The following is a 271,898-nucleotide window of genomic DNA, read 5'->3' as shown; positions in this document are numbered from 1 at the left end:
CAAAAGGTCCTTCAATATACTAAAACTCAAGTCTAAAGAAAAATTACTTATTTACAAATAAAATTCAATACTAAGATAAGGTGATAAAAATTAAAATCACTTTAAATTTATACAACATTTTTATATTTTACAATATATTCCAACTTCTTTTAAGAATGAAACAATATTTTTAATTGAAACACTATCAAATAAATCATTCATATAATTGACATTGAAATGCTTCAAACGAATATCAGCAAAGTCAATACAATTTATTAAAACATTTTTAAAGGTATACTTGCAGTTGCAAGGTTTACATTGTGGTTCATCTTCAATTTTTAGAAGATACTCATGTGTTATTCTTGTATGACCAATACGGCATCTAGAAATAGCACATTGATCTTTTCTGCAGATAAAATTATTAAAAGGTTAACCTAATTTAGGTTTAAGTTCATGTAATTTATTATCATCTTTTTTACTCCATTCATTTTTCAATATATTTAAAACATATTCTCTAATATCAGATCTAAAATCGGTATATGTTATATCACAGTTAGATAAAGGATCATCCAGGGCATTTTTGCTTCCTGGTCTACAACCGTGTTTCCATGGATTCCAACATGACTCGGTAACCATAGAAAAATTATTTCTTTATTTAGAATTTTTAAATTCCTCATTACGTATAAAATCTTGAGAATTATCCGATTTTTAATTTTAGTATGTTGTATAGCTTGTAAGCATGAAAGTATCAGAACATATATTAGATTTTGATTTATCTGAAGACTGAAGTAATAAATTTCAAAGCCAAAATTATTGCCTTTGCTTCAGCAGTAAATATGGATGCGATAGCTGGCAAACGGTGAGTCGCAGCTCTGTCTCCAAAGACAGCAGCAGATGCAACTTGGTTACCATCCTTCGATCTATCTGTATAGACAGTTGAAAAATCTAAATAATTTGCCTTAATTTCAGCAAAATGTTGTTGAATTAAAAGAGGGTTTGTTTCAGTTTTATTGTATTTACGGAGATCAAATATCATTTTCGTTTTGGGAAGTTCCCATGGAGGGCATTTGCAAGTTTCAACTTGAGCAACAGATTTTAAATCAAAAGTGGTTAAATGTGGTTTAAACAAATTCCAAATAGTGGAATTTTATTTTCATGTTTTGCAAATATATCTTCATAAATGGGATTAAAAACACAGTTGTATGGAGGATTTTCTGTATATGCTTTTAGCTTGACAGCGTATTGAAGTCCAAGCTTCAAACGTCTGTTGGAGAGTGAGTGCTCATCAGCCTCTACATACAGACTCTCTACTGGTGAGGTTTTAAAGGTGCCAAGACAGAGACGCAAACCCTGGTGATGAACAGCATCGATAATCTGTACGTAGAACTTCCTTGCAGAGCCATACACTATTGAGCCATAATCTAATTTAGATCTAACTAGAGATCTATATAAATTTAGTAAAATGTTGCGATCAGCACCCCAGTCAGTGCTGCCGACAACTTTTAAAATATCTAATGCTTTTAAAGATATTGATTTTAACATTTTGATATGGGGTAGAAAGCTTAACTTTTTATCAAAAACTAACCCACGAAATTTGGTTTCATCAACCATTTTAATTGGGTTTCTATATACGGTGAGTTCTAGATCAAGATGCAATTTTCTTTTGTTACAAAAATTTATATTAAAGAATAATATTTAGTTTGGTCTTAAATTCCTGAAAACAAATAAAAACAATATTCAAAGTTTCTATTTTTTGGGCTCGGTAAACAACATCTCCGTTAAAATTTTGATGTGTTACTCCGTTTGAAATAAGTTCTTTATAGGTACAGTCAAACTTACAAACCAAATCTTGGTAGAATTTAGTAAAGGTTTTAAGTAGGGATGTCAACGAGTACTCGAGTACTCGAGTATCGCTCGGTAGTACCGAGTATCGAATACCAAAATGATACTCGACTAATCGTTTTTTTTTTGTTAGAATGTTGTTGCCTTCTTAAAGAATTTTTTTTTTATTAAAAGCGCCTCCCGGGAAATTTAATATCAATCAAAATAATAATACGCTTCGAATGTTTGCGTTTAATTGTCATTTAAAATTCCCTCATGCGCTATGAACAAGAGCACCTTTCCAAGGCCTGCACTTTTAGCTAATCGTGTCCTAGTCATTCTACCAAGGTGACCTCTGTACCGCCAGAGCAAATATTTTTATCAGCAGGACTGTTAGTTACGTAAACAAGGTGGAAAAATTGAATTGTCCCAGAAAAAGTTGACAAGATAATATTTCTAAATAAGAACAAATTCGTTGCACCCTGGGTCGACCCTCAGAGAATGGTTAAAGTCCTAATCATCACCCCTTTGTTGATCATAAATGTGTTTCTTTACGATTCCCAAATACTGTTGTTTTAGTTATAAATTTTCTATAGATATTTATTAATTAATTAATTAGATTATTTCCTGTTTACATAATTAGTATATGTAGTAAATGAGCTATTAATTATGGTATAAAATTCCTGGGACTATTATCTAGTCCAAGGTATTAATGTTGAGGGTTTTACGTCCATAAGACAACTCCCCACAATCAGTAAATTGGGTTTAATTTTGTGTTTCCATTTTGTATATGTTTTTCAGAGCGAGTACTCGAGTATCGCTCGGTAAATCCAACGAGTACTCGATTAGTAAATCTTCACCGAGTTGACATCCCTAGTTTTAAGTAATCTGTGATAAAGAAATCCCTGCCTAAAACATTTACCAGTAATACATAGATTACGTTTGTTGAAATCCAAAACGTAACTTCAGACACGGGCAAATGCATATTCAGGACGAGAACATGTTGACGTGAGTTGAACGCTGCTTTGTTCTAGATCGACCGACTGAGATTTTTATTGTGCTAGTTCCCTAGGTAACAGCTCGAAAGAAGGCAAGACACCTTACTCGAACGAATTACTCTGACTCCGGTCCGACCAGTCTTTGCTCTTACAGCTAAATGCAGTGAGCTTAGCGGAGAAGCAGTACATACCAATTATCACGTCATTGGTTTGACCCGGTCGGGTATCGAACCAACAACACCCCGCACTGAAGGAAAACACGCTACCCCGAGACCAACGTGGCAGGCTGTTTTTATATACTGAAAACCCCATACTAGTAGATGATTCTTTATTTACTATATTCTCATACTCAAAGTCACGGGTTCTTAAGTTTCTATAAATAACCGTTATGGTTTACGACATAAAATATATTATAAAATTATTTTGTACAATAATTATTGTTAACGTTGAATTTGAGAACCTATAAATTTCAAACTCAAAATTTGTAAATGTCAACACGTCATGTAAATAATTATTTACTATATATTGTTGCAACCGATCGTTCCGTCTTCTCAAGTCCTTATTTGTGTTAGCTGATCAAACAATCTCGCCTCGGTAAAGGCAAGAGAACCCTGTTATTATACCGCTTAGCAGTGTTATCATAGAGGTATAAAGTTGTTTAGGTAAGTGAGCTCGGTCACCTAGAAAAGTCTAGATGGGGTAAACAAAATAGAGAATATTTGAACAATTAAATAAAGAATAGAGAAAAATGTGGCCAACAATATAAAGGATAGAAAATGGTGGGATGCCAAAGTTTAATGAAAACAAAAAAGAAAAACGGATAAGAAAAACATTAGAGAAAAACAGCCTATACATAAAGATCACATAAATGACAACCCATTGACCAGACCCTCAATGAGGTTTTTGTAAAATCTTTTCTAGTTGTGTTACTTTAATCCGATTTTTGCACGAAGCAGATGGTATTTGGTCCCAAAATTGCAACATCATCAATCCTTAACATTATATAAATTTTCATATCTCACAACAATACTGTTGTATATGACATATGCTGAAGAACTCCACAACATGTGACTGAAATAAAATCAGTTTAAAATTTATTTTTTTTAAATTATTTATTAAATTAATAATAACTGTACTTAACTCACTTTGGTTTAGGAATTTAGCAACAACTTTAATTTGAGGAAACTTTTTTTTAAAGTAAAGTATGCATAGTAATTTGTTGTAATAGCTATAAACGACTACGACGGAATATTTCCATTGCCCAGGGAAGAGGATATATTTATGATTAGGGCTTTTTTAGATAACCTGGATAATATATTGATATACATTGTGATTTTTCAAAAAAACTTTAAACACCAATATATCATATTAGATCCATTAAATTAAAGAAAAAAATTTGGAAAAAAATGCTTTAATATAATAATAAAATTTCGTTTCCGTATGTTTCAATATCATATTAAAAATTCGTTTCCGCATGACGTTGTGAGCTTACATAGCATGCATAGGCTTTGGCTGTTGCCCAATACAATCCATTTTATTTTGAATAATACATTGTTAAAATAGACAATGCACGAGTGTTAGATTTCACTTTATTGACTTTTGAATAAGTATTAATATATTTATTGATAATGGAGTACAAAAGGGATAAATAGTTCTAAAACTGATCTTAAGGGAAGTTAATGTATCTGAAAGGATACAATTTTTATACTATCAGATTATAAAAAATGCCAATGTGGTTATCCAAAGACAAAATTAGCTTACAAATAATTTGAATCAAGACCTAACCTGTCTTAGAAGGGAGACAATTGAATGAATATTATGTACGAAAAGTTAATTCAGTCGTGCATAGGAACAATTCTCGATTTCTATTTCATATGAAATGCATAGGATTTATAGAATAAAGGTCGCACGACAAGGCACGAAATAAAAGAATTAAGAAAAAATCAATACATTTACAACATTTGCTCTGACTATTTAACGTATGTTTAAGCAAGTTGCTATGTCCATCTAATGAGTCAAGCCTTTTTCAAGTGATTTTTATAGTTTGTTCTTATGTTGTGCTGTTACACAACTGTCCAAAGTTAGGGAAGGGTTGAGCGCTCACAAACATGTTTAACCCCGCCACATTCTTTATGTGCCTGTCCCAAGTCATATTACAATGAGCAAAAGCCATGCCTGTAGTAATCTATAAAACGGATCACAACTACAGGTCACCTTATACAATGAGCAAAAGTCATGCCTGTAGAAAGCTATAAAACGGAGTGGATCACAATTACAGGTCACCGTACGGTCTTATACAATGAACAAAAGACATGCCTTGTAGTAAACTATAAAACGGTATGAATCATAACGACAGGTCACCGTACGGTCTTATACAATGAGCAAAACCTATCCCTTGCAGTAATCTATAAAACGGAGTGGATCACAACTACAGGTCACCGTACGGTCTTTAACGGGATTTTAATACAATACTACATCCTTTTTGAGACAAAATGGATGGTTCAAAATATAATACACCTGTCAATTATACGAGTAAATTATAAAATGTTATAGAAGAATTTGTGCTACGTGATATTTAGATGGCAAAAAATGTTGATTCTAAATTATTCACGTGGCGTCAAAGAAACACCCTTATACAATGCCGCTGTGATTTTTGGTTGATCTGGAACTTCTTGTCAAGCAGTGTAAACAAAACATTCATTGTCCCATCTGTAAAAACTGATCATAGTCTTATTAAATACGGCGAAAACTTTAGTGAGAGAGGTCCCGGTTCCTGGAAATTCAACTTAGGTTTACTGACAGATAAAGATTATGTGGAAATAGTTAAAAAAAATACTTTATCAGAATGTGTAGATAAATATCACAATTTAGAAAATGACAATTTGACATGGAATATCATAAAAAGTGAAATAAGAGGCGCAATTGTTAGATATTCCAAGTACAAAAACATGAAATTGTGGGAAAGAGAGTCCAATTTAAAAAACGACATGATAAAATTCAGAACAATTCTCTCTCGTAAAGGTTTAGATAAAGATATTAATACACTTTTAATTGAATAAGATATCGTTAAAGAGGATTTAGAGCAAATAGTAAATAATCAAACAAATTCTGTTGATTCTAACTTTTTTAATTTGGATTTTATTTCTAACCTTACAGATGCTTCTAACTTCGACTTCTAACTGCTGAATTATACATTTTTTTCTAGATTGACATAAAGAAATATGTTTTAGAAAGCTATGAATATTCCTTCGAGACCAGCACCCTCTAAAAAGACCAAAGACGAGGTATTCTGACTCTTATCCCAAAGAAAAATAAAGACAGAACGGTCTTGTCGAACTGGCGTCCTCTTTCTCTCTTAAATTTTGATTACAAATTATTAGCCTATTGCGGAAACTATCTCTTCCGAAACTAATAGAGCCGGATCAGGCGGGATATGTGGTTGGTAGATACATTTGTGAAAATCTACTACTCATTGCTGATATTATATTGTTTACTGCATTAAAGAATTATCCAGATCTTATATTACTAGTCGATTTTGAAAAAGCGTGTGATACTTTTCTAAACCCGAAGCAACATGGATGGGAAGAAGTAAGTTTAACAAAGATGGTTCCCTTCCGAATAAATGAACAGATTGCTTTAAAACCCTAGGTTTGAAATTAAATGCTTGTAAAGAAATGGTTTGTTCTAATTCAGATACATGCATAGAAAAAATGGAATCAGTTATTAAAATGTGGAAGATCAGAAACCTTTCCTTGATCGGTAATATTGTAATTCTTCAATCACTTGCAATATCTAAGCTAATTTATGTCATTTCATCTACTCATGTAGCAATATATTATGTAACTAAAATACAACGTGATATTAATATATTTTTTTTTTTGAATGGTGGTACTTCGAAAGTTAAATCGGAAGTTATCCCTTCGTATTATGTGGGTGAAACGATTTCTGTCAGATCACAACTCCAAATGGAAACATGTTTACTGTTTACAAAGCATTCTTCCCACTATTTGATTTACAGGATTTATTTATGAGCAGATGTAAATATGAGTTTTTGAATTTTAAAGCATCTTTTTTTATAATGAAGTGTTATCTGCTTACAACCGATGCATTTCATGTGAGAAAAGAATTTATTTGGTACAACCCTTTTATCAAAGTTGACAATAATTTTTTACAGATCTTGATACATGAAAGGCATAAGTTTCATCAATAATATTGTAGATGACAGTGGCGATTATTTTGTGTCATGACGCTAATAATCTAAAATATAACCTCAATTTTACTTTTGTAGACATTCTATCTAACAAACTTACTATAACACATGACAGCAAAATGTTGGTAATACAGCAACACATGTCATCTAACAGCAACTCATTAGGATTTGTTTTTGAGCATGAGAATGAAAAAATGCCGATCAGTAAATTGTTTGCAAAAGATGTTTATTCATTTTTTATCGATCAGGGACATGGCTCTCCTATTTCACAACAAAGATGGGAAGAAAGTTGTAATATAGGAATTAGTGATGAAAAATGGAAAAATATTTAATCACTGGCTTTTAAATATACTACAGGTAAACTATAAGATTTCCAATACCAAATTTTTCATAGAATAGTCTCACATAATTATCTTCTTGAAAAATATAGATTTTCAGATACTAATGAATGTGCCAGTTGTAAAGAGATAGAAACAAGGAGCAAAAGAAATTAATGCACGGAAATGAAACGAATTTGGAGACAATTTTCAACTTGGTGGTATCTTATGTTTGGAGTAAAAATATTTTTGAATAAAAACAGTGTAATTTTTTGGCGTTTTGAATTCTGATAACTTAGTTTTAAATTATTGTATTTTACAGGCAAATCGTTACATTAACTATGTAAAGATCACACAATTGGGCAGTCTGTTTATATCTGAGCAAGCTTTTAGTAAATGTTTGATAAGACGTTTGGAAATTGTAGAATATTTATATCTTTCTAAAGACAAAACACACGAGCCATTTGTTGACAGATGGGGAAATTATGGAATTTATTTAATTTACTTTGAATATGATTGTATATTTGGTGAGCTCCGAAGTATTCTTAATATAGTTTCATATTCATATCGAAGATGTGTAAATCCTTATATATGCAATTCTTAGTCGCATAATAACAATGTTATATATTTCATTTTGTTATGTCTTGGAATGAATGTATGCACTGTAGTTTGAAATCCAAAAAGAGAAGAAAAAAAGCTTCATAAAGTAAACAAATATCATTCATTTATCCAATATGAACCTTTTTTGTTCGACGATGTGCGTTTTAACGTTAATGTAGTTATGCCATTGATATTATATAATTTATCTGATTCCAAAGTTTAACTGTTGCAGGAAAAATATTAAGAATATACAGGAGTTTTTGTACTAATTTTTAATTGCCAATAATTCGTATTACTAATCACGTTCAAATATGTTAGTCTATATACCTCTTTTCTATCGTGTACTATTATCTTGCTTGTAAATTAATTGATATTAACCGTGTTCCTCCACTCAAAATCCGTGCTGCCTCTATTTTGACCCTTTTTTTGTGTGAAATTAATGCAGATGTATTTAAAACTATATCCGCATATTTAAGGGTTGGTCTTTTTAAAAAAAAATAATAAATGATAAAGTTTTTTGGTTTAAAATAAACTCAAATTCTATGAGTATGTTAAATCGAGAATGAATGAAAATCACACTTTCAATTTCGAGCTTCCGACGTCTTTCTAGATTTATCTTTAGCAGGAACACTCAAACCAAAACATTCGAAAACCAAGGATGCATAAGACATTAGTCACACGAAAACCAAGGATTTATAAGACGTCAGTCACACGAAAACCAAGGATGTATAAGACATTAGTCACACGAAAACCAAGGATGTATAAGACATTAGTCACACGAAAACCAAGGATGCATAAAAAGGATGTATGACATTAGTCACACGAAAAACCAAGGATGTATAAGACATTAGTCACACGAAAACCAAATATGCATAAGACATTAGTCGCACGAAAACCAAGGATGTATAAGACATTAGTCACACGAAAACCAAGGATGTATAAGACATTAGTCACACCAAAACCAAGGATGTATAAGACATTAGTCACACGAAAACCAAGGATGTATAAGACATTAGTCACACGAAAACCAAGGATGTATAAGACATTAGTCACACGAAAACCAAGGATGTATAAGACATTAGTCACACGAAAACCAAGGATGTATAAGACATAAGTCACACCAAAACCAAGGATGTATAAGACATTAGTCACACCATAACCAAGGATCTATAAGACATAAGTCACACCAAAACCAAGGATGTATAAGACATTAGTCACACGAAAACCAAGGATGTATCAGACATCAGTCACACCAAAACCAAGGATGTATAAGACATTAGTCACACGAAAACCAAGAATGTATGAGACATTAGTCACACCAAAACTAAGAATGTATAAGACATTAGTCACACGAAAACCAAGTATGTATAAGATATTAGTCACACGAAAACCTAGGATGTATAAGACATTAGTCACACCAAAACCAAGGATGTATAAGGATGTATAAGACATAAGTCACACCAAAACCAAGGATGAATAAGACATAAGTCACACCAAAACCAAGGATGTATAAGACATTAGTCACACCAAAACCAAGGATGTATAAGACATCAGTCACACCAAAACAAAGGATGTATAAGACATTAGTCACACGAAAACCAAGGATGTATAAGACATTAGTCACACCAAAACTAAGGATGTATAAGACATTAGTCACACCAAAAACCAAGTATGTATAAGACATTAGTCACACGAAAACCAAGGATGTATAAGACATTAGTCACACGAAAACCAAGGATGTATAAGACATTAGTCACACGAAAACCAAGGATGTATAAGACATAAGTCACACGAAAACCAAGGACGTATAAGACATTAGTCGCACGAAAACCAAGGATGTATAAGACATTAGTCACACGAAAACCAAGGATGTATAAGACATTTGTCACACGAAAACCAAGGATGCATAAGAAGGATGTATGACATTAGTCATACGAAAACCAAGGATGTATAAGACATTAGTCACACCAAAACCAAGGATGTATAAGACATTAGTCACACGAAAACCAAGGATGTATAGGACATTAGTCACACCAAAACCAATGATGTATTAGACATTAATAACACGAAAACCAAGGATGTATAAGACATTAGTCACACCAAAACCAAGGATGTATAAGACATTAGTCACACGAAAACCAAGGTGGTATAAGACATTAGTCACACGAAAACCAAGGATGCATAAGAAGGATGTATGACATTAGTCACACGAAAACCAAGAATGTATAAGACATTAGTCAAACCAAAATCAAGGATGTGTAAGACATTAGTCACACCAAAACCAAGGATGTATAAGACATTAGTCACACCAAAACCAAGGATGTGTAAGACATTAGTCACACGAAAACCAAGGATGTATAAGACATTCGTCACACGAAAACCAAGGATGTATGAGAAATTAGTCACACGAAAACCAAGGATGTATAAGACATTAGTCACACCAAGACCAAGGATGTATAAGACATAAGTCACACCAAGACCAAGGATGTATAAGACATTAGTCACACCAAAACCAAGGATGTATAAGACATTAGTCACACGAAAACCAAGGATGTATAAGACATTAGTCACACGAAAACCAAGAATGTATGAGAAATTAGTCACACGAAAACCAAGGATGTATAAGACATTAGTCACACGAAAACCAAGGATGTATAAGACATTAGTCACAGGAAAACCAAGGATGTATAAGACATTAGTCACACGAAAACCAAGGATGTATAAGACATTAGTCACACGAAAACCAAGGATGTATAAGACATTTGTCACACGAAAACCAAGGATGTATAAGACATTAGTCACACCAAAACCAAGGATGTATGAGACATTAGTCACTCCAACACCAAGTATCTATGAGACATTAGTCACACAAAAACCAAGGATTTATAAGACATTAGTCACATGAAAACCAAGGATGTATAAGACATTAGTCACACCAAAACCAAGGATGTATAAGGATGTATAAGACATTAGTCACACCAAGACCAAGGATGTATAAGACATAAGTCACACGATAACCAAGGATGTATAAGACATTAGTCACACCAAAACCAAGGATGTATAAGACATTAGTCACACCAAAACCAAGGATGTATGAGACATTAGTCACAAGAAAACCAAGCATGTATAAGACATAAGTCACACGAAAACCAAGGATGTATAAGACATTAGTCACACAAAAACCAAGGATGTATAAGACATTAGTCACACCAAAACCAAGGATGTATAAAACATTAGTCACACGAAAACCAAGGATTTATAAGACATTAGTCACACGAAAACCAAGGTGGTATAAGACATAAGTCACACGAAAACCAAGGATGCATAAGAAGGATGTATGACATTAGTCACACAAAAACCAAGGATGTATAAGACATTAGTCACACGAAAACCAAGGATGTATGAGACATTGGTTACACCAAAACCAAGGATGTATGAAACATTAGTCACACCAAAACCAAGGATGTATGAGACATTAGTCAAACGAAAACAAAGTATGTATAAGACATTAGTCACACGAAAACAAAGGATGTATAAGACATTAGTCACACGAAAACCAAGGATGCATAAGAAGGATTTATGTCATTAGTCACACGAAAACCAAGGATGTATAAGACATTAGTCACACGAAAACCAAGGATGTATAAGACATAAGTCACACCAAAACCAAGGATGTATGAGACATTAGTCACACCAAAACCAAGGATGTATGAGACATTAGTCACACGAAAACCAGGGATGCATAAGAAGGATGTATGACATTAGTCACACGAAAACCAAGGATGTATAAGACATTAGTCACACGAAAACCAAGGATGTATAAGACATTAATCACACGAAAACCAAGGCTGTATAAGACATTAGTCACACGAAAACCAAAGATGTATAAGACATTAGTCACACGAAAACCAAGGATGTATAGGACATTAGTCACACGAAAACCAAGGATGTATAAGACATTAGTCACACGAAAACCAAGGATGTATAAGACATAAGTCACACCAAAACCAAGGATGTATGAGACATTAGTCACACCAAAACCAAGGATGTATGAGACATTAGTCACACGAAAACCAGGGATGCATAAGAAGGATGTATGACATTAGTCACACGAAAACCAAGGATGTATAAGACATTAGTCACACGAAAACCAAGGATGTATAAGACATTAGTCACAGGAAAACCAAGGATGTATAAGACATTAGTCACACGAAAACCAAGGATGTATAAGACATTAGTCACACGAAAACCAAGGATGTATAAGACATTTGTCACACGAAAACCAAGGATGTATAAGACATTAGTCACACCAAAACCAAGGATGTATGAGACATTAGTCACTCCAACACCAAGTATCTATGAGACATTAGTCACACAAAAACCAAGGATTTATAAGACATTAGTCACATGAAAACCAAGGATGTATAAGACATTAGTCACACCAAAACCAAGGATGTATAAGGATGTATAAGACATTAGTCACACCAAGACCAAGGATGTATAAGACATAAGTCACACGATAACCAAGGATGTATAAGACATTAGTCACACCAAAACCAAGGATGTATAAGACATTAGTCACACCAAAACCAAGGATGTATGAGACATTAGTCACAAGAAAACCAAGCATGTATAAGACATAAGTCACACGAAAACCAAGGATGTATAAGACATTAGTCACACAAAAACCAAGGATGTATAAGACATTAGTCACACCAAAACCAAGGATGTATAAAACATTAGTCACACGAAAACCAAGGATTTATAAGACATTAGTCACACGAAAACCAAGGTGGTATAAGACATAAGTCACACGAAAACCAAGGATGCATAAGAAGGATGTATGACATTAGTCACACAAAAACCAAGGATGTATAAGACATTAGTCACACGAAAACCAAGGATGTATGAGACATTAGTTACACCAAAACCAAGGATGTATGAAACATTAGTCACACCAAAACCAAGGATGTATGAGACATTAGTCAAACGAAAACAAAGTATGTATAAGACATTAGTCACACGAAAACAAAGGATGTATAAGACATTAGTCACACGAAAACCAAGGATGCATAAGAAGGATTTATGTCATTAGTCACACGAAAACCAAGGATGTATAAGACATTAGTCACACGAAAACCAAGGATGTATAAGACATAAGTCACACCAAAACCAAGGATGTATGAGACATTAGTCACACCAAAACCAAGGATGTATGAGACATTAGTCACACGAAAACCAGGGATGCATAAGAAGGATGTATGACATTAGTCACACGAAAACCAAGGATGTATAAGACATTAGTCACACGAAAACCAAGGATGTATAAGACATTAATCACACGAAAACCAAGGCTGTATAAGACATTAGTCACACGAAAACCAAAGATGTATAAGACATTAGTCACACGAAAACCAAGGATGTATAGGACATTAGTCACACGAAAACCAAGGATGTATAAGACATTAGTCACACGAAAACCAAGGATGTATAAGACATAAGTCACACCAAAACCAAGGATGTATGAGACATTAGTCACACCAAAACCAAGGATGTATGAGACATTAGTCACACGAAAACCAGGGATGCATAAGAAGGATGTATGACATTAGTCACACGAAAACCAAGGATGTATAAGACATTAGTCACACGAAAACCAAGGATGTATAAGACATTAATCACACGAAAACCAAGGCTGTATAAGACATTAGTCACACGAAAACCAAGGATGTATAAGACATTAGTCACACGAAAACCAAGGATGTATAAGACATTAGTCACACGATAACCAAGGACGTATAAGACATTAGTCACACAAAAACCAAGGGCTAGGACGTATAAGACATAAGTCACACGAAAACCAAGGATGTATAAGACATTAGTCACACGAAAAGCTATATAACTAAAAGGACCCTAAAGCTATCCTATTCATTTAGGTCAACTTTGCCTACGGGATTTTAAATCTTTCTGTTTAAACAATTTCTTTTATTTATCGGAACGGAAGATTTTAGGAAGGTTTTTAAAATTTCTTTTCCATCATTTTGATTATAGAAAATAATTGACAGTATAAATCCCAAATGTGTGTGTGTGTGTTCATTTATAGTATTTAAACACATGTGTTAAAGGGAAATTATTCATGTAAGCTGTGGATGAAATAGTTCAATTTTCCGGAATTTGATCATACGTTCAGTTTTGTTAGCATTATAATGAGTCAACAATTTCTCACACCAGCAGTGATTTTTCTAAAATCCTCATTGCACTTTGCTGCTGCATTATTTAATAAGATACATAAAATGTATCATCTGCTAAAAGTTTCATTTTTTACAGAACATTAGTTACAATATCATTTATAAAGATTAAAAAGAAGACAGGACCAAGGATTGATCCACGAGGAATACCAGCATTAATGTCGTGTCACTCTGCCGTTTTACTGTTAGTAATCACACGTTGCTTCTATGAAGATGTTTCCATCAGCGCCTGCATACGGAGTATATATTTACCAACTGATACTCTATTCCAGAGCTTTAGCTTAACTTTCTATGTTGTGTTTTGTAAACTGTTGTTTGTTTTTTGATCGTTTTTCTTTTTTTTTTTTTTTGCCATCGCATTGTTACTTTGTTTTCGAGTTATGAGTGTTTGAATATCCTTTTTGGTATCTTTCGCCTCTCCTCTACTAAATATGGTGGCAGGTAAAGTTGATGCAGAATTAGAACCGATTGATATACCGTCTGTTTCTTAGAATATCAATTAGCAAATTCGGCAAATATGTTTTCGATTAAAAAGCCCTCTATTTTAATGTTTCGTCTTCGTATCCGAAATTTTTTTATAACATATAGGACGTGTATATGCAATTGTTATTGCATTGTTACACTATAATCATATCAATGATATGGAACGAAAGACAGAAAGTGTATATCCTGATTATGAAAAAATTCAAGCTAAACAGGGAATGTGACATTGAACAACAACTATTTGCATCGAAATAACCATCTTTAGGTCTATTTAACGTTATTCCTGGACCACAAATGCATGGTCGTCCTTCAAATAAAGTGTCTGTAGATTGATTTTAAATTGTGATACCTGATTATTTACTCGTGGAAAACAACCAATATTTGGAGCTGTGAAGACAACAGACGACGAAAATTGTCTTTATAAATACTAGTAATGCCGCATTTTTTTTAACATTGCAGGTGATTAACCTGTGTTTTAATATAATTTCGATGGGGTCTTTGATCCCTCGATAATCTGTCAAGTTTTATCGGTGTTTGTTGCGGACAGTAAGAAATAGGGGGAGCTGCTGCAATAGTCCTGGTTTCTTTTCAACAAACGGTTCATTTTTCAAGTAACTCTTGCTTATGCCTTCCTTTTTCCCCAGCTATATATTCTGACGTCATCACCATTCTGAAATATCATCACTGCAATTTCTCCTGACATAATAAAGAGTAAAATGTTTGCAGTCTTATTCAATGCGTGAAAACGTCCATCCTGTACTGAAGTTCTGATGTGGTGTGTAAAACTTTAGCTTAATCTTCGTATTCATGTTATTGTGTTTTCAATAAACATATACATATGTTACAGTACAAATTGGGATTCCAATATCTACTAGTGTAAACGGGGATATTCAAATTTGTACTAGAAGGATCCTAGATTGTACTAGATGAATACAAGTGATACAATTTCTTTATGATGAAATAAACTGATATTATAAAACAAATTTTCTATAGATTTATTTCACAGCAGAGCCTTTTTCTAAAAACGTTTAATTTTTACTAAAATTCACAGTTTCATACGTTCGTTAGAGATTTTAACAACACTTAAGTGTACATGTATTTCAGAATATTTGATCAAATCATAGACTTATATATGGTTGCCTTTAACCAAAAACAAAATTGTATTAGAAGTATTTTGAATATTTTCTACCAGAGAAACATTGCATCATTTATGTTAATATTGTCTTTCAATACAAAATTGAATATCGATACTCAGAAGACAATCTTGTCAATTTACGCAAAATCTGTATCCCTGAACGAAATTTCCATGTTGTAATGTCAAAATGGTTTGCATATCAAAATACCATAAACAAAATATTAGCCAATGTTATTATAAATCAAAGAAGTTCACAAAATTTTATGTATTTTACCATATTTTGTTTGTAACAGATTGTTAACAGTGATGTTATTTTACCGTTCATTTTGTTTTTCTACTTATCAAGTGCATCAGTTAAAATGATAAACGATAAAAAAAATCCCGTAGAACCATCTAACTATTGTTTTATTTAATATCCTGGATTCTTCTAGAATTAAGTACAATCCAGGATCATCTTAGTACAAATCTGGATGTCCCAATTTCTACAAGTAGATATTGGAATTCTGATTTGTAAATGATTTTAATTAGTATAGATCAGAATTCAAATTTCTACTAGTACATATTGCAATTTCAATTTGTACTAGGATGATTCTGGATCCTACTGAATTCCAATGTGTACTGTAACATATCTTTATAGACTATATAGACTTATTCTAACGGAGAATTAATGTTTTCCAGTGGCGTATACATACTATTCGTGTTGCTCAGTCTTGATTTTCTATATGTTGTGTTTGGCTGTTTGTCTTTTGTTCGTTTTCTTTTTTTGCCATGGCGTTGTCAGTTTATTTTCGACTTATGAGTTTGAATGTCCCTTTGGTATCTTTCGACTCTATAGTCAGTAGCAACTTTTGAAACCAGTTGAACACAAAACACCTTTATCCTGCTTCCCCAACCAACCTAATGCTTGATCAAAAAGGAGATGATAACGTTATTTAATAATTCTTTTATTTTGTTAAATTTTCATGTAACTATTTATCAAAACATTTTTCTGTGAACTTTTATTAGTAGTGTCTTCGCGGAGAAAGTCCAAATACTGCAGAGTTTCTGGGTCTCAGTGTTTACTGGGGAGGTAAATTTTTGATACTAGACTTTCCACTGTTTATAAAGTCTTGGTTTTCGAAACGAACGATAAAAAAACATTTCTGATATAAAATTGTCATTTTCGGCTATCGTTAGCATCCACTTGTTTAAAATTTTATCGTGATTCGTCAGAGATCTCAATTATTAACCTTTAGATGTACCATTAATAATTATTGCAATAAATATACCGTCATTCGTCAAAATCAGATATATTTTTTAATATCGTATTGAATAAAGGAAACCAGGATTTTTTTTATTCAAGTCCGTACCGATACCTCCAGAATACTACCAAAGCATATCTTCATTTTCAAAGTAGTCATATTGTGTAAGTACACTGTGTCTAAACTACCCCGGCGAAAAATGTTTGGACTCAATAGTATCTAATGTCCGGTACGGTGACGGACAATCAACAGACAGAGAAATGTAGAAATTCTGTTTATTTATTTATTTTTTTAATGATATTGAAGAATATACATACACATATAACTATTTTCGATAGTGTGATGTAATATTTTCTACAACCGTTCTAGATTTATGGAGAAATAAGTAAAAAGGCACATTAAAATGGTGAATTGAGTGAACCCTGCCTCGAATTTGTTTAATTTCACTTTAAATTGAGCACATTGAACGGAAAGAAAAATACGGACAGAAAGATATTAACTCGGTGATTTCAAGACTTGTCACTATGAACACCTCAATATTTGCATGTCTGTGCATGGGATGAAAAAAGTGGGTCATGTCAAAATTGAAGCACCCGGTTTTGTCAATGTGCACGACCCGGTTTTGTCCTTGAATTTCACAAAGCAGACACGGTTTTGTCATAGATAATAATGCATAATCGCATGACGAAAATTAAAATATGGCGTTCAACAGCAGTTTTAGGGATCGTTGAAAAACATTTTCTTTCAGAGGATAACTTATAACCTTTTTGAATCCGTAAACACTTGAATTCCTGCTATATTAGAACAAAACAAATTTCAATTTTGTTTTGTATAAAAAAAAAAGATAAAATTAAAAAGAAATGAAGGTTTTGTAACGCAATTAGATTTTTTTATATCAACTATGTAAATTTAAATGTTCAAAATTAAATAGTGTACGGCCTTGAAAATTTAAGGACGCACATTTGATATGTGATTTTCTGGGACAACAAGATGGTTTTCTTAATGTTCCGCTCTACTTACAGGGAGAGACTATGATCGTTTGAAAATAAATATTCTGAAACTAAACGTTCATTATACAGCAAGAGAAAAGAAAAATGTCTATGCATGCAGAATCGCCCAAGAAAAGGAATTTCCATGCGGCGCAAAGGACCACAATAATAGTGCGTTAAAAATCTGTTTACCCCTCTTTGTTACAATAATACTAAGTATAAGTTAGTATAATAGTCTTAGGCCATACGGAAATTGCAATGATGATTATTTGATTAGTAATTTTATAAATAAACGTTGTTTTATCTCTTTTTTTTTCTTCTTTTTTTTAACATTAACAAATTCTTTAATGCACTAGTATCATGTTGTTAACAACTGTCCTATATAGTACAACTATTATATATAGATTTATCTCTTCATTGTATAATAATTATCGTTCATTGACAAATGTTCTACAATTTAAGCACGTTAGTCAAGTTTAAAGTTGTCAATATGCAAGGGCGGACCGAGGCCATGATTTTTGAAAGGGGCGTATTCATGAACGGATTTTATACCGCCGAGCGTAGCAAGGGGAACTTTTTTAAACGATTTTATGCTGAAAAAGATCTTATAAATCGTGTTGTGCTGTTCAAAACAGTTTTTTTCTTGTTTTTTTTTTTTTGGGGGGGGGGGGGGGGAGGGGGGCGCTTACACGTTCAACCTTGCCATTCTGTATGTGCCAGTACCAAATCCAGAAGCCTGTAAATCGGTGGTTGTCTTTTGTTGCTGTATGTCATACCTGTCTTTGTTTTTCGTTTTTTATTTTGTACATAAATCAGGTCGTTAGTTTTCACGTTAGTTTTTTTTTTACAGTTTTCATTTCGGGGCATTTTTAGCTTGCTATGCCGTTTGGGTGTTTCTCATTGTTGGATGCCATACGGAGTTCTATATTTGTTAACTTTTACGTCATTTGGTCTCTGATGGAAAGCTATCTAATTGTCATTTTGCACGGGCTAAATTGCCACTTAGGTTGTTTTACGAAGACGAAGACGAAGATATTGGACGTTATAATGTTGCAAACCAATTTTTTTTTATAAAAAGAAATAATTCTTTCATGCCATGCTCAATGCTCATTTTAACATAGGTAGGCATTATATTTGTTAAATTTTTTAGACCAAGCGTTAGCAAGGTATAAAATATTGAGAAATATAATACCTACCTACCTATGTTAAAATGAGCTTAGAGCATGGCATGATGTCATTATTTTGTTTCTAATAGGGAAGTTTAGAATTTGTGTATTTTGAAGCGGACATAAAATACACGTTCAAAAGGCAACCATTTTGATTTGAGATATCCAAAACGTTCTAATAGATATACGAAGATGTGGTATGAGTGCCAATGAGACAACTCTCCATCCAAGTCATAATTTGTAAAAGTAAACCATTGAATGCTATACGTATACCTTATTGAACTTATCTTCGAACTAAATTTAAATGGAAATAAATGAAAATGTCAAAGTACGGACTTCGAAACGGAGCTTTTTCTCTCACTGTCCGTCAATTGATGAACGAATGAGTAAATATATTGTAAACATAGCGTATAGTATAGTAAAGCATACTATCCTTAATCTTTTGATAAATTGAAATGGTAACACAATCATTCCACATCTTCTTATTTTTACATCATTACAGTAGTATAGAAAATAAACAAACATTTGTGAGATGTATTTCTATTTGTATCCATCTGATGAGTTAAGCCTTTTTCAACTGATTCTTATAGTTCGTTCTTATGTTGTACTGTTACACCAATTTCCTAGGTAAAGGGGAGGTTTGGGATCCCGCTAACATGTTTAACCCCGCTATATTCCGTATATATGTACCTGTCCTAAGTCAGGAGCCTGTAACTCAGTGGTTGTCGTTTGTTGCTGTGTTACATATTTTTATTTCGTTCTTTTTTTTTTACATAATTTAGGCCGTTAGTTTCCTAGTTTGAATTGTTTCACAAATGTCAATTCGGGGCCTATTATAGTTGAGTATGAGGCGTGGTCTTTGCTCATTGTTGAAGGCCGTACGGTGACCTATAATTGTTAATTTCTGTGTCATTTGGTCTCTTGTGAAGAGCTGTCTCATTGGCAATCACATCACATCTTCTTTTTTATATCATAATGAATTAATGTAAGTACATGCTATAAAGTATTTATTTTCATTTAAATTTAGTTCGAAGATAAGTTCAATAAGGTATACGTATAGCATTCAAAAATGTCTACTCCCTATTTCGAAAAGTTCCCGTTTGAAATACATATTAACACGACATGTTTGTATTGCAATAACATCTTTATAACATCTTTTTGACTCACATATTTAATTTCTTCCGATGGGCAATGTTCAGATCCGTGTTAACGTAGCTTTTCATAGATTTGTGGTTTCAAAACAAAACAAAACCGGGTCCTTTACTGAGGCAAAACCGAGTCCTTATGTAATAAACAACATTGACGAAACAGGGTGCTTCCATTTTGACATGACCCATTTCTTTCGTTCCAAGCACAGAAATGCAAATATTAAGGTGCTCATAGTGACTAGCCATGCAATCTCTGTGTTAATATCTTTATTTCCGTACAATGTGCAAAATTTAAAATGAAATTAAACAAATTCGTAGCAAGGTTCGCTCAATTCACCATTTGTATGTGCCTTTTTACTTATTTCTCCATTAATCTAGAACGGTTGTTGAAAATATTACATCACACAATCGAAAATAGTTATATGTGTATGTTTATTCTACAATGTCATTAAAAAATAAATAAATAAACAGAAATTCTACTTTTCTCTGTCTGTTGATTGTCCGTCACCATGCCGGACATTAGATACTATCGAGTGCAAACATTGTTTGCCGGGGTAGTTAAGACACAGTGAAGTAGGGACGTCGAGATATCAATGAAACAAATATATTGTTGTGATCATAAAGACGATTTAGAACACGTCATTTATATGACGATTACATAAGCAAAACTTCGGTTTTCAAAAGAGGATCAAGATCTTCCCGCTCGTACAGAACAACTCAATTCGAAATTTGGGAAGAGTTTTCGAAACGAAAAACTTTACATTTCTGTGTGTTGTTTTGTTGAACTGTTGTTTGTCTTTTATTTGTTTTTGTTACAGCCACAGTGGTATTTTATTTTGAATTTCGGGTTTTTATTCCCTTAATGGTATCGTCTCCACTTTTTCTTATTTCAATATTTCAAATATAAGTAATGGAAGTTGCATTATGCATATATATTACATTTGAAATTGTTTTTTATTGAAATCTACCATTTCAAAATATAGACCTAGACTGTTTTGTTTGTACATTTCTAATTCGCAGAGTATCATTTGAAAGAAAATATACATGGATGTCCAATGTGAACTGCATTATAAAATTCAAAGCACGACAAACGACAAACCATTTATCAAACAATGAAAAATTAAATTTTCATTAAGTCGTTATCTGATTTCAATAAACATTTACTTACAACATTATTGACTTACATCCTGTTTACTTTGTAAACTTCAAAGTACACGGATATCAATTGATCATAACCATGTATAATAAATAATACAATGTTGATGTTTCATTATCAAAAAATATTTAACTTGAAAATAATCGCCAACGCTATGATTGCTTCATTTATAGCCTTCATCTTTTAACATTCTTTATGTGCCCTTCACAAGTCAGAAGCATGTAGTACAGTTGTTGTCGTTGGTTCTTGTATCTTATATTTGTTTTTCGTAAATTGCTTTGTTATAAATGAGGCCGTTAACTTTCTTGTTTGAATTGTCTCACATTTGTCATGTCGGGGCCTTTTAAGCCGACTATACGGTCTGGGTTTTTCTCATTGTTGAAAGCCGGACGATGGCCTATAATTGCTAACTAATACTTCATTTCAACTCTGGTTGATTATTGCAGTATTGGCAATCATACCACATCTCCTCATTTTTATAACACCTTTATTCAAAATTTAAAATGTTTACAATTTGGAATTACCTTTTTGTCATCTTTAAAGATAATACTTATTTGTCAGTAATAATAGCTAAGCAGTTGATCTAATTGTATTTTGCTACGAGGATATTTGAATAAGGTAATTGGGTAAAAAAAATTGTCGAAGATTTCTAATGATAACTGAAAAAGGTTTTCCATATACTCTGTCGAAAAATGTTTTGTTAAGAACTAGATCTACATGATTAACATGGATTTTATCATGAATAAACAAAATAATGGTAGATACTAAAGTGGCTGAAATAAACAAAGTTTCCGTCAATCCTCATGTTAACGCAAAATGAGTTTGTAAAAAAAAAACCATTGATTAGACGATTATAATACATATTTTTTTGTTAAGAAAACAGCCATTCGTCTTGTGGAATTTGAAAAAAGTTGAATGTCTTGTATACAACAATAATACAACAAAGACAAAAGAGAAAAAAAGCCAAAAGCTAATTAGCGGTCAATAAACAATCTTATGAATAAAAATCTTTTAGCTAGATAATCCAAATAGTGAGTTTTTCATATACAAACAATATGTTTTGACGCTTGTTCTGTTGGGACAACATATTTGTAGTAAAATTAAAGAGAGGATAAAGCATTACAATCTCTTGCTTCAAGAAAGTATAAGAAACACATGCGTTCATTGTGCATCGTAGGTTTATAAATGCGCTTCTAAATGCATGATCGAACATCTTTCATCTAGCTGATATAGTGTCCTATTTTGGTTCATCTTGCTCGCACTTTATCAATTTTCTGGCAAATTCCTCAACTGCATCCATCAGTAGCATGAAGTTATTAACCTAGTTGTTGGGCTATGAAACCGATATTTCGGACATTTGGCTGTTCATTGTCTACAATGCCAAGATCTTATTATTAAAGTTATTACATTTAAGTCATACACATATTTTTTTTTCATTTTAAACAAAACTATTGGAGCATTATTTTATATCCTTTAAAGTAAATTTGTTATTTGTGTAGTTTAAGACAGGTAGACATTTTCTTTGTTTTTGATATCAGTTGCATGGCACGATTTATATCCTAATGTTCTCTAGCAAGGCCATACTTGGTCTTAGACAAGTAAATGTTTTCTATCGTGGTGTATGTTGTGAACAAGGTACACTTATTTTATTTTTCTAACCATAGGACTTATTACAAGCATATCAATCAAGTTACAGATACAGACATGACTATATAATTATGATTATTAATACATATAACAAACAATAATTGTTCAATAATAAAAAGGGGAACGTTAGTTTAAACAGAATACAAAGGGGGATAACTCCTGGTCCACATCAAATATTCATAAATTATTGTTATTTACCTATACTTTTTTTTGTCAAGATAGAACGTTTGTTTTGAGATCTTTTGCCCTTCTTGTTTCAAATAAAGAATTAAGATAATCACTGAATTCTGATATAAATTATATATCATTATTTGACATTATCTAGATTAAAAGATCATCTTTATGTAATTTTATCAAGTTATGAAACTTATAAAAAATATTATTAAGATATAGTTCTCTAATATTATTATATAGAGAGCATGTAAATAAAAAAAAATGAGCTTCATCTTCAACTGTGTTGAGTGAGTAAAACTTACATATTGTATTGTGACGAGGAAATACAACCAATTTTCCTCGATTATCAGTAATTCTTTCATAACGACCGCCCTCAATTCTGAGACTATGGTTACTTAGTCTAAATCTACATAATGAGAATCTTTTTTGTTAGTTTTTGATATTAACCAAATTTTCAAATTCAAAGTTGAGTATGACATTTAATAGTTATTTTTTTATTTGCTGTACTCACCATGAGACATGGAATCTTATGCTTTTCCAATGCTTAATAACATCTAATTTGAAGCATTTTTTTTAGCAAACTCTTAAATTTGTTTTCGTAATAGTTTTGGTATTGGTTGTAACTACCTCTCTTGTTTAATAGTCACTGAAAGCTAATGTACATAGCTTTGTAGATGAGTTTATAAGGCGGTGCCAATACATACACATGTGGGTAACAATATAAAGAGAGAATCATCAATATTTGTACAATTTTTTGTTACATCAAGAATATATTTACAAAATCTAATATATATATATGGTGCATGTAATGAAAACTGTACCTTTTCTATAGGTATGTTGTTAGAAATATATTTCGTCAATGGCATTTGCTCGTATGCTGTATCTAGAAAAGCGCTTCGGACGCAAAAAAATATTAAACGTGTTGTTTTCAATTTTTTGCAAGCGAGGCATCATGTTTATTTAGCATGCAGGGAAAACACGACGAAGCAAAATCTTTATTTGAGTTACATAAAACAATAAATGTGACTGCAGAACAATTTTACCAAAATACCCAATTTTCGAATATCTTTCCACCTTTTCTTTGAACTCCTTCTAGAGTTTTATGTCTATCAAATAACAAAAAACAATGAAAAAAAAAAACAAACAAACAAACAAATGTTGTACAAGCTGTATTGCTGATTTGCGATCCCCTTAAGGGCATCCGATACAGTTTCTCGATATAATGTCATTTTTATAATTTTGAAATATGTTGTAGGCCTTGGCGAGTTATTAAATAAAACACAAAATAAAACATAGGTCACCATGCTTGTTTTCGAGAAAATTGAGGCTGAAAATTGGGGATTTGTGCAATTTTGTAAAAAAGTTAGGCAATGTTATAAAATTTTTGGAGCAGATATTCTTCGTCGTAAATTATTAAGATCGGGTTCAATTTGAAGCTGTGATAAGACACAATAAGGAAAAAAATAAATCCCTACACGAATGACTATACAATTATGCAAACCTTGCTTGACATTGCGGGCCAGATGCTCAAAGTTGTATTTTTTTTAACCTAAAAATAGGGAAATAAAGTGTTTCTAAAAATGTCATTTTTATCATTTTTCTACATAAACTGCATTTTGTCATGCTTTCTCCAAATCTCAAATAAAAAATATATGTCACCGTGCTGGGTTCCATGATAAACGCGAGTTATCCTAAAAATTGAGTCCCCCCCTTTGGAACCTCAACGTTAGCGCTAAAATGCACGACGTCGCTGGCAGACAATTTCGACGTTATCTCTGCAAGTTACCGGCGACATTTTTTAGATGTATAAATATTGCTTGTAAACAGCTACCTATAAATTGGTCAAATTGTTTTCGGAAATAAAATCATGTGAATCACAAATACCTGTCTCTGTTTGTGGTCTAAGTGAGAAACATCGCAAGAAAAGTTATTACGGACTGTTGATAATTTTACGGCTTTTAGAATTAAAGACTCGGCAATTTAGAACTTGACATACAGGTACATGTACTGTACACACTCGTGTATTATTTTTTACAATATGTTGACCTCTAGATCAATTGAATAAAATTTATAGGCTTCTGAATAGTTTTAAAGTTCACTTGATAAAATTATCTCCACTGGATCACAGCACAAAGGTTACTTACATGAGGTCTTTTCCTGCAAACGGAACTTCTTTTTTGTACATAAATTAGGCCGCTAGTTTTCTCGTCTGAATTGTTTTACAGTGTCATTTCGGGGCCTTCTATAGTTGACTAATAGATGCGGTATGGGCTTTGCTCATTGTTGAAGACCGTACGATGACCTATAGTTGTTAATTTCTTTGTCATGTTTGTCTCTTGTGGAGAGTTGTCTTATCGGCAATTACACCACATCTTCTTTTTTTATGTTGTCAGAAAACAAAAACAAAATCTTATAAAGGAGAATCTTCAATTTGCCAAAGGATGCTTTTGTCCAGACAGAGAAACTAGCCCATAATTTTGAAATTTTTGATTTGGCAAAACGATTGAATTAATAGCGAAAGGACTGGACATATTACCTATTCCCCCACCCACTCCCAGCTTTGGTTTTGTTTCTGTTCCTCTCCCAACTTTCCACACTATACCCACTTAAAGTACGATTGCAAAGCAAGTCAGTGGCGGATCCAGAAATTTTCATAAGTAGGGGCCCACTGACTGCATAAGAGGGGGCCCGCTCTCGTCACGCTTCAGTGATTCTCTATATAACCAACCAAAATTTTTCCTCAAAAGGGGGGCCTGAGCCTCCCCCCTGAATACGCCTCTGCACGTCACTTTTATAATCTTGTACTATTATATACTTTCTCTTCAGTTTTTAATGCTGTTTTTTTAGGGGGAAGAGGGGAGAGAGTGGGAGAGGGTAGCAAGTTGCGATTAAAATCCATGGCCAAATACTAGTACTTCTCTCATAGCGTAATTTTATTGGTAAATAACTATATATATTTTTTCACCACAGCGCGACGCATTGCGGGGTACATAAAATATCACACGCCCATTCCTCTGTCTGTCCTTTATGTCCTTCTGGTTAATAGATTTTTCAAGTGTACAATTCTTGCCAAATTTTTATAAAACTAATATCGTATGGACACGTTCGAAAATCAGTGCATATCAACTGTTCTTTAAAAGAGTTATGCCATTTGGAAATATTAATTATATTAGAAATTGCATTGTATTTGATGTCAATCCGTCATTTCTCTAATATATTTGTAAAAAAAATAAAGAACAAAATAAACAGCTGCGCTACGAGCGCATGATACGCCCATCGTCTTATGAAAAAAAAATCCATAATAAATGTTTTTAAAATAACACGGGGGTTGTACAGGAATTCATGCTAAGTATATCCTGACTCATTCCTTATTCTTTCTCAATAGGAAGTTTATATATCACATCATGTGTTCTATGATATCAAATTGAAGCTCAATAAAAATTCAAGAACTCAAAAATGAATTAAAGAATCATCACGAAAAAGTATACAGATCTTTAGATTAATTTAAGTAACAAGTATGTGAAGTTTTATGCAATAATTATAAATAGTTTCTGAGATACGGCGCGACATGTGAAAACCCCCTCTTTTTTCATAAACTCAATAACTGTAAAATAAAATTTTGAATCATCCCCAAAAAGTACACAGATCTTCAGATTAATATAACTAAGAAGTGTGTACAGTTTTAAGCAATAATCATAATTCGTTTTTGAGATACGGCGCGAACTGTGAAAAAAACACCTCTGTTTTAGTTACAAAGTCCTGTAACTCAAAACGTTCACCAAAAAGTATACTTATCGTTTGACCATCATAAAAAACAACTATGTTAAGTTTAATGAAATTTGGATATTTGTGCTGTACTATGTTAAAGACGGACAGACAGACGCCGGACATTTGTATACCATTATTACGTTCCGTCAAAATTTTTCGGCGTTAATATTGTTGACTTTTGCCTTTTGTTAGATAAAATACGTGCAACGTGGAAGAAATAGGAACTTTGTTGTATCATTTTTAATATTAGCGGCATACCATTATTTATTTTAGTAAATTGTTCAGTTAGGAAATTTATTTCTTCGTGTACCTAAATTTTCGGTATTAGTTTTAAAATATCATTGGTTTTCTGTGCTGTAATAAAATGTCAGAAAATCGGATTCGGACCAAATCATGGATGATGAATGATAATAAAAATGATAATTGACATGCATTATATTAGTAACACCAAAAGGGTCAGTCGTCTTGAGATTGCTCACTATACGATACTTTGTTGAAGATCTGACAGAAACAGTAATATGTTTTATTTCTTCTGATTTTATTAGACTGTTTTCCTTTTAGAATCAAATGCACTAATATTAATGGTTTAGAAGTTAGCATGCGGGAGAAACAGAAATTGAAGCATCGAAAATCCACATTACGTTTCTTATTACGGAAAATTACACGCATTACGTCCCGCAAAAAGTGACGTTTTGCGGGAATTCAAACGCATAACGTCGCGCCAAGAGTTAACTCCCTTGAAACTGTATCGGATGCCCTTAATGCAGTGTTATACAAAGACATAATACAAGAATAATCAAGCTCAAAAAAGATATTCAACAAATGCAGTGTTATATACAATAATGAAATGAAAATGCAGAGCACTGTATATAATTTTATTTTAATACTGGTTCGACGAAGTACATGTGCATGTGTAACAAATGCCAAACAAATAGTTAAGTCTAACAGACCCATTCGTATCAAGACAAACTATAATGTTCATGCATATGTCATTGTATACTTAACGTGCACATTTCAAAAATCAAGATAACAATTGATTAGATTATATATGTCTATTTAAGAAAGAAAAAAAAACACAAAAGCAACAGGAACCATTTCTTTAAAGTTGTAATCAAGAACGTCTTTTAAATTTGGCAACAATGCAGCCGAGTATGTCAATGAACACAATTAAAACTGTTGTAAGGCAAATGAAGATGACTCCAACATATCCTACGGATGTAGCCGATACACGATCATCTGGAGCTGATATCTTCAAACGACGCATCCGGCTTGTATTTGATTTGTTGATACTTAGTTTTTTTTTCATTAGGTCTAATTCTGGCTTCAGTATTTCTCTTATTTGATCAAGAGTAAGATTCATTCCACGTAAGAAATTCCATTTGCCTTTCCCAACCTTAGAACAGGGACATAGGCATTCAAGTGGAATGATTGGTTCAACAGAAGTGACCTGGGAATTTACCACAATTGTTGTCGTGTTCATAGTTGTCACGTCAGATGCTCCAGGCTTTGTTATTTTTAAGGTAGCCACTAACGACTTTCCACGTGTTGTCATGTCGGTAGTTGTGACTTTTGATTGCCCAAGTGTTATAAGTTCTGCTGTTGTCACTGATTGTCTATTGGTTGTCGTCTCTGTAGTTATCACAGTAGAATGTCTAGGTGTTTTCATTTCGGTAGTTGTCACCTCTGATTGACCAAGGGTTGATTGTCTTGTAGTTATCACTGTAGATTGTCCCGGTGTCGTCATCTCTGTAGTTTTCACAGTAAAATTTCCAGGTGTTGTCGTCTCTGTAGTTTTCACTATAGATTGTCGCGGTGTCGTCATCTCTGTAGTTTTTACAGTAAAATGTCCAGGTGTTGTCATCTCTGTAGTTGTCACTGTCACTGTAGAATGTCGCAGTGTTGTCATTTCGGTAGTTGGAACTGTTGCTGTTATGACTATGAATTTAAATAAAACAGAAAATCAAATTAATCTGTTTATATTTTTTAAATGATGTCTTATGGTTTTTAATTCTTGTTGCTGGCTTTGATTTATATCCCTTCATCTCGAAGATATAATAATGGAATAAAGGTGGATACTCTATACGATTAGAGTGGCAGCAAGTATACCTAAACTAAACGAAAATCTTGTCCAATCCATATGAATAATGTGTTCAAAAGATCATAACTATGTTTGATTGATAGAGGGTAATACATGAACTCATAGAGAAAACCTTTAAAATTGTTTGATTACGCTTTCACTGTTTTTATTTTTCACTCATGCATTGCAGCTTGTAATTTTAATCGTCTTCAGTCAATCCAAGTTGGGCATATATTGAACAGATGGAATAAAACAATCGCTAGTAACACAACCTTTTTTTGTAGTTAAAAATGAAAATCACACTTTATACCTTGTATGCGTCCGAAATGCTTTTGCCAAAAAGTTGAAAACCAAGGGTGTATAAGTATTGAAACAAGTGTGATCTAACAGAGAGGCGAAAGATACCAAATGTACATTCGTACTCATAAGTCGAAAATAAACTGACAACGCCATGGCTAAAAAAGAAACAGATCAACGGAAAAACCGGAAGGGTAAGCAGATCCTGCTCTACATGTGACACCCGTCGTGTTGCTCATGTAAGTACAAACCCGGTGATAAGTCTAAATAATAGGATATAACAAAATGTAGAATGTATCCCTAGTAAAATGTTATTGCAAAAAAGAATGTAAACTACTAAAAACTAGTAATCCTTCAATCATTCATTTAGAATAAAAAAAATCGAAAACATATGCCTCATCTTTACGCTTAGGTATCACAACGATGTTTATAGATTATCCAAGAATTTACAGATATTTCACAGTTTCATCCATGCGAAAGAATAACCGAAAAGACCCCAAAACAATTATGTTTTCTCATCTTTAAAAACCATGCATATTTGCATTTCAGTTTAAGGTAATGACAAACAGATACAATAACTGTACCAATTTTACAGCACCAGAAGTGCATTTCCACAATTTATGTCTCTTCAATGATGTTTAAGGTAACGTATTTGAAAATGAAAACCTAATAAATGTTATGTTTAATAAGATTGGGTTGAGACGTATATATTTCATTTCTATATTTCGAAAAAGAATATCTGCATGAATTATATAAAAATATATATTTTGGAGAAGCTTTTATACTGTCCATTGGTATTTGCAATGTATGACAGTAAATGCATAATCTTGAATAAGAGAATGGCAATAAGTCTGAATCGGAAAATCGCTGACCTGACCATATACTGCTTGCTCGTAATAAAGTAAGTTGGATTGAAAGTACAGTAACGACATTGCAAATTAAATTGCATGTCGATTTATTTTTTATTTTTTATTGCTGAAAAAAGGAATTTTAAATAAATATCATTACATCAAGATATTTTATAATAAACTTATCATAGATACCAGGATTGACATTGTGTACGCCGGACGCGGGTCTCGTCTGAAAAAGAGTACTAAATGGAAAAAAATGTCTGTTGGATTACATCAAGTGCGACAGCATAGTTAAAAATAAATAAATCAAACTATGAGTGTCTTGTTTAAAAAACAAACACACACAAAAATGTTGTATACTATATTTGAAAATATGCTTTAACGTTTAATTCTCTTCTGCTATTATTTAAATACAAGCAAAATTAAAAACTACTTACATTCATAAACAGAATTTCGCCAGGATCCACCACATATTTGTAACGAATTGCCCCGACATGGTTGATTACATTCGCTGTCATTTGTCTTTTGGTACATATCTGGATCGCCCAAAGAATCGCCACAAAAACATTGTTTGGAAGCCTGTATAATAATGAATGATTAACAAAATAAGGAAATGTGGTATGAATACGAATAAGAAAATTAACAACCGGAGACACCAGGTCGTTGGTGTAAGCAATTATATGTTACAATTACACACGAAATGAAAATTAGATATGGTAGACAGTAACCGACGTCAACCAATGAAAAATAAGCGATTCATTTTAGACAGAAAAACCAATAATATGGTGGGGTTAAACATGTAAGTGAATGTGACAGTGGATTAACAGCAGCATAAAACAACATAAGGATCACTTTGAAAAAAAGCTGCTGCTCCTGTAATGACAATGACCGCATCAAGAATTTTGATGGAGTTTTCATTAGGTTTTCACAAGCGCAGCCAGTAATGAAAATACAGATGTTGTGTTATTTATATGTGCTGTAACAAAATTTTGAATTTTTTTTTAAATCAAGGAATATATCTCCTTCATGCAAAGATCTGATTCCTTGCCCCTATTTGGTTACTGTAAACCAACTTATTTTTGCGGATACTTTATTTCGCGTTTAGCCCTTTCTAGCCTATTTCGCGGCGATTTAATTTCGCGATTCTCAAATTTACTTGATGTAGATAAATAAGGGAAAATCCAAGTTTTACATATTCGCGACGATTTATATTCGCGTTATTTGTCTGCTCGCGAAAGTCGCGAAAATAAATCGCTCACGAAAATTAGTTTACAGTTATTTTTGTCCTGTTTGGTTTATAAGATCTACATTTTTTAAATAAGTTTGGGATTTTCAAATTGGTTGGCCTTAAGCATCACCGAAGTGACATTTATTGTCGAAATGCGTATCTGGTGTAGAAAAATTGGTAGCCTTTATTTTATAACTACCACTAGGTCGATACCTCTGCTGGTGGAATGTTAGTCCCTAAGAGTATCACCAGTACTTTGATACAGACATGAACATACCGATATTGTGTTATCAAAATTTGCTGTTACAAAATTTTGGAAATCATTATGAATTAAGGAATATATCTCTCTCATGCAAATCTCGGATGCCTTGCTCCCAACTTTGGACATACTATTTATCCCTTTTGGTTTATAAGCTCTACAGTTTTGCATTTTCAAATATTTCCGCCTTGAGCATCACTGAAGAAACGTTTATTTAATGCACCGCATGTCCATTTTATCATACAAAAAAAACATGTATCAACTCAAAAAAACTTACCATGGCGTTTATTTTCTTAACTTTATTAAACACACGCAATTGCATACTGCAAATGTAAAGCGTGAAGTCCAACAAATCGGAAAAGTTGCCCAATTGTTTACAGACACCAACATTTAAATAAAGAGCAGCAGAAACCCTTCAAACATATCGGTTTTTATGATTTCATGCATTGCAGCTGCACGGGTAGTAACGTCGTCTAATCGATGAGCGTTTAGTATAGTGATTTTGTCATAGTTTGATTAAGTTGGACATGATTGTGTTAAGTGTTTTAATGACAAACAACGACACAATATAAACATTTTTTGTTAAAGGAACTTCTGAACATAAATTCAAGCTGGTAAGTATCTTTGTCTATTTTTAATGTGTTAGCATGAATACAAGTAGAATAAATAATATTATACTGGATGACAAGTCGCCCAGGATAAAAAGGTGTCGATCGGATGTTGTCAAGGACACAACAACACCGATTATATCAGGTGTGTCCCCAGGATCATCTTAAAGGATGTAATGTGACCCGGATTTGTTTTTGCGTAATCGATTTTATGACTATTGAACAGCGGTATACTACTGTTGCCTTTATTTAGTACATTAAAAGTTGTATTATATAGTTAATAATTTGACACAGAATAACGCTTCCGTATATCAAAATTTAAAAGTTGCTTATTCGTTTCTCATGCATAAAAAGGTGATGTGTTTACTGTCTGTTACATCACATATTTCGTCATAATATAAAACTGCCATCAGTTATTCCGAAAAATAGCTACATTTGCACACACATTAAGATTACTGAAAATACGGTGTTATACAACTATTGAAATATTGTCAAAAAATAATTTTGCCGATACTTTTTTTCTCCCGTTTAACCCATTCTATCCTATTTCGAGGCAATACATTGTCGCCATTTTCTGATGTTGTTGTTTTGTTCCCATACAGTAGATCTAAGCTCTACATATTTATGTTGATCTTCTTTTAGCAAAAACCATCGCTCGAGAAAATGAGTCTTCTACAGTGAAAAGCAGGGACCCCTCTGTCATGGACTGTTTAGGGTTTATCTATTCCAGGTGATTTAAACAAAAGATATTATTCACTTTAAAAAAGACAAATAAAAAAGGCAAATGTGAAAAAAAATAATTTATTCTTTTAAACTAAAATTTAAAATATATCATATTACTCTCTTTTAAATCTGTTGCATATTATTTATTAGCCGAACTGTATATTGTGTACTAAGAAGTACTAACCTTATCACTGAAATGCTACATATTAACGTTAACGAGGCAGGGATAAGGTACCGGTTTTTTTTTATATCGCTAACAAATGTAAATTTCAAATAAAATTGTTTACCATTAAAAAAAAAGAAAAAAAAAGAACCATGATTTCTTGTCTTGTCGGGTCAAAAATAAGTTCGTACACAGTTTAAATGTACTTGTACCAAACAAAATAACACGTGTATCTTGGAATTTAATTTTTTTTCAATCACATTCAATTTCTCATACTAAATACTAGAGCGGCGGAGCTTTTTCTGATACTATTGAAATGTTATTGCAAGAAGGTAACATTTCTTTTACTGAATTAACACAAGCTTTGAAAAGGATAAAAATAATAAAAGTCCTGGGTCAGATGGTTTTACTGCAGAATTTTTTAAAGTATTTTGGATAGACATTGGAAAGTTTGTCTTGAGGTCAATAAATTATTCATATCAGATAGGGGAAATGTCTGTAACACAGAGGCAGGGAGTTATCACATGTATTCCAAAAGAAGGCAAGTAAAAACAGTTGTTAAAAAATTGGCGTCCAATTACACTTTTGAATTCAACATACAAACTAGCTTCTAGTTGTATAGCTGAGAGGATAAAGTCAGTTCTAAACAGAATTATTGACTCTGATCAAACAGGCTTTATCCCGGGTAAATTTATTGGGGAGAACTGTAGACTTATATATGATATTTTACACTTTACAGAAGAAAATGATATCCCTGGTATATTATTACTCATTGATTTTGAGAAGGCCTTTGACTCTATATCATGGGCCTTTCTCTTTGAAACACTGAAGTATTTTAATTTTGGAGACTCTATTATGAACTGGATAAAAACATTTTATAATGATATTACATCTACTGTCACCCAGAACTGCTGTCTGTCAGACTTTTTCCGTGTGGAGAGAGGCTGTAGGCAGGGGGATCCTTTGTCTCCTTACCTTTTCTTGCTATGTGCTGAAATATTAGGCATTTTAGTAAGAAGTAGTGATGAGATAAAGGGTATTACGATAGATGATTCATAGTATATCTTGTCTCAATATGCAGACGACACATCACTTATTTTAGATGGGTCGCCTTCCTCACCTGATGCATCTCTCCGTATATTACAATTCTATGCTGAGATATCAGGACTGAAAATTAATTTAGACAAAACAAACGTTATATGGATTGGTAGTAAAAGACATAGTCAAGACAAAATATGTGTAAAGTGGGGACTGAAATGGGGTTTCAGTACCTTCAAATTATTAGGTATCACTTTCTGTGTTGATTTAGATAGAATGTTAAATCTAAACTATGCTCCTCGAATACAAGAAATAGAAAAAATATTACAAAAATGGTCAAGACAGTCACTTACCCCGTTTGGTAAAATAACAATTATAAAGTCACTAATTATATCAAAATTAAATCATCTGTTCCTGTCCATCCCAGGTCCAGATGATAATATGATACGTCAACTTAATAGTAAAATTTATTCATTCATTTGGGATGATAAGCCTGACCAGATAAAGCGGGATCTTCTATGCCAAGAATACTTTAGAGGGGGCCTAAAAATGATTAATTTGAGACATTTTATACAAGAGTTTAAAACTTACTTGGGTTAGAAGATTATTTAAGTCAAAATCCAAATGGATCCAATTATTTACCTCCACCCAAAATATAAATTTTACAGAGTTGGCTTATTTTGGAATTATTAAAAAATCAAAAAACAAATTTTGGGATGAAGTTGTTCATGCCTGGAAAATTATGTCAAAACTCTTACATCCATTTCATTTTGAGGAAGTCATTTCGACATCTATATGGCATAACGAACATATTTAAATTGATAACGTCAGCGTTTACTATAAAAATTGGTCACATCATGGGGTATGGACTGTAAATGACCTGTTAGATGAACATGGAAATATATTAACATATGAAAATTTTGAAATTATGTATTTCCTCAAAATGAAATTATGTATAATTTCAAACCCATGTTTCTACAGTTTTATGGGCTTATATTAGCACTAAAAAAATGGCTACAAGCCAGTTGAATCAACACCGAAAGAGAGAAAAAACATCAGGCTATTATACCTTTTAACATTAATATTTTCTTTAAGTCCGAAAAGGGCTCAAAGGACATGTATACTATTTTAAATCAAGGAACTTTACCTATAGATTTTGTAGCAGAACAAAATTGGGAAGGTAATCTTAATAAAGTTATAGAAAATTGGAAAAAAAAATTGTGTGTTACCAAGGTTTCAAAAAACACTAGGTTATGTTGGTTTCAATATAGAATTATTCATTATATCTTAGGGACTAATGCTCTACTCTTTAAAATGAAACTTGTTAACTGTAATTTGTGTACATTTTGCAAGGAAGAGCATGAAACTATAGAACATTTACTTTGGGGTTGTCATATTGTAGCCGACATTTGGCACAATCTAAATTCTTGGATTTTCGATATAGTTCATATAGAAATTCCACTAAATTTGAATATTGTCATTTGTTGCCTCTATGAAAATTATAAATTGAATTTTATTAAAAATAAAGTTATCTTACTGACAAAGTATTTCATTTACAGATGTAAGATGCAAGATATAAAACCTCATATTAAAGGTCTTCAAAATTACATAAAAGAAAACTTGATTTTAGAGAAACATATTTCTTCAAAATATTTAAGTATCGAAGAACACAACTTGTACTGGAACCCCTGGGCTAAGATCATTCATTTAATTTAAATTAGGTTAATGTATATACATATGTGTACATGAGTATTTGAAAGTACTTGTATACTATTATACCATATGCATGCTCATATATTTCTTGCACTACTATTACTATTATTACTATATTAATGAAAATGTTATTACTATACTTCATCCATAGATTTCATAGTGTTAGTCCATAGAATGCTTATCATGCTTATTTATTTCACTTGCTTGATTATTGTACCACAAGATAAATATATGTTGATACCTGTAAATTCATGAAGAAAAAAATAAATTATAAAAAAAGAAATGTTATTGCATTAAAGAAAAAAGCTTAAACGAGTTAAGTGATACTACACAATACATTTATACAATATGACAAAAACATAATCATTTTTATTCATTTGTAATAAAGATTGATAAAAATGGACATTTTATCGACCTAATTCTAATTTGAAATCGTGATCTTTCATATATTTAAATTCGGACCTTTGTAAGTAGTTATCATAGTAATTTCATGTATAGTATATTAAAAAAATAAGTGATATTTGTTGTCCATGTTAACATTTTGTCACATGGAGGGTTGAAGACTGTATGGTGTCCTCTCGATATCGTTTGGTTACTTTTGTAGTTAGGTTAATGTATCATGTGTGTACAACCCCCACACCCCCTTAATTCATCATAGACATAATATGGTTTAAAATAAAAACAAAATATGTATAGTTTGTTAGAAAAAAATGTAAAACAAAAATTATTTTTTGACTAGATGCTACGTTTTGCAACTTTAGGTAGACGTCTTGAACCATTTGACTAGTGACGCCGCTCACGATATCCCCGGTTGAGTCCATCATGGACATACGGAGAAATGATTGTAGGCGAAACAGAAGCAACGCTTTCGGTTTATGTAATTTATTTTTTATCGAATGCAAGTTAAAAAGAGCTTAAATATTTACTATGCGGTGTGGGCTTTACTTATTGTTGAAGGCCGTACGGTGACCTATAGGTCTTAATTTCTGTGTCATTTGGTCTCTTGTGGAGAGTTGTCTCATTGGCAATCATACCACATCTTCTTATTTTTATATTTGGCTATATCAATTCTATCTTAGGAAATATACCAAAAAGTAAAAATTTATAATGTACAGTTTGCCAGTTACGCCCACCAATTTGAAATTTGCTTGAAAAAGCCTTTTTTTCTTCTTAGTACATTGGGAAATTGTGTAACTTCGTTTTTTTCTCAAGGGCCTTCAAATAAACTATCAATATTAAGGTGAAACACATATGTTTTAATTTGGATCTAATCCATGACAAATTTGATCAAAACCATGACGAATGTCTAGACACCATGTCAATTGCTTAACCAAACCATATCAATTTTGATTATCCTGCGTTAATTTCTTAAAAACAACAATTTCAAAGTAGATCGTTTGACTTATATTATAGATTCAAACATCTTATTTGCTTTATATCTACTCATTTGAAAAGTACTGAGGCAATCGTTCTAGCAAGTAACTTAACTAAACCATAACCAACTTAACCAAACTATGACAACATCACTGTACTAAACGCTCCTCGATATGACGACGTTACTACCCGTGAATTTTTTAAGCGCAATTGTAAGACATCAACTTTAATTATCGGTATATGATTGGCGAAATTTAAGATGCTAGCAGATGAGCGATAGCTAATTTTCTATCTTTCCTGTCTTGTCGAAAATAAAATAGAGGGCAGTATATATAAACTACTGTTAAAGTAATCTCGTATAAGTGCATGAACACATTGATCGAGTGAAAATAAGTTAAAATATTATAGAATATTTACTTAGAATAGTAAACATAAGCTAAAATATAAATAGGAATGTCATAAAGAGGGGTCCATGTCCATAAACCCCTGCGAAATCAGTTGTGTATGTCTTCCATAACGTGTGCTTGGTTACAACTTACTTGTAATCCCAGGTACTGGTGTTTATAACATTTTTGTTTGCACCATTCAAGTGTCATTTGAGTTAGGATATCACCATGCCGATTATTTAACATTCTGTTTATGTCATCAACGTAGCAACCAAGGTATTCAACTTCTGGAAAAAATCTTATTGCATGAATAAGATATTTATAAGGCTAACATGCATTATCCCAATATAGCTTAGTGTCCGGAAGTCCCAAAGGTTTCACTTTTGCCCGAACATGGCCTTGAATTTTATCTTTATCATTAATTATCAAAAAGGTCACAATTTGGTTCTTAAATGAACATATTTCAAAAGCCTTAATGCCAAGTAAAATAAATCTTTTTATAAAAGTACATAAGGGACTATAAAATCAGCACATTTTGGATAAGTTGCCAACGACAATGATTTGGAGCATTTTTTACCCAAAATCTTCAAGAAAACATTGGCCGCAACCTACAATCCAAATGGCATGTAACCAAACTGCCAATGTTTATATTAAATCCCTAGACACAACAATTTTCTGGATCGGGGGTTGCGGCAAATTTGATTTTTTTGACAAACTGTTACAAATAATGGGGAAATTGGACAGAGCTGACGTTACAACACGAATAATGCAAAATCAAGGGGCGTAATTTTAATTCGATGTGGGGAAAACAGTGCAGTTTTCTAACTAGATCGATAAACATTAAAATCTTAGGGCCAATTTTAACCCTTCGTGATCCTTCTCCTTTTACCGTCAAAGAAAAATACAGTAAACATATTTGATATCAATTTGTCCGTCTCCTCCTCGTGGCAATCTTTTTTTAAGCTGCAATATAATATATAACAGATAAAGTGTGTCAATCAGAAACACAATGGCAACAAAGAATCAACCACCGTTAGACATTGGCGATGATACTAACTTTTCCAGATTTGATTTATTTTGGAAATTCGGAGTTTTCTATGGTCTTCAACTTCGTTTTAGATTTCGACCTAAGTCTCCTTTGTCCTCGTCAATGTAATCCGACAATCGTTTTATTGGTACACTATAAAGTGCTTCGACTGTTTGTGTACACGGAAAGCCTTTGTTCAAGCTATAAATGTATGAAGTCTGGAGATAATTGACAGTATATAAACAGCGTAGAACACGTTTCTACACTATAAGAGAGGCGAAAGGTACCAAATGGACTTTCAAACTCATAAGTAGAAAACAAACTGACAACGTCAGGCCAAAAAATTAAAAAAAAACGAACACATGACAAACAATAGTACACAAAACACAACAAAGAAAACTAAAGACAGAGCACATGAACCCCACCAAAACCATGTGTTATCTCAGGTGCTCCGGAAGGGTCAGTAGAACCTGCTTCACATGTGACATCCGTCGTGTTGATATTGTAAATAAAAACCTGATGATAAGTCTAATTCGTTAGGTCACATTCTAGGAATAGTGGACGGGGTCCAAAGATACCAAATGGAAAACAAATAATCATAAATCGAAGATATACCGATACAATGACAAAGAATGAAAAAACTGCGAAAACACTAACTAAAGTCTACACAATATTACATAGAAAACTATTAATAAACCGGTATTGAATAAGTTGCCACAGTTTCAAAAAGAGACAATGAAGAATACTTATGACAAAACTCAAAACCTTTAGTGTCCTTTTGGTCGTATAGTAACTTATGTAGCTAAATACTTGTACATTAGCTATCGTAGAGTACTTATGCATTTTTGGCTTTAATTTTTTAACCATCCTTTGTGAAGTTAAATCCCGAAGAACTTCGGAGCTTCAATTTGTAATTTGTGATTTTATTTACAAAGGGTTATTATCCCGACGGTATATTATGACATAAAATTATTGTTACGGCTACACAGATATAGTATCATTTGTTTTTACATGAAACCAAAAACTAGATACAATATATGCATATCAACCAAGCACGTTTATCCTTCACCCCCTCTAATATAGATGATGAAAAAACCTACGTTTTTACTATCTGACTTACCAATTGAATTAACAATCTGTATCTTGAAAAATATCCAATTCAGAAAGTAAAATAAATTTCTAGAATTAATTAATTGAATAACTAGCATGATGCCGAATGCAACTTTATCTCTACAATTTACATTTTGTACTTCCTACAGCATTGACTCACTATCTACGAAAAGTTGATTTAAATGATTTGTTATAAAGGTATAATCGTCGATAAGTAAAACCATTGTTAACATATAATATACATTATGAAAACCGAATGTTAGCAAATTAACTGTTTTTTAATGCTTTAAGCTTTATGAATTTCGTCTAGGAACTTGTGCATGAATTAATACGTTATAACCCTTCTATAAGTAATGATTTGAAGTGACGATTAAATATATCCCTAGCGATTGTTTAACATTGTAGCAATTCATTGATATAGGTTATCATTGTTAATAGAAAGCTATATGATACAAACCGTAGAGCATGAATATTGTTATTTTAATATTTATACTAAAACACGTGTCTGGCGAAACAAATGATCAGTCAGGAATATCTGATGACTTTTACTTAGACTACCAATAATTCGCATGTCGAAGTTAAAGTAAGCAATAAAATCTTGTTCTATGACTAGAAAGCCACTGCCTAGTGTTAACGCATGTTACTAACATTATATTTCTTCTTGACCAAATGTGATACAACATTACTTTACAAATATTCGTGAAAGATTGTTCCATTTCGAACATACTGACAAAGCGTATTTGCATGAAACTCCAAAATGTTTGAGGTCAGGTCTTACGATAGGATAAGTGTCTCATGTCATGCATGCATCACCTGCAATGCAAATCCAAGTCAGACAAAAATATCACGATAAGTAAAGATTAAATTTGGTATATTTTCAGATCACAAGACTGTAGTGGTCTTAATACCTAAGACAACGAAAACACTCGCAGTCATTTATCATTTAACAAAAAAACGCCTCTGTTGACCTTAGACCTCTGCAAAATGGTCTTGAGTTTTTTTTTTTTCTCTGTGTAATCCACATTCACAGGCAAAGTCTGCTCACGTGAATTTCATATGAATCTCAAATTAAATTTATTTGAAAAATTTCACATTAGATTCACCTCAAACGAGCTTATACATGAAACTCACGTGAAAAATTTCATGTGAATTTCACGTGAATTGAGATTCACATGAGTCTCACATGAACTTTAAAAAAATAAAATAGGTATTTTTCATTAAATTTGATTAAATTTGAAAATTTAGATGTTATTTGAATAACTTTATTTTAAAAATTCACGCGAATTTCACGTGAAAAAAATTCATGTGAGTTTTCCATGACATTCAGGTGACGCACGCATGAACTTATTTCACGTGAGTTTCACATATTAGCTCGTTTGAGGCGAAACTCACGTGAATTTTACCTGAGATTCACATGAATTTAAATTCACGTTAAATTGATGTGAGTGAAATTTCCCTGTGTACAGAGTTTATTGTTTAGGGAGCATATTTCTTTTGAAGACGGTTAAGAATTGATACGACTTGTTACACTGAAATAGTATGAATATCATTGAAAGAACTCAAAAAATTATAAAATGTCCAACATGCGATATTTCACAGTCAACGAGTGTGTGCACCGTGTCAAGTTCAAACATGATTAGGATTAGGAATTAATAATCAATTGACAGAAATATCTGCATTGTTTTGTGTAGTACAATGTAGCGTTGGTCAATAAAGTTTAAATTCATCACTTTTAGTAGAAGCATACTATCTTGAGTGACGTAAAAAGCTGACAAGCCTACGAAATTTACTTTTGTTCGGTTTTGTCTGCATAGACTTCGATTCCCTTTGTAAAATTACTTCGTATATATACCTTCTTTTACTATCATCGTTTTCGTTAACCATTATTATATTTTTGACATTACACATATAGTAGCAGATTTTGATAAACCAGATAAAGATCAAATCGCTATACACTTAAGCTTATACAATTGTCCACCTCGGTGATCTCATGACAGCTTCAAGTGCGGGAGGTCATGGATTCGAACCCCAGCCGGGACAAACCAAACACTTCAAAATTGGTATAAGTAAAGTATATAACATATCTTAAAGATTATAATACATATACAGAAAAAGTATACAATATGAATAAAACGTTTAACATTTATAGAAACATTGTGCCAAACATATAAGTATTAAGTGGATGTTGGATTCATCGTATCTCGATGTAGATGTATTAATATTTATTTCACATATTTGATATAAAGTAATTGGGTTTTGTTTATGTAAATACAGCATAATTAACCTAGCCATATGTTTGTCTGTATTAATAACATAAACGGTACAAACTTTACTGCACCAGACAGTTATTTTGGAAACCTTTTCATTACTAATCCAACTTATCAAACGAATTTATTAATTGTGTCCTGTAAAAAATCCAAATAATAAAAACTGCCAAAGTTATTCTAAAATTGAGTAGCATATCTAGCAGGTTTCGGAAAACGAATTTGTAGCATGAACAGTAATTTCTCCTTTGATCTACGAGTGAGTTAACTTCTGCTATTTTAAGAGGAGTGCGTAAACTGAATTTTTTTTGTTTTGGTTATTGTACTCTCCAGTTCCGTTGTGTATCGCTTGTCATAGAAAAAGCAAAGAATGGGAAGAGCTAGTATACTATGAAATCAATGACCATAAAACGAACATTCAAACTTATAAGTCGAAAATAAACTGACAACGACATGGACCAACAGACAAACAATAGTACACAAAACACAACATAGATAACTAAAGACTGAGCAACACGAACCCCACCAAAAAATGGGGGTGATCTCAGGTGCTCCGGGAGGGTAAGCAGATCCGTCGTGTTGCTCATGTTAGTACAAACCCGGTAATAAGTCTAATTCGGTAGGTCACATTCGGGAATGGGGACGGGATTGTAGTTAGGAACATATCCGATATCATCTGTGAAACGGATATTCCGTAAAGGCCAACCAACTTGTGATGGCGTCCGTAAAATTTACGAAGGAATGATTTCAACTTCACCACTTGGAACTCTTTGCTTAATAGCTTACTTGTGAGCAGCAACCCTCTATCAAGGAAATCATGATAGGAAATACAAGCCCTGGAATATCGTATCAACCGGGAGATATATACTCCGTATGCAGGCGCTGCTGGAATGTTGCTACATAAAAATGGAAAGTTCACAATTGGGAAGCTGAAATCATCTCTTTTGTCATAAAGTTTGTTTTCAACCGACCCTCATTGTAAATTGCTATGTGTAAGTCAAGATATGAGGCAGACTTAACTGTATCTGTTGTATCCTTTATCTCAAGTTCGATGGGATAGATGAGTTCAACATAGTCAACAAATTTTGAATTATTTAGTGAGTGAACATCATCTATGTAGCGGTAAAGTCATCGCCCATTAATGTTACCAATCATATATAGCTACGCCTTACTCATTACCATATTTAATCCACTCAAAGCTACGCTTTTCGTGAATTAAATACGTTAATTTGTAAAAGGCATGCTATATATATAACTTGTCAAATAAATGAACAGGCTTTTATCATAAAATAATGACGTTTATGTTATAAAAAACATAATCTATTTGATTTGCTAAACAGCAAACTATATCTGCTGTATTGATAGGGTATATTTAATTGCTGTTATTACAGTTCCGATTACGGGTAAATTTGATATAGATACGAACAATGACTTCCTTGTTTGCAATATTAATGTAATGCAATATTCCATTCTGAATAAAAGAAAACTCTCAGGTATAATTAAAGTGAGTTTAAAACTCAAATCCCCATTTATAGTTAAATCATAACTTTGTAGAAACAATATAATACAACAATGATTCAAATGTACAAGATGTATCTCTAAAGTAAAATTCATTAGTTGACATTCTTATTGGAACACTCCTCGTCGACAGTTAACTTTATTTGCATGATACAAACTTCATTCACTAGGATTAAAATACTCTAGCGGTATCATAGTTATTATTCACGTTCTTCTATATATAAGACTGATGTCCGTTTTTGAATAATTAAAAAAAAGATCATATCATTTTCTAAAACCTTATACATTGGATAAACGATTACTTGATAATTACTTTATTAATCTCAGCATTCTGTAGTAAGTATATGAAGGCAGACTTCAATCACTAAATTGAGAATATTTGAATAGCGGAATTTTAATTATCCATAACTTCTTACTATGTCTTATCAAAAAAATTATTCAGAAATTTATTTATGTAATCTCTGACTACTTGATAACTCTGCAGCAGGATACTTAACAATATTCCTTAACCTAAACAATTGAGGGAGAATGTGAGATAGCACGGTTACGGTTGAGAACTACCGTTGATGTTGACGGTTATATGTTAACATGATTTTATTGTTAGTATGCTACTGTTATTTTATTGAGATTCCTTATATATGAAAGAAATGTAACCTACATCACATCACATACATTTTTTCTGAATTGGGGGTAAATTCTTTAACGTATAATATTGATCATTGAACGTTCAGTAAAAGCTCATCGACAATACAGATATAACGATTGTCATTAATGCTAATACATGTATATAAAACTTACTCAAGAGTATTCTGGAATATGAGAGGAACATCACAACATATATTGAAAGTGTTGCTATAATACATAGCTGAAGGATAATAGGTAAAACAAGTTGACTATAAATATTTTTTGTTTTTTTAGAAAAGAATTATAGAACAAAACTATTCATAAACTCATCGTATATACTAGGATTGACATTTTGTACGCCAGAAGCGCGTTTCGTATAAAAGAGACTCATCAGTGACGCTTGAACCAAAGAGTTAAAAAGGTCAAACAAAGTATGAAGTTGAAGAGCATTGAGGACCCAAAATTCTTTAAAAGTTTTGCCAAATACTCGTGATTTTCTACTTGAGTAGTGCCTATATAATCAATTAAAATCGTACCAAATGCGATTAAAACTGATATAGCTGCAAAGCGAAGTAATTCATTAACATAATCAACTGTATAATGGATAAGATGAACATTGTTATTAATTTACATGTATAATGTAGCACATTCATATACACACTTTGTGGAATGAAGCATAACATCTTAACATCGTCTCGTTAAACCTGTTATCTTACTTATCTATAATGTTTTTCTTTTCTTACATAGATGGCTGGAAGGCTGTTTAATGATCAGAGGCAAATTAAATGCATATTCGGGACGAGAACATGTTGATGTGAGTTAAAAACTGCATTGTACTAGACCGACAGAATGAGATTTTTTTTGTACTAGTTCACAAGTTAATAGTCCACCTAGACACCTTACTTGAATACATCAGTCTGACTCCGGTCCGACCAGTCTTTTCTCTTACTCCTAAATGCAGTGAGGTAAGCGGAAAAGCAGCACATACCAGTTTTCACGTCTTTGGTTTAACCCGGTGGGATATCGAACCATTCACCTCCCGCACTCTAGGCAAGCAAGTTACCACGAGACCTACGTGTCAGTCCGTTCTTATTTTAAGACCACATTGATGCTCTATTTCCTTTATATACACACGCAAGTTCTTAAGTTGCGCTAAATTACCGTTACAGATTACGGCATAAAATATTTTGTACAATAATCAATGTTAACGGTGAATTTGAGAACGTTTGTAGAAATCGACACTAGACTAAATATATAATTAAAAATAATATATTTCAAAATCTAAATTTGTAAATATCAACACGCCATGAAAATAATTATTTATTGTTGCAACCGATAGTTTCGTCTTTTCAACTCCTTACTTGAGTTAGCTTATCAAACAATTTCGACTTGATGAAGACTTTTCGTAGAAGGTGAACCCTGTTATTATACCGCTTAGCAGTTTCATTCTAAAGGTTTACAGTTTTTAATGTATGAGAGATTGGTCATCTAGAAGGGTCCAAATGGGTTTAACAAAATAGAGAATAATTGACCGACTAATTGAAGAATATAGAAAATCTGGCCAACAATATAGAGAATAGAAAATGATGGGATGCTAAAGTTTAAAGAAAAAAGAAAGATCGGTAAAAAAGCATTAGAGAAAAATAGCCTACACATAAATTGCCCTTATTTTGAGTTACAGTCTATAGACTTTTCTATACTTTGGATATAATTTGTCCCAATAGTAGTACACTACATTGTAAACATCTTTTGTGGATAGAGCAGGTGCTATTTTTTTAAATTTGCGTGTTCTGTCTTAAATAAATGCACTACAATATAACTGTTTTCTCGGACCAGTGTTTGTTATATGTCTGTTTACCTAACGTCATTCTGTCATGCATGTGGATATCCACAAATATGCCCGTGCAATTCAAGAAAATGACTAACCTGCTCTTGATTATCTTCTAATAATACTGGTAGGTCAACAGTGAACGGGAGAGCTTTTTCGCTCTCCTTTTCCTGTGAGATTACGTTAAAGTTTCGGATTTTTCAGCATACGGATATGGATAGTAAACTGCACATTGCTAAAAAACAAAGAAATAATGATGGCAACGTTAAAAACGCTAATAATGTAATACAAATAAACAGGAAATACGAAAAAAGATTTGAAAAACATTGATAAACAAAATTTTAATCTGCTAACCGAGTCCCTGTGATTTTGATTACACAGAACCACCTATTATTTTGTCAAACTAATTAAATTATAGAACTCTGATTTCGTATCAGAGTTCTATATTTTAATTAGATTGTTATTTCGTATACATACAAAAACCCCAACAGGAGTTTAATTTGTAATTATACGTCAGTAACATCAGACGTCCGTGTAGAAAATAATACTCTAACTTGAGACTGTGAATTGTCGAATTTTAGATATGATTCCTATGGCCATGTTATTACGGGGGACCTCAATGTCGGTCATAACATTAATGAAAATTGTTACATCTGTATATTAGTCCTGTTTATGTATTCATCGATTGGCTTTTACCGAACGTTCAATGACAAATATTATACGCTAAAGAATTTACCCCAATTCAGAAAAAATGTATGTGATGTGATGTAGGTAACATTTCTTTCATATATAAGGAATCTCAATAAAATAACAGTAGCATAAAAACAATAAAATCAAGTTAACATATAACCTTCAACATCAACGGTAGTTCTCAACCGTAACCGTGCTATCTCACATTCTCCCTCAATTGTTAAGGTTAAGGAATATTGTTAAGTATCCTGCTGCAGAGTTATCAAGTAGTCAGAGATTACATAAATTAATTTCTGAATATAGTATGAAGTGAAGGATAATTAAAATTCCGCTATTTAAATACTCTCAATTTAGTGATTGAAGTCTGCCTTCATATACTTACTGCAGAATGCTGAGGCTAATAAAGTAATGATCAAGTAATCGTTTATCCAATGTGTATAAGGTTTTAGAAAATGATATGTGATGTTTTTTTCAAAAAATACATATATTTTATTATGGTATGATACTAAACCCCTAACGGGAGGGATTGTACTTGATTTTCATATGATGAAGACATTATCTTTCAATCAGTTTAATTGAGGTCTGGAGCTGGCATGTCAGTAACTGCCAGTAGTCCTTTGTTAACTTATGTATCATTGTCATTTTGCTTAGTTTCTTTTGTTACCTATTCTGAAATCGGACTCGGATTTCTTTTAAACTGAGTTTTACTGTGCGTATTGCTATGTGTTTCTTTATTCTACATTGGCTAGAGGTATAGTGGGAGGGTTGAGATCTCAAAAAACATGTTTAACTGCGCCGCATTATCGCGCTTGTCTCAAGTCGGGAGCCTCAGGCCTTTCTTAATCTTGTATGTTTTTTAATTTTAGTTTATTTATATGTTTGGAGTTTAGTATGACATCCATTTTCACTGAACTAGTACACATTTTTATTTAGGGGCCAGCTGAGGACCACCTTCGGGTGCCGGATTTTCTCGCTGCGTTGAAGACCCATTGGTGGCCTTCGGCTGTTATCTGCTCTATGGTCGGGTTGTTGTCTCTTTGACATATTCCTTATTCCAATTTTCAATTTTACTACAGGGCATGGCTTTTGTTTATTGTATAAGACCGTAATATGACCTGTGATTGTGATCCACTCCGTTTTAAAGCTTACTACATGACATGGCTTTTGCACATTATAATAAAGCCGTACGATGACATGTAGTTGTGATTCAGGTTTATTTTTATAGTTATAACAAGGGATGGATTTTGCTCATTGTATAAGGTCGTATGTTGACCTGTAGTTACGATCCACACCGTTTAAATGCTTACTTCAGGTATGGGTTTTGCTCATTGTATAAAACCGTACAATGACCTGTCGTTGTGAAGAGAGCGTTTTTAAGCTTACTTGCGGGCATATGTTTTGCTCATTGTATAAGGCCGTACGGTGACCTGTGGTTGTGACCCACTCCGTTTTATAGCTTACAACAGGGCATAGGTTTTGCTCATTGTATAAGGCCGTACGGTGAAATGTGGTTTTGACACTCTCCGTTTTATAGCTAACAAAAGAGTATAGGTTTTGCTCATTGTTCTGAGGCTGTACGATGACCTGAAGTTGTGATCCAGGTTTATTGTTATAGTTATAATACAGGCATGGCTTTTGCTCATTATTTAAGACCGTACGGCGACCTGTAGTTGTGCTGCACTCCGTTTTAAAGCTTACTACAGGCATGTTTTTTGATCATTGTAATATGCCATACGATGACCTGCCGTAGTGATCCAGGACGTTTCATAGCAGACTACAGGGCATATATTTTGCTCATTTTATTATGCCGAACGGTGACCTGTAGTTGTGATCCACCCCTTTTTATAGTTTACTTCAAGGGATGGCTTTTCTCATTGTATAAGGCCATACGATGACCTGTCGTTGTGATTCAGGACGTTTTATAGCTAACTGCAGGGCATATATTTTGCTCATTTTATAATGCCGAACGGTGACCTGTGGTTGTGATCTGGAGCGTTTTATAGCTTCCTTTAGGGCATGGAAATTCCAAAGCGGTAAAGACAATCATAATAAACTTCGGAAAGAACTTACTTTTTGTACAACAAATAAAAGCATTATAAAGGTGTAAAATAACATCCCTCAGTGTCCACATAACATAAGTCTGTCAGATTTCATTATGGTATTTTTTTTAATTTATTTTGGTCCATAAATTTGCTATAGGACTTAAAAGAGAGGCAAAAGATACCAAAGGGATAGTGAAACTTATAAGTTGGAAACAAACTGACAATACGAAGAACGACCAAAAAACAAACTGTTTACAAAACACTACATAGAAAACTAAGAGACTGGGCAAAACGAACCCCATCAAAACCTGGGAGGATGCAGGTGCTCCGGAAGGGTATGCAGATCCTATGCCACATGTGACACCCGTCGTGTTGCTCATGTACCCACAAACCTGGTGGTAAGTGTAATGCAGAAGTTCAAATTCGAGGAAAGAAAAACAGGACTGTGGTTAAGACAATTGGAACATATCCGTCGTCATCTGTGAAATAGATATTCCATAACGGCCAACCAACTTGTGATGCCGACCGTAAAATTTTCTATGAGATGACTTTTTAAATATCACTACTTATATATGTTAGTTTAATAGCTTCCTAGTGAGCATCAACCATCTATAAAGATATTAACACTTCTTTTTTAAATTCGATGAAAAAATGCAAATATTGCCTACATATAGCCGAATCTGTTGTCGTAAAATTAATTTTAGAAACGCTTGCGTAATTTGGCCAATTTTGGTAACTTATGTAAAATTTCTACATGTAATAGAAACAGCACAATTCACAACTGCATATAGAGTATATATTTTCCTGTGATAACGATATTCCAGGACTCGCATTTCCCATGACTTCCCTGATAGAGAGTGGCTGTTAACAATGAAGCTGTTGTACAAAAAGTTCCAAATGGTAAGTTAAAGTCATTCTTTCTGAAGTTTATTATGATTGTCTTTACCACTTTGGAATTTCCATGCCCTGAAGGAAACTATAAAACGCTACAGATCACAACCACAGGTCACCGTTCGGAATTATGAAATGAGCAAAATATATGCCCTGCAGTTAGCTATATGTGAACAGAATATATGTTAGCCAAAGAGATCGACTCACAATGTGACGTCACATATAAAAAACGGAGTGGATCAGAACTATAGGCCATCGTACAGCCTTATACAATGAACAAAAGCCATGCCTTGTAGTAAACTATAAAACGGAGTGGATCACAGCTGCAGGTTACCGTAAGGCCTTATACAATGAACAAAAGCCATGTCTTGTAGTACGCTATAAAACGGAGTGAATCACAACTACAGACAATCGTACGGTCTTATACAATGAACAAAAGCCATGCCCTGTAGTAAGCTATAAAACGGAGAAGATCAAAACTGTATGTCACCTTTCAGCGTAATAAAAAGAATAAAATATATGCCCTGTAGTTAGCTATAAAACGTCCTGAATCACAACAACAGGTCATCGTACGGCCTATTACAATGAGCAATAGCCATGCCTGCAGGTAGCTATAAAACGGATCACAACCACAGGTCACCGTTTGGTCTAATATAATGCGTAAAACCTATGCCGTGTTATAACTATAAAAATGAACTACAGGTCACCGTACGACCTGATTATAATGTGCGAAAGCCGTGCCATGTTGTGGCTAAAAAATGGAGTAGATCACAACTACAGGTTATCGTACGGTCTTATACAATGAGCAAAAGCCATGCCCTGTTACAACTATGAAAATAAACCTGAATCAGAACAACATGTCATCGTATGGCCTTATTATAATGTGCAAAAGCCATGCCATGAAGTAAGCTTTTAAACGGAGTAGATCACAACTACCGACGATCGTACAGCCTTATACAATGAACAAAAGCCATGCCTTGTAGTACGCTATAAAACGGAGTGGATCACAACTGCAGGCCATCGTACAGCCTTATACAATGAACAAAATCCATGCCTTGTAGTAAGCTATAAAACGGAGTGGATCACAACTACAGGTCATCGTAAGGTCTTATACAATGAGCACAAGCCATCCCTTGTAGTAAGCTATAACAAGGAGTGGATCACAATTACAGGTCACCGTAAGTTCTTATACAATGAACAAAAGCCATGCCTTGTAGTAAGCTATAAAACGGAGTGGATCACAACTACAGGTCACCGTAAGGCCTAATACAATAAACAAAAGCCATGCCTTGTAGTAAGCTATTTAATGGAGTGGATCACAACTACAGGTCACCGTAAGGCCTTATACAATGATACAATGAACAAAAGCCATGCCTTGTAGTAAGCTATAAGACGGAGTGGATCACAACTACAGGTCACTGTAAGGTCTTATACAATGAACAAAAGCCATGCCTTGTAGTACGCTATAAAACGGAGTGGATCACAACTACAAGTCACCGTAAGGCCTTATACAATGAACAAAAGCCATGCCTTATTGTTAGTAGTTCAAGCTCAATGATCGCCACTTTGTTGCCACTGCATAATTTAAACAAACTGTAAAATTGACGTAAAGAAGCAAGTAATTTAATTTCTTAAAAGTGCATAGTCAATAGTTGTATTTTTCTGCTATATCTTTATTTCAGACGTTGTGATGACTTTGTATAGGTTTAATCAAAATTCACACAAAAACATGTTAATGTAGGTATTACATTTTTTAGTTCTATACAAATAACAGAAATTCCTGGTGTTCAGTTTTATACCAATAACAGCCATCCCTTTCGTTCAGTTGTGAACATCTCAATTCCTCTGAGCAAACCAGTTCATAATATCACAGGTGATTATAGATATAACTGGAACTGCAATAATAACAATGCCAATAACACCAATACACATGGACGACAAACGTGTGTCTCTTTGTGAGATTTTAGATCTCTTATATGCAGCTGTGTTTTTCTTATCAATTGATAGTTCTTGTCTGATTCTAGTTACAAGAATGTCCAATGGAGTTATTTCATTTGATTGCGTTTCCAAATGAGTATTTTCGTTTGTTTGCTGTTGTTGTTCACATGGACAGAAGCACAAAGTATAATTTTCTGGTGGAATTATGACCGAACCTTCTTCCTGTCTTGTTAAAGTTGATGATACGGTACTTGTTGATTCATCACAAATATCAGCTGTAGCTATGGTAATAAAGGATAATTTTTATTCATAATTGTTGTCCAATTGATTGAACACATTTGTACGATATCAAAAACATTTTTGTGAGAAGTTCATATGTTAAAGAAGCCATTTTTAAAGATTTCAATATATTATCTTGTATATAGTACACTCTGGTGCCTAGTGTAGGGATATACAGTCGAATTTTGTCAATCTCTGTTTAATTATACTTAATGAATTATAAATTTGGAAACATTTACCAGGCATGCACCGGAAAGTAAACATCAGTATGTTGATGGTTTTCTGAAGAAGAAGAAGAAGAAGAAGAAGAAGAAGAAGAAGAAGAAGAAGAAGAAGAAGAAGATCATTGTGTCGAAAGAAGAAGAAGAAGAAGAAGAAGAAGAAGAAGAAGAAGAAGAAGAAGAAGAAGAAGAAGAAGAAGAAGAAGAAGAAGAAGAACATCATTGTGTCGAACTCGGATGAGTGCGACTGTATTTCCTTTTGGTATTTTCGTCAAAAAGCTGTGGCAGAGTTGAATATCAACGTTAAATTGAAATTGATGCATTTGACAAAATGTGATGGCGACCTTGAAAAAAACAAGGGACATTCTGCAATTGTTTCCACTATTTTCTTTTAGTGTAATGATCAATAACTAGTGATGTCGATCTTAAAATCAAGTCAAGTGTTTTCCAACTGTTTGGCTTTGTTAGTATTAAGATCAATAATTTGTGTTGGCGATCGTTGGAACTTGTCGTGACGTGATCAGAAACGGTTAACAGTTTATATTTGTTACAGTAATTGCTATAATGATAACACATGTTTTAATCAATATCAACTACAATATGGTAATGGTAATGAATGTGAAAAAAGGAATATAACAATAAAACATTGAATTTTATTAATTTGTTTTTTTTTTTGGTATTATATCCTAGTTTTGAATAGCGTCATATATCGGTCAACAGCACATGCAAGAGTATTTCCATATTATACGGATATTGTGTTATTAATAACGGCAACAGTAGTATACCGGTGTTCATAAGTCATAAATCGATTGAGAGAAAACAAATCCGGGTTACAAACTAAAACCGAGGGAAACACATCAACTATAAGAGGAAAACAAAGGAACAATAGGAACACTGATGTGCAACAAAAACAAACGCCAACATACATAGAAACGAACAATTTGATGACAACTGCCATATTCCTGACTTGGTACAGGACATTTTAAGAAAAAATGGTGGGTTGGACCGGGTTTTATGGCTAGCCAAACCTCCCGCTTATATGACAATGTTAATATTGTTGAAAGGCTGTTTTATAATTATTTGGACTACAAACGATAAGACATAACACATTATCCAACCGTAACCATAACAGAAACAACAAAAAATAAATACACGAATGTTGGATGTACAAAATACCGAGACAAGTCTTAATTAAACAATTAAACATTGCTGTTACAAAATTCTAAATACTTTTTTAAACTAAGGATTACATCTTCCTTATGCAAAGCTCTGATTCCGTGCCCGGCTTCTGGCTATAAACTTATGTCCTTTCTGGGTTATAAGCTCTTCATTTTTTGGATTTTCAAATTTTTGTTTACCTCAAGCATCACTAAAGAGACATTAAATGTCGAAATACGCATCTGGTGCAGAAAAATTGGTACCTTTAATGTTATTATTCAAAAGTATGCACCACATTTTTTAGGTTATTTCTTAGACAAAAATATTTCAGCCAATCAGAAGACGTGTTACATCCAAAATTAAATTATAATATCATACATTTATCGTCATCAGATACGTTAACAATTGTTCCATGAACCTCGACTTCACATAAGGTAAGATATTCCTCTGCTAACTTGCGGATTTGTATTTTCACATATCTACCAATGGTGTCTTGGTGACATGTGTATTCTGCATATTCTGTTGCCTCTTCCTCATAAGAACAACGTGTGGTTATACTGTTATCAAACCATTCTGCATGGTTGTTGCATGGTCGTATTGCGTCAATGCTAAAGTTTGATAAGCGTTCAGCTGTAATTGTACCATATAGTTTGGATAATGCTCTTGTTATAACTAAATAATTAGTATTTATACATATATTATGTGAATCGTTAAGTACACATTGTACTTACTTATTTTTATATTCATTTGTGGGGGGATTAATTGACCTTTACAACAAAGTTTTAGTATTTTGATACGCGTTGGTGTTCCAATAGAAAACTTTTAAAATTTGATTATTTGTAATCCAGGTGCCACATAAATAACTGAAATATTTGACGAATAATTCTGTATAAATTCACTTTTAATTTGGTAGCATTGATAGTCCAGGAAATATGAGAAAAACCCTGCACAATGTGGTAAAAGCATGAAACTTGGTATATAAGCTCCTAATACCATTCTAAGCAAAATAAGATATGGAGCCAACCTTAAAAAAAATCAACTTCCGTTTTTTTCCAAGATGGCGGACAAAATTACAAAAATTCTAAACTAAATAACAAAGAAACCGTACACAAGGTGGTAAAACAATGACACTTTATATGCTATCTCTTTAGACCCTTCTTAACAAATAAAGATATGAAACCAGTATGAAAAACTATCAACTTTCGGTTTTTTCCAAGATGGTGGCTGAAATAACAAAAAAAATAAAACAAGTCAATAGGACGTTGCAATATTTACAAAACAAATATATCAGATGAGTACAATTGAAAGATATATATATACAGTAGCTGTTATATGCAATAACACGTTCATTCATCTTGTTTGTGTCGGTAAACCCTATACTCTGCAGTCCATCAGGCACAATCTCCACCACACTTGCCTAAAGCTGTATTCGGAAGGGCGGATTTGAAACCCTTGCATTGTCCTCGACAACCTTTCTTGCATCCACAGTGAACAAGTACCTGTAGTGAAGAGGTTGCCTCTGTCAATATTGTCTAGAACGGGTTCTTACATGCCGTTGTCTTGCTTTTTCCAACCATACAAGTCTGGGGATGGAAGAACAGGCTGTTAAAGCAAACACTGTATCCAAATCAATCCAGCTTGGAACACAAAAAGTTTGGCATGTTGGTAAAGTGCCTCTCGTGTTGGTGGTACAGACTCGATTGATCTACCTTTATGTGCAAAGAGAACTTTTTTAGCTTCATTTGCACTGTTGGATTCACTTTTCCGATGGTACAAAAGAACAACATATCGCTCCAGCAATGGTAGAATTAAATCACGGCATATTGTACTTGGTTGCAGCTGATACCTCGGGGAAAGTATTCCATGTATCCCATGCTGTTTCTTTCCTCGTCCTGCAAATGAAGATACAGTGTCACAACCTGTAAAGGCGTGGAATATTGGTAAAAGCATGGATACAAGAGGACCCAAAGATTGTGCAATATCATGAATAGGAATGTAAAGGAAATGTTTCCCGGTTGCAAATGCTATCCATATCTCATCAGCTTCTGTGTCCTTAAATACAGATATAGCGATCACACTTACGTCTGTATCCACAGTTTTAATGCTGATCTTTTTAAAACCATCATTGACTGCATCTGCAACGTGAATCATAACTATCGTATCTGCTTCTTCGTGTTTGCACGGTTGCAGTTTTGACTTGTCTATGTGTGCCTGATTTGAAACCCCATTCTCTCCAACTGTACAGATAACGTTCTTTTCAGTATTTGCTACTTCTGCCATCTTTTCCGACAGAAACTGAAACGGCTCCCTTTTATTCTCATTAACCCAACAGAAAGTCATGCCAATTCTAAGGGATATTTGTTTGAGCTTGAACTCGCCTTCGAATTCCCTTCCCTCTATTTTCTCTGGTTGCACTTTTGAGGCTGTTTTCTACATATGTGTCCCATACTACACCAACGCGTCCAACATCGTTATTTCGGTTTACTATGTAGGGAACAAACATTTTTACCGCATAAAAGAAATAGCATTAATCCAACCTGACGCTTCCAGCCTATCGCCAATAATTTTTTAAAATGGCCATCTCGATATGAAGACCTCCAAACAAAATGAGGAGTTTATCTTCGCCGTAACCAGAAGAATCCGCCATCATGAGTCAAAATGGGACCATACGTCAGTGTGATAAATCAGATCTATCAAGAAAATGTCTTGAGCCGTTAATATCTAAACCAATAGTTAACCCTCAAGTGAATGCAACAATAATTGACGGTGCAGCAGTAGTCAATATGCTCAAGCCTGGTGCAGCATATCATTTCATGAGTATGCGGTAAAAGTGTTCTTCACTACATAGTAAACCGAAATAGCGATGTTGGACGCGTTGATGTAAACTAAAACCGTACAAACACGAAGAAACTGTTACGAGAGTTATGCTTCACGTTGAAGATGCATTTAGGGATGGTTTTAAAAAGATCAGCCATTCAACTGTGGATACAGACGTAATTGTGATCGCTATATCTGTATTTAAAGACACAGAAGCTGATGAGATATGGATAACATTTGCAACCGGAAAACATTTCCGTTACATTCCTATTCATGATATTGCACAATCTTTATGTTCTCTTATCTTAAATATAGGCTTTTACCAATATTCCACGCCTTTACAGGTTGTGACATTGTATCTTCATTTGCAGGACGAGGAAAGAAACAGCATGGGATACATGGAATACTTTTCCCGAGATATCAGCTGCTTTTAGACAGATGGCAGACCAACCAAGGACAATATGCCGTGATTCAATTCTACCATTGCTGGAGCGATATGTTGTTCTTTTGTACCATCGGATAAGTGAATCAAACAGTGTAAATGTTTATATTGCAACTTCCTTTTGACTTGTTTTAACATTTTTGTTATTTCGGCCGCCATCTTGGAAAAAACGGAAGTTGATAGTTTTTCATATTGGTTTCATATCTTTATTTGTTTAGAAGGGTCTAAAGAGATAATATACAAAGTTTCATTGTTTTACCACCTTGTGTATGGTTTCTTTGATATTTAGTTTAGAATTTTTGTAATTTTGTCCGCCATCTTGGAAAAAACCGGAAGTAGATTTTTTTCAGGTTGGCTCTATATCTTATTTTGCTTAGAATGGTGCTAGGAGCTTATATACCAAGTTTGATGCTTTTACCACATTTTGCAGAATTCTGATGAAAAATTGGACTTAGCTGCTTGACTATGAGTCAGGTGGAATGCTCATTTCCATCACAATTGGAAATACTTTTATATTCACAATTCTTTTATGAAACAACCTGGAATAAATCCTTATGGCAACAATAGGAAAAAACACATATACAAACGGTACATTGGTTGGGAGATTGATTAACATTGTTATTAGTCATTCTGATATGAGACATGAGGCATATTTATTGTCTCCAAATTTCGTAAAATGCGATCAATCTGTTTTTGCTTCCGTTTTCAGTTAGGAGTAAAAGATCGTGTGCGTTATACGTCAGGGAAGAATCTAACGACAAAAATCATTGGCACACTGTGCCGGTAACATGAGAATCTCGTAAGGTCTTCGTAACAATAAAAAAAAAACTTACCTTAATTGACAACAAATTGAAAATTGTGGAGAAATTGTCATTCAAATAACATTTGTGTTAGGTGAAGTGAATTTTAACTGCTAAGTAGATAGAAATCTTTTTATTTTTAAAGGTGAAGTACTTGATTAACTTGTACATCTAAGGCCTAAAATTAAGTATGGGTTACTCTTACTGTTTACATGCGGTGATGATGATAATTAATTAAATTTATAAGAGAGAGAACAAAAAATATTCACTCAGAATTAACAGTTTCAATGTTAGTTTTAGTATTTCGTCTAATGAATATTTTTTTTTATTTTAGTTTACTATTTTAAGTTACATTTTTCTTTCTCAGTCCCTTATTCGTGACCCTCTAAATGGAGCCTTTTCACTCTTAGGTCGCATTTTGTATCATAGTACTAACAATAAAAAAATAATGTTAATTAATGGCACTGCGAAGCATTCCATACCATGTTTGGAAAGATAAAACTTGTTTATATTTACGTTTACAAGCTTTTATTTCCCCAATGTTTCTGAAAACACTTTCTAAACATTTCCCTGCAATTTGTTCAATCTAGCTTCGAGGAAACTACAAATTATGTAGTTAGTGACGACACCAATTGCCCAGTATTCAGTGTTAAAATTTGATTCAAATGATGACTTTTGTTCGTAGTTTTGCTGTGCAATCTACTTTTTCATCTCGGGGAAGCATCTTTTAACCTTGCACTGTCCTCTTGGATTTTGAATTTTAGTTGTTGTTTTTTCTTTGGGTTTTTTTCGGATGTGGTGGGGGGGGGGGGGGGGGGGTTCGCTCGTGTTTATTGACTTTAATTTAAAATTAAATGTTTTTTGTTGTTGTTTCTTTGTTTCCTACTCTGTGTCCATTTAGGACCTCCCAAATAGTTATATGATATGATAGCCCGAGCAATTCGTATGGCTAACGCAAATATAATATCTACTGTAAAAGTGCACCTAGCTAAATACCGGCACAGCACATACCACTCGTCCTACTGATATCATAGCAGCACACATTATAAGAGTCTTTCCAAGCAAATCGAATAACAAAACTTTTGGTAACAAACTGTTAAACCGAGGACAATAATTTCTCTGAACGTTTCTACGTATTTATACAACCCTAACTTTCAAATGTTTGATTTGGGCGTTCCTGTAAAGGTTATTCGGAAAAGCGCATCTGACATATTCACGAAATTCATAAAGTGTTATTTTCGTTTGCACTGTCAACAGCTGTATTCGCGAACATACACCGTCACAGAATTAGTCCATAAGCGAGAGAAGCCAACTAAGACAATAGCATTTAAAGACCTTTCCAGTCATTACTTCGAAAGTACTTCAGGCTCAACATCAGTTAAGCGCTTACTACAACAGTGTGTTCGATCATTTATAGCGCTTATAAACACGGTATGTTTGTAAATGTTTAGCGTAAACTATTATAATCTTTTATACCAAACGTCTTGCCAGAGGTACTTTTAAAAGACTTACCACAACAGTCCGTTCTCCCAAAGACTACTACTCTATGAATACTGTAAACAGCTTCAAGGTCAACTGCCCACCAAGGTTGAAGCTCGAGGGATGTATGTGAACACTGTACAGTTGATGTAATAAATGTTTGTGTGTAAATACCATCAACTACCTTGTTAGCAATATAAAGGCTTTCGTTTTTATATAAACTTGACTGTTGTGTTTGTTTGTGCTGTGCTAGATTTGAAGTATCTGAAGAGAAAATGCGTAGTTATTTAGTTGATAAATGAATACAACAACAAAAATTAATAACATATAATAATGAATATAAATTATATAAAATTTACAAAACAATTAATTATATATAAATATACAAATAAAATAAATTATATTTGAATATACACACAAAAAACGATTTTGAAAACTTATTATGTACACCTTAATTACGCTAGTTTGTAGATATATCAATTAAGACTATTAATTTCCTATTTGAAAGTTGATTTACTACATATGTGTTTTAAAATGGAGCAGTAATCTAGAATTTAATGAATAAAAAAAAAGGAATGACACATATTAGTGGTTAATGTTACTAATAAAAAAAGAAAGGATAAACCCTTTGAATAAAAAATGTTATATGTAAGGGGATTTAAATCTTATTGCTCAAAATTGTCAGCCATTTCTTTTGTGTATCCTCATTCACTAGGTACTGCCGTTGTTGATTTTCTTAACGTGTTATAGTGTTCTTTTAATTGTCTTTGTAAATTATTACTTTTACTGCAGTTTAGTCTATTTTTGGTAATATCCATTTGACGTGGCTGGGTACTTATCCATTCCTTCATGTGTTATTGTGCTATGGTAAATTTTTGTATTCTTGTCCTTTTTTTTTTTTGCTTATGTGCTTATTAATTTTTTCTTTGTTGATATATTTGTTTGTGTTTATAGTAATTAAGATTATAACACAATGTTGACTGCTGTACCCCTATTTTTGACATTTTTACCTATGATGTCTGTTTGTTTTGAAACCAGGTTTAATACACCATTTTCTACATTAGTAAATGCCTGTACCAAGTCAGGAATATGACAGTTGTTATCCATTCGTTTGATGTGTTTGAGCTTTTGATTTTGTCATTTGATTAGGGACTTTCCGTTTTGAATTTTCATCAGAGTTCGGTATTTTTGTTATTTTACTTTTTTTCAATTATCTCCAAGAAAACATTTTGTATTTTAGTTGCAACTGATATTTTACAATACATTTTATTATATTGTACTTACTCTGAAATTTAGTATATTGTAAACATTGTTAAGTTTATTTTTAAGTATTGAGGATGACTAAAATTGCTCATATTTTGAAAAAAGAAAACTATGCATCGGTCGAGTCCTGTTTTTTTTTTTTTGCCAATGAATATTGTATTATTTGTTTTAATGTATATATTTTGATATACAGTGGAATGCTTTATGAAGCTTTAGCTTGTGTGAAGCAATATTTGCAAAATGTAATATTTTCTTACGTATCGATGTAAACTAATAACACATCACGATTATTGTAACCAATGTACCTAAATGATTTTCTTCAGCATTTTGCACAAAACAAATCCTTATGAGGGTGGTTAAAGATACCAAAGGAATATCAACCCCATAAGTTGAAATTAAACTGACCACGTAATGGCAAAAAAAAGGAACAAAAGTCAAACAATATACAAAACACAACATAGAAAACTAGAAAACATAACATCGGGGTGCTCCCAGATGCTCCGGAAGGGTAAGCAGAGCCTGAGTCAATGTAACATCCGTTTATCTGTTCTCTTTGTACACATTGCCTTTCTAAACGACGCGTAATGATTGACCTTTTATGCGACCTAACGCAAATTAGATTTAGGTCAGGAATCTGATCAGGTTTATCATCTTTTAAATGTTTGGGTATTTAAACATCCTCGGCTTTCAAATCGCTTCGGACGAATAAAATTATTTAACGTGTTGTTTTCATTCTTTTTTTTTTATTATTTTCTCCTAGCGATATCTCTATAGTGTGAAAGATCATTCATTCCTCAAAATGACAGGAAGAAAAATATCTACAATCGATTGTTTTATTCTAAGTAAAAGTAATATAAGCTTCCTTTTGTACAAATAAAATGCAATTCATATCAAGGTAACCATATACCACTCCATCTATAAATAGATAACAAAAAAGTGTTTTTACTATTTATCGAATAAGTTGACTTAAAAAATGCAAACCAGGATAGAAAAAAATCAGCATGTCAGTACCCAATTGCTGTGCTGGTTGTACCCTTGTTTAACTAATGAACTTAATAAAGTAATAAACAAATTGATTCTAAATTAAAATCAAGATTCTAATAAACGAAAAGTCAGATCAAAATCTTGTTTTGGGCGGGGATTTAAAGACGATGCTAAATCCTTCTTTACACGAAATGGGTGGTTCAAAATATAATACACCTGTCAAATATACGAGTACAATAGAAAATTTTATAGAAGAATTTGTGTTATGTGATATTTGGATGGCAAAAATGTTGATTATAAATTATTCACGTGGCGTCAAAGAAACCCTCTTATACAATGCCGCTTAGATTTTTGGTTGATCTAGAACTTCTTGTCAAGCAGTGTAAACAAAACATTCATTGTCCCATCTGTTAAAAGTTATCATAGTCTTATTACATTGACACTGTCCGGCGAAAACTTTAGTGAGAGAGATCCCGGTTCCTGGAAATTCAACTTAGGTTTAATGATAGATAAGGATTATGTGGAAATAGTAAAAAATAATACTTGATCAGAATGTGATGATAAGTATCACATTTTAGAAAATAAACATTTGAAATGGAATATCATAAAAAGGGAAATAAGAGGCGCAACCGTTAAATTTTCCAAGTACAAAAACATGAAATTGCGGGAAAGAGAGTCCAATTTAAAAAACGACATGATGAAATTCAGAAAATTCTCTCTCGTACAGATTTAGATTAAGATATTAATACACTTTTAATTGAATTAGATATTGTTAAAGAGGATATAGAGCAAATAATAAACAATCAAACAAATTCGGGTGATTATAATTTTTTTTAATTTGGATTTTATTTCAAAGCATACAGATGCTGAAAAAAAAATTATATGCGATGCAGATATTAAGGAAATTAGTGTGATATGAAATCGTTTAAAGAAGAATAAAAGTTCTGGTATAGACGGACTTACTGCTGAATTTTACAATTTTTTCTAGATTGACATAAAAAAATATGTTTTAGAAAGCTAAGAATATTCCTTCGAGACCAGCAACCTCTCAAAAAACCAAAGACGAGGTATTCGTACTCTTATCCCAAAGAAAGATAAAGACAGAACGCTCTTGTCGAATTAGCGTCATTTTTCTCTCTTAAATTTTGATTACAAATAATAGCCTAAGTTATTGCGGAAAAAATGAAACTATTTCTTCCGAAACTAAAAGAGCCGGATCAGACGGGCTATGTGGCTGGTAGATACATTGAAAATCTACTACCCATTGCTGATATTATATTGTTTCATGCAATAAAGAATTATCCAGGTCTTATATTACTAGTCGATTTTGAAAAAGCGTTTGATACGCTAGAATGGAAATTTATTCAAAAAGCATTGGTTTGTTTTAATTTTGGCATCAAGTTCAAGAAATGGATCTTAACTTTATGGTCAAATATATATAGTCTTGAAGTTAATAATGGATTTAGTTCTAATCCATTCAAAATTGAGTTTATTTTGACCGTGGAACTGCTTGCAATAAGTATTCGTGAGAACAATCAGGTATCTAGCATAAAAATTGGCGACACTGAAATAAAAATTACACAGTTGATTGATGATGTCACTTGTTTTCTGACAGATGCATTTTCGGCGCAAGTTTTATTGAATTCCTTTAACGATTTTGAAGAAGTGTTCTGGGATTAAATGAATTTTTTTTCTAAAACTGAAGCAACATGGATTGGAAGAAGTAAATTTAACAAAGATGGTTCCCTTCCCATTAAATGAACAGATGGCTTTAAAAGCCTAGGTTTGAAATTAAATGCTTGTAAAGAAAATGGTTAGTTCTAATTTAGATACATGCATAGAAAAAATGGAATCCGTTATTAAAATGTGGAAGATCAGAAAACTTTCCTTGATCGGTAATATTGTAATTCTCAAATCACTTGCAAAAGCTAAGCTAATTTATGCCATTTCATCTACTCATGTACCAACATATTATGTAACTAAAATACAACGTGTTATTAATATATTTTTTTTGAATGGTGGTACTCCGAAAGTTAAATCAGAAGTTATCACTTCGTTTTATGTGGGTGAAACGTTTTCTGTCAGATCACAATTCCTAATGGAAACATGTTTACTGTTTACAAAGCATTCTTCCCACTATTTGATTTACAGGATTTATTTATGAGCAGATGTGAATTTCAGTTTTTCAATTTAAAAGCACTTCATTTTTATAAAGAAGTGTTATCTGCTTGTAACCGATGCATTTCATGTGAGAAAATAACTTATTTGGTACAACCCTTTTATCAAAGTTGACAATACGATTATTTTTTTACAGATCTTGATACATGAAAGGCATAAGGTCCATCAATAATATTGCAGATGACAGTGGCGAATTTTTGTGTCATGACGCTAATAATATAAAATATAACCTAAATGTTACTTTTGTAGACATTCTATCTATCAAACTTACTATACCACGTGACTGCAAAGAGTTGTTAAGACAGCAACTCATGTCACCTAACAGCAACTCATTTGGATTTGTTTTTTGAGCATGAATAAAAATATGCCGATCAGTAAATTATTTGCAAAAGATGTTTATTCATTTTTTATCGATCAGGGACATGTCTCTCCTATTTCACAACTAAGATGGAAAGAAAGTTGTAATATAGGAATAAGTAATGACAAATGGAAAAATATTTATTCACTGGCTTTTAAATATACTATAGAAGGTAAACTATAAGCTTTCAAATACAAAATTTTTCATAGAATAGTCTCTCATAATTATCTTCTTGAAAAATATAGATTTTCAGATACTAATGAATATGCCAGTTGTAAAGAGAGAGAAACTATAGAGCAAAAAATTAAAAAAAATAATGCACGGAAATAAAACAATTTTGGAGAGAATTGTCTAATCGGTGGCATTTTATATTTGGAGTAAAAATATTTTTAATAAAGACAGTGTAATTTTTGGCGTTTTGAATTCTGATAACTTAGTTTTAAGTTATTGTATTTTACAGGCAAAGTATAACATTAACTATGTAAAGATCACAAAATTGGATTGTTTATATCTCTGCAAGCTTTCTTTAAATTTTCGACAAGACGTTTGGAAATTTTAGAATATTTATATCTTTCTAAAGACAAACACGAGCCATATGTTGACAGATGGGGAAATAATGGAATTTATTTAATTTATTTTGAATATGCTTGTATATTTAATGAACTCCGAAGTATTCTTAATATAGAATCATATTAACATCGAAGATGTGTAAATTCTTGATAGTTATGCCATTGATATTATATAAGTTATCTGATTCCAAAGTTTAACTGTTGCAGGGAAAGTATGAAGAATATACAGACTCAGGAGTTTTTGTACTAATCTTTATTTGCCTTTAATTCGTATCATGGTTTCTTGTATTCATATTTTCACTTCATTTATAATGAACTAAACTATCACCTCATTGATTTAAAAGGTACAACATTTTTATTTTCAAATTTTGGGTTTGAGCCTCCTTGATGAAGGTAGTTCCATAAAAGCGCATAGGACACAACACAATTATAAAATAGTATTCTCATTTTTAAGAAAACTATATATTGAACAAGTGAGGCAATTCAAAAAATTAATTGTACTATATGTCTTACCAGTCATTGTCCCAAAATAAAACGCATAGAATGACAAAGAAAAACACAAGTATCTATCAAACAGCATGTCAACAGATCAGTTTTTGCAGAATGTAACAGAAAATCACAAGCATCTATCATACATCATGTCAACAGATTAGTTTGTAACGATTTAAACTGATGTAAGTATATTGTCTTGAACTGCATCTCCCCTTTTTAATAATTTAGAAAATAATATTGCAATCCTTGCTTTATTTTACTTTCGGCTCTTACCATGTATATATCATATATCTTATACATTTTACATAGGATCAGTTTTCCGAAATTTCATCAATGTTTAAGCTAATGTTATACTTGTTTTAGAATTTTTCTATTTTAAGTTGAAATATAATCTTAATTTAGTCAAAAGAATGATGCATAATTCAGTACATTGGTGAACATGTCATATACATAGCTTTGAAATTGATCAATTGGATTGTCATCTGACGTTGGTATCGAACGTAGCTAATGAAGATAATCTTATAATAATTAGTTAGCAACTCTTCTCACAGGACCAATATAAGTTATTGCTAACATTCATTCAGCTGCCTTGATTCGTCCATCATCCCATCAAAAAATCATTTTCAACAATGAACTAGATTGATTGATTGATTGGTTGGTGATTTAATGTCACTTTCAACACTATTTTACCATTTCTTGACGGTCAGTTATTATTGGTGGAGGAAGTTGAAGTGCCCAGAGAGAATCACCGACCTTCGATAGGAAAACTGACAATACTAGTCAATTAAGATTGGAGTCGACAATCATCCCATAATTAAATTAAATAAAACCTATCGTTAAATCAAAAACAAAAACAAATTACGCATTCAACGATAAATATATATATAAATATATATATAACACAGAAAGTTTGCCAAACCCGGCTTGCATAAGGAATAAGGCGATGTGGTATGATAAACATGATAAACAAAAAGGTTATCAATTATTAAAGAACAAAGAAATCCAGTTTGTATGATTGACAAAAAGTTATTAAGTATCAAAGAATAAAGAATAGGATTTGAAAAATTTCAAGATACGGCATTCAACCTTCAACAAATTGTAAAACCCACACCGTAAAGTAAGTTTAATAGAGTGTGGAATTACTAAATGAGAAACAATTCAATAAAGAAAACCAACATTTAAACAAAAGCAAAAATACGAAAAATAATAATGGTAGACAACAACAACCACTGGAGTACAGTCTCCTTGCATAGGAAAGACACATACACAATGCAGCGGGGTTACACATATTAGTGAGCACTCAATGCTTTCCATAACATAAGACAGTGTGTATTAGTACAACGATTAAAATCAGAAGGGAATGCATTAACACAGAGACAAAACACACAAAGTACCGATCAAAGAATACTCTCAGAAAAATATTTCAAAACCCCATTTTAACTTATAAATAAAACCATGTTTTCCCTGAGAAAAAGTTAAATTAATACACGTTTGATTGATTTAGTGTAAAGACGTCATCATCTGTCTGAGAAAAGCATGACCTTTTGTAATGAAAGTTTATATATCGACATGATACAGAACCATAATTGTTAATAACTTGATACCAATACATGTTAAATTATTAATTGAACTTTTTCTAATAAGTCCAATGGTAGAACCGATAAAGATAATTTGTAAAGATCTCAAAGGATCATTTAGACAAAAAATTATAAAACGATTCTTATTTGTTTCAAACAATTATACAAGCGGAATAATGAAATACTATTTCGCTATTAGCCGTCAGTTTGGTTCAATTCGATCAAAAATCGAAAAAAAAAGATCGAAAATATCCCAAATGAACTATGGACTTGCAAGTGAATAATTCACCTCAATTGAACCCGTATTCATGTAACCCTAACTTGACCTTAAGCTGAAGATGGGTTTCTCATGCCTGAGCGTGTTCAGTTATCAAAAATAAAAGAATGTCAACATTGAAAAGTGAAACAAGGGATCCACCTAAACTGCACTCTTAAATTCTTATTAAAAAAGATATAGCGAGAGTCGTCAAGATGTTCGACTAAACAACTCTTTAAAGTTCTTATCCTCATTCTTTAAACATTAAAAGATGGCTTTCAGAAATATTCAAATGATGCAGAATTTATACAAAACTTTCTCATTGACAAAAAGAAAAACAGTTTGGATTTTTAGCCTTTATAAATACTATATATATAGTACGTCTGTGTCGAAACTCACTATCAATGTTTCGCAGTCTAAGATCTTTATGTATATACCATAAAAGTCGTCTGGTCTGTAATTCAACTAATTTTGTTGTATTCCTTATTGTGACATTTTAAGTGTGTATTTGCATGACGGGTGATTTATGTATAGCAGGAAATGCTAACCTTGTCGACGAACCCGGTCTGGTTTCCTTTTGAGTTCATGCAATTCCTTTAGTTTATGTATATCACTTGATAGAATAAAGTCTGGTATAATTTGATGTTTCTTTATAATTGATTTATGAGATTTGAATAGCAATAAATTACTGTTGTCTTAAACAAGCATTTTTTGGAAACGAATTTGCTGACTTTATAAATTAAGTTATACATCGCCGTCCAAAATGGGGATAGTTTTAATAGAAACAGATACTCGTATCTTTTGTCTTAATTTTTATAGAGGGGTTTTATTGTGAATTGAAATATTAGAATCCTTAACATTATTACTGTCGATATACAATTTGATTTCTGCATTAAAATTGGATCATTCTTTCTTGATCGTTTAAAGCAAACATACAATTAAGGTAACGTTAGTTGAAATTAAATTCTATCAATTGGAATTTAGGCGGATCTTTGCATGTTTGGCAAAAAAAAGTGTGATTCGTGACAATACATGAGCAAGTCTGCAATTAATGGAGAGCAAATTGGGCCTATAGGAAAACCATTACGTGTCCATACATTTCATTGTACATAGATGCTGTCACGAGAAGTTTTATATAAGTTGCAGCACATAAAGTTGTAATCAGATTCTATGTGGTAATATTGTCAGAATCTATGTGGTAATATTGTCAGAATCTATGTGGTAATATTGTCAGAATCTATGTAGTAATATTGTCAGAATCTATGTGGTAATATTGATAATGTTTTGTGGGTTGTATTGCAGACAGACGAGGTAATAAAGATTGACTGATTCATTAAAAGGACGATTAATTGGCGTTATTTATCTTAAACACTCCATGAATTAATGATTATGCTGTATACTCAAAGGAGAAGGTCCGGTAAGGGCTAATTTCGGCCTAAAATTCGAAGTACATCTGATGAAAAGTTTTTGACATTTTTTAAAAACTCAAGTGTCTACTTCAGTCGATTCAATTAGTTTATGTTAAAGATTTGAACTGATTTGGTCATTAAAGACGCTCAAATTCAAGCTTAAATATGAAAAATCTATCAAATATGCCATTAAACGCCAATTTTCATATGGTTTTCGTCTAAAATGGAAGTGGCCGCATTCGTGTTCAGTCTCAACATTCATGTATGTTATGTATTATCATTAAATACAACATATATTTAAATATTAAGACTGAACACAAGTGCGGCAACTTCCGTTTTAGACAAAAACCGTCTTAAAATTATCACAAATGCTGAAATTGTGAAGATTTCAGTATCTTTGCATGAAATAATGATGCTGGTATCTGATGCATGTCCATTGTATTTCAAAAACAGCCAATATTTATGTAAAAAAAAGTATTCTACTTTCCAATAAATAGCTTAAAGTGACTTTGTTAACTACATTGTAAAAACGCTATATTTTGGGCCAACAAGGGGTCTTATCGGGCGTACTCATTTAAAAAAATCCTGTTATAAAAGTCATGGAAGATAAAAGAACAGAAAGATCAGTACGGCCATCTATGCATGCGTATGGTATATACACAATTATTTACAAAAAACGTTTAGGCATCAATTGCAACACATATCTGGTATATCAAAATGGTAGAATAATACAAATATTTTCTTTATAATACGAATGATATGATTACGAATCCTGATCCTACAGTTGCCGCCTGAAGAAAACCTCCCAAAATGACCAAAGATTAAATAATAAAAAATGAAAGTCATTCAATTTGTAGTCCTGTGGTTGCTGGTGGTTTCTGTCTGCAATAACTTGTTTTCGTGTTCACGTTTTGAATATTTTCACATTTTTTCTAGAAAACTTGCTATTCTTTATTATTGACGTCCAAACCAACCAATATCAGGGTACTCCTTATAACGTGGATTGATAAAGGATTTGACAGAATTATATGTATATATGTATATATATAATGTGTATATATTAGGGGCGTCGGTTTGGCTGTGCGGGATGTACAAGTACGCAGTCACGTTTGGTCAGAATGGGGACATTAAATCCGACGCTCGAGTGCCATGCTCTCTGCACGTTAAGAACACTTCCAACAACTCTTTGAGTGGTCCGTAGGTGGCCTGTTGCAAGGCCAAATTTCTGGCCCTATCCAGTATTCCCTAATTTCCCATGGCAATCCTAATTTTCCCAACCTTTATCTCGGACGGCCTCCAATACAGTACCGACCTATTGTATCTATTGTAAATTTGTTCTCGTCCTGAACATGCATGAAATATTTGCCACTAGACGTTAAGCAACCAACAATCAATCAATGTAGGATATTAGTGAACGAGTTTCTTACGAGGGCACTGGATCGTTATGAAAACGATACTGTACACCAAAAAAAATATATATACTCCAAAAAAGTGTACAAAACAACACCAGTATTGAAAAAGGAAACAGTAAATATAGGTGTTAAATAATTATTTCGGATAACAGATATCCTTCATTAGTATGATGTAAAAAGGATTATTATCAATTAATTCTGTATTCTGATCTTACAAAAGATAAACTTAAACGTAATACAAATTAAATACCGAACCACGCTTGTATAATTCTTAAATTCCAAAGTTCACGTAAATTTAATATTTACAAATAGAGCAACGAAAAACATTCGATTACAACTGAAATACAAAAGTTAATTAAGCTTCCTGCCAAGGCAATTGAGCAGGTCAAAGAAGACAATTATTACTGTTATAAGACAAAAGAAGACGACTCCTACATATCCTACAGATGTCGCCGATACACGATCATCTGGAGCTGATATCTTGGAACGACGCATCCGGGTGGTATTGGATTTGTTGATACTCAGTACTTTTTTAAGTAGATCTAATTCTGGATTTACCATTTCTCTTATCTGAGTACGGGTAAGATTCATTCCAGCTAAAAATCTCCATTTATTTGCAACTTGTGCGCAGGGGCAAACACAGTATTGTCGACTGACTGAATGAGTACTGGTAACCTCTGTTTTCGTCGAAGTTGTAGTAAGTTCATTCACTATCCTCACGGACGACGAAAAATTTTTAGTTGCAACTGAAGATATCCAAGAATTTATCTTTTTTGACGTTGGTGAAATACTGATTTTTGACGTTATCTTTTCTGTAGAGGCCGAAGTCATGCTTTCTGTAGTAAGAAGTTTATCTGTAAAATTAATATTTATTTTAAATGTCAGAATAGTTCAAATTCAATAGTTAAAAAAAATCTATGCTGACTTGTGTGCGCACTGTATTTGATTACATGAATCAGGGCCCGTATGCATAAAGCTACTTAAGTTAAGATTTGTTCCGAACGGACGGATTTTTCTACATGTCTTACGATAAATTAGATTACGATTGTATATCTTAACTTAAGTAGCTTTATGCATACGGGCCCAGCTTCTATGTTCTTTCAATACAATACTGAATTTGTATATACCATTTAAAACATTAGAGGCAACAAGAAATTACCAATGTTCAATTCTCCTTTATTCATCAAGATGATACAATCAACACAAAAAGCAAAAACTTAGGGAATCGCATTAGTATTAGTATTCTTGTCTTTAATAATTCATCTTTATGCATTTGACTTTTAAAACCATAGTGTGCTGACACTCAGAAAAAGATCTTTACAGATGCAATACTAGTTTTTAATGCCCATCGAAAATTTAAACTTGTGGGTGAAATCTTGTTAATTTTCCGTTTTATTCGAATATGCAAAAACTTAAACGCTAGGTTTTGTTCGGTTTATGGCGCATACTTCTTTAGTCCAGCAAACTTTTGTCTGTGCCTGTCCAAAGCAGAATACTGTATTTCAGTTAATGCAGTGGTTATAGTTGTTTTCTGTCTGGTCAGAAATGTCTTTTTTATGCTCATTGATGTAGTATACATCAGACTGTTGGGTTTTTGTCTTTAATTATACCACCGCTTTAAAAAAGGGGGGTATATTGTTTCACCTCTGTCTGTCCATCCATCCGTCCGTCCGTCCGTCCCATGAACATTTTTCGTCGCATTTTTTCTCAGAAACTACATTACAAGGATTTCTGAAATTTGGTTTCAAGGGTTATATGAGTCAGCTATACCGTGTGATGCGTTTTAAGATTCATCACTTAACAAATTCCTGTTTATTGAACACTTATATCATTTTACACATGACATTCAAGTATAAAATTTTCATCACATTTTTCTAAGGAACTACATTACAAGGATTTCTGAAATTTGGTTTCAGTGTTTATATAAGTCAGCTATACCGTGTGATGCGTTTTCAGATTCATCACTCAACAACTTCCTGTTTACCGTCAAGTATTTGGGCAGGGGGTATCATCAGTGAGCAGTAGCTCACAGTTTCACTTGTATGTTTACATTTGATCATACATGTATCAAGCCCTTTTGTAGCTTAATATACGGTAAAGGGTCTGATAGTGGAAAGCCGTACGGTAACATGGAATTGCTTTAGTCTTTGTGGATAGTTTTGACATTGGTTATCCTACCACATCTCATTATTTTCATGTATATTTACGAGCGTTAAGACTGTAAATGTTAAGCACATGTTTGACCCCTATAATACGTCCGCTATATGCATATGTAAAATGTTTACTTTCCATGCGTATTGTCTGATTGAAGTTCTCAGGAAAGTTTGTGAACGCATGAACAAAAACAGTAAATTAAATGAATTATATGAATTCATTTAAGCATGCTGGATGTCTTCCAAAGTTGTTCCGTGAATCTCATTGTCATTCGCGCATCTTTGGACCCTTTTCAGAAATTTAGACTAATCAGGCTAACCTTTTTAAGTATGTTTCTAATAAGGGCAGCCATGACGGACTTTCTAGAAATCCATCAATGTGAAAACAACCAATCTCTGATGAAATTCTTCACAACGAAACATTTTATTAGCTCACACTGATCAATTTTTCAGTGTGGTTTAGAACACATGGTTCCAATTCAGCAGACATATTCGTGTTTCATTGAACCAATTTCATGGGCCTATAGTTTTCGTTCAATGAAAATTGAACATTTTAATTACTCACTTTCATAAACAGAATTTCTCCATGTTCCACCACAGATCTGGAACTTATTCCCAGAACATTGCGTTTGGCAATGACTTGCGATGACCTTATGGTACACAGATGGATCATCAAGGTGTTCTCCGCAAAAACAATAAGATGCAAACTATAACATAATTAATCAAAATTATTAATGAACTCATCCTTCGGTCTACACTTACTAACGTACTATAAGTGATTTATTTGTTTGAGATGAATACAATTGCTGATACATTAGTAGCAATGCATATTGTGGTTGAAACGGCTAGTTCGATCTGAACGGGATTGATTTGATTTTGACCGATATTTCAGGAATGTTCCTTGCGGGAAATCAGCAGCTGTGATCAGATAGCAGTTTATGAAAATTATTAGACTTTTTAATTCATTATTTAGTTTTTTTGATCGATTCAAATCACAATGGCCATTTCAATACAATTTTTTTAATAAGTGTCTTATACAGACACACTTAAAAAAAAATGCATTTGTACTGTATCAATTCCTATAAAAAATAAAAGTAACTTTGTTACGATTCGCTTTGAGGGAAAATACTAGAAGGCGTTAAAGAACCTAGCATTTTTGTTCATCTTCATTGGTCATTTAGCCATTTGAACACAGTATTTCACTAAACCTAATTTACATTTTATGCAACTTATTTGTTGTCAAAATAAAGCATAAACTACGGCGTTTCTATTTTTGAGATCAATCAGCGGTCACAGAGCAGTCACCAATCACGGAAGTCGTATCATTTTGTAATTTTACTTCCACTGGGTCTGTACCACTCACTATAAGTATCCGAAGGATGCATTCGCTCAGGAAGCATTACATCGGTATTGGCATGAACTTTTGTACATTTTGCTTGTAAAGGAGAAGGAATAGTAGGGCTTTTATCTTGGATCCTTAAATTCAAAAATCAAAAAAGTGTTCATAAAAAAATAGTCTGTCAGACATGTGTATCCAACATTATCAATTTTGTCTTAAACATTTTCATTTATCACTGTACCCAAACAAATGTCAAGACCAAATTTAATTACCAAATATTTTACCTGTAAGCATAGACTTTTGTATAAGAGTCTCTATATAGGACTATAAATATCCTCAGTCACTAAATAGATCTCTTTATGTACATTGTCGTTCCATTTTCCTTCAATTGTTTTTTTTTTTTTTTTATTTTATTTTAATCTGCGCCTTTTTTGCAAAATCTTGACTATCATGTGTTATAAATTTGAATAATGTAATGATCACCAAAAATATCTTCCGTGATTTACATAGACGTATGTTCCTGTAATTTTGTATTGTCTTAGCAACTGTTCCATGAATATAGTAAAAGATGCTGCCATTTGAATTGTGATCATATTAGGTGTCTAAGATATAATAACAAAACGAGGGGAAATATGTGTAATTTAAAACTCACATGTAATCCCAAATATCCTCTGAGCACATTTTATATTTGTCATTTTAAACTCGCCTGTAAGCCAGAATACCTACTTATGCAGACATCTTATACGTTCAGGTAATTCACATCCAATATTTAATGGTAATATTCTTTACAAAGCACAAAAATGTCGGCATTCACCTCAAAAGCTAACCAAACCTTTAAACAGACTTATTCGGAAAAGATATAGTTACGATACTGTTGTCAAGTCATTAAGGATTGCATATTTTGGAATTAATATTGATTCACTCATAGGGTCTTTGCATCGGATATAAACACATTTATTCTAAAACCAGTTGTTGGCATGATACGGGTTATGTTCTTCTCATATATTTTATGATGGCATGATACTAAACCCCTAACGGGAGGGATTGTACTTGATTTTCATATGATGAAGACATAATATTTCAATCAGTTTAATTGAGGTCTGGAGCTGGCATGTCAGTAACTGCTAGTAGTCCATTGTTCATTTATGTATCATTGTCATTTTGCTTAGTTTCTTTTGTTACCTATTCTGACATCGGACAAGGACTTCTTTTAAATTGAGTTTTACTATGCGTATTGCTATGTGTTTCTTTTTTCTACGTTGACTAGAGGTATAGGGGGAGGGTTGAGATCTCACAAAACATGTTTACCCCCGCCACATTTTTGCGCCTGTCCCAAGTCAGGAGCCTCTGGCCTTTGTTAGTCTTGTATGTTTTTTAATTTTAGTTCATTTATATGTTTTGGAGTTTAGTGTGACGTCCATTTTCACTGAACTACACACAATTTTATTTAGGGGCCAGCTGAGGACCACCTCCGGGTGCGGGATTTTCTCGCTGCATTGAAGACCCATTGGTGGCCTTCGGCTGTTGTCTGCTCTTTGGTCAGGTTGTTGTCCTTCGACATATTCCCCATTTCCATTCTTAATTTTATTATCCTCTGCAAGATTCAGCACACATCTCATATGTGTCAATTTAAACTCACATGTAAGTCCAAATACCTATATCTTCTGCATAATTCTGAGCACATTTCATATTTGTCATGTCATATCCACCTGTAGGCCAAAATACCTATATCCTCTGCATACTTCCGTGCACATCTCATATGGGTACTTTAAAACTCACCTGTAAGCCAAAATACCTATATCCTCTGCATACTTCTATACACATCTCTATCGTCATCTTGTGATTCATAGTTTCATGATCTAACATTCTATTGATGTCATCTATATAGCAACCAAGGTATTGGATATCTTGGTAATATAAACACGATAATAAGAATAGATTTATACATGAAACATTGAAACCTGTATGTTTGAATGACACTTTGATGCACAGTTGTTAGGATTAAACATTTATGTTTGAAAGTTTTTCAGTTGATAAATATTTGCATAGATCATATTTATATAAGACACAGAGGAACAATGTGAAATGACACAAATAAGTTTAGAGCAGTTGATGTAAAAATAAAAAAATAGAGGTTTATTCATTACTACGATATTCTATGTTAAAGGATGTTTAAAGACAAGTTGTTGAATTTCATACTGAATAGCCACAAACAATGTTGTACAATTGTTGGGGTTTTTTTTTAAGAATAAGAAAAAATAGCAGACAACAGTCGAGATTTTTTTTTTTGTGGTTGTTTTTCTTCGATGCACTGAAGTCCGGTTGCGAAACATAGGAATAGACTTTCGATGATGGGATCAATATATAGATTCTGCTTATATTAGCTTAGTTTGTTTTTGCCCAACTATGTCCGTATTCAGAGTCAAAGAAGCTGTGAAATGTCTATCATCTTTTCACGATAAATATGTTGTTATTCCTGCGGAAAAAGCTTCAAATAATATTGTTTTCGTATGTAAATCGTACCACTAGGAGTGTCTTGTAAATGATTAGGAATAAATGAGCACTCAGGTAATCCCACATACAAAAAAAAACATCATTTGACTAGGATGAGATTTTGGCGAATCATAACTCCTTCATGACATCAATGAAAATATCATTGAATAGCAAATCTGAGGACTTACCTTGTTAGTATTGGATACCTAAGCTTCATAAAATTTCGTACAAACAACGGTACATTGCCGGATCATCTGCATGTTTTACAAAGAAATTGTCCATTTGATTGACAAAAATTCTGTCCACAGTGAAAGAGTGTCTTTAGAAATGCTGTGAAACTGTTTACTCGCGTAGTGGTAGTAACCATATGTGGATTATAAAAAACTCTAAAGAACTTCTGGATAATTTTAAATCTCAATCTTTCTCTGAAATTAATTCTATCGAAACCTTTGATTTTTCAACCCTTTATACCACCTTTTTCCATGTCTAAAACAAATAATCCACAATGCTTTTCAATAAAAAAAAATGGTAGCATACTCTTTAAATTTATTGCTTTGCAATATCATACGGCATATTTTGATTATAGTGAACATAAGGGTAAAACATGCTTCATCGAGAAACAAGTGATCAGTTTGCTGGAGTTTCTTATTGACAACAAATTTGCTGAATTTGGAGGTAGATAATTTGTTGGCATTCCTATGGGAACGAACTGTGCGCTAATCCTTGCCGGCCTCTTCTTACTTTCATTTTTTTTTCAGTCGGCGTTCCTTTAGACACTTGTCAAAAACAAGAAGATCAAAGAAGCCAGATCATTTAATTTCTCTTTCAGACCTATTGATGATGTTCTTTCTATTAACAATCAAAACTTTTCAGATTGGGTTCCATTAATATATCCTTTAGAACTAGACATTACAGAAACAACAGACACGGCTTCCTCCGCCTCAATAATAGACTTATACCTCGAAGTAGACGTAAGTGGTCATCTCAGTACCAGAATCTATGACAAACGAGACGGTTTTAATTTTGGATATCAATTATAAATTTCCCCCACCTAAGCAGCAATATATCAACTTCACCTGCATATGGGATATACATTTTCCAATCCATTCGGTATTCAAGAGCTTACAGCTGCTATTTAAACTTTATAAAACTTCACCTGTGTCTGTGTAGAAATTTGATGAACCAGGGTTATGTCAAAGAACGTCTCGTCCTTCATTATAAAAAAATATCGGAAGACACCAAGACCTTGTTGATAAATATTTCGTATCAACTTCACAAATAATACATAATGGTCTTGAAGTATAGATTCTAGGTACTGACGATGTTTTTCATCTTAATGACGTGTTATAGTGTTCTTTTTGTTTATCTTTGTATATTTTTAACCTTTACTGTTGAGTCCATTTTTGTTAATATCCTTTTGGCGTGGCTCGGTATTTATATATTCCGCCATTGTGTTATTGTGCTATGGTCATTTTTTGTATTCCAGTCTTTCATTGTTGCTTATGTGCATCGTCTATAAAGTGTCTATATGCCATTTTGTTTTTCTTTGTTGACACAGTTGTTTGTTTTTATAGTGATTAAGATTATAACACAATGTTGACTGCTGCACCCTAATTTTTGACATTTTTGCTTTGCTCACACATTGTTGTCAATATAATGAAATTATTCTATGTCGCATAGACATGTCATACAAGTGAGAGGTTAAGATAGCTAGAAACCCAGGTTTAATCCACCATTTTCTATATAAGGAAATGCCTGTATCAAGTCAGAAATATGACAATTGTTTTCAATTCGTATGATGTGTTTGAGCTTTTGATTTTGCCATTTGATAAGGGACTTTCTGTTTTGAATTTTCCTTGGAGTTCGGAATTTTTGATATTTTACTTTTTTGATGTAAGTGTGTCAACAGCATTCAACATTGTGTTATAATCTTAACCACTACAAAAAAATACAAAATTTCAACAAAGAAAAACAAAATGGCATATGGACACTCTATAGACAAAACACTTAAGCAAAAATGAAAGACAAGAATACAAATAAAATTGAGAATGAAAATGGGGAATATATCAAAGAGACAACAACCCGGCCAAAGAGCAGACGACAGCCGAAGGCCATCAATTGGTCTTCAACGCAGCGAGAAAATCCCGCACCCGGAGGTGGTCCTCAGCTGGCCCCTAAATAAAATTGTGTACTAGTTCAGTGAAAATGGACGTCACACTAAACTCCAAAACATATAAATGAACTAAAATTAAAAAACATACAAAGACTAACAAAGGCCAGAGGCTCCTGACTTGGGACAGGCGCAAAAATGCGGCGGGGTAAAACATGTTGTGTGAGATCTCAACCCTCCCCCTTTACCTCTAGTCAATGTAGAATAAAGAAACACATAGCAATACGTACAGTAAAACTCAGTTTAAAAGAACTCCGATGTCAGAATAGGTAACATAAGAAACTAAGCAAAATGACAATGATACATAAATTAATAAAGGACTACTAGCAGTTACTGACATGCCAGCTCCAGACCTCAATTAAACTGATTGAAATATTATGTCTTCATCATATGAAAAACAAGTACAATCCCTCCCGTTAGGGGTTTAGTATCATGCCATCATAAAATATATGAGAAGAACATAACCCGTATCATGCCAACAACTGGTTTTAGAATAAATGTGTTTATTTCAGATGCAAAGACCCTATGAGTGATTCAATATTGATACCAAAATATGCAATCCTTAATGACCTGACAACAGTATCGTAACTATGTCCTTTCAGAACAAGTCTGTTTAAAGGTTTGGTTAACTTTTGAGGTGAATGCCGACATTTTTGTGCTTTGTAAAGGATATTACCATAAAATATTGGATGTGAAATACCTGAACGTATAAGATATCTGCATGTTGATTTATATTTACGAATGATGTCCTTGTACCGATGATAAAAAAATTAGTAAATGTTTTGAATTGTTTGTGATATCGAAAACCCTGGTGTAATAATTTTTCAGTAATACAGAGATTTCTTTCGTTGAAATCAAATACGTTGTTACATACACGAGTGAATCGAACAAGTTGAGATATATAAACACCATAAGATGGTGACAAGGGCACGTCACCATCTAAAAATGGATAATTAACAATAGGAAATGAAAAATGAAAATGACCATAGCACAATAACACTTTGACGGGATGTATAAATACCGAGCCACGCCAAAAGGATATTACAAAAATTGGACTAAACAATAAAGGTTAAAAATATACAATAGCAAATAAAAAGAACACTATAACACGTAATTTAGATTATATACAACGTCAGTACCTAGAATCTATACAAACAAAAACTCGGAGTATATGCAGTTCCTGAAGCTAGCTGAAAGCCAATTACAATTGCAACTAATAACTAAATAATGTTTCTTAGACTTAAATATCAATCACTACATATTCAAAGGATTTCTATTTAGTGTAAAGACGTCACAAACAGCAAAAATTACCTGGTGCGACGTGATGTACAACCGGTTATTTCAAAACGGTTTAGGAATCGATATTTAATTATGTTTTTAATTTACTGATAACAAAATCAATGTGAGTCCCGATAAAAGCCGATTGGTTAGTTTCTACGAAGAGAGAGACAGAAGATACGATAGGAATCTTCAAATTCATCGAAAGTCGAAAACAAACTGACAATGCCATGACAAAAAACAATAAACGACGAAAATACAAACAACAGTATACAAAACACAACATAGAAAACTAAAGATTGAGCAACACGAACCTCAACAAAAACCGGGGTGATCTCGGCTGATCCGGAATGGTAAGCAGATCCTGCTCCACATGTGTCACCAGTCGGGTTTCTCATGTAAGTACAAAGTTGGTAATAAGTCTAATTTGGTAGGTCACATTCAACGGAAAGAGGATGGGATTGTGTTTACAACAATTGGAACATATCCGTCTGTGAAACAGATATTCCATAATAGTAAACTTACTCGTGATGGCGTCAGTAAAATTTTCGAAGGGATGATTTAAACTTCACTACTTGGAACTCTTGGTCCAATAGCTTCCATGTAAGCAGCAACCCTCTATCAAGGACATTATCATATGAAATGCAAACTCTGGAATATCGTATTGACTGCGAGATATATACTCCATATACAGTGCTGCTTGAATATTGCTACATAGAAATGGAAAGTTCACAATTGGGAAGCTGAAATCATCTCTGTTGTCGTATCCTTGATTTCAGGTTCGATGGGATAGATGTGGGGAGGGGTCGGACCTTTATCGGGACTCCGGGATCGGGTGTTTTTAAGCTCGGGATTTCGGGATTGATCCTTTCGGGATCCGGGAATTCTTTTTTTATCGAATTTGGGGATGTCGGGATTTAAATTTCTTTAAATTCGGGACCTCGGGATTTCATGTTTTTAAGCCCGGGATTTCGGGATCAGGACCCCCCCCCCCCCCTCAGATGTGTTCAACATAGTCACCAAACTTTAAAGCTTATTAAGTAAGATGACATCACCAATATAGCGGAACGTGAAAGATGATGCTAGCTTCTTTGGAAACTATAAGAGGACAATATTTGGTATATTTGGTTATTGGGAGAGCATATATCAATGGGACAAATGTAGGATTGCATTGAGTACGTGATTACTTGTGAGCCTCATTTACTTTAAATGACAGGGAGAAGATATTTGTTATAAAGATTGGTTATTAAGGTGTATGACAGTCAAACAGGTGTTGCATGACATTCACCTCGATTTCAGTCTAGAAACGATGTTAAGATTTTGTGTTTTGGTGGTTCCATAAAAACATTGTATATTTGGGCAATCATTTTTGTGTGTAGCTCTACGGTACACATGACAGTTTGACACTTGTCAATGTCCAGTTCAGTGGCTATGCTTAGGTTTATTCAATATTAGATATGGAACTTAAATCTAAATGATAATGCTGGGCAAATGCTGAGCAAATGAATGCTAACAGGTGTAAATATCTATTGATGATATATGACCATTTGTCAGTTGTTGTTGTTTCTGTTTGTATGTTTGTATGTTTGTATGACCTTGAGCTCAATTTCTGAGCCATTTGCAAATGTATCGTCCAGCAATAATCTTAAGAACAACGCTGAGGTGCATCCGATCGACTGTGTCAGATTTATAAAAAGGAAACCCGTTCTAAATGGTGACGTTAGATTCATTCATATGGCACGCATATTTATTCAACATTCAAGATACCTCATGCACTTCATAAGATGTCTTCTATTCTAAATGATATCTCATAAACTTGATAAGATATTCATGTAATTCAAAGTTGATAAGATATCTAATAAAATATCAGTGGGCGAACCAATGACGCAAGAACAATCGAAAAGTAACTCTTGTTATGAAAAAGTCGGCAAAATCAATAGTGAAAATTAAAAGTCATTTCTAAACAACAATCAGACGTTTTAACGAAAGTATTTGTCAAGCTGTGTTATTTTAAATGTAAATACAAGATGTTTCATTATGATTACTTTTTGAGATCATTTCTTTAGAAACTTGTTAAACGGAAATTTAGGAAATGTTAATCTTTGTTGCATATTGATAAAAAAATTATTGAAAAAGTCATGTACATACAAAATCAAAAGCTATTTCAAGTCACAAATTTTAGGAGTAAACACGCATAATCCTTAGTATGTTACAATTCGTCTTATCAAAACCTAAAGAATTATGGGTAATCTCGCTGTTCGTACACCAAAATGAAAATATTATTACGTTGTTTAGAATGTTTTAAACCACACCGTTTTGGTGTACGCTTTAAAAATATTACCCAGAATGCATTATATTCTGAAATGGCAAATTTTCCAAACATGCACATTTTTGAATAAAACCCTCCATATTAACTAGACAAGACTGGTACCATATCTGTCAACTAAACATGCGCAGGAACGCTACTAAACCCAAACTAAAGTTCGTGATCGAACTTGGCCAATAACAGTTATATCGTGACAATATACAAATTATATAACTGAACCACGAGATACATATCTCTACCAACTGACCCCCAAGGGAGACTGGGGAATAGAAATATGGTCACTACAGGCCTTCTTCTTCCGACCGGCAGTAAAAACCCTTGCCAAAGTCTGTTTGGCTGTGCGGGATGTACAAGTACGCAGCCACGTCCGGTCAGAATTGGGACGTTAAATCCGATGCCTCGTGTAAAGAGAGTACCCCGCTCTCTGTACGTTAAGAACCCTTGTAACAATTATTTGAGGGGTCCGTAGGTTGCCTGTTGCAAGGCTAAATTTCTGTCTTTATTTAATATACCCTCATTTTCAAGTGGCAGTCTAAATTTCTACGACCTTCATCCCGGATGGCCTCTATTACAGGACCTACCTATTGTATGCATTGTTAACTTGTTCTCGTCCTGCACATGCATGAAATATTTGCCACTGGACGTTAAGCAACCAACAATCAATCAATCAATCTACCAACTGAGCAAAATCTTGTCCCCTTAAAAAAATATACCTTTATACCTTAAAATATAGGTATACATTTTTACAGAGACAAATGCCTTTGCAACTCAGGTTCCTAGACGTATTGTACGCGGTAATTATAGTCTCGCCGTATTGTTTCTTATATTTTCATTGTCATGTGTCTCTAAGCAGAACTCATCCCTATACGGTCTTACCCTATATTGTGGTAAAGGTATGATACAATTTCACTAAAATATTTTTTAAACATTTCCATTAATTAACACACTTACCAAAAGAATGCATTAAACGTATTCTGTAACAAATCCAAAATTAAAAGTAAAATAAAATTCTTAAATTCTTAAACATATCTAGCATGTTTCAGAAAACAATCTTGTTGAGCTTAAAGTATTGGCATACTTTGTATGCAGACATAATCAATTATAATTGTAAAACAACAAAATACATACTTGCTGTATGGATACGGTAAATACTAAGTATAGGTTAAAACAGATAAAGGATCATATTCGATAATTTTAAATGCAAAAGCTAACTATTTTGTTTGCACATTGTAATATTTTCATCTTCAGTAAAAAATACTCTTAATTATAATGAAAGTGAGTGAATCAATAACATTGCATGCCCTTTTATTATATAATGTTATGATCTTGTATCATAGAAGCACCGATTTAATTAACCAGGACGTTATGATTATGTTGGAATCTCTTTCAATTATTCGTATGAGACATATTTGATACGAGGGGAATGAAACACTTTAGCAATATTCCAGTTAGTATATAAATTCACATCGAACTATACATGTTCATTCAATGAATAATTAATATGTGGTGACTTAATCAAAACAAGGAGATGTGGTATGATTTCCAATGAGACCAACTATCCATAAAAGGCCAGTATAGAAATGATCGAACAATAGCAGGTCATCGTATCCCATCAAAATTGAGCTCAACCATACCATTTAGCTATAAAAGGTCCCTGGATGACACAATGTTGAATAAAAATATAAATCTATAAAAACTACTGTCGACGAACCCATTTGAAGTTCATACGATTCCCTTGATTTGTATTTTCTTAATCTATTTTTCAGAATTTAATTTTGGCAAACTACTGTCGCTTAAACTTGGAACAGGCTCATAAACAACGTGGCAGTGTTTAGCAATTTTGTGAGTGCTTAACCCTTCCGTATCAACTGACTTGTATACTTTTAACACAAACATGTCAGTTATTCTGAAGTATCATATTATATATCACAATTAGCGGATATACGGATATTTCAATACCGGAATTCCATGGCTGGTTTCAATAATAAAGTGAAATTAGGTTTCTTTGAAGAAGAAGTATGCTCTCCTCAGCCGTAAGACAAAACTCAATCCCATGCAAAGCTGCAAAGCTGCAAAACCAAAACTCGGTAGTTCGGATGACTGCAAACTATTTTCTAGATTATTAGTGTCATGCCAAAGTAGACACTGTTTTTCTTCAAACATTAAAATTAGAAATATCGTCTTGCATTATCAAAAACAGGTTCGCTTAATTCAAGGGTAAACCGCCAGTTGTTCCATTACAGAAACAGCGCATGCACAAAATTAATGCTTAAAATGACCAATACTTACTTGTTAAAACAGTGAGAGGTCTTGCACAAGCTAAAGTGAAATCAAAACTATGATAAGGATAGATCTCTCGATCCTTTTCATTTTTACTAATTTTACATGCTCAAAATGACTCCATTTTTAACATGTGGTGGCCATTTTGAAAAAAGCTGCAAAAATTAAAGTGACCAACGAGTTATTTCGTTCAAGAAAGACCAACTGTAAACTACCCAGACTTTTGGTGCTTGTATCATCAACTAAACAAGAAATCTAGCTACTAATTGAATTTAGTTTCCATGGTATCCGTGGCCATCTTTAAAATTCCAAAGTCAGGTGCACAACTTCACATGGTGGTTAAGATTATGGTAAGGTTCCATCAAGATTGGTTTATTCGTCAGTCTTTGTGGAACCTTATAAAAATAAGAAGATGTGGTATGATTGCCAATGAGACAACTCTCCACCAGAGACCAAATGACATTGAAGTTAACAACTTACCATGTTATCGAGTTATAAAAACTAGAAAATTTAAATTTCCCTTTAGAGCCCCTCCAACTGCGCAAGTTGACATCTGGCTTAAGAAGAAAATTTATGTAATAAAACAGAATATAATCATAATATATCATTTCAATATAAGTTTATATTGCATATAGTTTTGGCGATATAAAACAAAAGTTGAAATGTTCCTCCTTTGTTCCTCTCTAACTTTAAAAGTCACTGTGGGTCTCTTGTTGGAATGAAAATAGCTTGATGCATAAGCAGAATGGGTCTCTTATATGATAACACACATGAAGCTTCTGCATTTTCTAGGTTTTGCAGGAAGCTAACAAATGTCAAACAAAATTTATCCCACCCCTCTTTTGGCACCTTTGGGCTCCTCAAATTATACCATTCTTGTTAGAATGAAAAATGATGAATGCATGCCCAGCTATACTGATCCAGTTCAGTGCCAGACATAAAAGTTTCCATCCTTGACTGCGAGAGAAAACGGTCAAACAAGATCTGGTTCCAGAAAGTGGAATAAAAATGCACGCTTTGTCCTACTGAGCTTACCCTCAATCGTATTTAAAGTATCGAAAAACAAGAAGCAGTTGTCCAGTAGAAGAACTTGTGATATGTGTGACCAAAACAAATAATGTTCATCCAACATATTGAAAAATTCAAAGTACTGGCAAATAATTAGTAGCAATGCGACAGACCGAAAAATAATCATTCACTTCAACGCACTATTGTCAAGCTGCTGGCCAAATGTGTTAACTTGTACCTTAGTAAAGTGTGAAATATTTGCTGCGCGACAAGACGAACGGATGGACAGACGGACAAGTTGAATGTATTCAGCACTAAACATTGTTCCTAAACACAATGTTGCTTTTTTTTGTAAAATATTGCATTCAGGGACATCCGAAACCAAGATGAAGTATTCTGTATTTTAAAAACAATACATAGCTCTACCTAGGTAGGAATTGTCTATTAGTTCGTTTTTTTTTTTAATTTAACTCAAAATTTGTTAAAAAAAGCTATATTAGATATCTTATACATGTAATTAGTTAAACATACAAAAAGCTTGATGGATACAACAGCATATTTCCTTCATTTATATCAAGCAATAGAATAACATAAACTGAATCAAAAACCGAGAACAAAGTACTAACAAAATACATTATTACTAATTGGTCAAATCATGTTAAAATAGATTTATTTAAGGAATGACTGTAATATTTTTCTGTCTATGAAGAAATAACATACAAAATGTGGTGCAAGCTGAATAACGCGCGTCGCGGGTTATTTAAAAGTGTTTACCACATGTTTTAGGTTATTTCGAATAGACAGAAAAAATAGTACAGTCATTCCTTATGATTTAATTATAAATTCCATTTTTAAGGAGTAAATTTTGAAAAAAAACGTTGGTGACGTCACGGTCACATGACAAAATTATGTCTAAGAGCTGATAGACAAAACACTTTCAGCCAATCAGCAAGACGTGTTACATCCAAAATTAAATTATATCTGTTTATTAATAGTTCTAATGTGCTCTAAATATGTGTTATACGATAGACTACCGACACGATGCGTGAGATCAGCTTATTCACTTTGAGCAGACGACGCAGGTAAGCTCTCTGCCACCAACATAAGGTGGGCACTTCAAACTTCCGCATACACCTTCAACCACATATACATTTCCCTGGTCGTTATCAGCTTTATTGCCGTCCACGGCATCTAAATTCTCATCAACGCAAATATATTCCGACGGTTGACGATTACCCGCAATGGCCTGGGACATCAAATATCCAGTATACTCTTTGGTCCATCCGTTGGGACATGTTACTTTTCCAGGTACCATTAAGGAAGTCGATTTTTCTGTTATAAGACATACTGAGCATGGCATTTCTTTATCATGGAACGAGGTTGAATAGACTGAGTTGTCTTTTATCTGATATTCAACACCAAATATACGCCCTATATAAGTTGCTTTCCTGTCGGAATAACTACGCCATTCGGGGTCTTTCGGAAGGCACAAGAAATTAGCTCCACCTCCTTTTTCGTATTTAGCATTGCCGGCTGCATATCCTGATAAAAAGAAATTAAAAATAGATATTGGGGAAATTAAACAAAACATAAAAACATTAGGAGTTTAAAGAAGTAATCTGTTTTTATGTGTGTCATATGATTTATCAAATTTGAACACTTATCGTACGACATGTAAGACTTTTAGATTTTAGATGCTGCTGTTTATCCTTTTTTACCGTTTTTAAAAAACGTGTAAGGAAATTAGAAATCGCTTACATCTTTCCAATTGTCAACTTCCCATTTCTCAGCAATAACATACCTTCTGCCCCGTCGTGTGGCGTTTACATATGCCAGTTAATACGTTACGTTCATGCATGTTCACAGGGGTGTATCCCTTGCTTAAAAACTGACCGAAAAGAGTTACGAGGAAGAACGAATGAAATCGACACTACATAATTTTTACGGTCACCGTATTGTTTGAACGATACGATGTGTAGGTTGATCAACTGACTAGCGACATGTTTTCGCAATTTTAAATCGTTAGTTACCAGTAAAGTCGTTTTATATGTAATTTTACCGATTGTTTCCGATTCCCGATTATGGCATTTTGACCGAATTTGAATTCGCGTGGTGGCTGATTCATGAATAGCAAGTGACGCTTGGCGGCTGATTCGTAAATAGCAAGTGACGCTTGGCGGCTGATTCATGAATAGCAAGTGAAGCGTGGCGGAAATCTCCGGCACAGAGATCATATCCGTTCCGTTCAATACTTCGTAACATTACACTCAATATTAAGTGCAGTATTGCGGAGCATGTATGGAACGGATATGAACTCTGCGCGGAGATTGGTGTAGCGGTTGATTCATGAATAGCAAGTGACGCTTGGCGGCTGATTCATGAATAGCAAGTGACGCTTGGCGGCTGATTCATGAATAGAAAGTGACGCTTGGCGGCTGATTCATGAATAGCAAGTGACGCGTGGCGGCTGATTCATGAAAGCAAGTGACGCTTGGCGGCTTATTCATGAATAGAAAGTGACGCTTGGCGGCTAATTCATGAATAGCAAGTGACGCGTGGCGGCGGATTCATGAATAGCAAGTGACGCTTGGCGGATGATTCATGAATAGAAAGTGACACTTGGTGGCTGATTCATGAATAGCAAGTGACGCGTGGCGGCTGATTCATGAATAACAAGTGACGCTTGGCGGCTGATTCATGAATAGAAAGTGACGCTTGGTGGCTGATTCATGAATAGCAAGTGACGCGTGGCGGCTGATTCATGAATAGCAAGTGACGCGTGACGGCTGATTCATGAATAGCAAGTGACGCTTACCCTGTCAACGCACCCGGTCTCGCTCTTTTTGGAGTTCATACGAGCTACCAGTTTTTGTTTTTTACCTTGATTTGTCCCTTCGTAATCGATTAACGAAACTTAAACATCGGTAAACTACGGTCGCCCTAATTTACAACTAAACATAGTCTAAACACACGAATGTTGTCTTTCTTCTCGTCGACTGGTAATGTTTAATTGCCTCTTTTGTATCTCTTCTCTTTTTTATTTGACGCTTTTACTTTATAGGAACATTGCTACTTTAACACCAATCTCCGAGTTGTAACATTTTTTTACGATAACACAGAGCGTTTTTTTTTATCCTGAGAGAGGGTTGAGGCTTACAAATAATCTACCACATCAACAGCTTTTAATAGTCAATATTTTCGAAAGTTTGCGAGTTTGAATGTTTAATGGTATTAATAATGATACACCTCTATATTTATGTATTATACTATTTACTTGCTGACTTTATAAAAATAAGGAGATGTGGTATGATTGCCAATGAGACAACTATCCACCAAAGTTCAAATGAAGTGGATGTTAGCAATTATAGGCAACCGTACGGCCTTCAACAATGAGAAAAACCCATACCGTATGGTCGACTATAAAAGGCCCCGACATGAAAAATATGAAATAATTCAATTGAGAAAACTAACGGCCTACTTTATCACAAAACAATTTACGAAAAAAAAATATGACAGACATGAACCAACGACAACCACTGAACTACAGGCTCCTGACTTGGGATAGGTACATAAAGAATGTGGTGGGGTTAAACATGTTTGTGAGCGCTCAACCCTCCCCCTAACCTGAGACAGTGGTGTAACAGTACAACATAAGAACACATTACTAGCTGTTTAGCATTTGTTACCCATCAAACAATAGATATATCAACTAACCATCGAATTTGAGAATTATCGCCTAGTATTGGAATATTTAAATAGCTTTCTTTATGAATGGGAATATTTCAAAGTTATGACCAAACGGAAATAATATTATCTTTAAACTAGAGTACTTTTCGCAGTCGAAAATTCTACATTCAATAAAGGTCTTGGTAGAATTTTGACTTACTTTAACATTTAACATAAATCTAAATTTGATGTATTCCCAAAAAAATTTAAAAAAAAATCGTTTTAAAGTAATTCTTTGGTGTTTTGGTGGGTTTTTTTTTAGCAAAACGCTAAATTTAAGTAATTTCGAGTTACTTCCCTTAGCCTTCATTTCTATTTTTACATAAAAATTCAGCCGCAAGTGTCATTCATAGTAACCGGTAATGTCGGATGAACTAAGATAGGAATAAAACTCAAGCGGAATTGTCAAATGGACTTGATAAATAAGTCTTAGATGCATGATTTTTTTTATTAGTTGTTATTGGCTTTGAACTAGCTGTTAGTAACTGCGAGTACTCTCAGATCTGTACTTAGTGTCTTTTTGTTGTTGGGATGTACAAGTACCCGGCCACGTCCACTCTGTGTTTTTGTAAGATGTATTTCTATTTGTATCCATCTGATGAGTGAAGCCTTTTTCAACTGATTTTTTAAGTTCGTTCTTATGTTGTACTGTTAAACCACTGTCCCAGGTTAGGGGGAGGGTTGGGATCCCGCTAACATGTTTAACCCCGCAACATTCTGTATGTATGTGCCTGTCCCAAGTCAGGAGCCTGTCATTCAGTGGTTGTCGTTTGTTGCTGTGTTACATATTTGTTTTTCGTTCCTTTTTTTGTACATTAATTAGGCCGGTAGTTTTCTCGTTTGAATCGTTTTACATTTGTCATTTCGGGGCCTTTTATAGCTGACTATGCGGTATGGGCTTTGCACATTGTTGAAGGCCATACTGTGACCTATAGTTGTTAATTTCTGTGTCATATGGTCTCTTGTGAAGAGTTGTCTCATTGGCAATCATACCACAACTTCTTTTTAATATAAGCAAGAAATAAGACTCAATAAGCTTGGAATAAACTCAAACGGTATTGTCTGATAAACTAAGCTAGGACTGTAACGTCAGATGTACTAAGCTAGATATAAGGCACATACGGTTATTTCAGATGAACTAACCTAGGAATAGACTCAACCGGTACCCCTAAGTAAACTAAGTTAGGAGTATGCTCAACCGCGATCTATTTTAGTTGAAAAAAAGCTAGGAATATGACTTATGCGGCAAAGTCAATTGAACAAAGTTAGGGGTAAGAAATGTTAGGTAAATGAAGCTAGAAATATGACTTATGCGGCAATGTAAACTGAACAAAGTTGGGGGTAAGGCTCAACCAAAAATGTTAGTTAAATACAGCTAGGAATATGACTCGCGCGGCACGCTGTAATGACAAGCGAACAAAGCTGGGAATAAAGCTTACGAGTTACTGTTAGAGGAAGAAAGCTAGGAATATACCTCACACTTAAAATAACAACACTAGGAATAAGAATCAAGCGGTAATGTTAGATGAACAAAGTTAGGAATAAGAATCAAGCGGTAATAGTAGATGAACAAAGTTAGAAATAAGAATCGAGCGGTAATGTTAGATGGATGAAGTTAGGAATAAGAATCGAGCGGTAATCTTAGATGAATAAAGTTAGGAATAAGAATCAAGCGGTAATGTTAGATGAACGAAGTTAGAATAAGAATCAAGCGGTAATCTTAGATGAACGAAGTTAGAAATAAGAATCGAGCGGTAATGTTAGATGGACGAAGTTAGGAATAAGAATCGAGCGGTAATCTTAGATGAATAAAGTTAGGAATAAGAATCAAGCGGTAATCTTAGATGAACGAAGTTAGAAATAAGAATCAAGCGGTAATGTTAGATGAATAAAGTTAGGAATAAGAATCAAGCGGAAATGTTAGATGAACAAAGTTAGGAATAAGAATCGAGCGGTAATGTTAGATGAACGACGTTAGGAATAAGAATCAAGCAGTAATGTTGGATGAACAAAGTAAGGAATAAGAATCAAGCGATAATGATAGATGAACGAAGTTAGGAATAAGAATCAAGCGGTTATATTGGATGAACGAAGTTAGGAGTAAGAATCGAGCGGTAATGTTAGATGAACGACGTTAGGAATAAGAATCAAGCGGTTATGTTGGATGAACAAAGTTAGGAATAAGAATCAAGCGATAATGATAGTGAACGAAGTTAGGAATAAGAATCGAGCGGTAATGTTAGATAAACGAAGTTAGAAATAAGAATCGAGCGGTAATGTTAAATGAACGAAGTTAGGAAAAAGAATCGAGCGGTAATGTTAGATGAACAAAGTTAGGTATAAGAATCAAGCGGAAATGTTGGATGAACGAAGTTAGGAATAAGAATCGAGCGGTAATGTTAGAAGAACAAAGTTAGGAATAAGAATCAAGCGGTAATGTTAGATGAACGAAGTTAGGAATAAGAATCAAGCGGAAATGTTAGATGAACGGCGTTAGGAATAAGAATCAAGCGGTAATGTTAGATGAACGAAGTTAGAAATAAGAATCGAGCGGTAATGTTAGATCAACAAAGTTAGGTATAAGAATCAAGCGGAAATGTTGGATGAACGAAGTTAGGAATAAGAATCGAGCGGTAATGTTAGATGAACAAAGTTAGGAATAAGAATCAAAAGGAAATGTTAGATGAACGGCGTTAGGAATAAGAATCAAGCGGTAATGTAAGATGAACAAAGTTAGGAATAAGAATCAAGCGGTAATGTTAGATGAACGAAGTTAGGAATAAGAATCAAGCGTTAATGTTAGATGAACGAAGTTGGGAATAAGAATCAAGCGGTAATGTTAGATGAACGGCGTTAGGAATAAGAATCAAGCGTTAATGTTAGATGAACAAAGTTAAGAATAAGAATCAAGCGGTAATGTTAGATGAACGAAGTTAGGAATAAGAATCAAGCGTTAATGTTAGATGAACAAAGTTAGGGATAAGAATCAAGCGGTAATAGTAGATGAACAAAGTTAGAAATAAGAATCGAGCGGTAATGTTAGATGGATGAAGTTAGGAATAAGAATCGAGCGGAAATGTTAGATGAATTAAGTTAGGAATAAGAATCAAGCGGTACTGTTAGATGAACGAAGTTAGGAATAAGAATCGAGCGGTAATGTTAGATGGACGAAGTTAGGAATAAGAATCGAGCGGTAATCTTAGATGAAAAAAGTTAGGAATAAGAATCAAGCGGTATTCTTAGATGAACGAAGTTAGAAATAAGAATCAAGCGGTAATGTTAAATGAATAAAGTTAGGAATAAGAATCAAGCGGAAATGTTAGATGAACAAAGTTAGGAATAAGAATCGAGCGGTAATGTTAGATGAACGACGTTAGGAATAAGAATCAAGCAGTAATGTTGGATGAACAAAGTTAGGAATAAGAATCAAGCGATAATGAAGATGAACGAAGTTAGGAATAAGAATCGAGCGGTTATATTGGATGAACGAAGTTAGGAGTAAGAATCGAGCGGTAATGTTAGATGAACGACGTTAGGAATAAGAATCAAGCGGTTATGTTGGATGAACAAAGTTAGGAATAAGAATCAAGCGATAATGATAGTGAACGAAGTTAGGAATAAGAATCGAGCGGTAATGTTAGATGAACGAAGTTAGAAATAAGAATCGAGCGGTAATGTTAAATGAACGAAGTTAGGAAAAAGAATCGAGCGGTTATGTTAGATGAACAAAGTTAGGTATAAGAATCAAGCGGAAATGTTGGATGAACGAAGTAAGGAATAAGAATCGAGCGGTAATGTTAGATGAACAAAGTTAGGAATAAGAATCAAGCGGTAATGTTAGATGAACGAAGTTAGGAATAAGAATCAAGCGGAAATGTTAGATGAACGGCGTAAGGAATAAGAATCAAGCGGTAATGTTAGATGAACGAAGTTAGAAATAAGAATCGAGCGGTAATGTTAGATCAACAAAGTTAGGTATAAGAATCAAGCGGAAATGTTGGATGAACGAAGTTAGGAATAAGAATCGAGCGGTAATGTTAGATGAACAAAGTTAGGAATAAGAATCAAAAGGTAATGTTAGATGAACGAAGTTAGGAATAAGAATCAAGCGGAAATGTTAGATGAACGGCGTTAGGAATAAGAATCAAGCGGTAATGTTAGATGAACAAAGTTAGGAATAAGAATCAATCGTTAATGTTAGATGAACGAAGTTAGGAATAAGAATCAAGCGTTAATGTTAGATGAACGAAGTTGGGAATAAGAATCAAGCGTTAATGTTAGATGAACAAAGTTAGGAATAAGAATCAAGCGTTAATGTTAGATGAACGAAGTTGGGAATAAGAATCGAGCGGTAATATTGGATGAACGAAGTTAGGAGTAAAAATCGAGCGGTAATGTTAGATGAACGAAGTTAGGAATAAGAATCGAGCGGTAATATTGGATGAACAAAGTTAGGAATAAGAATCAAGCGATAATTTTAGACGAACGACGTTAGGAATAAGAACCAAGCGGTAATGTTGGATGAACGAAGTTAGGAATAAGAATCAAGCAATAATGTTGGATGAACGAAGTAAGGAATAAGAATCGAGCGGTAATATTGGATGAACGAAGTTAGGAATAAGAATCGAGCGGTAATGTTAGATGAACAAAGTTAGGAATAAGAATCAAGCGGTAATGTTAGATGAACGAAGTTAGGAATAAGAATCAAGTGGTAATGTTAGATGAACGAAGTGAGGAATAAGAATCAAGCGGTAATGTTAGATGAACAAAGTTAGGAATAAGAATCAAGCGATAATGGTAGATGAACGAAGTTAGGAATAAGAATCGAGCGGTAATGTTAGATGAACAAAGTTAGGAATAAGAATCAAGCGATAATGATAGATGAACGAAGTTAGGAATAAAAATCAAGCGGTAATGTTAGATGAACGAAGTTAGAAACAAGAATCGAGCGGTAATGTTGGATGAACGAAGTTAGGAATAAGAATCGAGCGGTAATGTTAGATGAACAAAGTTAGGTATAAGAATCGAGCGGAAATGTTGGATGAACGAAGTTAGAAATAAGAATCGAGCGGTAATGTTAGATGAACAAAGTTAGGAATAAGAATCAAGCGGTAATGTTAGATGAACGAAGTTAGGAATAAGAATCAAGCGGAAATGTTAGATGAACGAAGTTAGGAATAAGAATCAAGCGGTAATGTTAGATGAACGAAGTTAGGAATAAGAATCGAGCGGTAATGTTAGATGAACAAAGTTAGGAATAAGAATCAAGCGATAATGATAGATGAACGAAGTTAGGAATAAGAATCGAGCGGTAATATTGGATGAACAAAGTTAGGAATAAGAATCAAGCGATAATTTTAGATGAACGACGTTAGGAATAAGAACCAAGCGGTAATGTTGGATGAACGAAGTTAGGAATAAGAATCAAGCGATAATGTTGGATGAACGAAGTAAGGAATAAGAATCGAGCGGTAATATTGGATGAACGAAGTTAGGAATAAGAATCAAGTGGTAATGTTAGATGAACAAAGTTAGGAATAAGAATTAAGCGGTAATGTTAGATGAACGAAGTTAGGAATAAGAATCAAGCGGTAATGTTAGATGAACGAAGTTGGGAATAAGAATCAAGCGGTAATGTTAGATGAACAAAGTTGGGAATAAGAATCAAGCGGTTATGTTAGATGAAAAAAGACTCATGTCGGGCGTTATTTCACAATAACAGCAATAAACATAAATATACCAACCTTCATACACAAGAGCTGCAGTTGATGGACATGATGTTTTACCCCATCTGGTGTATGTATTTCCCGATCCGGTTTTACCTAAAAATAAACACCATTCATAATAAATAGCACATCTAACAAGTTTAACTGATATTATATGTTTCAATATGCTTGTAACTAATTCAAGATTGTGTGAAAATAGAAAAGAACACGTTAGAATAAAATAAACGGAGATAAATACATTGTATCATTATATGTGACCCTTTATCCGGGAACCGTGTTTATTTATATAGTTACAAAAGCAGACAGCAAGAATCTTTTATGAAACTTTTTCTCCAAATTTTATTGGATTTTTCTTATCAAAATAATAATAGAAATACATGCTTCCACCAATACATATTCAATTTAACAGCTATTTAATGTATTCCTTTATTTCTTTTTTTCTTTTTTTCTTTTTTTGCCATGACGTTGTCAGTTTATTTTCCATTTACGAGTTTGAATGTCCTTTTTGTACCTTTCGCCTCTATTTTTAAAATTTTGTTCATTATTCAAATCATCTGTTTGGTGTCTTTAAATACTAGTATATCGCCTTGACGATTATCAGATACAAGTTTAAGGCATCTACAAAAATTGAACGATGAAAAAGCCATATGTATGTTACCACTGTGTATGCCTTGTGAGAAATCATACCTTGTCCGCCTTCGACTTTCTCATATAACTCACTGAGAGCAGTTTGCATCTGTTTAAATCTGTGATCAATGTTATCATTTTTTCTCTCTTGTTGTTTCTTGAATTCATCTAAGACTTGGAGTTGATATTTGATGTTATCAATCTGATCCTTAATATCTCCCCCTGAACTGGTACCACCTGTTGGTGCATTGTCCTCTATCGCCTCATAAACCTCATTCAATGCATCTTGGATTGCTTTGATAAGTGCGGCGTTCTGTGTATCTTTTTTTAGCTGTTTATCAAGATAGTCTGGCGCCCACGTCGGTTCTCTCCCTTTGTCAACGAGGTTTTTAAGATAGTCTGTCCACCAATCACAATGACAGGACCCAATAGATAGGAACAGTAGAACAAGGGACGTGACTTTCGCCATTCTTTCAAGATTGATTATTTATACCTATAATGATAAATGAAATTATTTGATTTTTTAGATATTGGTCCGTGTTCCAAAAACAGAAATTTTGTTAAAATACAAAAGTTCCTGTTCAGATGGACTGATAAAGTTTGGACACTTCTATGATTTCATCTTATTATATAAAAGTTTAATTGAATGCATGCATTTTATATGTACATGCAAGTGTATGTGAATAACAATATTATATACAATTTACACTGTACAACTTTTATTATGGTGTCCTGCATCGTTCCTTATAATCAACAAATTTACTCTTATCAACCTACAAAACAGTTTGCGACCATCTAGGATTTCGAATCCAGATAATTTTATCCTTTTCATTCATACTTCTGGACTTTCAAATTTTTCTTATAAATATACATAACAAGATTCGGTGTGATGCCAATGAGACAACTTTCCATTGAAGACCAAATGACAAAGATGTAGACAATTACAGGAACCATACTGCTTTCAACAATGAGCAAACCCATACCGCATAGTAAGCTTTAAAATGTCCGGGTCAATAAAATGTGAAACAAACAAAAAACCCATATAATACAAACAATACAAATGTTTTACTACTAATTAAGGTGCCCACATATGGACAGAGCAGTTACAATGTAACCATTCGTGAAATAATAAAACAACTAATATCAAACATAGGATACATGTCTTGTATTTCAAAGTACATAAAGAATCGTATAGACACTGCGACAAAAAATATGAAAGAAAGACAATTAAAATGACACAATTTGACACCACATTATTCCCTATGCAGAAGGCACAATGTGATCACTTAGAACGGAGACCTTACAGATAAAATTTTACTGATGAAAAAGTTAAATTGAATTGAACAACTCTTAAATGCCCGAATTGATTGCAATGTAAAATGTTAAGTTTTAGTTCACTTTCAGTACACTGGCGATTGTGTGCTTCAGAAAAAGGACATCTTGCGTTCTATCCATTACATAGCAAGAACATTTCGTTACTTATTATTATTTCACTAAAACATATGCAATTGATACATTCCAGGAAAATTATTAAGAATTTATATTTCAATTTTAATACAAAGTGCCTTTCATAACATTGTCTGTATAATTCGAAATATCATTATATATGGAATAAACACACAGCTATATATATATATATATATATATATATAGATGATGTACATAATTTAGATTTCTAACCTAAGAGCTCTCACTTTTCTTTACCATCGTAGTTTCTTTTCATGATTTTAATACATATAGTTTAAATAGCTATTTCTCAAAATCTTATAAAATCCTTGTTATTTTTTTCATAGGTTTTGAAAGAAAAAAGGTACCAATGTTAGATGTATGAAAAATCTGGAGGGATTCATTTCCCGCCAAATTTTCAATGGCGTATGTCTCAAAACAAGGATACGGACCGTTCATTTTTTTTTTGCTTTTTGTGTTCTGTAATTTATATACTATCAATTAATAATTGTCTTTTAAAAAGATTGTTATTTTGAAACAGAACAGCGAACAAACTTAAGTAGATTTTGATAATAAAACAAGACAATTATATGAATAAGAATAAGAATATTTTTTGAATCCAATTAAAGGGCCCGTTTCCGAGCATATATATATATAGTATTAATTATACAGTAATTTTTAAGATATATTACATTAAAAATAAATGATTAAATAACTGTACTCCATACCAGATGGTGTTTGAAAATAAATAAAATAGAATATTAACCCTCTCTAAGACATAAAAAATAAACTACATCACTACTACATGTATATTTAGTTAGTTACTGGAATGCAAATTTTCTCTCATTTCAAAACAAGTACTTATAAATCTTGACACTGACATATTAACATTTTCAGACTCACATGACATTAACCAAATAAATTGTTCATACTTTAAGGGAAGTTTTTACATTGAATGCATGCTTCATTAAGAATAAAATTCCGTTCCTTTTCATATGCAGACTTTACAACTTCGTCAACTAAAATCTAATATATGCAGACTTTACGACTTCGTCAACTAAAATCTAATATATGCAGACTTTACGACTTCGTCAACTAAAATCTAATATATGTAGACTTTACGACTTCGTCAACTAAAATCTAATATATGAATGTGTACACTTTAAACTACATATTCACTTATATTTCTTACATGATTTAAATTCTCATTTTAATTGATATGCACGATTTTAAAATCATCAACTAAAATCTAATTAAAAATTGAAGAGGGGTAAATTATTATTTTTTGACTCAATCGTTGACCTGAAGACGAAGTATTACGTATTGAATAACGGAAAGTATATATATCTGTATAATAGCACAGCATTGGAATCGTTCGCGATTTTTTCGCGCTGGAAGGAGAGCAAAAAGACATAGTCCAAAATGACGTAGTCCAAAATAACGTAGTCCAATTGTTAAAGAGCGTCTCTGAACTACAGGAGATAACTCTATGTACTTTTTGTGAATGTTTAAAATTGAAAATATCTAAAATAATATTGTTTCATTTCAACCTTTAAAATATGTACATGTTAAGCCACTAACCTTCTTATGTCACTGAAGTCGCAAACTTGCAAAATTATAAAACACTAGTAGGATGCATTTCTCATTTATACTAATTTAATGCTACCGCACACTTATCATAAGTTAGAGAGTATCCTGTTGACATCCCGGTACACTCAGCAGAACAATGTTATCACTAACTAAAGCCAACTTTATATTCAGCAGTTTCCGATCGATCAAGTTGAAAAGATAGCTACAACCGAAGCCTGCATTGTTTCCTCATAGTACATTAATTATAAAAAATATATAATGAAAATAATGGACCTTTATATTTATTCAAATGATTAATGTACTTTATTGACTTCTATCTATTTTCACTGGAACTTTTGATGACACAAAGGAGTAGTCAAAAATTAAAGTAAAAAAAATATATATATGACCAGTAACAGAGAAAATCCTTTGTCAGAAGTATGATGGGTCCGGTATAGTGATATGCAGCGACGGATTTGTCTACCCTTCAAGAGCAGCTCGTTGTTTTTCAAATCTAAACATATTTTGATTTAAACGAACGATAGCTGCGCAGTTGAAAGATTTTCCCTTTATCAACGAAAATAGAGTTACACCAAAACAGAGAAAATTTTCTGTTTAACCCTTTTTTTTAATTGATTAATAATAAAACTAGGCTTTTGTGTAATAAGCATTATTAGAAATATAACCATGATTCAAATATCTCAACAAATGTTGAATTAAGCTGAACATTGTCATCTTATTCAGCTGACACCTTTGAACGTTTAGCTAATATAACGTTATATTTTGCATTTTGTTTAGTTAAATGTGTCCATTATTTGATAAATATAAAATAAGGAGATTTGGTATGATTGCCAGTTGATGCATTACAATTTAAAGCAGGTCTTTGCTTTACTCTTTTGAATGTTAAAACCACAATAGCACGCATTTGGAATAATAGACGCAAAACACTACATCAATTGCAATAATGTGTTTATACCTTTGTCATGAAGTTCTTCCATAACACAGGTAAAGAAATTAGATAAGGACACAACCATCCCAAATGATAGGGGAACTACTGAATGAAAAAAATACTGGCAATTGACAGGCATGTACAAAATTTGGCAGTGTTATACATGGTGATGAGCTTTTCAACCCTCCCCTAACATACGCCAGTAAAATAACAACAAAAGAACAAACAAAACATCAGTTGGAAAGGATCATATTGGTACTTAGCACAAATTCAAATTAAACAAATATGCTGAAATAAAATATAGCTCTGTTTATATATTATATCTCGTTTAGTTTAACAAATGAAACTACGTACCCCGTTTCTGAGTACCTTGGATTTCAGGCTTACATTATCATGCTAAGTAAATAAATAAGATGTGGTATGAAACATCCCAATGAAACATAGCAGACAGCCACTAACGACTATTCTTTGTAGTTCAGACTACAAACGGCCGTTTCTTTTCAATTTTAGAAACCATTTTATGAAAGCGATTCTAATATAATTTTTTCTGTACAGGTGCGCATGCTGTTTCTTCCATGTAAATGAATATCCTCTTGGATTTTGAGGTCGACACTAAAAACAATTTGCTAATTCAAGGCATTCCCACAATATTTTATATAGATATAAGAAGATGTGGTATGAGTGCGAATGAGACAACTCTCCATCCAAGTCAAAATTTACATTTTTAGTTAATTAAAGGTAAGGAACATCCAGAACTATACATACAATATTGTTTATTGTTCAAAAATTTTGGTGTTTCTTGAACTAAGTTATGATTTTGAGGTGGCCTTCATGTACAAGTAGGATATGAAAAACAACATCAACAATCTTCCACAAGAAGGCTAGTAAATTAAAAAGAAAATGGGGAAATATTAGCAACATAATGATCATAACAGTGCAAACATTAACCGTTAGATTTATTAGGTGCTGAAATAAATGAAAATTGCAGCTATGCACACGATAACCATTGTACATTCTTTTATAGAAAGCGCTTTAATGTGTATGCTTACTATAGCGTTTTTTTCGTTTTTATAAAAAAAAATCTATCCCGTATCCTTTTCCCAATACTCATAGGAATTTTATTCTTGAGGAAGCATGTATTCAATGTAAAAACTTCCTTTATATTTAAAGTACGAACAGTTTATTTGGTTGATGTCCAGTGAGTCTGAAAATGTTAATATATCAGTGTCAAGATTTATTAGAACCTGTTTTGATATAGGAGAAAATTTGCATTCCATTGACTAAATGTATATGTCGTAGTGATGTAGTTTATGTTTTATGTATTACAAAGGATTAATAGTCTAGTATTATATTTTTAAACACCATCTTGTATGGAGGATAGTTACTTATTCATTTTTTTTCAATGAAATATTTCTAAAAAAAAATACTGTATGATTAATTCTATATTTATATGCTCGGAAACGGGTCCTTTAATTGGAGTTAACAAAGTATTCGTTTTCGTATTCGTATTCGTAAATCAAATCCTTCTGTGAATCTAGCAATGCATCATAAAAAAGCATCCTCTGTGAATCTAATAATAAATATCAGCAAGTAACGCATCCCCGTGATTTTTTATAGCTCAAGTATCAAGATAAATATTACTCTATATGCAAATGCACGTTCATATTCTTGGATTGAAATAAATAATGAACTGTACGGTCTATCCAATCACCCTTTAGTTCATATTTTTGGGGTTATTTCATCTTAGAACGATAAATATTTCCGATTGCTACTAATCATTTTCTTTACAAACCTTAAATTATCATCTGTACTTACAATTTCCCTTGAACCTTTCCTCTCCACCAGGCTTGACAAAGTAAAATAACTTACAATGCTGTGTTTTTTAAATCTTATAAATCAGTAATATGCAAATTATGCGGACGTTTTGATTCGTAGTTTAGATTTACCCTTTCATGCAAATTTTTTCGTGTAACGCAACCCACTCCGTAGATTTAACTTAAAGAAATGTATAAATTTTTGTTTGTTATTTACCTGTGCAATATTTATTGTACTTTTCTTGTTGTCATTAATGAAATTGCAGGTACAACACCGATGTCTCTACAAATATCTGATTAAAAACAAGATTTGAAATTATCCAGATCGCATACACTGTATGCAGGACAATCTACTGGGAAAACATCCACTGCCTGGTAAGTATCACTCAACAAACCATACTCCAAGGTTATATTCAGAAGTAAGTGTCATAACGAGGACAATGTCAAAACCAGTTTCATACCATCCTCTAATGTCATATCCAGTAACAAGTGTCACAGCAAGTACAATGCAAAAACCAGTGTCATACCAGCATCTAATGTCATATCCAGTAACAAGTGTCACAGCAATTACAATGCCAAACCCAGTGTCATACCATCCTCTAATGTCATATCCAGTTAGCAGTTTCACAGCAAGTACAATGCCAAAACCAGTGTTATATCATCCTCTAAGTTCATATCCAGTCACAAGTGGCACAGTAAGTACAATGCCAAAACCGGTGTCATACCATCCTCTAATGTCATATCTAGTTACCAGTATCACAGCAAGTACATTGCTAAAACCAGTGTCATACCATCCTCTAATGTCATATCCTTTAACAAGTGTTACAGAAAGTGCAATGTCAAAACTAGTGTCATGCCATCCTCTAAGTTCATATCCAGTAACAAGTGTCACAGCAAGTACAATTCCAAAACCAGAGTCATACCATCCTCTAGTGTAATATCCAGTTACCAGTGTCACAGTAAGTACAATGCAAAAACCAGTTTCATACCATCCTCTTATTTCATGTCCAGTATACCATCATTTAATGTCATATCCAGTAACAAGTGTCACAGCAAGTACAATGCCAAAACCAGTATCATATCGTCCTCTAAGTTCATATCTAGTTACCAGTGTCACAGCGAGGACATTGACAAAACCAGCCTCATATCATTCTTCAAGGTCAGATCCAATAACAAGTGTTAAAGCAAGGACAATGACAAAACCATTGTCATACCCTACTAAAAGTAATATATAGTTGCAAATAGGGAGATACGATATCAATGGGGCAATCAACAATCATCTATGCAATGGCAAGGAAAATGGCAAAACCAGTGTCATACCATACTCACAGGTCATATATCTAGTAACAAGTGTTACACCCAGGACAATGTCAAAACCAGTGTCATACCATCTTCTAATGCCATTTCCTTTTAGCAGAGTCACAGCAAGTACAATGCCAAAACCAGTGTCATACCATCCTCTAAGTTCATATCCAGTAATAAGTGTTACAGCAAGTACACTGGCAAAACCAGTGTCATAGCATACTCACAGGTCATATATCTAGTATAAAGTGTTACACCATGGACAATAGCAAAACCAGTGTCATACCATTTTCACAGGTCATATATCTAGTAACAAGTGTTACAGCCAGGACAATGACAAAACCAGTGTCATACCATACTCCCCGGTCATATCTAGTAACAAGTGTTTCACCCATGACAATGACAAACCAGTGTCATAACATACTCACATGCATGTCATATAATATATAAAGGAACAAGTGTAACAGCCAGGACAATGACAAAACCAGTGTCATACTATACTCCCCCGTCATATCTAGGAACAAGTGTTACAGCCAGGACAATGACAAAACCAGTGTCATACCATAATCACATGCATGTCATATAATATATCTAGGAACAAGTGTTACAGCCAGGACAATGACATAACCAGCACTATACCATACTCACAGGTCATATATCTAGTAACAAGTGTTACGGCCAGGACAATGACATAACAAGCACTATACCATACTCATAAGTCATATATCTAGTAACAAGTGTTACGGCCAGAACAATGACATAACCAGCACTATACCATACTAAGGGTCATATATCTAGTAACAAGTGTTACAACCAGGACAATAACAAAACCAGTGTCATACTATACTCCAAGGTCATATCTAGTAACAACTGTTACGGCAAGGACAGTGACAACACCAGTGTCATACCATTCTCCCACGTCATATATCTAGTAACAAATGTTACAGCCAGGACAGTGACAAAACCAGTGTCATACCATTCTCCCAGGTCATATCCAGTTACAACTGTTACGGCCAGGACATTGACATTACCTGTGTCATACCATTCTCACAGGTCATATATCTAATAACAAGTATTACAGCCAGGACAGTGACAACACCAGTGTCATATCATTCTCCCAGGTTATATCTAATACGTAACAACTGTTACGGCGAAGACGGTGACAACACCAGTGTCATACCATTCCCCCAGGTTATATCTTATAGCAAGTGTTACAGCCAGGACAATGACAACACCAGTGTCATACCATTCCCCCAGGTCATATCTAGTAACAAGTGTTACGGCCAGGACAGTGACAACACCAGTGTCATACCATTCCCCAAGGTCATATCTAGTAGCAAGTGTTACGGCCAGGACAGTGACAACACCAGTGTCATACCATTCCCCCAGGTCATATCTAGTAGCAAGTGTTACGGCCAGGACAGTGACAACACCAGTGTCATACCATTCTCCCAAGTCATATATAGTAGCAAGTGTTACGGCCAGTACAATGACAACACCAGTGTCATACCATTCCCCCAGGTCATATCTAGTAGCAAGTGTTACGGCCAGGACAGTGACAACTCCAGTGTCATACCATTCCCCCAGGTCATATCTAGTAGCAAGTGTTACGGCCAGGACAGTCACAACACCAGTGTCATACCATTCCCCCAGGTCATATCTAGTAGCAAGTGTTACGGCCAGGACAATGACAACACCAGTGTCATACCATTCTCCCAGGTCATATCTAGTAGCAATGTTACGGCCAGGACAGTGACAACACCAGTGTCATATCATTCTCCCAGGTTATATCTAATACGTAACAACTGTTACGGCGAAGACAGTGACAACACCAGTGTCATACTACTCCCCCAGGTTATATCTAATAGCAAGTGTTACAGCCAGGACAATGACAACACCAGTGTCATACCATTCCCCCAGGTCATATCTAGTAACAAGTGTTACGGCCAGGACAGTGACAACACCAGTGTCATACTATTCCCCCAGGTCATATCTAGTAACAAGTGTTACGGCCAGGACAGTGACAACACCAGTGTCATACCATTCCCCCAGGTCATATCTAGTAGCAAGTGTTACGGCCAGGACAGTGACAACACCAGTGTCATACCATTCCCCCAGGTCATATCTAGTAGCAAGTGTTACGGCCAGGACAGTGACAACACCAGTGTCATACCATTCTCCCAAGTCATATCTAGTCGCAAGTGTTACGGCCAGGACAATGACAACACCAGTGTCATACCATTCCCCCAGGTCATATCTAGTAGCAAGTGTTACGGCCAGGACAGTGACAACACCAGTGTCATACCATTTCCCAAAGTCATATCTAGTAATAAGTGTTACGGCCAGGACAGTGACAACACCAGTGTCATACCATTCTCCCAGGTCATATCTAGTAGCAAGTGTTACGGCCAGGACAGTGCCATCACCAGTGTCATACCATTCTCCCAGTTCATATCTAGTAGCAAGTGTTACGGCCAGGACAGTGCCATCACCAGTGTCATACCATTCTCCCACGTCATATATCTAGTAAAAAATGTTACAGCCAGGACAGTGACAAAACCAGTGTCATACTATTCTCCCAGGTCATATCTAGTCACAACTGTTACGGCCAAGACAATGACATTACCTGTGTCATACCATTCTCACAGGTCATATATCTTGTAACAAGTATTACAGCCAACACAGTGACAACACCAGTGTCATATCATTCTCCCAGGTTATATCTAATACGTAACAACTGTTACGGCGAAGACAGTGACAACACCAGTGTCATACCATTCCCCCAGGTCATATCTAATAGCAAGTGTTACGGCCAGGACAGTGACAACACCAGTGTCATACCATTCCCCCATCATATCTAGTAACAAGTGGTACGGCCAGGACAGTGACTACACCAGTGTCATACCATTCCCCCAGGTCATATCTAGTAGCAAGTGTTACGGCCAGGACAGTGACAACACCAGTGTCATACCATTCCCCCAGGTCATATCTAGTAGCAAGTATTACGGCCAGGACAGTGACAACACCAGTGTCATACCATTCTCCTAAGTCATATCTAGTAGCAAGTGTTACGGCCAGTACAATGACAACACCAGTGTCATACCATTCCCCCAGGTCATATCTAGTAGCAAGTGTTACTGCCAGGACAGTCACAACACCAGTGTCATACCATTCCCCCAGGTCATATCTAGTAGCAAGTGTTACGGCCAGGACAGTGACAACACCAGTGTCATACCATTCTCCCAAGTCATATCTAGTAGCAAGTGTTACGGCCAGGACAGTGACAACACCAGTGTCATACCATTCCCCTAGGTCATATCTAGTAACAAGTGTTACGGCCAGGACAGTGACAACACCAGTGTCATACCATTCTCCCAGGTCATATCTAGTAGCAAGTGTTACAGCCAGGACAGTGCCATCACCAGTGTCATACCATTCTCCCAGTTCATATCTAGTAGCAAGTGTTACGGCCAGGACAGTGCCATCACCAGTGTCATACCATTCTCCCTGTTCATATCTAGTAGCAAGTGTTACGGCCAGGTCAGTGACAACTCCAGTGTCATACCATTCTCCCAGGTCATATCTAGTAGCAAGTGTTACGGCCAGGACAGTGACAACACCAATGTCATACCATTCCCCCAGGTCATATCTAGTAGCAAGTGTTACGGCCAGGACAATGACAACACCAGTGTCATACCATTCCCCCAGGTCATATCTAGTAGCAATGTTACGGCCAGGACAGTGACAACACCAGTGTCATACCATTCTCCCAGGTCATATCTAGTAGCAAGTGTTACGGCCAGGACAGTGCCATCACCAGTGTCATACCATTCTCCCAGTTCATATCTAGTAGCAAGTGTTACGGCCAGGACAGTGACTACACCAGTGTCATACCATTCCCCCAGGTCATATCTAGTAGCAAGTGTTACGGCCAGGACAGTGACAACACCAGTGTCATACCATTCCCCCAGGTCATATCTAGTAGCAAGTGTTACGGCCAGGACAGTGACAACACCAGTGTCATACCATTCTCCTAAGTCATATCTAGTAGCAAGTGTTACGGCCAGTACAATGACAACACCAGTGTCATACCATTCCCCAAGGTCATATCTAGTAGCAAGTGTTACGGCCAGGACAGTGACAACACCAGTGTCATACCATTCCCCCAGGTCATATCTAGTAGCAAGTGTTACGGCCAGGACAGTGACAACACCAGTGTCATACCATTCCCCTAGGTCATATCTAGTAATAAGTGTTACGGCCAGGACAGTGACAACACCAGTGTCATACCATTCTCTTAGGTCATATCTAGTAGCAAGTGTTACAGCCAGGACAGTGCCATCACCAGTGTCATACCATTCTCCCAGTTCATATCTAGTAGCAAGTGTTACGGCCAGGACAGTGCCATCACCAGTGTCATACCATTCTCCCAGTTCATATCTAGTAACAAGTGTTACGGCCAGGTCAGTGACAACTCCAGTGTCATACCATTCTCCCAGGTCATATCTAGTAGCAAGTGTTACGGCCAGGACAGTGACAACACCAGTGTCATACCATTCCCCCAGGTCATATCTAGTAGCAAGTGTTACGGCCAGGACAATGACAACACCAGTGTCATACCATTCTCCCAGGTCATATCTAGTAGCAAGTGTTACAGCCAGGACAGTGCCATCACCAGTGTCATACCATTCTCCCAGTTCATATCTAGTAGCAAGTGTTACGGCCAGGACAGTGCCATCACCAGTGTCATACCATTCTCCCAGTTCATATCTAGTAGCAAGTGTTACGGCCAGGTCAGTGACAACTCCAGTGTCATACCATTCTCCCAGGTCATATCTAGTAGCAAGTGTTACGGCCAGGACAGTGACAACACCAGTGTCATACCATTCCCCCAGGTCATATCTAGTAGCAAGTGTTACGGCCAGGACAATGACAACACCAGTGTCATACCATTCCCCCAGGTCATATCTAGTAGCAAGTGTTACGGCCAGGACAGTGACAACACCAGTGCCATACCATTCCCCCAGGTCATATCTAGTAACAAGTGTTACGGCCAGGACAGTGACAACACCAGTGTCATACCATTCCCCCAGGTCATATTTAGTAGCAAGTGTTACAGCCAGGACAGTGACAACACCAATGTCATACCATTCCCCCAGGTCATATCTAGTAACAAGTGTTACAGCCAGGACAGTGACAACACCAGTGTCATACTATTCTCCCACGTCATATATCTAGTAACAAATGTTACAGCCAGGACAGTGACAACACCAGTGGCCTACCATTCCCCCAGGTCATATCTAGTAAAAAGTGTTACGGCTAGGACAGTGACAACCCGGTGTCATACCATTCTCCCAGGTCATATCTAGTAACAACTGTTACGGCCAGGACAGTGACAACCCCGGTGTCATACCATTCTCCCAGGTCATATCTAGTAACAACTGTTACAGCCAGGACGATGACAAGTACATGTACTACATGCAGAACAATGACAAACCAAGTTTTTGTAATCGTAATGTTTTGTTTTTTGTTGTTGACAAAAATAAATGATAGGAATGCTAAATTACAAATGAGTTCTCTGCTTCATTTCTTTCTTTAAAGAAATAGGATAATCTTTTAGATAAAAGTATGAAATGAGACAGTAAAATAAAAAATAAAAATGGTTGGTAAAGGGTGTAGGTGTAGACCACAGACCACAACACAATTGGTTAACAAAATACTGATAAAGTTGTTTACAATCACAGGAATTGTAAACCTTATGACTTGACAAAATCACCTGAAAAGTAAAACGTGGCATTATTTTATTATTATGTACAACAAAGATTACATAATACTGACTTGATTGAATTACAACCACCGTTCCTCCAAAAGTACCGGATTTGCTTCCCACGCTGAACTTTACATAAACAAAATAATTATTTAAAATTGCTAAATGTGCATAAATCCCATACATAGCAACTATTTTTATTTTGTTCATTTAAATATGTTGACCGACAAAATTAGCGTAAAGATAATATTTAAAAGTACCTGCGATATGATTTAAAGGTATAGAAACAAAAATTAATCTTTTTTTTGGGTCAAAAATAAGAATAATTATAGGTGCTCAATGTGTGCACAAAAAATAGACAGAAGATATGAAGGGGACATAACTCATATGTCGAAGAGAAAATGACAACGCCATGGCAAAAAAAAAACAGACGAAGGACAAACAAGTCATACCATTTAAAATTTATGCTATACTAAAATTTTATCAAGTTTTATCTCTATTATAATCAAATTACAACCTTTTACAAAAATGATAAGCAAAATATGCGAGAATGATTATTATTTTGTCGGAATACAAGAGGGAAAATAAAAAGGAAAAACTCTATTATAGAAACTCATTTTTAATTTATAACGAATTAGTCTTTTTCCCTTGATTATCAGACTTCATCCATACATGTATATGCATATCCACGGGTTGTCAAACGATCAACTCGAAATGAGGAATCCTTTTAACAAAGTCGTTTTGTCATTCTTCAACAAATGTATGAGCATATCTAGACTTTGTAACGTAGAATTTAGATTAATGCTCTATGATTACTTACACAACTTCAAAATACTGATGGATTCAGTCGATGATTATGCCAGGCAATGGGTTAAACGCGAGAAAGTAGACGTAGATACTCTTTCCGAATGGATTATAGCTGTGTGGTCGTTGATACAAATCAGAATTAAATATAATAAAACTGAATGGGTCTATGAATACACATGCTACATCAATCTTCAAATACCCAAATGTTGCAAAGCACCTGTCCTACCTCCACGACAAATATGTTATTATCCCCCCATATAAATACCCAAACAATATCTTTTTGTGTGTAAAATCACATTACATTACATTACTAAACATTTGACTTTTCTACAATTTTGCACAAGTATTCCCCTTTCCAAACTAAAAGACAAATTGAAAGAGTTGGTCCTGCTTTGTTTCATAAATAAAGAATGGACAACGTAGTTACAAGTATCTTGTCTAAGGGACGGATAAATCGTACTTTGTAGAAATTCACTGAAATTGACATTATCACGTGATTTCTTGGTTGACAACATATTTGCAACGTTTGGAGGAAGTGTTATTTCAACAAAGAATCGGCATTCCCATGGGAACCAACTGTGCTCCTCTTCTTGTCCCTTTATTCATATGAGGCTGACTTCATCATCACGTCATAGGGAGAATGAAAAGAAACTAGCATTGTCCTTTAACTTCACTTTCCGCTATAAAGATGGTGTCCTCTCACTAAATAATTCGAAGTTTGGTGACTCTGGTGAACGCATTTATCCCATAGAACCTGAAATAAATGATACAACATTTTAAGTATTTCTCATATCTTGACTTGCATCTAGAAATTTACAACGAGGGTCTGTTAAGAACAAAGCTTTACGCCAAAAGAGATGATTTCAGCTTCCCAATTGTGAACTTTCCTTTCCTATGTAGCAACATTCCAGCAGCGCTTGCATATGTAGTATACATCCCCAGCTGATACGATATTCCAGGTCTTTCGTTTCCTATCGTTATTTCCTTGATAGAGGATTTCTGCTCACAAGGAAGCTATAAAACCAAGAGTTTTAAGTTGTAAAGATGAAATCATCCCTTCGAACATTTTACAGACGCAATCACGAGTTGGTTGACCGTTATGGAATACCTTTTTTTCACAGATGACAACGGATATGTTCCAATCGTCGTAACCATAAACCCGACCTCTTTTTCCCCGAATGTGACCTTCCCAATTAGACTTATCACCAGGTTTGCAATTATATGAGCAAGACGATGGGTACCACATGTGGAGCAGGATCTGCTTAATCAGTTTTGGTGTTGTTTGTGTTGCTAAGTATTTAGTTTTCTATGTTGTGTTTTGTATAATGGTGTTTGTCTTTTGATCTTTTTCTTTTTTTTTGCCGTGGCGTTGTCAGTTTATTTTCGACATATGAGTTTGAATGTCCCTTTGGTATCTTTCGCCTCTCTTTTAAATATCGTATGTCATGCAAGTTCATCTTCAAGTGCTTGAAATTGAGCATGTTGCATAGAAAAAGGTGTATCTCTTCGTATATTATAGATCGCTTTCTATAAATTGACGACCTGAGGACGGATAACTAAAAAGATATGGATAACAGAATTTCATATTTGGTTTTGTCAGTTTTGCATTCTTGATTTAATACATACTAATAGCCCCAACCTTAACGTTTTCAGTTTAAACCACATACCAAAGCATGGTAAACAAAGATGAACACATACACTGCTCTATCAGAGTTTATATGTGGAAGTCATCACACCGATAGGTCTTTGATTGGCATCATGAGATGGTGGATTGTGTCAATATTCTAGTGTCTAAGCGTATTAAAGGTATGATTAAACGAAGAGTTGTGTATACAACAATGAGACAGCAACCATACGACACACATAAAAACCATCTATAGGTCATCATCATATAGTCTTAAACAATAGACATGTGTCTAAACAATGGACAATAAACAAGGGCAATGACGAAAACTAACAATATGTCAACCTCCCGATTAAAACAAAACAATTGTTGGTAGATTGTTTGTCCTGATAGTTGTTGATAATCACTTCTGTCGGTAGATTGTTTGTATCTGATAGTTGCTGATATTCACTTCTGTCGGCAGATTGTTTGTCCTGATAGTTGTTGATAGTCACTTCTGTCGGTAGATTGTTTGTCCTGATAGTTGTTGATATTCACTTCTGTCGTAGGTTGTTTATCCTGATAGTTGTTGATTATCACTTCTGTCGGTAGATTGTTTGTCCTGATAGTTGTTGATAGTCACTTCTGTCGGTAGATTGTTTGTCCTGATAGTTGTTGATAGTCACTTCTATCGGTAGATTGTTTGTCCAGATAGTTGTTAATAGTCACTTCTGTCGGTAGATTGTTTGTCCTGTTAGTTGTTGATAGTCACTTCTGTCGGTAGATTGTTTATGTTGATAGTTGTTGATAGTCACTTCTGTCGGTAGATTGTTTGTGTTGATAGTTGTTGATAGTCACTTCTGTCGGTAGATTGTTTGTATCTGATAGTTGTTGATATTCACTTCTGTCGGTAGATTGTTTGTCCTGATAGTTGTTGATAGTCACTTCTGTCGGTAGATTGTTTGTCCTGATAGTTGTTGATATTCACTTCTGTCGTAGGTTGTTTATCCTGATAGTTGTTGATAATCACTTCTGTCGGTAGATTGTTTGTCCTGTTAGTTGTTGATAGTCACTTCTGTCGGTAGATTGTTTGTCCTGATAGTTGTTGATAGTCACTTCTGTCGGTAGATTGTTTATGTTGATAGTTGTTGATAGTCACTTCTGTCGGTAGATTGTTTGTGTTGATAGTTGTTGATAGTCACTTCTGTCGGTAGATTGTTTGTCCAGATAGTTGTTGATAGTCACTTCTGTCGTATGTTGTTTGTCCTGATAGTTGTTGATAGTCACTTCTGTCGGTAGATTGTTTGTATCTGATAGTTGTTGATAGTCACTTCTGTCGGTAGATTGTTTGTCCTGATAGTTGTTGATAGTCACTTCTATCGGTAGATTGTTTGTATAGATAGTTGTTGATAGTCACTTCTGTCGGTAGATTGTTTGTCCTGATAGTTGTTGATAGTCACTTCTATCGGTAGATTGTTTGTCCAGATAGTTGTTAATAGTCACTTCTGTCGGTAGATTGTTTGTCCTGTTAGTTGTTGATAGTCACTTCTGTCGGTAGATTGTTTATGTTGATAGTTGTTGATAGTCACTTCTGTCGGTAGATTGTTTGTGTTGATAGTTGTTGATAGTCACTTCTGTCGGTAGATTGTTTGTATCTGATAGTTGTTGATATTCACTTCTGTCGGTAGATTGTTTGTCCTGATAGTTGTTGATAGTCACTTCTGTCGGTAGATTGTTTGTCCTGATAGTTGTTGATATTCACTTCTGTCGTAGGTTGTTTATCCTGATAGTTGTTGATAATCACTTCTGTCGGTAGATTGTTTGTCCTGTTAGTTGTTGATAGTCACTTCTGTCGGTAGATTGTTTGTCCTGATAGTTGTTGATAGTCACTTCTGTCGGTAGATTGTTTATGTTGATAGTTGTTGATAGTCACTTCTGTCGGTAGATTGTTTGTGTTGATAGTTGTTGATAGTCACTTCTGTCGGTAGATTGTTTGTCCAGATAGTTGTTGATAGTCACTTCTGTCGTATGTTGTTTGTCCTGATAGTTGTTGATAGTCACTTCTGTCGGTAGATTGTTTGTATCTGATAGTTGTTGATAGTCACTTCTGTCGGTAGATTGTTTGTCCTGATAGTTGTTGATAGTCACTTCTATCGGTAGATTGTTTGTATAGATAGTTGTTGATAGTCACTTCTGTCGGTAGATTGTTTGTCCTGATAGTTGTTGATAGTCACTTCTATCGGTAGATTGTTTGTCCAGATAGTTGTTAATAGTCACTTCTGTCGGTAGATTGTTTGTCCTGATAGTTGTTGATAGTCACTTTTATCGGTAGATTGTTTGTCCAGATAGTTGTTGATAGTCACTTCTGTCGGTAGATTGTTTGTCCTGATAGTTGTTGATAGTCACTTCTATCGGTAGATTGTTTGTCCAGATAGTTGTTGATAGTCACTTCTGTCGGTAGATTGTTTGTCCCAATGAGTATTCAGGTAACTCTACACTTTCGTTCTGGCATGAAAGATACGAAAATTGTTATTAATTGCTTAAAGAAACAAATTTGGAAAATTAAATTCATTTGTAGAAACAGAGAACCATTGCCATCATGTATATTTTTTCTAATCCAAGTGCCGGTTTTGCACACATTTTGTCCTGTTTGAACAACTTTTGTCTTCTTTTTTCAGCTATTTAGAAAAACGTAGAAAAACCAAACTTTTTTCGATATAAATAAAATTAGTTAACCAAAATGGACCTTAAAACAGCGCCAATGCTATAAAAGCGTAAAGGAGTTTTAACCTGAATGACAATGAAGAACGCTAACTATCATTTTAGAATTTTTTTAAAAGACAAGACAACAAAATTGGCAAAGCTATCTAAGAGCAACTTTGTGATAAGATTTAGGAAACTCGGAAATTGAGGAAAACAAACTAATTGAAATATAAAAAGAGCTAAAGAACAGAAAAAGACCTTAAAACATTTTCCAAAGTTGTCTGAGATAAACTTACCAAAGAGGGTTGGAACTGTGGAAAATGAGGAAACAAACCATTTAGAATTCAAAAATTTAAAGTATACATCTTTTAGAAATCTGTTATTTTTCCGCAAGAATCGTTATCGAAGTGATTTCATGCCACTACCGAATCACAGGTTACATATCTAATAATTCCCTCACAGGTTACATATCTAATAATTCCCTCAAAGGTTACATATCTAATAATTCCCTCAAAGGTTACATATCTAATAATTCCCTCACAGGTTACATATCTAATAATTCCCTCACAGGTTACATATCTAATAATTCCCTCACAGGTTACATATCTAATAATTCCCTCGGGATAATTGTAGTCCACCAACAATAGTATCGTTTTCTGTTTTTACATAGCCTTTTCTGTTTTTACATAGCCTTTTCTGTTTTTACATAGGCCTTTCTGTTTTTACATAGCCTTTTCTGTTTTTACATAGCCTTTTCTGTTTTTACATAGCCTTTTCTGTTTTTAGCCTTTTCTGTTTTTACATAGCCTTTTCTGTTTTTACAATTGGATGCTGATAAAACAAATTATACAAAAATCGTGACATTCATATAAGGATCATAAAAGCATAATATTTGTTTCTTAGAGGGAAATATAGAGAGGTTAGAAAGCTATGAGCGAAAAATTTTCCCACACAAAAGTTTTGTATTTATGACTTTTTCCTATCTTTTAAAGTAACAAAAAGTAGTTTAAGGTGTAATGGTGGCCTTAAAATGTACTCCTAAGTCAATTGTCACATCATCAAAAAGATAACATTGCTTTGTATTGGACTTGATATAAAAACGGATTGCATAATTTTCTCTTCAATAATACGTTTGTTTTCTTTTTACTATTTGTCTTTTTAGTTCATTTAATTTTACATGTTTTTTTTTTCTATTTTTAAATTTCAAAAGAAATAACATTTACTTCCCACTCAGTCTGTCTTTTTCTTTAATTTTCCACTCTATTTAATTTTGAAATCACAATATTTTACTGGTTTTCATGGCTTTTACACATAACAAATATCATTACAAAACATTTAGGTTGTAAAATTATATTCAACGGTACATTCACACAAGGGTGTCTTTCCGTTTATCAAGGACTCAGTCCGTTAAAAGCTACATAGGAGGAAAGTCATTTGATTGAGTGGGTTTATGGCCCGTTCAGAATTATGAGCAAAAAAAAATGCCATAAACACTGCATGAAAAGAAGGCCAATTTTCATTTATTTGCAAACTTTTTAAAATATTTGATAAAAATAAGTCCTTTGTTGCCTCATATGTTTACATGCATACGTGTGTAAATATCAAATATAGTTTTAATTTGCATATAAACCATATCTGTGCAATGTTTTGGTGAATAGAAACCTTTAAATTTCTTTGTAGTCAATAATTGATAGTGCAAATATATTTCAACCTTATAATTACATTTGCATATAGTTATATATATAGATGCTGCTATAAAGTTAAGTTTCAATGTTTGTCTGTGTTGCTACGATGGTTAACTCAGTGCAGTTTTTTTTAGACCGAGGTTTACCATTCCTTTGCCGTGGTGTCCAAGCTATCATAAAAATAACGGCTATATACACATGTTTGTATATATACTAGTATGTAAATTGGTCCTTTAGTGATATGCATTTAAGTTGATGAGTTGGTAAGAAATAGAAGCTGATAAAACTTAACATGTTTAAGGCTAATACTGCGTAAATTTAAATTCATTTACTGTAGAATCTTTAGAAAATTGAGACGCCGTTGATGTATGAAAGGAATTTTGAAATTGAATTTCTTATAACGTACATATGTCATGTAGCGGTGCGTTTAAAATGTAATTTGTAAGTAACCCAGAGACATAATACAATTGTATGTCTCTGGTTAACCGTATCAAAGGCTATATATGTGTACACAGTGTGTAAACTGGAAAAACAACGAGATCCAGTAGTTTTGTGTGATAATTTATAATAAGTTAATAAATGTGACTAGCAAAGAAATTTCAAGACTTATGGGGATGCTTGGCCTAAAATATGTTTTCTGACTATTTATCCAATGTATACATGAAATAAATCACACTGGTAAATCATTCTCAGACTGACAGATTTGTTGAAATAACAGTGTTATGGGTCTTTTTGTGTTCTGGCATAAGGAGTATGAAATAGCGACTTTTTGATTTACGAACGCATTAATTTATATAGTACATAATGCATTTCATTGGCACCGAATAAGCTCAAAGAGCATTTTTAAACACAAATTTCAAAGATACTCTTTAACTGTATATAATACAAACGGTCCTCTTTTTCATAAAATGTTGTTTAAACTTGTTGAAATGGTGTTCGTATAAGATTTGCTTCCGTACAAAACATTTCAGCGGAGGAAATGCATTTATAGTTATGTTTGTGAATATTAGGGATCACCTCAGTAGTTCAACCAATCAGCGGAATTTTAAATTTGGGAACATCTATTTTTAATGCAGTTTTTTGCACACTTAAATAGGAATTATAAAAAAACGGAATGATTTAAGTAGATATAAAGGTGTAATACCACCATTGATTTTCCCCTATTAGTCTTTGTTAAATTTGCACTTTTCAAAAAATTGTGCAGAATTTATCTTTGTTTCAAATAAAGAAATACTTGGCATGAGTAAAGTTTAATCCTGTCCAGTACTATAGAAAAAATTTCACATAACATTTCATTGCATATAAGAAAATAACCATCACTGGAAGTTAACCAATCAAATTTTCCCCCTTTTTTAACCTGTATACAAGCTTTAGTAACCATGTAACCTCAAGTTTCCAAAATATTCTATAGAAACCCCAAATAAAAAAATAATGGTGCTTTGAAATACCCAAGATATATGTTTATGACCCAGAAATGTTTTACTGCAATGAAATGTAGGATCAATTACCTACAACTGTCAATTTCAAGGGAATATTTTTTTTCGACCTATTTTCGTATGCAACCGGATGTGACGTACTATGATTTGGTGGTATTACACCTAAAACAGGGAATAATAAACTCTTTTCATAAAAGATGGGCTGGATCGGGGTTCTGTGTATTCATATTATTTGTACAACTCTCCGTACTCTTGGGAATTTTGTGGAATTTCGTGATCTAAATGGTTCGCGAAAATTAATATTTTTATATAAAATATATAATAATTCATACAAAAACATGAAATTTATTCACCATTTATGTACTTGCCAGACAAAATAGAGCACACCGAAGTGCTATGCCGACAGATAAAATATTTCAGAAAACAACTTTATTTGGCCACAGAACTGAATTTAACTGTAGTTATTCACTCAAGAGGAAAACCATCACTGCATGAACACGTTTTGGCCACATTAAGTGAAATATGTAAACCAGATCAACTAATTCATTGGCATTGTTTTACCTGTACCACTCAACTTTATTCAGCAGCCGTCAGCCAGTTTTCTAACATTGTTTTTGGCATTACTCCATTTATTTTGAAAGACCGGTATTCAAATATTGTAGAAATTGTGAAAACCTTTGGCATTACACGTGTAGTTTTGGAATCAGATGCTCCGTATATTCCTCTTCATTCTCACACTAATGGAAATCCCTACTCAGTACATGCAGTGGCACTAAAAATATCTGAACTTTTACAGCAACCAATTGAAGATGTCTTCAGGATTACTACTGAAAATTCTAAAAGAATCTACAAATAATTGTGACTTTGTATATATATATATGTACATATTTTTTTATGTGGGTTAATAATAATATTACCTCTTTAAAAGGATTTAAATAGTGTGTGATTGATAGACATGTATATCTATATATGTTAATAACTATATTGGTGGAAGGAATGAGATAGGATGATGAAGAAGCAGAATAATTTATGTTATGCGGAATTCTAGTGTGCGACAGCTGTGCTGTTCACTTAGAGTTTTGTGTAAGGATAGGATGATGAAGAATCAGAGTAATTTATGTTATGCGGAATTCTAGTGTGCGACAGCTGTGCTGTTCACTTAGAGTTTTGTGTAAGGAAGGAGATCTGAATGGTGAAGGAACGTTCAAAGTCACTCTATGTTATTCCGACGAGTTGTTAACATTTTATTACATTGGATTGGATTTTTAATAATATGGATATTTGCAATAATATGTTACGTCTATTAAAACATGGATACAAATGGAAATTCTGCGGATAGGAACATTTACTCCGAAAGTAGATCGGTTTCCCATTTAAATTTTTCGATTTTTCAGTGTATTTTTACAAGTTCTAAGTGTATACAATTTCTTTTAAAAATCGCTGCACAAGCCATTACGTGCACGTGCCTGTTACCTTATATGATTTCAAACAACCAAACATTTCATTATGTGTAAAATTTTATGTGTGTAATTGATAAAATTGAGAAGGGAAATGGGGAATGTATCAAAGAGACAACAGCCCGACCAATGAGCAGAAAACAGCCGAAGGCCACCAATGGGTCTTCAACACAGAGAGAAAATCCCGCACCCAGAGGCGGGCTTCAGCTGGCCCCTAAACAAAAATGTGTACTAGTTCACTAGTAATTATATACTTTTTAAAGACGTTTCAGTCATATATTGTCTATTCTGTTACTGTAACCATATTAACCATAGTAACAGGATAGACATATGATAACAGGCTAAGCCTAGACAAATCTTTATTTATGAATGCTGTTGTGAAATAACTACTCCCTCTGATGCAGTGATAAAGTTTTTCTATACAAATCCTTGGTTTCCAACACGTAATTGCACTTTTTACAAGTATAATATTGTTGTAATTAATAAATTTGTTGGTAACAGCGTAGACATGATTAAAGGGTACATACTAATTGTTTTCACTTAATGTCTTAAATTTTCTTTTCTCTACACTGAGACTACTATAACACTATGTGTTATAGTGTTATAATATAGTCTCAGCTCTACACTGAGAAACGTGATTTGTTATTTTTAGGATGCTTCGTACTTTTGAAATCATCGCTGAATAGTTCTATATTCATAGGGAGAAACAATTTAACGGTTGTAGAAACGGCAGTAGAAAATCTAACTTCTAAATGCTAGCTAGTGTAGTATAGGTAGCTTGGCCCTTCAATGACATAAAGGGCACACATGGTCCCAGATGCATTGAAAGAACATTTTAATTTATTTCTATCAAAAGATTTTATTGTTTTATTTGTGCTTCGTAATATAATAATTCTTGAGGTGGTGGAAATTTTTATATTTTAATATATGAAGTGATGCGCGTTGTATTGTAAATTATTGTGTATTGACATTTTCCTCCATGTGAATGGAGGTGTGCCTTGATTGGCAGAATTACGATTACAGATTACAGATTACAGGTTGATCTAGTGTCGGTGACAGGATGGACATGAACTTCATGTACGCCGATTGTATTTAGTTTGTAGAAAAAAATGTTACATAGAATAATAAAGAAGCTGTGATTTTTCGTTAGAGTTATCATTAAGAAACATTCTAAAATAATTCCTTTTGCAGATATCAAGGCAATCTTCTTCTTTCATAAATCCCTCCAATATTGGAGCACTTGGAGATAAATCCAATATATTGTTCAATAGCACTAAAATATAATAGATTAATCCTCCACCAGTAGAATACTAGTAGTGTATTTACATCCACAAATGCAAAGTTTAAAATATTTCTGTACACTAACAATAATTTCTTTAAATGTCCACTTATAGCTAAAATCTAAAATATCATATTGTCTGTTAAACTATAGAACTCAACTTATCTTATATCACACAGAGATCGTCAACCTCACAATAGACTGTAAGCATTAAGCCTTCTAACATGCACAGCATAGCAATATTCTCTTGAGATAACTTCGACAATTCGAATAAATTCCTTGTCATTAGGCAATAAGTTCTGTTGAACGAGGCACTGACAGTCAATTATTAGTTGGCATATTATTTGTCTATCATATTAATAAACTGACTTTTCCATTTTTCATGACCAATTTTGGATATAACGAGGTTCTTCAGGATTTGAAATTGTGATTTTCTAATATCATTATATGCCGAACATCTAGTAAGTACATGGAGAAGAGTCTCATCTTCCGATCTACATATAGGGCAAGTTGGATTCAGCTCCGACTAGTCGACTGATTGAATTTTACTTTATGGATCTGTAGAGTATATGTTCCTGTAGCCATTCGAGCTTTTGTTACAGCCTGTTTAACTTGTTTAACAGAGTTAGTAATGGTATCCCATATATTATGTGTTTTTCTTATTTCCATAATGTCAAATGCCAGTTTACTTAAAGTTGTTTTTAATTTGCATTCCTCTCTTAGTTTGGAGGTCCAATATGAATTGATTGATGTTCTGATAATTATTTTCCAATCTAGTTTATTAAAATGGCCATTCATTATTTCACTGAATGATGGTAATTGGTACATAGTGAGTACATCTTGTATTTTAACAAAGAAGCTAGTTGGTTTTCCACTTATATGTTGTCTGCGAGCTATTTCCCTGATAGAGATGTTATCACTCATAGAAATGGAGTGTAAGAGACTGAACTGTCTTTTGTGGATTTCTGCGGCAATTGGAAGAGCGCCAACTAAGAGATATACTGCTGAGGTAGCTGTTCTATTTGGTAAGGACTGGATGTATTTTAGTGTGCTTAGATGGAAACTGCAGAGCGAGACCATGTCCTTATTTTGAATATTTATAGTTTCAAGCCCATACAATAATCTTGGGATAACGTATATTTGGTAAATTTTGACTGAAGTTCTGGGGTTTAATCCATTTGTTCCGTGGACTCCACTTTTGATCAATGAGTATAGAGTTCTCCTAGCCAATGTTATTCTTTCGTCAACATTTATTTTACTGTCATCAGAAGTAGTTCTCTTGAGTCCAAGGTGTGTGGTCTCAGATTTGATGTCTATATCGTTTTCCCCAAGTTTAAGACTGTCTAATTTATTATTAAGGTTCACTGATTTTTGCTTTGTAATATTTTTGATAATGCTATTACTCTTCACAGGATGTATTTGGAATCTATGATCTCCAGCATATGTATACACAGTGTCCAACATTTCTTGCATTTCTGCAAGATCATATGAAAGTAAGACGATATCGTCGGCACAGGTAGGGCATCCTGCATAGGTGTTCCCAATCGAGATACCAATTTCATGTTTTTCCAGATTGCAAAGAAGTTCATTTGTATATTGTTTATAGAGATGGGTTGATAAGACTCCTCCTTGTCTTACACCCTGTTCAATTCTAAAGCTGAAGCTATGATCTCCCTGCCATTTCACTGTAGATGTAATATCATCATATAGGTCTTGGATTATGTCCCTGAATTGAATATCCATACCAAGAAAAGACATTTTGTCCAATAGAATTTGATGATTGACAACATCAAATGCTTTTTGGCTATCAAGGGTTGTAATAAATAATAATTTGTTCTTTCCTGTAATTTCAGAGCATACTTCAGATAGAATAAGTTAAGGCTTATTTGGGGATAGCCCTTCAGTAAATCCAAACTGCATATTCGATTGATTCATTTTGCGTATTTTAGCCTTTTCTATAAGTACATATTCGAAAACTTTGCCATGGATTGAAGTGACAGTGATGCCTCTGTAGTTTTCTGTGTACATCGCATTTTTCCTTTTTTCAGAACAGGTGTAATAACTCCAGTCTTAAATGACTTTGCTACTTTGCCTTCTTCCAGTATTTGTTTAAAAATGGTTTGGTAGGCGATTAGTACTTCATCTCCCGTATGCTTAATATGTTCTGCTCTTATCCCATATTCATCTGCTGTCTTGTCATTCTTGAGCTTTTTATAGCTTTCTTTATTTCTTCCTTGGTGACGTCAATTTTCCTGTTTCTTTCCGACTTTGAGACTTTCTTGATGATATTATATCTTCTTTGGCTATTTAGCATTAATTGATTATCAAATTCTGGATGTTTTTGTGGGATGGCTAGTTCCTGAAAGTATTCAGCAAAAATTTGTCTTTGTTCATTTGAGGTTGAAGCTATTTGTTCCTTTTTCACAATAAATTCTGGTACATATGATTTCGTTTTATTAGCTGAAAGAAGGTTTTGTCATACGGATCATGCTCCAGTTTATCAAAACATTGTTGTCGTTCGATAGCGATTTCTTTTCTCTGTTGTTGTCGTTCGATAGCGATTTCTTTTCTCTGTTGTTGTCGTTCGATAGCGATTTCTTTTCTCTGTTGTTGTCGTTCGATAGCGATTTCTTTTCTCTGTTGTTGTCGTTCGATAGCGATTTCTTTTCTCTGTTGTTGTCGTTCGATAGCGATTTCTTTTCTCTGTTGTTGTCGTTCGATAGCGATTTCTTTTCTCTGTTGTTGTCTTAGTATACGTTTTGCTTCTTTCTTAGCAAGAAAAAGTTTGTGACCGTTTCTTGGATGTCCTGCCATATCCCATTCTCTATGTCTGTTTTTGCTGTTTCTTATCAGCTGCAGTACAATTGGAGATGCTTTTCTTTTGAAGCCATTTAGCTTAATGAGCTTTTTTGGTACAGGAGATTCAGCTGTCTTATGTAGAATGAAGGTAAGGTCTTGTAGTTTCTCATCGACAGAATAATTGGTCCAGTTGATTTGTGAACTTGCCAGTAACTCTTTAAATGTTGATTGATAACGTTTTCTATCTACTTTGTCCCACAGCAGTTTGTATGAAGTATTATTTTTATTTTTCCTGTTTTGCTGTTTAGCATCAAGTTCCTTTGTTGTTATGGCTTTTACTGGCAGATGTGTTGAGGCAATAAAAAAAAGAAAAAAATCATTTGAAAAATGTTACCCTGACACTACGCACATAAATTACGCAAAAATCGGACTTAAACATATTTTAATCTTATCAAAATAGATATAAATCGTGTTTATTATTGATGTTCCGAATCACAAATCATGCAAACTTTCATTTAAACACTTAAAACTGCATTTTCCATGAAAAATAAAATTTTTAACCTATGTGTACTGAAAATTCGACATTTTTTTGAAAATGACCCATATCGGCAAAATGAAGGACGATAATTTTGGATTATCAAGCTATTAATTTCTCAACTTGTATCTCAAAAAAAAAATAACGTTACGAATTTTCTCAGGTGAGGTTGAAGATGAAGTTGTTTTTTTATTTTTTAAATGCGACACATATTTATTAGAAACAGAGGAATTGGTGCAAAGTATATTAAAAATGATTTATATATTGATCCAGATATATATACTCATATGTCTCTGATTGATCCCAGCTGTAAACGATTTCAGATGACTTGTAAGCAACCTTGGCGGTGATCCTTATATTCTGGGATGGACATCTATATCTGCTGACTTGTATAAAGTATATGTCAACCCTTTATTGAACCTCTTGTTTGAAACAGGACTCGGCGGAAAAATTGGTAACATAAACTGTTGTGCACCTACCTGCGCTGATGATGTCGCTATTATAGCAACAAATCCACTGGAGATACAGTCCATGGTTGATATTGCAGTTGACTTCAGTCGAAGAGAAGGATACTTATTACAACCTACTAAAAGTGTAATACTGCCAGTAAGAACAACCTCAAAAACAATAGAAACAGGAGAAGGATTTTGGAATATGGATGATAAGCCAATGCCAGTAGTTAAAACAGCAACACACATTGGAATACATAAATCAGAAAAAAACTCAGTCCAGTTAACAGTTGAAGAAAACATCAAAAAAGCAAGACGCACTTTATATAGTTTAATGGGATCAGGTCTACATGGAACCAACGGTTTGGACCCAGAAACAATTCTCTCACTAGTTAAAACTTTTGTACTACCTATTCTTACTTATGGACTAGAAATTTTGATCCCAAAAGGAAAATCTCTAACAACTCTTAATCTATACCACAAGAAATTATTAAAACAGCTACAATCATTATCTACAAATACAGCAGACCCAGCCATTTATATACTCTCTGGCATGATACCTATTGAAGCTGAGTTACATATCAAAATTTTGACATTATTTGGGACCATCACGAGATCAGAAAAAACTTCAAATGTGTGGAGAATAGCGGAAAGGCAGTTTAAATTAAAATCTTTCAATAGTAACAGTTGGTTCATTGATATTAAAAAACTCTGTTTGTTATATAATATAGAAAATATAGAAAACTTTCTGGACAATCCACTAACAAAAACAAAATGGAAATCCTTTATAAACAATAAAGTGCAAAGCTACTGGACCAATAAAATTCTTGATGACTCAAAGATATACTCAACTCTTCGGTATATAAATTGTCAATATTCTATTGGGAAAATACACCCATTGATCACTACAAAAACAGCCAACAATAGAGACAGAGACATTGTAAGGATTCCTACAAGAACCAAAATTGCTACAGGAACATATATATTTCAATCGAATCGAGCATCATTCAATAAAAACAAAGTCAGTCCAACATGTAAACTTTGTAATAAGAGTCCTGAAATCTTGTCACAATTTTTACTAACATGTGAGTCACTTGAAACCGACAGGAAAAGACTGATGGAGATAATAATTGATATGGGAAGTGAACTTTTAGCAAAATCTTGCTTTGCAGAGGAAGTAGACTTAGTTCAGCTAATAGTTAATCCTTTCTACTATACTGTGGATAAACGTAACAATGAAATTGTTCAAAATATTACTGGACAACTAGAGAGTGTGTGTAGACAGCTTATTAACAATCTGCATATGAAGCGGTATGAACTGCTAACTTCGGCCAAACAACAAAAATGTGAAAAGAAAAACAATCTTTCACGAGGAGTAAATATAAAGTAAACTATATATGACATTAAGCTGATGATCAGGGTGGGAATCTCCACAGGTATCATCAGTTGTAATCGAATAAAATAGACGGTTATCAACCAATAATAAATTTGGTTATTATATGGGTGCATACAGATTAAAATTAAAGATAAATTATATGTTTTTATTGTCAAATCATATATTAATTGTACATAACGGTGGCGGTACGGAAGTCATTTTTATTGATATATTACTAAGTATTCATAATTGGATTAGACATTCATTGCGTATTATTATATTGTGTGGTGAAGGATATTATATATATTCAACTCCATTGGAGGTGTGCCTACATTGGCAGAATTTATCTCGATACAGATAAAGAAAACAACATAATACAAATTGGTTCGTTCCCTTTCAAAATGTTTCCCCTTTAAAATTGATTCCAAAGGTATGCATTGTAGTGAGTCAATGTTTGTCAGTCACACTTTTTTCCACGCCCAAAAAATAGGGGTTCACGTTAATTATCCAATTTTAAAGCTTATTAAACTCGTACGCATTCAAATTATGCGAATCCGTTACATTAATTATAATAGGGTCAAAATCTAGACCGACAATCCTCCATTACCCTTGGTCCTAAAAACTGAAGATTGCAATAAACAATTAATTTCCCCATAGTCGACAATGATAGCCTTTTTCGAGATGCAGACTTTCAAGTGGAATTTTTTTTAACGAAGCCTTGCTACAATTAAAGAAAAATTATTCGGAAGTATATTTTGGTCCAAAAAATACAGGTTAATTTGTCATGGTTTTTCTTAACGTAATTTGTACTTTTCTCCCTTGCCTATCAATTTTGTCACTAACCGACACAGAAACACATCAAGCGTTAGTGACATGATAGATCACTTAAAATGGAGAGACCTCGCACACAAGAACAGATGCACGCCTTGTCATATTTTACAAAATCACATATCATCTCATCGCAATCACAAAAATAGACAGACTAATACAACCACTCAGACAGTCCCGGAACATGCACACACTCTCATACCAAATTCCATCCTGCAGAACACAAATACGCCAACATTCATTTTTTCCACGAACAATTAAAAACTGGAACAGCCTTCCTCTGAGTATTGTTATGAGCGACTCTATAGAGTCGTTCAAAACAGCCATCTCAACCTACACCTACAGTCAGTAAATTCATCATGTGTAAATAGTTTTATCTTAATATTAAAAATAAATAAAATAAAAATATGCACTACCCGTGACTATGTAAAAATGTTATTATCAATTTTTGTTTTTAATTATAAAAAATGTTAAACTTTTCACTGTATATACGTCTCCACAAAGCAATGCGCAGTATAAGTGACATAAACTTCAACGCGTTGAAGGTGGTCACTACAAAGTAGAAGTAGAAGAAGCACTCAAAAACATGTGTCTCATCCTAGCGTAGAAAAGACATCTCAGTTCCATTAGGGCTAAGGAAAATATATTATTTTGCCTTCGGTATAATGCAGAGTGCGCGAAGTCTCTAATAATAAAAAATAACGGGTGCACATATCGACCAATCAGGATTAGCCATACTCTTAATTCTGAATACCATGTTATCTTCATAAAATGGCTGCACCCATAATATTTAATGGTTGATTGTAACCTGAAAGGTCCACCTTTTTGTTGAAAGGTCATGATACTTTACTTATGTGCTTCAGTCTTTATCTTATTATTCAGAACAAAATATTACATGACCAACAAAATTGTGAATGAATTGATATTTTTTTTATTATTATTTAATCAAGGATGTGACCATACAAATCTTTGATTCAATTTTAAACTTCAAACCATGCTATAAATGGGGGTGAACCAAAACCTGATCATTAACTGTAAAGTGGTTAATTAAGGCCCTGTGTCTTACAGTTTCACTTTGTCCATCCATCTGTGTGTCAACAATTTTTGTAAATGCAAGCACTCCAAAAGTAAGGGTAGGATCCCAATGAAACTTTGCACAGTTGTTGTGCATTATACATGTACAAATGTATGTACAATGTAGGCATATTGTTTTTTTTGGTGAAAATTGGCAAATTAAATTTAGAAAAAAATAATTTTGTTGCACTAAAATGAAAAATTGTAAGAAATAATTTTTTTTAAACACAAAAACTTCAAAAGTAGGGGCATGAAGCAGATGAAAGTTTTCACAGCTGTGCTTAATATTTTGATGAGCTATTTTTAATGGAAATTGGAAATATGTTTGGGAAAAAAATTAGTAATTTGTTAAAAAGTTGTAAATTTTGAGAAACATCTTTCTTTGCCATGTTTGCTTAGGAAAACTACGACAACTAATATAGGTATATAATAATTCTATTTCAAACTGTTTCTGCCAAAATTCTGGGCATCAAATTTTAAGTATAAAACAAAAAAAACAAATAAAAAATTTGAGAAACATATCTTTGAGCTAGTATCACAACTACAATTGATAATCAAAATGAATATGTATGAATGCTATTCCAAATTGATTCCAGGTGTAAGAAACTATCGGTCTCCATTTTTGAAATAGCTTCCAAAATACATAAAAATTCCTAGTGTTTGGATTTTAAGGAACCTTGATATTTATGTAGAACATGATGATCTGATTTATTTCCTCTTGTCAAAATTAATACCCAATGAACGTGTACATGTATTGCTTTGTTTGCATCAGCATTAATTATTCTTCTTGTGCCTTGAGCCCTTCCTAATGTGTCAGAGTTTTAGATCTTTGTGGAGTTTAAATTTCAAGATTTCTAAGGCAAAACCTGTTCATGCAATTTTATTATTACATGTTTCTGGTCACTGATTCTGACTTTCTGTCAAGTTAAATGGACATGAGATGAAATTTCATGATTTTATATATGGTGAAATAATTATGATTAATCTCTCATTCATATTTCCAGCATACATGTACATGTAATAGGAGCATGATATCTGATTTAGTAAGGGATATGAGTCAGCCTTCTTCTAATAGTTGACTACTTTGACATGTTACAATGTATGCTGCAATAAATTTTTATCAATGCAATGTGGGGACATAGAAAAACAGCCTTTCATCAACCAATGTGTCTGTCCATCCATCTATCCTGGTGGTTTACGTCGGTCCTTTGGTTACTTTTTTATGATAACCTTTTAAACTATGTATAAAGACTATCATTTAATTTTTTTTTTCAAACAGTAACTGCTTTCAGTTCCACCCTGACTGTTAACCTTGGTATATGTATTCTAAATATGCTTACTTTGTCAGCTTTCAACTACCAGGGTATAAAAAAAAGTCGTTGATACAAAGAATGATCTGTAAGTTTGTAAAATCAAACCATCTACACTGACACAAAACATGCAGAAGAGGAGAATTGAGAACTCTTAAAAAGAAGTTTAACACGGCTACATGTAAATGTGTCTGTCCAAAATCACAAATCTGGTCTTTGGTTACATTGTTCATGTTATCATGGTTATGAACTGAACTTTGGTGTTGTTGGCTATCATATGTCAGTATTTGTTAAATTTAGTCACAATTGGTCCGGGAACACAGTTATCATCCTTTGATTTTCGTTGTCCACAAGTATAGTCCCTAGTGTAGACAGTGTGTTACTTGCAGATTTTTTTTATACCCCTTCCAAATTTATTTCTTCATGTTTTATGCCTCAAATAGCAAACTTGTACACTGTAAAAAAATTTGGGTCATGAATTTTAAAGTTCAGTAGTGATTTGGTCCAGCTGAAAAAGGTCAAAAATTAGCATTTCGGAAGCTGTCAAAAGATTTCCTGACCCCCTTAACATAAAAATGCCAATATGTTGAAAATGAGCTGATGAAGTTTTCTATAATTTTGATATAATTTGTCCCAAAAGTGGTACAACACACTGTAAAAATATTATTGAGAAAGCGCAGGTGGGATTTTTTTAATTTTCATTTATTGTCTAAAAGAAATGCACTACGAAATAACTGTTTTCGGACCAATTATGGACACATTCCACGATTAGTACAGAGAGACTTGACCTGTATTTTTGTATTGTTTTGATGCTGTCTCATTTACATATGGTCCTTATCTAGTTATATATTCACATAATTATATATTGTCATTTTGATATTTTGAATATTTTATTTTGCAGCCAATAATGGCAGTCACAGTTTCTGTCTTAGCCAACATTGTTGGAGTTGTTGGCCTTGTTGTCATAGTGATAAAACTGATACAAAAATGTATGGCACACAGGAAGTGGGTAGCAGTGTATGACGCTTTGCCTGGAGAGAGTCATAAGAAACATTGGCTGTGGGGACATGTACATCTGGTAAAGTTTTACAGTCATAAGAAACATTGGCTGAGGGGACATGTACATCTGGTAAAGTTTTACAGTCATAAGAAACATTGGCTGTGGGGACATGTAAATCTGGTAAAGTTTTACAGTCATAAGAAACATTGGCTGTGGGGACATGTACATCTGGTAAAGTTTTACAGTCATAAGAAACATTGGCTGTGGGGACAAGTACATCTGGTAAAGTTTTACAATTGACTTTGATGTATAACAAATCATCTATACACAATTCCTAGTTTCTCTTAATTTTCTACTGACACAACCTTAAATTCTAAAGTTTGAAATTGAAATCCAAATTAATTGGACAAAATTTGATTAAAATGATAAGCAAGGTAAATCTATAAAGGTAGAAGTATAATAAGAGCCATTATTTACTGCTGAACTTGCAAAAGTAGTAAAGTCTTTCAATTCTTTCAAAATTACGTTAGTTCTTCTATTGACGAATGAATAGGGTGATACGAACTGATCACTTCAGTTCAGGAAAGGTCAGTTGTTATGTCACTATCACATCATAAACCTGTTGATAGTGATTTATTTTCACGACATTTGTGAGTAGAAAAATAACATGAAAATAAATTGTCTCAAACATGTAAAACTTGGATGTTTTCTTGTTTAACATAATAACATCAAGTAAATTTGAAAATAACAAAATTAAATTGCCCCTGAATGTACTTGAAAGGGATAAACACGAAATAAAGTGTCTGCGAAAATAAGTTGGTTTACAGTATTTATAGATCATTTTACAATTGTTTTTTGGTTGAATATTGAATAAACCAAGGCCTTACCTAAAAAAACATTTTATCAACATTAACATCTTTATATAGGACATCTTGGATAAAAATGGACAGATTCTCGAGTCAACAGTGTTATTTGTCTTCTTTAATGAATAAAATAATATCTTTTTGGGAAAATCTAGGTCAGAATGGTTAAAACATTAAATTTGATGCACAGCAAATCGCCATATTGTTTTTATTGCTTAACAGGTGTTTACAGGTGAGATTTGTGTACATGGCCTTTATGGCTTTAATCAAGACAATAACGACACCCAAGCCGAATTCAAACTTCCAGGACATTGATTACTATCCTCAAGTGGTGATAATTACTATGTAAACAAACCTAGTGGCTTGAACCCAGACTTACCCCACGCTGTGACTCGACAGAGTCCTGTACATTGTTTTCACTTACATTAAACAACAGACTAATGATAAATATTATTAAATCACTAACACAAATCAATAAATTTTTATTTTGTCTCAAACAAATCTATTTTTCTTGATGACCTGAAAACAAAAATAAGTTCAAAATGGCGACCGATAAAACCCTGATCTCAATGAAATGACCGAAATTATTTCTGTAAAAAAAAAAAAAAAGACCTAAATCCCAATAAATCATTTCGGTCTTTTCAGTTTCCAAATCGGTCATGTCTGGCATATATGACCGTTTCCGGACCCTTGAAGAAGTTTGGAGACCTAAAGCAAATGTTTACCTTCTATGTAAATTACCTACTATGTAAAACACAATTCCAAAATACAAATGCTGATATTGTTTTGTGAACATCTGCATAATAAAATTTTAAGATTTATAATACTTTTTGTCTTTTCGAATTCAAAGGGGCAACATAAGATACTTTATCGTACCTTTTCCTTTATTTTATTAACCTAGTCATATAATAGTAGTTATACGTACTATTAATGTTTGCAGTTTTATATTTTCAGTACCCAGGTCCAAATGAAGAAGGATTAAAATTTCAGATGGAATGGGTTTCAAACTTTCCCAAACTTTATTGTATATGGATAAGTCTCATTCGCCCAGTTGTTGTGTTACATCATCCAGACTCCGTAAAAACTATACTAAAATCTTCAGGTTTGTGCTATCACAAGATCTCAAATATATAAGTATGATAAACAGACCAACCATTAACCTCACTGGCAGCTTTCCTGTAGGAGACTTATACACCCCTATTTTCCAACTTTATTAACTAGATTATTTATGTTTTTCAGTACCCTGGTCCTAATGAAGAGGGGTTGAAATTTCAGATGGAGAGGGTCTCAAGATTTCCCAAACTGCACTGCTTGTGGATAAGTTTTATTCGTCCCATCATTGTAATGCACCATCCAGATACTATGAGAGCTATCCTCAAAACTTCAGGTTTGTTAATTAATGCCATATTGGTTTCATATTATGGCTTGTAACCCGGTATATTCTTTTATCATAACCAGTGCTAGAAATCTCCTGGGTTAAAACACTTTGCTTTATATTCATTTTCAAAAGATTTTTAATTAATAATAAACATGAATCTGAGAAATCTCTTTATAAAGAATAGGGAAAGTATTGCAGTGACCTAGAACTGTATATATATATATCATTTGGGATAACATTGTAGCTTTGTGATTTTTTAGAGTATAGACTGTGTTTGTTATCCATCAATGGGGTACTGATCAACAATTCTAAATTTCAAGCACTGTAAACATGGATTTTTTCATGATTTTAATGGATAAACCTTTAACATTTCAAGCCAATATTTTTACTCTTACAAACTTTTTGATCGGGGAATATTTTTGCGCATTTTACGTGTCAACAAAATGAGCTAAGATAACTCTCACATGAAAATTTCAATGTTTACAGTACCATATTCTCTCCAGAAAACTTTGTAAATTTAACCTTTGCGCATAATTCCTGTAAGTATTCACAAAATTGCGCTTCCTGTTTACATTTTCCAACATTGCATTAAACTAAAATTTTTTAAAGAATTAAGGAGTGTATCTTATTAAATACTTGTTGACATTACTCGTTTGTACTTGAATAAGATATGGTTATTAGAAAATGAAGGAGGTGTGAGGTGAATGTCCATGAAACAGCAGCCCAACAATATAAGGCAATAGAAAAAGACAAAACCAATCTGTCTATAAAGATAGCGAGAGTGAGCATTGAATGATTCTTCTTCTTGTCCTTCCAGGTTAGGAACCGGATTCAAAACTGAATGTTATTTGTTCCATGCAAAAACTTTTCACAGTGTCAGGCATCACATAAAGTTCTCTCTTGGCTATTTACAGTCAAGGGTCTAACTTAAATAAGTTATTAGAGAAAAATAACATACATTTGTTATTGAGGGCTAAAATATCAAAAATTTGTGATAACATATGTATGTTACATGTTTCAAAGGGGCATTATACATCCGTTATTTTGTTAAATTGTGTACTAGTTCTATTGATATTATAATTGTCTTTATGTATATTAAACTTTAGAAAGATATAACAGCCCATAGTTTGCCAATCATGCATAACACACCCATGTTATTACAGAAAAATAATGCCTGTAATAACTAAAGGGTGTTATTACAGCTTCTCTACATCTCTTCAAAGCCTTTTCTCCTACATATATCACAATGTATTTTAACTTATTGTAATAAATAATGATAAGAGCATGTAATGAGGTTCTGCGCAAGCTTCCTAGTCATTCCCAAGTGTCTCATGTAATAAGTTAAATGCCTGTAATAACTAAGCCTTGTTATTACAGCTATAAAGTTGTCACTTAAAAGCCTTGTCTCATTGATTTACCATGGTTGATCAAAAATGAATTAATTGAATTGGAAAATTAGTTTTCAAGATTATGTATTAAGTTACTGCGCAAGTTTCAAGAATTCCCAAGTGCCCACTGAAAATAAAATTTTTATGGTACATTTAACTGATAACAAACATATGTTACTACAGATTAAGAGTAAGTATCCGTAATAACACATGTATGTTATTTTTCTCTAATAACTTATTCAAGTTACACCCTTGACTGATTTACATTTAAAAACATTCGCAATATTTACAACTATAAATATGAACAACTTGGTGTCTTGATTTGAGTCTAAAGTCTATATACATTGTGAATACATATAATAAAACATAAAAAAATGACACCTAATGTTGAATGATTGATTGATTGCTGTTGTTTAACACCACTTTCAGCACTCTTAATTATATCATGGCAGCCTGGTAAACTAGCAATCCTAGTCAATTAAGATTGGAGTCAAACTCACCTTGCCAAATAAGAGTTGAAACTCACAACTTCAATGTTGACAAGCTAGTGATCACTGTAGATGAACTGCTTTGACCACTCAGCAACAGAGCCCCTCACTAAGGTTAAATTATCTGTCAAGATAAAGCATGAATACATTGACAGCCACTGATAATAAAGCTGATTAATTGCTGGCACATCTGTATAAGGTACACTAGATTTGTGAATACTCAGACCTTAGCTTTATTCAATTTCCTCTGTATTACAAATGACCAAAATACATCTGAGTGAAAAACTATTTATTAAATCGTATCAAAGCCTTTAGCACATTTATTAGAATACTGTAATGTCTAATTATCTGAAGATGTGTCTGTCTGTTTGTGTACACATTTGGCAGATTTCCAAGACTGCAAAACTTACTGTAAATTTTTAGCATCATTCTCAATGGAAGGTTAACTTTTTTTTTTATGATTCAAGTATTGCACATTTGCTATTGAAGTTTTGACCTATTTTTATTGTGTTGTTGTTAGAACCTAAACCAAGAGGCCTGGGTACAGTATATATAATGGGAGTGGACTGGTTAGGAGAAGGTCTACTGATTGCCAATGGAGAGCGCTGGGCCAGGAACAGAAGACTACTTACACCAGCTTTCCATTTTGATATACTACAACCCTACATCAAAGTTTACAATCAAGCTACAGATATATTGTTGGTAAAGTATACAAAAGTGTAGCACATCTTCTTTGAGTTAAAATTGATCATTTATTCTGTAGTTAATCATCTACTTCAAAAGTCAAGCAGATTTACAATGGGAATTTAACACTTATGCGGCACAAATTTAGTCAAAATTATTGTGGTGAAGGAGCTCCTGAAATATTTCATGACCTCCATAATTCCATTTCATGATATCCTGAAATATTTTAAGACCGCCACTAATAATCTGTCAAAATTGCTTTATTTTATCATGTATTTTAAGATATCCTTAATATTTATTAAGCTCCATAATTATATATTTCATGACCTCAAAAATTCCATTTTAGGATATCCTGAAATATTTATGGGGGTCCACAATTATTACAGGACCTCCACAATTAGATTTTAAGATATGTTTGTGTTGTTGAAGAAAGAGGACAAAGAAGTAACAAGCATTCTCCTAAATTCTGTGTGTTAATTGGGTCACAATGGCTTTCTATAAACGAAATAGTTGATTGGCTTTATTATTATTTTGTTTTGCTTAAAAAAAAGTTAAAACAATAATCTTCAATCATTTGTATTTTTTGCTTGAATAAGATTAAAGTTGCGATGTATGTCAAAGAAACATTAACCCAAAAACACAATTTGCCAAAAGACATAATAAAAAAGAAAGAAAGAATGAGGGTATCCATCCATGACACAAAATCAGTATATGCACAGGAATAATCACTAATCAAAGGAACAGTGCTTTTATTGCTGATCTTCATCTCAAATTCACAGTGAGGCCTTCAACATGTAGCAAAAAAACTCTCACCTCACTGCAAGTTTAAGACGGCCCCTAGCACTGGTTTGAGCGGAATTCTTTGCAAATTGACAATCACTCCACAACTGTGAATTGAAGAACAAAGCCATGGTGTAATATCAATAAAATAAATCTGGCGAAGAAATCAAACATGTACTGTCATGATTTAGCTCAACAATCACACTGAAGTGTGTAAAAAACAATACAAACATTTAGACAACCTCAGGACATGCCTGTTTGTATATAGTACATTACAAGTGATGACTACAACCAACTTGTCCAAATGGATCTTTATCTTAGGAGACATGGCTTTTATTAAATCAACAGATAAATGAGTTTCTTTTTTCTTGTTTTTTTATAATTTTGTAGGAAAAGATAGAAGACCGAGCTAGAGCTAACAAGTCATTTGAATTATTTTCTAACATAGGCCTGTGCTCCTTAGATATAATACTGAGATGTGCCTTTTCCTATGAGAGTAACTGTCAGACACTAGGGTAAGACCATTGATTGGCAAATCTAGGGACATATTCAGTTGACTAGAAGACAAATATAGTTTAGAGAATATAAAATATGCTTACTTAATTAACCTCATCAGGAATTGAAATAGTAGATAAATTATGAATTGAAAGCCAACAAGTCCCACTGATTGGGAAAAAAATAATTTTGAAAAGTACAAAATGATACCAAGATTTTTTTTAAATAACAAAACACATTCAGAAATATATACTTTATTGTATGATTTAAAATGTAAAACCAGGTAAAGAATGCAGTAGGAAGGAAAGAATATGTTGTATTAATATATGACACAAAGTCCCACAATGCACTTGACAGAAACCAGAGCAAAGAAACAGTGCTTAACAGCTGTACTTCATCTCAAGACTTACAATGAGGCGTTAAGCACTAATCAATAGCTCAAATCACAAAACCAGGTAATACCAGAATTCTTTTCTACATATTGATGTCAACTATACACAGGCAAATTTTGTTTGCATGAAAGTAACGTAAAATTGATGTGAAATGAGTTTCAAGAGAAATTCATGTAATAAAAATTTGGCTATCCCCCAGTCAAAGATATCTTACAAATGCTGTCATAATTTGCTCAACAGTTTCATAAATACCAAAAACAATAAAAACATTTAATAGACAACTATAGGTACACCAAGATATGTGTATAACAACTTTGCATTGATTTATGTAGAAATACCTAACAAAGGGAGATAATTTCGGATGGAGAAATATCTAACAAAGGGAGTTAATTTCTGGTGTTTTATATTTTAGAGAAAGCCACCCTTATGTTTGTGCTGTAGAAACATTGAGTGAAATTTGGGTAGATAGATCTTTGTAAGTAATAAGTTAATGACCAGAACAAGGGTTCATAAATAATAGGCATGTTTATTTTTTTTAAGTTGTTATAGCCTTTGGATTCATGAGACTTTAAAGGGAGATCATTTGCAGCTTAAAAGATGATGAAAAATAGAGTACTTTTCCTTTCTAACATTGCCATTTCTTTTTAATAAGTTGTTTTAAGAGTATTTAGATGTTTAAATTGATAGTGGAGCATTTCATGCTAATAAGCTTATAAAAAGTCTAAAAATAGCTTTGTTACTATAGTTTATAGATTTTTTAATAACACCTATAACATGTAATACCTGTTTTTTTATAGTGTGTGTTTTATGATGAGAGGTAAACTTGTACCATTTACAAACTTAAATATACTTTACTTTCATTTGCATGAGCCTAATTTATAAAAAATACTGTAAACCAACTTATTTTGTAATTAAATTATGTATATGACTTGCATGAGAAGACAAATAATTGTTAGATAAACTTTTTTCAATATGGCAAACTTACAAGAAAACATTTCCATAAAAATAAGTTGGATTTCATTATAACATTTTGACATTCTAGCTGAAATATTTCTATTGGACATTTATGTGCCATTTCAAAGGTCAGCACTATGCAGGTGTAGTATTGGGTTTGAATGAAATTTTACAGATAATTTTTATTAGATATCACATCGATTTTTATATAGAAATATTCTATGGAAGATCCTTCAATGGCCCTCTCTTCTATGATTAGTACACAATCTGATATCCAAGTAAAGTTTTAGAACTTATTGTTATAGTTGAGATAGCATACCTCGTATTTACAAGTCACATACATGTTGGGTATATATCAATGAGATAAACATTCCAAAACATAATAAAACAATAAAAGTATCAACATTTTGTCTACATCTTTATGAAAATTATTATAAGTGAACTTGATGACAACGGATATATTTCAATTGTTGTAACAACAATCCCGTCCCCTTTTCCAGAATGTGACTTACTGAATAAGACTTATTGAAGGCAGTACTTTGAACTATAATGGTTTACTTTTACAAATTGTGACTTGGATGGAGAGTTGTCTCATTGGCACTCATACCACATCTTCTTATATCTAATTATCACCAGGTTTGTACTAACATGAGCAACATGACTGGTGCCACATGGGAAGCAGAATCTGCTTACCCTTCCGGAGCACCGGAGAGTTTTCTATGTTGTGTTTTGTGTATTGTTGTTTGTCTTTTTCTTTTTTAGCCATGGCATTGTCAGTTTATTTTCAACTTATGAGCTTGAATGTCCCTTTGGTATCTTTTGCCTCTCTCTTTTAAGTGATCTTGACAATGTTTGTCCTGTCCTCCATTATAGAATTTAAATATTTACTGTATCTTTTACTATGTACCGAATATGGATAGATCTGTCGAATGATTCCTGTTTATGAAATGATGATTACTCTATTTTTTTTTCACTTTTACATGTATAAACCTCTCATCAAGCTTTAACATTTTTCATAACCAACATTATCCTGCGGGTTCTTTCTGGTTACTCCAGCTTCCTACGACAATAATAACTGGCTTCAATGAGAATTTAACACTAACAATCAATCAATCATTACCAACACCTGGTTTCCTTGTCCTCAAGGTTTACTGGGTTCAAACTTGCTGGATGAAGTAACACTTGTGTTTCCTTTCATTAGAACAAAAGTTCCTTCTTTGAAGCTAAATACTTTTCTTACACTATTAAAATGAAATTGATGTTTATTGAATTTAAGGGAGCAAAATATTTTACACGTTGAATCAGTATTAAGGGATTTGATTTGTGAAAGGAGAAGGTCCGGTAAGGGCTAGTTTTGGCCTAAAATTCGAAGTACATCTGATGAAAGATTTTTGACATTTTTTAAACACTTAAGTGTCTACTTCAGTCAATTCAATTAGTTTATGTCAAAGATTTGAACTGATTTGGTCTTTAAAGACGCTCAAATTCAAGCTTTTATATGAAAGATCCATCAAATATGCCATAAAACGTCACTTTTCAGATGGTTTTTGTCTAAAATGTAAGTGGCCGCATTCGTGTTCAGTCTCAACCTTTATATATGTTATGTATTATCATCAAATACAACATATGTTTAAATATAAAGACTGAACACAAATGCGGCCACTTCCATTTTGGACATAAACCTTCTTAAAATTAGCACAAATGCTAAAATTGTGACGATTTCAGTATTTTTGCATGAATTTATGATGGTAGTACCTGATGCATGTGCATTGTATTGTCAAAAACAGTCCATTTTTATGGAACATAAGTATTCTACTTTCCAATAAATAGTTAAAAGTTTACATAACAACAAATTTGTAAAAATGCTGTATTTTGGGGCCAAAAAGGGGTCTTACCGGGCCTACTCCTTTAAGATGTGTACCACCTGAAAATAATTGAAATTATGGTTATTATTCAAAACACTTGATATCGTTTACTGGATTAAATCCATATCATATGTACACCCAAAAACAGTTTTGTGAATTGCATGTTGATTAGAAATATTAGATTTCTCTTCAATAACAGCTGAACATGATATGGTATGTAAGATGGTTTTGAAATGATATAAATGACTGCATCACAAAATGAGTAAATGTTTTAGTGATGATTATTATTGATAAAAATAAGTTTTCAACAGCCATGTAGATTTTAATGACTTATATTTGAGGACAAAAGCTGTTGTATTAAATAAGAAATAAGTGCAATCTTTATGGATGAAAAATAGAGTATGTTTGTATCATTATAGGACAACTTGTTGATATATAGAATCAAAGTATACATGTCACTCAGACAGGGTTCATATTGCTTAATTCCTTAGCAAATTGGTTTATAAAAATATAGTTATAAGGTCACATTGGTTACAAGTGAGAGCCTTCAATATGTGTTTACTAATTACTGCTGAAGTTTAAGCAACTGTTAATCAGTAGTTGTCATTTATGTATTTTTTATTATCTTTGGTATGTTCTATACTGTAAATTCAGAAATTATTGCGTGCATTTATTATTGCGATTTTGTCATTTTAGACGAAAATGCGATTTTAATTTTTGCGATATTGAGAAAAATCCTGTTTAATTCATATATAAAATTTCAAAATGCGAGTTTAAATTATTGCGATTATAACCCTGTTGCATTTTTCGCAATAATAAAAACATCGCAATAATTTCTGAATTTACAGTAATTAGATGCTATATTTATTACAGAAACCCAGTTTTGTTTCCAGACTTCATTTTCTACCTAACGAAAACGGGGAGGGAATTTAAAAAGGCTTGTGATTATGTGCACACTGTTGCTGAAGAAATTATTGAGAAAAGGAGAAAAACACTGGTTTGTAGTATACGAGGAGATTGATTGATTGATTTATGGACTTTTGCCATATCCTGTCGACCAGTTCTTTTTTTTTTTGGTGGAGGTAGGCAGAGAGAACCACTGACCTACTGCAGAAAGCTTGCAATCCTAGTCAATTAAGATCCTAGTCTTTCAATCTTTTCATCAGTGGTGTTTGAACTCACAAGCATGGTGTTGACAGGCTAGCAATTACTGTAGAAGAACTAGTATTTATGCCACCCAGTCACCGAGTCCCCTAATAGAAGAAGATGTTTGGTATATATATCACCCCCCCACTGTGTGATCAAGTCAAATTTTGATAATATTAAATGGATAATTTTAACAAGATAGATAAAAACTTGTGAAAGTCAAGTAAAGGTGCAAAAAAGAAAAAATTGGATATTCTTTACAGAGAAAGAGCTTAACTTTCCTCTAAAAAACTGATCACCAGTGGAGAGATTATCTATCATTTTTGAATGATCCCACAGATATTTGTAGAAATCTTTTAAGACATTGATAAATGGTCACATTATAAAGAACATATATTAATGTTTACTAAGTTTCAAGTTGATGTGGCCAAAACTTTAACCTACCTTCAACAAACTTTAACCTGACCATTTCACCATGAAATCTGTGTCAAAACCATGATGTCGTATACATTTTTAAAATTTCACATCACAATGAACGTGTGTAATAATGGATGGTATTCTACCTTAAATCAAAACTTTAAAATGATATAAACAGACGAACCTCAAAAAAAGGACATACTAAAGGATGGACACACAAACAGACAGGAAAACAGTGACCCTGATATGGTAGGCAGTACACACAAAAAGCATTGATTTGATGCAAATACTTTTTTTATACAGATGTAGAATTGTTTTGCCTTCATGACAGCATGAAAACCATATAAACTTTGTGTTAACATATAGGACATAATTGTTAAGGATCTTCAGAAAAAGGTGGATGATTATTATTCACATTTCTATAATAAGTCATTATATAAGAACATACTCTACCATTGCATTTAAAAACAATTTCTAATCTTTATTCAAATATTTTAAAATTCTTGGTTATCATATAAATGAGCATCTTGAAATTTGATATATTTCACAAAATTATTCTGTCCATCTAAATGTGATAATGTTTTTATTGAATACTTACAGGAGGTAGAAGGATTACCTAACAAAGAAACAGGTAAAAAAACCAGATATTTGGATTTTTTGGATATATTAATTACAGCTAAAGATGAAAATGGTGAAGGATTAACTCCCTTAGAAATCAGAAATGAAGTTGATACTTTCCTATTCGAAGGTAAGCTACACATATAAAGGTGTTGACTTATTTCAGAAATAACTAAGGGCAGACTTTAGTTTGATGCAGATTTTACAACATAGAAGCATTACTTTTGCTGTGCAGAAAATAAGATAAAATGTGGTGATATTAAATAGAATAGACTAGACAATGTCATTGCACAAAAATATGATGTTTGTACACAGACCACAATGGGACCTCGTCAGTTTGTGGTGGATCAAATATTTTACCACAACTTTATTCAAATGACATTTCAGTACTCAATATTAGAACTAAATATAGATATGACAGACAGCATCCTATCAACATCATATGATATCTGTCATCTCCTGAAAAAAAAATCAAGTTATGACCTATATTTGTCATTATTTTGCTCATGACTTTAGCTTGTAAAGATTTACTTAGCTTATACCGGTTACAAAAACCTAGACATGTCAGTCAGTAAAATATCCAAAATCATGAATAGCTCAGAGGAATCTTAGAATAAGCCATATCTTTATTCACTTACTTGATATGTATCCAAAAAAAATCAACTTACAGAAGTTCATTGGTGTTCTGGTTTGCTAAGTTACTTTTAAAATGATTTATTTTACAATGCTTCAGAAATTTGTTTTAGAACTGTTTAAGTTCAATACATTGTTGCAGTAAATAGCTTTGTTTCATAAGATATTGTATGAATCATTTGAAAGCTGAGGATTATTCAGATATATATATAAAAATAAGGAAATGTGGTATGATTACACATGAGACAACTATCCACCAATGACCAAATGAAGTGGATGTAAGCAATTAAAGGCAACCATACAGCCTTCTTGATATGTTCTTATTGTCAGATCAGGTGAATGTCTAGTGTGTATTACTTCTGTAAAATCAATTATGGTCCTGCTCATTTACATATACCCCTCATCTACGTGTGTAATGTCTCAAACCACAAATTCAGAAACCCATGAAGCAAAGATTTCCCCACTAATAACCATATTTATAAGTGTTCATACATGTATCTTACAGGACATGATACAACGACCAGTTCTATGTGCTGGACTTTGTATTCCATCTCACAACATCCAAAATGGCAGACAAAAATCCAGGAAGAAATAGATCATTTATTAAAGACAAAAAACTCTTCTGAAATTGAATCGTAAGTCATTTAGTGATTAAGTTTAGTGTATTTTGTTCTGATCTGTATTTTTACAGAAGATCTAAGAAGAAACAACATTAATGAGGATCATATGAAAATATTTTCTATGAATACATTAAGTATGATTAGATATTTCTCCACTCAAAGCAATTTGAAATTTTGAAAGAGATGCACCTTAGTGTTTTAATCATTTAACATTTAACTGTCAAGAGTGAAGAAATGGTGTATTCCACCAGATATGGAGATGGAATCTGTCTTCGAAGTGTCTATAGGGGTTACGTAGGCAAACTGTAACGATAATTTTTAATGGATGTGTGTTTCATTTCAAGCTTATGATGGTGTTTTTTTTGTAGGGAGGACATACCAAAACTAGAATCACTAACCCTTTGTATTAAAGAAGGAATGAGACTTCATTGTCCTGTTGGTTTTATATCTCGTGTCACCACCAGGGAGATGGTCATAGATGGCGTTACAATCCCTTCTAATACAACATTAGCATTACAAATCTATAATCTACATCACAATGACACTGTGTGGGAAAATCCAGATGAATTCATGCCTGAACGATTTTTGCCTGAAAACTCAGCTAACCGAGATTCATATGCTTTTATTCCATTTTCAGCAGGGCCTAGGTATATATGACTTTCAAAAATCGAATAAAAAATCTAAAAAATAAGAACAGCCATCAGAAATTGTGATACAAATACATATAAGTTTATACAGTACATTCATTCTTTTTTTTCTGATTTTAAATTTGCATGTAAGCAATAACAAAATTTCTCCGTTTCTGTACACAATATTTTTATATAATATTATTATTAAATTGGAATTTATAATATATCAAAATGTGGAGATGTGGTATGATTACCAATGAGACAACTATCCACCAGAGTTCAAATGATATGGATGTAAGCATAAATATGTCTACAACCATAATCAAAATCATTGAAAGGTTAAATGAATGCACACATTATTTAAGATTTATACCAACTAATGTATGTAAACAATTTAGGCAACTATGTAAGTGGAAAAATGTAAATCATTGAGACTATGTCGACTTTGATCTTCTCTTATATTACTATAACAGCATAGATAGACAATTGTGAAAAATACATCACAAAAAGGAGGCTAGAAAGGTCTAAACAAGAATTAAAGTTTGTGTCAAAATTAGAGAACCAAGTACATCTAGATAATTTTAAAAAAGAACATTTTTACTTATACGGGAATGATATTTTGTTTTCAGAAACTGTATTGGTCAACATTTTGCCATGAATGAACAAAAGGTTGTACTTGCCAGACTTCTTCAAAAGTAAGTAATTAATAGAAGTTAATAGTACTGTTAAACAAAGTAACGAATTGAGCATTTATGTAGCTACAATCTAGATTTATGGCTACAAGGTTTTATAAGTCAGTATCTTGTATAAGTAAGAAGGACGTGGTATAATTAAACAGCATCCCAACAGTTCAAGTCAACAATATACATTTAGAGGTCAACATACAATCTTCAACAATATACAGATGTTAACAATATTTCAAGCTCTTAATTGCCTCTAGTCTAACCAAATATCCTTTTAAAACATTGAATATACACTTGTTTTAAATATTTTATCATATTCTTAAAGAGATATTTCAGAAATAAACTAAAATTATTTACTTCTGAATGGTATTTTCAGTAATACAAAAATATTTGTTTTCAAGGGGAGATAACCTTCACAAAAGTTTTAAATTCAAGGGATGCTGCAAATCAACTAAGTTAAACACTTCCTATCTAGGTCAAATAACGTCATTCTGTCCCACTGTTGTATAACCCAACTGCTCCTGTATTGCTAGTCAGAATTTTGTGAAACTTTCACAGAATCTTATTCACATGATTCACTTTATAGAGGCGTTGACCAGTTTTATGTGCATACAAACCTCTCCCTTTATTGTGCAGCCTGTGAAATTTATTTCGCGAAAGCGAGACATAGCGATCCTAGATTCCGTCGGCGGCGGCGTCAACATTTAGGTTCAGTCAGTGGTTAAAGTTTTTTTAGACATCAATAACTTTGTCAACCCTACATGGAGTTTAATGAAATTTGGACGGAAGCTTATTTATGACCAAAAAACAGTATCCAGAGCAAAATTTTTAAAATATTTATTTTCATTTTTCCGTATTTTACTGATAAATGGACTTAGTTTTTTTAACATTCAGATTTAGTCTGAGGTTAAAGTTTTTACAGTTGACACTCAGGCTCAGTCATCAATAACTTTGTCAAACCTTAATGGAATTTTAAGAAATTTGGACAGAAGCTTGTTTATGACCAAAAGACAGTATCCAGAGCAAAATTTTTACTGATAAATGGACTTAGGTTTTTACAGTTAACAAGTAGATACAGTCTGGGGTTAATGTTTGTTACACATCAATTACTTTGTCAAACCTTCATAGAGTTTTATGAAACTTTGGCAGAAGCTTTTTGATGATTAAGAGATAATGTCTGAAACAAACCTTTGAAAAACTTTTTTTTTTATTTTTAGTATTTTTCTGATAGATGGACTAAATATTTTACAGTTAACATTTACAGAATGTAAAAAACAATTGATTTTTCCATTGCTGACAATAGTAATGTTTCTTGCTGTACTGATTTTATTGAGTTGATTTTTATTATAAAACCTTTTTTAAAATAAAGAATATTTATTGTGTTAACATATTTCATAAAAAAAAATATATGGTCACGTTGCTTTTCTATGTGTAATTTACAGTTGTCAAGGGTGACTGTCAATCTCGCACAAAAATAACAGTAAAATTTATGCATTCAACAACAGGAAGAAAAAATCTCAACCATTTCAGAAGGAGGAATCAAATTTTATTTTGTCATTGCTACAACCAAGAATCCATAAGGTTTCAGGAAAAAAAAAAAATTATTTGTGGCATACTCCACCCAATCAAAATCTTCCATGTTTTTGTTTCTGAATACTATGTTATGCTCATTATTGACTGGTTCCATAGGAGCTAATGGTAGATTATAACCTACAGACAGTCTGAGATTAATTTTTTTTTCACATGGTAAATATGTAAACGTTCATGGATTGTTATGTAACTTGGACAGAAGCTAATCTTCAAAAACAAGAAATAGCACCTAAAGAAAACATTAGAATTTATTTTTTGAATTCTGTATTTTACTGATACTGTAAATTCAGAAATTATTGCGAGGTTTTTATTAATGCAAATAATGCGACTGGGTGACTATCGCAATAATAAAAACTCGCATTCTGATGTCTGTTACATACATCTGTATGCAGATTTTCATGATATCGCAATAATTAATCTCGCATTTTTGTCCATTCTTGAAAAATCGCAATAATAAATGCACGCAATAATTTCTGAATTTACAGTAAATGGACTCACTTTTTAAGTCAACCTTACACTTTTACACTGACAGCAGCAATTGAAGGCGAGACACAGGGTTCCACGGAACTTCTTGCGAATTTTAAAAATAAAAAGATATGGTATGATTGCCAATGAGACAACTCTCCACCGCAGACCAAATGACATAGAAGTTACTTTGTCTATCTAAATCATATGTGGTAAAACTAAAACACAATAAAAAAATCCTGAACAGTGCAGCTACCAACAGTATGACAGCTAACTTGTACATGGAAATAAGATATGGATCATAATTTGGAAAATAAGAGTCAAAATGTGCTTGTTGCTACAGGATGAAGCTTAGGTGGTTACAGCTGTTTTGTTGCATACTGCTGCTCAAAGAAAATTCAAATACATGAAGAATGTGTCCATGGGACACAGATGATGCCCCGGCTTGCAAATAACTTATTAAGGAACATAACTCTAGAATGGTAAGAGTGACACAATCAAAATTTGAATTTAATCTGTGTTTTGTGGTAATAAGCATTGTGTATAAGTTTCATAACATTTTGTTGAGGCAAACTAAAGTTAGAGAACTAATTTTGGGACGTACAGACGTACAGACGGTTGGACGTACGGACAGTCTGTCAGCAGACCATCAGAAGAAAGAACCATTCTAAAACTTGATATTCTGTTTTGTAGGTTTACTTTCCAACCAGATCCAGACTGTTTGGTGAAGAAAAAGATTGGAGTAGTAATGAGAGCTGAAAATGGAATAAAACTGTTAGCACATCCAAGGTCTTATTGATCGGAAAATATTGTATTTTGTTATCGTCTGATTTTTACTATTTGAATAGTTATATTGTTAATCTGTTAATTTTCTCAAACATTTGCTATGATTGAATTTTTAAAAATCATTTCTGGAATAGTTTATTACATGCTTAGTAACCAGAATTGTGGACTTTTTAATTTTATGTAAAGTCTGTCATTATATAAATAACACATAGCTGAGAGGGTGATAGAGCAGATTGTTACCCTGAGAAAACATTGTCAACGGCGGCGAAGTGTAGAACTTAAGCATTATATTTATTACTTGATGTAAATTCAATTCATTGTCCTTTAAATTATCGATTTTTGATTGGTTTGGACAAGAGGGTGACATTCAAAAAAATTGTCACCGGCTCAGCCATGTGATAGAGTAAATTAACACCCTTGTATTAGCCATTCAAAATATGGCATTTTAACATGAAGTATAATAAAACAAATTATTAACATGTTTCTAGGTTATTTTTATGATACATGCTCAGAGACAAGAACTGTGGAGGTCTGGCCTGGGTTTCACGAAAAATCTTAAGACTAAAATTGAAAATAAGCCATGAACAATTTAATATACTAACGCTCAATATTAGTTGAAGGATTTTTTGTGAAACACAGGCTTGATGTTTGAGATATTTTTATTAGGTGTACGGACCTCCCATTACTTCCATAGTCATGACATTAAGTTAACCTCAATGATAAAGAATTTATATTTATAAATGTCTATATATTTATATTTAGTTTATTTAAATAAATATATTTATTTTTTTTATAAATCTAAAAATTATAGTGTTTTAGAATTATTTTAAAAACAATCAGTAATTGCAGATATGGAGCAAATGTCAATCAGACAGCAACCCTACATAATTAACTTATTAGATGGCATATTTTCTTTCAAATTGTGAAAGGGGTGCGAGGGGTGGGTAGGGAGTCATTTAACATAAATATCTGTGATCCTTGGTTGTATTTAAAAAGAGAAAGTTTTTACAAATATTTTGAAATTTTGAAAATGTATATTGTGGGTTGATTGGCTTATTGAAAATAGGGGTCTAGAGGCCAGACGGACATTCTAGTTATCAATCATTTATCTAATTTTAGATTTTCAACAAATAGTTGGCATGCAATATATATTAGGACTTGATTGTGTGATGGTTTGCTTTTAGCTGTAAAGTAATTCAACATTAATATTATAGACTGTGTCAACTAATGAATTAAGACTGCTATAATATTTTATAATTAGAAAAATCAAAAAGTGGACTGAAGAAGCTTTAATTAGAATGAATTTAAACATTCTTGACCTAATTGTCTTTCAATGATTTGTGTTATTAACTGAACTTAAATTGAATAAGTTTACAAATGATATTAAAAATAAATAGATGATTGTTGTTATTTTTGATAAAAGTGGAACTCTTCAAAATGTCTTAAAGAGGCAATTGCTGTCAAATTCATGTTCACGGATTTGACTCAAATTCTCATATTATATTTATTACATACTTAAATGTATATGCAAATTGCAATGAGTCTAAAATAAGCAAATTTCGTATATTAGTCTAGACACCATCTAATTAACCATCAAGATGACCTCCAAAGACTGTCGACAGTAATATAACCCGATAGATATAAACATGAATATAAATATTAACAGATAGCAACCATGTGCAATTGGATTACCTGTATAAGAATGATGTTTTGTGGATCGAATCAGTCAACGAAATAGTTCATCCTTGATTCACTTCAATGATGACATTCTTTTCCTTTTAATAGCTAAACACACCTAGTACATGCATAACCCATCTCCAGCTAAGGGGTTAAATTGAAATTCACATGAAAAAGGATTCACGTGAGTCAATAATACATCAGCGATATTTTTTAGCTTATTTGGACAAATTTGGCCCAAACAACTGCCCATAACAAAATATTATTTTAAAATTCTGCTTTTATTAATACTTGAAACAAAAAGATTTGTATTTTGAATTCTTGTCTAAATTGTAGTAATTACATTTCCAAAATTTATTTGTTATTAAGGGATCATAGATTTATTCTTATGAGGAAGCTTATGAGAAATTTTTGACATTTAAAATAACTATTGAGTTTATATCAAATAATTTAAAAAAACAAAAAATACCTATTAATATATATTAAGTAACTAAAAAAAATAACTTGTTTAGTATCGCCCCCTGACTGTTTTTTGTGTCTTGATAACTTTTATGTAGCATATTATATAATATAAACTATATTTAAATCATATCATCTAATTATAAAATTTGAGAATTTTTTTTATTATAAAAAAAGAAATGATTAATAAATATAATAATTGTATATTTTTTGTTAAATGACTTTCACTTTTTTGTGGAGACTTGAGATTTCTTTCCAAGCATTACACAGTACTGTTGAAGAATTTCTTATCTTTTCTATAATTTGTAAAATGTCATGCAAATTGTATTTGAATAGATCAGTTGTTTACACAGGTGTTAATTGAGCTTCCTCTATAATGCTCAACTTTCCTTATTATAGAAGTGGTGTAGATTTGATTGACATCTTAATGGATCATGATAATTATTTTCACATAAACTGCAGAGAAGAGCCTACTGAAAAAGCTCTGAGCATCCTCCGAGCATGCTCGGAGCTTCCTCGTAAGAATAAATCTATGATCCCTAACATGTTTGTAGAAAAAGGAGAACAAATTCCATTTTATTTCTATGCAAAACCAAATGAAAATGATTTATACTTTTTATTGATTTCTTGTAATTAAGTTCTTTTTTGTCGGATATTTTAAAAGTTTCTGTAGGGTTGTTATTCTGGTCATATGTAACAAGAGTGGACACAGAGAAATGTCTCGCCTGTCGTGTATTTCTAATTGAAGTTATGTTGAAAGTAAATGCTATCAGACATACATTATAAATTTTAAGCTGTAAATGATCAGATAATGTTGCTGCTGCTGATGCCTGTATAAATGCTTAAGCTGCTGCCAGGCCTGCTGAAGACAACTATCATAGTGTCTTCATACTACTAATTGTATAGGTTATTATCCGCTATATGAAGATATGCTGGATAACTGTGGTTAAGAGTGAAATAACTTAGTGATATACCATTGATATTGATTATTGTGATTAAAGATGGCAGTGAAGAATGAAAAACTAACATTTTCATCATCATAGATTACTGATAAGGTGCATTATGCAGTAGTACAAGTATTAGCACATCTCTTATCCATTGTGATTATTTGACCCCTCCCTCTCAGTCATGGTCCATTTACTCTGAAAGTTTTTTTTATATATTTCATGTTTAAGTTTGTGATTAGGTCAGTTTAAGATGAACCTTTAATGGTAATTAATATTTGGTATGCAGTTCCATCTCATTTCCATAGAAGTTAAATGGCCTGGCCTTATTAGTCATGGTTTATTGACTTGAACTTTTGCAATGCTAAAGTTTGTGATTAGGTAGGTTTGAGGCAAACCACCTATGATAAGTCAATGATATTTAATATGCAGTTGTAGTAGCATTGACATATATCCTTTCAGCAGAGGTTATTTGGCCCTGCACCTTTAGTCATGGTTATATTTTATTGACTGAATGTTTTGAATAGTTTACATGTTAAAATATTGACATTTTAATTTCAACATTTACTCTATGCTATCAACATTACATACAGGCGAGACTTGTCTCTGTGTAAACAGTTTTAGTGGTTTTGTCAGGCTGGTGACAAGTCTTCAAAGCTTTACCTCAAGTAGTGTTTCTAGGGACAACAACTAAGTTTGTGATTACGTTAAAGAAGAACCGCTAATGATTAGTCAGTGATATTTGGTATTCAGTTGTATATGCATTGGTGTATCTTTTTTCCATGGAGATAATTTGGCCCCTCACCTTTAGTCCTGGTTCATTGACTTTAGAACTTGCAAAACAGGTAAATGGTTTACCATTTAAATTTCAACATTTGAGTTATACTATTAAATTACATAAAGGCAATACAAGTATCTATGTGGCAACAGTTTAGTTGGTCTTTTATCCAATATAAGAGTAGGACGGCATGATTTCATATAAGCAGGTTAAGTAATTTGAGCTTGCTTGCAGCAAATGAAGGCAATCTAATATCTTCTTCTATATTTCTTCAATTTGACACTGCAAGTCAGAATATGAATTTGCTAGCTGAATAAAAAGTAGTCTGTAGAAAAAAGTTGTTTCCATATTTGGACACATTATGCCTACCTCAAGCAGTATATGTTTTCTTCTCCTAAATGTCGCATGGCTTAGGAGAGACCCAGCCTGCATAGTCTTGTGTAATACTGTAAATTCAGAAATTATTGCGTGCTTTTATTTTTCAATTTTTCAAAAATGGACAAGAATGCGATTTTAATTATTGCGATTTCAGAAAAATCTACATACAGATCTGTTTCAGTTATCAAAATGCGAGTTTTTATCATTGCGATACTCACCTAGTTGCATTATTCACATTAATAAAAACCTCGCAATAATTTCTGAATTTACAGTAGGTCAGTGGTACAGCTTTCCATAGGTTAGGTTAACACACAAGCTAATACCCAGAGACATTTTTTATTTAATATAAGTGATAATTCAAGGGTTTGACTGACAATTTCAGTCATGTTGACTTATTTGTAGATCTTGTCTTGCTGATCAATTTTGCTTATAAAGTTTCTATCTATCTATTATAAATTTTAAGATAAGAGAATAAAATGGAAAAAAAATTTTTTGTCATTTAAGGGTAATTACACATATAAGAAGTCGTCTGACAGTTTTGATGTTAATAGACAGAGGGTAGATCTCATCATTCTAAACATTTTTGCCACTGTAAGATTTCCTGTATCTATAGCAGTTTTCAAGGTAATAGACAAAAAATGCATATTACCCCTTTGTCGTATTTTTAGCCATGTTGGCCATGTTTGTTGGCAGGCAAGGTCATTGGACACATTTTTAAAACTAGATACCCAAATGATGATTGTGGCAAAGTTTGGTTAAATTTGGCCCAGTAGTATCAGAGGAGATGAGCATTGTAAAAGTTAACAGACGACAACGGACGCCAAATGATGGCAAAAGCTCACTTGTCCCTTTGGGTTAGGTCACAGCTAATAAAAACACTGAAAAATAAGAGTATTTGGATAGAAATTTAGTCTTGCAACAGGCCTCCTAACGACCACTGAAAGAATTGTTGCAATGGGTATGTAACTTGAGAGAGCTTGGCACTCACCCTGTTGGAGGCATCAGATTTAATATCCTCATTCCAACTGGACATCGGTGCAAATTTACATCTTGCACAGCCCCACTTTCGCAAAGAGTTTTACTGCCATAGCAGGAAAGGTCAAGGAAATACCATACCTTTAAACCAAAGTCAACTCTTTAGGGTGTAAATTAAAAGGGGAAACAAAGAAAAATTTTAACAGATGATAGAGGCAGTTTATTGTGTAATGGTAAACAGAAGCATGATTGAGGCTATAATTAATAAATATAAAAATATACAAAAAATAATCAACAAAATGCAAAAAGCTGCAATAAATATAGGAAAAGTATACAAAAAATATCACAATACAATGACATTGATCTGAGGAAAGAAATTATTAGTTTTAATTCAGGGTAAAGTATATTTGTATAATTAAAGTTTTTCTAGAATAAATAACTTTCTACCTAAAAAGGTTATTTTTTTCTTTCACAGTAATTTACCGAATCATCAAGTTGTAAAATTATATCTTTCTGCAAGTGTTCACATTGCTGATTGTATTATTGCCATTTTATTGAAATGAAAAAATGAGGTTCTGTATTCGATAAAATATCATTTCACATTCAGAACTCATCCAACTTCAGAAATGTGTTCTATGCATTTGGGGACTTGCAAATAAATAAATTTCAGTTGTTCTAAAGTTTAACTTATGAATAAACAAGAAGTTTTTGAAAAGATGCCTCCCGCTATGTTTTTCTGCCTATAAAATATAAAATACTTTCATTTATTTGTTTTTGAAGAAAAATGGTGTCATGGAACAAGAGAATAGTTTTGTATGGCATTACCTCAAATTTACTGAACTTCATCTGAGCAACTAAGTTAAACTAACTTGATTCATTTAAAAAAGCTCTTAATTCTAAATAAAATACCAACTTGCCAGAAAAACTGGATAATTGATGAAAGGTTGTAGTCAAATGTATTTGTAGTAAAGTTATCAGTTGTATCTTTAAAGTTAGCCATTATATATCAAGATTATTTGTTCCTCAGATCAATGCCTACAAACAAAGTACAACAAAGGATAAATAAAAAAGATTCCAATAATTTGTTCATTTTATAATAAATAATTAATATTAAAGAATATGCATTTTCATAGAAACTGGTCTTGTGACCGCTTGATTTAGTTCATTTGTCATTTAGGAAAAATATATAATAAAATTATTTGCAGTTTCTCACTGTTGGTCATGTGACCATTCAGTTTCTCACAGTTGGTCATGTGACCATTCAGTTTCTCACAGTTATTCTTGTGACAATTTGATATCCTGATATGGAACTTCTTGCTCAACTATAACATGGTGCATTCATGTAACTATCAACATGTAAACAATACAATGTTCCTGGTAATAGCACCAACACATTATCTACCTTTAGGCATAAATGAAAACTTGTGGGTAAACGTCAATCAGACAGCAACCCAACAAAACAAAATACAGCAATAAAAGATGTCCAAATGTCAACATACAGTCTTCAATGGTACCTGTATCTATAGATTATCAATGGTATTCCAAACGAGAGGATGTTTCTCTGCTTCAATCTCATTGAAGGGCGAGTAACATCCTCCTGTTTGAAAAACCATTAACAATCTGTTTATCGCTGTTTTCCTAATCAACGTCAATGAAGTAGGTTCATGATGTCATACATTCTCTTTCTTCTCGACTGAAAAAAACTCATATCACTCGAGTAGCCTGATATGAAAAATTATCATAAAAAAATATCAAAGCAAAATTTGAGAAAATAGCAATAAGTAAGTTTACTTAAAACTACCAGTCAGTTTGCAAAATAAATGTCCTCTGAAAAAACTTTGCCTCTTTTATCAGATATTGAAGGATTAATGAAAATTATGATTTTTCCACTAAGGTAATTTATTTCAATCAAGAAACCTGAGAAACTCCATCAGATTGACTGTATTAAATGGAACCAGACGTATCACTGTTGTTACAGAGAATAATTTCAGTCAACTGCCACAGTCATCAAAGTTCAAAATCTGTTTTTTTCCTCAAAATTATTTGTTAATGTGATAAAAATATGAAACATACACAAAAAATACACTGAAAAATGTATAAAATACTGAACTATCTTTAAGTACAAGTTACAATGGCCATTGAGACGACAACAAAAACTTGAAAAAAAAAAAAACAATTTTAATTATTGCTGATAAATTGTATTTGTGTATTTTTGCATTGATCTGTGTTGTGTAACAATCTTGTGAAAAATCCCTTATCGTGTTACAATTGAGCTTATAGGGGTGTCAATTCATATAAAAAACTATTATATAAATGAATGGGGAAATACATCTTGACGTAAGATTTGACAGTCATATCATTTAGACTAGATTATAAAATTCTGATCCTATTAAATACATACCATTATTTCCAGTTTGCAGGACAAGATGCATTTATACTATTCTAACAAAAATTGGTCCTTTAAATTTATTAATTGTACTGTAAACAATGTATCAGTAGGTATGACTAATATCAGTCAATATCTAACAAGTCTTGGTTGTCATGGAAAAGGTTATTGATTGATTCTTTCTTACTGTGACATCTTCTAAATAAAGTATTTGCTGTAGATAGTTATTTATAAAAAAAAATTTAAAACACAGAGATGTCTCACCTTTGTGAGCTAATCACAAGCTTTAACAATTGCGGACACTGTTGATGCGAGAAACAGTATGACTAAGTGTTGTTTACGCAACTGATGTCATAGGCGAGACGAAAGAATTGTTACTCAAGTTCACCAATGAGTGTTATGATGTAGTACCTCTGAGACAATAAAGACACATGACAATTTATGTAACACATAAAAAAATTAATACAAAATCTTTAAATATTATTTACACTCGATCTTAATTTAACATCTATGCCATTTACAATTAGAAATTCTAAATTTAACAACAAGAAAAAAAACAATAACAATCAAAAGGGGAAACTTTATAAATATGAGGAACAATATTAATCAGAAATATACAAGTTCAAGTAAAGGGCTCACACAACACTTTTAACCTGATTTTTATTTAGCTCAAGGTAAATTCACAATTTTTCATTTAGAGGGCCCTTTATTTCATTTCATTTTCATGTCTATTATTAAAGTTATGAAATATTTTACATGTACTGGGATAATGTATTGACAGATTTTTTTTTCATCTTTATTCGATCATGTGTTATGTTCTATTTAACTAATGGTTAAGATTTTTTAAAACAAATATGGATGTTAATTATTATATAATTTATTTCATAAAAGTAGAAGACAAGTTTAAATAATTTGAGACTCTTTCAATCAATTGATAGATTTTTTTCTTCTTCTTCATATATCAACTTTCAAATGACTGCTAAAAATAAATCAAATAATAACACAGGACTATATGGTTTAATGGTGTAAGTGAGCCAAAAAACTGTTTATTTTGATTAACTAACAATGGGGGGATAATGGTGTGAGCCAAACACTGTTTATTTTGATTAACTAACAAGGGGGAGATAATGGTGTGAGCCAAAAACTGTTTATACTGATTAACTAACAAGGGGGAGATAATGGTGTAGTGAGCCAAAAACTGTTTATACTGATTAACTAACAAGGGGGAGATAATGGTGTGAGCCAAAAACTGTTTACACTGATTAACTAACAAGGGGGAGATAATGGTGTGAGCCAAACACTGTTTATTTTTGATTAACTAACAAGGGGGAGATAATGGTGTTGTGAGCCCAAAACTGTTTATATTGATTAACTTACAAGGGGGAGATAATGGTGTAATGAGCCCAAAACTGTTTATACTGATTAATTAACAAGGGGAGATAATGGTGTGAGCCCAAAACTGTTTATATTGACTAACTAACAAGGGGGAGATAACATTAAAATATTTAAACTTAACAGGCTATTTACAGGTAAATCTACAAAATTTAATCCTCCATTTTATTCATAAGATACAGTATTTTATGAATTACCATATGTTTCAAACAATAATTAACATTCTTTGTCTTGAACACTTATTTTCATTTAAAGATCTAATAAGGATTTAATCATTTTTCTTTTTATATTAGTGAATCAATTTGTCTTTTATTACATTCAATCTATTTCCATAATAATTTATATGAAAAGGATTTATGAAAAGGTTGTCCAACTACATTTAGCTCAAACAAAAAGGTTTGAATGCCTAAGTTGCCCTTACTACTGAATACTAACAGGTTTGAGTAAAAATTACAATATATAACTGGTTCAAAGACAATGTTTCTCGTATAATGAGTCAAAGCTGATATCTACTCCATCGAGAGAATTTCTAATCTTTAAAAAAATACATTTCTTACCATTAAATGAGATGAGATTGTCAATCTCTTTAGTTCAGATGTTGGTGTTAAAAACAAAACTTTCAGTGACCAGTTTTTATTGGTGAAGGAAGCCAGTGTACCCAGAAAGAACAGGGCCTTCAGAAAGACCAAACAAATGTGACCTAATTGATCTTTCAATTGATACATAATAAAGATCATATTTTGTATAATACTCAATCAAAATATATCTAACGTAATCTTTAATCATCTTAACTTCCTAACAAAATATTTATACAGAGAATTCTATATACGTAATTTGCAAAATATCTGTAATACTTTTACTTAAATTAAATATAACATAAGTACTTACTTAAAATACTTTGTAAATCTGTTTACAAATGCTCTAAAAATTAACCTTTCCAAAGGGTTAAACATGAATATTTCACTTCTTCTATTATTGATAATTAAGCATGAGTTCTCAACATGTTTATAAATATAAATATTTTGCCCTTAAATAACTACTGTCTAATTTTTTTTCAGATAACTAGTAAATGAATAGGGAATTCATAAAATCCTAAAAAGTGACTGTATTTATACACTATGGTTATTGAGCACATCAATTTATAATGACAAAGACTTGGTATATTTGTAAAATGCAAAATATTTGTGCCAAAATTTTACAGCACTCTCTATCTCCATGTCATGGTAAAATCTAATCCATTACTTGTCAATGATATCATCAGTTAGAACATGCCAGAACTGTTCCATTGAAATTAATGTAGGAAAGGAAATTTTAATTTTGGGCATGCATTGTAGATCATGTATGGTTGTACGTCCATTTGATGTTTACGAAATTACTCACAGTAATCCCTTCCTACCCTACCCTCAAAAATCTATTATACTCTATTAGCTGTCATTTAAATATAGAGGTAGAGGAAAATAATATTACACATTTTACTACTCAGTTACAAAAAAAGAGATATTCAGGTCTTCAATGTGTGTATATGTATATATTCAATAGGCAACAATGCTATGATTGTGTTATTCTATAATAAAGTAATATATCCTACAGTAATTCAGACAGAATAAACCACCTAACAAACACGTGTTAGAAGTGATTCACTAACTCCTTATCCTCATTACTACAAATAATTATTGGAAAGCCCTTGTGACTAATTGCACTAATAATACAAAACATTTTGTATACTTTTAGATTTCTTTTTTGAATAGACAATAAAATATAATATATGTTAGTTTTATCTCAAAATTTTCCTCTTCGAGGGTTGAGTGTTTTAAGCGTTAACTATTCAATTAAACAATTATATGTTACCATACTTGCTGTTGAAATAAATGGTGCTCCAATTTATAAAATATAATAGTACACTGAAAATAAAATTTTCATTGATACAAAAAAAAAGACAGAAAGTCAGTATTGCCAGTTTGCAAAGTTGATACCAAGTTTTATATCTGACCTATCATCCAGAAAGTAAAATAATTCTGTAATTATTGGAAAAAATACAATAATTATGCATTATAAGGGAAAAACCTGAACACTTAACACTACAAATATAAAATTCAAAAATCCTTAAACCTTCCATTTTTCATACTATCTTATTTATTCTTTGTTCATTATCTTGTTATCTCTGTTGATCAATTTTGTTTGTGTCAATGATTGCTACTCTCCCTTGATTTCTCCTCACTAGATGGAGCTGTTATGTTATCGTCTGTTAGTTGTAATATGTTGTCGGATGAGCTGCTTTGGTCTGCTTGTGTGCTGTAAAGATAAAATAAAGTTAGTTTTTTTTAAAAATGAATGAACACAATAGAATGGAAAATATATAATAAATGTAAAATTAATAATGAAATAATAAATCCATTTAACTGATGGGGTAGCTTATGTCATCAATACTGTTACAACTACCTTTAATTAACAAATTTTCCTTTAAAATAATTTATAATTTGACTCATGTGGTCATCTCTGAATGATGACCAGCAAATTCCAATAATATTAAGAAAAAAATATATCATTTATCTCCTATTGAAAATAAATTTTATAAAAAACGAAAGGGAGCTCACGTCAATAGATATAAACAATTCACCAAAGTTTTATGCAAATTGGTTAAAGCATTCTTGAGTTAATGTCCGACATGTTGACGACGGACAGACGGACGGACGGACAGACGAACAACGGTATACCATAATACGTCCCGTAAACGGGCGTATAATAAAAACCTGAAATGAAAAGTAAATTCTTTTTTTGTAATTTTTTAAAAGTTCTGTTTTCAAAGGGAGATCATCACTAACATTTATATTTCATACCAAGTTTTATCTTTATATATCTGATATCTAGTACTGTTAATTCAGAAATCAGTGTGTGCATTTATTATTACAAATTACAAATCACGGATTACTGATTAAAATGTGAGATTTGAATTAATGAGATCACAAAAATTTTGTGAAGGATAAACAGTACTGAAATTATGAATGCAAATATTTATTATTGCAAACCTGATACTGTCGCATTTTTCACATTAATAACAAGAGGCTCTCAAGAGCCTGAATCGCTCACCTGTAGATTTTTAAATGTTAGCAAACTTGATGAATAAATTGTGTAAAATAGTCTTTTAAAAGAGCAATAACTCCTTAAGGGGTCAATTGACAATTATGGTCATATTAACTTTTTTGTAGATCTTACTTTGCTGAACATTATTGCTGCTTACAGTTTATATATATATCTATAATAATATTCAAAATAATAACAAAAAACTGCAAAATTTTGTTAAAACTACCAATTCGGTGGCAGCAACCCAACAATGGGTTGTTCAATTTGTCTGAAAATTTCAGAGCTGATAGATCTTGACCAACTGAACAATTTTCCCCTTTTCAGATTTGCTCTAAAAGCTTTAGTTTTTGAGATATAAGCCAAAAACTGCATTTGACCCCTATGTTCTATTTTTAGCCATGGTGGCCATGTTTGTCAAAACATGATCAAAACTTTGGATACAATTTATAAACAAGATACCCTAAGGAACATTTAGTTAAAGTTTTAAGGTATTTGGCCCAGTAGTTTATGACGACAGACGACAACAGACGACGGACGCCAAGTGATGGCATAAGCTCACATGGGGCCCGAAGCCGGTGAGCTAAAAACATCACAATAGCTTATGAATTGAGTTTTACATACTTATATATATTTTATCTCTTTACCTCCTGACAAATTCAATCAAAGGGAGGTTATTCAAAATTTATCAAACTGGTCAGAGTTGCTTTAAATGCATACAGAATAAGAGAAAAAAAAGCATATTATCTTTTTATTGTACATTATACCAGTATATGTAACAGGTATTTACTTTAACATAAAACTTAAGTCTTCATAAGACAAATTTTAACTATCAAGTGAATTTATATCGACCTTAACGAAAAATTATGGGCCAGGTTGAAGGATTTTTAAAAGATAGAATAAGGAGAAGTAGTGAACAACTTTTCAACAAAGACTGATGGACAAGAATACTCAATACTATTGATTCATTATTATTCATGGGATACCATTTTTTTGGGGACTACGTGGAAATAGGTGAATCACGAATTTCAATGTTTGATGAGTTAAAAATATTTTATAAGCTTGTATGCAGACTTTGCGAACTGGCAAAACCATGAAAATACAATTTTTGCTCAATCCATGAATATTGGCACCCACGTAAAATAAATGAATTGACATTTGAATTTTTGAAAATTCACCTGAGAATATTTCATGTATAAGACACAAATTTCGAATCTGAAATCACAGGATTTCTGTATATAATGTAGTATAATGTATATAAAAGTTTCTGGATTTGTTTGTAAACAGTCCTTAAAGGGGCACTAGCTATGAGAGATATAAAAAATCTAATATATGATTTTTTTTGTTCAATCATTAATGAAAGTGAAATAGTGAAATAATTATTCGCTTTTAGCCGCCAGTATGGTTCAATTTTGTCAAAATAAGCTAAGAAACATTGATGATGAGTTATTCACTTGCAAGTGAATAATTCGATCTCATTGAATCTGTATTCATGTGAACTTCAATTTAACCCCTTAGCTAGAGATGGATAACACGTGAATTGTATGTGTAAAGTTATTTAAAGGAAAAGAATATCAACATTGAAAGTGAATGAAACAAAGGTAAATCATTTGATTGACTGATCCGATCCACAAAAAAATCATTCTTATACAGGTAAAAACGATGATAAACATATATTTTTAATCTATAATATGAAATTAAACAGACCTAGAAAAATCCAATAGCAAGAGTTCGCTTAATCTATTTATATCTTTATTTATGTTTACATCCCTTATATGGTCATCGGATGACTTTGGAGGTCAACTCGATAGTTAATTAGATGGCGTCTAGACTAAAATACACACGAAACAAAGCTACGTGTTATCATGCCCATGTCCTGTTAACTGTTTATTTTAGACTTTTAATAGTTTGGATAAATGTTTTACATTGTTATAAATCAAATATGAGAATTTGAGTCAAATCGGTGAACATGAATTTGACAGCTAGTGCCCCTTTAAGTACTATTGAAAAATGGCACAATAATTTTTTAAATGCAATTTACATGAAAATACTTTTTATCCATGATGGTCAGTATTTCATAAACTTGACTTAAATGTAGACCCTAACAATAACATAATAAAATAATAATAAAGTATATTTCAATATCTAATGTCAGCTAGTGTATGTAAATTAAAATACTATAACCATGGAAATTATAAAGCTAGAGCTATGGTAATTATCAACCAATATTCTAAGAGTTAGAGTATTCTCCCTTGAAATTACAAAATATATTCTTAATGCAACATAAAAAGTGGAACATAGAAAACAGGCCAGGTCTCTTTCCAGGATGAATCAAAATAATTAATTTAAATAGTAAATAGATTATATCAATTTACTTCAAAATTAGAACTTTGTTTTTGGCCCCCCCACCCCTCAAAAAAAAATCAAAGTATTATACTAAAGCTGTGACTATGTATTATTTTCTCAAAGTGACAGCACACATGATGAAAAAAACCAGCAAAATACACACTAGTGACTTGTATGCAGAATCTATAGAAAGCTTATTAATATACTTTAAAGGAATTCTCTTATTCAGTACACTTTATCATGTGATCTTTCATATCATTAAATACTGTAGATTCATTAACATACGTGGGGTAACAATTATCTTGGATATCGTGGATATCGTGGAATAACAATTATCGTAGATATCGTGGGATACTATTTATCGTGAATATCGTGGGATAACAATTATCGTGAGTTAACAATTATCGTGGATATCGTGGGATAACAATTATCGTGGATATCATGGGATAACAATTATCGTGGATATCGTGGGATAACAATTATCGTGGATATCATGGGATAACAATTATCGTGGATATCGTGGGATAACAACTATCATGGATATTGTTTTAATAACAATTATCGTGGATATCGTGGGTATAGGTGAACCACGAATGTATATGTTTAAAGAAGTCCAAATCTTATATCGGCTGGTATGCAGAGTTTTTCTGCACCATGAAATCAATCATCCAGGAACATAAAATTTTTCCTCAACAAATTAGAGCTAATTTCCTAATTCTTGTAGAGTAAGACTTTGGTTGGCTTGCTTGCTTTGTTTGTATGAATGTTGACATGCTAACAACAAGGATAAAATCCAATCAAATTTAAGTATAATGTATACAGGTTTAACTCCGCCTATTTATATTGGTTGAAGATGTCAATCATAATTAAAATGCTTGGGAAAATGTTTATACAAACAAAGCAAGCCAGCCAATCAAAGTTTCAGTCTACATGCATTAGGAAATTAGCTCTAAAATAAATGAATCCACATTAATGATATACTTTATAGACAAAAAGACATGAAAATTTAACTGAATAAGAGAAGTAAGCAAACAAAGCTATATATAGAAAAAAAGGCGGAATAGCTATTAAGTACCTACAAATCTCATTATATAATTCTGAAAATAAAACAACAACATTTCACAAACATGCAACATAACACACACAAACACACACATATATAGATAAACAAACTAAATGCAAGATCTGCTGCAATTTTCACCAATGTCAAGAGTACATTGTATATACTAAATAAATATTTTAAATATGTACAAGTATGGAATAAAAGTGTGTGAGAATACCTCCTATTTCAAACTGCAACAATGAAGAAAAACTTTCCTGTACTTCAATTTTAGGTTTGCTTTGCTTACTTGTTTGTTTATGAGATTTTAAGTGATTTTTTTGGTATTTATGAACATTGCCATAAACTTCTCTAATGAGACTTGCCAACTTTTCTGATTAATGGGGGATTTCCCCATGAGAGGAGTTAACCTCACTGATGAAATCTTTCATTAAAACTTAGTACCTCAAATAAAAGAGTTAAAATTACATTTTAGCAATGTACCCATCCAAACCATAATTTATTAGGTTTAAAATACCCAAGACATTTATAAGAGATGCATTAGGTCCTCTTGTTCTTAAATCTGCAATGGAGATTTTTATAAGTCAGCAGGTATGAATGACTTCTCTATATTTATTACTACATCGTATTTTCTCAGCACTGAATTTTTTTTTTATAAAAGACAAATATGTGTACTTATATTTAAATATCAGCAAGAAAACTGAACTCAAACCATGTATATCAAACCAATTTCTATACCTACAATAAAATGTAACTCAGGACTGTCTTTATCATAATGTTTTTTGAGAAATGGAAGATATATAGGGCATCAAAATCTACTCTACTCAAGACAACATCAAGGTACCTCATAATGACAACAACATTGGACATTAAATTTACATACCCTCCTAACATGGACAATTTTCCACTCTCTTTATGTATTAGTTAAATGTATTATATTAGTAATGCGACGTTGAGCAGATTTTCATACAAGACAATATTGGATCAATTACCTGGTGTTCGGACATTACAATGTGAAATCAATTATAGCCAAGAGTTAAAATTTATTTATTTATTATATAAAATATATAAATCATGATTCGAAGTAGTTATATAGAATAAAAGTAAATTAATGAATGCTGATCCCTGTCAATTTTGAAATAAATATACAAATCAAACATGACACAATTTGATAAGTGGACGACAGTAAAGGTAAGCTGACTGTCCAATGAATGCTATTTCACTAGGAGCTGTTCAATAAAAACATACATGTACATGGGATCTAGGGAAGATACTTTGAAATCTCAACTATGGGTTGGTGTCAAGAACATAATAAACTGTTATCACAGAGATATGTCTCGCCTTTTTGTAATTTTGATAATGCAAATGTTGAAATTAAAATAGCAATACTTTAACATGTAAGTTATGCAAATATTCAAAGTCGATGAACCATGACTGAAGGTACATGGCTAAACAATCTCCATGGAATGAGATGTGCCAATGCTAATACAACTGCATACCAAATACCATTGACTTATCATAAGTCGTTCCCTTTAAACAAACCTAAACACAAACATTAACTTGTAAACTGTGTAAAAGTTTCAAAGTCAATGAACCATGATCAGGGGTGGGGCTATATAATCTCCATGGAAACGATACTTGCAAATGCCAATACATTTGCATACCAAATATCATTGAATTAACATTAGCAGTTCATCTTAAACTGATCTAATCACAAACTAATACATGTAAACTAAGCAAAAGTTTCAAAGTCAATAGACCATGACTGAGGGGGCGGGGCCAAATATTCTCAATGGAAATGAGATGTGCTAATGCTTATACAACTGAACACCAATTAACATTGGCCTACCACTAATGGTTCCCCTTGAACTGACCTAATCACAAACTAATACATGTTAATTTAGCAAAATTTTCAAAGTCTATAGACCATGACTAAGGAGGTGGAGCCAAATAATCTCCATGGAAATGAGATATGCCAATGCTTATACAACTGCATACCAAATATCATTGACCTACCACTAGTGGTTCCCCATAAATTGACCTAATCACAAACTAATACATGTAAGCTATGAAAAGTTTCAAAGTCAATAGACCTTGACTGAGGGGGCGGGGCCAAATAATCTCCATGGTAATGAGATGTGCCAATGCTAATACAACTGCATACCAAATATCATTGACCTACCACTAGTGGTTAACCATGAACTAGACCTAATCACAAACTAATACATTGTTGACGCCATCACCGCCGCAGGAAACAGCCTACCTATGTCTCGCTTTTTGACTCCCATCAAGGCGAGACAAAAATGTAGGTGAAATTTGGTTCTTAAGGTGTTTTCCCCATTTTTAAAGTGCCTTTCCTTGGTACTTTGTATGTTTAAATGGAGCAGTCCTGATAGAAATAACAGAATGTTTATTATGTTCATCTTGCAAATAAAATAATTTTCAAATATATTAACAAATTAAAAAAAATAAAAAGGAAATAAAATGCATGAACCAGGTAGATAATGTTATGGCATTAACATGCATTTACTAGTATTGTTAAATCTGTAAGGCTTCAAGCAGTTAATGCAATCATTCAATGTCCTTATATAAATCAAGCTTGGCATCAATTCCCAAACAACTAAACTGTATTTAGTGGATAAAAAAACCTATTACAAGTTTATTATTCGATTCAAAGCTTTCAAATATTAGTGTAACATTAAGTTTAAGGCTTTGTGCATCAAAAGCAAATGTTAATATTTGTTTTGGTTACATCTATACTAAAATACTGCTCATAGTCCTATAATGTCATGTAATTAAGTTGCAGACTAATGCTGTGTTAAACAGTAAAGACAATGGAAAAGATTCAATGTTTCATTTTTTGGACCTCCATTCTTGATCACTCTAGTTTAGTGAAAATTAGTTCAAGCTAGTTACAAACTGAATACAACTTGTATGTACAAACATAAGCCTAACTGGCAAAGTTTGAGAAAAGTTTTTGGTGCATACTGTTAAATGATTGTGTTTTTTGTGTATAATTTTCAGATTTCTTTGTATCAGCATTCATTACCTGTCAGCACCCTCTGGGACTATCTGTACAATCTGTCCATCGGAATTACGTCCTACGTGCTTAGGTATCCTTTGGTAATGACTCCTGTACAAAATATGGAACTGAATATGTTAAAATGTACCAAACAAGTGAAACTGTGAGCTACTGCTCACTGATGATACCCCTGCCCAAATACTTGACGGTAAACAGGAAGTTGTTGAGTGGTGAATCTGAAAACGCATCACACAGTATAGCTGACTTATATAAACTGTGAAACCAAATTTCAGAAATCCTTGTAATGTAGTTCTTTAAAAAAATGTGACAAAATTTTCAACTTCAGGATGTTATGTGTAAATTGATGTAAGTGTTCGGTAAACAGGAAGTTGTTGAGTGATGAATCTGAAAACGCATCACACAGTATAGCTGACTTATATAAGCACTGAAACCAAATTTCAGAAATCCTAATGATGTCATTCCTGAGAAAGATGCAACGAAAAATATTCATGGGACGGATGGACGGACGGATGGATTGACAGACAGAGGTAAAACAGTATACCCCCACTTTTTTAAAGCGGGGGTATAATTAACAGGATTCATGTTGAATATCTACAACAGGTGTGCCACATGTGGAGCAGGATCTGCTTACCCTTCCAGAGCAAATGAGATCCCCCGGTTTTTGGTGGTGTTGGTGTTGCTGTCTTTAGTTTTCTATGCTGTGTTTTGTATATTGTTATTTTGTCATTTTTCGTTGTTTGCCATGGCAATGCAAGTTTGTTTTTCGACTCATTAGTATGAATGTCCCTTTGGTATCTTTCACCTCTCTTCTATCAATTAAAGTATATGAGACAACAGTAAAATATCAAATTTTGCTTTGAAAAACAAATTGCAGAAATAAAAATCTTATAATAGACTTTGGTTAAGGGCAAAATCAGATTTAGCATTGTAACTTTTATGAATACTCCTTATTTCACTGGTTCTATATTTCACCACGCTTAAACACCTTTTAAAACTGCTTGACTTCTTATAAAGAGATGATATCTTAAATTTGTTTTCAAAAATATTTGAATGTATCGTCATAGTACAGAAAATGAACTTCAAACTCAAATATCATTATTAAGGGTTGGAGGTAAAAATAAGCAGTCCCCACTGGCTGTTTCATTTATTTATTATTTTTGATGTCATCAAGTTGCTGTCTTTTTTACTTTTACTCAACATCTATGTCTATTTATATTTCTAATCTTTACCACTTATAAAGAATTTTTTGGTTTTAACTGGTATCCATAGTTACCTGTATCTTTGTTGTATAATGACAGATTTGTTGCCTCCCTTTTTTAAACGTTCATGTTCTTTATACGTCCTGTATTGATTTTGGATAACCACAGCAGCATCACGACTCTTCTTGAACCGTTTCTGAGCATAATAACTTCTAAACTGACTTTGTATCAATACAGCTGCCTGGGTCATCTTCTTATAATATGCATACTGCAAAATATAAAGTTGTTATTTAAAGCAATTAAATCAGGAAAAAGTGAAACCTTCAACTTTCAACTCTTTTTGTCTTCTACTTTAAGTGTATAAATATTGACAGTCCTTAAATGATGTAAACTTCCAATTTACACAATACACTGTAACGACCCCATTTGAATCATATATGATTCAAACCATTCAAAATTACCCATCATAAAATGTGTTTAAGGAAACTGCAAATTTCAATACATTTTTTTCTAAAACAAGTAATATTTTAAAACCATACAACTTTTCTCATGTACCATACACTATTCCCAAAGGACTATACATTTTATTGGGAAGGTTCCAACATTCAAGGGCTGTAACTCGTCTTTTATCTCCTGTATTACTTATCATGTTATTTTACTGATCTGCTATTTAGAAGTTTATTAACCCATATTCTTATACCTATAGAATAAACTGACCTGTTTATATCACCTGTAATACTTCTGTATGAGAATTAACTGACCTGTTTATATCACCTGTAATACTTCTGTATGAGAATTAACTGATCTGTTTATATCACCTGTAATACTTCTGTATGAGAATTAACTGACCTGTTTATATCACCTGTAATACTTCTGTATGAGAATTAACTGATCTGTTTATATCACCTGTAATACTTCTGTATGAGAATTAACTGACCTGTTTATATCACCTGTAATACTTCTGTATGAGAATTAACTGACCTGTTTATATCACCTGTAATACTTCTGTATGAGAATTAACTGACCTGTTTATATCACCTGTAATACTTCTGTATGAGAATTAACTGATCTGTTTATATCACCTGTAATACTTCTGTATGAGAATTAACTGACCTGTTTATATCACCTGTAATACTTCTGTATGAGAATTAACTGATCTGTTTATATCACCTGTAATACTTCTGTATGAGAATTAACTGACCTGTTTATATCACCTGTAATACTTCTGTATGAGAATTAACTGATCTGTTTATATCACCTGTAATACTTCTGTATGAGAATTAACTGACCTGTTTATATCACCTGTAATACTTCTGTATGAGAATTAACTGATCTGTTTATATCACCTGTAATACTTCTGTATGAGAATTAACTGACCTGTTTATATCACCTGTAATACTTCTGTATGAGAATTAACTGATCTGTTTATATCACCTGTAATACTTCTGTATGAGAATTAACTGACCTGTTTATATCACCTGTAATACTTCTGTATGAGAATTAACTGACCTGTTTATATCACCTGTAATACTTCTGTATGAGAATTAACTGACCTGTTTATATCACCTGTAATACTTCTGTATGAGAATTAACTGACCTGTTTATATCACCTGTAATACTTCTGTATGAGAATTAACTGACCTGTTTATATCACCTGTAATACTTCTGTATGAGAATTAACTGACCTGTTTATATCACCTGTAATACTTCTGTATGAGAATTAACTGACCTGTTTATATCACCTGTAATACTTCTGTATGAGAATTAACTGATCTGTTTATATCACCTGTAATACTTCTGTATGAGAATTAACTGACCTGTTTATATCACCTGTAATACTTCTGTATGAGAATTAACTGACCTGTTTATATCACCTGTAATACTTCTGTATGAGAATTAACTGACCTGTTTATATCACCTGTAATACTTCTGTATGAGAATTAACTGACCTGTTTATATCACCTGTAATACTTCTGTATGAGAATTAACTGACCTGTTTATATCACCTGTAATACTTCTGTATGAGAATTAACTGACCTGTTTATATCACCTGTAATACTTCTGTATGAGAATTAACTCACCTGTTTATATCGCCTGTAATACTTCTGTATGAGAATAGCTGCCTCCATTTCTTTCTGTTGTTGAGTCATTTGTTGTTTATTTCGGAATTTTCTGTAAGTTTTTTGTATGACTTTAGCTGCCTCATAGAGTTTGCGTTGTTCTTGGTCTGAAAAATGAAATATATACAAAATGAATGAAAGAAATATATAGTGTAAACATTAACTGTGGAACTGTAGCTCTTATGGTCCTTATGAACCACAAATTGTAGATAAAAGAAGAATGTGTCTGAGGATATGAATAGCCCCTCCTCAACCTTTGAAATTCTCCAAGTTCAAAATGAGCATTACTCTAGAAGGGTAAGTGACTCACTGCCAAAAATCGAACTCTGTCTGCAAATTTTGGTTCTTTGACACATTCCCTGTTTCCATTCTATTCTATTAAACAATAATTTACTGCATTTTAAATAACTAATAACTAACCTGATAAAGTTAGAAGTGAGAAATCTTTCTCCATGAAAGTCGCTGGAGCATTAAAGTATTCTGTGAACTCTTCTGTCGTAGGAGGTGGGGAATCTAACTTAAAATCGTATGGACTATAGGGACTTGGAATACAGGTAGACTCTGGACTGTTGAGAGAGGAAGCTGGTGTGCCAAGATCAGAATATCTGAAAAAATAATAATATAAATAAAATAAAATATAGGGACTTGGCATGTACATGCAAACTGAACTGTTAAAACATGAAACATCTTTTATTTAACCCCTCATAAAATTCAAATTGTACTGTTGTCTATATACTTATATTCAACAGATAAATAAATTAGCAGGATGTAACAAGTGATACTGTGAGCTACTGCTCACTGATGATACCCACGCTGCAAGTGCATAATTTCAATAGTGTAAAAATATGTAAGTGTTCGGTAAACAGGAAGTTGTTGAGTGATGAATCTGAAAACGCATCACACGGTACAGCTGACTTATATAAACCCTGAAACCAAATTTCAGAAATCCTTACCATGTAGTTTTTGAGAAAGATGTGAAAAAAAATATTCATGGGACGGACTGATGGAAGGACTGACGGACGGACGGATGGAAGGACAGACGGACAGACAGAGGTAAAACAGTATACCCCCCCTTTTTTAAACGGGGGGTATAATAAAAACAATGAAAGAACCTTAGTGAGCGCGCTCACATACCCCACGTCCTCACATTGTCATTGGAGAAATAAAATAAGTGTAAGAAAAAAAAAATTGTATCAGAAAAAAAAATTGAATCATAATTTCCTGTCAATATGCACATCTACATAGTATGTCCTTATTATCTACACAGTTTCATGAAATTCTGTTGTGTGGTTTCAGAGGAGTTGCGATGGCAAAAGGTTGCAGTAGTATATTGGGCAAATAAGTTCAAAGGGGCGTAACTCCTGGAAAAAAAATTAAATCGTAATTTCCTGTCGATATGCACATCTACATAGTATGTCCTTATTATCTACACAGTTTCATGAAATCTGTTGTGTGGTTTCAGAGGAGTTGCGATGACAAAAGGTTGCAGTAGTATATTGGGCAAATAAGTTCAAAGGGGCGTAACTCCTGGAAAAAAAATTGAATCGTAATTTCCTGTCGATATACACATCTACGTAGTATGTCCTTATTATCTGAAAAGGTTTCATGAAATTCTGTTGTGTGGTTTGAGAGGAGTTGCGATGACAAAAGGTTGCAGTAGTATATTGGGCAAATAAGTTCAAAGGGGCGTTACTCCTGGAAAAAAATTGAATCGTAATTTCCTGTCGATATGCACATCTACGTAGTATGTCCTTATTATCTGAAAAGGTTTCATGAAATTCTGTCGTGTGGTTTGAGAGGAGTTGCGATGACAAACTGTTGCAGTAGTACATTAAAGTAAATAAGTTCAAAGGGGCGTAACTCCTAGAAAAAGAATTGAATCATAATTTCCTGTCGATATGCACAACTACATAGTATGTCATTATCATCTAAAAAGGTTTCGTGAAATTCTGTTGTGTGGTTTGAGAGGAATTGCGATGACAAGAAACAGGACTGACAGACTGACAGACGGACGGACAGACGGACAGACAGATGGACGGGTCAAAAACATTATACCCTCCGCAACTCGTTGTGTGGGGTATAATAATGGATATTATGCATAAAGTCTGAATTGTTTGTGTTGTATAAACTTTTTAATATTGTTAATTTAGAAATATTATTGGAGATTGTTTAACAATTGAAAAAGTTTAACAATTGAAAAAAATGCATAACTAATTTGAACTCAGGAAATGCTGAATACTAAAATTACTGTCAAATTTTAAAATGCAAGATTTTATTTTTGTGAAACCTTTCTTGTTACAATTTGCAGAATAATACAAACATCAGTACAGTATATCTCAAACCCTCTTCCCCCCCCTTCAAACCAATTGTATTTTTGTTTATTTCATAATATTCTAATCGTAAAATTTCCCAACAAATCGTACAGATAAAGTTCCACTTTTATTCTTTTAATAGTGTATTCCAACAATATCATATTGTAAAAACTAATTTTCTTGGGGTTAAACCTTAGTGGTTTTGTCTCTAAAATTGATCTACAAGTTAAATTATTGTTGGGTTTCATTTTATCTATACAATATAGAAATCAAATGAACAATGACAATTTCTACTTTCACAATAGTCATTACCTGTATTCATCAAAAGCAAATCCATCACCCATTGGAGTAGATATCCCAGAATCCTCTTCATATGACGAGGCATGGGGAGATGGCTGTGACGGTATTGAACTGTACGAACTACTCCTCTCACGGGCAGCAAACTCAGCAGCATCATCAACACGACTTGGAGATAATTTGATCCTCATTGGCATGGCTGCAATGATTTGTTGAGCAAGGTTGACCATCTGCCTCTTGGCATCCTCACTGCTGTCACCACCTTAAAGGAAGCATGAATTCAGTTTGAAAAAATGTAAATCAAAGGCAAATGGCTAAAACATGTTCAAGAAGAAAATTGAAGTTTTATTTTAAGGGTATTACTTTTCAACCTTTGAATTATTGAAAATTATTTCAATTACAGGAAAGATAAATCTGATGTCTTTTCTTTAGCAATATGTACATGTGAGGAAAATAAGAAATCCCCATATCCTATTAAATAATGCTCTATTTTCAACTCAACGGTTATTGCTGTTTGTTTCTGTAGATTTGCGGTTGATATAAATTATTTGGTTGTCTCTGTTGAAATCATTCATTACTTGTCAATATTGGATATTCAGTTTGAACAAAACAATTTGTTGATGCTTGTCCATTTTTTAAAACTAACTGGTGGACTCACAATTCTATTAAAGTGTGTTGTTGGATTGCTGTCTGATTAAAACTTGTTCTACATCTCTTTTCAACATAAGATAAAAATTTCAAATCAATATGAATTTCAAATTTCAAATTAATAAAATTTTATGAGATTAGGCTAAATCTATAGTTGCAATTTCCCCTGCAAATTTAAACTTCCATTGTTCAGTCTGTTGTGTTAAGGCAAAGTTAACCTTTAATATTTTTTGTTTTCCAAATGTTTGATCACAAGCGTACTTGACGAAGTTAAATTTTAAACACACATTTAATAAACATTTCTTAATAAAATAATACAAGTAAGTAAATAGCACTATACAGCATAGAATAGTATCTCTTATAAAGCAGTTATAACTATTTATAGCAAGGTATTAATGATTGTTAATCACACAGTGCAAACAACTGCCACACATAATATAACAAGATTCAAAATCATACAAACAAGATAACAGTTCTCAAGCAAATTATCCAAACACTATTGAAATACTGTAAGGAAAACATCCGAAAAATAGCTTAAAATCTAAACAAATTATAATCTTTGATAGCAAGTTATTTAGAAAATCATGTTCAGACCAAAAAGATAACTTAAGTCTAAATTTAAACAAGAATGCTCATGTTGTCGTGCTAAGCATGACCCTAATTGCAATTAAAAGTATCAGAAAACAGGAAGTAGGTGTCTAACAGATCCAACAGGTGCACACAGTTTACTACTCAAATGTTAGGCTGCTGACCAAACTCAAACACTTTCTATTCAGTAGTACTTGAGAAAAATGTGACGAAAAATTTAAAGCTCATTCAATATATTGAAAAAATTCAAAGTATCAGGAAACAGGAAGTTGTTGTCCGACAGATCCAAAAAGTGCTTACATGTTATAACTCATCAATTTAAGTTGCTAAACAAATATAAAGTCAGGCTGTCCAGTAGTACCTGAGAAAAGTGTGACCAAATAATCTGTTGGAAAAATAAACAGACCAACATACAGACAAGGTAAATGCAATATGGCCCCACTTTTAGAGTAGGGTGTACAACATTCCAAGAATTGTAATTTCAGTCAAATTCCACGATAATAAAAACTAAAATTTTACAAATTAAGTAAATATTACATAAAATCCTGTCAAACAGATTATATCCCTTACTGATAGATAATCTATCTGTTCTATTTCTAGTGGCATGACCCTCGTCATCAGAAGACAAACGTTCCACATCAATATACGGGCTCCCTTGACTTGAGAAGGATTCATCGGACATGTTGTCATCCAAATCTGAAATCAAGTGCATGCAAACACTTCAAACTGTTAATCAAATCAAACATTGTGAGATAAAATCCAATTCATTTTCACATTTTTTACTATTTTCTGTCAATCATTGCAAGTCCTATTTTATTTACTACCAGCAGTTTTCACACTCTAAAATCTTTTTTGCTATGGACTTTCTTGACCTTTTTGCTACCAGTATTATTTGCCCCTATAAACTGTCAGTGATATTTTGAGAAGCAATTAGAATTTTACTGTTTTTACTGTCAGTGACTTTTCATGTGTCATTAATTGACGGTGACTTTTATGCTACTATTTACTGTAAGTGATCTTCTTACTATTACTTAATTAGGTCTGTGACCCTTTTACTTCTAATAACTGTCATGGACTTTTTTTTCTGCTATTTTATTAATGCTCTTTTGGAGCTAATAAATTTTCAGTGCTATTTTTGCTGCAAATACCTGTCAGTGACCTACTTGCTGCTTATTACTGTTAGTGACCTATTTGCTACTATTTAATTAACTGGCAATGACCTATTTGTTGCTATTTTCTATCAGTGAACTTTAGTTGGTGTATATGAATTTCTCTAATTAATAAAAATCAAGAATTTTTTATGCTATTCTATACTGTACAGGATTTCTTTTGTTGTTTTGCTGGTAATAAGACACTTCATATGAATGTAAGTAATGCTTAGAGGAACAAGGCCTATATATTTATTATAGAAAAATAATGAAAGGTATGGATTCAATTCTAACTATGTCTATATATAACAAAGAAAAGATTTACACCTTATCACAGATGTTAAAGTCACTTTGTTCTTTAAAATGCTGTTCAGGAATATGGCTTGTTACCACACATAGCACTAGCATAATAATTACATATACCAAACCATGCAAAATATAATTATATTTAATTCAAATGTCATGATACTGTGGGTATTACATTATTACATTTTCAGTATAACACATGATGCTTTAACATATATAAAAATATCCATTTCACAAACCAAGCTCAAAATATCAAATGTGCCTCATTAAATCTTATATAAAAAAACTTTTAATTAGTAAATTTTAATTCACACATGCTAAATATTGCAAACATACTGAGCCATTACCCACAATGCGATATTACCTGTGTCCATTTCTACACAAGTAGTTCCTGTTACATGGACTGATGGTGTTTCAGTATGGTCCATTGCTGTTTTGTGGTCCTCGTCTGGTTTAATTAATATGTCTGGAGAGGTCAGATCTCTTCCAGGATTGTAAAGCATTGGATTTTTTGTACTCGTCAAAGCACTTGAGACTGAACAAAGTCTAGGTTCAGAGTTAGTTTCCCTGACTGGCCTTTCATACTGACTAGGTGGCGTATAACTGAAATCTTCTGGTGTACAATCAATGGAGAAATGCTTGGCAAGTTTACGTCGACTAGATTGCAGGGAATGTTTAGGTCTATTGCTTTTCATTGACTGCACATACTGGCCTGGAATGTCTATATGTAGACTTCCCAACACAGAATTTGGTGACTTGAACACACTATTATCTTCCATTTTATCAGCAGGGGTAATATAAGCCTTGGAAGAATCTATTTGTTTTGAAGGGGAAGACAGGTTGCTAGATTTCCCTGTAAGGGAAGACAACTCATTGACAACTGAGATGTGACCAAATTTTTTAGCAACTGCAAAAGGAGACAATTGATCTTTGGTCATGATATGTATTGAATCAGGATTCCAATGGTAGAGGAATTGCACTGTTGATATGTAACCTTTTGCACATGCCCATACCTGAAATGTTAAATCAGTGGTATAGAATTTATTATAATGAGTAAATGAGAAACTGTAAATTAAAATCAAAACTACAAAGTTATACTAAAAACTTTTTCCAAACAACGAATCCCTCCTGTCCCCATTTGTCATTCTCAAAATGGAAGATGTATAAAAACTTATCAACATAATAATTGTATCAGCAAAATGGAATCACTGAATATTCATGTAATATATTGCCTATAGATCACTATAATGTAAACTTTTAAATGAAGTATTCTAATGCAATCTTTATATTACAATTTTTTTCATTGGATAAAATTTACTGTCAAATCCACAATTGACATGTTGTGGGCCCCCATTTTGTATTGCTGGAATTCACAAATGTTTGATAAATACAATAAAATCAATAATAAAACATAACCTAACTAAAAGCGCTGTTTCAATGAGATCTTATCCAAATCTGAATCAAACAAGTAACAAAATAATCTTTGGTTTGAAAGTTTTCATTTGTATGATATCCTGTTTTGCCATGATGTTTACGTGCCAAAATCATACATGGAGTTTCACAAAATTTTATTTATCATATATTTATACAGTTTTACAAGCTCTAATGTACAATTTCTTTTTGCAATGCATTAGAATAGGAATAACAGTACCCTATTTGAAGAGTAGACATGGTCAATTTGGATTTGTCTGTCGCAAATATCTGTGGCCAGTAAAATTGCATTTGTGACCATCAAATCGCCAATTGACGGGGGCAACTCTTCAACTATAGTACTGCTATTCCTTCAATGTGTGAATACTTACCAATGGTGTACATGACATATCATCCAATGCATGAGAATCTACCTGACAGTCCAGTACCCAGGAGGGATTATCTGTCCTGAAATTATACATCACACTCGTCTCATACTAATTATACAAACTATCCTGGCCCAAAACAAAATAAGATCATCTGTGAAATAACAATATATAAGACAAAACCAATTGTAAATTATACTGGGATTGAAAGCTTTTATTACCTGGTACATGAATTTTTATGAGTACAAAAATTTACTGAATCTGCATTGACAAAATGATTTACAAGTGAGCGTATGCTTTTTATCATGAGTCTTATAAAATTTACTAGTTTCTACCTACCTCCATACAATGAGTGAATGAACCAATGCCTGATACCCGAGGGCTGCTGCTATGTGAAGTAATGTCATGTTACGCTTTCCTTGTTTTGGAAACACTGTCATGTTGCCCCAGGGCTTGGAAATTAACGATTTTACATATAAAACAACCTTCTTTTCAAAATGATCTGCTTTTATTTCTTCTTTCAGCTGTAAAAGAAAACAGAACTATTTTGGACAGCATCTTTATATTGATAATCAAATAAATACCATGGTTGATGCAGCTTGAAACAGTACATCTTAGCCTCTAGTCACATGCAACACAAAAATAAGCAGCTTCTTTTGGTATATTGTGTCCACACTTATTTCTGTAAGACTTCAAACTGTATAACTTGATTGAACATAGAACCACTGATAAATCACTGAGTAACTGGATACAACATACAACCACTGATAAGTAACTGAGTAACTGGATACAACATACAACCACTGATAAATAACTGAGTAACTGGACTGAGCATACAACCATTGCTAAGTAACTGAGTAACTTAATACAACATACAACCACTGATAAGTAACTGAGTAACTGCATACAACCTACAACCACTGACAAGTAACTCAGTAACTGGATACAACATACTACCACTGATAAGTAGCTAAGTAACTGGATACAACATATGACCACTGATAAGTAACTGAGTAACTGGATACAACATACAACCACTGATAAGTAACTGAGAACTGCATACAACCTACAACCACTGACAAGTAACTGAGTAACTTGATACAACATACTACCACTGATAAGTAACTGAGTAACTGGATACAACGTACCTTTTGGATAGGTTGACGAGACATTGATTTCTTCAGTTTTTCCTGTATCACAAATAGTCTTTCTAACAACAAGAGCTTAAGTTCATCATCTACAAAAGAAGGAAATTTTACTGTAAAAACTATGTTTTCCAACTTTTGTGGCACTTACAATATATAATATACAATACATATATTGAATGAATGGAAAAAAAACTATTTTTGCTTTGAATTTTTATATTAATAGCAGTCATAGAAAAAAATAAGAAAAAATCATTAGGAATAAGCTTGGGAGACACCTATATAGATAACATTATAAAGCGACCAGCTGATCTGGCTCTCCAATCCAAATTGTTTATCAAAATCATTGATTCATGACAATTTTTTACTGTATAAAGTGTTCAGGCCCTGGTGAGTGGGAGAGTCAATCACGGGGTGCGAATGAATTATTCAAGCTAAGTAAATCAGCATACAAAACTTTTTTGTAAGAGGGAGATCTCATATTTTCAAGGTTCAAAAAGTTGATGCCTTTAATATCTATATCAATACACAACACATTACTGATGTATAGAAATATGTAAAAAGAGGTCATGGACCAATGAAATAATACAGGTACTTTCAACACATACCATATGGAAAATGATTCTTACCAGAAATAGAGAACCAGTTATTTTTGTGTTTATTTTTATCATCACGTGACAGATATTTAAATGGTACTGAATTTGAGATCACATGACCATCACAGCTGACTTGTAATGATGCTACTCCTTCATGGTGTGCTGAAAAATAAACAATTCTCTTATATTTAATAATTCTAAACAAATTTTAATGTCATCTTGATCTCAAAACTGGTATTTCTCATAAATAAAAAATTCACTCACTACTTTGAGAATATTCCATTAGTGGTATAGAATCTGATAGAAATTGAATTTGAATTAAAAAATGTGTAATACTGTGGATTCAATTTTTTCTTGTGAGTATCAATTTTTTCTTGTGCCAAAATCATTCGTTTCCATGCCAACATTACATTTTTTTAAAGAAATATAAATATTGCGACTCATAACTGCAATCCGTCCCTAAGAATCTATTTTTCTAAATATGGAAAGTCTGTATATCACAGTATATTTCCCTGAAGTGATTATTTTTTTAACAAACCATTTTCTTAAATAAACAACATGCATAAAATACACAGTGAAATTAATTTTGTGATTATGCTTAAATGCCTATTTACCTTATTTCTGTTAGTACCTACCTGGAGAATGACACCTCAGTACACCTGGCTGTATTAATGTTGTTGGTACCGGTTTACTATCAAATAAACACAAATAATGAGACGACAAGGAACACCACGGGCCTACAACTAATACCTTTTCTCCTCCCTGCAATATAAAATTTTAACATATCTAATATAATGTAATTAATGGTACATTCTTTTTGAATGAGTAAATTGTACACATGAAATTTAAGTACATTAAATATCTGCAAAATTGTTCCAATTTTTTGTCATTGTAATTACCACACTTTGGTGGAAAACACTTCTTTTTACTGTGTGTTTTCATAAGGATTTGTCCTTTCACAATGACAATTACTCAAATATGAGCGAGGACAGGGCCACCCTAAACAAATTCTTTGCTCGATGTTGCCTACCCATGCCCTGCAGGGCTGGGTAGGAAGGTAGGGATTTTTTCATTTTTTAGTGTTATTTTTAGTGGCCAACAACATAAGTTACATGTTTTAGACAAGAAAATGATGTAAGAGCACAAAAAAAACTTTAAAAAAAAAAATTTGAAACGATTTGTCATAAAATTTTGTCAGGTAGGCTGCATTTTAGGTGGTGGGTAGGTCGCAAACATTAAACAATTTTAATTCTATTTTTAGCCCAGAAACAAATAATATATTTTGAAAAAAGGGGCCATCAAATATTTTGAAAATGGAAGCTGATGGACAATTTTGACACCAGAAATCAATTCATGATATAGTTTATTACCTATATATCAATTTCCTTAAAATCTTAGCACTTTAAATGTTTATGTATTTGATGTTCATTCTTTAGTTTTCTTTGTAAAGTTTGGTATAGACTGATTTGTCTTTTTATTAATTTTTATTGTTTTTTGAAATGATTTTGTCTAAATTCTTATTTTTTTTTCTCATTTTGCAATGGTTTTGTCTTTCTAACCTTTTTATTTTGCCAAACTTTTCTCTCTTTATCCTTTTTTTTTCCAATTTTGCCCTGATCTTGTCTTATTTCATTGACTTTATGATTTTTTTATTATCCCTTTGTTATCTTCTCTCTGTGATTTACAATTTTCACAAAAAATATATGTACATTATCTGCACAACAAATGTTCAAAATTCCATCAACATTCTAACTCTTCTTTTGGAGACTGCATTCACAAAAATTATGGCCAATAATCTCACAAACGGAAGGATATAGACATACAGGCCGTTACTTTTGTCGTTTCAATTGTTTTACATTTGTCATTTCCGGGGCCTTTTATAGCTTACTATGGGGTATGGGTTTTCTCATTGTTGAAGGCTGTACAGTGACCATTGGAGGCTAACTTCTACGTCATTTGGTCTCTGGTTGAGAGTTGTCTTAATGGCAACCATACCACATCTTCATACTTTTATATAAAGTGAAAACTATAGGGCTTTGGCATCTTCAAAGTCCTTTTTATATTTTTGGTCCTAAGTCCCTTACTACAATGAAAAGTAATCCATGATTTTTTGTACGTACCAAAGAATTTGAGCAATTTCTTAGAGTAATTCCATAATTATTTTTAGACAAATTTTATGCTTTGACAACTTTAGAGTGAGAATCTTCCAGTTCTTTGGTTCAAACCGGAGAACTTGATCACACAATGAAGAATTATCCAGGATTTTTTCATACATACCTGAGATTTTGACCACTCTGGAGAGTAATCCAGGATTTTTTGTTCCTCCCCTTTTTGTCCTGACAACCCTTTACCATTATTTACAGTCTTGTTATCACAGATAGCTGATATGTCTGGAAAATTTTGTTCAGGTTGAACTTGACATGACTGAACAAGGTCACTGTTAAATAAGTTAATTTCATTGGTTAATTCTTGATCACATGTATTATTTTTATGAATGCCATTGCCTTTCAATCTGTGAGTATCTGGCTGTCCACTGAGATCATTGTAAAGTTTTTCTATTTCAGAAATCTCAAAATCTAAGTTATCTAGAATATTGAAGTCAGATGTTGTCAATGGCAACCCTGTATTGTTATTGTCACTCAATACTTGTGGGAAGTTAGGGTAATTGTTAGTTGTTTCCACAGGATATGATGAATGTATGAGATCCTGTATATCATCGGCCGACACATTCCTTAGATGAGGCACATGTCCAGTATCTGTTTTAGTCTGTGTACAGGAAGTAGGCATAAAATTCTGTGCCTCAGAATATACCATTTGTGTTTTATGAGGATCAGGATCTGTAGAGTTAGGATGAGCAAATAAATTCAGCTGCCCCGGAATATTGTGAGGTACTTGGATAGGATGAGACATATGATTAATGGGCTGGTCCAAAACATGAGGAATTGGTTGCTGTTGGCAACCAGATGTTACGGTGACTGATGAAACAGTGTTCGAGGCTACTCCTCCTCCACTCAGCAGCAAATAACTCGTCGTTGGCAACTGACTCACACTGAGCAAAAATGGAGCTTGAGTGAGATTTTGTGAGCAAGGAATAGAATCACTGTCTTTAGGCTGGATATGTAAGACTCCTGAATGTCTTGGATGGTTTGCCTGAGGGAAAGACTGTTGTGTTTTAGCATTCAGCTGGCAAACTGTGTTCATTAAAATGTCTTTACACTGAGAATCATCAGGAATAGAGGCCGAAGATGGATCCCCTGTTGAACTGGCCCCATCTCCTGGCTTGGAATGACAACTTATCTTCTTGTATCCTATATTTTGACCTTTGGACTTGTCTTGACTTTCATGGTACTGTATAAGGTGCTTCACAAGTTTTTCTACTGTTTCTTCTAGCTGTAAATAAATAAATCAATGTAAAAGTTTGTTTTCTAAAAATCTATAAAATAAATTAATGAAAATATAATAAATGCACATCTACATATCATGTCCTCATTAACTACAAAGTTTTCTGAAATTCTGTTGTGTGGGTTCAGAGGAGTTGAAATGACAAGAACAGGACTGACAGACTAACAAAAGCATAGTAACCTACACAACTTTGATGCGTGGGATTCAAATATTGTTTGTAGTGAAATACTATTGAGATATTAGCAGCTTACAGAGCAATGAATAAAAAAGAAGGTTATCTGCATGGAATTTATACTTGGAGAACTCCCAACGGTTAGCTTTGTTAAAACAAGATATCTTAGGATGTTATTGTCAATGTGTAGTTGGATGTCTCTAATGCCAGCTTGACTGAATTAAGTGCTTGTATATTGGTTTTCGTAGTTAGATTCACTGTTTATTAAAATAACAATGGAAGAATGATGAAAATCTAGTTAACTGCTAAACTGAGTATGTTTTAAGGTAAACTATGTTATGTGAACTATGATGAATATTTATACAATAACTGGTCAAACTTATCAGACATGTTTTTGTTACCTGTTCCATTATTTGATTACTGTAAATTCAGAAATTATTATGTGCATTTATTATTGCGAATTTTGTAGAATGGACTTAAATGCGAGATTAATTATTGTGATTTCAAGAAAATCTGCATGCAGTTGGATGTATCAGATATAAAAATGCGAGTTCTTATCATTGCGATACTCATTCAGTCGCAGTATTTGCATTAATAAAAACCTCGCATTAATTTCTGAATTTACAGTACTGTAAAGTAGTTCATTTAAACACATTTTAGTTTTCACAAATTTCTAAAACCAAACTTGTTCAAGTGGTTTCAATTTCATATTTTTCTTGTCTTTAACTCTCTGATCTTCCGTAGAAATAAAATTCAGGTAGTTGTATATTTTTTATCTTGATCCCTTCATTTGAATGAAAAACTATACCCCTTGTGAAAATGTCCATAGCTGAAAATCAAACTTGAACCTCCTTGATACAATAGCAAGCAAACCTTAAGTTATTGTAGATTTTACACACTCCTTTAGTTCAGTTGTCACTTTTCAAATTTTAATACTAAACTTTTCATTCCATGTTCCTTACTATACAATGTATAGATTTTACATATTAAACAGGAATGTTTCGTGCCACATAACAATCGATTAAACTATCTTAATGTTTAAGCACTAACCATTTGATCTGAGCTTCCAGCAGAAACTGAAATGTAAAAAAAAGTATGAAATGTGCTGTATGCATAGGAACTATTTTGTTTTAAATATTTACTACTTTCGGGTATGTTCTTTTTTGACTGGGCCCAAGCTGCTGGTGTTATATCTTAAAAAATCTACCTGAATTATTTGCCCTATACAAATGTTATTTCCTGTTAAGTTATCTAACATATATCTCTATGTGCCCTGTGGTTGTCTAACTGTTTGTTGTGATTTTGCACCCTTCAGTGTGATTGTCAGGCTAAGTTTATATGACAGTTTGATTTCTTTGCCAGATTTATTTTGACAATATTACTTCATGGCTTTTTTCTTCAATTCACAGTTGTGGTGTGATCATCAGTTTGCAAAGAATTACGCTCAAACCAGTGCTAGGGGCCTACCTAAACTTGCAGTGAGGTGAGATTTTTTTGCTCCGTGTTGAAGACCTCACTGTGACTTTGATATGAAGAACAGCAATAAAAGCGCTGTTCCTTTGCGTTTTGTGTTTTTTGCTGTGCATGTACTGATAATGTGTCATGGATGGATACCCCATATCCTTTGTTTTCTTTTGTATCCATAAATTGAAAACTTGAAAAATATTAGCTATAACCAGTACTATGTTTTGTTTAATTTTTTAGCAAACTAATTCTCAAGAATTTTAGCTGTCACATTATTGAAGTAGCACGTTATATGTAACACATATAACTTGGATATGTAATGTAGAAATAAATGAAGATTCGGGATCTCAGTATATATAAGTATTATATTTAAGATACATTGATAAAACTCACATTTTAGTCAAAGGTTTATATTTTACAATAATTTCCAATTTCACACAATTTATTATCTCCCTTTAAAATATAAATTTTGATAAGATGGCCAAAAGCACAAAACAAAACTTTATACTGAATTTTCTCTAATGAAGAAAACAGTTCAAGCAAGATTGTAAATTTTATTGTATACTGTGGATTCATTATTATTTGTGGGATAAACATTTTCGTGTAGTTTGTGGGTATAGGTAAACCCCCTAATTCAAATGTTCAACGAAGTAAATTTTCTATAGGCTGGTATACAGACTGTGGCAAAACCATCAAAAATACAATTTTTATCAATCAACGGATTGGTATCTGTGACAATAAATGAATCCACAGTATTCTATAATACATACACATTGGTCTTAGCTGTTCTACTAATTCTTCTTTTGTCCATTCTTTCTTCTCTACAGAACAAGGCATCATGGGAATTTTTACCTTGCCATCATCAGGATAGGGGACATTTAAATAATGAATTAACACAATGTCAGGGTTCTGAAAAATACACCATTTCATGCTTATTAAAATACAAAGAAAACTGTACATGTGCAGGAGAATGAAAATTTTGTTCAGATTAAACAGGTATCTGATAAAGGTTAAATAAAAACAGAATATTTATTGTATGCCCTTATTCAAGAAATAAGTTTAGATAGACTTCATGGATACACCAGACATGATTTATGCATGTTTTACTGCACACGTAAGTACAGTGTTCTGAATGTATACTATACAGACATGTTTTGGTGAACAGTACATTCTTTAGCACTGTGATTAAATGGCATTGATTGTGTTAAGAGTCAATTTAATGTAATGTTGCACTTCAAAAACCATGAAACGTTGCTTCTACAATTATGACAATTATCTTCATACACACAAAATATCTTCGAGTAGCTATACTTTTTTTCTAATACTGATGTTTTATGTGCAAAGAAATCCTGGAATATATCAAGGAATTGTCAGTAAACCCTCACACTAATATACGTGTTTTACTTACCTGTAACAACCAGTAACATCTTCTATGGAAAGTTGGTAGAATATCTGAATGTACATAGGAACCGTAAATACACTGAAAATAAAAAGATAATATATTTCACAATATTTAGTAAAGGGAAATATCAGATACTCTTTAATTAGGAATCATTATGAAAAATAGGTAATCTATGGTTACGAAGTATGCATTGTTTTTTAAATTTTAGTTTGTTATTGATGATTCTTGTGACAAAAAATGTGTGGGACTTCCAACACATGTGTGTGATTACCTTCTCTTTATAATATAATCTGATATGGAAAAATAAAAAAAAAATCCCTGATTAAAAATTAAAATAGGTTCACAACTTCAAGACCTGTAGAGGAATTCTGAGCAAGTTTGGGAGAATTTTGTCAAGTTGTTCTAAAAAAGTTGCAGATAAACAAAGTGAGATGCAGACAACATCTCAAGATAACAGAAGTTATTCCTATGTGTGGCTACAACCGGTTGTCAGGTAACACAATAAAAATTAAATATTTGTCCCTGAAAAAGAATCATTCTACAAATTTTGGTTTTCTCCAGTGAAATCTATGTGACATGGAATTATCTTTATGACTTACCTCTAACCCTTGAACTTTGAGCTTCATATGATCTTCTCTTATATTTTTTCCACCTTTTCTTTTCTTCCAGCAGTAACCATCCTTTTTGTATCTGACTTTCTTTCTGCTGTACAGTATCATAGAACCACTTGGGGGCCTATTAAGGAGAAATAATTCTTTTTTACTTTTCAAAATGAATAAAAAGGTCATGATTAATTTTGAAAGAAATTGTCCTACTTCAGACCAATTTTATTATTCTTTAAAACTATAACAAAACCATATCCACATGGTACAAGTGTGCAAATACTCATTTTTACGGTATCCACATCAAAATTCATAAATCCAGAAGATAACCCACAATTTACCTGTTCTATTTAAAAAGTGTAAATAATATTTCTAAAATTAAAGTATTTAAAAAAAACAATTATCAGCAGGTTAATCATTATTATATATCTATCTTAAATAATCTTAAATTCTATAAGTAATTTTTACAGCACAATTTAAATCTAATGTTCAAAAAATATTTTCTTTGCTGACGTAGCTTTTAACAGTCAGGATTCTACTTCGTCAAAATTATCACCCCATTACACTAGTCAATTTTTACAATCTTAAAAATGGAAGCCATTGTCGGGATGACGCGCTGCCAATTTAGCTCTTGAAAACCGATAAATGTATCTACATAGCACCATTACGATCCTTATATGCCAGTTGTATTTTAAAAGACAAATGTATCTATCTGCTAGCTATTGAGGATCATTTTATGTACTTTTTTGCATTCAGTCAACTTAAAACTATATTCTGATTGGTTGTCATGTAGAATTTTCGAAAGTTCAAAAACATTTTAAAAAATTCTAATTAAATATTTCGTGGACTAAAAATTTTCAGAGGTTGAAGACTAATTACTCCAGAATACACACACTAAAAATGAAGTTTTTTTGAAGTTATGCATTTTAAAGATCCAGTTGAAAAGGCCGTCATCAAGTACTTTTAGTTAAAATTTGTTATTCGAACACACCTACACTGTTTTTATGACTCATCAGAAAAGTATTTCACTTGACCCATATATTTCATTTTTTATTACATGTATTGTGATTTTTTAATGTTATTAAATCAAGCTGTGCCTAAATATATAAAAATAAAAGAATTTGAAGCGAGATGGTGTATCAAATATTTGTGCTTTCTACGTTTTGAAGACAGAATAGTCAACCCAAACACCCCCGAAAATGAAAAGGTGCACTTGACTTTCTCTTTTCGATGCAATTATTGTCCAATTTGAGGATTTTTTCACAAAAAACTTACTAATTAATGCTTTAGAAAGATCAATCTATTATCTTTCTGTGGATTTTTTTTACGGAATTTATGCTTATGCACTAAAAAGGTCAACTTCGATTTGAACCTGCCACAATCAACTGTTTTATGAAAATTTGTCTGTAATTTAAAACTTTACAAATATCTCGAAGCTCCATACTATAATTCAAGTAAAAACACTTATATAAGATGCATAAAATCCTAAATTATGCATCTTTATTAAAATTTGAAAGCCCATAGAAACAGATGTAAACAATCCAAATATACTAATTTTGCTTTTTTACCTTCTCTAACAAAGAGTTCCATTTCTTTTGTTTAATTTCAACTGGGTTTCCGCTTGTTAAGAAACTCAAAAAAGAGCCTTGACAATACAAGATAGATAACTCAATTTCCTTATAATTCACTTAACCACAACAAAGTTCTGTTGGTCTGCTATTTCAAATTATTTTGTTTTACTATAAATGCTTGAGAGCACACTTGATTTAACACAATAATAGGCATGGGATAACAAGCTGCTTTCATTAATGAATTTTCATTCACTTTCTGTGTAGAATGTAAAGACTGGGAATTTAACGCAACAAATGAGAAAGGGACACTTTCCAAATAAGTTTGTTATGCACACTAAAAATGTATATTGTAACAAAGAGAAATAGTTACTTTTACTTCTAACATCTGACAATTTTCACAGTTTTTGGCAGTTGATAAGACTCTTAGGAATATAATTTGAAACGCTGGTGAAACCTACCTGATTTTGACCTCTAATGACATCCATTCTTTATGCTTGTCAAATGCGGTCAGTATAGCTGCCACCTCCTGAAAAACAACAGTGTTATTATATAACTAAAATCAAGCCATGTATCTATTAAGTACAGCTTGTTTGACAAGATAAACGCTCATGACTTTGTACAGCTCATTATTCTTGTTAATGGACAATCATAATGAACCAGACAAATAGTGACATCAATGTACACCTTATTTCAATGAACCAGACAAATAGTGACATCAATGTACACCTTATTTCAATGAACCAGACAAACTGTGACATCAATGTACACCTTATTTCAATGAACCAGACAAATAGTGACATCAATGTACACCTTATTTCAATGAACCAGACAAACTGTGACATCAATGTACACCTTATTTCAATGAACCAGACAAATAGTGACATCAATGTACACCTTATTTCAATGAACCAGACAAATAGTGACATCAATGTACACCTTATTTCAATGAACCAGACAAACTGTGACATCAATGTACACCTTATTTCAATGAACCAGACAAACAGTGACATCAATGTACACCTTATTTCAATGAACCAGACAAACAGTGACATCAATGTACACCTTATTTCACTGAACCAGACAAATAGTGACATCAATGTACACCTTATTTCAATGAACCAGACAAATAGTGACATCAATGTACACCTTATTTCAATGAACCAGACAAACAGTGACATCAATGTACACCTTATTTCAATACTGTAAATTCAGAAATTATTGCGTGCATTTATTATTGCGATTTTGTCATTTTAGACTAAAATGCGATTTTAATTTTTGCGATATTGAGAAAAATCCTGTTTAATTCATATAAAAAATTTGAAAATGCGAGTTTAAATTATTGCGATTATAACCCTGTCTCATTTTTCGCAATAATAAAAACATAGCAATAATTTCTGAATTTACAGTAAACCAGACAAACAGTGACATCAATGTACACCTAATTTCAATAAACCAGACAAACAGTGACATCAATGTACACCTTATTTCAATGAACCAGACAAACAGTGACATCAATGTACACCTTATTTCAATGAACCAGACCAACAGTGACATCAATGTACACCTTATTTCAATGAACCAGACAAACAGTGACATCAATGTACACCTTATTTCAATGAACCAGACAAACAGGGACATCAAGGTACACCTTATTTCAATAAACCAGACAGACATCAATGTACACCTTATTTCAATGAACCAGACAAACAGTGACATCAATGTACACCTTATTTCAATGAACCAGACAAACAGTGACATCAATGTACACCTTATTTCAATGAACCAGACAAACAGGGACATCAATGTACACCTTCTTTCAATGAACCAGACAAACAGTGACATCAATGTACACCTTATTTCAATGAACCAGACAAACAGTGACATCAATGTACACCTTATTTCAATGAACCAGATAAACAGGGACATCAATGTACACCTTCTTTCAATGAACCAAACAAACAGTGACATCAATGTACACCTTATTTCAATGAACCAGACAAACTGTGACATCAATGTACACCTTCTTTCAATGAACCAGACAAACAGTGACATCAATGTACACCTTATTTCAATGAACCAGACAAACAGTGACATCAATGTACACCTTATTTCAATGAACCAGATAAACAGGGACATCAATGTACACTTTATTTCAATGAACCAGACAAACAGGGACATCAAGGTACACCTTATTTCAATAAACCAGAGAGACATCAATGTACACCTTATTTCAATGAACCAGACAAACAGTGACATCAATGTACACCTTATTTTAATGAACCAGACAAACAGTGACATCAATGTACACCTTATTTCAATGAACCAGACAAACAGGGACATCAATGTACACCTTCTTTCAATGAACCAGACAAACAGTGACATCAATGTTCACCTTATTTCAATAAACCAGACCAACAGTGACATCAATGTTAACCTTTTATCAATGAACCAGACCAACAGTGACATCAATGTACACCTTATTTCAATGAACCAGACAAACAGTGACATCAATGTACACCTTATTTCAATGAACCAGACAAACAGTGACATCAATGTACACCTTATTTCAATGAACCAGACAAACTGTGACATCAATGTACACCTTATTTCAATGAACCAGACCAACAGTGACATCAATGTACCCCTTATTTCAATAAACCAGACAAACTGTGACATCAATTTACACCTTATTTCAATGAACCAGACCAACAGTCACATCAAGCCCATGCTAGGGTTAATTGCTCTTTAACTTAGGGTAAGAAGAGACATTTTTTTTTCTCCATGTTGAAGGACTCTCTGCAACTTTGAGATGAAGAATAGCAAGTGAAAGCGCTGTTTGTTTGCTTTGATTTTTTTAGTCATGAATTGATACACCATATCTGCTCTTTTCTGTAACATTAGATACTCATCTAAGTTGAAAAGTGAAAAGTTCAGATTACGTCTGATTAGAAATGGTCTGTTTACACAAATGTAATATTATAAGTTTATTCAAGAGAGTTATTTTTTATTTGCTAACTAAGCCAGATTTTATACATCTTGTTTAAAAAATATTTTGTAACAGCTGCTGTTTCATGTATAACATACATTATGAACGTGCTTATAATAATCATATTAACTTGTTGTATACTTTTACATAAGTTCGGTAAAAGCATTTGTATGTACCACAACCTATAAACTACCTGCATAGCTCTGGTAGCTGGATAAAACCACTTTTACTAGTAAATAACTATGTTATTAAATGCCATGAAATATTTTTATATGAATAAGAGTTTATCTAATACATACAGCAACAATCATTTGATTCAACATAAATGATAGTTAGTATATTTCACGTTTCCATATATATTTTTATGAATATAAGAGATTTTGGATAAACGTCAAAGAGGCAGTTACCAAACAACACTAAAATATTATAATTTTCTAGCATTGAAAACTATAGCTGATATGTCTATTTTTCTATTCAAATACACATTAACAAGGACATATGCTTTGATAGCCAATGAGACTAGGTAATCCCAGCAAGAGAGACCAGAAGATGAAGTGAAAGGCTAGTATTATCATGAAGTGTTCTGCAGACTTACAGGTTCATGATATTGCATGCCCAGACAGATAGAAAGTCCAAAAAAGACATTACTAACATTAGAATATTGTAAATGGACAAGTTAACATAATGATAATGTAGAGGCATGCGTTAAACACATTTGTGGTTCTCAACCCAATGCCTTCCAAAATGCAATAAACTGTAAAAACAATTGAAATAAAGTGAGCATGACAATAGTCAATAAATTTATCAAACTTACCATTTGAAACACTTAAAACTATTTATTAATGAGACTTATGTAACACTGTTCAATTTGCTTAAAACTAAATTAATTACTTATTATCTATTGCCAGTGTTTACCTGTTTATCTTGTCTACCTGTAACCATGCTATAAGTATAACAGAGTTGAGCTCAATTAGTATCCATGCCATGCTCTATGCTCATTTTAACATTGCATGATCGGTAGGCATTATATTTGTCAACATTTAACACTTAAATCGGTATAAAGATTTTAACAAATATAATGCCTACTCATATTGAAATGAGTGTAGAACATGGCATGAAAGAATTATTCCTGAATTAACCTGACACTGCCACAGAGATATATTATATCAAATAAAACTTCTATTCCAAGTCTAAGTGACAGCACAAAAAAAAACACCTGTTATTTTTAAAACTTGAATTGGCCAGGTTGTTAAACCTCCAGTGCATGACAGACACCTCAGTGTTATTTTTAAAACTTGAATTGGCCAGGTTGTAAAACCTCCAGTACATGACTTGACACCTCAGTATTATTGAAACTTGAATTGGCGAGGTTGTTAAATCTCAAGTATATGACTGATACCTCAGTGTTATCTAAAACTTGAATTGGAGAGGTTGTAAAACCTCCAGTACATGACGGTGACACCTCGGTATTAATTAAAACCTGAATTGGCGAGGTTGTAAAACCTCCAGTACATGACAGACACCTCAATATTATCTAAAACTTGAATTGGAGAGGTTGTAAAACCTCCAGTACATGACTGACACCTCAGTATTATCTAAAACTTGAATTGGCGAGGTTGTAAAACCTCCAGTACATGACGGTGACACCTCAATATTATCTAAAACTTGAATTGGAGAGGTTGTAAAACCTCCAGTACATGTCTGACACCTCAGTATTATTTAAAACTTGAATTGGCGAGGTTGTTAAACCTCAAGTATATGACTGACACCTCAGTATTATCTAAAACTTGAATTGGCCAGGTTGTAAAACCTCCAGTACATATCTGACACCTCAGTATAATTATCTTAAACCTGAATTGGCCAGGTTGTAAAACCTCCAGTACATGACAGACACCTCAGTATTATTTAAAACTTGAATTGGCGAGGTTGTAAAACCTCCAGTACATGACTGACACCTCAGTATAATTATCTAAAACCTGAATTGGCCAGGTTGTTAAACCTCCAGTACACGACTGACACCTCAGTATTATTTAAATCTTGAATTGGCCAGGTTGTAAAACCTCCAGTACATGACAGTCACCTCAATATTATCTAAAACTTGAATTTGCGAGGTTGTAAAACCTCCAGTACATGATGGTGACACCTCAGTATTATTTAAAACTTGAATTGGCCAGATTGTAAAACCTCCAGTACATGACAGACACCTCAGTATTATTTAAAACTTGAATTGGCGAGGTTCTAAAACCTCCAGTACATGACTGACACTTCAGTATTATCTAAAACTTGAATTGGCGAGGTTGTAAAACCTCTAGTACATGACTGACACTTCAGTATTATTTAAAACTTGAACTGAACCAACAATCTGTTATTCCTCTGAGCACAGGTCATCAAACTAAACTGAGACTGCTTAATCACCTTTTGATTCAAACTCAAACTTGACTGACTGTAATAACCTCAGTAAATCAGTCATAATTGAAATTAACAACCGCTAAATCTCTAATTTAAAACTTGCAACATGCAGCCTGTATCTAAAACAGGAACAATGCTACCTCCTGGACAGATGATGACTGCCAAAATAAGTCTGATTTATAAACTGTTAAAACCTCAACCACAGGTTATCAGACCTACCTGAAACTGCCAACAATGAAATCTACAAGCACCTGTCAAGCTTAATTTATCACAATGTACAATCAATCTACTATTCTTACAACAATGTTTATAATACCTTCTGTTTCCACCTGTAAAACAATCCATTAGATATCCACTTACATAACATTTCTAGAAATGCAATCCTTGTTACAGAAACAAAAGCCAGGAGAACCTACTACTTAACAATACAAAGACAACAAGTTCTGTAAAACATTGAAAGTTACACAAATACTCTTGAAACAATCATTGCAACTCTGTTTGAAAGGGGAAACAGACTCAAGGCAGCAATTAAAACTAATACATGATGGAACATATGTTAATTATCTTTAATGTACAGAACAAAATGTTCTTGTAATTCAGTTTCTTCTTACTTTCTTGTTTTAGAAGTCTTTTTATTTCAATAAATCAAATCTAAACATGAAAATATTAAAACTTAAAAACTTTTCATTCAAAAGAAAACTTTCAAAATTAAAATTATTTAAGCAGTTTTTAATTTGAGATCATGGATGAGATATGTCAAATACTACATATTTAAATGTTTTTGTCTTCTGCTGTATATTTTTTTTTGCCATTTGTAGTGCAACACCATAGCAGGACTTTCCTTTCAAAATTACCACTGTACCAGTCTACCAGATGGGGTTTAATTGGTCATTCCATTTACAGTAAGTGTCTGATCAGATGAGAATTTTGTTTGACAAGTGACAAAAAACCAGACAGTTTTCAGACTGAAGACTCTAACCAGCCCAACAAATCTTTCTATACTCAGACTTGATAAGATGACAAACTTCAATCACCCCTGTTACAATTTATTACATTTATACTGGTATTTTTATATTAACTTTCATATTAATAAAGTGTCTGATAAGACAGATAACCAACAAAATTAACTTTTCTTCTCAATTTTGTGTAATAGGGTTTCAATCAATTGTCAATTTCATATCAATCTTAATACACAATTATAGGTCCTGGAATTTTTTTCTATTTATAACTCTCGAAATTATGAGTAATTAAAGATTCTATAAACTTAATAAGTTAATTAATACGGCCATTAATTTACAATTAAAACAGTCACCATCAGATGGTGGTGGCGGTGTTAACTAACTATTTAAAAGCTTTATATTTTAGAAGGTGGAAGACCTGGATGCTTCATACTTTGTATATAGATGCCTTGGCATCTGTTCCAGTCCTTGTAATCAAAATCTTAACAATCAGAATTCGTAAAAAAGCTATTTTGCAATTTTCTTAACAAGATTTGTTTCCTTTACAAATCAGTCTAATCAATGTCTGCCCTGACAAAAAGAGCTATGTGTTTACTATCTTTGTATATGCATTGATTATAATTATGACTTGATAAATCCCTTAGACTAAATAAAAACAGTAATCCAAGTTCAAGAACCAGAAAGTCCAATCATAAAATTATACAATTCACCAAAGTTGTTGATAGGGGTTAAAGATCTCAATATTGGGTGCAGCACCCACATTGAATTTGAAAATTGAACAGTTAATGTACAAAACATAATCAATAAGGTTATGTTACTAGATATATCTTTTTATATACAATACAATACAAAATCAATTAAATTTTTATACCATATATGTTATCTACATTCTCAACATTTCATAAAATAATACATATCTCATGAAAGTTGAGACAAAGTTCACCAAAAATAGATACAAAAAGATGACATTTTCCCAGATACAATTCTTTAAAAAAAAATAAAAGGTTGAAAGGATTGAGAAATTTTACTACTTTTTTTTTAATTTAAGGAACACAATAAAAGCAATTGATTATAAAAGACCACATAAAGGAATAAGTTTGACCAAATGGAGGAAATCTTTTTTCTCCTGTAGATCAATGTGCTCAAATAGCTCAAACATGGAATCTTACTTAGCTTTCTGGAATTTACCTGGACTCAAGACCTAAACGTTAAAGACTTTCTAAAACAAATGTGCATTTTTCAACCAATACAAAAATATAAATATGTCTTTACAAACTAAAAATAAAGACTTACACTTTTTTTCATCACAAATTAAATGTTTATAAAATTGATTGCAAAAAGCACAGCATCTACAGTACTACATATCATAAATTAGCTGTGTGACATCATTATTACTGGGAGTATACAGAAATATGTGGGGTCCATGAAAAATATTGTATTAGGGCTAACCAGTTTGATCATGGACCCTATATATATATTCCCTTATAACCCCTTGTAAGTTATCATAAATTAAATGTATTCCACAGATGCCTATGACAAGTAATGAACTGATTCTTTTGTAACACATAAACTGAGGCAATTCACAGAACACTCCTCTTCAAAATCACTGACCTTTTCACATATCTCAATATTTGCAATTAGACCAGTTTTTTAATATATACGTAAATTCCTCATAAGAACTGTAAACTACACCACCTAACCATTTGTTTCCAATCATAAATGGACTTAAAGGTTTTGACCTGATGAGTGTATGACCTGTCACCAGTTAATAGCATAGTATAGTTTTATATGAAGTTGCTGTTATCCAATGGAATAGCCAGATTTTTGTCAGATGATCATGTGATCATACAAGTTTCCAAGTTTGTGCCACATGAGATGATTACATGTTTCTCAACATGCTGTAAAATGAGAATTCTAAGACTAAATCTGTTTTGGAGGTTTTATTTTTTTCAATTTTCTTGTACATGAATCTCAGTCTTCTTTAAAGACCAAATTTTCATGATTGAAAAAATTTACCATTTTACAGTAACTAAATAAAATGCTCCGCTAGGCGCAGCTTGATACGACCGCAGAGGTCGAACCCTGAACAGTTGGGGCAAGTATGGACACAACATCCAAGCTTGATACAGCACTGAATTTGGATTGTGATTAAATAATTGACACAGCATAGGTTTCTGACACTGAATGAACGTGGTCTATGAACTTAAAAAAATTTAATTTACCTATTCAAACCATATCATTATTATTTGCTTTTATATATAAATCAGAAATAACCAATTTAAAATGGAAAATTTTAAAGAAAAAAAAGGAAACCCCCCAAATTTTTTGAACTCCCTTATGATTCATCACCCCCAAACTCAATCCCAGCCTTCCCTTTGTGGTATGGTACCTTGCAGTACAATTTCAGAGCGATCCATACACTTGAACACAAGTTATTGTCTGGAAACTAGAAAAATGCTTGTTTTTTGGCCCCAAATTCCTAAACATTTAGGGCAATTACCCCCAAACTCAAGCCCAGCTTTCCCTTTGTGATATGGAACCTTGTAGTACAATTTCATAAAGATCCATACACTTACACACAAGTTATTGTCCTGAAACTAGAAAAATGCTTGTTTTTTTGCCCCAAATTCCTTAACGTTTAGGGCAATTACCCCCAAACTCAAACCCAGCTTTCCCTTTGTGATATGGAACCTTGTAGTACAATTTCATAAAGATCCATACACTTACACACAAGTTATTGTCCTGAAACTAGAAAAATGCTTGTTTTTTGGCCCCAAATTCCTTAAAGTTTAGGGCAATTACCCCCAAACTCAAACCCAGCTTTCCCTTTGTGATATGGAACCTTGTAGTACAATTTCATAAAGATCCATACACTTACACACAAGTTATTGTCAAGAAACTAGAAAAATGCTTGTTTTTTGGCCCCAAATTCCTTAACGTTTAGGGCAATTACCCCCAAACTCAAACCCAGCTTTCCCTTTGTGATATGGAACCTTGTAGTACAATTTCATAAAGATCCATACACTTACACACAAGTTATTGTCAAGAAACTAGAAAAATGCTTGTTTTTTGGCCCCAAATTCCTTAACGTTTAGGGCAATTACCCCCAAACTCAAACCCAGCTTTCCCTTTGTGATATGGAACCTTGTAGTACAATTTCATAAAGATCCATACACTTACACACAAGTTATTGTCCTGAAACTAGAAAAATGCTTGTTTTTTTGCCCCAAATTCCTTAACGTTTAGGGCAATTACCCCCAAACTCAAACCCAGCTTTCCCTTTGTGATATGGAACCTTGTAGTACAATTTCATAAAGATCCATACACTTACACACAAGTTATTGTCAAGAAACTAGAAAAATGCTTGTTTTTTGGCCCCAAATTCCTTAACGTTTAGGGCAATTACCCCCAAACTCAAACCCAGCTTTCCCTTTGTGATATGGAACCTTGTAGTACAATTTCATAAAGATCCATACACTTACACACAAGTTATTGTCAAGAAACTAGAAAAATGCTTGTTTTTTTGCCCCAAATTCCTTAACGTTTAGGGCAATTACCCCCAAACTCAAACCCAGCTTTCCCTTTGTGATATGGAACCTTGTAGTACAATTTCATAAAGATCCATACACTTACACACAAGTTATTGTCAAGAAACTAGAAAAATGCTTGTTTTTTGGCCCCAAATTCCTTAACGTTTAGGGCAATTACCCCCAAACTCAAACCCAGCTTTCCCTTTGTGATATGGAACCTTGTAGTACAATTTCATAAAGATCCATACACTTACACACAAGTTATTGTCAAGAAACTAGAAAAATGCTTGTTTTTTACCCCTTTTTTGGCCCATAATTCCTAAAATTTGGAAGCAATTACCCCCAAAATCAATCCCAGCATTCCCTTTGTGATATGGAACCTTGTGGTACAATGTCAGAGAGATCCATACACTAACATACAAGTTATGTCTGGAAGTTACAAAAATGCTTATTTTTGGCCCCTTTTTGGCCCCTAATTCCTTAACTGTTGGTACCATAACCCCTAAAATCAGTTGTACTGAGAAGAAAAATTCAGCAATTTTTCCATTTTTAAAGGGCATAACTGTAGAACATTTAAAGTGATGCCACCAAAATTCAAACTTGATCTGTGTTTTGTGGTAAAGAGCATTGTGTATAAGTTTCATAACATTTGGTTGAGGCAAACTTAAGTTAGAGAACGGAAACTAAAATTTTTGCAATTTTTCCATTTATAAAGGGGCATAACTCTAGAACGGTTAAAGTGACGCCACCAAAATTCAAACTTGATCTGTGTTTTGTGGTAATAAGCATTGTGTATAAGTTTCATAACATTTGGTTGAGGCAAACTTAAGTTAGAGAACAGAAACCAATTTTGGGACGTACGAACGGACGTACGTACGTACAGACAGATAAGGGTAAAACTTAATGCCCCCACCGCTACGGCAGGAGCATAAAAAAGTGTGGGAATCAACTTTGATATATCAATACACATCTTGACCCAAATTTTATTCAATAACATTCACAAGCATAATATACTACTAAAATACTTCCAAAATTCTTATCAACTGATTAAATTGATGTATATTACATTTTCACATTAAATCATAAATAGTAAATTATTATAAATTTTGATTAACAAAGGAACTATATGCAAGTGTATATCTTAAATAAAGTAGCTGTTCGACCAATATTTTCTGAATTTAAGGGCAAATAACATGTCAAAAGTTTGCAGTAGATGATTTAAAAACGATGAATAAAGTTTCTGCAAGTCATAAAAACACATAATTAGTTTCATGATATGTCTTCAACTCAGAATTCTGCACCATCTCCAAATCCAGAGTGATCACATAGATCCAGCATGGCTGAATCAAAAAGCAAAATTGATCATTTATTGAAAGTTTCTTACTATCATATAAGACCATTACATAATAAGAGCATTCAGGAAATTTGATTAGATATCTCAAAAATCTTGTCTTCAATATGGCTTTTTATGAAGAACTCTGGATTACAACAAAAGAAGCTTGGTTTGTTACACTACTCTCAAATTACTGGATGTTAACGTAGGTCTAATATATTGTGATTACTGTGATTTCCTGTTTCATTACAGACAGCAGTCGATATGACAGGATGTCACGTATGTTATACACCCAGCTCTTCAATCCCATTATGTCTTCTAAGTATTCTGTAACAACTAATTATTAATGTTTGATGGTTATAAGAGGTGAAGGACATTAAGATGGTACTCTTTGTTTTCTGCAAGCCATCATTGGTTTCATTATCCTCCGGTCACTAGGACTACGTGTGCACAATCTGATTAAAATAAATTCTGTGTATTATGTTTCCCATACAAGGATCTGACAACACCCTGTTCTATTTTTAGTTCTGGATATTATCACATCCACCAATAAAACCTCTGCTTACAAATTTTTGAAGGTGTGTACCATTAGGACAAAACCAGAGGATCCCAAAAGGTTTATCAAAACAGAAAGTACAATGGAGCATTGCCAGATCCTTGTAAGCAAAACCTGGTCACAAGATATGTTTTGTAATCAGATTGATTCGTTTAAGAATGGATTTATTTTATAAATAAACATGGTACCAACGAATATTGCATTTGGCCAAAAAAAAATATATGTCTGTTTAAGGTTACATCATAAAAAAGAAAAAGAAAAAAGGTATGTCGGTATTTCCATTTTATTTTATTTTTGCGACATGATTTCGAGTCTTACAGTCCATATTGCCGTGGTCCAAATTGTCCATGGGCCGAATTTACCTGTATTTTTAATGATTGGATTATTTCCCTTGGTTATTGGTTGGAAAAAAAATGATGAAAAAGTTTATATTTCATCACACAAGTTGTGAGTTTCCTTAAAAAAGCTGTCATATTCATGATTGTAAACATTGGGACGTTTCAGGCAATTGATTGAGTTTTTTGGCAACTCTAACTTATGACACCAGTTCAGTTCATTTTTCTCTTTCTCTACGACAGAAGTAAAATGACTTAGGGTTAGCAGTAAAATTAGGGTCTGCAGGGAAAATAGGCAAGTACCTGTCAAAGAAATTATCTCTCTTGAGTAGCTTGGTCCCCATAAAACATGGTGCACCTCTACTATTATAGGCAAGGCATACAAATGTTTATCCTCTAAAGCAAGCTAATAATTTTTGGGGAAGATAATTGAAGAAATATCAGAACAGCTGGTTGTACTTCTGTTCAAGTATAATGCAAATGTCATAATTATTCAAAATCCATCAAGTGAATTTCTAATCAATGTCAAGCAATCGCTTGTTTTCCCATAAATGTATATACATACAAATCTCCTTGTCTACGAGTGCATTGTAATAAACCTTCATGCATCAAAACCAAAATAGTATCCTGACTCAATAAGATGGGCTATAAACATAACAGTTATCATCCCCACTCAATAATGACAATACGATGGGCTATAAACATTATAGATATGTTAATTGACAGCAGGTATTAACTAGTTGTGACATAATTAATGATATACTACAATCAGATCTTACTTCATTGGAATTCCAGCGGTGTCGGAACAATGGAAATTCATTTGCAGACTGGATTTCATCAAGCTGCTTCGGAAGTTTGGGGAAATCACAACCTGTAATAGAATGAATAGATCAATTAACTTGTTTCAGAAGTTTGGAGAAATAACAACCTGTAATGGAATGAATAGATCAATTAACTTGTTTCAGAAGTTTGGGGAAATCACAATCTGTAATGGAATGAATAGATCAATTAACTTGTTTCAGAAGTTTGGAGAGATCACAACCTGTTATAGAATGAATACTGTAAATTCAGAAATTATTGCGATGTTTTTATTATTGCGACAGGGTTATAATCGCAATAATTTAAACTCGCATTTTGAAATTTTTTATATGAATTAAACAGGATTTTTCTCAATATCGCAAAAATTAAAATCGCATTTTAGTCTTAAATGACAAAATCGCAATAATAAATGCACGCAATAATTTCTGAATTTACAGTAGATCAATTAACTTGTTTCAGAAGTTTGGGGAAATCACAACCTGTAATGGAATGAATAGATCAATTAACTTGTTTCAGAAGTTTGGAGAGATCACAACCTGTAATGGAATGAATAGATCAATTAACTTGTTTCAGAAGTTTGGAGAAATCACAACCTGTAATGGAATGAATTCATGAATTAACTTAGCAAGGAAAAATTCTTTACGAATAAAATCAGAATTTTTGAATAACCCGTAGAGGATGATTTTCTAACAGACTGTAACCAATAAAATATACAATGGTACAAAAGAGAAATAAACTGTTATCACAGAGATATGTCTCGCCTTTTTGTAATTTTGATAATGCAAATGTTGAAATCAAAATAGCAATACTTTAACATGTAAGTTATGCAAATATTCAAAGTCGATGAACCATGACTGAAGGTACATGGCTAAACAATCTCCATGGAATGAGATGTGCCAATGCTAATACAACTGCATACCAAATACCATTGACTTATTATAAGTCGTTCCCTTTAAACAAACCTAAACACAAACATTAACTTGTAAACTATGTAAAAGTTTCAAAGTCAATGAACCATGATCAGGGGTGGGGCTATATAATCTCCATGGAAACGATACTTGCAAATGCCAATAAATTTGCATACCAAATAACATTGACTTAACATTAGCAGTTCATCTTAAACTGATCTAATCACAAACTAATACATGTAAACTAAGCAAAAGTTTCAAAGTAAATAGACCATGACTGAGGGGGCGGGGCCAAATATTCTCCATGGAAATGAGATGTGCTAATGCTTATACAACTGAACACCAATTAACATTGGCCTACCCTTGAACTGACCTAATCACAAACTAATACATGTAAACTTAGCAAAATTTTCAAAGTCTATAGACCATGACTGAGGGGGCGGAGCCAAATATTCTCCATGGTAATGAGATGTGCCAATGCTAATACAACTGCATACCAAATATCATTGACCTCCCATTAGTGGTTCACCATGAACTAAACCTAATCACAAACTAATACATTGTTGACGCCCCCGTCGCTGCCAACGCAGGAAACAGCATACCTATGTCTCGCTTTTTGACTCCGTCAAGACGAGACCAAAAAAAATCATTTGGAAACTAAGAATAATCTCCCTCAAGCATAGTTTTGATTATTTTAATGTATTTGGCTTTATATACATATTGACAGACATGAACAAATACACCCCTCCTTTGGAGCAGGGGTATAGTAATTAGTATATCCTTTAACAATTCAAAAACCAAAATAGTAAATGTATTTTTTACAAGTATTGTTGATCATTTTTGCTGTTTCTAGTTTTTTTATCATATATCATCTAGTTTTTAATAGAAGAAAATGCTATAAATAAGTAAAAAATATTTGTTAAGGGCAGGTAATCCTATAAGAACTTGTCTTATAAATAATTTTGGTAGAATAGAAAATAGCTAGATCTTGATATACTGAAAATTTCTTCAAGTGAGAATTTCTGCATCTACTTAGTTACACAGATATAAGACAATTACTAGCATTTTAACTTTATGTTTTAGTTTTAGTTATGGCAGCCATATTGGTTGAAAAAAAAATGTGGAATGTGTCCATAGGACACAGATGATGCCCCCACTTGCATATCATATAAAGTTATAAAGGGACTAACTGAAGAACGGTAAAAGCAATTTTTATGTTTATATAAGGGCATAACTCAAAAAAGTGACACCAACCAATTTCAAACTTAATCTGTATTAAGTGGTAATAACCATTGTGTAAAAGTCTCATAACATTTGGTTGAGGTAAACTAAAGTTAGAGAAAGGAAAAGAAAAATTCAGCAATTTTTATGTTTATAAAGGGGCATAACTCAAGAACGGTAAAAGTGACGCAATCCAATTTTGAACTTGATCTGTATTATGTGGTAATAAGCATTGTGTATAAGTTTCATAACATTTGGTTGGAGCAAACTAAAGTTGGAGAATGGAAACCAAATATTCAGCGATTTTTATATTTATAAAGGGGCATAACTAAAGAACGGTAGAAGTGATGCCACCTTATTTCGAACCTGATCTGTACTATGTGGTAATAAGCATTGTGTATTAGTTTCATAACATTTGGTAGAGGCAAACTAAAGTTAGAGAACGGAAACGAAAAACTTGTGACGGCACCCAATTCAAACTTGATCTGTGTTTTGTGGTAATAAGCATTGTGTATAAGTTTCAAAAAATTTGGTTTAGGCAAACTAAAGGTAGAGAACGGAAACCAACTTTGGGACGTAGGGACATACGGACCGATGTACGTACAGATCGATGTACGTACGTACAGACGCACAAGGGTAAAACTTAATGCTCCCTCCGCTACGGCTGGGGCATAAAAACCAAATAAATTTTATAAACAATAGACGCGTGCAGACTAAGGATCATGTTTAGTTTTATTTGAATAGTTTCAACAATTTTTTTTTGTAAACAAAAGACCTGAAAATGGAGAAGGACTGAGGACATACAACAGGCATAAATGTGATAGCAAAAGTTGGACATACTGGCTCTTCCAGTCAGATGAGCTAGAAATGAAGCAATTCTAGTTTTCTTTCATACAATCTGTACTATATATACCATACATCAGTTTTCAAAAATCTGACGATAGATAAATTAGAAATTGATTCATTGATCTTTGGTGTTTAATGCCACTTTCAGCACTATTGGCTATTTACTTTTTTATTGGTGGAGGAAGCCTGAGTGCCTGGAGAGGTCCACCGTCCTTCAACAGGAAAACTGGCAATGCCAAGAATTGAGTTAAAAGCACCCGACTCAAAACCTCTGTGTTGACAGGCTAGTGATAAAGTAGATTAACTACTCTGACCACTCAGCCAGCTAGGCACCTTAACACAACCTCAGTGTTGACAGGCTAGTGATATAGTAGATTAACTACTTTGACCACTCGGATAGCTAGACTCCTTAACACAACCTCTGTGTTGACAGGCTAGTGATATAGTAGATTAGCTACTTTGACCACTCAGCCAGCTAGGCTCCTTAACACAACCTCTGTGGTGACAGGCTAGTGATATAGTAGATTAACATCGTTGACCACTCAGTCAGCTAGACTCCCTTCCCTAGATCTTTCATCAATTTCTTCATTTTCCATCAACACTTGATGGACAATTGATGGAAAGTTGATGGTACTTGATGGAATTCCATCCTAAACCAAAAAAATCCATCAAAGGATGATAGAAATTAGGAATTTTATTTCCATCCCCATTCTTTTGATGGAAAATTTGATGGCATCTTTAACCCCTGATGGAAAATTGGATGGCATTTTTACCCTCTGATGGAAAATATGATGGCATTTATTCCACCTGATGGAAAATAGGATGGAAATGAAGGAAGTTTGATGGAAATTGGACTTAAACATTTTCTTTGATGGAAAGTGAGATGGAATTTGGACTTAGAATATTTTGTTGATGGAAAGTGTGATGGTATTTAAACTCTGTCATTTTGCTTGATGGAAAAAAACTTAGAAAATTTCAGCATAATTGTGTCTGAAAATTTAACATCCCTTACTGAGGTAAAAAGTTTTCTATTATATTGGAGCAAACAAATTTCTTTACAAGAAGTACTAGCAAGAAAGTTACATGTTGTTGCAGCTGTAACTTGTAACATAATCTCTCAATGTTACTGAAATAATATTTGTTCATGAGAAAGTTGCAGTATTTTTCTGCAATGTTGCAAGAAAGAGTTTGTTTGCTAGAAAGTTGCAACAAACAATTTCCTAAACTGTGCAATACCTTGTATATATCTTGTAACAGGAAAGGATTTCAAGAATACTTTGGTTTTTATTTCAACCAGTGTAAACTTATTAAATGTGACATATTATTTTTTGTTAAAATTACTTTATGTCACATTTATATGACTGTTCTGTAACCAATACTTTTATTTTTACATTTTCCATCAAATGATGCATACACCCCTTGCAGAAATAAATCCTGACAACTTTTATAATAAGGATATCTCAAGATTATCCTGGGATATCCTGAAAATATCCTGTTAGGCTATAAGTCCTTTTTTTAGAAAAAAAACTTAATGGGAGAATTCCAGAAAATGTCAGGACTTTCAAATCAAGCAGCTTAAAACTGGGGGAATTCTCAGGATATCTCAAGACTTTCAAAAATCATATTATATAAACCAGAATATATCAGGACTTTTCGATCATCATTCATCCAACTTTCAGGACATTTACAAATTCTATCTGAATGGAAAAAAAAAAAAGGGCCTGGATGATTCCTGGTATTGGGACTTAAGAAAAAATATAATCTGTATTACAAATTCAACCAAATAAAAAAGAAAATCTTTGGGACTGAAATTAACTATTGTTTGTTAAATATATATATATTCACATTCACATGAAGATACAGTGTTCTAGCCAGGATTTAAAAATTGCAGGGTGCTCTAGTCAGAAAAATGACAATTTTATTCGTAAAATGTCATTGAAAAAAGGGCAATTAAACTAAAATAAAACTCAGGCACTAAGGTAAAATCAAGTTTCAGTTGAAGGGGAGTAATAAAATTCAATACTTTTGGCACAATTTTTTATGTTTAGCTTTAAAAATCTCGGGTCATTAATAGTGACTAATAACGCGTTCACACTGCAGCTGAATTTAATTATTTAGTGGCTTATGAGTTTCATAAAGTTAACCTGGTAGTTACTCATCTTTAGGATCTTATGCAAACTTACAATAAAGCAATTTGAATTATTATTTTAAAGCACTTGATAGAGCAATGAATGGAGGTAAAGATGAAAAAAACAGTTTTCAAAATATTTATATTCTAAGTGTTTTCAGGTTAAAAATAATTAAAAGAAATATTCTAATATGCATTTGCATTCAATTTGTTTTATATTTATTTAATTGCGAAAAAAAAACCATAAATAAACGGAATATATTGTGAAAAGGTGATAAAAAAGGGGAAGTAACTTTTTTTTTTTTTTTGGCAAACATTTTTGAAATAGACAAATTGTTTTTGACATAAAGCAAAGATAATTGGTGTTTACTTAACAATGTGTTTGACACCAAAGCTGTCAGGTGAAGCCATGCACTTAATGGGTCACTTAATTTTACAGTTTACACAGCTAGCTGAACTTCCTGTTCATGGAAGAATTACGAATTTCAGTTTGACCGTATTTCAAAGTAAGAAAAATGCCGAGATTTTCGCGATATAAACGACAGGGAACTCGAGAAACGCCAACGGCTGTTTTGCCAGACAAGCTGGGGCGTTTCTGATTTCCTCCCAAGTTCACATAAGTGCGTTTCTATTAATTATCAGATCAATGATCGACATCGCGAAACATTGGCTTCTCAACTTGTGTAAAATGTAAACAAATCATGACCACGTGTTTTTTGTAATTGTACTGAACAGTTCGACCCTAGAAAATACCGTTCTAGATAATGCGGCCAATAGTTCATCCGCATGCACCCTGTGCCGATTAAATTAACGTTGTTTTTTTTTTTCTTTTATTTAAAACTGGCCAGTTGTAATATTTTTATGCGACACCCTTGATCTATTTTCATAATACCGGTACGGGAACGGATCAACTTCTGTTCGATATAATATGGGGCGAGATTGTCACTTCGACGTTAGCGCACTTGAGAAACACGTCATCAAAATGTGATTACGCTGATATGGAGATCAAACTTGAAAATCCGATGCTGGAAAATCCGATGCAGATGTTTTCAGATAAGTGCATTAGAAATTTAATTCAACATGTGTATATTATGATTATAAATTATAATTCATTGAAGAACTATGATTTTTTTAATGTTTTTATTTGAGCAAATCAACATCAGAAAGTCTGAGATCATAAACTGAAAATTATATTTATTTTTAACATGAGTTTTTGACAATGAATAATCTTGTTGTCACATAACAGGCATGACTGGTAGACATGTAAAAAAATATTGAGTTGTGTGAATGGTTATTTGGTGAAAATAATAAGTCGCCGGTTTTTAATCTTCAGGGGATAAAAAAAGGGGGAGGGTAATTAATTTGAATCCAAATGGTTTCCAATGTACTGTATAAACATGCAATAATATTTCTATTGAATTTATTGCTTCAAAACGTCTTGAACAATTGATTCTTTGTGGATTTTTTTTTTTACTTTTAGGGGATTTAATGATTTTAAAATGGAGCTGCCAATTTTGATAGTGAACAGATTGCATGCAGATTCCAGTTACCTTTAGGCTTTACTCAGCAATACTAGTTGGAAGTACAGAGACAGCAAATTTAATTACAGAAAGGAGAAGAACTTAACATGTATCCTTTATATCTGATTTTTATTAAGCCTAAATTAATATATTGTTTGTTTCCCCAATCCGACACCGCCAAGCCAGGTGTGGGTAGGTAGGTAGGGAAATTATTTTATTTTTTCCAAAAAGCTGGAACAATATTGGTCGATCTGGCAAGCCTGAAAATTGGAACTGAATAAAATAATATTTGACTTAGTTTTGACAATAAAATTTTATGAGTCGGACCAGTTTTTGCACAATGTTGCAGGGTCGGTAGGGATTGGGGAAACAGACAATATTTTATTTTAGGCCTAATATAATATTTGAAACTGAACAGCGAGCATCGTTAAGCCATGGTGAACAATGTGTATCTAAATACAATTATTGAATTAAGACAATGAAATGCGTAAGGGTATTAGTGAACATGAGGAGGAGGGGGTGGGTTTGGGAACCATTTTGATAATTTTGGTAATTTAACAATCTAAGCAGCCATTAAAAATGGCCAACAAGTTTGCTAGTAGTAAGTACTAGTATCTAATTTTGATGGGAGTTTAAGGATCTGACATTAAAATAAATACAGGTCAATTTTTTTTAATGGGAACTTGACAGCCGTTTAAATAAATTATTAAAGACAGTTATCGGGAAGGACGTACGCCTTGCGCCAATTGCCCTTTTCGACCAGAAATGGTGCATAGAGTGACAAATGTAAGCGCCCACGTGGCGCACGATATTTTCCACTCCATTATGAAACATTTGATATCGTAAAATGGATTTCCGATTGTGTTTCATGTCGCCATGTGTATGTACAAAACTGTGTAGTGTTACCGCCAATGATAGGAGCACCGCCTATATATATTTTTGGGACGTCTCGGGTCAGTGTAAACATATTTTGGATTATATCTTTTGGTAAGTACAATGTATTAGAATTTCCACAATTTTGAATATATGTGCATGATCTTTTAGTTCAAAGTAGTGACATTTAAAGTGATTTATTAACTTTTAAGAGTCAAGAAAAAAAGAAGGTCATAGATTTATAAAAAGTATTAATAAAGAAGATGTGGTATGCTTGCCAATGAGACAACTCTCCACAAGAGACCAAATGACACAAAAAATATGCATATACATATCATAAAATTGTGTAGGACATGAGTCATATTTTGTATCATTTTAAAACATTATTTGTTTTATAAAATAGTACTTCTGAAAAAGTAATTTTGCTATAAAATTAGAGATCTGTGGTGTGACTGACAATATGACATTTATATATCCACAAATGGTAAAATAATATATCTTTATATATACATGTATAGTATATACACTACCCACCAAAAGTATGATATAAAACATGGGCAAGACCCATTATGTTATAGTACAATGATTATGAAAAACAAATATTAAACAAAAAAGAAAGGACAACCTCTTTATTTCTAGGGACAGTCACTTATTATAATGATGATGATTTAGTACTGACATGAGGTTTAATGTATTGTACAGTTATATATCAGCTGCTGAACCAGGGTGGTGGTGGTGGCAATTAAGTCAACATTAGGAGTAAGACTTATAAAACTTCTATTTAATAAGTTATGTAGCTCTAAAGCTCAGAAAGGGGGAGCCCACTTTCCTAAATCCACCTCTGAATATTAAATTTCTAGAAGGATTTGACACTCTTAGAAATTGACCCTGCAAGTGACACATTAATACAAATCTTTTCAAAAAGTGTTATTTTCATTTGATAATTTCAGAATTGACAACAAATGTAACTAACTAACTTTATATCTGTACAATGTTAACTTATTCTTTTATATGGTAGATTCTTTTACTTTTATTTTGCAGAATTTCCCATCAACTAATTCAACTTTAAGGACAGCGAGTTCAATGGGACACTGAACGAAAAGATACACACATGTAACAGGACTACCTATAGACGACAGAGAACAAATATTGTTTTATTAAATCACAGAAAATGCCATAAATGGAAAGATTTTCTAAAGACATTCTCCTTACTCATCCATCAAATTCCATCTGATGGTCAATTCTCCATCAAGTTTCCATGCATTTTACATGTAATGGAAATATTCCATTGGTTTTCCATCTGATGGCAAAATTACCATCAGTTTTCCATCAGATGGCAAAAATACCATCAACAAGAAATGAATGTAACAGGATGCTGTTACGAAGTCTCCCAAACGAAGCTCCCATAATTCGTAATTCCCAGGGTCGCCTGACATTGGGCAACATCCATTGAAAATTGGTTTGGTCCAGTAAAGTTATATGCATTAGTGATGCCTGGGAACTAACCTTGTATATCATTCAAATCATCTTGGCATGACAAACCAGAATATATATGGTTTAGGGGTGGGGATCTCAACCATTTACAAGATACTAGAATATTGGGGGTGGGGAGGAACCCCTGGGGACTGGCCCTATACGTCATTCAAATGTTCATTACATGACGAACAGGAATATATATGGTTTAGGGGTGGCGATCTCAACCATTTACAAGATATTAGAACATTGGGGGTGGGGGGAACCCCTGGGGACTGACCGTATACGTCATTCAAATGTTCGAGACATGACAAATAGGAATATATATGGTTTAGGGGTGGGGATCTCGACCATTTACAAGATATTAGAACTTTCTCAAATGACAGGGGGTCGGGATGACCCCTGGGGACTAACCCTGTCTATCATTCAAACCATCTTCGCATGACAAACCAGAATATATATGGTTTAGGGGTGGGGATCTTGACCACTTAGAAGATATTAGAACTTTCTTAAATGGCAGGGGGTGGGGGTGACCCCTGGAGACTAACCCTGTATTTCATTTGATGTGCTTTATCATGACAAACCAGAATATATATTGTTTAGGGGTGGGGATCTCGACCATTTACAAGATATTAGAACTTTCTCAAATGGCAAGGGGTGGGGGTGACCGCTGGGGACTAACCCTGTATAACATTTGATGTGCTTTATCATGACAAACCAGAATATATATGGTTTAGGGGTGGGGATCTCGACCATTTACAAGATATTAGAACTTTCTCAAATGGCAGGGGGTCGGGATGACCCCTGGGGACTTACCCTGTATATCATTCAAACCATCTCAGCATGACAAACCAGAATATATATGGTTTAGGGGTGGGGATCTTGACCACTTAGAAGATATTAGAACTTTCTTAAATGGCAAGGGGTGGGGGTGACCCCTGGGGACTACCCCTGTATTTCATTTGATGTGCTTTATCATGACAAACCAGAATATATATGGTTTAGGGGTGGGGATCTCGACCATTTACAAGATATTAGAACTTTCTCAAATGGCAAGGGGTGGGAATGACCGCTGGGGACTAACCCTGTATAACATTTGATGTGCTTTATCATGACAAACCAGAATATATATGGTTTAGGGGTGGGGATCTCGACCATTTACAAGATATTAGAACTTTCTCAAATGGCAGGGGGTCGGGATGACCCCTGGGGACTTACCCTGTATATCATTCAAACCATCTCAGCATGACAAACCAGAATATATATGGTTTAGGGGTAGGGATCTTGACCACTTAGATGATATTAGAACTTTCTTAAATGGCAGGGGGTGGGGGTGACCCCTGGGGACTTACCCTGTATAACATTTGATGTGCTTTATCATGACAAACCAGAATATATATGGTTTAGGGGTGGGGATCTCGACCATTTACAAGATATTAGAACTTTCTAAAATGGCAGGGGGTCGGGATGACCCCTGGGGACTAACCCTGTATATCATTCAAACCATTTTAGCATGACAAACCAGAATATATATGGTTTAGGGGTGGGGATCTTGACAACTTAGAAGATATTAGAACTTTCTTAAATGGCAGGGGGTGGGGTTGACCCCTGGGGACTAACCCTGTATAACATTTGATGTGCTTTATCATGACAAACCAGAATATATATGGTTTAGGGGTGGGGATCTCGACCATTTACAAGATATTAGAACTTTCTCAAATGACAGGGGGTGGGGATGACCCCTGGGGACTAACCCTGTATATCATTCGAACCATCTTAGCATGACAAACCAGAATATATATGGTTTAGGGGTGGGGATCTTGACCACTTACAAGGTATTAGAACTTTCTTAAATGGCAGGGGGTGGGGGTGACCCCTGGGGACTAACCCTGTATTTCATTTAATGGGCTTTATCATTTAGAACATTTTCAATTAAAAAGTTTGTGTCTATCACGAACGGTTTTCAATTTATAATCATTTGAAAATTTAAAAAAATAAAATCCCATAGGGTTCTATAGTAAAACCCTCTTTTCTTTTTGCCCCTCAAAGTACCCCTTTATAAACCCCATTGCAAAAACAAAACCCTGATTGCACCACTAGACATGTTAGTCTAACATATTGTGAAACCCTAAGTTAATCCGACAAGCGGTTTTGGAGAACGGGTGCGGACAAGTTCAAATTTAAAAGCGGCGGAAGAAGAAGAAGAAGAAGAAGAAGAATAATAATAATAATAAGAACTGAGCAAAAACAATAAGTCTTCCCAAACTTCGTTTGGGAGACTTAATTATCCATCAGATGGCAAAAATACCATCAGATGGAAATAATGCCATCAATTTTCCATCAACATGAACACAAATTCCATCAAACCTTTTCCATCAACCATATTCCAGCATTGATGGAAAGTTGATGGAAAGTTGTTCCAATACTCCATCAACATGATGGAATGTGATGGCATTTTTTCCATCACAAAATTCCATCATGTTTGATGGAAAATCTAGGGAAGGGCTCCTTAACACAACCTCTGTGTTGACAAGCTAGTGATGTAGTAGATTAACTTCTCTGACCACTCAGCCAGCTAGGCACCTTAACACAACCTCTGTGCTGACAGGCTAGTGATATAGTAGATTAACTATTTTGACCACACTCGGCCAGCTAGGCACCTTAACACAACCTCTGTGTTAACAGGCTAGTGATATAGTAGATTAACTACATTGACCACTCGGCTAGCTAGGAACCTTAACACAACCTCTGTGTTGACAGGCTAGTGATATAGTAGATTAACTACTTTGACCACACTCGGCCAGCTAGGCTCCTTAACACAACCTCAGTGTTGACAGGCTAGTGATATAGTAGATTAACTACTTTGACCACACTCGGCCAGCTAGGCACCTTACACAACCTCTGTGTTGACAGGCTAGTGATATAGTAGATTAACTACATTGACCACTCGGCTAGCTAGGCACCTTAACACAATCTCAGTGTTGACAGGCTAGTGATATAGTAGATTAACTACTTTGACTACTCGGCCAGCTAGGCACCTTAACACAACCTCAGTGTTGACAGGCTAGTGATATAGTAGATTAACTTCTTTGACTACTCGGCCAGCTAGGCACCTTAACACAACCTCAGTGTTGACAGGCTAGTGATATAGTAGATTAACTACTTTGACCACTCAGCCAGCTAGGCACCTTAACACAACCTCTGCGTTGACAGGCTAGTGATATAGTAGATTAACTACTTTGACCACACTCAGCCAGCTAGGCTCCTTAACACAACCTCTGTGTTGACAGGCTAGTGATATAGTAGATTAACTACATTAACCACTCAGTCAGCTAGGCTCCCAAATAAGAAATTGTTTATTGAACAAATATTAATGTTATGTATTTGAAGGTATCTTTTTAAACATAAAGTAAGAGAGTTTTGTAGAATATAAAAACTTTTTTAATTGGCAAGAATCGAGAATCAATACTATAATGAAGTGTTTTCAATCACCCCTAACATGACTTTAATTATGGCAAGAAGGAAGACATTATAAGGTATCTGATTAAAGAAAGGAAATATCAATTATACCACTTTCCTAATGCAGCATAGTCATATATTTTTGTCTATATTTTTTATAAGAAATAATACAGATAGATGTCTCTCTTAAAGAAACACTAAGCAAGTTAAAGATTGTTGGTGTATGCTTCCAAACAGTACTAAAGGGCATTATGGCATCATTAATATGATATTAAACATCGAGAGACACTTAAAAATTGTAAAGCTATCAAGCATCTTTGAAAATATTGTAAAAATCAGATATTCTTCTAATAGTTAGAACTTAATGATAATGTTATTATTACCCGATCAAAATAAACTCTGCATGCTGTTAATAATGGTATCACTTATAAGAGAGGGGGGCATCTGCACGGAAGAACACGAAATAAAATTGCCATTTCACAATGAACGAACAATTAAAAATTTCTTGCACGTTGATCTTTTTACCGATTTCACGAAACATGGTGAATAACGAATCTTTTTCACGGCTGCATGTGAAATAAAAATGGCAAAACACGTTGCACGAAAATAACCCTTTACCACCCTCATAAGAGTAACCATATTTTACACTTAAAGTTCAACTTTAACTAACCTAGGCCATATTTGTAGGTAATGAAAATACAAATTTGAAACAAAACCACCCTAAGGTTGACAGTGGCCAGTTTTGGTTTTAATATTGCATGAGTTCTGAAGATATAGATATAACCAGTGAATAAGAAGGTTGCTACATGAAAGGTTGCTACATGAAAGTGATACTGTGGATTTCGTGGGACCCCTTCCCAAAACATTGTACTTTTTTTTAATTGTCCAATAACCAGGAAACCCTTGTTTTTCCCCCTTTTTTGCCCCTAATTCCTAAACGGTTTGAGCCATAACGCCCCAAAGCCAATCGTAACCAGCCCTTTGTGGTATGGAAACTTGTGGTATAATTTCAGAGAGATCCATACACCAAGTTATTGTTTGGAAACTAGAAAAATGCTTATTTGGGCCCCTTTTTTGCACCTTATTCCTAAACTGTTAAGACTATAACCCCCAAAATCAATCCCAACCTTCCTTTTGTGGTTATAAACCTTGTGTTCAAATTTCATAGATTTCTATTTACATTTACTAAAGTTATTGTCTGGAAACCAAATGTCTTCGACGACGACAACATGATACCAATATACGACCGCAAAAAATGTCGTATAAAAATTTGAACAGAACATTCCCACCAGCTTCATTTATCTATTTATAAAAAGATTCAACCAAATAGAACCGCTCAGACCTCACTCTTGAAATCCCCAATAGATTAAACACATTCGACATGTATGAGATATGCATGAGGTTCTCTTATTGTTTAAATCCCCCCCATGGTGATGGAGATTTTGAGAAGTTTGCTGGACTATGACCTTGTTCCCGCTGGGACATTTAGATTGATTTAAACTAGATCGGTTCAATTAAAATTGATTTAAGCCCAATGTGAATGCTTTGAATCAATCTAAACTAAAATACCAAAACAGGTAGTTTAGTTAATGAATCGATCTAAAGTGAACCAATCTAACTTTAAATGTGAACGCAGAGATTGATCTGAACTAGTAGGATTGAATCGAAAATAATTTGTGCACATGAATGCATATGGTGGCAGCACATGCAATTTATTACAAATTGGATGACCAAAGTAAAAGGGCTGAAAATTAAGCAGCAATATCAGAATTTGAACTTGTAATTCAAGTGAAACAATAATTTCATCCATTAGTTTTTTGCAAGAGTGTGTATCAACACATTAATTTGATTAAATGTTTCTATTTATACACAGTGTTTACAATTTCACTGGTAATTAGCTATAGGCCAGATGGATTGCATTTTTACTTGTAGTGTGAACGCAGTGGTTCAGATTAGCAGTGATGGGGAAGGCCACGTGCCATGTGCAATTGGACCGTGTGCGCCATATAAATTTATAATATTAATTATTAAATGGCCGGCGTAGTCACAGGCACTTGTCTCTGAAAAAAATAAGTGGGGAATGTGTCCATGGGACACAGATGATACCCCTGCTTGCATATAACGTTATAAAGGGACATAACTCGAAACAGTAAAAGTGACACTACCCAAATTTGTACTTGATCTGAGTTTTGTGGTAATAAGCATTGTGTATAAGTTTCATAACATTTGGTTGAGGCAAACTTAATTTAGAGAACAAAAACGAAAAATTCAGCAATTTTTCCATTTTTGAAAGGGGCATATATAATTCTAGAACAGTAAAAGTGAGGCCACCAAAATTCAAACTTGATCTGCATTTTGTGGTAATAAGGTTTGCATATAAGTTTCATAACATTTGTTTGAGGCAAAGTAAAGTTAGAGAACGGAAACGAAAAATTCAGCAATTTCTCCATTTGTAAAGGGGCATAACTCTAGAATGGTAAAAGTGACGCTACTCATATTCAAACTTGATCTGTATTTTGTGTTAATAAGCATTGTGTATAAGTTACATAACATTTGGTTGAGGCAAGCTAAAGTTAGAGAACGGAAACGAAAAATTCAGCAATTGTTCCATTTGTAAAGGGGCATAACTGTAGAACGGTAAAAGTGATTCCACCAAAATTGAAACTTGATCTGTGTTTTGTGGTAATAGGCCAGGCATTGTGTTTAAGTTTCATAACATTTGGTTGAGGCAAACTAAAGTTAGAGAACGGAAACCAATTTTGGGACGAACGTACAGACGGACAAGGGTAAACCTTATAATGCCCCCTCCACTACAGCAGGGGCATAAAAATCCTATATAACATTAAGGTATATAAATATTTTTTCTTCAGAGAAAAGTGCCTGTGGGCGTAATTCTGAAATTGTAACAACTCTTCAGATCCGTGTTTTTCCCCTCTGCATAAAAATAGCATCTAAATATAACTCATAATATTCAGCCAATCAAATGGAGTATTCAAATGCTGTTCCAAGAATCGATTTCAAATATAAGTCGCAACAATTCATTTGGTCTCCTTATTTAATGCATGAAATCGCCCGTATAGCTAATATCATATGAAAATTCATTGATTTTAAGTCATAATTAATTTGTCCCTGCTGTAGTTTTTGTAAATTTCTGTCTTTTTAGTGAGCAAATTCGATCTTTTCAATATCCCGCATTTGGGGTTGATTAATTGATACCCCAACAATGTGACTGGTGTATCTAATAACCGAAATATTTTTGTTCCGCTGATCGATAATATACGGATATCTCGATGATAAAATGTTTTAAAATAAATCTTGAACACTTTTATTTTTATATTACAGTCATTCAAAACATTTTTGATAATTGTCCTTATTTTTCTAAACAGTCTAATTATTAAATTTTGGTCTCTAATCCCACTTAACCTTGTCTTATTGCTTTCATAACTTTATACATGGTATTTAGACGAAGGAACGAAAATTTAAAATCTAAAATGCCTCCAAAAAAACGAATTAAGTTACTGCCAGCAGGTCAAAAGACTCTTACCTTTATATATATAAAAAAAACACAAATAATACCGAACCTCAACCTAGTATTGGTACAGACCCTGAAAGTGTGGAAACAGACAAAGCAAAGACTGATTAAAAAAAAAACTTTGTAAAATCTGTCTAATGAAATTAAAAATTTCATCAATGTAATGATAATTATATTGAATATAATTTACATGAACATAAGTATTTTAGTACATAGAATTTAAAAAATGAGATGATGAGAACAACAAAAAAAAATCAATTGGCCTCAATACTTATAAAATTATTTCTGAAATGGTCCATTAGAGTTTGTCAATGGCCACCTGTTATTTCAAATGACCCCATGAACTGAAGAACATTGGAGCCATAGTCCCATGGTCAAAAAATCCTTCCCAATCACTGGATTAGACCGATAGAGATTGTTAGGATAAAAGATAATGTGAACGCTTACTGGTTTTATTTAGATCAATTAAAAAAATGCTAGTGTGAACAGGGTCTATGAAAGCTTCATATAAACAAGAGTCAAAGTCAAAGAAATATTTGAAAACATAATTTGAGTACTGGTGATAGAAGTGAGAGTGGTCGACACTTTATAAAGTATTCACCATTGATTAACTGGCAGTGTAATGTACGTCTGATGTTTCTGTCAATAATATCTTTATATATTCCAATACTTTGATACTTGTTAATGACCGGAAAAAAGAAATGGGAATTGGTTATTAAACCTAGGTGAATTACAACGATAACCAGACTTGTCAAACTGACAGCCATTTAAACCCAGGGATGGAAAGATACATATTTCATAGTGATCAATTGATCTCTTATTCAAATGAATCGTTATTCTGTCTCTATGCTGAGTTTTGCTTATAAAATATGATATCTGAGGAGTTATTTCACTGTTAAAAGTCTAAATTTTGAAACATATCTTCATTCCGTCTCTATGCTAAGTCTTGCTCACAAAATATGATATCAGTATTTATTTGAGTGTTGAAGTCTACAAATTTAAAAATATATTGAGGGATTAAAAAGTTTGAGGGTTATAATTTTGGCGAAAAGAGAAATGTAATAGATTTTGAACTACATCATAAAACTGATTTACTAAATCAAATGTACACTTATTGATATGCTATTTTTTGTATTGCTTTTTCAGTAAACTGATAAATTAGAAATGCTGTTTATGAATATTATTTACATTTAAGCTGATTTAATCATAATGACACTATGTAATGTAATATTGGCTATACATTATTTAAAACTAATAATTAGGTCAACATCATCATGATATTGACATACACAAGGAAACTCTTATTAACTTAAACAGGTTAAGAATGGGAGATTGACACAAAATGACTTCTAACTCTGTTACAAAGTGGAGATAACTCTTTGTAAAGGGAGAAAACTTACTTGGAACTCTGACATGATGGTTACAAGGCGATGGATAGTCCATCTTCATTGAATCTGTAAATCACATGATCATCTGAAAAATATAATAGGAATCATCTTATCATGCTAATTACTTATTAACAATTTCTTTCTTCATTGATACTAGATGTTAAATGATCTTCATACGGATAGCTAAATCTAAATAAATAAATGGCAAGTATGAAAATAAGTCTGTCTTAGACTCTCCACTTCTGGACTTAATTCAGTTACAAAAGACACTAGTGGGCCTCCTGTTTCCTAACTCAGTTACTAAACAACACTATTGGGCATAGTGCACAATAGTTCCCCAACAAAGTTACAAAACACTAGTAGTAGGCCTTCTGTTCCTAAACAAGGTACAAACATCACTAGGGGGCCTCCTGTTCCCTAACTAACTAACTAAGTTGCAAACGACACTTGTAGACTTCCTGTCTCCTAATTAAGGACACAAAGTGGGCCTCCTGTTGCCATCACAACCCTGTTGGCTAATCATTACCATTGTTAAGTCTAGTTCAATATTTCACTTGTATAACAGCAATAAATGTGGACAACAATAAAATACTGAAACAAGTAAAATCTCAAATCAATCATCATATTAAAATCATTACCCAGAAATCAGAAAAAAAGTGAGCAATAAGCAGTAAAATAACCCATATCTCTGTGTTTCTCCTATAACAAAATCAATAGGATTAACACAAAAATGTATCATCAATTATTCCATATGTAACTATCAATTATTCCTATGTACATTTTCTGCTTTATATTTCATTACTCTATTGAAAAAAATCCATATCCAATTAATGCAACCAAACAAAATTTTAAAAAGTGGAATGAGTAACATCATGTATGTTGTACTTCAAATTAAAACACTTCTAATACCGATTTAAATTAATTTTCAGCTCCATCACCACATTAGTTCTTCTAACTAAAATCTCATGTAGCCTTGAAGTCTGACAGTAATGGAAGGGAAATTTTAAGTTGGAGGTTTTAGTTATAGAGTTTTACAATTATATCATCAATATACAATAATCTGGACACTTCAACCTCATATAATTATCATAATTGTATACTTTGGTTTCTTAAAAGCATTTTCATTTAAACAAACATGATAAAAACTGAATACTCAGGACAGTATTAATATTAACCCTTAGTTATACAAAACTACCGAGTACCAAAAACTGAAAAATTTGCTTTCCCTCATAGAAAATTCTTTGGGGGATAATTTTCTGAACTTAGATAGTCTAAGATTACATTTATACACTGTTGGCTGCCAGTTTTGAGTCCAATTGGACTTGTAGTTTCAGAGAAGCAGGGATAGCAAGCATTATTTGATCCATGTTTTCTGAGAAGAAATGTATTAATATTAAAAATGCAAAAATGGTTAATGCTTAATAAGACCATGGCTCACAGAATACTAATATGTTATATTAATAATCTAGAAACATTAAAGAAAATTAAAGTGGCATAAATCTGATAAGGTAATTCCAGCAAAGTTGACCTGACGTATGTAAATGATTACATAAGTAATTTTGCTGAGTTCAAATGTCGTACTTCAAAGCAAACTTTAAGGTTATTCCTCTGTTTGTTTTGGATTGACTGACAGACAAACAATCAGACAGACATGCAATAGAAAATTCACAAAGCTTCAACTGTATCCTTCAGAGAGATGGGTTCAGTGCATGTGATCACCATGTCTGAAGTGAGTTATTAAAATGAACAGAATGTTGAAATTGAAAAAAGAAGCAAGATAGCCATCTGGAACCACCAAATCTTTGATTGATTCCAACAACAACAAATAATTCTCAGACAGTTTAAACGATGATTTGCATGTTTTAATACTATTGCTTGCTCTGCATTTATTCAATGCAATAAGAAATATAACACATTTGTCGAATTATAAGCAATCAAAATAAAGTCCATTATTCTTAAGGACAAATCTATTGACAACTTCTTTGATCTAATACACAATACACTAAAATACGAAGAAAAACTAAGTGTAAAACATATACATCAGTCACATTATACTGTAAGACATAAGAACACCCACTTATCCACAATGATGTCACAAAAACTTAAGATAATTTAACAAAATCATTGAACAAAGACAATACCTGCAGTAAATCTAAATTCTATTGTGGTGAATTCAATGCATATTTTATGACATCAAATACAATAAACGAAAAACACAGTATAAACAAAACATTTAGCTGTAAATAAACTAGAAACACAGTATAACATAGTATTTAACATGTTTAACAATATATATACCAATAACACCATATATATGTATGTAATAACAAAGTTTTAACTTAAAAATATTAGAGGGATTATATGCTTAACACAGTTATATATTCATTCATTTTTTTTACAAGGATATTGTTTGTAACATAATATCTTATTTGCATCAAGTTTTAAGAAGATGTTCTGTGATCTTTTAAAATTTTTTTTAAAATTCATTATGTTTTATTTCCAATACACTGTAAACATATTTTTTCAAAATGCACAAATTATTATAAATATGTATACAGATCCTCGAAATAATATATATTGGTTATTGACATTTTGAATCTAACAGTAAACTTCAACAGACAATGTTTAGTGATATATGAAAGTGTAAAAATAAGAGGATGTGGTATGATTGCTAATGAGACAACTCTCCGCCAGAGACAGCATAGAAGTTTACAACTATAGGTCACCAGACGGCCTTGATGTGGTATGACTGCCAATGAGACAAGTCTCTCCACCAGAGACGACATAGAAGTTTACAACTATTATGTCACCATACAGCCTTGATGTGGTATGATTGCCAATGAAACAACTCTCCACCAGAGACGACATAAAAGTTTACAACTATAGGTCACCATACGGTCTTGATGTGGTATGATTGCAAATGAGACAACTCTCCACCAGAGATGACATAGAAGTTTACAACTATAGGTCACTGTACAGCCTTGATGTGGTATGATTGCCAATGAGACAACTCTCACCTCTCCACCAGAGACGACATAAAAGTTAACAACTATTATGTCACCATACAGCCTTGATGTGGTATGATTGCCAATAAGACAACTCTTCACCAGAGACGACATAGAAGTTTACAACTATGGGTCACAATACAGCCTTGATGTGGTATGATTGCCAATGAGACAACTCTCCAACAGAGACGACATAGAAGTTTACTACTATAGGTCACCATAGAGCCTTGATGTGGTATGATTGCCAATGAGACAACTCTTCATCAGAGACGATATAGAAGTTTACAACTATTGGTCACCATACAGCCTTGATGTGGTATGATTGTCAACGAGACAACTCTCCACCAGAGACGACATAGAAGTTTACAACTATAGGTCACTGTACAGCCTTGATGTGGTATGATTGCCATTGAGACAACTCAACACCTCTCCACCAGAGACGACATAGAAGTTTACAACTATGGGTCACCATACAGCCTTGATGTGGTATGATTGTCAATAAGACAACTCTCCACCAGAGAAGATATAGAAGTTTACAACTATAGGTCACCGTATAGCCTTGATGTGGTATGATTGCCAATGAGACAACTCTCCAACAGAGACGACATAGAAGTTTACAACTATAGGTCACCGTACAGCCTTGATGTGGTATGATTGCCAATGAGACAACTCTCCAACAGAGACGACATAGAAGTTCACAACTATTATGTCACCGTATAGCCTTGATGTGGTATGATTGCCAATGAGACAACGCTCCAACAGAGACGACATAGAAGTTTACAACTATAGGTCACCGTACAGCCTTGATGTGGTATGATTGCCAATGAGACAACTCAGACCCACCAGAGACGACATAGAAGTTCACAACTATTATGTCACTGTATAGCCTTGATGTGGTATGATTGCCAATGAGACAACTCTCCAACAGAGACGACATAGAAGTTTACAACTACAGGTCACCGTACAGCCTTGATGTGGTATGATTGCCAATGAGACAACTCTCCACCAGAGACGACATAGAAGTTCACAACTATTATGTCACTGTACAGCCTTGATGTGGTATGATTGCCAATGAGACAACTCTCCATTATGGATGACATAGAAGTTCACAACTATTATGTCACTGTACAGCCTTGATGTGGTATGATTGCCAATGAGACAACTCTCCACCAGAGACGACATAGAAGTTCACAACTATTATGTCACTGTACAGCCTTGATGTGGTATGATTGCCAATGAGACAAATCTCCACCAGACACACATAGAAGTTTACAACTATAGGTACCGTACAGCCTTGATGTGCTATGATTGCCAATGAGACAACTCTCCACCAGAGAGGACATAGAAGTTTACAACTATAGGTACCGTACAGCCTTGATGTGTTATGATTGCCAATGAGACAACTCTCCACCAGAGACGACATAGAAGTTTACAACTATAGGTACAGTACAGCCTTGATGTGCTATGATTGCCAATGAGACAACTCTCCACTAGAGACGACATAGAAGTTCACAACTATTATGTCACCGTACAGCCTTGATGTGGTATGATTGCCAATGAGACAACTCTCCACCAGAGACGACATAGAAGTTCACAACTATTATGTCACCGTACAGCTATGATGTGGTATGATTGCCAATGAGACAACTCTCCACCAGAGACGACATAGAAGTTCACAACTATTATGTCACCGTACAGCCTTTTACTACTAATTATCCCACAATTGTACTTCATAAAGCTTAAATTTTGTTTTCACAATATGATACTCAGCTCATAAAACATTTATTAATTTTCAATGATAATACATTATACTATAATTATTGTTTCATATTTCTATAAATTTTTCATTTTTGAAAAAGATTATGTCACTTATTGATGAAAAATAAATGAAATTTGCAATTTTTTTTTAAATTGTTAATATGCCACCTGAGGAACCAAGAGTCCGGAAACGGTCATATTTGCCAGTCATGTCCTAAGATGAAACTATTTGTCCTAAACGAGTAATTGGGATTTAGGACAAATTTTATTTTTTTACAGAAGTAATTTCGTTCATTTTTTTGACTCAATGTTTGAAATCGGATTTCTTAATTGCCATTTTGCACTTGTGATTACTTGTTTTTGTTTATAATCCCTTAATTTCCTGTAATAAAACTGCCACTACAGTAGTTTGATAATCCTGTTGGCCCTCCTAATATCTATATCAATGCCTCCGGGAAACATTGGCTAATGATCGCTAATCACTTTTTACCTGTGGTTTTAATTCACAACTGACAGTGATCACAAGCTCAGAATAATATCTTTAAAACATTAAAGTTCCCTGACAAGTGTATTCATTATTTATTTACTTTTCATCAAAGACAGTCATCAATTCTGATTTTAAAAATTAAATCTAAATTTACGTAGAAAAAAGTATTTTTTCATGAGTAACACATGTGCTTTATTTACTATGTAATACGCATGCGTGAAATTGTCTTCAGCAAAGGAGTAGGTCCAGTAAGACCCCTTTATTTGGCCCCAAAATATAGCAGCTTTACAAAATTGTTAAAATGTAAACTTTGAGTAATTTAATGGTAAGTATAATGCTTCTGCTACATAAATATGGGCTGTTTTTGACAATTCAATGCACATATAACACTCCTTTAATATTTAATCGTAAAATGCAAATTGATTTCATGCTAAATTAAACAAGTGCAACTATTATCTGTTATATTCAAACACTTTTCAAGGTAATAAAATAAACTGCTTCGCTGAGCGCAGCTTGATACGCCCGCAGAGGTCCAAACCTGAACAGTTGGGGCAAAAATGGACACAATATTCAAGCTTGATACAGGTCTGAATTTGAATTGTAATTAAATATTTGACATATTATAGGTTTCTGAATAAATCTAGTCAAAGAACTTGAAATTGGTTATATGAATTGAATTTATATTCAATTAAAGATTTCTTGCTGTTGTGTAATACACTGTGCTGTTGCCCAATACTTAGTAAATCTGTTTTCAGACTATAAACAAACAAAGTTCAATTAATTCTCAATGTCATATTAGAAATTTATGAAAATCAAAAGGGAGCTTACATCAATAGATATAAACCATTTACCAAAGTTTCATGAGAATTGCTGAGCATTTTTGAGTTATTGTCAGAAAATTGGAAAATCCCCCCTTTTTTAATGAATAAAACCCCATAACTCAGAAATGTAAAATGTAAAATTTATAAAATTTTAAAGAGAGCTTACATCAATAGATATAAACAATTCACCAAAGTTTCATAAGAACTGCTGAAAGCATTTTTGAGTTTTTGTCCAAAAACTGGAAAATCCCCCTTTTTTTCTGAATAAAACCCTGTAACTCGGAAACGTAAAATCTAAAATTTATAAAAATCGAAAGGGAGCTCATGTCAATAAATATAAACAATTCACCACAATTTCTTGCAAGTTAGTGAAAGCATTCTTGAGTTATTGTCCGAAAACTGGAAAAACCCCCTTTTTTTAATGAATAAAACCCCATAGCTCGGAAACGTAAAATCTAAAATTTATAAAAAACAAAAGGGAGCTCACATCAATAGATATAAACAATTCACCAAAGTTTTATGCAAATTGGTTAAAGAGTTTTTGAGTTAATGTCCGACATGTTGACGACGGACGGACAGACGGACAGATGGACGGACGGACAGATGGACAGACGGACAACAGTATACCATAATACGTCCCGTAAACGGGCGTATAATAAAAAAGCCATAAAAAGCCGGTGATTTCCTGTCAATTTGATAAACAAAACAAATCCCGGAAATGAATCCGGAATTATTCGTACTTTAAAATATCACAAACTTCCGGTTTTAACTTTTGTCAAATCGAAAGAAACGTAAGCAATGTCTGATAAATTAACCATTTTGAGTCATTAAAATCATTTCAATTTTAGACTGTTGCCTTCCCTAAACTGTCCTTCATGGTAATGGTAAGACATTTACTTAGTAAATGCGATGAAACAGCAATACAAGTTCGTCATGTTCGTTGATGTTATGAATATAGTGAAGTTGATATCGACAATTTGAAAAGGGGCACCAACTTTTCAAACATTCTCAAAATGACCGAAATTGTCTGGAAAAATTTCCGGATCCTTGCGGCAGGAACACATACAATGCTGATTTAAATTAGGTGGCCACAGATAATATTTTTTGCTCTTGGATTGTTTTTACATAAATAAGAAACATGTACATAACAGAATCCCGTGCTTTTGCAGCTAATAAAAAAATACAATATGTATGAAATGAAAACCTGTAATATCTACACTTAAAAACAAAGAGATTCTTCTAAAAAAGGACATTTGGCAGACAAAAAAGCAAAAATGATTAACACTTTTTAGGATCATGGCTCACAGAATATTAATATATTATTATCTGAAAATGTTTAAGAAAATTCAAGGGGCAAATTAAGTCATGACCTGATTGTTAGTTAGACTTATATCTAGTCCTAAAATAAGCACAAAATGTTGATACCTTATATATTACGATTTCAAGCATTCATCGATCTGATCTATTTGTTTCTTTAATGGAACTTTAAAATTCTGGTAAATATTTTAATATGTTTCAAACCAATTAAGAGATTTGAGTCAATTTGGTGGTAACAAATTTGGCCGCTAATACCCCTTCAATCAGTTTTTGTACACATTATTCCAGATTTAATTTAATAACTATTAAAATAAAGTCAATGATATAAATAGCCAAGGATATAACTATTGTTAATTATAAGTTCAAAATATACTGTATATACTATAAACATTCTGTTATTTATTCAGTACATTTGGAACTAAATGTCTTAAAACTTTTGTGAAGGCCATTGGCACTAAAGCATTCTTAGAATCTTAATGTGATGTCAATAGTTTAAAATTGCATTTTCTTTTTGGAATAAGTTTGTATTCTGGATGATATCAAGGATTTGTCAATTCCTTGAAAAAATAGCAAATGATGAAATTTTATTTGCTGTCATCTTAATTTCAGCAAAAGTATCAGTTCTTGTCTCATTGGTGTGTAACTAAATATCTCCTACTTAATACATATGTGATTGTTGGGCTAAATTATGACAGTAAACGGTTAATTTGATTATATAATAATTACTCAATGGCTGAGAATTGTTCTTCAATTTACAGTTGTGGCGTGATAGTCAGATTGCTAAGACTTCCGCTCAAACAAGTGCTAGGGAGCCACCTTAAACTTGAAGTGAGGTGAGAGTTTTTGCTCTGTGTTGAAGGCCTCACTGTGACTTTGAGATGAAGAACAGCAATAAAATCGCTGTTCCTTTGCTCTTTGTGTATTTTTTTTTTTGCAGTGCATTTACTGATTTTGTGTCATGGATGGATACCCCATATCCTTTCTTTTCTATTATATGGAATAATTGCCAGTCGAAAGATTAGGATCCAAAAAGTCCATACTTACTAAAAGTAATGTAAACTAAAATCTTTTAGTGCATTTAGTTTTATCAATGAATTAACTATAAAATCTGAAACATAAACAAATTCATCTGTGCTTTGCCTCGACATACTAATTATATATATATATATTATGACACAATTATACCTGATTAACTAATTAACTATGAGTAATAATTTGTACTGATACATGTATTATGTCCATTATACCATTATACTGTCTGCATAACTAAATACTCTCTGTTAGTATTTTTGGATGGATAAATGTATATTTACTGTTTCAGAAACCTATATTTCATTTTTGGTTATCAGCAATGTTGTGATTGGTCAATGTCCTGAAGTGAAAACCACTAATTCGGGCCTAGTCAAAAAGGGGAGCATTTGGGGATTCATTTTTATTACATTTGGGTGCATTCATTTTACAGGTAACATAGGTAAAATAAAGATAATTCATAATAAATATGAGTTTAGTTATAATAAATTTTTAACATATTTGAAAATTTGAATAATATATTTTTCATATTGAATTATAAAAAAATATACAGTGATCATAAGAAATCCCATAACTGCTTAAGACATACATGTGACTTATGCGAATATTTCAGAGAAAATAGTATTCTGTTTCATTATTTTACCAAATAGTGATCGCTTTAATAAATAATTTAAGTTAGTTTGTAAAAATGGCTGTGTTTGGATATACGCCAGAGGTGGCCTATGGTTATCCATAGGTACCTTTGGTTTGATATTCTATAGATCAAAATATCAAACCATGGGTACCCAAAGATACCTATGGGTAACCATAGGCTGCCTTAGGCATATATCCAAACACAGCCAATGTATCAAGGCACACACATGGAGTTTCGTATGTCAGAGACAAATCAGTGGAAAAAATCATTAGTGTAAGATGGATTAAGTTTCCGTATCGACAGAACACTTAAGTCGGGGGATATTTCATGATGAACCGTAAATAGTTGCGAAGGTATTTCATGATGCACTGTAAATAGTTGCAAAGGTATCTCACCAGATTCCCTATTTCCTCCACCGTCAGCAGAATCCAGGCATACTACACATGGCCCTGAATCATTCCATGCTCAATACACTGAGCAATTTTATTCAGCTCATTCATGTATTTTTGTGCACATTACGATATGTAAAATCAGTACTTTTAATCTTTAGGTTTACTATGGTTTTACATTTTTATCTGCATATATTTCCAGGACTAAGTGTTTGTGCACAATAAAACGGACTTATCTTGCTAGAAAATAATAATTAAATAAATAAATATGTATTATTTTACCTGTAAAAGAATGCTAACAAATGTAATCAAAAGCTGTGCAAATGTAATGTAATGCGCACAAATGTAATGGTAATGCACACAAATGTAATGCACTGCTCTATAAGACCATACTAAAAAGAAGTACATAATTTAATACAAAGTATTTCCTACTCATAGTGTAACTTTCAAATATGTAGAAACTTTGACAATTTTGGTACCAAATGAAAACTGAAGGACTGGGGATCATTTACAACACTTTTTGACTGATTGTTTGAATAATAAAAAAAACTGCCTGAAATTCAAAATAGGATGTCATATTTTGCCTGTTCAATCTCAGATCTGACTTAGTACCTGTTTAGGTACCTACAGTATGTTCTTATTATACACATTTTTGACCACAAGCCACAACATTTAAAGTTATTGCTTTGATGTTATTATTGGTAAAATCAATATAAATTCAAGCCCCCATGAATTATTTCTATTCTAATAGGACAAAGACTGCAATTCTTTTGGATCAAAGCGCTCTATGTGAAGGGAAATATTTGCTGTTGCCGAAAATTAACACACTTAATATTGACGTAAACGATGAAGAAAATTGAATAAGTGACATTCTTAAACATTATACAATAACATACTACTTTTTACACCTTGTGACTTGGATGGAGAGTTGTCTCATTGGCACTCCGTCATACCACATCTTCTTATTTCTATATAAGACAGATTTGGATGAATTGAACTGACTATCTTACTTTCATTTAAGAAGATATGGACATATATACAAATTCTTACCATCTTTTGTTTATGTTTTCATGTTTTAACGACTCTCAATTTCCCATTCCTGTATTTTCCCGTAAAATCCTTACATTAATATAATACTTCATCGTTCAATGACGTCATTACACCATCTGACGTGAGGTATATCAATAAAAAAAGCATACGACGTTGGGATTGGAAAAGCCCAAACAAATCATGATGTTGACTATCAGCTGACATATGAATATATTCAAATTTTACCACGGGTGTGTACTCAAAGCGCTTGAAGAACGTCATATTAGAATTCACAATAAAATACTGTAAATTTAGAAATTATTGTGAGGTTTGTATTATTGCCAATAATGCAACTAAACTGGATTAGTATCGCAGTAATAAGAACTCACATTCTAAATCTGACAAATAAAATTGTATGCAGCTTTTTCTTTGATTGCAATAATTTTTTTTTTTCATTTAGGTCAGTCATGTTGATATAGGAATAAATAAATACATGTAATATCTGAATTTACAGTATTAACAACTTGACATAAAATGAAGTTTTTTGCTTCTAAGTGTTCTCCCCAGAAAAATAGCTTATTATTAACATATGATACCATGTTGTGCAATGTAAATATTCTGTGATACAATAGTCGTTGGGTCAAAAATCTATTACTGGTAAGTTATTCTCCAAAAATAATCATATAATGTCCTTGAAATAGAATTGTCTCAGGATTATATAATGAACAATTTTGTTGGTAACAAAATACCTGGAAATAAATGAAAGGGCACAAAAGTAAAAATCATGCAGTACAGGCTAAGTACTGTAAATTCAGAAACTATTGTGAAGTTTTTATGAATGCTAATATTGCGAATGGATGTCTGTATCGCAATAATAAGAACTCACATTTTGATATCTGACGCATATATCCATATGCAGATTTCCTGCAATTGCAATAATAAATGAACACATTAATTTCTGAATTTACATGTATACAGTACTTTACTCTGTAAAGACAGTATAATAAATAACAAAGACAAATTTAAAGCACAAACAAAACAACAATAAACTTAACTACAAAGTATGTAATTTACTGAAAGGCAGCTCAAACTTATCACTGATATCATGCCGTTCTACACTCCTCAAATACTTCATTCGTTTTTAAAGGTGAAAAAATGACTTACCACAAAGTTTTTTTAATATAATATTTCCTATGGAAAACTGAATAGCATATTCACATGCATTATATCTTCCCTATTCAAACAAAGCATTAACAATTGCCATAATGAAATCAAAATGTGCAATCTGTTACAACTGTTCATTTACTATAAGTGCACATATTTCTTTATATAACCAAACCCTGTGAAACACAGATCATTTCTCTGAAGAATAAATATTATGAAAATGTATATAAATATAATATCTGAACGATAATGAATAGTTTTCAATATAACTTAAATCCATTCAATTAAAATAAACCATTATAGTATTAAATATTAAGTGTTATATAAAGCTACATACTTATTATAGAAGTTTCTCCGACCATATATGATGGTAATTGACTTATGAATTCCTATAATGATAGATATAATGTATTTGTATGACTGTAGTAGGCCATTGGTTAATCAGTCAGATAACTAGCTATAGGCTACACTGTAATCATAACTATTTGAGAATTTTACATGTTTCATTGATATTCATGTTATCTATTTGATTCTAGATATTCATGTTATCTATTTGATTGATTGTTGGTTGCTTAACGTCCAGTGGCTAATATTTCATGCATATTCAAGATGTTATCTATTTCATTCTACATATTCATGCTATCTATTTGATTTTAGGGATTCATGTTATCTATTTGATACTAGGTATAAGAAGTAATAAACTGTTAACAGACAGAGATATGTCTCGTTAATTTGTTATTTTGATAATGCAAATGTTGAAATTAAAATAGCAATACTTTAACAGGTAAGTTATGCAAATATTCAAAGTCAATGAACCATGACTGAAGGTACAGGGCTAAACAATCTCCATGGGAATGAGATGTGCCAATACTAATACAACTGCAAACCAAATACCATCGACTTTTCATAAGTTGTTCCCTTTAAACAAACCTAAACATAAACATTAACTTGTAAACTATATATATATATGTAAAAGTTTCAAAGTCAATGAACCATAATTAAGGGGTTGGGTTATATATATCTCCATGGAAATGAAACTTGCAAATGCCAATACATTTGCATACCGAATATCATTGACTTAACATTAGTGGTTCATCTTAAACTGACCTAATCACAAACTAATACATGTTAACTAAGCAAAAGTTTCAAAGTCAATAGACCATGACTGAGGGGTAGGACCCAAATATTCTCTATGGAAATGAGATGTGCTAATGCTTATATATACAACTGCATACCAATTAGGCAATTATCATTGACCTACCACTAACGGTTCCACTTAAACTGCATGACCTAATCACAAACTAATACATGTAAACTAAGCAAAGTTTCAAAGTCAATAGACCTTGACTGAGGGGGCGGGGCCAAATCATCTACATGGTAATGAGATGTGCCAATGCTAATACAACTGCATACCAAATATCATTGACCTACCACTAGTGGTTAACCATGAACTAGACCTAATCACAAACTAATACATTGTTGACGCCACCGCCGCCGCAGGAAACAGCATATACCTATGTCTCGCTTTTTGACTCCGTCAAGACGAGACAAAAACTCATCAAAGATACAAGGCTTATGATTGATTACTTGTTCATCATTTTATGTCTCCTTCCTTACTTTTACTTACAATGCCAAATTCAGCAATTTCAAGCATTAACCTAAGACAGGATGAAAATATTCTGTTAACAAAATGCAGGACATTAAATGAAGTAAATAATTGTGTAAGAAAGTGAAAATGATTTTTTGCAAGGAACAGATAAGCCAAATAATAGCTACAGATGAAAATGAATATTCCATCTGCAAAAATTTCTACTGCCCCACCCCCTGTCCTGAAATTTAAATGGTTGCCACCTTACCTTAAAATCCTTCTATGAGATTGACGTCACTTAAACATCCTTAACTTATAGTTATATTCACATGCATGTTTATTTCATTGTATACAGATATATACAAATAATGTGTATGCTCTGTGTTACTCTCAGAGTGAGTTGATGACTCGCGGCTGAATAAATAATGTTGTAAGTTCTTTATTTATACAGCATTCTAACATGGTAGTGGGGATAAACAGTATCATCATGTTCAAAAAGTTTTAAATTTCATTTCAATTTTGTCCCAGTGAATTAAAAATTAAAGATTTTAATGTACCACTGTCCCAAACTGAGAAAAACGATAGCTGGATGATAATACTTTTAAAGTAATTGTCACGACTGTCTGATCAATTAAAAGTGTTTTAAACCTCCCAGTGGTTCAATATGATACTGAATGATTATTTATAAACTATGTTATGATAAAAGTTTAAAAAGAATAAATAAACAGTATCCAAATAAAATCCAAACCAAATCAATAGCCAAGAGATATTTGAGTGGTTTTAATGACTGCCATCAACACAACCACAATAATCAAATCACTCAATTTTAGTACTTCTCTCGCATACTGATGGGAAATGCTATCGATGAAAGTGCCGCTGAGGATATGACTACAGTCGAAATACGTTTAATGAAAGCGGGAAATTATACAAAGCACATAAAATCAATGAAAGGTAGATATAAACAATAGGCTATTAAGAAGGGAGACAATCATGGTTATGTTTAAACTGTTATGATAGCAATACCATGTATATAACTATAATGTACAGTTTATTAGTGACAGTTAACATTGCTATCCTGAGTTGTGGCAATATTAGTCTGGAATTTCTTTACACAAAAAAACACCAATAAAAGTTAAAACATATTCTTGACCCAAATTCAGCACCAACAAACTTGAGAGTCGAATGTCAGATATTATTACTAAATTAAAGGTTTGCATGTCTTAAGACAGAGTCTACACCAATTTCACTATCATTACATGTAAATAAAATACTAGGAATTATGTAATAAGTAAAATGGATTGTGTCTGAATTGATTTAACATATAAATGATTATATATAACAACATACTGTTTATAGCAGTTCTGTAGTAAGTTTTACTGATAAAGTTCCATGAGGTTTCCAGTATACTATAGAAATGTTTTTATGGTCTTCTTATTGGATTGACTTATGCGTCAACAAAGAGGCTATATATTGAATACAGTGCTCATTTAGATTTTATATAATGGTCCTAATGGCCATTTATGTATAACAGGAACAGAGAAAATCATTAATCACCGTTACTTCACAAGTTTTGTCAATGAATGATGAGAACCTTTAAATGAAACTGTTGTAACAACCAATCCCATGTTTTTCCTTGTGGAATCCCTAGTCTGTGCTGGTTTTCTATTGTGTGAAAACTTGACACACAGTCTAGATAGAAAGGGGATGTTCATGTCTAGATAGAAAGGGGATGTTCATGTCTTGATAAAAGGGAGCAGTTCATGTCTAGATAGATGGGGGGTGTTCATGTCTATATGTCTAGATAGAAGGGGGATGTTCCATGTCTAGATAAAAAGGGGATGTTCATGTCTTGATAGAAGGGGATGTTCATGTCTAGATAGAAGGGGATGTTCATGTCTTGATAGAAGGGGGATGTTCCATGTCTAGATAAAAAGGGGATGTTCATGTCTTGATAGAAGGGGATGTTCATGTCTAGATAGAAGGGGATGTTCATGTCTTGATAGAAGGGGGATGTTCCATTTCTAGATAGAAGGGGATGTTCATGTCTAGAAAGAAGGGTGATGTTCATGTCTAGATAGAAAGGTGATGTTCATGTCTAGATAGAAGAGTGATGTTCATGTCTAGATAGAAGGGGGATGTTCATGTCTAGATAGAAGGGTGATGTTCATGTCTAGATAGAAGGGGATGTTCATGTCTAGATAGAAGGGTGATGTTCATGTCTAGATAGAAGGGGGATGTTCATGTCTAGATAGAAGGGTGATGTTCATGTCTAGATAGAAGGGGGATGTTCATGTCTAGACAGAATGGGGATGTTCATGTCTAGATAGAAGGGTGATGTGCATGTCTAGATAGAAGGGGGATATTCATGTCTAGTTAGAAGGGGGATGTTCATGTCTAGATAGAAGGGGATGTTCCATTTCTAGATAGAAGGGGGATGTTCATGTCTAGATAGAAGGGGATGTTCATGTCTAGATAGAAGGGGGATGTTTATGTCTAGATAGAAGGGGGATGTTCATGTCTAGATAGAAGGGGATGTTCCATTTCTAGATAGAAGGGGGATGTTCCATGTCTAGATAGAAGGGGGATGTTCATGTCTAGATAGAAGGGTGATGTTCATGTCTAGATAGAAGGGGGATGTTAATGTCTAGATAGAAGGGGGCATTCATGTCTAGATAGAAGGGGGATGTTCATGTCTAGATAGAAGGGTGATGTTCATGTCTAGATAGAACAGTGATGTTCATGTCTAGATAGAAGGCTGATGTTCATGTCTAGATAGAAGGGGGATGTTCATGTCTAGATAGAAGGGTGATGTTCATGTCTAGATAGAAGGGGGCATTCATGTCTAGATAGAAGGGGGATGTTCATGTCTAGATAGAAGGGTGATGTTCATGTCTAGATAGAAGGGGGATGTTCCATGTCTAGATAAAAGGGGGATGTTCATTTCTAGATAGAAGGGTGATGTTTATGTCTAGATAGAAGGGTGATGTTCATGTCTAGATAGAAGGGGGCATTCATGTCTAGATAGAAGGGGGATGTTCATGTCTAGATAGAAGGGGGATGTTCATGTCTAGATAGAAGGGTGATGTTCATGTCTAGATAGAAGGGGGATGTTCATGTCTAGATAGAAGGGGGATGTTCCATGTCTTGATAGAAGGGGGATGTTCCATGTCTAGATAGAAGGGGGATGTTCCATGTCTAGATAGAAGGGGGACGTTCATGTCTAGATAGAAGGGGGTGTTCATGTCTAGATTGATTGATTGATTGTTGGTTGCTTTACGCCGCATTAGCACAACAAGGCTATATTGCGGCGATTCATGTCTAGATAGAAGGGGGATGTTCATATGCACACGTAAAACAGGTTAATCCCACATGTATCATTTGTCAGGCTATCAGTGGACCATGTGCTTTTTACTGTTGTTTGTCCTTAATTATATGTCTATTTTCAGAGAATTTGGTGCAGACTGTTGTCCTGTGCAACATTTTTGGTGATTCATTGAATCTTTCCATTTAATGTCTTACCTTTATATTTATTTCTAAGTGTACTTATTAAAATCAAGCTTATTCTATAATAAATGCTAGATGCAGTACAACAGCGTCTGGTGTGTTTACCTTTGAGCTTTGACAATATCAAATATTATCAAATTTAAAGTGAGAAAAAGTGTAACAATGGTAAAATTGAAGTGAACAAAAGGAAACTAGAGAAGCATAGAGCAAGTGAGAAGAATTTGAAAGGTTACACTAATTAGCCTGATTATAGGGGTTCTTGCCAACTGCTTAAGTAATTATCCACACATGTTTTACTTTATTAGATTAATCATCAATCAGCAGGTAAGATCATTTCTCCATTAATCTTCTCAAGATTTTAAATGTCTACCTGCTGTAATCAAATTAACATCTTTATTAAAAGACCAATCTACATATATCAGTTTGTCTTTAATATTTCCTCTGATTAAAAGGAAAGTGTGATGACAAGAAGATCTAAAAGAAAGATATATATCACAGAGATGACAAGGAGACTTAAAAGGATGATATCACAGAGATGGCAAGAAGATTTAAAATAAGGATATCACAGAGATGGCAAGGAGATTTAAAATAAGGATATCACAGAGATGGTAAGAGGATTTAAAAGGATGATATCACAGAGATGACAAGAAGATTTAAAAGCAGGATATCACAGAGATGGCAAGGAGATTTAAATGAGGATATCACAGAGATTACAAGAAGATTTAAAAGCAGGATATCACAGAGATTACAAGAAGATTTAAAAGCAGGATATCACAGAGATGGCAAGGAGATTTAAAAGGAGGATATCACAGAGATGGCAAGGAGATTTAAAATAAGGAAATCACAGAGATGGCAAGAAGATTTAAAATAAGGATATCACAGAGATGGCAAGGAGATTTAAAATAAGGATATCACAGAGATGGCAAGGAGATTTAAAATAAGGATATCACAGAGATGACAAGAAGATTTAAAATAAGGATATCACAGAGATGGTAAGAGGATTTAAAAGGATGATATCACAGAGATGACAAGAAGATTTAAAAGCAGGATATCACAGAGATTACAAGAAGATTTAAATGAGGATATCACAGAGATTACAAGAAGATTTAAAAGCAGGATATCACAGAGATTACAAGAAGATTTAAAAGCAGGATATCACAGAGATGGCAAGGAGATTTAAAATAAGGAAATCACAGAGATGGCAAGAAGATTTAAAATAAGGATATCACAGAGATGGCAAGGAGATTTAAAATAAGGATATCACAGAGATGGCAAGGAGATTTAAAATAAGGATATCACAGAGATGACAAGAAGATTTAAAATAAGGATATCACAGAGATGGTAAGAGGATTTAAAAGGATGATATCACAGAGATGACAAGAAGATTTAAAAGCAGGATATCACAGAGATTACAAGAAGATTTAAAAGCAGGATATCACAGAGATGGCAAGGAGATTTAAAAGGAGGATATCACAGAGATGGCAAGGAGATTTAAAATAAGGATATCACAGAGATGGCAAGAAGATTTAAAATAAGGATATCACAGAGATGGCAAGGAGATTTAAAATAAGGATATCACAGAGATGGTAAGAGGATTTAAAAGGATGATATCACAGAGATGACAAGAAGATTTAAAAGCAGGATATCACAGAGATGGCAAGGAGATTTAAATGAGGATATCACAGAGATAACAAGTAGATTTAAAAGCAGGATATCACAGAGATTACAAGAAGATTTAAAATAAGGATATCACAAAGATGGCAAGGAGATTCAAAATAAGGATATCACAGAGATGGCAAGGAGATTTAAAATAAGGATATCACAGAGATGACAAGAAGATTTAAATGAGGATATCACAGAGATTACAAGGAGATTTAAAATAAGGATATCACAGAGATGGCAAGGAGATTTAAAATAAGAATATCACAGAGATGACAAGAAGATTTAAAAGCAGGTTATCACAGAGATGGCAAGGAGATTTAAAAGGAGGATATCACAAAGATGGCAAGAAGATTTAAAATAAGGATATCACAGAGATGGCAAGGAGATTTAAAATAAGGATATCACAGAGATGGCAAGGAGATTTAAAATAAGGATATCACAGAGATGACAAGAAGATTTAAAATAAGGAAATCACAGAGATGGCAAGAAGATTTAAAATAAGGATATCACAGAGATGGCAAGGAGATTTAAAATAAGGATATCACAGAGATGGCAAGGAGATTTAAAATAAGGATATCACAGAGATGACAAGAAGATTTAAAATAAGGATATCACAGAGATGGTAAGAGGATTTAAAAGGATGATATCACAGAGATGACAAGAAGATTTAAAAGCAGGATATCACAGAGATTACAAGAAGATTTAAAAGCAGGATATCACAGAGATGGCAAGGAGATTTAAAAGGAGGATATCACAGAGATGGCAAGGAGATTTAAAATAAGGATATCACAGAGATGGCAAGAAGATTTAAAATAAGGATATCACAGAGATGGCAAGGAGATTTAAAATAAGGATATCACAGAGATGGTAAGAGGATTTAAAAGGATGATATCACAGAGATGACAAGAAGATTTAAAAGCAGGATATCACAGAGATGGCAAGGAGATTTAAATGAGGATATCACAGAGATAACAAGTAGATTTAAAAGCAGGATATCACAGAGATTACAAGAAGATTTAAAATAAGGATATCACAAAGATGGCAAGGAGATTCAAAATAAGGATATCACAGAGATGGCAAGGAGATTTAAAATAAGGATATCACAGAGATGACAAGAAGATTTAAATGAGGATATCACAGAGATTACAAGGAGATTTAAAATAAGGATATCACAGAGATGGCAAGGAGATTTAAAATAAGAATATCACAGAGATGACAAGAAGATTTAAAAGCAGGTTATCACAGAGATGGCAAGGAGATTTAAAAGGAGGATATCACAAAGATGGCAAGAAGATCTAAATGAGGATATCACAGAGATGACAAGGAGATTTAAAAGCAGGATATAACAGAGATGGCAAGGAAATTTAATAGGAGGATATCACAGAGATGGCAAGAAGATCTAAAATAAGGATATCACAGAGATGACAAGGAGATTAAAAAGCAGGATATCACAGAGATGGCAAGAAAATTTAAATAAGGATATCACAGAGATGGCAAGGAGATTTGAAAGGAATATATCACAGAGATGGCAAGAAGATTTAAATAAAGGATATTACAGAGATGGCAAGGAGATTTAAAATAAGGATATCACAGAGATGGCAAGAGGATTCAAAATAAGGATATCACAGAGATGACAAGGAGATTTAAAATAAGGATATCACAGAGATGACAAGAAGATTTAAAATAAGGATATCACAGAGATGGCAAGGAGATTTAAAATAAGGATATCACAGAGATGGCAAGGAGATTTAAAATAAGGATATCACAGAGATAACAAGGAGATTTAAAATAAGAATATCACAGAGATGGTAAGAGGATTTAAAAGGATGATATCACAGTGGTGATTACAAGAAGATTTAAAGCAGGATATCACAGAGATGGCAAGGAGATTTAAAATAAGGATATCACAGAGATAACAAGGAGATTTAAAATAAGGATATCACAGAGATGGTAAGAGGATTTAAAAGGATGATATCACAGAGATGACAAGAAGATTTAAAATAAGGATATCAAAGAGATGGCAAGGATATTTAAAAGGAGGATATCACAGAGATGGCAAGGAGATTTAAAATAAGGATATCACAGAGATAACAAGGAGATTTAAAATAAGGATATCACAGAGATGGCAAGGAGATTTAAAATAAGGATATCACAGAGATAACAAGGAGATTTAAAATAAGGATATCACAGAGATAACAAGGAGATTTAAAAGGAGGATATCACAGAGATGACAAGAAGATTTAAATAAGGATATCACAGAGATGGCAAGGAGATTTAAAATAAGGATATCACAGAGATAACAAGGAGATTTAAAATAAGGATATCACAGAGATAACAAGGAGATTTAAAATGAGGATATCACAGAGATTACAAGAAGATTTAAAATGAGGATATCACAGAGATGGCAAGGAGATTTAAAATGAGGATATCACAGAGATTACAAGAAGATTTAAAATGAGGATATCACAGAGATGGCAAGGAGATTTAAAATGAGGATATCACAGAGATGGCAAGAAGATTTCAAATGAGGATATCACAGAGATTACAAGAAGATTTAAAAGCAGGATATCACAGAGATGACAAGGAGATTAAAAAGCAGGATATCACAGAGATGGCAAGAAAATTTAAAATAAGGATATCACAAAGATGGCAAGAAGATCTAAAATGAGGATATCACAGTGATGGCAAGAAAATCTAAATAAGGATATCACAGAGATGGCAAGAAGATTTAAAATAAGGATATCACAGAGATAGTAAGAAGATTTAAAATAAGGATATCACAAAGATGGCAAGAAGATCTAAAATGAGGATATCACAGAGATGGCAAGAAAATTTAAATAAGGATATCACAGAGATGGCAAGGAGATTTAAAATAAGGATATCACAGAGATGACAAGAAGATTTAAATAAAGGATATCACAGAGATGGCAAGGAGATTTAAAATAAGGATATCACAGAGATGGTAAGATGATTGAAAAGGAGGATATCACAGAGATGGCAAGGAGATTTAAAATAAGGATATCACAGAGATGACAATAAGATTTAAATAAAGGATATCACAGAGATGGCAAGGAGATTTAAAATAAGGATATCACAGAGATGGTAAGAGGATTGAAAAGGAGGATATCACAGAGATGGTAAGAGGATTGAAAAGGAGGATATCACAGAGATGACAAGAAGATTGAAAAGGAGGATGTCTGACAGAGATTACAAGGAGGTTTAAAAAGAGAAATCATACAATTTTTATTACAGTGATGGCAAGAAGATTTGCAATAAGGATATCACAAAAATGACAAGAAGATTTACAATAAGGATATCACAAAGATGACAAGAAGATTTAAAAGGAGGATATCAGAGATGACAAAAAGATTTAAAAGAAGGATATCAGAGATGACAAAAAGATTTAAAAGGAGGATATCAGAGATGACAAAAAGATTTAAAAGGAGGATATCACAAGGATGACAAGAAGATTTAAAAGGAGGATATCAGAGATGACAAAAAGATTTAAAATAAGGATATCACAAAGATGACAAGAAGATTTAAAAGGAGGATATCAGAGATGACAAAAAGATTTAAAAGGAGGATATCAGAGATGACAAAAAGATATAAAAGGAGGATATCAGAGATGACAAAAAGATTTAAAAGGAGGATATCAGAGATGACAAAAAGATTTAAAAGAAGGATATTACAAAGATGACAAGGAGATTTAAAAGGAGCATATCAGAGATGACAAGAAGATTTAAAAGGAGGATATCAGAGATGACAAAAAGATTTAAAAGAAGGATATCACAGTGATGACTATGTATGTTACCATGTCTGTTTTGAATGGAGTCTTATGGAGACCTTAAATTTGATGCCTTGATTAAACAGACTGCCAATGCTCTCTGCACATTTTAAGAAGTCTTGCAACAATTCATTTTACAGTTAAAGACTAAATTTTTGCCATTTATGGTTTACATAATTTCAGTACAGACAGTAACATATTACATTAAGTGTTAATTTAATTTCCTTGTCTTGAATATGCATGAAATATTAGCTACTGGACGTTAAGCAAATAACATTCAATCATGGAGATAAATTAGGGCTATTGAGAAATAAAACATTTAAGACAGCTGGTCTTATTGGAATACAACTAAATGTACCAAAGGTTCTGTTTATATGACGCCTTTTTATTTACATCAGTCCATGAAATGATCATCATAGGAAAAATTCCCAAACATATGGTCCCTGCTGACTCAGCAGTTATAATACTTTGTCATGTTTGTAGCAGAAAAAAAGATGTTCATCTGAACTAGACCCTTTGTTCTACTACAGATCTATATAGTTTTCTCACTTGCAAAACATAATATTGGACTGGCTTATAGTTGGGTTTCTTAGAAATATTCCACCTTCTAGAGGCCTTCATGGTATGATACATTAGTTTCCACAAATCTAATTCACACATCATCATAGATATTGTTATACACTCTTTCTATAATTTAATGCTATTACAATACTTATGTAAAAGATATATATACAGTACCACAAACTCCCATTAAAATTTGTCACATTGTTATAATTAACTGATAATTGTTGGTATAATAATCCTATAAGTATACTTGGTTCATGACATTATGTACTTACTTTCTGTCCTTATATAATGTAGTAATTATTGTTAATGAGTTCATTATCCCACTTATCATGATTCAATCTTCATATTTTAACTCCTTTATACTTAGTCCTCCCCCCTGTTAATCAATATAAGATACTGATATATATGTAAAGTGCCTAGAAAAATCGACCTAAGTATAAACAATGTTAGAGTAGATCTCATTCTTTACTTCCCCCCGAGTGGGGCTGGAACCTGTACTTTTCACTTCTCACTTCTACGACAACACCACCTAGTATTGCATTGGTTAAAGAATGAGTCTTTGCTATATTTTCAACAAATTGTGGCCTGAGATTTATTATGGCATAAGTCTTTAAATTAATTAGACCTATTAAAAATGACTAAATGCTATCTGTCTGTTATTCACTGAAGTTCTTTTCCTTGTAATACTTGACCACTAACATAAAGCGACCATAATAAAATTGTAAGTGTATGAGAGTAATGGGACCCTAACAAAATATAATGTGTATTCCCTTTGGTGTGATAGTCTATTGTCAAAACTGTAAATTTTGAAATTATTGCGATGTTTTTATTATTGCAAAAATGCGACAGTGTTGTAATCGCAATAATCTAAACTCGCATTTTAGATTTTTTTTTAAATGAATGAAGCGGAATTTTTCTCAGTATCGCAAAAATAATAATCGCAATAATGCATGCAATAATTTCTGAATTTACAGTAGATGATTAGGACTTTCCTAAGGATGCAATCAATTCTTACAACACCTAAATTGTAATATTTTTGGTATTATTTTAATATTTTTGGTATTATTTTAATATTTTTGTTATTATTTTAATATTTTAATGGTATGATGACTATCAAAGATAATAGTTCAAGAAAAAATATTTAGCAATATAAATTATTCTCTATATAAGCAAATTAAATTCAAAGGAGTATTTTTTTCAACCCATTTAACCAATAAGACCATTGTTTTTGTTTTGTCCAAAATGAACAACCAACTCGAGACTGAAAATCAAAAGATAAATATAGTTAACCAATTAGTGCACATATAAAATTAGCTAAGTAAAACCTACTAAATTGTATGAAGAATTAGTATGAGTAACATATTTATATAAGTAACAAACTTTTCAAATATGGTCCTCATGGTCAATTCTGACAGATTGTTGACGAATCAGAGAAAAACACTTGTAAATCAGATATATATCCTGACACAAAAGCTGATATACAATGCATTTAGTGTCTGAAGAAAACAGAAATACTCCCTAAATAAGTCTCACAAAATGTGAAGTGTCAAATGGACCACAAGTAAATCATCCAAAAACTCTGACAGGAAATGTGAAGAATCTGAAGAGAATAGGTATAATTATGTCAGTTTCTATGATGAAATAATATTTCTGCATGTCTAACAATATACAATGGTATTTATTTTGGGTTAATGACTGGCTGTGCATCACTTATATTCCACAGCTTAACAGATGGTAATTAGTTTAATTAGTGTCACAAAGATTTCTGTCCTGGCTGCTTATCATTTCTACAACTGAGGGTTTCCAGGCACACTTACTGCATGGAGTCAAGGGACAAGTGTTAAACTCCAAGCATTTTTTTTTAAGAGGGGAACTGATACAACCATGGGCAGAAGATGTATTAACACCAGTCATATGATTAAAAAAAAATTTCTATTCTCAATTTCTATTTCTATTAAAGACTTTTTCCACTGCAAGTATGACATGAGAAAGCTGTGAAAGATGTATGTCACAAAAATTTACACACTTCTCTGAACCTGACTTAAAATTCTATATTAACCTCATGGAGTTCCAGGATTCGACAGAAGTATGAATATTTTACACCACAACTTACAGGCAGTTTTTGTTCACAATTGATTTCGCTGCTTTATAACATATGTTCTATGCTAAGAAACAGATTTCTTATCTTTCAACCAGTTAAGTTAATTAAAGTTTTCAATTTTCCACGCACACAGCATTATTGTCTTGTGCAGTTGACAAACTTGACCTATATATATGTATACATGTAACAAGAAGACAATGAATATATTCAGAATTGAATAGTCTAATTACTGGATATAAAATCAACAAAACTATAATGACAATGCTACAGAGACATGTGTTATAGTAGTTAACAAATCAATATATACTAAGAACATTGCATTTACCACACATTAACTTTATTTATGTAGAATATAAGTACTGTTATTTGGTAGTCTGGTATTTTTAACTACAGGTTCCTTTAGAAAAGCAATTTATAATGAATTACATAAATTTTTTTTTCTTATGACTTAATGCTTTTGATGACAAGGGTAAAGGCTATATGTGTTATAATTATCTCCCTTTAGTAACCAGAGATTTATCTTAGGGGCTATTTACCAGCTTAACTTTCTGTCTGTGTTATAATAATCTCCCTTTAGTAACCAGAGATTTATCTTCGGGGCTATTTACCAGCTTAACTTTCTGTCTGTGTTATAATTATCTCCCTTTAGTAACCAGAGATTTATCTTAAGGGGTGTTTACCAGCTTAACTTTCTGTCTGTGTTATAATTATCTCCCTTTAGTAACCAGAGATTTATCTTAGGGGCTGTTTACCAGCTTAACTTTCTGTCTGTGTTATAATTATCTCCCTTTAGTAACCAGAGATTTATCTTAGGGGCTGTTTACCAGCTTAACTTTCTGTCAGGTGTTATAATTATCTCCCTTTAGTAACCAGAGATTTATCTAAGGGGCTGTTTACCAGCTTTACTTTCTGTCAGGTGTTATAATTATCTCCCTTTAGTAACCAGAGATTTATCTTAGGGGCTGTTTACCAGCTTTACTTTCTGTCAGGTGTTATAATTATCTCCCTTTAGTAACCAGAGATTTATCTTAGGGGCTGTTTACCAGCTTAACTTTCTGTCAGGTGTTTTTCATGAAATGAGTGTTCTTCTTCTTCTTCTTCCGAATACGGGAGTAGACTCCTAGGTAGGAGTGTAAAACTTCCCGGAACTTGTGTGCTATGTACATATGGACTTAATTTAAAAATAATATGACAAAGAAAAATCATTAACAATAACATATATACATTATGTACAGTGGCTTTGTAGTTTAATAAGTTGTTGTGGCTCCTTCAAATGTTAGAGTGGATATGCCACTTTTGAAGGATTCCAGGGTGTCAGACATACCTATTGCTTCAGGTAGTGAGTTCCAGTCCGAAATAGTGCGAGGATAAAAAGAAAATTTATAGAAATCTTTATTTGTTGATATTTGCCTAAATTTATGTTTCCCCCTAGTACGTCTATCAGATATTGTTAAATTGTCCTTAGGAACTTCCACTAACCCCCAATTTATTTTATATAGCATAGTTAATCTAGCTTTTTTTCTTCTTATTTCTAAATTTTCCCATTCCAATGATTTAATTAAATTTGAAACTGCTCCAGGTGATCTGTCTTTATAATCATTGAAGACAAACCTGGCTGCCTTACGCTGTACCTGCTCAACCTGAGTGATGTGTTGCTTTTTGTACGGATCCCATACAGGGGAAGAGTATTCGACGACTGGACGGACAAGTGATGTGTACGTAAGGTTTTTAACCTTACGTGTGCAGTTTTTTAAGTTCCTACGAAGAAAACCTAAGGTTTTATTTGCCTTACAGGTAATATTGTTTATATGTGTTCCCCAATCAAGATCATGGCTTATAGTTACGCCTAAATATTTACTATCTTTTACTGCTTCTAAAACATGATTGTGTAATATATAATCAAAAGTGGAAGGTTTACTTTTTTTAGAAATATGAATAACATAACACTTCTCAGGATTAAAATTCATTTGCCAGTCCTCTTCCCATTGTACTAAACTAGATAAATCTTTTTGAAGTAATTTGGCATCAGAACTATTATTAACATTTCTGTACAATAAACAGTCATCTGCAAAAAGTCTTGCATTGCAAGTTACATGTTCGGGTAGGTCATTAATAAAGAGTAAAAATAATGTTGGGCCTAAAACTGTTCCCTGAGGGACACCAGAATCAACAGCTAATTTTGAAGATTTAACACCATTTAATAGTACCTGCTGTTGCCTGTCAGCTAAAAAGTCATTTATCCAATTTAAATTTTGATTCCTAATACCATAAAAGTTTAATTTCTGGGCTAATCTTTGATGGGGGACTTTATCGAAAGCTTTGGAAAAATCTAAAAGTATAACATCTATTTGGTTACCATATCCCAATGATTTTGCAAGATCTTGTAAACTGATGATAAGTTGGGTCTCACAAGACCTTTTACTTCTAAACCCATGTTGACTATCATTTAATATGTTATTAATTGTAAGATGTTTCCTTATGTTGCTTGTTATAATGTGTTCTAGAATTTTGCAACATATTGCAGTTAGTGAAACTGGTCTATAATTAATAGCGTTATGCTTGTCACCTTTTTTAAATATTGGTACAACATTAGCCTGCTTCCAATCAGTTGGGATTTTACCAGTATCAATAGATTTTTGGAAAAAGAATGTCAAAAATGGAGACAATTCTTCTGCAAAGTTATGTAAGAAATATGCTGGCAGATTATCAGGGCCAGTGGCTTTGTGTGGATTTAAGTTTTTAAGTAACTTTAATAAGCCATTATTACTAATAAATATGTCTGGCATAGTGGGGTGGGGACTTGTACCTTTATTTGGCATAGAGGATGTATCTTCGGTAGTAAAAGCCTTTTTAAATTGTTCATTTAGGATGTTAGCTTGTGTATTCGGCTCACTATATAATAAGCCATCCTTTCCTCTTAATGGTGAAACACCAGATGTTTCTGTTTTTTTACTTTTTATAAATTGCCAGAAAGATTTAGGTTTTACTTCTAACTGGGGGCTAATTATTTCTTGCATGTACGTGCTCTGGGCTCTTCTTATTTTTCTTTGAGCAGTAGCTTTTAACTTTTTATATTTATCTTTATGTTCTTGTTTACCAGTTTTTTTAGCTTTGTTGTAAGCTTTACGTTGTTTTTTACATAAATGGTCTATATCCCTATTTGCCCAAGGGTTGGTGTACTTAGATTTAGTTATTTTGCTTGGTACATTATCATCTATTATTTTATTACTACCTTCTTTGAATTTATTCCATAGTTGGTCAATATTTAAATTTTCATTAGCCTGAGATATAAGTTCAGATATAAAATGAGATGTTATGTCTTTTATCTTTTTAATATCAACCTTTTTCCATAAATAAATTTTATGTTGTGATTGTTTAGATCTTTGGGGCTTGCAGATTGCATCCACTAATACAATATCATGGTCAGATATACCTGGTATGGATTTTATTTTTGTTATCAATGCAGGTTGGTTTGTGCAGAAAAGGTCAAGGATATTATCTTTCCTAGTTGGAAAATCAACCATTTGTTCAATGCCTAAGTTGTTCAGCATATCTATAAATGCTTCATTCAGCTCCTTAGTATACAATGAGCCAGATATATTTTGCTCCGGCCATTTTATGTCTGGAAGGTTAAAGTCACCACCAAGCCAGAAGGTGGAATTTTTAAATTTTAATTTAAGTTCATTAATTTCAATGATCATTTGTTTGAGATAGTCTATATCATTTTTATTTGGTGGTCTATATGCAGAAATGATAACTAAGGATTTAGTATCAGTTATATTAATTTGGGCAGCAATAAGTTCTACATTTTTGCTTTTATATACTTCTTGGCAAATAATACCTTTTTTAATGGCGATTAATACACCTCCACCTTCTTTTCCGACCCGGTCGTTTCGGAATACATCTTCAAATAGTGTGTTTGGAAAAATTTCAGAAGATAATACATCTTTGTTTAGCCAAGTTTCATTACCAATAATAATATCTGGTTTAGATGACGTTAATAAATTTTCAATTTGAGGAACTTTATTTTTACAACTTCTAAAATTGATCTGAAGAACTCTTAATGAGTTTTGTCTATTAATATTCTTATTTTTTAATTGCTTCGTTACTGGTGGTTTTGGTGATGATGTAGCAACTGGGTCTCCAAAATTTTCATGATTATCATTTATATTGAAGCTTAAGGAAAAAGCTGAACTATCAGAAAGTACTGAATATGAGTTAGGGTTCAAAATAGAATTACCTGATGAGAGGTATGATTGAAAAATGGTTCTAGAGTGATTAGGAGTATCACATATCGGGCATATCCAAAGTGCTGATGAATTTCCAAACTTTTCATACATAGATGGACTTATATTTACACATCCAATATGACACCATTTATCGCAGTTATCACAAACAATAGCATCACTGTCCCAGGTACACTCATGCGAGCAAATAGAGCATGGATAACTGGAGTCGTTCAAGTTTGATGGGCCAGGGTTGGTTTCAACCTGGTTGCTTAAAAGAATTCTAATCAAAAGATGAATGTGGCGATCTGATTTGCCAAAAACACATCTATTTTTAAAATTGGACACATGCAAGTGCCAGTAATAAATCTGGGTAGATACCTCAATTGTTGTGTCACATTGAAGGCTGATAGTGATACCCTCATATTTGATGGATTCTAGTATATTATTTTGTATATTAAACTCATTGACTGTGCTCAGAAAAATAAAAAATGTTGAGCAAATCACGACTAAGCTATGTTTAAACATTTTGACAGAGTCTAAGTGTCACAAAAGTATAATCAGTGAAGAGAAGGATGGTGACTCTCATACACATTCATAACATGTTTAATTAGACAGTTAGTAGTTGATGACAAATTAGATCTTCGTTCCTTGGGCGACTCAAGGACACAGGATAAACACACTAGGAAGCCATATTATATAAGGTGTAAGGATTGATAGATGGGATATTATTACCTATTTAATCACAGAGACTCTGTTTGACGATCAAAACAAAAACAAACAAAAAAGTAAACCGGAAGTGGTTTACACTGTTTACATATAAGGAAAATAATTTTCCCGCCACTGTACAAATGTGAATCAAAAATTTACGTATACAAATATTTTAATTTACAAGGAAATATCAAACTTTTTGATAATTTCATACACACAATGATAAATGTAAGCCAAATATTGATGTAATAGCAAGTTCCGGGATTTATTACTATAGAAAAAGCTGTAAGTTCCAAATATTTTGAGAGCTGCAATTTAGACGTCCATTTCCTAGCACATGCGCACACATCCTTATATTATTCACCTTGAGTATAATATCAAATGTCAAAGCCAAATAAATATTTCGATTTTACATTTTTTTCATTGAAAAGAAAATATTAAATTATAGCCATTTGCAAAAGGATATTCAACCATTAACAACAATCAAACAATCATTTTCTAACAGGAAATAATTATTTACATGTAGATATATATATGTTAAAACAGGACAAATTTAAAAGCAACAAAATGTCTAACTACACTATCTTTTATTTAGAATCTAGAAAATATATTTCTTTGGCCTAACCTAAAATTATTGTTGTCTTTTCCCTCAAGAAAAACAGATTTCAAAAACAGTTCAGAGAGTTAAATCTTTGCAATTTATTTTTTTAACAGTAAAAATGGAAAAATGATTTTAAGATTAATATTACTTACATGTTGTTAAATTTCCTTGCAGTCAACATAAATCTTCACAGACTAAATATATTGCACTGGGAGACTGGTAAGAAGCTTTATTTATATAAACCTGCCTATCTATCATTAAAACAAATCAATTGAAATTCAACTGTTTTTGATAAATACAGCTGTAAATCATTGTACTTTCTATTGCCGTATTGGTTTTGCACTTAACAAGTATTGTAAGTGTTGAGATAAAAATAAATTCAAGAATGGTATGACACATGTGTCTTATTTAATATTAAGTTGACAACACAGTAAGAGTACAAGGGTTGGCTCTAGGTATAAGTTTAATATGAAACACAAACTATTCATAATGTCTGAGAAAAGCTTTGTGGTTGTGGTTGGTTTATGTCTGCCATATTTGTATTGTAAATTTGTTTGTTATAAATTAGGCCGTTAGTTTTCTCAATTGAATTGTTTCATTTTTATAATGTCAGGGCCTTTTATAGTGGACTATACAGTATGGATTTTTCTCATTGTTGAAGGCCATACAGTTGCCTATAATTGCTTATATCCATTTGAACTTTGGTGGATACTTGTCTCATTGGCAATCATACCACATCTCCTTTATTTTTATATTGAAAAAATCATTCTATCCTCTATCATGCAGGCCATTAGTTTTCTCGTTTGAACTGTTTCACATTTTTCATATCTTGGCTTTTTATAGCTGACTATATAGTCATATATTATGCGGTACAGGGTTTTCTCATTGTTGAAGGCATTATGGTGACCTTTATTTAATTGCTACAACTTAGAATCCACTTCATTTGAACTCTGGTGGATAGTAACTGTTGTCTCATTGGCACTTTTCCACAAGTAAAACTAAAATTGAGAATGGAAATGGGGAATATGTCAAAGAGACAACAACCCGACCAAAGAGCAGATAACAGCCGAAGGCCACCAATGGGTCTTCAACGCAGCGAGAAAATCCTGAACCCGGAGGTGGGCCTCAGTTGGCCCCTTAATAAAAATGTGTACTAGTTCAGTGAAAATGGACGTCATACTAAACTCCAAAACATATAATTCCTTATTCTAACATGACGTTCTTCAAACGCTTTGAGTACACACCTGTGGTAAAATATGAATATATTGTTTGGGCTGTTCAAATCGTACTCCCGCTACATATGTTTTTTTATGAGTGAGCTACCCGACGTCATAAAACGATGACGTAAGAATATAAGCATTTTACGGGAAAATACACGCTTGTGAAACCGAAAATCATCACAAGAAGGAAACGTAAACAAACGATGCAAAAATGTGTTATATAAGCCATTATTTGTATACATATAAGACATATAAGTACAATTATCATTTAGATTCATCCAAACCTATCTAAATATGTTATTGTAAATAGTTTAAGCATGTCATTTATTCAGTTTGCTCTGGTCTTTTACATCAATTTAATAGTGCGTTTATTGATGGGAACGGCAAATAATGCCTTCATCTAGAGCGCTTCGATCCAAAACAATTGCCGTATTTGTCCTATTAGAATCGAAATAATTCATGGGGGCCATGAATTATTTCTTAATTTTTATATGACCTTACCTTTATGAGCAAGTTATTGATGGGTATATAAAGGTGTTGTTTTAACACATACAATAAATATAAAGATGTTAATTCTTCACTCCTCAAATGTTTAAAACTAGCTGCTGGTTTTACAGGAAAGGTAACTTTTGTCATTATTAGATTTCCTCCTACTTTTATTTGAGACATTCATTTTCTTCAGCTTTCCTGTCATTGATGACCAATAACTTTAAGTTACGTAACAAATAGATTCTATAGTTATTTTGAACTCAAAAAAAATTGTATTTATACTTCTAAAGCAATTAATCAAGATTTTGCTTCATATAAAAAGTTTATAAGGATAGATCATTAAATAGGTTTCCGCAGATACAAAGTTTAACGGAAATTCATTCAAAATAACCCAAAAATATATACAAAAGACTATTATAAGTTTACAAAGAATAGCCAGTAAAGCTCTTAAAATCAATACAACTTAATATTAGACATACATATGAAAAACCACTCAAAATAATATATATCTAGTTACACTGCTTCACACAGATAATCATGGTTCATATAAATCTGATTGATTGATTGATGTTAGCTCTACGGGGACTCTTGTAAAAAGCTTAGTTGAGCTGCAGGGAGAGCATATATAATACATATATATTATGGCAAATGGTGTTGTTTTTAAATCAGACATAAGGTGACCTTTATAATATAAACATTGGATTGATTGATTGATTGTTGGTTGCTTAACATCCAGTTGCAAATATTTCATGCATGTTCCAGACGAAAACAAATGAACAATAAATACAATAGGTAGGTCCTGTAGTAGAGGCAGTACAGGATAAAGGTTGGGGAAATTTAGCCTTGCAACAGGCAACTTACATTAGAACTAGTGTTTAAGACTAAATGACTTTTGTAGAAAAAAAATTTAATAACTAAGACTTTGGGATAAAAAATTTAAACAATAAATATTGACATCATACAATTAGATTCCAATCTTCTTTAAAATGAAACAATTTTATGGTTTGACATAAACAGAAATAAATCACATTGCTTACATACAAATACTTGTGCTATATCTACAAAATCAATAAATTCAATTAAAACTTATTGTAATCATTTGCAATTGCACGGTATACATAACAGGTTGAATTTTAATTTGTGTGTTATTCTAGTCAGACTAATTCAGATTCTAGAATTACCAAGATGATATTTCCTGTATATAAATAATTAAAAGTTTTAAATGAAACTGAAATTTACCACATATCCTTAACATTAACAGATATATTTTCAGATATCAGTACGATCTTTAATAGTGAGTAAATTTAAGCCCACAATGTATATATATGTAGCTTTAAATTTGGACTTTGCTAGTTAATACATATCAATTGGAAAATGCATACCTTTTACAAAGTAAACTTTAAAATTCTCCATGCAACAAATATATGCACACCGCAAAAAATAGTTATTGATAAAACTTAAAAGCATATCAATATTTGCATTTATGTCATTTATTCATCATATTCATTAAAACTTCGGATCTAATTTCATAATATTGAGCTTTAATGCAAATAATCATCTCTACTGAAGTCCATCTTTTGAATTTTTAAAAATTTCAAAGTATTATTATGAGTTTTTTTAATGTAATAAAGAATTTGTCTTTTTTGTAACAATATTTGAAATTTTTCTGATAAACGCAGAGAGAAGTCAATTGGTACTTACCATATTGAGAAAGTAGCAAGATACAAATTTAAAGTGGAAAGGGGGTAATTACAAACTAAATAATATGTCTAGTGAAAAATAAACGGAGAATGTGTCTATGGGCCACAGATGCCCCTGCTTGTAAATATGTATAAGTCAACTTCCACATACAGATGCAGGATTCACATAGTTAAGACCGATTTGTGATTATAAGCATTGTGTATAAGTTTCCTAACATTTGGTTGAGGCAAACTAAAGTTAGAGAACAGAAACAACAGATTTAGCAATTTTTCCATTTATAAAGGGGCATAACTCAAGAACAGTAAAAGTGGTGCCACTAAATTTCAAACTTGATCTGTGTTTTGTTTTAATAAGCATTGTGTATATGTTTCATAACATTTGGTTGAGGCAAATTAAATTTAGAGAATGGAAATGAAAAATTCAGCATTTTTTATGTTTATTAAGGGGCATAACTCACGAACGGTAAAAGTGATGCCACCCAATTTCGAGCTTGATCTTTGTTTTGTGGTAATAAGCATTGTGTATAAGATTTATAACATTTGGTTAAGGCAAACTAAAATTAGAGCACGGAAACCAATTTTTGGGACGTACGGACGGACGGAACAAGAGTAACACTTAATGGCCCCTCCGCTACGGCATAATAAAAATTGATATTATAAATACAAAAAGAAATAATGAACAGCACACAGAAAAACAACTTAATTAGAGTGACACAAATCCCATATAAATTCAGGGAGAACAAGGCCAAACAGTAGTGTATTTAGCTGGTGAATTCCAGACTCAACACTGACCCCTATCATATAGAGGAATTCAACTTTGAGTTGGATTTTATATCTATAGATCACCAGTCAGCAGGAAAATATATCATCTTGAATCAGTGCTGAACATTTTTTCTCTTACTAAAAAATGTAGCATGCTTAGCAGACTCTGAGGCTAAACAACTACAAATTTTGAAGTCTTTGGTTAGACCCTACTTGGAATGAAATCGACAATTTCTCACGCTCTATGCGATTTTACTACCATGAGACCATCAAGGGGGGTTGGTTGAAAAGAGATTTGGGGGTATGAAGTCAATCAGAAAGGAACCCAACATTTTTAAAACTAAAAGAAAAAACTTGGTCAACCATAATACACATAAATATGCTTCCCTATCCTTATAACTGTAAAATTTTGATTTGTAATACAATGCATTAAAAAAAAAATGACATCAAATTTGAAATAATGCCTATTCTGGCCCTGCTGTTTCATGCATTCATACTCTGGTGGAAAGTTGTCTCATTGGCAAACATACCATTTCTCCTTATTTTTATACACATGTATAATCCACTTATTTTCCACTTTGATGGTTATATATATAATTAAGAGTCATCTAATTGAGATTATCTGAACATCAACTTGTCTAGACCGAAAATTACATCTTTGCATCAAATATAATTATTTTAATATTTAAAATTCTTCAAAGGATGATATGTCTATTAACATATAATGTAGAACAAGTACTCTCAGATCTGTACTTTGTGTGTTTTGTCGTTACCCTGTATATCAGCTCGGGTTTTTTTTGTGCTCTGTGCCCATTTGACAATTCAGGCCATTTCAGCTGATTTTATAAGTGCCTGTCCTAAGTCAGGAGCCTGTAACTCAGAAGTTGTCATTGTTTGCTGTCTGTCTTGATAATTTGATTTTCGTTTCTTGTTTAACAAAGCTGTTACTTTTTTCGTTTGCATTGTTTCACATGTCATGTCGGGCCTTTTATAGCTGATTATATATATATGGTATGCATTTGAATTGTTTCACATTTTGTCATGATGGAGCTTTTATAGCTGACTATATATGCTTAAATTGTTTCACATTTTGTCATGTCGGGCCTTTAATAGCTGACTAAATATGTTTGAATTGTTTCACATTTTGTCATGTAAGACCTTTTATAGCTGACTATACATGTTTGAATTGTTTCACATTTCGTAAAGTCAGGCCTTTTATAGCTAACTATATATGGTATGTGTTTTGCTTATTGATGAAAGCCATCAGTTGACCAATAATTTTTTTAAACTGCTTGATGTTGGATAGTTGTCTCTCATTGGCAATCATACCACATCTAGATCTGCTTGTTTTATACAAAGTCTCAAATGATTAAATAGATGTGTGAGGTATAAATCTATTTTATACAAAGTCTCAAATGAATAAATAGATGTGTGGGGTATAAATCTATTTTATATAAAGTCTCAAATGAATAAATAAATGTGTGGGGTATAAATCTATTTTATATAAAGTCTCAAATGAATAAATAAATGTATGGGGTATAAATCTATTTTATATAAAGTCTCAAATGAAAAAAATAAATGTGTGGGGTATAAATCTATTTTATATAAAGTCTCAAATGATTAAATAGATGTGTGGCAGTGGCAGATCCATGGGGGGTTTCGGGGTTGGACGATCAATGCATTTGAATGGGGACATATAGTTGGAACCCCCCTTTATCCTGGGTTGGGAACCCCCCCCCCTTTTAAAAATGGCTGGATCCGCCCCTGTGTGGGGTATAAATCAAAGGGACAGCATCCCAATGATTATAATTAATAGTCATGATATTGTCTGCCGGTAAATACAATATATGAATGATATAATTATTTATGTCTGTGTATGGTCAAATTCTTATCCACCAAAATTGACTCATACTATATATTTTATTCATAACATACATGTATAACAACATGTATATATAAGAACTTAAAAAGTCAAGATGAACAATAAAGTACAACGCATGGAATTGTAAAAAAATATTAATATTTCAGTAATGCGTGCCATTTAATTAACCATTGTCATGACCTCCGAAGATTGCAGATGGGCATGATGTACATGTGGTCTCAATAATTATAGACAGATATATAATATATACATGTATAAATAGTATGTGCAATAGTATAATGAGGATTTTCCCCATTTTATTTCATACCATAAATCTAAAAAAAAAAATAATGTACATCATCTCTTTCCTTGTAACCTACATAGAATTATTTTATTGTGTTAGGAAATCAGTCTTTGTGTTTATTGTAGGTCACAAGCAGATGGATCCAAATGAGGTCAAATTATTGTTTTGTACAAACAATGATGATCAGCTAAGTTTTTGGCTTATTTTGACAATATAAAACCAAATTGACTGAGTTAATAACACATTATTATTCAATAATCAGTATACATACATGTAAATGTTTGAAAGTCAGAAACACATAAAATTCATACTTTTTTCTTTTCAACTTACACCGTCGAAAATATAGCTAAAGCCTTTTTAAAACTGTTAATAAATTCTGATTCTCTTACATATCTATAATGATTCTTCTAAAAAAGCCGCTCTGATACATATGAAAAGATTTCCCTGATTCAAACTGTCAAACCATCAATAGAATGCATAAATGGAGCGTATAACTTATTATTTTCCATAAATCTAATATGCCAATAATTATCACAATTTACACTCAGTTTATCTACATAAACACATCATCATTTCAAATGATTGAACAAAATTATATTTAATAATGTGATAATGAAAGATAATACCCTACCTTGTATTCTTAATGAAGTGAAAATAATGGTATAAAACAGTTATTTATGATAGCTACTCCAACTGTGAATGTATTGAATAGACAGTATTTTATGTCCAGTAACTCTGGATCTGCAGTCAATTGTCAAAAGAATGTAGATGTACTATGAGACAGGGTAATGGATTTGCCAAACTGCTTATATCTATAGTATCATTCAACCACTCTTTAAAGATTGGACAAATCTTATAACACAGACAGCAAGAATGTTTGTTATTGAGAACAAATGTATTAGAAAAACAAAACATCTAATGGATCCTGCTTATCTCATACTGAGTATCTACAAATAAAATTAACAAAACAAAATTCTACCCTCCTCTTATCTTCCAGAAATATATTCCTCGGTCAATGTAAATAGTTACATTATTGACCAACCATCACAGCAAAAGCCAAAAAGTAAGGTAAACACTATTTTAAATATCAATTTTCTCTTAAAAACAAACTGCCAACAAACCTTTATCATTTTAAACCATTCATACATGTATATAGAACTTCACAAAAAAATCATGGAATCTAGAAGTGTCCATAATATAAGAGGAAGGAACACCATAAATTAAAACAAAATATATAGTTTCTTTCCTATGTGCCATTTAAACACCATACAACATGTGCAATCATTTCAATTTACTAGAAAACCTGGTAAAACTAAATTACAGACATGTAAATAATGAAATACAGTGATAAATTACCAACCTGAAAATACTCAAATACTGTGACTAATTACCGACATGTAAATGCTGAAATACAGTGATAAATTACCGACCTGAAAATACTCAAATACATGTACAGTGACAAATTACCAACATGTAAATACTCAAATAAATTACCGACATGCATGTAAATACTCAAATACTGTGATAAATTACCGACCTGAAAATACTCAAATACTGTGACTTATTACCGACATGTAAATACTGAAATACAGTGATAAATTACCAACATGTAAATACTCAAACACTGTGATAAATTACCGACCTGAAAATACTCAAATACAGTGATAAATTACCAACATGTAAATACTCGAATACTGTGATAAATTACAGACATGTAAATACTCAAAAACAGTAATAAATTACCGACATGTAAATATTCAAATACTGAGATAAATTACCAACATGTAAATACTCAAATACTGTGATAACTTACCGACCTGAAAATACTCAAATACTGTGATAAATTACCAACATGTAAATACTCAAATACATATAAATTAGATAAACTGTCATATGCAGAAAAAAAAAACTATTTAAATTATAAAATAAATCTTACAGTTTCATGTATCCTCTGTCTTCAACACATGTAATATACAATATAGTTCCTGCCTATCCTGCACCTTAATCTGGATTCCAATAAATAATTGTCACCAATTATGTAAAATAACTGTGTCATTCTTCCACCTTATCACATCTTGTGTATTCTAAGATTTACATCAGTGATCACCTGTACAAAGTAAATCAATACATGATCCAGAAATATATATATAATAAATAATATGTTACAGTCATTACAACTATCAAATCTTCAAATTTCATTCAGTCTTCACGATGACCTTTAAAATCTACAGGCCCGGAGCTCAATTGTGAAAAATTTAGTAAGATTCTGTTGGCCTGTAGATATGATTTTTACAGGCCCGAGAGCAATTTAACAAGCCTGGGCTGCTGGGCCTGTGGTTCAGCGTGAAGACTGTTCATTAGAATTACCTGCAATATCAAATTCTTACCATCTGAAATTATTAGTCAGTAGCAGTAATCATGTTTCAACATATAACTATTCGGTAAATCACTTCTTTCTGGTTCTTAATTAAGGCTATCATTCAACAATCAAAAGATTTTAAGAACAAGTCTGAAACTGGTCACAAAAAATAATTTCTGTTAGTGTCTATGAGCCAATGTTTTTAGATATGAAATCATTATATCAAAGGAGATGTGGGATATATGTCAATGTGACAGCAATCCAACAAATAAACTGTTGACACAGAGATATGTCTCACCTGTTGGCATACATTTCAGAAAAACACAATCTGATGGACTGGAAATAGTCGTTCAACTGATATGTACTGATAGTAATGCAAATTTATACAAAATATCAATGATCTATCAATTTGACTTGAGCAGAAAACTTAACATTGAAAATTGCTAATTTATTCAAAGTCACTGGACCATGACCTAGGGCAGTAGGGGTCAGGGCCTCGAAATAGTTGTCAAACTGATATGTACCAATAGTAATGCTACTTTATATTAAATATCATTGATCAATCACAAATAGTTCCTATCAAACTAACTTAGAGAAAACTTAACAATTGTTGACGCCTTTGTCGCTGGACAAGCAATACATATGTTTTGCTTTCTGCGACAAAAGCAGGCAAGACAAAAATAAAAAGAAGAATATTAATGTGCCCATGGGACACAGATGCCCACACTTGTAATTATATGGCAAATTCAGCAAATTTTCCATTTATAAAGGGACATAACTCGAGAAAATGTAAGCAATACCACCTAAATTCATATTTAATCTGTGTTTGGTGGTAATACACACTGTGTATAAGTTTCATAACATTTGGTGGAGGCAAACTAAAATAAGCTTGAGGAAACAGCAAATTTAGCAAATTTTCCATTTATGAAGGGACATAACTCAAGAACTAAGAAAGTGACGGCCCTTACTTCAATCTCAATCTGTATTTGGTTGTAATAAGAGTTGTGTATAAGTTTCATTTGGTAGAGGCAACGTAAAGTTAGATTGCTGAAACAGCAAGACATATAACTTGAAAACGGTGGAAATAATGCCCCCCCCCCCTCCACTATATTTGAACTTAATCTGTGTTTGGTGGTAATAAGTATTGCGTATAAGTTTCATAACATTTGGTTGAGGCAAACTAAAGTTAGAGTGCGGAAATGACAAATTAAGCATTTTTTTTTATTTATAGAGGGACATAACTCGAGACACTGACTCAGTGGAGGCATAAAAATCTCTCAACATACATGTGTTAAACAGTAAACAATAGTCTCAAGCTCCTAACTCCCACAGCCCAAAGCAGTAGTAACAGAGATTATCAAAATTTAAATATATGCCATCATCACCAACTTACCCAAATGACAAAATGAATTATAATAAGACATGACAACAACTGATGGGTTCCTGACCCACAATATCCATTGACATACATGTATTGAGTTGATTTTATACCAGTATACTATACATGTAAATATCAAAACTATTTAGAAACCAGTCATGCAGTTGTATTGGATATTAATAATTTTTTACCCATGCTAACCTCGTTTGGACACCTCTACCTGGGTGACATATAATGTACATGTATATGAACATAACAATCATTAACTTAATGGTTATAGTCTGTGTAAAGGGAGATCATGCTTACCAATGTTTAAGCTTTTATTGTACAATAACAAAAAAACAACCCAACAACATGAACAACCCTGTGACCTTGACATTAACCTGACTTGACAATACACATGTTTACACAATAATTAACACTGTTTCTGATATATATAAATAAACTGTTAGTTTACATTTGTAACTAATAACAAATTTTATGATATTCATACATTTCTGTTGGTTCTTCATGAAAGAAAACAAAAAAGAATTGTAATTTACCCCCTAATGGAATCCAGTCAACCCATAAAACTTAAAAGTGAAAATGTAGGTTATGACCTGCATTGAGTAAAACAAATCAGGTCGTAAAGCATACAAACTGTTTTAGCTGAAATTTTCAGAGTAGTAATTATTCCATTGTACATTTGTATTTAAATTTGTGTTAATTATTCAAAAGTTTTATTGTTTATCAAATATCAACAGCAAAAAAAAAAAAAAAAATTCACATGTTTGCAACAAACTTGAGATTTTCATTGTCCATGAAATTATGCTTTTAAAAATACTGTATGAATAGCCTTACTTTATTAATGAATTAAAATTTGCAGTTCAGAAGTTCGTATAGTCATAATGCTGAGGAGGGACGACATAATGTATAGTTCTGATACAGTTGGGGTCTCTTATTTAAAAGTGTTTATACATGTGGTTGCTTCTGTCAATGTTACATTAATAATTAACATTTGTATGCACTTTGAAAAGAGAAGATTTTTTACCAGTTGCTCCTAAAAGGAGACACATAAAGAAGGATTCTTGGCTATTTTCTCTGAAGTTTGACACCTCTCTAAGTCATAATTGAGCAGTGTTGTAATGTCCCCGCCTACGCACATCCTTTATCTGTCCAAGGGAAATAATTCCAACAAAAATGCAAAGGTTTACATGTTTAAAGCATACCACAACTCATACTCAAAAAGTATCTGAAACAGGAAGTTTGTGTCTGGCAGATCCAAAAAGTGCTCATAAGTTACAACTCTTCACAGCCAAGAACCTGACCAAATATGAATCCATTATGTATAGTAGCACTGCAGAAATATGTGACGAAAAATTCATTCAACAATGAACATACTGAAAATTTCAAACTATTTATACAAATTTATAAATTTCATAAAAATCTGGCAAAAATTGCATGTGTTTCTATGTCATAACACAGGTTTGCTTCAGGAACAATTAATGAGATTATTATTAGTAAAATGTTTCCTGTCCATCAATGTGCTTGATTCCAATGTACAAAAACATACATAAGAATACAGGTGAAAGGTAAAGCAGACACAGTGACCTTATTATTTCTAGGATGCAGGGATACAGTTCATTGCAGTTTGCTCATTTACATTTTGTTTGTATATTCTATTCTATATGGTCAAATGAAATGAAGGTTCTTAAAGAATTATAGAATAAGTAATTTAGTTATAGAACATTTAAATGACTTCAGAAATCAGATATATACACATGTAGAATGTAGATAGGTTTTGATATAATGTATTTAAGAGTTCCCCTTGGCTGCCATTTAGGATGTGGAAATGGTTGATTTTCTTAATTTACTAACCAAATTGAAACATATGGTACAAACAAGTCTTTATAGGTAGTAGTTATGAAATAAATTAAAACTGTTCAGAAAACAACTTTTTCTAATAGCCTTTGAATTTGGCTGATTAATGAAGCAGTTTAAGCACGTAGCATACATACATGTACCTGCCACTTTTTGAAATGGAGGTTTTAGTGCCCAACCAGACTTTTAAGGGTTAACATTTTTGCATGCATTTTACTACATAAATATTGTCAGATCTCTTCTTTTTTCTTATGGTATACTGAAGATGAGCTACATTTGTACATGTCCATAAAAGTTTTGCTGTAGTAAGCCTTTTTCTTTTTATTTACATGATTCTTATACTTATTTTATTGTGTACATAAGATAGTGCATGGCAGATTTATTTGACTTTAATAGAGCTTTTAAAAGATGGGCAGATAAGAAAAATCACAGAATTTATATATTATACATGCATGTTTTAAAGTTTTAATGTGAGAATTTATATATTATACATGTATGTTTTAAAGTTTTAATGTGAGAATTTATATATTACATGTATGTTTTAAAGTTTTAATGTGAGAATTTATATATTATACATGCATGTTTTAAAGTTTTAATGTGACTACATGACTAGATCATTTTACTTAAAGCATCTTTTAAAACTTTTGTGATTTTAGAAGTCAACTACAATGATTTTATTGCCTTTGAAATGTAATTTTACTGTATCTATACAATCATTGTTAGTCTAATGTAGTGTTCATTTATTGAAAGAAAGATGTGGGGTAAATGTACATGAGACAACTATGCTGCAAATTGAATTTTATTTTGTTTGTAAAAAGGAAAATAAGTTGGCAAACAAATATTGTAACAGAAAGTGGCGAAAGTGGTGGTGAAAAAAAATATTGACCCAGGCCTAGGGGAAACTGTGGTGCATGCATGTAGCCACATTACCAGCAAAATCTTTTGTTCTGTAAGAATAAGTGACTGTTGACTTTTTCCATTTATAAATAATAAATATGGATGCTGAAGGACATTTACAAATGTATCTGACTCCTTGTAAAAAATGATTTCTAATACTTTTAATAATTTGATAAATTAATAACAACAATGTAAGGATCTGTTACCATGGTAATGGTGAGATAAGTTACTATTTAATATGTTAATGGTAACACTGAATATCAAATTATATCAAAGTAAGCACACTTCATTGACTAAGTCACTTGTATTATACTTGATTCTTATTTTAAAAGTCGGATATGACTCATAGCAATGAAAGTCACTTATGAACAATCCTTTTGTATTATCTGATAGATATATAATGGTTATATTCTCCCTATTTTGGATTACTGTTGTACAATTTGGGGAAACACCAGTGACCAAAATACAAATAGATTAGATAAACTTCAAAAACGAGCAGCTAGAATTATTCTTGAACTTCCTTATGATACCCCATCTAATACAATGTTTAAAAAGTTATCATGGCTTCGATTTACTGATCGTGTAATTTACCACAAGGCCTTATATGTTCATAAATGTTTATATGGATCTGTCCCAGAATATTTGTCTAACAAAATCTCCTATGTTGCAAATAAAAATGGAATGCAACTTAGATCAAATACTACCCAATTACTTAATATACCAAAGGCAAGAACAAACACATTTAGAAGATCTTTTTCATATTCTGGCCCAACTTTATGGAATAAACTACCAGAAGCACTAAGACACATGTCAAACATAAATACTTTTAAAACAAACTGCTTTAAGTTTTTACTTGAAAATCCTGGAATTATTTAAATGATTATGTATCAATTTTGATTATGTTTTCTTATGTTTATCTTTGTTATGATGAAATTGTGTGATTTATTGTGAGTGGAGTGTGAGGGCCTCAAGGGAGAATAGTGTTTGTACTAATTGAGCATACCCTCTTGAAATAAAGATTATTATTATTATTATTATTATTATAGGAAGATGTGGTAAGAGTGCCTATGAGACAACTCTCCATCCAAGTTACAATTTATAAACGTAAACCATTATAGGTCAAGGTATGGCCTTCAACACGGAGCATTGGCTCACACCGAACAGCAAGCTATAAAGGGCCCCAAAAAATTACTAGTGTAAAACCATTCAAACGGAAAAACATGCTTGCTTGATCATTTAGAGTTGCTTATCATCTGTTCGTTCAAAGAAGTTACTGACTTGGCTGTGTTCTGAGCTGTGAAGGATTTCTGATGAAGTTGAAAAGTCCATGATGCATGCTTTGAAAGTTGAAACATTATTCAGGCCACCATGGTCAATATTCCCTAGTTCAGACTTTGCAGTAAGGAATATGATTAATATTCCTATCATTGAATTTGACAAACAGCCTCTGAATTTAAAAACCACACTTTTCTCCTTATGTGGCATAAACCACTCCTTGCAAGTGATAATTCATCCACCATGATCAGAAGTTTTACAATTCTTCATACAGACAGAGGAATATAACTCAATAGTTCCTTTCAAGATCGATGAAATGTGATCACAGGAAATACTGATTTTGAATTGCTTTTTATTGAATTGCTGATAATGATTTTCTCCATTCATGCCATTAGGAAAAGTTAAGAATCAGCGGCTCTTTTCACAAAAAATCTTACAGAGTAAAATTACTCGAAAGTCATACACATTTCAGTATAACTTACGATCAATTTTAATCGCAAGATTTTTAATGAAAAGAGTAGCAGGAACCAACAAATTTTCAGGTGCAATTTATGAAAGATTTTGGCTTGTTTTACAAACACATTATCAGGATTTAGGTTATGTAATGGCAAATGGCAACAAAAGGGAAATAAGTCTTGCTCTTTTTGCACATATCAAAAACTACAAATGTGTCAATAGTAAAAGCTTCTCTTGTAATGAAAATGATATGAATCAAAACTAAAAAGAAGTTTAAATTCAACTTTATCCATGAAAACGTCGACAAATTTGTCAGTTTTTTAGAGGAAAATTCGGTAATTGGAATCAAAAGTCTGTGGAACTAGAAAAGGGTTAAAACTAGAATCCAGGATCTCATGTTTTTCTCTGACTGTTAATGACGTCTTTACACTAAATCCATTGAATGTTGGATGTGTACTGATTGATATTTTAGTCTTATATGCATCATTTTTTTTTATTAGTTGTTACTGGCTTTGAACTAGCTGTCAGTAACTGCAAGTACTGTCAGATCTGTACTAAAAGTTTTTGTTGTGGAGATGTATACATGTAAGTAACCTACCACGTCCACTCTGTGTTTTTGTTTCATGTATTTCTATTAATGTATCCATCTGATGAGTTAAGCCTTTTTCAACAGATTTTTATAGTTTGTTCTTATGTTGTACTGTTACACCACTGTCCCAGGTTAGGGGAGGGTTAGCGCCTTCAAACTAGTGTAACCCCGCCACATTCTGTATGTGCCTGTCCCAAGTCAGGAGCCAGTAATTCAGTGGTTGTCGTTTGTTGCTGTGTATCATATTTGTTTTTCTTTCATTATTTTGTACATAAATTAGGCCATTAGTTTTTTCCTCTTGAATTGTTTTACATACATGTATATATATCATTTCGGGGCCTTTTAAAGCTGACTATGCAGTATGGGTTCAGTGATATTGTCTGCCTCAAATTACCTCCGAAACTCGTCTTTTATCCCTAGAGAAAATTCCTAATTACTGAAAAAAAATGGCATTAAATTCCTCCCAATAAGTTGTACATTTTTCACAAACGGTGATGGCATCGGTAGTAATGTATGTAAATTTCCTATTCATGCTATAATTTTGATATTATGAAAGCGCTTTTGAGATCCGGGTTTCTGATTAGAATCATCGCAGTGTTTGTAACACATGTGGTTTTGAATGTATTAAGTACCGTCATTTTTTTCGTTTCTTTCCCCTCCCCAAAAAGTTGCTTTCCGGTTGAAAATGTCTCACAATTCAAAATATTACGTGAAAAAACTGTGTAAAAAAGACAGCAAAGGTCAGCAAAAAATCGGAGATGTGTTCAAAAAAATGAACAAACTTATTATAGTAAATGATCAGTCATCTGAAAATGAATGAGATGTCAAACAAGCTTTAGATAATATATATATACAACAACTTGAATGAGCTTGTAAATGTTCAAGGAATTAAAGGACAGAAAAATGGACCTTTGAAAATTAAAATAATGAAGTTATGACTTGTCTTATCAATTATATTAAGTTCAGTCTTGTCTTCGAATTCAAGTTTTAGTACAATTAACAATGATTGATTCTTATTCAAAATTTCCAAAAAAACGACGCATTTTTCCCCCAAAAAAAGGGTAAAGGTAGTTTTGAAAAAAGACAACAATATCACTGGGGTTTTGCTCATTGTTGAAGGCCGTACAGTGACCTATAGTTGTCAATTTCTGTGTCATTTGGTCTCTTGTGGAGAGTTGGCTCATTGTTGAAGGCCATACAGTGACCTATAGTTGTAAATTTCTGTGTCAATTGGTCTCTTGTGCAGAGTTGTCTCATTGGCAATCAAATCACATCTTATTTTTTATTCTTAATCCAAGCCACAAGAGGACGGTTAATAAATAAATCTCATTTAAGTTGGTAATTTCCCAGGTCACACCTGCAAGAATCCGGGTCCGTTCGCACCCTACATGTTGGTACCATTTTTACTGGTTTTGTGTTAAATAATTTTTCAATTGTTTTTTGGTTAGTATATTGCTATAAATATTTTTTTTGTTCATTGTTTCAAAATGAAGTGACGTTTTTGTGTTGAATATTTTTTTAATCGTGTTTTGATTATAAGTGTACTGCTATAAATAATTTTTTTTCTTCATTGTTTTAAAAATAAAGTGACGTTTTTTTGTGCTGAATATTTTTTTAATCGTGTTTTGGTTAGTGTATTGCTATAAATTTTTTTTGTGTTGAATATTATTTTAATGTTAAGATACCAAACCGCTATTAGTACTAAACTCAACAACAATCAGACATGGGGTCAATCACTTTTGAAAGTAATTAATTACATTCAATTACAATTACAAAATCTTCAATTAAATTACACATTACATTTGACTTTTTTTGACAATGTAATTAATTACTTTCCAATTACTTGGCAAATGTAATTAATTACTTCAATAACTTTTGAAAGGAAAATTTAGAACATGCATTTATTCTATCATATGTACATAATTATCATACATTGCTTTATAGTAATAACAAATGAAATCTACAGTGACTATTTTTAAATTCAGCCAGTATCAAAGAAGAGTAAAAGTTAAATGTCTGGTGTGTTACGGGAATAAAGAAAAAACAAACATAAATCTGAAGTGCACATAATACTTTGTCTATCAGGAATCGTTAGGACTAGATGTCTGGTTTAATTTAATGCTCAAAATGATAAAAAGCCTTATTCAATATTTGGAAAATATTAAATTCTGTTTAATTACCTATTGAAATTTTATGTTTTAATGTATTTCATTGAAAATGATAAAAGAAGAGAGCCCTTTATTTTGATCACAACTTATTAAAATTTTCCTAAAGAAATGATTAAGAAAGTCTGACTTTTGAAAATATAATGTAGTTTTAATCACAATTAATTAATTAAAAAAAAATCATGTACCTAGGGGTATATTTATCTCTCTCTAATTGGCTTAACACCTGTTTAACATGCAAACATAACTGTTGTAAAAACAGTCATTATATAGTTTATGATAAAACAAATAGCCAGAGGTTATATTTATTGATTGACTTATGACCTTTCAAATTGATTATGTTAAATCAATGTCTAACAATATCCATCTGAATATACATGTAGGTAGCAAGCTAATTAAGGTAAAAGACAGTGACTTACTAATGGTTTCTTTTAAACACAAATTATGGCATGTTTCTACAATATTTTTTGTTCATGCATTACAAAATAAAGAATCTTCCATGGTTGTGTAATTACAGAAGGTATACTGTGTAGGCTTTGATTTGTCAGTTAACTACATTTGCTAAGGTCATGGCTTTTCATAATAATTTGAGAAACACAAGATTAAATCTTTCTGATCCCAAATTTCAAATGTAATTGAAAAGTAATTGTCAATTACAGACAATTTTGGCTTTGTAATTCATTACTTTCAATTACTTGTAATTGAAAAAATGCTCAATTACACATTACATTCAATTACTTGAGAAATTGTAATTAATTACAGCCAATTACAATTACATATTTCAATTACCCCATGTCTGACAACAATATCATATTGAATCTTCATTGTTTTTACTCATTCCAAGCTAAATACATGCAGAATGCACATCAAAGCTAGTTAAATCAACAATTACGTCTACTGCTGAAAAAATATATTATAGTTGACGGTGACCTAATCAGAAGGCCTGCTACAAATAATTTTGACTACAGAAATAGGCTAGTATTGTGGTCGCCAAGTTAAAGTGAAATCGAAATATTACTGAAGTTCTCCACCAAGTGTCACTTTTCAAAAATGCAATTTTTAGAGACAAGTGCTGGTATCATATTGTTCTATTTGTGTACTTCATATGACATTTTCTTGAACATGATGCTTTTGTAACACTAACACTAACAGACCTGGCATGCCTGGGCTCATATTTTTGCACGTTTGGCCAGAAAAAATCACATTCTTTCCAGTGAGTTGTCACAGAAAATAACAAGACAACAAGACATAAAAAATTCATATAGAGCTCCATTTAGGAAGAGTAACATAGCATAAATATTCCACAAACAATCGTACACACATGATGCTGATATCATTCATGGGTAATGTCAGTTTCCAGAGATTTTTGCATAAAATTTAATTTTAACGTCAGAAATGCAAAGATGATTAAATTTCTTGTAACAGATATTTCATAAGGGCTTCAGAAATTTGAGTTTTTAGACCTTTCATACACAACGTCACTGAAAGAAGAAGAAACATTAAAAATGTAATCTTTACCTGCTAGCGGTTTATTGACAATTTAAAATTCACTGCGCATGTGGTGACGGAAGTGATTTTAACTTCCTGTAAACAAAGAGGTTTCCAAAGGGTAAATAGTTGAAAAAGTTATTTATGCGGGAAATTCATAATGATATGTTTGAGTCTTTCTCATAATATCACCTAATTAGAGACAAATTAATTTCCTTGGTACATCTAGAGATCAAAGATATATTAGCATGTCCAAACAAATTCAAAAACAAATATAATGAAATTCGGATAATTAGTATGAGGGTTTGGATAATCTGAGCGGCCTACTATAACACATTTTTAATGTTATTGCATCAACCTATAGCCTAAATGTATAAAAATAATAGAATTTGAAGTGAGATCATGATCAAATATTTTTTTCTTTTATACGTTTTCAAGACAGAAGTCAACTCGAACACGCCTGAACATAAAAAGGTGAACTGAACTTTCTCTTTTCGATGAAATTATTGCCAGTTTTGGTTTTTTTTCCCAAAAAACTGTCGCCGGTGGCAGAGATGTAAATAAATGCTTTTAAAAAGATTAATATATGATCTCTCTTTGGATTTTTTTCGGTGGAATTTATGCTTAAGCACAAAAATGATCCGCATGTACTTGCACCTACCACAATCGACTGTTTTGTGAAAATTAGTCTATAATTTAAGTTTACATATATCTCGAAACTCCTTACCATAATTTAAGTAAAAACACATATATAAGACGCATAAAATTCTAAATAATGCACATTCATTAAACTTGTAAAGCCCATAGAAACAGGTGGGACAGACTCGTCGGTTGCGTCTATTTTTTTAGAATTTCAGATATTAGTGTAGTCCTAGATATGGGTTATGTTGGACCTGTTGGAGTATTTGTCAGTATAATAACATAAACGGTACACATTTTAATGCATCAGATTCGCATTTCGACAATTAAAATCTTTTCAGTGATGCTTGAGGCCAAAATATTTGAATATCCAAAATCTAATATAATTGTTGAAGAGCGGAACAAACCAAAAAGGATCTTTAAAATATAGCCAAATACGGACAAGGAATTAAAGCTTTGCATGAGGAAGATATGTTCCTTAATTTAGAATAATCTCCAAAATTTTATAACAACATATTTTAATCAAACAATATGACGGTATTTTCATGCCAGTACCATAGCACTGACTACTTGGCAGGTGATACCATCGGGGACTAACAGTCAACCAGCAGAGGTATCGACCCAGTGGTATTAATAACATTACCGATACAAATTTTAATGCACCAGATGTTTATTTTATTAGCTGTACAATTACTGGCTCTTTTCTTAATACTTAGTATTAACAATAGAACACAAAACACAACATAGAAAACTAAAGACTGAGCAACACTCGTTTATACAGGATTCTATGTGGTATGCCATCTTGACCTGACGCTGTTTAATTGTTTTAATTATTTTTTCATTACCTTACGCTCTTATTATCCGGGATGGTATTGTAATTGTAGTCTCAATCTGGGATCTAATGCTAGTATGTTATAAATATTAGGTCCCAGTCTAAGGTTCTTGGTTTGATTAACAGATTCTTAAATGATTTTCTTTCTTAACACAATCCGTCAACTTGAGTACTTTTCGGCGCACACCTGCGTGATGTTTCATAAAATGTCACATTTCTATATTTCTTCTCCTTCTTCCATATAAACAAGCAGGGTTCCTCGGGAACTGGCTTTCACACGGCCATTTTAAAAATCGGGTTCGTAGGAGACGGGTTTTAAACTAAATAAAAACTCGTTTGTGCTATTTTGAAACAAGGCCTGAACAATTAAATGTGCTTACCTGAAAATTGGGAAAAGCGATAGACGCCGCAGCCTTTTTAAAATCTTTATTTTTAGATCCCACAGCTATATATTTATGTAATTGATAAAGTATGAATACATGCATTCCCTGGGTAGATAAAAAATATATATAGTACTAGAAAATGTGGCGGGATTTGCTTGCATTTATTATTCGTGCAGAACAGTGTAGTGTAAAGTGTTTTTTTTTTTAATGCAAAGGTTCAAAGGCGTAAACTGTAGAACCTTCAAAACTAAACATAAGTCCCAAGAAGGAACCAAACGCCTTTGACGAGGTCTATTAAGGCAAAGGTTTTTGATCAACAAGGACAAAAACTCCTTATCACCAAAATCTGAGCCTCCTGAATGACATATAGTTCTGACTATGGCAGATCTATATCCCTTTTCAGTAGACGGAGTGTAGCCTTTTTCTTCAAAAAGATGAAGGAAAAAAATCCGCTTTCTGCTGCACAGTTACTGAGAGAGGATCAATCTGTTTCGACTGACACCAAGAACAGAAAATTGACCATTTGGTGTCATAACTTGACGGCTCCTGTAGATTGCCTGCGTGACACTGCGATACGCTTGGTTACTCCTTCGGAAAAGCCTCCCTTTCTGATGGAATTCCTGACAGTAACCAAGCAATCTAAATAATATCGAAAGAAAACTAAAGATATTAAACACAAAAACATATGATTTTTAATCAGTTGATATTTAGAAATTATACGAAAGCCCTGGACTAGACAATGCTAGTAATACAATGTTAAAACTTTCCCAGAGTTACTTAACTTGTGTCTACTGAAGCTTTTTACTGCAATAAAGAGGTATATCATCAGAAATGGCGCCTACAAACATATGTAGTCCCACCATATTTGTATGTGCCTATTCCAATTCAGATGCCCGTACTTCAGTGGTTGTCGCTTGTTGCTGTTTATCATATTTGTTTTTCGTTTGTTGTTTTGTACATAAATCAGGCCATTAATTTGTTCGTCCTTTTATAGCTTGCTATGAATTATGACAAGTTATGGGTTTTATTCGTTGCTGACGGCCGTACAGTGAACTATAGTCGCTAACATCTATGTCATTTGGTTCTGGCAGATAGTTATCTCATTGGCAGTCATACCACAGCTCCATTTTTTTTAAATACAAATATTGAACTATAGTTGAACATTAATCTCTAGAACACATTTATAAAATTTTCATAATAGCTCATCTTCAATGTAATATATCCAGCATAAAGTAAGATAAACCGTATCGATCAAAGATTTCTAACGTATAGAGCTTAATATTTTTTTAACTTTATTATTATAAACAATTTTCTGTATCCCTGTAAGGAATTCCAGTCACGGCTTAAGTGAATCACAAAAGTTGTGATTGTTTTTTTGATTCCCTTCGCTTACTCATGTTGATCCGAAGAGAACAACAGAACCCACTGAAGCCCGCCTCCGGATGCGGGATTTTCTCGCTGTGTTGAAGACCCATTGGTGGACTTGGGCTGTTTTCTGCTCTTTGGTCGGGTTGTTGTCTCTTTGACATATTCCCCATTTCCATTCTCAATTTTACATAAATGTGCAAAAGTAAAAGTGAAAAAAAATAGGATTATGAAGGACGATTGAACTTTTACTGGACTTATTTGGGTAACTGATAAGATAAGAAAATACGGTAATAAACTAGAGCGACAAAGATGGCTGTGTATGCAATTTTCGCATTTTGTTTAATGACATTGGTGTACGCTGAAGACGAAAATCGAATTCAAACACTAGAACATGATGTTGACACCTTGCGTGTTATGGTACAAGAACTGACTACCGAAAATAAGTTGTACAAAACCGAAATGGAATTGATGACAGAGAAAATGAGACAGATGGAAACCAAAATCGATAGAGAACTTTCTGGACAAAAAAAAGAAGGTGAATTAAATACTATCGTGAGTTAATGAAGTTGTTTATTTATGCAACCCTTACCAAAACAAATTATAGTCGTAAAAGTTGACAACTAAATGTTGTCCACAAATTACAACAACGTCAATGATTTAATTATCCGGCCAACCGTTAAAGATAGACAATATGTGACCTGGGCAGAAATGTCCATAGCGTAAAGATCTGCATACTACCTATTTTTACTAAAACTATTGGACAAATTACTATCCTTGAATAACAATTTTTACCATTTTAGGGAATGTTGGCTATATATCATCTTGAAAACTGTATAAGGTAAAGAAAAAAGGTAAATAAAGATAGTGATCAACAGGACAAAGTCTCCAAAAAAGGTCAAGATAGACGAAATTGTCGTTAGATTCCTTATAAGAGTTAAAACTTTGAATTATAATTTTTATTTATCTTTGATATTTGTGCGGAATCAATAGCAGATATGGAGAAACTGTTAATAGCGAAGCTGACTAACTGGATAAAATCTACAAAATGGCAACATGGCCGAAATCGTCATTTGATGAAGGTAAATCCAGAAAAGCGCTTCGGACGCATGCAATTAATAACTTGTTGTTTTCATTTTGACCATTTATAGGAGTTAATTCACTTGAATGACGATTTAACCCATTTTTGTGGGGTTTTTTTTTGTTGTTGCTGTTGCAAAAACTTTAGTAGATAGGAAGATCCTTCGAATTTTAAAAAAGAATAACAGGAAAAAATCTACAAATAAGTCAAGGTGATCAAATCATTTATCGACTCCTTTATTGTGCTTGATTGACGATTTTACCCATATTTGTGTTTTTAGCAGAAACTATGATAGAAGATAAAGAGAAGTGGTGCAAGGCAAACATGCATGATCAATATCGTCAGTCGATTCCTTAAATCAATTATTGCCCACGAATGACAATGTTACCAATTTATGTGTTTTTTGCAGAAACTATAAAGTAGATAGAGTGAAACCTGTATAAACAGTAAAAATCATCAGCAGGTAAACCTAAAAAAGTTAACATGCCCAAAATCGCCAGTCGACCCCTTTTATGAGTTATTGCCCTTGAATAACAAGTTGAAAGCTTTTTTTGGCAGAAACTATAGTAGCTTGAGAGGATAAGACAACAAAAGTGTTCATATCTGATAAATTGATTCAGAAGAAAACTCAAGATAACAACCAAAACTAAGAGAATCGCATGTGTCTCCCGTTTCGCGAAAATGTCACAATCTGAGTATGACAGAATCTGTAAAATGATAGGCGACTATTCTGTTATCTAGATGTCTTAGAATGCGATGACTCTAGTGAGTTAAGACACAGTCATATCGTATCGGTCAAAAAAATTTTGAAAGTGACCTTCAAACTTATATAGGTCCTTCCTTATAACTCGAGCATACCCCTGCTAACAATGTCCTTAACGTGTGGACATGCACGATCGTAACGTATCGATTGAGGATTTGTTACTGCTAAGGAATGGAAAATTGCCAATTCGAAAGTTGAAATTATCAAGTTTGTCATAGATTCTAGTTTGATGTCGCGTCTATCTATGTCAATGTCTAGGAAAATATCAAGATATGAAGCAGATCTTTTAGTTTCGATAGTATCCATTATCTCAAGTTCACTGAGATATATGAGATGTAAGCACCCACTGAAATGTTGGTTATTGAGTAACAGGACATCATCAATAAATCTGAAAGTGAAATTGAAGAAATTTGCAAATTTTTTTTTCTGTTTGTCATATTTGTTTGTCCTTTTTGTTGTAGCAAACACCAGTCATTGTTTCACATTTTGTCATGTCGTGGTCTTTTATAGATAGTTGTCTAAAATACCACATCTCCCAATTCTTATATTTTTTTTGTGTGTTATAGAACAAAAAAATACTTTGGTTATATTTATAATCAATTATTTAATAACATGCCTGGAGTAAAAAGTTGCATAGTTTTGTACCAGACATTTAATGTTTTAATTTATAGATAAAAGACTACTGATGACAGATCAGCCACCTGTTTCCACATCCAATCATGTTGCATTTTACACCCAGTTGACAAAAACTTTACATCTAGCGACTAACCAGATGGTTGTATTTGACCACATACAACTTAATCATGGTAATTCGTATAGTTCACTTGACGGAGAATTTGTTTGTACCCTACAAGGTACCTATGCCGTGTCTTGGACAATCACCTGTTCAGACAACACAGCGATTGAGACGGAGCTCGTTGTAAATGGAAACGTGAAAGGACACATTTTCACTGATGCTGGAAACCATGCAGACTATGAAACCAATTCGGGAACGGCTGTACTAGATCTAAAGGTTGGTGATCGGGTATGGATTAGAGTTGGACATGTATACAATGGACAGATAGTTGGAAATGGACTCGGGTCTTCCACGTTCTCTGGATTTCTTGTCAACCATCAGGCTGTATGAATAAACGTTGAACTGTGAGACAATTTTTCGATCGACAATGTAATTTATGTATGATGGCAGGGATTTCGTTACCACAAATTAATTAAAACCTATACCAAATTCTTTCATAGATACAAAGAGTTTGTTAGGACGTTTGGCTGTACCTGTAGAATTCTTTTAAAGAACGGGAATTCACATCCTAATTTTCGGTGATGTTGTTTATAAAGCTCGTACATTTAGATACGATCCATGTAGACTAATTGGTCCTTTGAATAAACTTATTCTTAAAGGTTATCAATCTAACACATTGGTAAATTCTTCAAATATTGTTTTATTGGTACTAACATTGAAAAAACAATTGAAAAATTAAAACATAACTAAATATATATTGCTATATAAGTACAGTCATGCGAACTCGTTATACTACATCATGTCGATACTGTTAACTTATTTTTTGACATTGCACAAGGTCATGCGTTTTTCATACTGTTTATGACGTCTAAATCCGCTGAATGTGTACTGATTGATAGTTTAGTCTGGGAGAACATGATTTATTTATTAGTTGTGACTAGCCGTCAGTAACTGCGAGTGCTCTTTTTTCGGTGCGTTGTTCCTATTGTTTATATGTAAGTTGTTTTTGTGCCTCGTACCTATCATTTGAGGTAAGCTAATCGCAACTGATATTTACAGTTTGTTTTTATGTTCTGCTGTTACACCACTGCCCCAGATTAAGGGAAAAGGGTTGGGTGGGGGGTTGGGTGACCGCTCACAAACAAGGTTCTCGTTGGTATATGTCTGTCATATTTGTTTTTCGTTAGAAACTAGACCGTTGGTTTTCTCGTTTGGATTGGTCTTACATTTTTCATGTCGGGGCCTTTTATAGCCGACTATACGGTATAGGTTTTTTTCTCATTGTTGAAGGCGGGATAGTTGTCTAATTGACAATCATACCACATACCACATCTCCTTATTTTTTATATTATTCATCTTTACACAAGAAAAGTGACACGGACAATTTTTTCTTAAGAAAAAAAGACAGAAAAATACGAGCCGTGTAACATTATGTTAGATTTCCTGATTAGTCATCTGTTAAAAAGCTTTATGATCGCCATTATCGATTGTGACTTAATCTAAGGTACAGAAAACACGCTTCATTATCTCATCATTATGTTCCAACTGTTACAGTCAAAATTCCGTTCTACCTGCCTCGACTACATCCAGTATAACTTTTTGGTCCATTTTGGTTTTATCAGCTCTTCAAAGTTTGTATTTTATTTTGAATTGTTACATATTTTGTCCTTGAGCATCACTGATCACATATTAATTGTCGAAATGCGCATCTACTGCATTATAATTGGTTCCTTTAATGTTATAACTAATACTGGGTCGATACCTCTACCTAGTTCCCTAGGTTATCATGAGTCCAGTAGCCAGTACGTCGGTACTGGCATAAAAAAACCGGATATTGTTTTTATTTTAATGTGCTGTAATGAAATATCGACATCATTTTAAATTAAGGAATGTATCTCCCTTATAGATAGCTCATGTTATTTGTCCGGGTTTGGCTTTACTTTTGTTCCTTTCTGGTTTTAGGTTTCATCAGATTTTATTTTTGAATATTTTGGTCTTGAGCATTACTGAAGAGACATTAACTGTCGGAGAGAGGTGAAATATACCTATGGGATAACCAAACTCACAAGTCGAAAACGAACTAACAATATCATAACAAAAAAACGATAAGAAAACAACAGTATACAAAACACAACATAGAAAACTAAAAACTGAGCAACACGAATCTCACCAAAAACCGGGGCTGATCTTAATTGCTCCGAAATTGTAAGCAGATCCTGTTTTACATGTGACACCCATCGTTTTGCTCATGTAAGTACAAACCCGATGCTAAGTCTACTTCGATATGTCTCTTTCTAGGAAAGCAGGATGGGATTGTGGTTACAACAATTGCAACATATCCGTTGTCATCTATGAAACAGAAATTCCATAACGGTCAACCAACTCGTTATGACGAGCGTAAAAATTTCGGAGGGATGATTTCAACTTCACCACTTGAAACTCTTGGTTTAAAAGCTTCCCTGTGAGCAGCAACCATTTATCAAGGTAATCATGGTAGGAAATGCAAGCTCTTGTGTAGCGTATCAACCGGGAAATATATACTCCATATGTAGGCTCTGCTGAAATAATTGCAACATAGAAATGGAAAGTTCACTATTAAGAAGCTGAAATCCTCTCTTTTGTCGTAAAGTTGTGTTCTCAACCGACCCTCATTGCCGATTTTTAGATGTAAGTCAAGATATGAGAGACAGATTTAACTGTTTCTGATATATACTTTATCTCAAGTTCGGTGGAATAATTGCGTTCAACAT

The 271,898-nt window shown here is 32.9% G+C and overlaps 7 protein-coding genes across 15 annotated transcripts; 4 read left to right on the top strand and 3 right to left on the bottom strand.

Moving 5' to 3' along the window:
* Positions 1-28,191: 28,191 nt before the first annotated feature.
* Positions 28,192-30,869, bottom strand: LOC127720770 (uncharacterized). Its single transcript, XM_052227522.1, has 2 exons — positions 30,743-30,869; positions 28,192-29,015 (listed from the first exon to the last, which is right to left on the bottom strand). The coding sequence occupies exons 1-2, from the start codon at positions 30,837-30,839 to the stop codon at positions 28,192-28,194; spliced, it is 921 nt and encodes a 306-aa protein (XP_052083482.1). The 5' UTR covers positions 30,840-30,869.
* Positions 30,870-84,852: 53,983 nt separating this feature from the next.
* LOC127719471 (short-chain collagen C4-like) lies at positions 84,853-100,461 on the bottom strand. Of its 2 annotated transcripts, none has more exons than XM_052225619.1 (4): positions 100,329-100,461; positions 94,610-95,042; positions 93,941-94,018; positions 84,853-86,012 (listed from the first exon to the last, which is right to left on the bottom strand). In XM_052225619.1, exons 2-4 carry the CDS (start codon positions 95,016-95,018, stop codon positions 85,531-85,533), a joined length of 969 nt encoding a protein of 322 aa, XP_052081579.1. In that variant the 5' UTR covers positions 95,019-95,042; positions 100,329-100,461; the 3' UTR covers positions 84,853-85,530. The 2 variants fall into 2 exon arrangements, with proteins under 2 accessions (XP_052081579.1, XP_052081580.1); XM_052225620.1 differs by lacking the exon at positions 100,329-100,461 and adding an exon at positions 97,577-97,705.
* A 4,250-nt stretch (positions 100,462-104,711) lies between these two features.
* LOC127720769 (uncharacterized) lies at positions 104,712-105,374 on the top strand. The gene has a single exon (XM_052227521.1). It carries the CDS (start codon positions 104,712-104,714, stop codon positions 105,372-105,374), a length of 663 nt encoding a protein of 220 aa, XP_052083481.1.
* Positions 105,375-105,700: 326 nt separating this feature from the next.
* On the top strand, positions 105,701-106,867 carry LOC127720767 (mucin-2-like). Its single transcript, XM_052227520.1, has one exon. It carries the CDS (start codon positions 105,701-105,703, stop codon positions 106,865-106,867), a length of 1,167 nt encoding a protein of 388 aa, XP_052083480.1.
* Positions 106,868-123,892: 17,025 nt separating this feature from the next.
* Positions 123,893-146,011, top strand: LOC127719470 (cytochrome P450 4F6-like). 2 transcript variants are annotated; one of them, XM_052225617.1, is made up of 12 exons: positions 123,893-123,954; positions 127,638-127,814; positions 129,839-129,986; positions 132,374-132,555; positions 133,708-133,832; positions 134,617-134,679; positions 137,897-138,020; positions 139,187-139,334; positions 140,343-140,472; positions 140,826-141,104; positions 141,716-141,781; positions 144,518-146,011. In XM_052225617.1, exons 2-12 carry the CDS (start codon positions 127,644-127,646, stop codon positions 144,621-144,623), a joined length of 1,542 nt encoding a protein of 513 aa, XP_052081577.1. In that variant the 5' UTR covers positions 123,893-123,954; positions 127,638-127,643; the 3' UTR covers positions 144,624-146,011. The 2 variants fall into 2 exon arrangements, with proteins under 2 accessions (XP_052081577.1, XP_052081578.1); XM_052225618.1 differs by lacking the exon at positions 129,839-129,986 and adding an exon at positions 129,554-129,701.
* Positions 146,012-150,018: 4,007 nt separating this feature from the next.
* Positions 150,019-263,436, bottom strand: LOC127719469 (calmodulin-binding transcription activator 2-like). Of its 7 annotated transcripts, none has more exons than XM_052225612.1 (24): positions 263,380-263,436; positions 252,819-252,989; positions 214,182-214,254; positions 196,782-196,873; positions 184,353-184,420; positions 182,321-182,456; positions 181,728-181,799; positions 181,090-181,228; positions 179,906-179,931; positions 177,559-178,671; positions 175,917-176,043; positions 175,315-175,443; positions 174,689-174,777; positions 173,880-174,064; positions 173,547-173,622; positions 172,109-172,757; positions 170,861-170,986; positions 169,070-169,316; positions 166,866-167,050; positions 166,407-166,552; positions 164,400-164,593; positions 163,133-163,216; positions 160,967-160,994; positions 150,019-155,891 (listed from the first exon to the last, which is right to left on the bottom strand). In XM_052225612.1, the coding sequence occupies exons 3-24, from the start codon at positions 214,228-214,230 to the stop codon at positions 155,835-155,837; spliced, it is 4,017 nt and encodes a 1,338-aa protein (XP_052081572.1). In that variant the 5' UTR covers positions 214,231-214,254; positions 252,819-252,989; positions 263,380-263,436; the 3' UTR covers positions 150,019-155,834. The 7 variants fall into 7 exon arrangements, with proteins under 7 accessions (XP_052081572.1, XP_052081574.1, XP_052081569.1 ...); XM_052225614.1 differs by lacking the exon at positions 160,967-160,994 and adding an exon at positions 160,099-160,120; XM_052225613.1 differs by lacking the exon at positions 160,967-160,994 and adding an exon at positions 160,103-160,120 and having other exon boundaries at positions 155,763-155,891.
* Positions 263,437-266,880: 3,444 nt separating this feature from the next.
* On the top strand, positions 266,881-269,768 carry LOC127720944 (C1q-related factor-like). Its single transcript, XM_052227675.1, has 2 exons — positions 266,881-267,106; positions 269,084-269,768. The coding sequence occupies exons 1-2, from the start codon at positions 266,881-266,883 to the stop codon at positions 269,536-269,538; spliced, it is 681 nt and encodes a 226-aa protein (XP_052083635.1). The 3' UTR covers positions 269,539-269,768.
* The last annotated feature ends 2,130 nt before the right edge of the window (positions 269,769-271,898 follow it).

This window comes from Mytilus californianus, unplaced genomic scaffold, assembly GCF_021869535.1.
Source record: "Mytilus californianus isolate M0D057914Y unplaced genomic scaffold, xbMytCali1.0.p SCAF_11, whole genome shotgun sequence".
Taxonomy (NCBI): Eukaryota; Metazoa; Mollusca; class Bivalvia; order Mytilida; family Mytilidae; genus Mytilus; species Mytilus californianus.
This window is presented reverse-complemented; position numbering and strand designations above follow the sequence as displayed.

Excerpts from the sequence above, each read along its gene's own strand:
- LOC127720770 (XM_052227522.1), bottom strand. The coding sequence starts at position 30,839 with ATGTACCAAAAGACAAATGACAGCGAATGTAATCAACCATGTCGGGGC. Across the intron at positions 29,016-30,742 it reads GCGAAATTCTGTTTATGAAT|TCATAACAGCAACAGTTCCA; the intron begins GTAAGTAGTTTT and ends TTAAATTCATAG.
- LOC127719471 (XM_052225619.1), bottom strand. The coding sequence starts at position 95,018 with ATGGCGAAAGTCACGTCCCTTGTTCTACTGTTCCTATCTATTGGGTCC. Across the intron at positions 94,019-94,609 it reads GAAAGTCGAAGGCGGACAAG|GTAAAACCGGATCGGGAAAT; the intron begins GTATGATTTCTC and ends GTTTATTTTTAG. Across the intron at positions 86,013-93,940 it reads TGCAGCTCTTGTGTATGAAG|GATATGCAGCCGGCAATGCT; the intron begins GTTGGTATATTT and ends TCTTTTTATCAG.
- LOC127720769 (XM_052227521.1), top strand. The coding sequence starts at position 104,712 with ATGACAACACCAGTGTCATACCATTCCCCCAGGTCATATCTAGTAGCA.
- LOC127720767 (XM_052227520.1), top strand. The coding sequence starts at position 105,701 with ATGACAACACCAGTGTCATACCATTCCCCAAGGTCATATCTAGTAGCA.
- LOC127719470 (XM_052225617.1), top strand. The coding sequence starts at position 127,644 with ATGGCAGTCACAGTTTCTGTCTTAGCCAACATTGTTGGAGTTGTTGGC. Across the intron at positions 138,021-139,186 it reads AGAAAAGGAGAAAAACACTG|GAGGTAGAAGGATTACCTAA; the intron begins GTTTGTAGTATA and ends GAATACTTACAG. Across the intron at positions 141,105-141,715 it reads CCATTTTCAGCAGGGCCTAG|AAACTGTATTGGTCAACATT; the intron begins GTATATATGACT and ends TTTTGTTTTCAG.
- LOC127719469 (XM_052225609.1), bottom strand. The coding sequence starts at position 214,230 with ATGAAGATGGACTATCCATCGCCTTGTAACCATCATGTCAGAGTTCCA. Across the intron at positions 163,217-164,399 it reads ATTATACAACAAAGATACAG|GAGTCATTACCAAAGGATAC; the intron begins GTAACTATGGAT and ends TATTTTGTACAG. Across the intron at positions 155,892-163,132 it reads GTCCCAGAGGGTGCTGACAG|CACACAAGCAGACCAAAGCA; the intron begins GTAATGAATGCT and ends TTATCTTTACAG.
- LOC127720944 (XM_052227675.1), top strand. The coding sequence starts at position 266,881 with ATGGCTGTGTATGCAATTTTCGCATTTTGTTTAATGACATTGGTGTAC. Across the intron at positions 267,107-269,083 it reads TTCTGGACAAAAAAAAGAAG|ATAAAAGACTACTGATGACA; the intron begins GTGAATTAAATA and ends TTTAATTTATAG.